At 60.4% G+C, this 225,069-nt stretch overlaps 8 protein-coding genes and 2 pseudogenes across 23 annotated transcripts; 1 reads left to right on the top strand and 9 right to left on the bottom strand.

Moving 5' to 3' along the window:
- Positions 1-37,453: 37,453 nt before the first annotated feature.
- On the bottom strand, positions 37,454-40,963 carry TMEM121 (transmembrane protein 121). The gene has a single exon (XM_030761893.2). The coding sequence runs from the start codon at positions 38,513-38,515 to the stop codon at positions 37,559-37,561; it is 957 nt and encodes a 318-aa protein (XP_030617753.2). The 5' UTR covers positions 38,516-40,963; the 3' UTR covers positions 37,454-37,558.
- Positions 40,964-46,381: 5,418 nt separating this feature from the next.
- TEDC1 (tubulin epsilon and delta complex 1) lies at positions 46,382-63,614 on the bottom strand. Of its 9 annotated transcripts, none has more exons than XR_002644858.3 (9): positions 63,430-63,602; positions 63,254-63,332; positions 62,761-62,963; positions 62,313-62,468; positions 61,169-61,267; positions 58,084-58,170; positions 57,457-57,624; positions 55,737-56,133; positions 46,382-54,932 (listed from the first exon to the last, which is right to left on the bottom strand). XR_002644858.3 is itself a non-coding variant. In XM_022575896.3 (9 exons), exons 1-9 carry the CDS (start codon positions 63,574-63,576, stop codon positions 55,989-55,991), a joined length of 1,221 nt encoding a protein of 406 aa, XP_022431604.1. In that variant the 5' UTR covers positions 63,577-63,603; the 3' UTR covers positions 55,880-55,988. The 9 variants fall into 9 exon arrangements, 8 of the variants coding, with proteins under 8 accessions (XP_022431603.1, XP_022431606.1, XP_022431604.1 ...); XM_022575896.3 differs by lacking the exon at positions 46,382-54,932 and adding an exon at positions 57,161-57,297 and having other exon boundaries at positions 55,880-56,133; positions 63,430-63,603; XM_022575895.3 differs by having other exon boundaries at positions 46,382-56,133.
- A 3,088-nt stretch (positions 63,615-66,702) lies between these two features.
- On the bottom strand, positions 66,703-68,345 carry CRIP1 (cysteine rich protein 1). Of its 2 annotated transcripts, XM_022575899.2 has the most exons (5): positions 68,214-68,345; positions 67,218-67,312; positions 67,089-67,146; positions 66,962-67,008; positions 66,703-66,837 (listed from the first exon to the last, which is right to left on the bottom strand). In XM_022575899.2, the coding sequence occupies exons 1-4, from the start codon at positions 68,251-68,253 to the stop codon at positions 66,968-66,970; spliced, it is 234 nt and encodes a 77-aa protein (XP_022431607.1). In that variant the 5' UTR covers positions 68,254-68,345; the 3' UTR covers positions 66,703-66,837; positions 66,962-66,967. The 2 variants fall into 2 exon arrangements, with proteins under 2 accessions (XP_022431607.1, XP_089764430.1); XM_089908304.1 differs by lacking the exon at positions 67,089-67,146.
- Positions 68,346-73,752: 5,407 nt separating this feature from the next.
- Positions 73,753-75,574, bottom strand: LOC149750378 (uncharacterized; the record flags this gene model as incomplete). Its single annotated transcript, XM_089906293.1, has 2 exons — positions 73,753-74,456; positions 75,299-75,574. Coding segments are annotated over 2 exons (840 nt in total), but the record flags the coding sequence as incomplete, so codon positions are not given.
- Positions 75,329-80,577, bottom strand: CRIP2 (cysteine rich protein 2). The gene is made up of 8 exons (XM_022575902.3): positions 80,468-80,577; positions 77,404-77,498; positions 77,264-77,321; positions 76,761-76,901; positions 76,610-76,678; positions 76,436-76,530; positions 76,048-76,105; positions 75,329-75,965 (listed from the first exon to the last, which is right to left on the bottom strand). The coding sequence occupies exons 1-8, from the start codon at positions 80,508-80,510 to the stop codon at positions 75,898-75,900; spliced, it is 627 nt and encodes a 208-aa protein (XP_022431610.1). The 5' UTR covers positions 80,511-80,577; the 3' UTR covers positions 75,329-75,897.
- A 3,617-nt stretch (positions 80,578-84,194) lies between these two features.
- Positions 84,195-122,503, bottom strand: MTA1 (metastasis associated 1). Of its 3 annotated transcripts, XM_022575904.3 has the most exons (21): positions 122,317-122,374; positions 108,565-108,632; positions 103,954-104,047; positions 100,829-100,879; positions 100,344-100,470; positions 99,826-99,889; positions 97,326-97,443; positions 94,193-94,295; positions 93,305-93,404; positions 92,535-92,723; positions 91,154-91,228; positions 90,962-91,020; positions 90,454-90,569; positions 90,061-90,212; positions 89,777-89,966; positions 89,593-89,682; positions 88,461-88,613; positions 88,295-88,330; positions 85,560-85,591; positions 85,120-85,271; positions 84,196-85,032 (listed from the first exon to the last, which is right to left on the bottom strand). In XM_022575904.3, the coding sequence occupies exons 1-21, from the start codon at positions 122,342-122,344 to the stop codon at positions 84,882-84,884; spliced, it is 2,148 nt and encodes a 715-aa protein (XP_022431612.1). In that variant the 5' UTR covers positions 122,345-122,374; the 3' UTR covers positions 84,196-84,881. The 3 variants fall into 3 exon arrangements, with proteins under 3 accessions (XP_089764428.1, XP_022431612.1, XP_022431613.1); XM_089908302.1 differs by lacking the exon at positions 88,295-88,330 and having other exon boundaries at positions 84,195-85,032; positions 122,317-122,503; XM_022575905.2 differs by lacking the exons at positions 84,196-85,032; positions 85,120-85,271; positions 85,560-85,591; ... (1 more) ...; positions 88,461-88,613; positions 89,593-89,682 and having other exon boundaries at positions 89,853-89,966; positions 90,061-90,165; positions 122,317-122,503.
- Positions 122,504-122,553: 50 nt separating this feature from the next.
- On the bottom strand, positions 122,554-128,173 carry LOC149750377 (uncharacterized; annotated as a pseudogene).
- A 533-nt stretch (positions 128,174-128,706) lies between these two features.
- Positions 128,707-147,842, bottom strand: TEX22 (testis expressed 22). The gene is made up of 3 exons (XM_022575906.2): positions 146,949-147,842; positions 129,087-129,215; positions 128,707-129,001 (listed from the first exon to the last, which is right to left on the bottom strand). Exons 1-3 carry the CDS (start codon positions 147,111-147,113, stop codon positions 128,822-128,824), a joined length of 474 nt encoding a protein of 157 aa, XP_022431614.1. The 5' UTR covers positions 147,114-147,842; the 3' UTR covers positions 128,707-128,821.
- Positions 147,843-148,414: 572 nt separating this feature from the next.
- PACS2 (phosphofurin acidic cluster sorting protein 2) lies at positions 148,415-211,687 on the bottom strand. Of its 5 annotated transcripts, none has more exons than XM_022575911.2 (24): positions 211,483-211,686; positions 178,646-178,733; positions 175,253-175,342; positions 173,764-173,889; positions 172,592-172,754; positions 172,002-172,075; positions 171,592-171,648; positions 170,342-170,401; positions 167,208-167,365; positions 165,523-165,613; positions 165,107-165,181; positions 164,280-164,422; positions 162,729-162,861; positions 162,317-162,421; positions 161,920-162,026; positions 161,429-161,583; positions 160,870-160,980; positions 160,318-160,426; positions 155,847-155,889; positions 154,388-154,430; positions 153,947-154,082; positions 152,926-153,152; positions 152,552-152,665; positions 148,415-151,545 (listed from the first exon to the last, which is right to left on the bottom strand). In XM_022575911.2, exons 1-24 carry the CDS (start codon positions 211,599-211,601, stop codon positions 151,427-151,429), a joined length of 2,646 nt encoding a protein of 881 aa, XP_022431619.2. In that variant the 5' UTR covers positions 211,602-211,686; the 3' UTR covers positions 148,415-151,426. The 5 variants fall into 5 exon arrangements, with proteins under 5 accessions (XP_022431619.2, XP_022431618.2, XP_089764425.1 ...); XM_022575910.2 differs by having other exon boundaries at positions 171,568-171,648; positions 211,483-211,685; XM_089908298.1 differs by lacking the exon at positions 148,415-151,545 and having other exon boundaries at positions 152,926-153,010; positions 171,568-171,648.
- A 2,812-nt stretch (positions 211,688-214,499) lies between these two features.
- On the top strand, positions 214,500-217,683 carry LOC149750376 (uncharacterized; annotated as a pseudogene).
- Positions 217,684-225,069: the final 7,386 nt, after the last annotated feature.

The following is a 225,069-nucleotide window of genomic DNA, read 5'->3' as shown; positions in this document are numbered from 1 at the left end:
TGGTTGCCAGGGGCAGGTGACTTGGTCACTTGTATTTCAGGAAACTGCCTCTAGGGGCAGCCGGGAGGCGTGAGCGAGGGAGAGGGGAGCCTGGCGGCCAGAGAAGGGGCTGGTGCCATCACGCAGAGGGGGGCTCACAGGAGGAGTGGCGAGGGCAGAGGGCTGGATTCCAGGGGCCCTCTGTGGGCACAGCGCACAAAAGTGCAGGACGGCCCCACTGACCGCACGGAAAGGGGGCCACCCCACCTGGGTACAGCCTTCCCCACCCCACATCCCACTGCTCTGCACATGTACACAGAGGCGCGCACACACATGCACACGTACTCTCATATGTGTTCGTGGTCACGCACGCGGGCACACGTACACACACACACACACACACACACACGTCTGAGCCCTGCAGGTGCAGGAAGTTGACAGCCCAGAACCAGCTCCAGGAAGGCAAGAGGAGTCCCCACCCAAGCTCCCAGAGGGTTTTCCCCAGGCCCAGACCTGCTGCCTCAGGTCCCTCCAGGCCTCAGGCCTCCCTGTGTACCCAGCTGGGCACAGTTCAGGGATCGATTGGAGAGACCCCTCTCAGGCATCACCTGCTCCCCACTTGGTCCACAAATTCAAGTCTCCCAAACCACAGATGGGGTGGGCGGCTGGGGTGGAGAGGGGTCAGAAGAGACAGCTCTCACCCAGGGCCCCTAGACAGCTTCTGCTCGGAGCTCCTGGCAGGAGGGAAGGTCAGGGAGACCAAACCTAGAAGGACAGTCCCGTGACCACCATGGGACACCTGCACAAGGGCTCCCACAAGGGGGCAGCGGGGCCCCTGCTCTTGTTTAGACACCTTCTGGGCCTTCCCAGGGGACCTAGCCTTCTAGCTGCCTCTCTCTGCTTCCAGGGCCAAAGTGGGGTGGACACCCCTGCCCACCCTGGCCACTGCTCCCCTCTTAAGGGTCCAGTCACCAAAGGGCAATGGGGGGAGCAATGGATTAATTGGGGAAGTGCTGCCACAGAGAAGGTGGTCCAACCACCAAGGGACCAAGACCTGCCCACAGGAGGAGCTTTCTAAAGAGAGGGGGAGGCAGAAAAGACAGTAGATGAGGGTGGAGCCAGCAGATGGACAGCACAGACAGGTGGATGGGTCACAGGACATATGATGGATGGAAAGATGGACAGACAGGTGGATGGATGGATGGATGGATGGATGAATGGATGATCGAAGAGACAGATAGATGGATGAACAGATGGACAGATGGAAGGACAGAGAAGTGGATGGATGGACCGAAGGACAGATGGGGTGTGGATGGATGAATGAGTAGATGGACAGATGGATAGATTGGCAGGTAATTGAATGGTTACATGGATGGATGGATGAATGGACGAATGATTGGATGTGTCAGCATATAACAAGCTGGTCCAGATCCCATTTAACATGGGAGGTCTATGCCCTGGGACCCTGAAGACAGCAAGGTTGCCTGTGTTGGTGGCTCTCACCTGGGCCTTTCTCATGCTCCTTGTAGCTTATGAGCCACTTCCTGGGACAGCAACAGAGCCCCTTGGTCTTGTCCATCTGGCCCTTGGCACAATGAACCACAGACCCAGATCTATGTCTCTACCTGGAGCACCCTGAGGGTGGGCATGTCTGATCTTCTCTGGTCCCATCCAGGGCCCAGGCCAAGAAGGTCCAAGAGCAAGGGCTTGCTGAGTTCACAAGTAGGGCTGGGATCCAGGAGGCCTTGGGCTTGAGCTCTCCTTGCAGCAGCAGAGACGGTGCCCACCCTCCTGCCCTGCCATGTCCCTCTCTCTCTCTGAGGTGCCCTGAGACCCCCAGAGATAGGAGTCCTGAGGGTGCCTCAAGAGCTGCAAAGTCCAGCCCCTTCCCTGGGCACCTGCTCTCTCACCCTCCAGGAGGCAGCCTCAGACCTGAGACAGGGCACCTGCACCGCCAGCGTCCCCACCCTGAGGTCTCCCGGCGGGGAGGGCACTGGCTCGACCCGCACTCACGCAGACCCGGACCTCGCAGGCCTGCTGTGTCTTACAGATCACCGGGACCCGCTGCCCTGGCTGGTGCTGGACCTGCCGTGGGAGGGCCCCGAGGAGGACAGCCCGGAAGCCAGCCTGTGGCCCACCACCATCACCCTGCTCGCCCTCTTCCTGTTAAGCCTCTTCTACAGCACGGCACTGACTGTGACTAGCATCCGGGGCCCGCCTGGCAGCCGAGGGGGTCCCCAGTACTGACCAGGAGCCAGCCGGGCACAGGTGGGAGATGGACAGACGGGGGTGGATAGATGAAGGAGAAGAAGGTCCAGCAGCTGGCTGAGGGGGGCAGGAGGGCCCGGCTCCAACACAGCTCCCCTGTCCCTCCTGATGGGGGTCTGGCCTACAGAGAGGCGGCCCCCCCACAGACCTTGAGAGCTTGGGCAGGGCTGGGGGCAGAGCACGGATGTGCCCCAGCAGTGTCAGGGCATCAGATTCCCTGGGTGTGGCTGCCACGGGATTCCATCCAGTCTATGGGAGCCAGGCCATGGTGGGGAAGGACCACTGGCAAGGACGCTACCCACCTCTGGAGGCCCCCAGGCCTGACACCTCTCGTGTTTGCAGGGAGGAAACGTGAGGAGCCTCCTGAGAGCCCAGCTGGATGCCAGAACTCAGCGCTGCTCAGAAGCCATGTGCGCACCCACAAAGGCCTTCCTCGTGCAATAAATGATCCCAAAGGCAGAAGTTCTCAAACTCTGAATGAGGGGAGGGGGAGGAGAGGGGCAGAGGCTCTGAAGACAAGGATGCCGGCCCCATGGCCCACGGCAGGGTCTCAGGGGTCTGGACACGGGCCCCTTGCCTAGAACTCATCAGCTGGTCCTGTGGTCGTGCAGGCTCACGGCAAGTGCTGGGCTTCACAAAAGAGAAAGTGAAGCAAGTCCTCTCACAGTAACGACACCCAGAGCACTGGGCCTGCCCCCTGAGCCCTGGTCCTGATCACGGGGCCCTGGTCCTGACCACTGGGCCCTGGGCCTGACCACTGGGCCCTGGTCCTGAACACTGGGCCCTGGTCCTGACCACTGGGCCCTGGGCCTGATCACTGAGCCCTGGGCCTGACCACTGGGCCCTGATCCTGACCACTGGGCCCTGGTCCTGATCACGGGGCCCTGGTCCTGACCACTGAGCCCTGGTCCTGATCACTGAGCCCTGGGCCTGACCACTGGGCCCTGGTCCTGACCACTGGGCCCTGGTACTGATCACGGGGCCCTGGTCCTGACCACTGAGCCCTGGTCCTGATCACGGGGCCCTGGTCCTGACCACTAGGCCCTGGTCCTGATCACTGAGCCCTGGGCCTGACCACTGGGCCCTGGTCCTGACCACTGGGCCATGGTCCTGATCACGGGGCCCTGGTCCTGACCACTGGGCCCTGGGCCAGACCACTGGGCCCTGGGCCTGACCACCGGGCCCTGGGCCTGACCACTGGGCCCTGGTCCTGATCACTGGGCTCTGGGCCTGACCACTGGGCCCTGGGCCTGACCACTGGGCCCTGGTCCTGATCACGGGGCCCTGGTCCTGACCACTGGGCCCTGGGCCTGATCACGGGGCCCTGGTCCTGACCACTGAGCCCTGGGCCTGACCACTGGGCCCTGGTCCTGATCACGGGGCCCTGGTCCTGATCACGGGGCCCTGGTCCTGACCACTAGGCCCTGGGCCTGATCACGGGGCCCTGGTCCTGACCACTGGGCCCTGATCCTGACCACTGGGCCCTGGTCCTCATCACTGGGTCCTAGGCCTGACCACTGGGCCCTGGGCCTGACCACGGGGCCCTGGTCCTGATCACGGGGCCCTGGTCCTGATCACTGAGTCCTGGTCCTGACCACTGGGCCCTGGTCCTGATCACGGGGCCCTTGTCCTGACCACTGAGCCCTGGGCCTGACCACTGGGCCCTGGTCCTGATCACGGGGCCCTGGTCCTGACCACGGGGCCCTGGTCCTGATCACGGGGCCCTGGTCCTGATCACTGAGTCCTGGTCCTGACCACTGGGCCCTGGTCCTGATCACGGGGCCCTGGTCCTGACCACTGAGCCCTGGGCCTGACCACTGGGCCCTGGTCCTGATCACGGGGCCCTGGTCCTGACCACTGGGCCCTGGGCCTGATCACGGGGCCATGGTCCTGACCACTGAGCCCTGGGCCTGACCACTGGGCCCTGGTCCTGATCACTGGGTCCTGGGCCTGACCACTGGGCCCTGGGCCTGACCACGGGGCCCTGGTCCTGATCACGGGGTCCTGGTCCTGACCACTGGGTCCTGGTCCTGATCACGGGGCCCTGGGCCTGACCACTGGGCCCAGGTCCTGATCATGGGGCCCTGGTCCTGACCACTGAGCCCTGGTCCTGATCACTGGGCCCTGGTCCTGATCACTGAGTCCTGGTCCTGATCACTGGGCCCTGGTCCTGAGCACTGGGCCCTGGTCCTGATCACTGAGTCCTGGTCCTGATCACTGGGCCCTGGTCCTGATCACTGGGCCCTGGTCCTGATCACTGAGCCCTGGTCCTGATCACGGAGTCCTGGTCCTGATCACTGGGCCCTGGTCTTAAAAACTGTGTCCTCTCCTCTCTTAGCCAGGCCCTCATATTCTGTCCATTCATCCTGGAGCCCTCATTCTTTGGCTTCATCACTTTATCTTAGATCCTGAGTCCTGTTCCCACCCCATTGGTCCTGAGTCCTGACCCTCATAAGAAGTTACTCACACAGAGGAAGGAGAGCCTCCCAGGGGCCCCAAGACCCTCTTGGTCTGAGCACTGGATGGAGAATGAGGTGATGCCTCATCACCTGGCTTCATCCCTTCCAGTGCCCACAGCTGTTTGTAGATGCCAGGCCAACTTCATGGCAAGAAAATTGGCCCAGGGCCCAGGCTGCATGAGCCAGACCCCAGTACATTGGGGTCACCAGTCACACGGTTACCAGAAGGGGAGGGCTTGGGTGCCAGAGTGTAGGCAGGATGGGGGACGCAATGGTGTTTGTGTTCTCTTGTTTTTCTCTTTCTTCTCAAGCCTCCTGCACCTCGTCACCTGCTGAAACACCCAAAATAGCCCTATGGGAGGCTGAGTCATTGCGAGCACAGGCTAGCCCAGGTGTCCCAGCCAGACTGCTGTTCTGAGAATCATGTCCCAAAACAGAGACCTAGCCACTTGGCCCTGGGGCCTGGCAAGTGGCCAAAGCCCAGGAGAGCCCTTTGGGGGCAGTGAGTTCCCCGAGACCTGCAGAGGGCCCCAGCCCCCACGCCGTACCAGCCCACAGCGGCCTAGGTCAGCCAGGATCTTCCCAAGGTCAGCTGGAATCACCCTGAATAGCCAACGTCAGCCTAGGATCAGCCAGGGTAACTAGCGTCAGTCCAGGGTCAGCCAGGGTCAGCCAGGGTCAACTAAGGTCAGGCTTTAGAGAGCCCAAGGTCAGCCAGGATCAGGCAAAGTTCAACCTGGCTCTGCCAGGGTGAGCAGTGTCAACAGGGTCAGCTCAGAGTCAGCCAGGGTCAGCTAGGGTCAACCCACAGTCAGCCAGGGTCAGGCCAGGATCAGCCTAGGTTCTACCTGGGTCTGCACAGGTTATCCTGGCATCCACCCAGGTTGGGCCAGCAGGGCTCTTGCCAGCTACAGGACCCTTCAGGGTATTGCTCCCATGTTGGCTGAGCCTGCGACAGAGCCAGGCCCAGGTGGGGAGCTGGCGTCGTAGGTCCAGCAATGACTTCGCATGGCCCTGAACCCCATGCACCCTGTCCCTCCTCTTCCCCTATGCCAGGCCCCACAGCCGGGGGCAGGCTGCACGCACCGCCCTGGGACCCCAGCAGCTTCCCCCTGGGCCACGGGCCAGGACAGGAACAGCCTACAGGTCTCACGGCTGGACCCACGTCCCACAAACAGGGACACGGAGGGATTAGCAAGGGGAGACAGCACCAGGGTCAGCCACAGGGACAGGGCTGGGAGAGACAGAGACAGGGAGAGATGGGGCAGGGAGAGACAAGGGGAGACATGAGACCTGGACAGAGAGAGAAACACGGAGACACAGAGATGCAGAGAGGACAGATCAAGGAGATAAAGTGATGCAGAGAGAAAGAAAGGGCCGTGAGCTGGGCACAGGCATCTGCGCAAGCCCCTCACACACTCACACCCTGCTCCCGACAGAGACACGTATACAGGAGAGCCCCTGACCACACAGACCTCCTCACCCCACACCCACACTCACACCCACACCCACACACCCACACACAATCACACTCACACACTCACACCCACACTCCTCCCTCCAGGCCCTTGGGGCTCAGGGAGCCCCACTGAGGCTCTCTCAGGCCCGGCCACTTCCTTTGGGGCCGAGAACCTGCCCAGGTGTCTGCATCCACCGGCCCCACCTCTCACCCGCCATGTGCCCCCATCCTGCCTCGGGGGTCCCATCTGGGAGGTGGGCACGTGCCCTCCGCTCGGGGAAGGCCCCACACACACACGGTGCAGGAGCCCAGGGGCACAGGTCAGCTGGCAGCTGGGAGCGGCCGAGTGAGCCCTGGGTCAGAGCCGGGGGCCTGAGTGCAGGTCGGGGCAGAGTGGCTCGGGGACCCACCTGCGCCTCCGGGGTCCAACCCCCGAGGTCTCTGGGATCCCCTCGGCCCTCCGCCCTGTGTGCTGGCGCTGTGCTTGCCAGGGCAGGCCTCCAGGCCTCGGCGAGAAACCCACAGGCCTGTCTGGGCCCTGAGCACGGGGCTGGCAGAAGGGCCAGCGCCCAGGGGAGCCGGGAGGTGCTGGGACTCTGGGGCACTGGGACCCCAGCCCCGGGGCTCAGGCCTGGGGCTGGTGCAGGGTCCCCCTCGAGGGGCTGACAGCCAGGGGCTCTGGGCCGGCTGCCCTTGGAGCCGGCGCTCAGAAGCCAGCAGAGCAGGGCAGCCAGCACAGCTCAGCCTGAGGACAACGGTGGTGCTGCGAGGCCAACAGGACGGGGGCTGGGGGCAACTTCCAGGTGGCGGGGGTGCCCTGGAGGGGCCTGTGCAGGGCCGGTGTCTGTGGGAGGCTCTGGCTGAGGTTCATCCCGCCCTGGCCCGGGAGCAGCCGGGGGGGATGGGGAATGAGGGCAGAGGAGCAGTGAGGTGGGGGCGACAGGGCCGGGCAGGGGGGGCTGGGGGGTGATGGTTTGCTCTGACTGAGCCCAGCTGCAGGGTGGCTGCTGCGTGGGGAACAGACCTGGGGTCTGAGTCAGGGCGGGGACACCAGGGCGAAGGCTGCGTGTCCAGGTGGGAGCCTCAGGGGCTCGGGGTGGGGGTCCAGATGGGGGTCCAGGTGGAGGCGGGAGCCCTGGGGTGAGGGGTGGCAGGGCTGGGAGGGAGTGTGTTGGCAGAGAGGAGCATTTCCACCCTGCTGACTAGAGGTATTTCAAACACACACGGCAGCCGGGAGAGCTGTCTCGGCAGGCCTCCCATTGCACGTGTGTCAACATCGCACACGTGCCTGTGTCCCTCCGCCAGCTCCCCGTGTCGCTCAGCACTTTCCAGGGTCCATCTGAAAACCCTTGCTGAGGAAGGCAAGGGGCCTGGGTGGCAGTGCGTTCAGGCTTTTCCACCTGAACGCAGGCCCTGACACCCCACGTCTCACCTGTAAACCTCAGCCTGAGTCTCCAAGGCCCGGAGGCTCTGGTGGCTCCTAACTTCTCAGTGTCACCCCAGCCACTCAAAATCTCCCACACTGAGTCCTGCATCCTTGGTGGTCCCACTCGGACCCTTGCCACTGTCCTGTGGCTCCGGGTGTCAGGGTCACTCCAGCTCCTCGGACCCTCGGGCCCTCTGAGGGAACCCTCTGGAGCCACGGGTGTGGGCATCAGGACCATGACCGTCACTGCCCAGCCTGGCCCCAGCCTCACCCACCAGAGCCGCAAACTCCAGAGGGTAGCCCTGTCCGCCACTGGCCTTGGGACTCTGTCTCATTAGGGATCACAGGTGCGGGCTCCTACCCCTTCTGTCCCTTCTTCATGTGTCAGCTGGAACCTTCCAAAAGGAGAAGCTCCCTCATCTACTGCCTGAAGATCGTGGAGCACAGATCACTGAGGAGTGGGTGCAGGTTCTCACGTCCTCCCCTTATGCACCAGCTCAGGGAGAAACGCAGACGGGGAGAAAGAGATGGACAGAGGGGGAGAGACAGAGACAGAGGGAGAGGGGACACAGAGATGGAGAGATAGGGGACAAGAGACAGAAACAGAGAGAGAAAGAGACATAGAGACACAGAGAGACAGAGAGATAGACAGACAGAGACACAGACGGAGAGGGACAGAGAGACACAGAAACATAGATAGAGAGAGAACAAGAGACAGGAGAGAAAGAGACAGAGATACAGAAAGACAGAGACAGAGAGATAGAGAGACACAGAGAGAGAGACAGAGAGGGAGAGACAGAGATGAACAGAGGGGGAGAGAGACAGAGATAAAGACATAGAGAGAGAGAGACAAAGAGACACAGAAACAGACACACAGAGAGAGGGAGTGGGAGAGAGAGACACACACACAGAGACAGAGAGACACAGAGACAGAAAGATACAGAGAGACAGAGAGAAAACAAGAGACAGAAACAGAGACAAAGAGATACACAGAGAGAGACAGAGAGACAGAGACAGAGAGGTAGAGATAGACAGACAGACACAGAGGGACAGACAGAAATAAATAGACATAGGACATAAAAACAGAGAGAGACAGAGATAGAGAGACACACTGAGAGAAAGAGAGAGACAGAAACAAAGAGAAATACAGAGGAACAGAGAGAGAACCAGAGAGAGACAGAGACAGGGAGAGACCTGGGTGTCAGGAGAAGGGGACAGGGGCGAGTCCGAGAGCGGTGGACACAGAGGCTGCAGGGGAGACGCGTGTGGACGGTAGGACGAGGACGGGGCAGGGCAGGGTCACGGGAGGGGCAGGTTGACGGGGCTCAGCTGCTGTGGCCACCCTGGGGTCCCACGGGCTTGCGTGGGGCCTCGCCATCCCGGGCTCTCGGCGGGGGCTGCCCGGCCAGGGGGGTGGCCAGCGTCTGGGCCACAGGGTCGCTCTCCTCTGCACGCTCCCGCCCCCAGTGTTGGGGCCTGAGGGTCGCCCCGTGGGGGACAGGGTCACAAAGGTGCAAGCAAGCTGAGAGCAATTGTATTTCACTAGATCGCCGTGCGCAGGGCAGCCACTGGCCCAGGGTGGGCCCGGCGGGCTCGGCCCCCCGGCTCCTGAGGCCGAGGCCAACCCGCCACACTGGGGGAGCTGCAGGTGGGTGGTCGGCACAAGCTATTTCGGGAAACATCCTCAGAGGCTGAGAGACTTGTTTTTCGGTGTGGAGCAAACAGCCATTTGCATGTGCCCTCCGGGGCCAAGTTTGCCCCAAATGAGTAACCTGGGGAGAAACTGAGCCGGCCTCGCACCTGCCTGGGGGGAGCGAGGGGGTGGTGGGTGGGGAAGCAGGCCCAGGTCACGGCCTGGCTTCGAGGCCCAGAGACCCTGACGAGGCAGCCCCCAGGCCGCCAACGGCCCTGCCAGCACAGCGCTGAGTGCACAGGCTGGGCTCCCACGGAAGCCCCCAGCAGCCCCCCAGGCAGGTCCCTCCCCAGAGGAAAATGTGAGGCTCAGAGTCCTGCTCGGCCCCTTGTGCCCTTGGCCAGCTAGGACGCAGCACCCAGGGGCCCAGGATGGTGGGAGGAAGCACAGACCCCACCACTGGTGTTTGAAGGACAGCGACCAGGGCCCGTGCCTGGGTGGCCACGGTGTCACTGGCCCACTGGAGGGAGGTGCCTGTGGAGGCGTGGGTGCCTGCTGCCTTGGCAAGGGTGGCGGGAGCAAGGGGCCTCCTGGCCTTGGCGGCCTGGCTGGCATCTTGGGTGGTGGCCGAGGAGGCCGCGTGGCTGGGGGAGAAGCTGGAGGCTGCGTTCATGTGGGCACACGGGCCGCAGTGCAGGCTCCACACGGGACCTCTGACTCCAGGGACTGACTGGCTGTTCTGAAAACTGGTGAATAATTCAAGGGCACCTTATGCTCTGCAACAGCCAGACAGTAGCTGAGGGTGCCGCTCCTTCCAGAGGGTTCCCAGCTGACACATGATGGGTTGGAGAAGTGGGAGACCTCCTTGAACCCTCAGTGAAATGAGGACCTCATCCCATGTCCCTGCCTCCACCTGGACCTGGGTCCCTTCTCCATGCAGCCAGAGGGACAGGGTCCCAGCAGGTCACACCCTGCAGCTGGGCTCAGTCAGAGCAAACCATCACCCCCCAGCCCCCCGCCCGGCCCTGTCGCCCCCACCTCACTGCTCCTCTGCCCTCATTCCCCATCCCCCCCGGCTGCTCCCGGGCCAGGGCGGGATGAACCTCAGCCAAAGCCTCCCACAGACACCGGCCCTGCACAGGCCCCTCCAGGGCACCCCCGCCACCTGGAAGTTGCCCCCAGCCCCCGTCCTGTTGGCCTCGCAGCACCACCGTTGTCCTCAGGCTGAGCTGTGCTGGCTGCCCTGCTCTGCTGGCTTCTGAGCGCCGGCTCCAAGGGCAGCCGGCCCAGAGCCCCTGGCTGTCAGCCCCTCGAGGGGGACCCTGCACCAGCCCCAGGCCTGAGCCCCGGGGCTGGGGTCCCAGTGCCCCAGAGTCCCAGCACCTCCCGGCTCCCCTGGGCGCTGGCCCTTCTGCCAGCCCCGTGCTCAGGGCCCAGACAGGCCTGTGGGTTTCTCGCCGAGGCCTGGAGGCCTGCCCTGGCAAGCACAGCGCCAGCACACAGGGCAGAGGGCCGAGGGGATCCCAGAGACCTCGGGGGTCGGACCCCGGAGGCACAGGTGGGTCCCCAAGCCGCTCTGCCCCGACCTGCACTCAGGCCCCCGGCTCTGACCCAGGGCTCACTCGGCCGCTCCCAGCTGCCAGCTGACCTGTGCCCCTGGGCTCCTGCACCGTGTGTGTGTGGGGCCTTCCCCGAGTGGAGGGCACATGCCCACCTCCCAGATGGGACCCCCATCCCAGATGGGACCCCCGAGGCAGGATGGGGGCACATGGCAGGTGAGAGGTGGGGCCGGTGGATGCAGACACCTGGGCAGGTTCTCAGCCCCAAAGGAAGTGGCCGGGCCTGAGAGAGCCTCAGTGGGGCTCCCTGAGCCCCAAGGGCCTGGAGGGAGGAGTGTGGGTGTGAGTGTGTGAGTGTGTGGGTGTAGGTGTGTGGGTGTGAGTGTGTGGGTGTCTATACGTTCATCCTGTGTGTGTGAGTCTGTCCGTGTGCTCTGGGTGTGTGGGGGAGGGGGAGTGAGAGCTTGGGTGTTGTGTGTCTGTATTTTGTTTGTGGGTGTGTAGTGGGTGTGGGTGTTGCGTTCAGTGTGTGTGTCTCTCAGTGTGCTTCTCTGTGTGTATGTGAGTGGGGTGAGCGTGTAATCACAGGTCACCTGCCCTGAGGCCCCCACTTCCCCCCAAGGCCGAGTCACGGGGCCCCCACCCAGTCCCAGCCAGGCCCTGACCCCGAGGGTCTCCTTGGCCCCCTACTCGCCACCCCTCCCTCCTCGGGTGGGAGCCTCTGTTGGGGGCCGGGAGTCTGGGGGCTCTGCCCAGGCCAGCTTGGAGCTGGGCAATTCCACAAGCCCCAGCCTTCTGACACACACGTGCATAGACACACAGGCCCTAGCACAGGGCTGTGCGCCACACCTGCCCCAGGACACCCCAGCCATTGTTCAGCACGGTGCTCACATCGTAAATGCAAGTCTCCTCTGTGGCACAGGCCACACCCTGCCTGGCCCCCAACCCAGCCCTGTCACTGCCCCCAGGGGGCTGAGGGGCATGCAGGGACCCAGAGGAGAGCCAGAGGTCTTGTCCTGGGGGTGACAATGAGCCAGGCCTGGAAGGTGAGGGGAGCTGGCCAGGAGCCTCCACTGCACACCTGTACACAGCTACACACATCTACACACGCCTGTGCACACCCACACCCATCTACACACGCCTTGCACACTCACACCTGTGCACGCCTACATACTATACAGACCTACACACCTGTGCACACCCACACACATCTACACATGACTTGCACAGCCACACACCTGTGCACACCTACATACTATACAGACCTACACACACCTACACACTACACTTGCAGGTCATGCTCACGCCATGCGCCTTCACACACTTGCACGCTCACCAACATGTTTACACTCACACACACACAAGTGGATTGTGGGCCCTGAGGTTTGCACTTGAGGTCAGAGAAAGCTGGCTGAGCGGGCATCTTGGCCTCTCCAGCCTCCCTGGTCAGCACCAAGGTCAGAGGCATGAGGCCGTGGTGAGGGGACTGCACTGCCACCCGGAGCCCAGGTGAGGACCCCTGGGCAGTCAGTGCTGGGGCCACAGCAGGTGTGTGCGCACATGTGTGTTGGTGTGTGTGGGTGCACACGCATGGGATGTGAGTGTGCAGCCGGGGCCTGCTGTCACTGAGCTTCACTTTCTATCTGTCCCCTTGGCCCAGGGAGACTGTGGTTCTGGAAGGTTCCCTCTGGCAGAGCCGTGGGCCACACCCAGGTGGGAATACCAGCCACAGATGCTTCCCCACTAAGGCCTTGACCCATGCCTGGGCTCCACACACTGCCTGGGGTCCTGCCGGGACCCTCATTGCCCCCCTGGGGAGGCTGGATGTGGGCTCCCCTCCCCCAGCCCAGTCTGAGAAACAAGCCCCAAGGGTGCTGGCTGTGCCCCACCCCCGCCCCACACACAGCACAAACACACTTGCAAATGTTTCTAAAAACGGGCCAAGGACAGGCCACAGAGCAGGTGGGGCCCAGGGTGGAAAGCCCCACTGCCCTGAGACTGAAACAGCAGAGCCAGGGCCCCAGGGCATTTGCATTGTGGATGGCAGGGAGGGGGCCCAGCTGGGCCAGCTGGTGGGGAGGGTTCCTGACCATCCTCCCGCCACGTCCTGGGCACCCCTCCCCCCAGGTGGCCAAGCCTGTGCCATGGCCGGGCCAGAGTGACCAGGCACCCAGGCCGCTTCCCAGTGGCCTGCCTGGTGGAGGGGGCCCCATGGACAGGAGGGACCAGGCACAACCCCACAGGCCCAGCACCTGGGGAAGTAGGCTTTGCAGGCCAGCCAGGGACGAAGCCCCTGGCCCAGGACCTGGTCCCACTCAGCCCACAGCTCCGGCCTCACGGCCCCTCGTGGCCCATCCTGCCACCAAACCTTTGTCCCTGCCGTGCCCAGAACAGGGGATGCCCACTCCACGGTCACCCTGCACCCTCCGTCTCATGGAAGCCCCATGAGGCCCCACACACAGGAGGCCTCTGGGCCCATCGTCCTGCAGACTGAGACCCCCGGAGGGCCAGCGAGCACATGGCGACCGTGGCTAGGAGCACCTGGGGGCGCCCACATCTGCCAGGGCCCAGGCCTGTGCCTGCACCCACCTCCCCAGCCAGGCCCAGGCCCCCAGGGTGTGGCCTGAGTGACGGGGTCACTGGGCAGCCCCTCCTTACACACACAGTCTCCAACAAACATGGCCATGCAGACTCACACAGGCACACAGACACACAAATGGACACACACAGGGACACAGAATGCACAGAGACACAGGGACAAACAGAGACCCACAGAGACACAGAGGTACAGAGAGACACGTAGAGAGACACAGACACAGGCAGACACAGAGACACACAGAAATGTAAACACACTCAGAAACTCAGACAAACTACAGGATACACAAAGAGGTGTTGACATAGAGATATACCCACAGACCCCATGGGCACAAACACACACACAGGCACATGGGGCCTCTCAGGTAAACATGTGTTCACATGAACAAACAGACACCCTGACACACAGACACACACACAAAGGCACCCTGCCTGCCACTGGCACACTCTCAGAGGGTCACACTCAGAGTCACATAGACATATGCACTCACACAACCTCACACACACAGAGGTTTCAGAGAATCAAAGGGCTGGAAGAACAGGCTCAAGCCCCTCGAGTCAGAAGGCCCACACAGGCCCACACAGGCACACAGACTGACACAGGAACACGGACTCACACAGACTCATACAGGCCCACACAGGCCCACACAGGCACACAGACTGACACAAACTCACACAGGCACAGGCTCACAGGCTCTCACAGGCTCACATAGTCTCACACAGGCACAAAGACTCACACAGCCTCAAACAGTCTCACAGAGACCCACACAGGCACAGGGACCCACACAGGATCAAGGACTAAAAGATTCACACAAGCTCACACAGGCTCACACAGACGCACAGCCTGACACAGGCTCACATAGGCTCACAGACTCACACAAGCTCATACAGACTCACACAGGTACATAAACTGACACAAACTCACACAGGCACAAAGACTCAAACAGGCTCACAGAATCACACAGGCTCACACAAGTTCACAGAGACTCACACAGACTCACAAGCCCACACAAGCACACTGACTTAAACAGGCTCACAGGCTTTCAAAACACCTGATTCACACAGACTCACACAGGCTCACAGGCTCACACAGTCTGACACAGGCTCACACAGTCTCACAGAGACTCACACAGTCTCACAGAGACTCACACAGGCACAGAGACCCACACAGGATCAAGGACTAAAAGATTCACACAAGCTCACACAGGCTCACACATACTCACAGCCTGACACAGGCACAAAGCCTCACACAGTCTCACAGACTCACACTGTCTCACATAGGCTCACAGACTCACACAGGCACACAGGCACACACAGGCTTACAGACTCACACAGACTCATACAGACTCACAGAGACTCACATGCTCACACAGTCTCACAGAGATTCACACAGGCGGACAGTCTCACACAGTCTCAAGGACTAACACAGAGTCACACAAGCTCACACAGGCTCACACAGGCACAAAGACTCACACAGGCTCACAAGCCCACACAGACTCACACAGGTTAACACAGGCTCACACAAGCTCACAGAGACTCACACAGGCACACTGACCTACACAGGCTCACAGAGTCATAAAGGCTCACACAGGCACACACTCACACAAGCACACAGGCTGACCCAGGCTCACACAGACTCATACAGACTTACAGAGACTCACAGGCTCTCACAGTCTGACACAGGCTCACACAGGCTCACACAGACTCACACAGGTACACAGACTGACACAAAGTCACACAGGCACAAAGACTCAAACAGCCTCACAGAATCACACAGACTCACACAGGCACAGAGCCTCACACAGGCTCACAAGGCCACACAGGCACACAGGTGTGAACAGTCTCACAGGCTCTCAAAGACACGCTGATTCACACAGATTCACACAGGCTCACAGGCTCACACAGGCTCGCACAGGCACACAGGCTCAGATGGACACAGTCAGTCATCACGGCCACAGATGAGGGGGCTGGGAGGCCGTGTGAGCCCTGCTCAGCCCGGAGACCCCAGGCCTGTCTCAGGCACTGCCCTTTGCACCGGGGCTGCATTCAGGGAACTCGGGACCCGGTCTCTGCACAGTGACGTCCATTCAGAAGGGGACACACCTCATCGTGACTGAGCCCGGGGCTGGGGTCCCTGACACACGTGGTGTGCACACAGCCCACCCAGAGCCCCTCAGACACCCGACATGTGCCACCAACACAGGAGACAGGCATGCACACGCATGTGGTCAGGACCAGGGTGCGGCGGTAGCTCAGGCGTGAGCACACACTCACTCTCTCACACACACAAACAGGAAGCTGGCTGGCAGTCCCCTGGGGGGCCGCACCTTGCCTGTCGCGTCTGAGCACCCAGGGTTCGTGGTCCAGCTGACCCGGCCTTGCCCCCTTGGACCCTGAACCTTCGTCCACCCACCGCTAGGCCCTGCACCCCTCGGTGGCCCTGCACCGACCCTCGTACCATCTGCACCTTGGAGATTGTTCTAGAAACCACGGCTGCCCATGGCCCCAGCACTCTCGGGGTGAATCCTGGGCAGGCACTGCCCTCCTCCATGGCCACCCTCCCTCCAGCTACCCTCAGCACCCTGGCTCCCACACCCGCTGTGGAGGGCGTCTCAGGGCAGGGTCTGCGCGTGGAGCCATGGCCCAGGCCGAGCCCAGCGGGTGCAGACGTGGTCACCACCCTCCTCACGCAGAGCCCACGGTCCAGCCTGGACGCTCCTCCAGGAAGCCTGCTGGTCACCCAGTGCCCCTGCCTGCTGCCACAGCTAGGGCGGTCCTGACCCCCCGGGGCCCCAGGACAGCGTGCCCCCCAGGTGGCTAGGCCCAGGCCGTGGCTGAGCTGGCCGCACTGGGACCCTGAGCCCCCGAGCCCCCATGCTCCAGGGGACTCAACAGGAGCACGAGTCCTCACTGGAATGTGACGCCTACAAGGCTGGGGTGCCCTTGGGAGGAAGGGGCCTTCAGGGCGGGCACCCCTGCTGCCTGGGGTGGGAGCACGAGGGGCTGGCAGTGGCCCTAGGGCGTTTCTTGGTTTGGGGCAATCTTCTGTCCGAATACCACATTTCACAATAAAAATGTTTTTTTCTTTAAGAGAAAAGGAAGAGCAGAGGGGAGTGGGAGGGGCAGGCCGTGTGGGCACCCTTCAGCGAGTTTGGTGCCCAGAAAAGGGAAGGACAGGGGCTCTAGGGGCCAGGGAGGGACCATGGAGAGGGAGGGGCGGGCGAGCGAGCGGGAGGGTCTGGGGTGGGGAAGCCGAGGCCACCTCTTAGGAGGGTCCCCCGGGGGCGGTGGGTGACAGGCTCTCCCTCCTCCCGGGCTCCCCCATGCCCATGGCAGAAGGCCCCTCGGGGGCTCCCCTCCCCTCCATTGCCCCAAGCCCCATGGATCCCGAGACTGGGCATATCATGGCTGGAAAGGAGGTTTCAGTCATCATGGGGGTGCTCACTTCCTGGCACCTCCCCCCGGCCCTCAGGCGCCACCACTGCCCCCCCAGAGAGTCTGGGGCGGGGGTCTGGTCAGGAGGGGCCAGGGGATGCTGGAACCGCGGGGCACCCCCAAGGACTGGCTGGGGAGGGACCAGGTCCTGTAATTAAACTAGGGTCCCTCACCTGGCCTCACCCCAGACTCTCCTGCATGGTTTCGGACAATTATGTTACTTTGTGTTTTTCTCTCAGTGGTAAAAATGTTAATTTGTAATACTGCTCTGATAAAACTTGGAAACCACACCATATGCTGCAAACACACTGCCCACGTTGGTGACACAGTCTCACTGAAGTGAAGGGGACAAGGTCCAGGGGGCTCTGGAGGGTCCCGGCTGGGGAGGGGCGCTCAGGCACAGAGCAGCCCCCTCCATCTTCTGCGCGAGTCCCACGTCACCTTCTGGAACACGATGAGCCGCCCCCGCGGAGGTCTCGGGCACCGCCCCACCTCACTCCCAAATCCGTTGGGCTAGGGGCTGGGGGGGGCAGTGGGGGAGGCGACGGGGCCCAGAGGCGTCCCAAAGGGGACGCAGGGAGCTGGGCGGGACCGGAGGGGGGTGCGCGCGGGGAGAGCAGGGGGGTCACTGGAGAAGGGTGTCTCGGAGAAGGGGCGCCGGCGGGCGGCAGGGCTGGGAGGCGCCGCGACCCCGAGCCTCTGCTGCTGCAGGGCCCCCGCCCACCGGCGGGGCCGCGACCTCGGGACCCTGCAGGGCCGGCCTCTCCACGGGCCCGCTTGCCTGCTTTTAGGATTAACAGGGAGCCCTGCTCCCGAAGCGGGCGTGCAAGTCTCCCCAGAAAGACGTTCACAAAGCCGGGCCCGAACAACGGCCCTCTGCAGGCTCCGCCACCAGGGCTGCTTGGACCTGGGCTGCTGGCCGCCCACGCCGGCCCTCTGTGGAGCCCCTGGTCCTGCCGCCTGCGGACCAGGTCCGCGTGGGCCTGGGATGGGACCGCCTGCCGCCCCCTCCCCCCACCAGCCCTCTCCTCTGGCCAGGTCACCTTGCTTTAGAAAAGTGAGCATTTTAGGTTTCTGAAGTCCAGCATTTTAGTGGTTTTCACCAGCAAGCCCGTTCAGGGGGTCGCTGTGCCCTGCTGACGGAAACAGTCCCCACCGTGGCTTTTCCCTTTGGTGTTTCACTTCCTGGGCTTACAGGGCACCTTCCCTCAGCATTGGTGGTGGCCAGCCCAGAAGGACGGGCAGCAAACGGGCAAAACCTAGACAAAGAGTGACTCTCCCCATCAAGCTGTAACCCATGGGGAGGCTGGGGGCTCTGAGGTGCATAGAACCCGGGTGCCTTGTGCAGGGCAGGGCTTGGGGTGGATGCATCTGCAGAGACACACAACACACACAGACCAAGGCCACAGCCCCACGTGTGTGCAGATGCGAAAGCCTGAGAAACGGCTCCAGGAGGTCGCCCAGCGCATCCACCTCCAATATGGGTCCCTCACAGACCCTCCCCACAAACCCAGCCCCACCACCACCATCCCGGAGACCCGAGCAGCCCCCCGCGGGCCCCGGCTCCCTCCCCTGGCAGGCACCAGGCGCCCCCTCCTGCCAGAACCCCCAGGACCCCCACCACAGAGGTGCAAGAACAGGGGGCCAGGAGGGGGCGCCCTCGTCCTGTCCCCCAAGCACCAGTCTCACTGTCCAGGGCCCAGCGTCCCCTGAGTTCTCCAAACGCTGCACTCGGCGTGGACACTCACCACAGGTGCAGCCGCCTCAGCCCCGATGACCCAGGACCAAGGGGTGACCTACTGCCAGTAAGCTCGGCCCGCTGGGGACAGGGTCCAGGCTGAACCTGGGGCTGGGGTCAGGGGACCTAGGGCCGGGCTCGGGTGAGCCTGGGGCTGGCCTCCGTGCAGGCGTCCCCTCTGGCCACTCCCGGCCTCAGGGCCCAGGGCAGCCCCGTGAGCTCGACATCCGGTCCCTGAACACGCTGAGCTCTGCTGCCCCTGTGTGGTCGCCAGCAGCATCGCATGCACTCGGCCAGCAGGAGGCTCTGCCCAGACCTGGGGCCCCTGGGCGGGCAGGGGCAGAGGGCAGGGGGCAGAGGGCATGGCCAGCAACACCTGGAGGAGGGTGTCGGGGTTCACCCTGGGGCCCAGAGAGCGTGTGCATCCTGGACCCCATCCTCGCCCCACGTCCTTTCGGCGCAGGTGAGCTTTGGGGTCCTTGGAACAACCATACAGGAAGGGTCACACCGGGCGCCAGGCACACCTGGGGGCCCTGCGCTGTGGGGAGCCGGGCCCTGTGCCTGGGCACCTGTGTTGGCAGGTGTGGACGCGGCAGGTGTGTCAGCTGTCCTGAGGGCTGCAGGCCCAGCCCAGGGGCGAGGGCAAGGCCTGAGGATCACACGCTACTCCCTGCTCGGCTGGGGCTGCTGTATTATCACTGCAGGTCGTGAGGACACTTCCCACATGCCCCACGGGTGACCTCCCAGGCCCCATTCTGCAGCCTGTCCCAAGGTCACGTGCAGCAGGTCCCAGGCAGGCGTTCACTCCCGGGTGTCCCCTAGGAGGACATCTGGACATACCGGCTGTGAGGCCCTGTCTCCTCCCAGACCAGGGTTGTCCCCACAGGGACCACAGAGCGAGGCTGGGCACCCCCTGGTGCAGCCTGCACCTTTGCAGTTCTGCCGCTGCTGGGTCACCAGACCCCTCCCCACAACCTCGGGGCTCTGAGCGGTGGCTCTGTGGGCAACACGTGGGCAGCCTGGGACAGGGTCAGGGGTCCCCCTGGAGCTTCACCAGGGCTGGGGTTCAGGGTTGCACTTGGGGCCGGGCCAGGACTCAGTTCTGGGCCAAGTGAGCAGGTTCCTCAAGCTGCTCAGAGACTCACCAGTTCTTCTGCCTGGGTGGCGGGAAGCTCCCACCCCCACCCCAAGGCATTGCCCCAGCACTACTCCGGGGGTTGTTACCCAGACCCAGGCCCAGTGCCCATCTGCGACAGGGCAGGACCAAGCCTGGGCATGGGTCTGGGACCTGCGTGGGTCACAGTCTGTATCAGGGTCGGGGGGATTTCTGAATGGATGGCTGAGATGGCCAGAGAGTAAGGGGGTTGGGGGCTGAGGAGGGCACTGCCCTGTGGCCAGGGTTAGTGTAGGGGGTCTGCATGGATCAGGGAGAGGAGCCAGGCCAGGGCCCATCAGTCTGGGGAGTCAAGGCAGACAGACACCCCTGCAAGCCAGGCCCCCGGGGGTGAACTGGGAAACCCACACCCAGAGGGAGGCAACAAGGATAACAGTCGGTCCAGCTCTGCCAGGGCTCTTGTGAGGGAAAGGCCCCTCCCAACTCCCCACAGCCCCAGGCTGGTAGGAGCCGGGACTCAAGCTCCAGGGACCCTAAACGTCCTGACAGCCATCGACATGGCTGGTCCTGCTGGGGGATCCGCCAGGGGACTGCCTACTTGGGGCACTGAGACTTCAGCCTCAGAGAAGGCTCAAGATAGAGACCTGGGAACGGAAGCCCACTAACAGAGCAAATCATAATGAAGCAAAAACAAGAAGCCACCTCAAACGAGAATCGGTGAAACAAGGAACCACAGAGTAAGACCCCAGGAAGTGCTGGTTATCAGAACCATCAGACTCAGAACACGCAGGGTGTGGGTTGAAGGGGCTTTTTTTTTTTTTTTTAGGGGCTTTTTTTAATTGAAGAATGTATTCAAGTCTGACGAAATAAGATAAAAGTGTTCAAGAAACCAATAGATTTGAAAAGAGGTCCTAGAACTGAAAAAGGTGGTGTTTGACAGTGGAATCAAAACAGCTGGAGCGAGAATTTGTGATGGAGGAAAAGTTAGACACAACGTAAGGCAGCACAGAGAGGCTGAGAGAGAGGACACGGACAGCAGCGCCAAGTGCCCTGGACACACCACGGACTCATCTTCCAAAGAAGAAGTGGGCGCACGGAGAGGCAAGGGCCCAGAATTGTCCAAAAGAGCTGAGAGACCGGGCCCAGCACGCTGGAGAACCCCAGCAGACCCCACACAGGGACATGTTCTAGTCCGCTCGGGCTGCTGTCATTAGCACCGCACACTGAGCACAGAAACCACAGATTCTCTCTCCCTGTCCTGGAGGCCAGAGGCCCAAGATCAAGGTGTCAGCACTTGGCGTCTCCTGAGGCCTCCCTCCATAGCGTGTAGACGCCGTCTTTTCCCGTGTCCTCACGTGGGCACCCTCTGTGCGTGTCTGTGTCCTAATGTCGTCTTCTTATGAGGCCACCAGCCAGACTGGATCAGGGCCCACCCTAGTAACCCCACTTCTCCCTGATCACCCCTCTAAAGGCCCCGCCTCCGAGTGCAGTCACATTCTGAGGTCCTGGAGGTGAGGGCTTCAACATTTGAACTGGGTGGGGGGACACAGTTCAGTGCATAACGTTACATAAAAGCAAAATGCAGTTCCTGACACACTGAGGTGAACCCTCAGTGGAAAAGAGACGATTTTAGAAGGAGGCAGCCAAGCACACCGGGCAGGGCAGGCTCAGCCGTGGCTGCTGGTCAGGACTCAGTAGTTCGGATCACACTGGCAGATCCGCCTGAGCGGCCGCGGCCCCTACACACCATCCAGTCCCCGCAGCGACCACACGGCGAGGCTCGGGTGCCTCCTGGTGGCCGTCCTGCGCCATCGCACACGCCCCAGACCAGGCGGTTTCCCGGACCCGGGAGAGAGGTCACAGGGCAGCGCCTCCTGGCAACCCGCCCACCGTCTGGGTATTGCATTAGACCCCAAAGTGTAAAATAAATACCCGTGAGTCCACACTGATATAAGTACATAATGGATTCACTGATAGAAGTGAAACATTGATGAAAAATAAAAATGGGGGAGAAGAGACAGCTCTCCCTGAAGAAGAACCCCAACAATTTACGGAGATGTTCCCCCCTCACACGGGCGGAGGGTACCGCCCCCTGGAGTGTGGGGTTCGTGGCCTCTCCAGGTTGGTTCCTGCTAGAACCAACTGTCTTTATAGATCCTGCAGAGCTGATTTGGGGGCAGGGAGCTGCCACTCACTGGCCTCTGCTTCTTGGCAGGACTGGAGCCCCTCGTGTTCTATTTCTCAGGCTGCCCTGTAGGTACCTGTGTGTTCTCTTCACTACCACGCCCTGAATCGTGTGTGTGCATAACATCCCATACACCTTTGCGTGTTACGCCCATCATATGATTTCCCTAGAACACAGCCCCTTGTGGCCGTGCTGAGTCATTGCACGCCCCGCCGGACCCTGGCTCCAGAGACTTGGTCCCGCCGAGGCAGGAGGGCGTCTTGGGCAGACCAAGAGGCACAGGCTTGGACGTGAACACGTGTGTGGAGTGTGTGTGTGTGTAAGTGTGCGTGTGCTCACACACATACATGTCCTAGCTCCACCCACCGAGAGGCCCTAGGAACAATGATAAGGACATATGGGGGGGAGGGAGGGTCCCCATGTGCGGTCAAATGGCTCCGCGTGTGGAAACTAAAGAAGGAGAGTAGGAGCGAGGTGATGCTCCTGCAGAGTTTCTGTAGGACTGAAGTGATCTCAGTGTGGACAAACGTGCCCTGTCTTCCTCGGGTCCGTCCTTGCAGCTGGGATTTTCGACAAAAGCATCGAGACTTGGACGGAACCCTTTGCGGAGGGTTCAAGGCGGCCAGATGGGGGGGGAGGGGATGTGGGGGTCATCGTGCCCCTTGCAGGGACCAGGCTGGCTGTGACTGCCGTCCACAGCGGAGAACAGCCAGAGGACGCTGTGCCGGCCTGGCCGTCCAGGGACAGTGGGAGAGGTCAGCAACGAGGGACAGGGAAAGTGGCCTGGGTCCCTGCCCTTCGTTCCGTAACCAGTGAAACATCCACAACTAACAGACGTGCCTCTGCCCGACACACGGGGGCACGACAGAATGCCACACCCCTGCACGTCTAGGAGGGTGGGCGGGAACACAGAGGGGAGGCCGACCCGGGGCAACAGGGGAGGCGGTGCCTGAATCGCGGCCTCGGCCCAGGGAACCGGGGCCGCAGGGGAGGCGGAGCACAAGTCTCTGCATCCCGGCTGCAGCGGCACCTGCGGCCACAGGTGACCGGGCAGCAACAGCAATGGGGCCTGCGACCCCGTCCCTGCAGCCCCCGCCTCACCGCAGCAGCAGAGCCTGTGAACCTCACAACACCAGACGCGGAAGAGGTGCCAGCTCTAACCGGACCGCCACCATCTCCCTCCCCCGCGGCTGGGGGCCTGGGACTCAGCGGACCCCGGACACGAAGGCAAAGCTCATCTTCCCCGGGGAACCAGGTGGTGACGCCAGCGACACTGGTAGCATCAGGGCACCAGCGACTCCGGAGCCACAAGAAGCAATGACGGGGGCTCGGGCGACACCCCCCGACAGAGGCGGCGGAGGGCGGAAGGTGAAGATTCCCAAGTATAGCCGGAGGAGCGCAGGTGGAGAAGCCGAAAACCTGTGTGATGGCCCCACCTGCTGGAAGACAAAGGAAAGGCCTCTAATTTCGAACCTGTCACCACTTCCAAGGTGCCGGGGGAGGAATCCCCCACTCAGCGCCGGGGAGAAGCCAGGACCCTGTACCATAAAGAGAAGTGGCAGTTCTCCAGAAACCAAACTTAAAGTCACGCAGTATTGCGGGCTAAATGACAGCCAATGCACATAGCTGTCACGCACTCAACAAGCTGTAGGAAAATCAGAAGGGCACTTCAGTCAGCTCTGAAGTGAATTTAATGAACAGAAGAAATACTTTACCAAAGAGATTGAAATTCTAAAAAAGAAACAAACAGAAATTCTGCAGCTTAAGAATTCAATCAATGAGATGAAAAACGCATTAGAAAGCATTGGAAGTAGAGCAGACCATGTGGAAGAGAGAATTAGTGAACTGAAAGGTAGAAAACTAGAAATGACACAAGTAGAAAAGGAAAGAGAATTAAAATATTAAAAATGAAGAAATTCCATAAGCTCTATCTGACTCAGATAGGAAGGGCAATGTTAGGGTGATGGGTGTCCCAGAGGGACAAGAGATAGTTTATTTAAAGAAATAATAGCTGGGAATTCCCTGCTGGTCCAGTGGTTAAGACTCAGTGCTTTCAGTGCCATGGGCCTGTGTTCAATCTCTGGTCAGGGAACTAAGATCCCGCAAGCCACGCCACATGGCCAAAAGAAAAAAAAAGAAAAGAAATAGAAAAAGAAAGAAAGAAATGATAGCTGAGAACTGCCCAAACCTGGAGAGGAACTGGATATGCAAGTCCATGAAGCTAAGAGAACACTGAATCACCTCAATGCGAAAAGACCTTCTCCAAGACACCTTATATTAAAATTGTCAAAAGCCAATGACCAAGAATTTGAAAGGCAGCCAGGAAAAATAGATGGCCACCTACCAAGGAACCCCCCTTAGGCTACCAGCAGATTTCTCAGCAGAAACCCTACCAGCCAGGAGAGAGTGCAATGACATTCTCAAAAGACTGAAAGATAAAAACTGTCACCCAACTCTCCTCTACCCAGCAAAGTTACCATTCAGATATGAAGGAGAAATAAAGGCTTTCCCAGACAAACAGACCTGAGAGAGTCCTTCACCGCTAGACCTGCCTTACAAGAGGTGTTGGAAGGAGCTCTTCTACCAGAAACAAAAAGGCAAAAGCACACGAAACTGAATAAAGGGAAGAATAGACAGAATTGGAAATGCAACTCTTTAGCAGAATAAGCTTGCTTTATTTATTCATTTATTCATTTATTTATTTATTTAATTTTTGGCTGCATTGGATCTTCGTTGCTGCGCACGGGCTTTCTGTAGTTGTGGCGAGCGGGGACTTCTCTTGTTGCCAAGCACAGGCTCTAGGCACGCAGGCTTCAGTTGTTGCACGTGGGCTCAGTAGTCGTGGCTCGTGGGCTCTAGAGCTCAGGCTCAGTAGTTGTGGCGCACGGGCTTAGTTGCTCCGCAGCATGTGGGATCTTCCCAGACCAGGGCTTGAATCCGTGTCCCCTGCATTGGCAGGTGGATTCTTAACCACTGTACCAGCAGGGAAGTCCCAGAATAGGCTTTTAAACATTTTATTATAACAGAGTGAATCAGCTATATGTATACATATATCCCAATAAAGATGTTAAAAACAATTAAGTAAACATTTTATTATAGCATAAAGTTTAAAGGGGGGAAGCAAAAAAATAACTATAGCCACTTCAACTTCATAACAAACTCATAATATTTAAAAGGGGTAATTTGAGGCAACAAAAATACATGGTGAAGAGGATAGAACCTGTCTAGGCAAATGAAGATAGACGTTGTCAGCAGAAAGAGGACTATTTTATCTATGAGACACTTTATACAAATTTATGGTGGCCACAGAACATACATCTAGAGCAGAGGCAAGAAACACAAAAAAGAAGAAAATGAGAAAAGTATCCTAGAAAAACCCAAACAAAAATGGCAGAGAGAAACACAAGGGAAGAAAGGAATGGAGGTATTGAGCAACTAGAAAACAAAAGATGAAATGGCAGCCCTGTGTTCTCACTTATCAATAATCACCCTAAATATAAATGGACTGACATCACCAATCAAAAGACAGAGAGAATCTGGATGGGTTAGAAACCAAGAGCCAGTTCCATGCTGCCTCCAGGACACCCCGCTCAGCTCCACAGACACACAGAGGCTCAAAGAGAAGGGACGGAAGATGAAACCCCAAGAAAATGGCAGCCAGAGGAAAGTGGGTGGAGCTACACTCATATCAGACAAAAGAGACCTCAAGCCAAAAGGTAACAAGGGACAACGATGGACTCTAATGATAAAGGGGAGAGTTGATCAAGAAGACATAAAGTTAATAATATATATGCCCCTAACATAGAAGCATCAATATACATCAGCAATTATTAACAGACCTAAAGGGAGGAATTGACAGCAACACAATAATAGTAGGGGACTTTCACACCCCACTTACATCCGTGGACAGATCTTCCAGACAGAAAGTCAACAAGGAGACTGTGGCTTTAATGAAACATTAGACCAGATGGATTTGATAGATTTGGACAGAACATTCCATCCAAATGCAGCAGAACACACATTCTTCTCAAGCACACATGGTATATTCTCAAGGATAGATCATGTGTTAGGACACAAAACAAGTCTCAATAAATTTAACAAGACTGAAACCCTATCAAGCATCTTTTCCAATCACACTAGTATGAAATTAGAAATACGCTACAGGACTTCCCTAGTGACGCGGTGGTTAAGAATCCGCCTGCCACGGGCTTCCCTGGTGGCGCAGTGGTTGGGAGTCCGCCTGCCGATGCAGGGGACGCAGGTTCGTGCCCCGGTCCGGGAAGATCCCACACGCCACGGAGCAGCTAAGCCGGTGCGTCACAACTACTGAGCCTGCGCTCTAGAGCCCACGCGCCACAGCTACTGAGCCCACGCACTTAGAGCCCGTGCTCTGCAACAAGAGAAGCCACCGCAGTGAGAAGCCCATGCATCACAACAAAGAGTAGCCCCTGCTCACTGCAACTAGAGAAAGGCCACGTGCAGCAACAAAGACCCAACACAGCCAAAAATAAATAAATAATTTTTCTAAAAAAAAGAAAAGAAATACATTACAAGAAGAAAGCTGGAAAACTCACAAATACGTGGAGACTGAAGAGCATGCTATGAGCACCCATTGGGTCAGTGAGCAGAGCAGTGGTTACCAGAGCGGGAGGGGCGGGGAGGGCAAAATGGGTAAAGGGCGCTAACTGTATGGTGATGGGTGGAAACTAAATTTTTGGTGGTGAGCACGCTGCAGGGTGTACAGAAGTAGAAATATGTTGTACATATGAAACATATAATATTATAAACTAACGTCACCTCAAGAAAAATAAATCTTAAATAAATAAAATAAAAAGGGACAGTGGGAGGCCTGAGCCTCCGAGTGAGAGGTCCAGCTCCCAACTGGAAAGACCATTTGGGGTGGGGGGGGGGACACTGAGACCCGGCCCAGGTCTGGGAGCAGCCCAGACACCAGCTACCACCTTCAAGTGACCCTTCAATGTCCCAAGGAGACAAGAATGCCAGCTGAGCGTGAACCCCTGACCACACCCCTGGAAGGACCAGCAGTGCCGGGCGGTCAGTCGGGCCCTGGCTGGGCTGTCTGTGACTCAGCCCGTGAGCCAGCACGCGTCCCGGACCTCAGCTAGAACCTCCACGGAGGTGGGAAGGATCCTCCTTTCCACGGATGCAAATCTGGCCTGAGTGTCACGTTAGCAGCCGCGTCAGCACTAAAGGTATCACTCACTGCTGCCGTCCCAAAACCACTGGCAAAGTTTCACCTCAAATTGTTGGCCCTCGCGGGGGACAAAGCCCCACGTGTGTGCAGATGCGAAAGCCTGAGAAACGGCTCCAGGAGGTCGCCCAGTGCATCCACCTCCAATATGGGTCCCTCACAGACCCTCCCCACAAACCCAGCCCCACCGCCACCATCCCGGAGACCCGAGCGGCCCCCCGCGGGCCCCGGCTCCCTCCCCTGGCAGGCACCAGGCGCCCCCTCCTGCCAGAACCCCCAGGACCCCCACCACAGAGGTGCAAGAACAGGGGGCCAGGAGGGGGCGCCCTCATCCTGTCCCCCAAGCACCAGTCTCACTGTCCAGGGCCCAGCGTCCCCTGAGTTCTCCAAACGCTGCACTCGGCGTGGACACTCACCACAGGTGCAGCCGCCTCAGCCCCGATGACCCAGGACCAAGGGGTGACCTACTGCCAGTAAGCTCGGCCCGCTGGGGACAGGGTCCAGGCTGAACCTGCGGCTGGGGTCAGGGGACCTAGGGCCGGGCTCGGGTGAGCCTGGGGCTGGCCTCCGTGCAGGCGTCCCCTCTGGCCACTCCCGGCCTCAGGGCCCAGGGCAGCCCCGTGAGCTCGACATCCGGTCCCTGAACACGCTGAGCTCTGCTGCCCCTGTGTGGTCGCCAGCAGCATCGCATGCACTCGGCCAGCAGGAGGCTCTGCCCAGACCTGGGGCCCCTGGGCGGGCAGGGGCAGGGGGCAGAGGGCATGGCCAGCAACACCTGGAGGAGGGTGTCGGGGTTCACCCTGGGGCCCAGAGAGCGTGTGCATCCTGGACCCCATCCTCGCCCCACGTCCTTTCGGCGCAGGTGAGCTTTGGGGTCCTTGGAACAACCATACAGGAAGGGTCACACCGGGCGCCAGGCACACCTGGGGGCCCTGCGCTGTGGGGAGCCGGGCCCTGTGCCTGGGCACCTGTGTTGGCAGGTGTGGACACGGCAGGTGTGTCAGCTGTCCTGACACATTAAACTTAAAACTGTGATCACCTGGATCAATCCCAAAGCTGGTCCCTCTTCAGACCTATCTCTCAGAAGCTGGGTTCAGTGAGCAGTTTGACGCCTAAACCTCATAGAGCTAATCCCACAATATCACTTTGAGACTGAAACGTGCCCTTACAGAGCTCCTCCATGCTGGACGCACGCGTTAGAATTCCTTGAAATCTTTTCGGTGCGAAGTGATGTTGTGATGCGTTCCTGCAGAGGCCAGCGGGCGTCCCTCCACCTGGACACACACCTTCTGGCGGGGCTCTCCGTGCGAGCGGGAGGGGCCGCCGGGCAGGGCTGGGGCTCGGGCTCCCCCTGGTGGCCATCCTGCGCCACTGCACGACCTGCCTGCCCCACCCTAGCCAGGTGGGCTCTGGGGCAGGTGAGCTTTGGGGGCATCCCACCTGCCAGGATAAACGTCCCTCCTCTCCCCGCAGCCAATCCTGCTCATGATCAAGTCCTAGCGTGACGTCACTTGCTGGGGAGGCCCTGACACAGCCCCACCCGCCCTGCTCTCCCCTGCACCCACGCTGCCATCCATAGGCGTGACACCCGTCTCCCCGCAGGTGCACAGCCTCTCCTCCTAGGAAGTGAAAGTCAGCCCATCCTCAGCGCCACAGACACAGGGACCCGCGATGCACCCGCGCGCGCAGCCGAGCCCTCACGCCCCGCGCTGCAGAGTGTCCCCTGCAGGCCACAGCCCAGCGCAGGTGTGCGACCCCTCGGGTGGGGAACCAGCAGTCTCCTGCAATAACCTGCAGTCGGCCTGCAAGGCATTCGTGAGCTTTCAGCACCGTGTGAGCACCGAGGCCCATCAACCCCCAGGAAGAACACGTTTCCTGGGGCGAACAGCCATGAGGTGGGTGGAAAGTCCCCGAGCTCCGCTGTGGGCAAACCATTCCCGAGGTCCTCCGTTTTCTGCCTCATTTCATAAAAAGTGAATAAAGAATCTTTTCCACATAAATTTTACAGTGAAGGCTTGATTCACGGGCCAAGGTTCAACTGGATGAAACATCACCACTGTGTCTTCTGTCACTGAGTGTCCTTTCCCGGCCATGATGATTGTCAAGAACAACTTTCCCTAGTGAAATCCTGCAGAACCAATTTCGGCAAGAGATCTGGTTTCTCCACCCAGGTTTAGCCAAAGCAAGTGTTATCACGTACACTTCCATGCTCCGTCCCTTCCACAGTGTATTTATTATTTCAGCTGCAATATTTCTTTTCAATTTAATGAAAGGTGGAGCTTTTTTTTGAGACTTCCAGTGAAACATAAAGGATTGATCCTGTGCACTTACAAACGTACTCTCCCAAAATCCCATTAGAATAAGAACACGGACAAGGAAGGCAAACACCTACCCGGCTGCTTCCACGCGCCAGGCCCTGTCCTGGGTGGGTTACAGGGTCACCCGGTTTGATCCTCGCAGGACCCCAGCTTACAGACCAGGAAACAGAAGTCAGGTGCCCAGGTCGCCCGGCTTGGAGCGCCACAGCCAAGATCTGAAATGGCGGAGACCCGGTGATCCAGTCAAAGCTGAAATCTAAGTCAGCAGCAGGGGAAACACACAGCAGCCCACCTTCCACTGCAGCACCAGAAACACTCAGTACCTGGGGGCGGCAGGATGGGGGGCACGTCCAAGAGCAGAGGACCAGGGGACAGACAGCAGAGGATATCTGGCCCAGATGTGCAAGGTCAAGAAACCACTTTGAGTCACTTCTGAACTTGGGAAGCGACATCCACCTTCATCCTTTTGGCCAGGACTGTCACATGGCTAAGCGGGTGGGGCTTGGAGACGTCCATTTCCAGCCTGTTAGTACAGGAAGGCCAGGGACACGGGACCCGGCAGACTTAACTGCCACGAAGCGTCACTTAAATGGAGCAAGAAGACACATGTCCAGACACACGAGGGCTAAGAGAACTTCCGCTCCAAACCCATTTCGGGTCCACTATGACAAAATTCAGCTGTGTGGCCACAAGGAAAGGTCACTGGCATGGCTCACGTGAGCAGAGTCCATGGCGAGCAGAGTTCACACCGCCCTCCACCGACCAAGTCAGACATGTGGCGGGTGGGCGGGTGGGTGCAGGTGACCCCATGGCTCTCCAACCCGCCACCACGCGCACATTCCAGCAGGAGGAGAAGTGTGAAGAAGGGGCCTTCTTTCCAGCAGGGACGCTCGGCTGGCGTGGGGATGTGGCCCCAGGATGGCTGGCAGCCCGGGGAGGAACCTCAGAACGTTCTTCCTCAGGAGGCCAGGTGGACCCGGTGGATAAAATTAATTAGCAACTCACAGTGAAAGAACACGGCATTTTGCATTTTAAAAGTAAACCCAGGGCTTCCCTGGTGGCGCAGTGGTTGGGAGTCCGCCTGCCGATGCAGGGGACACAGGTTCGTGCCCCGGTCCGGGAGGATCCCACGTGCCGCAGAGCGGCTGGGCCTGTGAGCCATGGCCGCTGAGCCTGCGCGTCCGGAGCCTGTGCTCCGCGACGGGAGAGGCCACAACAGTGAGAGGCCCGTGTACTGCAGAAAAAGAAAAAAAAAAAAAAAAAAGTAAACCCAAAGTCTAGACAACAAGTAGTCGAGGGGAGAGGGGTCCAAGGGGAATTAGAGGCTAACATCTTGATGCTCCACAGGGAAGGACGGAGACACTTACTGTAAACCTGTTAGAACAAGTTCAAGTTAAGTGCACAGAACATGCAATAGTGCTCAGTCTGTTCATATGATGGAGTATCACACAGCCATAAAAAAGAACAAAACAGTACCATTTGCAGCAACATGGATGGACCTGGAGATGATCATACTGAGTGAAGTAAGTCAGACAGAGAAACAGAAATATCAAATGATAGCGCTTACATGTAGAATCTAATAAAAATGAACTTATTTACAAAACAGAAACAGACTCACAGACCTCAAAATCAAACTACGGTTACCAAAGGGGAAACGTGGGGGAAGTGATAAATTAGGAGATTGGGATGGACATAAACACACTCCTCTGTATAAAATAGATAACTAACAAGGACCTGCTGTACAGCACGGGGAACTCTACTCAATATTCTGTAATAACCTAGGTGGGAAAAGAATCTGAAAAAGAATGGAGATATACATATGTATGAATCACCTTGCTGTACACCTGAAACTAACACAACATTGTAAATCAACTCTACTCCAGTAACATATTTTTAAAAAAAGAAAGAAAAATTTCAAGTTAAGTGCACAGAACGTTCTATAGTGCAATGTCCATTAATAAGATGGAATATTACTCAGCCTTAAAAAGGATGGAAATCCTGACACAGGCCTCAACGTGGATGAACCTGGAGGGCATTGAATGAAACAAACCAGTCACAAAAGGACAAATCCCGTGTGATTCCACTCATATGAGTTCCCTAGAAGGGTCAAATTCACAGAAACAGAAAGGATGGTGGGGGCCCGGGGCTGGGGGAGGGGGTGGGAGGGACTGTTTAATGGGGACAGAGTTTCAGTTTTACAAGATGAGAACGGCTCTGGGGATGGAAGGTGTTTGTTGATGGTCTCACACCCATACGAGCGTACTTAATGCCACCAAGTTGTTCACCTAAAAGAGGTTAACAATGGTCAGTTTTATGTTATGTATATTTTACCACAATTTTAAAGTCAGTGAATAAAATGTACTACCCTTAAAAAACATTCAATGGTGAATTACAAAAGAATTTTTTTTTAATTCTACTTGCCAAACCTGCAGAGCATAAAAAGTATGGTGGAAAATGTGACTGATCCAAAAGACCGGGGATGGAGAGGAGAGAGGGTTTAAGAAAAAAAAAAAAAAGATGACAAACACATAAAATGAGATGGTAGAAAGAGGTCCAAATATAACAGAATTCACAGTAAATGAATATGGATTAAGCTCATCTTTTCAAGCAGAGATTTCCACATAGCACATAAACAACAAAGTCCACTTTTGAAACAAGACTGTGCCGAGTGTCTTAGTCAGCTCGGGGTCACTATAACAAAGCACCACAGACTGGGGGCTTCAAACAGCAGACATTTATGTCTCCCAGTCCTGGAGGCTGCAAGTCCCAGATCAAGGTGCCAGCGCGGCCAGGTCCTGACGAGGACCCTCTTCCTGGCTTGCAGACGGCCGCTGTGTCCTCACGTGGTGGGGAGAACCATGGTCCCTCCCTCTTATGAGGGCACTAATCCCATCATAGGACCCCACCCTCATGACCTCTTCTAACCTTAATCAACTCCCAACGGCCCCACCTCCAAATACAATCCCACTGGGGCAGGGCTTCAACAAGTGGATTTGGGCGGTTGGTGGGGGGAGGGGGTGGGACACAGACATTCAGTCCACAGCAGAGGGTTTGAGAATAAAGGGTGGGAAAACATACACCATAAAAACACAAACCAAAGCAAAGCTGGTGGCACAATTCTATCAGGCAGAATGGAACTAAGTCAAAAAGGATGACTAGTGATAAAGAGAAACACGGTAACAAAGGAACCAGGAAAACCAAACCTGTTACCAAGTTAGCATGAAAATGTGCACGGCAAAGGTGACAGAAGTACAGCAAAGTGACACAATTGCCTGTGAGGTTCCAACAAACCATCTACACCCAAAACCAACAGATGCTTCAGCCAGCAGAGTTAGTGGCAATGGCTTTCCCAAACCTGACACCTCCCCTCGGTCCCCAGGACTTAGGAAGATGAGGGTGAGATGCAGGACTCCACACTTGGACACGTCGCAGGGAATTCAAGACTATCAAAGACCAACTCTACAAACTTGCAGAGAAAAAGCAAAGATCGCAGACAAAGAAGCAGGGATCAGGCTGATGTGAAAACGTTAACAGCCACGCTGGATGCAAAAGCACCAAGCGTGGGAGATGCTGCAGGGCTTACTCGACTCAGCCCTGTTGGAAAACCGTGTGGCACCACCTGGAGAAGGTTTACAGCCCCTTACCTGTGTCCCAGCAGTTTTATTCCTTAGTACATACCCCAGGGAAACTCCTTTGCACATATGAGAGATGCACACACAGGAGCAGTCACAGCAGCACGGCTCACAGTGGCAGTAACCTGGAAAATCCAAATATCCATCGATGGGGACGGGATGGGACAGCGTGGAACATTCACATAAGGGTCCTTCACTGGCACACAGAATGAATTACCAGACACGCGAAAGTATGGATAAATCTTAGTAAAACATGGAGGGAAACGTATCTCCAAAGAAGAATATATATAGCATGACACCCTTTCCATAACATTAAAAACAACAACAATTCAGAAATGCACATCGATTTGATAAATCTGCACAAAATGGAAACAAAGGAAAGGCGCTCCCAGGTCTCAGGGTGAAGATGCCTCCCGTGAACGCGGCAGGGACAGGTGGGGGCCCTCGGTGAAACGCAGTCATTGTCGAGATTTCAGCTTTGGTTTGGGTGGTGGGTTTGCAGGTGCCTCCATGATTTAAAGTAACAAATTAAAGAACTGACTGTGTAAATAACGACATCCAGCGTGGACCAGTGAAGGGAGCATATCATGAACCAAAGGTGATGATCCCTCCAATTCTCTGCACTTGTTGTCCATTTAAAAAGAAGACTGTGGGTCTTCCCTGGTAGTCCATTGGTTAAGACTCTGCGCTTCCAGGGTTCGATCTCTGGTCAGAGAAGATCCCACAGGCCACACGGTGTGGCCAAAAAAAGAAGACTGTGACCAGAATCTACACAGGATGCCTCCGAACTAATAAGAGAAAGACAATCGGATAGAAAAACAGAATATGCAAAATTCACGGAAGAGGGACCACGAATGTTCCACGGAGATGTGAGAAGATGATAAACCTCGTGAATAATCAAGGAAACGTGAAGGTAACTCGCTATCCCAGCCCCATCACGTGGGCGAGACTGACGCTACCACCTGCGTCAGGGGTGGAGAAGCCACAACGCTCGTATTCTGCTAGTGAGGACAGATACCTTAGAGGGAAAAAAGTACTGAAAAAACCTAGTCAAGTTCAAAGGTGCTGCTCTCTTGGAGATATAAGTGGCCCCCGTTCCTTCACAGCAGAAGAATTTCATCTGGACACCCGGGCACCCTTTCCCTGTGGACCCACATGTCCAAATTCAGGACAGTGGGGTGTGAGCCAGATGTCTTGTGCCAGCTTCTGAGAACCACGCAAAGAGATCCTACAAGCGTCCCCTTTCGAGGTCTTCAGCGCCCTGTCTGTGCCTCGGCTGAGAACCTGGACGGAGCATCAGAGCCCACAGAGGAGGCGGGAGATGGGAGGGACGTGGGTCCCCAATGGGCTGGGATGGACCAGCAGCCTGGACAACCTTCCAGACTCACGTGGGAGTGACACGAACATCCATGTCATCTAATCACCCTCCTCTCCAGTTTCGTGCCTCCCTGGGGGGACATAGACGAGTCCACAGTCAGGTCAGCAGGCCTTCCTCCGTGACCCAGCACCAGTGAAGAAGGAGTCGATTCCACTGGGCTAATAGGCACAGGGCGACCCCCAAGCAAATTCTGGTCTGGTCACCATGAAGGAGTGGCCACGGGGCAGCCACGGGGCAGCCACTCGGCGTCCACGGCAATGCCCTGCCTGCAAACCCAGCAGGCGTCTTCCTCACCTGTCTTGACCTCCCTCCCCATCCCCCCAGCCCCCTCTCTGCCATTCCTCCCACCCCTCGGCTGTCCAAGCCTCGCCCCCACCTGTGACACTTAATTTGACGTGTCGAGCGGGCTGGGCCACAAGAGCCCAGGCAGCATGTGAGGCTATTTCTGGGTGTGTCGGTGAGGGTGTAAGCAGATGGCCCTCCCCGTGCAGCGGTCCTCACCCAATCCTGGAGGCCTGGAGAGAGGAGCGGGGAGCGGGGGACGGGAGGTGGGTTCGCCCCTGCCTGAGCTGGGACATCCATCTTCTCCTGCCCTCAGACATCCGCACTCCTGCTCCGTGGACCTTCGGACTCAGACTGAACGACAGCGCCGTCCTCCTGGTCCCCGGCCCGCAGCTGGCAGGTCATGGGCCCGCTCGGCCTCCACGGTTGCGTGAGCCAACCCCTCATAAAGGGTCTCTTCTGTTCCGTATCTCTCCCACTGGCTCTGTCTCTCCACAGGACCCTGACCAACACACCCGCTCTGAACCGCTGCTGTTCTGCTCTCAGCCTCCTGGTGCGACCCCAACTCCAGCTGTCTCCCTGGGAGAAGTCCACCCCGGGCGCCCTGCATACTGACGCAGCTGACACACGTGAGCGCCCACCGCCAGTCTGAAGCCCTCGGGCAGCGCCCAGCCTCAGACCCTCTGACTGCGGGGTCTTCTCCTTGGTCTTTCTCCGGTGAACTGGCAGTTACCTTGTTTTTGCCACAGATTAAGCCACTCACGCTTCAGCCATGAGAGGCCGTGCAACACTGCAGTGTCCCATCCCTCCTCCACCTGGGCCATCGGCAAAAGGGTCCCCAGAGAGCAGATGACGTGGCGGCCATCCTAACAGGGGCGATGACGGTGGTGGCTTCTGTTCTGGGCTTATCACTAACTGGGTCTCCACCACGTTACTGGACAAAATGAATCGGATAGGCTTCCCTGGTGGTACAGTGGTTGGGGGTCCACCTGCCGATGCAGGGGACGCGGGTTCGTGCCCCGGTCCGGGAAGATCCCACATGCCGCGGAGCGGCTGGGCCCGTGAGCCGTGGCCGCTGAGCCTGCGCGTCCGGAGCCTGTGCTCCGCGACGGGAGAGGCCACAACAGTGAGAGGCCCGCATACCGCAAAAAAAAAAAAAAAAAAAAAAAAAAAAATGAATCGGATAATGTGAAGTTTAGCTATTAACTTAATATGAGGGAGTTCGATTTTGCCAAGTTGGGTTTTTACTATGATGAAAGCTATTTTCCTACAGAAAAAGTGAACGTGCTTTGGAACGGAAGAAGACGGGTCAGGAGTTCGAATGTGTTTTCGTCTTGAGGGACCGAGCTGCGCCGTGCAGGGGCAGACTCTGCCTGGTGTCACCAGAGCAGGTGAGGTGCGTCTGAGCCCCCACTCCAGGAGGAGGAAGGGGGACGCGGAGACCCCTCACTCTGGGGAAGAGGGCAAGGTCCTCGGCCTCAAACCCAGGGGCCTCGTCTTCCACTGGCATCCCGGGCTGTCAGACCCCAGACTCAGCGAGGCAAGTACCCCACCCCCAAGGCCGGCCCTCAGAACATGGCCGTCATGGAACCAGTTCTGGCCCAGGGCCCCTGAGGGGCCCACGCGGGGGGCTTCTGAGAGGGACTTCCCTACCAACAGGGGAAGCCGCAAGGAGGAGTCCCCGCCCTCTCCTTCCCGAATCGGGAAGCTGTTTTTGAGGTGACAGGAGCTGTGAGCTGAGGAGTGAGGCGATAACAGACGGGGAGCGGCTGGGTGGCGCTGCTGTCACTTCTGCCATCACAGACCACCTCAGGAAGCCAGGGAAGGGCAGGCTGGGACGTCCCCATCTTGTTCCCAAGGCAAACCCAGAGGGAAGACACCTCGGGCCACGAGCCAGACAACAGCCCCGGTCATGAAAACGGTGGGTGCCGGCCTGGGCCTCATTCGGAGGCCCTCCAAGTCGGGGGGCAGGGCACATGGCCCATTAAACCAAGGCAGGACCAGTGTGCCTGGCGCCGCAGGGCCGTGGAGGCCAGTGGAGGCAGAGGTAGAGGTGCAGACCAGCGCTGGCGCCCAGGAGGACGGGTGAGCCTGGGGCTCCGTGAGCCCAGAGCCGTCTTCTCTGCCCTGGGAGTGCGCCAAGTTCCCGCCTCTGAAACCGGGACACGGGGCCTCACAGCCAAGGCAACCCCACAGCAACGGCCCCATCGCTAGGCGGAGACCCAAGGACCAGCAAGGGGCTCCTCCGGGAAGAGGCAGGAACCCAAAACAGACCGTCGGGGGAGGGAGCGGGACCCTAGGGCCCCTCAGACCCACTCTCCCACGGGTCCTCCCTGCCGTCCCCGTCTGACTGCCCAGAGAGACCAGGACAGGACAGAAGTGGACCGGCCCAGCCGCCCACCGTCACTCGCTCACACCCCGCCCCTCAGGCGCCCCTCCGCAGCTATCAAGAGACTGGACACATCAAACAGGCAGAGCAGTGCCACGTTCCATACAAAACTGTAAACAAGAGTCTTTAAAATGACAGAGGCCTCCTTAGTCCCAAACTCTGAGCCAGAGGCCCCCACCCAGGGACCCCAGGGGAACAGACCTCCGCCCACTCTGTCCTCCCTTCCCACCCAGGCCCCCAGCAGGCGGAGGTGGGACCCTTCCCACTCTGGCTCAGGCCGTACACACGGGCGCCCACGCTGGACGGACTGGCCGAGCAGGGTCTGAGGTCCGTGGTCCGAAGGATTCCTGAGATGAAGAAGCGGCCGGGGGTCGCCCCCCACCCCCCCGGGTTCGGGCACTCTCCGCACCTAGCCCTGTTGGGAGCCCGCCCCCACCCCATCCCATGCAAACCGTGCGCCTGCAGCCACGCGTCTCAGCGCCCTCGGGCGGCCCCTGTCACGTGTCCAGGGCGTCTCGCGTGGGTGAGGGCCCGTGGGGGCGGCCCGGCTGGCCGTGCAGCGGCGCGTGCGGCGGCACCGAGTTGCGCTGGGGGACTGGGGGCTGCAGCTCCAGAGCCAGCGCGGGTGGTGGGAAGTCGCGCACCTGGCGGCGGTACTCCAGAAAGGTGCAGGCCTTGGTGGCGAGCGCCACCACGTTCTTGCCCACGAAGATGGCCGAGACGCGGCTGTCGCGGAAGAGAGCCATGTTGGCGGCGCGCGCCAGCACGGCCACCACGTTGACGGTGGCGAGGCTGAGCACCGGGTAGAGCATCATCCTCTGAGGCGCGATGTGCTCGCCCTGCATGCTGACCTCACTGAGCGCCACGCACGGCAGAACCAGCAGCAGCATGTAGCAGTAGAAGAAGGTGAGGCCCTCGGCCCAGAGCGGCAGCGCGGTGCGCGGCGGCTCCCACAGGTTGGCCTGCATGTCCAACAGGTCCAGCAGGTCCAGCGCCACCCAGAAGAGGCGGCCGCGCAGGTCCTCGCGCTTCCGGAAGGTGCGCACGTACTCCATGCGGTCGAGCGCCACGAGCAGCAGGAAGAGGCCGGGCACGCACACCGACAGCAGCAGCGTCAGCGCCTTGCGCGCCAGCGGGTCGGCCGCGCCGCGCCGCGCCGCCTTGTAGTTCTGGAAGATGAAGTAGAGCTTGATCTCCAGCACGAAGATGTAGAGGAACCAGAGAATCATGGCGTAGCCGCGCTTGGCCGTGCGCACCTCGGCGCCTACCCACACGGCCACGTAGCGCAACACCAGCAGGAAGCACACGTCGCCCACCAACACGATGATGCACACGCCGATCTTGCGCGGGCCCTGGTTCTGCTCCACCAGGTACGCGTCCATGACCGCCATGCTGCCCATGATCACCAGCGTGGTCAGGCACACGTGGCGCCGGTCCGGGGGCGGCAGCACCATGGTCGGCCGCCGGGGCCCCGACCTGGGCGCGCGCAGCCCCGCGCTAGGCGGGACGAGGCCCTGCGGCGGCGGCGGCGGCGGCGGCGGCGGCGGCGGCGGCGGCGGCGGCGGCGGCTCAGCCCTCGGGCATGGCGCGGGGCCTGTCCAGCCGCCCCGAGGGCGCCGCTGCTCCCGGCTGGCGAGCTCAGAATCTGAGGAGATCAGAGCAGACAGAGTCAGGATGCGGAGGGGGCGGCCTCTCCCACCCCGGCGACGTGCTTCCCGCGAGGGGCGCTGTCCCCACTCGGGGCCCCGGGCCTCGGCCGCACGCACGCGCCGATGTGCGCACGGGGGGCCGCGAGCCAGAGCGGGGCCTCCAGGGGGCGCCGCAGCCCCACCTGAGACCCGAGACCTCGTTCCCGCCACCGCCGGGGAGGAAACGGAACGGAAGTGGCTTCTCCCCGCTGCGCGCGCGGGGGACCCGGAGGTTTGTCCCTGCTGGGCCCACGCCGCCGTCCCTCCGGCTCTGGCGGCCTGCACCGCAGGCCCGGGGTTCCGTCCCGTGGCCGTTCCCGCGGGAGCTCGGGCGTCCTCGCTCCCGGCGCCGCGCTGGGCGGGAGGCGGGCCTGCGCTCTCCGCTCTGCGCGCTCAGGGAAGGCCGGAGGAGCCGGAGCTCTGGACAGGTTTCCCGATCCAGGACTGAGAGTCATCCAGGCCTGCGGATTCCATCCCAAAAGCCTCTCCGTGTTTCCCAACCCCTGCCTCGCAGCCCCTGCATCTTCCCTCCCTGCCTCGGCAGACTCAGTCTCCCCTCCGGTCCACCGTTCACAGGGCGTGTGGACCAGTCTCTGCCCTGCTCCCATCGTGGCTCCCTACTGCCCTGGCTGCGTCTCCTGCCGTGTACATTCCCCCAGCCCCGGCGCCAGCTCACCCACGCCGCCCCGCTCACCATGAGGTGGTCCCCCTGCCACTCCCTCCCCCCTGCCCTTGGGGGCAATCTCAGGAAGCCTTCCCTCCGCTAACGCCCACCTGGGCCTGCTTTGGGTTCCACGGCCCCCTGCACCCCTCTCACACCCCTGGCACTGGTTGTCATGGCTGTGCTGGTCAGAGTTCCGCCGCAGGCTGCGGGTCCCCACACCTGTGCCCGTTCACACCTGGGGGATGATGGAGGCCCTGCGCCCTCACCCACCAGAAAGTCACTTGCAGGCTCACTCCCAGCCAGTCTCCCCATCCCTCCTGTCCCTCCCACAGCACCCCTGGCCCCAGGGCTCTGTTTACTGCCCTGTCTAGACAAGGACATAAAATTTAATGTCACGTGTGACTGTGGAGCCAGTGCCCAGCCTGCCCCTGGTGATACCGCAGCCCCCACTGCCTGGGGAAGGAGGTCCCCTTCCAAGTCGGCACCTCCACCCCTGCCCTCACTGCAGTGCTGCCCCACCCAGCACCCACCTCCCAGGAGTCCCTGCCGCCACATCCAGGGCCCCCAACCACTGAGCTCGGCCGCGTCGAGTAGGTAGGTGCCTCGGGAGGGTCATCGGCCTATTATGCCCCTGCCTCCACACTTCCGTGAGCTGCTGCTCCCCCCTCACACACACACCCCGTGTCCGCCGCCACTGAGTGGACACGCTTGACCCACGAAGCCCGCCACACACATACACACACACACACACACCTGGGCCTCCTGTGGCTGCAGCAGCGGCCTGGGAATTTCCTTCATCCCAGCCCTTGGCCAACTAGCCAAACAGCCGCTGCACCACTAACCCCTTCCTCCCCACCCATACCACGGCTCACTCACTCATCAAACATGCGCGGAGGGCTGAGGGTGCCGGGACAGACCCCGGCACAGAAGGAGCCCCGGCCCCTGCCCCAGGCAGCCAGCGCCAGGGCCTGGCCACCCCTCCCCCACACCCTGCCGGGCCTCTCCCTGGGGACTGGCCCCGCTGCCCTGGCCGGCCCGGGCCCGGCCCGGTGCCTCCTGCACGCCCCACTGCCCGGACCTCACAGACTCCGGAGCCTCCGGGCCCTTCACTGCCCGCCTCCTCCCCGGCGCCTCACACGCCCTCCAGCCCCAACCGTCCCTCAGTGCCCACAAGCGGTGGCAGGGGGGGAGAAAAGGGCCGCCCTCCCCCGGCCCCAGCCCGATCGGACAGAGGGCGGTGAAGGGGTTGGGCCGCTCCCGCAGCTGCGTCTCCGCTCCTCTGACCCCACCGCCCGCTCCCCCGCCAGGCCTCACCCCTGCAGCGCCGCCCCTGCATCCCGCCGCCCCTGCGGCCGGAGAGTCGGGGTTCACCGGGAGCCCCAGCCCGCGCGCCCTGCCCGCGCGCCCTGCCCTCACTTACCCGCCGCCGGCCAGATGCTGCGCCGTGCCCGGGCCGACTCCGCGGAGCCCGTAGGTGCGCGGGGCCGAGGCCGCGCTCTTCTGCGCTCAGCTGCGCCCCCAGCCCGCGCGCGCGCCCCACCCCCGGCCTGAGGCCCCGCCCCGCGCTCCCAGCCGCCTGCGCCCGCCTGACGGCGATGGGGGTCCCCGCGACCCCGCCCCCTCCGCAGCGCCGGTTGCCAGGGCGACGGCACTGCGCAGCAACGGCCCCCGGGACCTATGACACTGGGCAGCCTGACGCCCCCAGGGTCCACGCGCAAGCCCGGGAAGTCTCCTGTCCACTGTCCTCACCCAACAGCCGGAGAATCGCCCCGCGGGCGCCTCAGTTCCGCTCACACCCTGAAATTCCACCGCAGCCCGTACCCGGGCCACCCACCAGTGTGACCCGATCGCCTGCGACAGGCGGCCTGCGGGACCCTGTGCCTTACCCGCGGAGCTAGCCCCGACGTGGGGGCCGGGCTGCCGCCGACTATCTGCAGGTGGCCCCCGGGGCCTCGTCTGGGGACACGGCGCCGCGTCCCAGAGAAGCCCTGCATCCTGGGTTTCTCCAGCCTCCCCGGTTCTTACCTGAGGGGGCAGAGCAGGGCCACTGGGCAGCCCTCATCCTCTTCTCCAGCCATCCAGGGAGCACGCTAGGGTTTGGAGGCTCGGGCTTCCTCCCCCCCACCGGAGTCCCCACCCTGTCCTCACTGAGCACCGCCCCCAACATGCCAGCCATGCCCACCCCAGGATGGAGGAGGGGACCGCACCGGCCGCCTGCCTGCTGCCTCTGACAGGAGGAGACCAGGTCAGAGGGTGAAGGGACACCCCGGATCCCTCGCACCTGGTCGGCTTGCACCGAGGCCCCACATGTGCCTGGTTCCACACAGGTGGCTGAGTCTGTGCAGGTGACGGGATCTGCCGCCCTCCACCAGCACTGGGGGCCGGCCAGGGAGTGAGGATAGCAGGCCCGCCGCCCTGGGCCGTCCATGAGAGGCACACGTGAGGTGCTGAGATGCTCTTGGGCTGAGCCCTCAGGATGGCTGACTGGGGGTTACCAGCCCCCATAGCCACTCACACACTTGCTCTCACGGGAAGAAGTGTAGTCAGGACCCTAAAGCTGCCTCACTGCCCAGGGAGGGGCCCCAGATCCAGGGATGGTTTACCTTCCCCAGGAGGTCTCCAGGGACAAAGGGCCTGGGTAGCAAGGCCACTTCCTGCAGCATGGAGGGAGGAGGCCCAGGGAGCACAGGTTCCGTCTGGCCAGCGGGCACCACCAGCAACCACCTGGCACAACCACCCTAGAAGGCCCAGGAGGCAGAGGAGGGCCGGAAGCACCTCCAGGGCCCCCTGAGCCCACACCACAGCCCACACGGCCTGCTCCCTCCCTCCACCCTCCGCTCTCAGGGAGGGGCTGCCCCCCAGGACACCCTGCCCATCTCCTCTCTCCCTCTGCCCTCCCCACCTCACCTAAGGGCTGCTGGGAAGGCCCGATCTTTAACCCCCGTCCTGCTTGCCTGGGTCAGTGTTCCAAACAGCACACACCCCATCGCCACCCCGGCACCCAGTTCTTGCCTCTCAATCCCCTTATCTGTGTGTCCACCCGGCTAGCGCCAGGCCCAGAGCCCTTGGGACGTGGGCCGGCTCCCCTGGAGGATGTCATTAAATTAAGGGCCTTGAGATCTGGGATCATCCAGATTATCAGGTGGGCCATGGTCATCACAAGTGTCCTATTGGGAGGGAGGCAGGGGTGCAAACGCGCGCTGAGGGACTGCCGAGGGGGTCTCTGTGTGAGGACCGCGCCCAGGAGACCGTCCTTCTGGAGCCACGTGTGATGAAGTGACCAGGTGAATTGTCAGGGCACCTGTAGTTTACCCTAAGTGGTCCACAATACAATGTACATTTATTTCTACACACACACTCACTTCAATAAAGAGAAACCAAATGTGGCAGGACAGTAAGAGTTGCCCAATCGAGACCAAGGATTTATATATATATATATATATATACACACATATATATATACACACACATATATATACGCGCACACACACACACACACACACACACATATATTTTTTTGGGGGGGGGGGGCCACACGGCTTGTGGGATCTTAGTTCCCTGACCAGGGATTGAACCCAGGCCCTTGGCAGTGGGAGCGCCGAATCTTAACCACTGGATCGCCAGAGAAGTCCCTGTTGTCTTTTTCTTTTATGTCTCCTGGGTTCCGTTTGGGGTGAGATGGGATAAACCCTGTCTCATTCGCTGAGTGCAGCTATAAAAAGAAGGTAATGCATGAGGTACTGAGGGCTCTGAAGCCTGAGCAGACTGGGGGGAGAACGAGAATGTGAAGCACCACCAACCTGGTGGTGAGTTTCTGGATCTTCCCCCCATATCCCCAGGCTGGACTCTGCCTGGTCCAGAAGCCAGACATGGGGACATGACAGGGACAGAGAGCTCCAGGAGGGGCTCCCTAGTTCTGGCTCAGGGAGGGAAAGAAGAGAGACTGGGAGAAGAGAGATTGGGAGGGGGGGTTCCGTTTGCTGCTTCGGGGCACGTGGGCAATCCTACCTCCACCCAGGCTGCAGTCAAGGCATCAGAGTTCACAGGCACCTTTTTAGGGAGAAGACCCTCCTCTCCAGTCAGAGGAGACGTGGTTCCAGAGGGTGGGACCCAGTTGCCTCGAGCAGACGGGGAGAGCCAGGCCCTTCTCTCTTTCCCAAGATGCAGGCACAGTCAGGGGGAGTGTGCAGGAGGGTGGGGTGACTAAAGCCCCCAACTTCTGCCAGAGGACTGGAAAGGGGAGCCCCAGGGAGCCCAAAAGTAACGGAGGCATGCCGGAGGAGGGGCTCCAGAAGGCAACCCGCAAAGCTGTTCATGACTTTCGGGCTCAACCCCAAGCCACGTGTGCCCGGGTCCAGTCCCAAGTGTCACCCTGAGTCCGAGGACTGAACTACAGTGCGCAGCACTGCACGAGTCCCACACTGGCCGCTGGGCAGTGCCCGCACGGGACGGGTTCAAACAACACCGCAAAGCCTCTGAAAACAGAAGTGACATTGAAACCACTACCCACAGAAGGCTGTTTGGGATTTTCTGCCTGAACCCAACTGGGTTGATTGCATGCTAAAACAAAAATATCACCATTCTCAATAGGATTTAAACAAGACCAGATATTCATAACATACCATTTGAATGTGCAGAATACAATCCAAAATTACTCTGCATATGAAGAGCCAGGAAAATCCAACCCACAAGGGAAAAGAAAATCCAATGCCATCATGTCACAAATATTCTCAACAAAATATTAGCAGATAGAAGCAAGCAACATAAAAAATAAAAACAAAGAAATACCACAACCAAAGGGAGGTTATCTCAGGAAAACAAGACTGGTTCAACATGTGAAAATAAATCAGTGTGATCCACCATATTAACAATCTAAAGAAGAAACCATGTGATCATATCAATTCATGCACAGAAAGCATTTAACAGAATTCAATATCCATCCATGATAAATACTCTCAGCAAACCAGAAACAGGAGAAATTTTACTAAATTTAATAAAGGGTATCTAAAAAGAAAAAAAAAAGAGACAAAACAAAACTACAACTAACATGATAGTTAATAATGAAGGACTGGGTGTTTTGCCCTAAGATCAGAAACAAGGCAAAGATGTCCACTCTATCCATTACTATCCGCTATTGTACTGGCAGTCCTAGCCAATGCAATAAAATAAGAAAACTAAATAAATGACTTACAGAATAGAAGGGGAGAAATAAGACTCACTCTATTCGTAGATGGCATGAAAGTCTATGTAGAAAATCCCAAAAGTTCTACCAAAAAAAAAAAATCTGAGTACTAATAAGTGAGGTTAGCAAGGTTGCAGGATACAAGGTCAAAACAACTTCAATCCTGCTTCTACTGGAAGCAAACAACTGAAAACCAAAATTTTTAAAGCAATAACATTTACTTTAGCTCCCCCCAAAATTAAATACTTGGGTAAAAATCTAACAAAACACATACAGGATTTATATGCGGAAAATGTCTGTTCAAATTCTTTACACATTTTTCCATTGCGTTATGGTCCTTTTATTGTTGAGTTGTAAGAAGGAATTCTTTTTATGTTTTGGATACAAGTCTCTTACCAGATATGTAATTTGAAAATATTTTCTCCAATTCTGTGGGTTGTCTTTTCAATTTTTTTGATGGTGTCCTCTGGAGCTTAAAAACTTTTGATGACACATGCCGCAACGAAGATCCCACGTACCGCAACTAAGACCCAGCGCAGCCAAAGTAAATAAATAAATAAATATTTTTTTAAAAAAAAAACCTTTTGATGAAGTTGTTTATCTATCTCATCATTTGTTGCTTGTGCTTTCGGTATCATATCTAAGAAGGTTTTGCCTAACCCTAGTCATAAAGATTTTCCCCCATGTTTTCTTCTAAGAATTTTATAGGTTTAGGTTTTACATTTAGGTCTATGATCCATTTTTAGTTAAATTTTAGGTATGCTGTAAGAAAGGGATCTGTTATGGGTTAAATTATGGTGCCCCAAAAGATATGCTGAAGTCCCAGTACCTGTGAGTGGGACCTTATTTGGAAACAGAGTCTTTGCAGATGTAATCAACTTAAATTGAGGTCATATTGGAGTAGGGTGGGCCCTAAATCCAATGACTAGTGTCCTTATAAGGAAAGAGAGATTTGAAGACACAGACACATACACAGAGGAAAGAAGATCATGTGATGACAGAGGCAGCTCTTGGAGTGATGCAGCTGCAAACCAAGGAATGCCGAGGCTTGCTGGCCACCACCGGAAGCAGGAGCAAATTCTCACTCAGAGCGCCCAGAAGGAACCACCCCCGCCAGCACCTTGATCTCAGACCTCTAGCCTGCAGAACTGTGAGAGAACAAATTTCTATTATAAGCCGTCCAGTTTGTGGTCATTTATTACAGCAGCCCTAAGAAACTAATACAGGATCCAGTTTACTTCCTTTGCGTATAAAAATTTCATTCTTTTGCATATCCAGTTGTCCCAGTACCATTTGTTGAAAAGACTTTCCTTTCCCACTGAATTGTCTTAGCACCCTTTCAAAAATCAATTGACCACAAATGCAAGGGTTTATTTCTGGATTCTCAATTCTGTTCCATTGGTCTATATGTCTACTCTTATTACAGTACCACACTCTCTTTTCTTTTTTTATATTTATTTATTTATTTTGGCTGTGCCGGGTCTTAGTTGCGGCACACAGGATCTTTAGTTGCGGCATGCAAACTCTTAGTTGTGGCATGTGGGGTCTAGTTCCCTGACCAGGGGTTGAACCCGGGCCCCCCGCATTGGGAGCGTGGAGTCCTAGCCACTGGACTACCAGGGAAGTCCCACACACTGTCTTTTTTTTTTTCAAATAAACAATAATTTTATAGATAATTTTAGGAGGTATGAATGTGATAAAGAATGCTTCGGGTGGGGTGTGCTACTTTATTATTTTTTTAATATAAACTTATTTACTTATTTATTTTTTTTTGGCTGTGTTGGGTCTTTGTTGCTGTGCGCAGGCTTTCTCTAGTTGCGGCGAGCAGGGGCTACTCTTGGTTGCGGTGCGTGGGCTTCTCACTGCGGTGGCTTCTCTTGTTGCGGAGCACGGGCTCCAGGCACGTTGGCTTCAGTAGTTGTGGCACGTGGGCTCAGTAGTTGTGGCTCGTGGGCTCTAGAGCACAGGCTCAGTAGTTGTGGCACACAGGCTTAGTTGCTCTGCGGCATGTAGGATCTTCCTGGACCAGGGCTCGAACCCGTGTACCCTGCATTGGCAGGCGGATTCTTTTTTTTTTTTAACATCTTTATTGGAGTATAATTGCTTTACAATGGTGTGTTAGTTTCTGCTGTATAACTGCACACTGTCTTGATTACTGTAGCTTGTGGTAAGTTTTGAGATTGAGAAGTGTGAATCCTCCAACTATGTTCTTCTTTTTTGAGATTGTTTTGGCTATTCTGTATCCCTTGCATTTCCATGTGATTTTAGGATCAGTTCATCACTTTTGAAAAAAGCCATCTGAGGTTTTGATAGGGACTGCATTGAATCTATAGATCAATTTGGTGATAAACGTAAGATGTCTTTTCCATTTATTTAGACCTTCTTTAATTTCCTTCACCTGTGTTTTGTAGTATTTAGAGCACAAATTTTACCCAACATTTGGTTAAATTTATTCCTAGTCTATTCTTTTTGATGCTGTTGTAAGTGAAATTGTTTTTCTTAACTTCATTTTAGATTATTCACTGCTAGTGCATAGAAATACAATGGACTTTTGCATATTGATCTTGTATCCTGCAGCCTTGCTGAACTCATATATTAATCCTAATATTTTTTTGTGGATTCCTCAGGATTTCCTATATACAAGTTCTTGTCATCTGCAAATATAGTTCTACTTCTTCATTTCCAACCTGGATGCCTTTTTTTTTTTTACTTGCTTAATTGCCCTGGCTGGAACCTCCAATATAATGTTGAATAGAAGAGACAAGAGTAAACATCCTCGCCTTGTTCCTGATCTTGGGGGAAAGCTTTCAATATTTCACCATTAAGTATTATGTCAACTGTGGAGTTTGGGTAGATTCCTTTCATCAGGTTGAGGAAGTTCCTTTCTATTCCTTGTTTGTTGAATGTGACCAATTAGCTCTAACTAAGGTGTGAAGGTGATTCAACAGAGAAGGGATAGTACTTTCACTAAATTGGACATCCATATGCAAACAAAAACAAAAACCCTCAACCTAAACCTCAAATCTCATACAAAAATTAACTCAAAATGGATCATATACCTAAATGTAAAACTATAAAACTTTTAGAAGGTAATGTAAACGGAAATCTTCACGACCTGGTGCTGGTCAAAAACAAACAAACAAACATGACACCAAAAGCACAATCCATAAACAATAAATTGATAAACTGGACTTCATCAAAATCAAAAACTTTTGCTCTGTAAAATTCAAGTTTCAAGGAACAGTTAATTCCTAACTTAACAAGTTTTTCCAGAAATTAGGTGGCAAAGGCTGTGATGAGTCCAATGTAATCTTGATTGCAAAACATAGTAAGGAACATATGAAGAAAAGAAAGAAAATTATAGACCTATTTCACTTCAAGCATAGATATGAATGTTCTAAATAAAATTTTAGCTAACCAAAACCAACTGTATATTTAAAAGTTATAGTATGATCAAATAGGACTTCTCACAGGAATGCAAGGATGGTTTGACTTGGGAAAGGGTGTTGATGTGTTAATATAATGTAATTCATTACAATAAAGTAAAGGAGAAAATCATATGATTGTCTTGATTAATAAAGACAAAGCACTTAATAGTTATGATTCTAAAAAAGCTCCTAGGAAAATAAGAGTGGAAGGAAACTTTCTAAAACCTATAAAGAGTTGGGACTTCCCTGGTGATCCAGTGGTAAAGAATCCGCCTTACAATGCAGGGGACGTGAGTTCAGTCCCTGGTCAGGGAACTAGGATCCCACATGCCGCGAGGCAACTAAGCCCGCGTGTCACAACTACTGAGCTCATGCGCCTCAACTAGAGCCCACGTGCCACAAACTACAGAGCCCATGCGCCCTGGAGCCTGCGCACCACAACTAGAGAGAAACCCACGCACGGCAACAAAGAGCCTGCACGCCACAACGAAAGATCCTGCACGCCGCAACTAAGACCCAACAAGCCAAAAGTAAAAATAAGATAAATAAATAATAAATAAATCTTTAAAAAAAAAAGCTATAATAAGTTATGTACCGAAAGAGCACAGCAAGCACCATACTTAATGGAGAACCTTAGCTACATGCCCTTGAAGACTGAGAATAAGCGTTAGCAAGGCGGCCAAAATGAAACTACCATCATCACAGTATCTTCCTACACCAGCAACAGTAGGCAGTAAATCTCTTCATATAGAACCCCTACTGGTTCTGCTCCTCTGGCTGGACCCTGATGAAACACACGGTGATCAAAGCAGCGCAGTATTGGCACATGAACTGACCAGTGGAACAGAAGGGAGGTCAGGATAGATGGGAGCTGAACACGGAGAAGGCCCAGATCAACGAGGACAGGATACGTCTGTGTGTAGACGGTGTTGGAAACTGGCTCACCACATGGAAGAGACCTGGATTCCTGCCTGACACCACACACAGAGGTGGACTCTGAATGGAGTGAAGACCTAAACGCTGAAGAAAAAACTGACAGAAGGAAGTGTAGGAGAATATGACACAAGAGAGGGAAGCATGTCTTCAAGTGTTAATTGTAAAAAGCAAGAGGCAAAAACATGATGAATCAATTAAAACAAACTTTAAATTTTCTATTCAACAAAGGGAAACCGTGAGCAAATTTTTAGACAGATGACAGAATACAGAAGATATTTATAATGTGTAAAACCAATGAAGGGGGCTTCCCTGGTGGCGCAGTGGTTGAGAGTCCGCCTGCCGATGCAGGGGACAGGGGTTCGTGCCCTGGTCCGGGAGGATCCCACATGCCGCGGATAGGCTGGGCCCGTGGGCCATGGCCGCTGAGCCTGCGCGTCCGTAGCCTGTGCTCCGCAATGGGAGAGGCCGTAGCAGTGAGAGGCCCGCGTACCACAAAAAAAAAAAAAAAAAAAAAAAAAAGAAGGATTCTCGAATTTTCAAGGAACTTCTGCAAAGCAATTTTTGAAAGTCAGCCGCCCCCAAACACCAACAATTAAAGGATATGACCAGCCAGTTACAGAAGAGGAAGGCCCCAAAACTAAGCAAGTGCATGAAAAGATGGTCAAATTCAATGATTAGAGAAATGTCAAGTAAACCTGCAGAAGCTAGGACATGCTGAGGGAGGGTCACAGGGACCGGGGACGTAGGAACTGGTGGGACCATGGACTGGAACATCCAACCGACCACCTGGAGAACTCACTGGTCTGCTCCAGGTGTGCACCCCAAAGCCCTGCTCCCACAGGTCCACCCAAGAGCAGGGGCTTTTGTGAGGCAGCCAGGGTGTCCACGTGTAGGAAATGGTAAATGTAGTGAATCTGGGACCTTATCCGCTGGGCAGAAGCAGCGAAGAGCTGTACAGACAGCTTCGAGGATGGAGCTTTAAACACACAATACAGGGAATTCCCTGGCGGTCCAGTGGTTAGGACTCTGGACTTTCACTCCTGAGGGCACAGGTTCAATGCCTGGTCAGGGAACTAAGATCCCACAAACCACTCGACAAAAAAAAATAAAGTAAAATAAATAAAATACAATAAAACACAATACAAAGCGGAAAGAAACAGAATAGGGAAACACAAAGACTTGAGTTGATTAGGGCCACAGTTCCCAAACTGTGTGCCGAGGCACCCCAGGGTGCTACAATGAATTCTCAGGGGCACTACAGGGTATTTTCCATTTTTGAGGGAAACACGGGATACAGAGCATGCCAGACACATTGTGAATAATTCGACTGAACTCAGAGTTTCCATATTGGATTGCACTGCTTTCCTTTCTAAGATATCTCTTTGCAAAGCTGGTTTAACAGCAGTTGCTGAAATAAAAAAGCAAACACCAGGCAAAAATCCACAGGGATCAGGTAATGCAGGTGGCAGTGTCCAATGTGATTAAGGTCTGAAAAAGTGTGTAGAGTCTAACAGTTTCAGATATCCTATTGATAAGTAATTGTAGTTTCTAAGAATTAAGGTTTTTTTCAGTTCATGTGTTGTTGGTTTGTTTGGGGTTTTGGGTTTGTTTTCTAAACTGCTACTAAGTTGTTAGTACCTAAACACTTATTAAGCTCTTTGGCCACAATACACAGAAGTGTTAAGTATTTCTTTGGACCAAGAGGTGCTGTGAAAAAAATTACTGAGCCATTCATTGCAAGCGCCATGAGCTGAGAAAGTGCAGGAACCCTGAGTTAGGGCAATGCTAGCTGCCAAAACAATCAGACCCAAGAAACAACTTTAGGGGGAGCTAGCAGTCACCGCTACCTTCCTCCCAAGGGAGACGAGCCAGGGTGCCCCATCTGGTCCCTGCCCCTGGCTCACCTCCCAGGGGCTCTGCGGACTGCACGGCTGTCTCCATCAAGCCATGCCTGGCTCTCTATGACCCAGAGATCCTCTAAAACTAAACTAAAAACAGGAATGCCTGCACACCCACATTCATCATAGCATGTTCTTCACAACAGCCAAGAGCTGCAAGCAACCCAAATGTCCACTGAAAGATGAGGGGGTAAGCCTATCGAGGTCTATTACTCAGCCTTAAAGAGGCAGGAAATCCTGACGCCTGCTACAACACGGATGAACCTCGAGGCCTTTATCTCAGTGAAATAAGGCAGTCACAAAAGGACAGATCCTGTGTGAGTCCACTCATATGAGGTCCCTAGAAGAGTCAGATTCACAGAAACGGAAAGGATGGTGGGGGCCCGGGGCTGGGGGAGGGGGAATTAATGTTTAGTGGGGACAGAGTTTCTGTGCTGCAAGATGTAAGAAGTTCTGGAGATCTGTGGCATAACTGTGTGAATATTTTAACACTGTTGAACTGCACACTTAAAAACGGTTAGGATGGCAGAAGAAAGAATGAAATCATGCCATTTCCAGGAACGTGGATGCAATTAGAGATCATCACACTCAGGGACGTAAGCCAGACGAAGAGAAATATGACATGACGTCATTTGTATGTGGAAACTAACAACTAATACACATGAATTTATTTACAAAACAGAAACACACTCACAGACATAGGAAACAAACTTACGGTTACCAAAGGGGAAAGGGGGTGGGGAAGGATATAGGAGCCTGGGATTCATAGATACAGTCCTACTATACATAAAATAGGTAACAAGGATTTTTATTTAACCATGAAATGACCACCCCAATCTAGATAAAAGGCAACAAGGATTTACTGTACAGCACAGGACACTATATTCAATATGTTGTAATAACCTATAATGGAAAAGAATCAGAAAAATATATATCTATAAAATATATATATGTGTGTGTGTGTGTGTGTGTGTGTGTGAATCACTTTGCTGTATACCCAAGACTAACACAGTATTATAAATCAACTGTATTTCAATTTTTAAAAAATGGTTAGGATGGCAAACTTAATGTTATGTGTTTTTTACCACAATTTTTAAAAATTGTCCCTAAAAGGGAAGGAAAAAACTTGGGAATTGTAAATGAAGACGGTAAGAAGAAAAACAACTTAAAAGAGGAGTCACCAGCTCACAAGCCCCACAGCCAAGAGAGCAACAGATCCCAGGCCCCAAATCCACCAGAGTCCACCAGGGCCCAGCCCAACACCCCTCACCGCCTTCTCGCTGAACCCCAGAAGCTCTCCCGCCAGGGGCAGACGGGGCCTTTTGGAATGAAGACGGGACCTGGCCCCGAACGGTGCCCCGACCCCGCTCAGAAGAAACTCCGAAATCCTGACCTGGGGCACAAAAGCCTGCAGCCCCTGCCCCTCTGCGACCCCACCTCTGAGCTCATGTCCTACCCCCTCCCAGGTGCCCCCCGTGCAGCCCCCGCATAAGCATAAGCACGCCATTTCCTTTGCCTGGACCACCCTCCCGGGCGGGACACTCAGCACCCTCTCCTCCCCTCCTTTACTGTCTGGGCAGGCCTCCTCTGACCACCACCCTCTGTCACCTCGTGCCCTGACCCCGCACGGCCAGGGCCATCGCCCCCTGATGCATATTCGTTTATGGTGTTTGCTCTCCCCCAGACCCTGCACCCAGCCCCGGGGCTGACACACGTTGGGCACCTCGGGAATCCTGGCTGATGGATGAGAGGAGGAACAGCCCAGCTCAGCCAAGAAGGACAGAGAGGCTGGCGCCCAGCTGCACTCAGCACCCAGGACCCAGTTGGGGGCCCCGGAGCTCGAGAGGCACAACTTCATGGCCACCAGCCACACCCACAGGCAAGGACACGGGTGCCGGGGGCCTACGGACCAAGGTCGTCGACTGTGCCCGCCAACAGGGATTGTCTCCTAAATGCCGCTGAGAGATGCTCCTGTCCACCCAAACGTGAACTTCAGCAGGCCACGGGGAATACCCCTCAGGCTGCAGGTGGGCCCGGGGGGGCCTCAGTCCTGACCAGCCAGCCACGCCCCCCAAGCCAAGGTCAAGCCAAGGTCGACCAATGCAGATAAGGACAAGGGAGAGGGAGGCCGGCCAGTGGGTAGTGGGGTAGGGCACCAAAAGGACCGTGGAGGTGGAGGTAACGCGGGAAGGCACCTGGACCGGCTCCTCGATTTCTGACCTCGTGGTTGACACACCCAAAGGACAGGTGCCCTGGGGGCGAGTGGGAACCGTTAGTAAGCCCACGACCACAAATCCCCGCAAGGCAGCCCCGCTGTCCCGAGCTTACCCACAGATGAGAATCCCTTCCCTACCCCAGTCATGGCTGTTTTAAGACCTCCCTGTGTGTCGTCTTCTGCGACATGCCTGTGTTTTCTAGAAGACTGAGGGTTTTTGACTCCGGATCCCAGGAGGCCGCTGCAGTGTGGCCAGCCGGCTGTCCCCGTCACCCCCTCACCCATCCCCCTTGGCGGACGGCAGGGACCTCCCACATCCGCTCCTGACTCCGCGACTCCGAGGGGGTTGGGGGCCTCTCACAAGACGCGCCCGTGTGCTTCCCGGGGGTAGTTCGAATCCAGCCCCACCCTTCCCGGTGCCCCGCCCGCCTGCAGCCGCACAGCGCGCCTGCACGTCCCTGGTTACAGTTTGACTTATCTGAGTTCCCGTTTCCTCTTCTCCGCGGTGTCTGCCCCTGGGCTGACGGCCCCATCTGCTCCACACCAGTTCTTCACAGACGGCCCCATCTGCTCCACACCAGTTCTTCACGGGCTACAGGTGTTGCGATAAACTCCCACTTGCTCAGCCTTGCCTTTCCGCTGTCTTTACAGTGTCTCTTAATGAAGAGGTTCCTAGTCTTGATGTGTGGTCTTAGGAAGCCACTCCAGAGGGGAGCGTGGCATCCTCACCTCCTGCAGGGCTGTGTCTGTGGGTCGGTGGGGAACCCGGCAGCCCCAGTGTGCAGTCCTCACACATGCAGCCAGGCCAGGCTCCAGTGCACGCGTGGGCCCACGCTGCCCCACACCCCGTCTGTCCCGTGGGTCTGGGGTTGGTGGGCAGGGTCTGAGCCTGTGAACCTGTCCTGTCACATGCAGAGGGGACTGCAGTGGCCGCGGGGCTGGGGAGTGTTGGAGATGACAGCCCTCGTGAGGCCTGAGGTCCACAGTGGATTCTCCCCGGGGCCTCCTGCCTGCCCACCAGACCTCAGTCCCACAGAAGGCAGGGTCAGGGCCGTGAGCCACTAACTTACAAGCGCTAACTTATCACGGCAACAGTAGGAGCCAAACCCCAGGGCCCACGCCTGCCCCCTGCAGCCTTGGAAAGCTCCTGGCTCGCGGGGTCACCGCGGACGGCTCCACTCACCCCCAGCTTGGCCTCTCGGGCCGGTTCCACCTCGTGTTTCAGAATCACCAGCCCAGGTCCCACAGACACACAGACACGCTTGTGGTTTTGATTGAATTGTACTGAATCTACAGATCAGTCTGAGAAGTGACAGCTCCGTAACGCAGAGTTTGCATTTGAGTTTCTAAAACGTAAGTTCCCGAGGGCCAGTGGCCATCCCGGCTTCAGGAAATCCTCAGTGGACCTGCCCCGTGGGGCAGTCAGGGGGACGGCAGCAGGGGGTCCAGAAGTGCCTTTAAACACTCGAGGGCCGCAGGCGGGGGCCTGAGTCCCGTGTGCCCTGGACCCGACTGGAGCAAGCAGGGAGCCCATAAGAGGGGCTAGGAGAGGGGGGCCGGGCCTTGGAGGGAGGGGCTCGGGCCAGAGGCTCTCTGGGGCCAGCCTGTGAGGAGAGGGTCAGGGGGCACACCGGAAGGGGCGCCGGCTCGACCCCGGTCTGGTCAGTGCTCCTGAGGCCAGTGCAGAGGCGCCACAGGTGTGCCCCAACCTGGGACAAAGGAGGCCCAGAATGGCCCAGAGGGGCCAGTGCCCCTGGGCGTGAGCCAGCACTCCCCAAGCGGACAGCAAAGGCCAGTGAGAAGGCGTTGTGGCTGGGCCCTGGGGCCTAAGCTGGCGGCACCAGGTCCGGGTGGAGCGCCCTGGGGGAGAGGGGAGGCCGGGCTGAGGCCATGTCCACTGGCGGAAGGGAGACGGGGCAGGTGCTAAGAAGCCAAGCCTCCTGGGAGGGAGAGGAGCCTGTTCTGGCAGGCTGGGGGCACATCCTCCCGACACAGATGGCTCTTTGTCAGGGCGGAGCCCAGCTCCCAGAGCAGTCTCGGGAACAAAGCCCCCTCTGTCCACAGTGGCCTCCCTCTCCCCCCCCGGGGCACCACCCCCAGAAACGGAGCAGAGTCCCCCCACTACCCAAGGTTCCCATCAGGCGTCCCTGCCCAACACAGACACACACACACACACACACACACACACACGCACACGCACACGCACACCAGGCATAGGCGTGGCCCAGGTGGGGTGTACAAAGGGAGCCCAGGGTGAGGGTGCTCCAAGGGTGCCTCCAGGACACTGCGTCCCCTGGGCCCTCACGCCCACCCTGTGCTGCAGGCCATGCCTGTCCGTCCAGCACCTGGGCAGCCCTAGACCAGACCAGCCTCAGCCACCACTGCCCAGGGACCCCTCGCCCTGGGCCTGAGGGGAGCATCCCCTCCCCAGACAGAGACCCGGGAGGGTGGCAGAGGGACAGCTGGAGCCTCAGCCCTGCAAGGAGGCCTCCACAATTTATTTCCGGGTCTTCTCCAGATCCTGAATGCCCACGGCCACCACAATGGGCCTGCCCCCAGCACTGCAGGCCGCAGGGCTGGGTACTGCCCAAAGTGGGGACCCGGGGCCCAGGGCCCAGTGTGCCTGCTCCACAGGGGCTGTGTCTGTGTCACCCCTGCAGTTACCTGGCCTGGAATCTGCCCCTCCAAGGCGCAGCCAGGCTGAGGGGGGTGCCCCCGGGAGCAGGGAACGTCAGCGTCCAGGTGGCAGGATCCAGACGGGGCCGGGCGGGGCTCCCACCAGCCTGGCCAGCTCCTGCCGACACTGGCCCTGGAGCTGGCGCAGCACCACCTCCAGGCGGGCCTCCTGGCTCCTCAGCGCCTCAATCACTTCAGGGGCCCGCAGGCCTGGGCCCCCGGGCGCCCCAGCCTCAGTCCTCACCAGCCGGTGGGGCCCGTGGGGCTGGGCCAGGCTGCAGCTGCCGCCTCGCTCGCAGGCCTGCCGCAGAGCGGCCAGGTCCTGTCCCACGGCCTCCCGCAAGGCCGTCCTCGCGGCACTCCACTCGGGCCCACGGCCTCCGACCTGCACAGGGGACGTGGCAAGTGAGCCGAGGGTGACCAGTCTCACCAGGACCCTGGCTCAGGGCCTCGGCTCTCCCTGAGCCCTGCCCCAGCCGCCAGCAGTCCTGCGGCCCCTCCCAGTGCCCAAAGAGGAGCAGCTCCAGCACCAGCTCTAAGGCCCGGCTCCTCCAGGCTCTGTCACCCGCACCGAGCATCTGAGCCCTAAGCCAGAGGCCGTGGGGCCCCGGGGAAAGGGCCAGCAGCTCGATCACCCCCGACAGCCCTGCAGGGCCTGAGCCCTCAGGACCACCCAGCTGCAGGCCCAGCTCTTGCACCGCGGTATTGCAGGGGGAGTGGGCCTGGCTGCCCCCAGCAGGTCAAGTCCTGCAGGGTCTGCTCAGAGCCCAGAGTGCAGACCCTCGGGGCACCCACCCCCAACCCCACCCACCACTCCAGGCGGGGTCAGCATGTCCTCTGCTCTATCGGCTTCCCACTTTCCCACCGCCCTCACAGAGGGGTGGCATGGGGTGGCCCTGACCCAAGGGGACGCCAGGCTAAGGGGACGCCAGGCCGAGGACACGACCTGGTGAGGACACCTCTGGCCCCCAGGGCAGGCCCATCCCAGAGACCCTGCAGGCAGCAGGGAGCGCAAAGAGGCTGTGCCCTCGGTGTCCCCAGGGAACTGCCCTGACCCTGACCCTGACCCTGACCCCGACCCTCAGTGGGCACTGCTCCATGGTTCGCAACAAGGAAGCATGAAGAGCCCTGAGCCCGGACAAGCACCGGCCCCACTTCTTGTGAGAAACCGCCTGCAAACGTCACCGTTGCTTCAGCTGTCACTGCCCAAGAGGGCAGAGGGCTCCAGCTTGGCCCGGCCGGAGGAGACATGGCCGTGCAGGGCCTGAACGAGCCACGCTGCAGGCCCCCAGGAAACACCCATGCTCCCCAGGGGTATCTGAGGGGAAAACCACGCCTGCAGTTTACTCTAAGATGCTTCAGAAAAAGGAAATCAATGCAGCGCACGTGGCCCACTGTTCACAGCCACAAACCCGGTGCTCGCCCGGTCCAGCTCATGGAGAGAGGAGGGTGGCGCCCAGGTGGGGTTGGGGGACACACATGTCCACCAGCAGGTCCAAAAGGCCACATGGTGTGAGCGGAAGCCAGCAGGGACGACACCAGAACTGCCCTGGGATAACGAACAGATCTCCATCAGGGTGGCCAGGGTGGGGCGGCAGCCGAGTCTGGCAGGTGAGCCCACCCCCCTTGCAAACAGACCAAATGGTGCAAGTCCCACCGTGGGAGCCCCCCACCGAGCACAACCCGGGCCAGGGCCCCAAGTCCTCACCCCGGCCTCCCAGGCCACCCGCCGGGCCTCCACCGCCTCTCGCAGCTCTCCCTGCAGGGCCTGCAGCTCCCGCACCAGGGGCTCCAACGCTCCAGTCCCTGGCGTGGGGATCCTGGGCAGAAACGTGGGCTGTGAGGCCTCAGGGGGGCAGGCGCCCAGGACCGTGTCCTGCAGAGAGGGACCCCAAGTGAGAGGGTGGGCGGCAGGCCCGGGCCTCACAACCAGAGGCCCAGCTCCCCAGCCAGTAGGGACAGAGGCCCAGGGTCACTTCCCGCCCCCGGGTCGCAGACCAAGCTGGACAGTGACCGTCACCCTGGTGGGCCTGGAGGCCAGGGAGGCACAAAGGCCAGGCTTCCGGAAGGCCAAGACCCCTGAGAAGTCTGGGCCTCCCCAGGAGCTGGGAAGGGTGGTGATGGGACAGACAGACATCTGGAAAGAGCCACACACACAAAACCCACAGGCCTGGGTGTGAAACCGCCTTCAGGGCTGGGTGTGGGGGGCTTCCCTGAGACTCTCTTCCTGTGTGGAAAATGAGAAGACCCCACCACCACCCCAGGGCTGCTGTGGTCAGACCAGGGGAGGGGAGGGGAGGGGAGGGACGGGAGGTGGGTGGAACGGCTTCCTGACCATCCACCGCCAGAAGACCAGCTCCCGGCGCCGCCACTCGAGGGCCGCCTGCAGCCGTGCATTCTCCCTCTCCAGCCTCCGCAGCAGCTGCAACGCAAACCAGTAAAAGGCCGCGGAGTCAGGGAGCCCGGTGCGCCTGGGGCCCTGCACACCCTGCCCGCCGCCCTGGCTCAGTCGCCTTGGCTCACCCGGCCCACCTGCGGGCTGAGCCATCTCCCTGCAGGGCACGGCATGGCATGGCAGGACAGGGCGCGGCACGGCAGGGCAGCCTCACCTCCAGCACAAGCAGGCCAAGCCTACCAGGCCTCTGACCACACCAGTGATCCGCCAGCCCCCCACGAGCGTGGGTCCCGCAGGGTCGGCGGCTGAGTCCTGGTGCCCCCTCACTTGGGACTCCACCCCACATGCCCCGCTGACTGAGGGCTGCACCCCGGAGGCTTCGGGTGTACGGGGAGGCCCCGGATGGGGGAGACTGGCGGGTTCTGGGAATCCCTCCCTGTAGTCCCCTGGAGCCCAAAGGCAGGGCAGGGGCTGCACGGCGCCCAGCTTGGAGGCGACGGAGGACAGACCAGGGACCAGGGTGGAGAACACAGCCGCGCAGACCCCCAGCCCCACCCTGCAGGCACGGCCCGAACAGCCCCGCACCTGCGGACCCCGCAGTCCAGTGCACGGGCACGTGCTCCCGTCCCTCCTGCTGAGGCCACTGCGGCCTCGGGAAGCCGGACAGGGGCAAGGCCAGGCACGGTCCACCCCAAGGGCCCACGGCAAGCTGCAGAGAGACAGATGGGCCCCACTGGGATGGCCCAGGCCAGCACCCGCTGTGCTCCTCTCTGAACACAGCAGCCAGCACAGTGACCCAGCCTCCGGCACCGCTCCTTCTAGAAGGGAGCCAGGAGTGTGCTCTGGGGCCGGGACAAACGGCCAGACAAGAGCCCTGCCAGGCCTCCACTCACAGAGGCTGGTGCCCGAGCCATGTGCACCAGCGTGCCCGCCAGGCAACCAGGGGATGCACATGGCTGGACAAGGGGCTCCCGGGCCAGGGGGCCAGACGGGGGCAGCCTTGAGCACCAGGCCAAGGGCCCAGCCCATGGCCAGGGGAGCAGGGAAGGCAGGCCTGCGGTGAGAATCGCCCTGTGGTCTGGGGGAGGGCTGCGGACATGGGAGGGCGGAGCCCACATGCCCACACCACACCCCACCCCCCCCCGCTACACACACCTGCTGGCCCGTGAGAAGAGCAGCTTACTCAGCTCCCAAGAACAATCCCAGAGGGTGTCCACACCCCCGCGTCCCAAGCCACAGTATAAGAAGACTACAGGCCCAGCCAGTAACCAAGGATGCTGCCCAGCCACTCCACAGCATGCCTGGCCACTGACATGGCAACAAGAGATCATTCCAGAAGCTCATGGGACCCATCCCAAGAGCGCAGCCCCTTCAGGTCGGCTGGTCCAGGCTGCCACCAGCTTCTCATCCAGAATCCTTGGAAGGAAGCCAACTGTCCCCATCCACCTGGCCACACCGTTTTCAGTCCTGGGGCACCAACATGCACCACCCTCCAGGAGGAGGGGAGTCGTACCCGCCCAGGCCCCCCACAGAGGCTGGGGTCCCAGGCAGCACCAGGCTGGAGCTGGCACAGCCTCTGCTCTACTCAGACCAGGGAGGGGACCAGGGGCAGGAGGCCTGCGCCTCACTGAGTCACCCCTGAAAGGGAACAGAGCCAAGGGCATCTCAGTACGCCCAGATGCTGCCTCAGCACCTTCAGGGCCAAGCACGGCCTCGCCCAGGTAAAGCCAGGAACGCAGGCCGGTCAGGCACCAAGGGCCAGGCAGACACCCCCAGGTGGCCGCCCTGACCCCGCGGTGGGGATGCAGACCCCCGAGGAGCATGCGGCTCTACAGGCGGGATCTGCTGGGCCTGCCCTGAGCCTCAGCCCTCCTACCCAGCCAAGTGTCCCAGGACAAGGCACTGCCAGCCTCACACTCTGGACAATCCAGGGCCCAGCACAAGTAATGGCCAGCCCTGGGCCTGTCCCAGGACCCACTGGCCAGGTGAGCCCAAGGGAAGGAAACAGTGATGATGGATGGGGGCTCCTGAAAAGAAGGTCAGTAGAGTGTGGGGCAGCGCCAACCCCCACCTCCCCATCAACAGGTGACACATGCCCAAGCTCAAGGTACCCACACCGTCAGCTCGGACCCTTGAACAGTCTTCCTTAATTCCAGTGGCCCCCCTCGCTGGCTGCCAGCCCGGCCCAGACACCTGTGTTCTTCCCACTGCCCAAAGTGTACCCAGCCACGTGCACACACACAGCAGCACTGGCTGCTCTGGGGGCAAGAGAGGCCCTGAGGTTGCACGTGTCTCCTACATAGGGAAGGGGGTGAGCTTGGGGACCTCCCTGGTGGTCCAGTGGGTAAGACTCCATGCTCCCAAAGCAGGGGGCCCAGGCTCAATCCCTCGTCGGGGAACTAGATCCCGCATGCTGCAACTAAAGAGTCCACATGCCACAACTAAGGGTCCGCATGCCGCAGTGAAGATCCTGCACGCCGCAACAAAGATCTCACATGCCGCAACTAAGACCCAGCACAGCCAAATGAATAAAATAAATTTTTTTTTTTTTTTTAAAAAAAAAAAAAAGGAACTTCCTGCTGGTGCAGTGGTTAAGAATCCACCTGCCAATGCAGGGGATATGGGTTCAAGCCCTGGTCCGGGAAGACCCCACATGCCGCGCAGCAAGTAAGCCCGTGAGCCACAACTACTGAGCCTGCGTTCCACAACTACTGAAGCCCGCGCACCTAGAGCTCCGCAGCAAGAGAAGCCACTGAAATGAGAAGCCCGCGCACCGCAATAAAGAGTAGCCAGCCCCCGCTCGCCACAAGTAGAGAAAGCCTGCATGCAGCAACAAAGACCCAACGCGGCCATAAATAAATAAATAAACAGATAGATAGATAGATAGATAAATAAATACTTTTTAAAAAGATGGTGAGCTTGGCTAACACCCACAGCTCAAAGCAGGTCTGCTGTCTGGGTCCCCCACCCTCCCAGGCTCCTTCTCACCTTGGGCCACGCCCACCTTGGTCCCACCAGCCCTCACCTGACGGCCACCCTCCGGGTCTCTGAGCAGCTCCGTTTCGGTGACAGACAGGTGGCCAAGGCTGCGGTCGCTGTGGCAGCCACGGGTATATGAGTGGATCTGAAACAGGCAGTGCAGACCCCAGGCTGAGAAGGTGGGCACCTCCCCACCGCCAGCGCTAGGCAAGGACCTTACAGATAAGGAAACGGTTCAGAGAGGGTCGGGCCCAGGAGAGTAGTCAGCACTGCTGGGAGGCTGGCCCAGGGCCCAGTACCCACCAGGAGGCCCATGCAGAGGGAGGGGCACCCCACCCAGCTCCCAGGGGTGCAGTATAGGTAGAGTGGGGCGCCCCTGCTTCCCCCTCAGCTCATCAAGTGCAAGGCCCATGTGGTGGCAGAAACAGTGAGGCCAGTGGCAGGGACACAGACACAGGGAGGGCACCCCAGCAAGGTGAGGCCTGAAGGCAGCAGGGAGGCTAACTGGTGGGCATGTCCCACACAGAGGAGCAGCTGGAGCCCAGACAAGAGGCAGTGAGGGGTCCCAGGAAACGCTAGCTGAGCAAAAGACCCTCTCCCAGGGGCAGAGCACAAGGCAGGGTGTTCCAGCACCAGAGAGCCCTGCGCTGGTGCGAGCCCTGGGCCACCTGCCCAGCCACCGCTCAGCCCAGACCATGCACTGGACCTGTGGGGACACCTGTGCCCCGACAGCTGAGCCCTACCAGCCTTTCGGAAGCCCGCAGGAGCTGCCCACCGCCCGTGAGCCCACACCCAGGATGCGGTGGGAGGGGGTGCCTTCCTCGCCATCTCGTGTTCAGGCAGCAGTGGCTCCCCAGGGCCCACTTCGGTGCTCAGTGACATAGAGTCTGAAGCTTCTAGGGAGTTCTGGGGACAGGAAGGTCGACCCTGCAGGCTCCCTGCCCCCCTGATTCCCTGCCCCATAGATGTCCAGCAACACCTGCTCTAGGCCCCCTCCTGGACAACCTGGAGCCCTAGGGTCAGGCTCTGGGCCACCCCAAGCTGTGCCCAACAGGTCAGCTCCCAGCCAGGCCTGGGAAGGCCCACATTCAGCCAAAGGCTGGGCGCCAGCCTGAGATGGGAATGCTGGACAGGCCTCTATAGCACAGAGGACAGCTGCCCCTGGGTGGACAACGCATGCGTGGCACTACCTTGCCCAGGAGGGCGCACTGCTCCTGCTGACTGGCCATCAGGTTTCGCCACCGGAACCGCAGCTTTCCCATCAGCCACTGCAGGTGGCGGATGTCCACACAGCCGTCTGCTTCCACACTGGGGGCAGGAGGGCCAGGGCTGGCCAGGGCCTCGCACTGGGGAGGGGGCAAGGGTCACGCACTGCTCTCACACCCCAGGCAGAGACCACGAAGGGGAAAGAGAAAGGAAGCCCCTGGGAGTGAGAGCCAAGAGATCCCGGGGGGGGCCCCAGGAAGAGCTGGGTCAGGAGCCTGTGGGCACGTCCCCGGCCCTCACCTGCCTCCGTGTGCTCACCCGGGCATTCGGGGCAGCAACACTGACCCCCACAGGGCTGACCCCGCCGGTCCGGTGCCCACACCCAGGATTCCCGCCCGGGCTGGGTGCGGCTCACACTCATCCCTCACCCACCTCGCACACGGGCATCTCGTCTCCCAGCTGCACGCGGTTCTGGGTCAGCAGCCGTTCGGGCAGGGGCCCGCGGGCCAGGAGCCAGGCCAGGGCCAGCAGCAGCTCGCGGCCGCCCTGGGAGCCGTCGTCCGGGAGCTGTGCCAGGGCCCGCCTAGGGTAGCCCTGGGTGCGCAGCGCCAACTTCACAGAGCGGACCTGGGCCTCTGCGGTAGGAGACGCCAGCTCAGGAGGGACACCCACTGGAGGTGACGCTACCCAGACTCCTAAGGGACCCCCTCGGGACGCAGAGCAGAGACCATGCTTGGAAGGGACTAGCAGGAGCATTGGGACCTAACCTGGAGGCGGGAAGGGGAGGGGCTCACGCGGGGGGACGGGGTGTCTCATCGGGGAGGCGGGGAAGTGGGCGGGGCCTTACGGAGGGCTGTCCCGTGGTCGTGCAGTGGGCGGGGCTCTCTGGGTGGGCGGGGCCAGAGCCTTACCAGGCGGGCCTTACCCGGGGAGAATGAGGCCGAGGCGCCGTCGGCCAGCTGCGGCGAGAGCACGCGGAAGAGCAGCCGCCAGAGCGCGGGGGCCTGCGAGGATCAAAGAGCGACGGTCAGCGGGGCTGGCGGCGTCCCTGCGTCCTCCCGGAGCCCTACTGGCCCCAGCCGCCTGCCCTGCTGGCCTCACCGCCTCCGGACGGTCGAACTTGGCGCGGCGGAAGGTCTCGGGGCTGGGTCCGGCGGGCAGAGTCTGACTCAACGCGGCGATGGCCTCGGGGAGGGCCCGGGTCGCGTCCGCCGGGTCCACCCGGCGACGCCGCCGCCGCCGCCCCATGCAGCCTCCGCCCGCCTGTCTCAGATTGCGCGCCGCCGCCGCCGCCGCCGCCGCCGCCGCGTCCCCGCGACCAATCCCCGCGAGAGCTGCGTCCCCCCGCCCAGTCACCGTTCAGGTGCCGCCTCTGCTGGGCCCGCGCCCAACCACCGAGTAGGCTGAGACGCGCCTCTAGCTCCTGCCCAATGAGCGGTGCCCCCGGCGTTTGAGTGCTGTCTGTTCTGTCCGGTGCGGAGGCATTTCCGGTGCGTCGGGGACCCATCGGCGTTGAGAGCCTCGCGGGGTCCGCCCTCCGCGACTCAAATCGCGGCGACACCTGACTCTCCTCATCCGGACCCCACCAATCAGCCCCTTGCACCAAATGGCAGCCTAGCAACCGCCGGAGGGTCAGCGGCGGCGCTCAGGGTGCCCCCTGCGGCCGAGAGGCGCCACCGACACGCGGGAGCGACCCTCAGCCTCCGGAAGCCCTCTCTGGCCTCCAGAAGCCCTGGGACCCCGCAGCGCGTACCAGGCCGGAGACGCAGGGGCCAGCGCCCGGGTACCGGGGGACGTACCCCGACGGCTCAACCCCGCAGCGCGCGGGCGGGTGTTCCTCCCGGACGGCCGGCGACTCTCTCCCCCTTCAAACCTACGCCTGCATACCCCGCCTGGCCCCTCCCCGTCCAGTCCGTCGTCTGTCCGGCTAGCCCCCGTTACCCCCTACCCCCATGCCCACCCCACCCCGGCCTCCCTCTGCCCTGCACCTTCAGCCTCTCCTTCCTGCCATTGAAGAGACAGTCTTCAAAGGAGTATCCGCACAGCCACTTTGGAAAGCAGTTTGGCGGTTCTTTCAGAGCTAGACTTGTCTACCAGACGACCCCACAGTTCCAGTGCCCGGAACCTGTGAGGACTCGTGTTCCCGCTCACGGACGTTCCAGGCAGCTCTGTTCATAACAGCCAGACCGAAACAACCCAAAAGGCCGCCAGCTGGGCAGTCAGCCCTAGGACGGAACCCTCCCGGCACCACTGATGGCGGGTCAAAGTGCCGGGAAGCGCAGACACAGAGGAGGGCAGATGCAAAACACTATGTTGTACGCGCCTTTCATCTATAGGAAGTGTCCAGAAAAGCAAGTGTACAGAGACAGGAGGCAGGTAGTGGTGGCCTGGAAAGAGACCAGGACTGGGGAGTGGCAGCAGATGGGCATGAGGGAATTTTTGTGGTTAAGGAGAATGGTTTAGAACTGGATTGTGGTGACGGTTGCAGAGCTCTGTGAACTGGTTAAAAAGCATCGAATGTGCATAGGTGAGTTTTACGGTATGAAATTATACCCCAATAAAGCTGTAAAGAGGACAGAGTGAAGGAAGGAGAGAAGAAGGGAAAGAGAAGTGATGAAGAGAAAGGAAGCAGGCCTCCCTGGATCCCAAGTGCTCCCCAGACAAGCCCCCCTCCAGCCCTCACCAAGCCCACAGGAAGTGCGGTCACGCCTGACGCCCCACCTTCCGCCTGGTGTTCACCTTTTCCCGCCCCCACCCCACCACCCCACCACCCCCCCCTGCCGTCTCAGGCACAGCAGCTGCTCACTCCCTGTGTCCCCCCAGAACTAACCCATTCTCCAGAACTTGGCCTCTGACCCGGGCACCCCCACCCCAGGAGGCTGTCTCAGTGGCCACCTGACAAGTGCCAGGGCAGCTTACCTCCCGAGAGCCCTCCTCCCCCACGGGCACGGGGGTATTGCTGTCTGCCCCTCACCTCACCTTCAGTCCCCTCCAGTCCCCTCCTGAGCTGGGGCTGGGACCAGCACAGGCCTCCAGTCTGGCCCTGACTTCTGTCTCCACAGCTCAGAGGCCATGCTGCTAAGGCCTGCCATAGCACCCTGGAGCCTTCGCCCAATATGGTTCCTGATGCATTGGGTCTGGAACCCGATGAGCCCTTTCCCTCTCCGGCCTTTGCACCTGCTGGGCCTTCTGCTCAGAGTGCCTTCCTCCCCAGCCTGAGGCCTGGCTGACCCACTCTCCCTGTGGGCCTCAGCGCTCTAAGCGCTCACTCCAAGTCTGCCCCCCACACCCAGACTGAGCCACGCGGTGGCGGAGGGGCCAGGGGTTTCTGCTGCCTTTTCAGGGCCACCTCCCAGCAGCTCAGCGCGAACCTTCCGGTGCACCCACTCCCCCCTCTGTGCCTGCTCTGGCCACAAGCCCTTAGCTGCTGCGCCCCCAGATGACACCTCCACCCCCCGCACCCCACCACTGAGAAACCGGGCCTCACTTAGTATCCTCTGTTCCCGCCTCCCCCGCTGAATTGCATCTGTCCCCAGAAGCACTCCAGCTCCCACCCCTTGGAACTCTATGAATCACACAAATCTCACGCACACACACACGCACGCACACGCGCACGTGACCCCACACACCACCCTGGGGCCCCCCACGCCTGTCCAGCTCAGGCCTGCCGGACCCCCAGCCAAGCCATGGGGCAGGGCTGAGGCCATTTGCAAGGCTGAGATGACCTCTCTGGGCTCCTTAGATCAGCCGAGCCCTGGGACAGTGGCCATCTGCCAGGGCCGGAGTGTGAGTGGCCAGTGGGGGGAACAGCGAGGGCTCTGAGGGTGGCCCAGTCTGCAGCTGCTCCCTGAACGGAAACAGGAGTTTTCAGAAAGCCCCTAGCCGTTGCCGCCCAGCCAGTCCTCACCTCAAAGTCCCCATCGGGCAGCCGGCCACTTGCTAGTCCCTACTGGGCAGCCGGCCACCTGCTAGTCCCTGGGCATGGCGCGGGGGCAGATGAGGTGTCTGGGTGGATGCTCGGCTGGCCCAGTCCGGCAGGGTGGCGATGGGGGATGGGGACAAGGGAGGAGCAGCAGGAAGTGGAGAGGGCAGGAGAGGGCTCCCCACCACAGCTCCCCAAAGCTTCTCAAAAAACGGAACCAGCTCAGCGGATTCACCCTGCAGCCTCGTGTTCCCGCTGACCAATCCCAGAGCTGCAGAGGAGGGCTGGGGCATCTGAAGGGCTGAACGCGGGGCTGTCCAGGGTGGCTCCCTGGCAGAGTACCCCCACCCCCACCAGGGCAGTGGGCAGCAAGGCTGGCTGCAGCAGGAAGAGCAAGTGCCCGGCAGGCTGCAGCCCCCTGCACTGTTCCCCCAGTGAAGTGCACACACAAGTAGGTCTTCCAAGTGTCCGGGTTTATTGAGGGCCTGAGGGTCTACAGGGGAGCCCCAGGTGCCTGTGGGGAGGGCCTGCCATCGGCCTCGAGGGGCAGCGGCCCGGCGGGCAGCCGGGGATGGGGTCTCCAAAACCTGTGCAGAGAGACAGGGACAGAGGTGAGTGCAAGCCCCAGGAGTGGTCGGACCGCACTCAGGGTGGGGGACCCCACTCTCAGGGCTGGCTGGGCTGGGCAGGGCGAGGGGGATGGGGGTGTACCTGGGTTTACTTGAAAGTGTGGCTCTCTGCCCCACCGCGCCCGAAGCCTGCGGAGAAGCAGTGGGCGGGTTAGGGGTGGCCAGGGGCTGTGGAGGTCAGGGTCAGGTGGGGGCTGCGGGGAGCATACCTTTGGGGCCGAACATGGCCGCGTAGCAGGGGTGGTTGCAATAAGGCTTGCCTTCATGCTGCAGAGAGAGGCGCATGAGGGCCTGTCACCCCTCCCCCATGCCCCCGCCTCCCTCCAGGCCCCACCTACCTCGGCGTGAGACCCCGAGGTCAGCGTCTTTCCACATTTCTCACACTTCAGGCAAGGGCGATGCCAGTCCTTCCCCAGGGAGGTCACCCGCTCAGCTGCAGAGGGACAGACATGCCCCCCGCCCCGTGAGGTGAGACACTGCTCCTGGGACACGGGGCACACCCACCTGCTCGCACAGCGCCTTCTCCAGCCACCTCTGCTCAAGGCCTCGCCCACGCATGCCCGGTGGCCCACCCAAGGTCTCAGCGGCACCTGTGCCCCACAGGGGGAGAGGGGCACCTCCAGTCCCCAACCAGTCCCGCCCAACTAGCGGGGGTGGGCGCCGGTCCTGAGCGCGCCCCTGAGGGCTTGGGTGGGGCTGCAGGAGAAGGCGAGGGGGCCTCGGGTCGGGACCCGGGCCGGCTACCGGGTTGAGCCCTCCGCCTCTGCACCGGTGACGGCGGTGGGGCGTAAGGGGCGCCCTTCCCCGTGGCGAGGCGGGGGGACTTCCCACCTCCTCCTGCCCTTCCCCTGGGTGGGCCCCGGGGCGCGGGACAGGAAGGCGGCGCCCGGGATCTGAGCGCGCCTGGTCTCGCGCCCGGGACGCCGGTTTCCGCGTGTGTTTCTACTTAGCGCTGGGAGGGGCGGCCAGAGCCCCGCGTTCCTTCCTACCCCTCGGGGTCCCCGCCCAGGGCGCGCGCGAGAGGAGGCCAGAGAGCGGAACCCGGAGACGGGAGACCCAGAGACGGGCAGACTCAGAGACGGGAGGCCCAGAGGGACCCGGAGAGACAGCGGGGCACAGAGATGGAGGGCCGTCCGACGCAGGGGTCCCGACCCGCACATCCAGGCGGCCGCGGGCAAGGCTGAGGCGTCGCCCCGAGGCGGTGCCCCAAGTCCCCCTGCGCCCCCGGCCCACCGGAGCGGCCCCGCGGCGGGGACCCTGGGCCGCGCTTCCGCGTGGGGCGGCTCAGGGACCCACAGTTCGAGCCGGGGAGGGTGGGGGTGGAGTGCGCTCACCAAAGTACACCTCCTTGTTGCACTTGGGGCACTTGGGCATGGTGGCGCCGGGTCCGGGTCGAGTGGCTGAGCGGGAGCAGAGCGGAGCGCGGGACTAGGTGGGTCGCGCCAGGTCCTCGCCTTTCAAGCACCCCGGGACCCCGCCCCTTTGGGACCCGCCCCTAGCGCCCCGCCCCCTGAGCCCTGGACTTGGGCCCGGAGGCCTCGGACCCAAGCCAGCAGACCGAGAAAGGTCATCTGGTCCACGCCCGCTTTGGGGTACGACCCGGGCCTAGCCGACGACAGAGCGTGATCCGAGCAGTGCAGGAGATCCGTGGGGACTCACTGAAGGGGCGGGGCTGGAGCACCCGGAGGAGCCCCGCCCCTCGCCCTGGACTCTGGACTCGCCGGGTCCAGGATCTGGGGCAGTGGGCTCCCCAAGAGCAGGAGGGAGCACTCCACCCCCAGCCCCAGATATGCCGGAGCCAGGGAGGGAACCGGTCACCTCTAAAATGCAAAGAGATGCAAACCAGCGTGTCCCCTTCCCCCGGTGGAGGTTTGGGGACACCTGCCACGGGAGTCTCAGCCTGGTAGCCCTCCCCCAGGAACTCCCCGCGGCCTCCATCACGCGCGGGGCCAGGAGGACCGCCCCGCTCCGCCCCGCCCCAGTTCCCCACCCCCGAGGGACATACCGGTCTCTCTCACGCGCCCCACCTCAGACCCGCCCCTGGAAGTCCATCGGACTGCAGCAGGAACGTCCCCAGGGTATTCAGAAGAGGGGACTCTGCGACGGGGCATCCCTTTTCTCCACGGGGACAGCCATCGGCTGCAGGGGCTGGGGGTTCTGTGGCGGGAAGTGGATGCGGCGACGCCCAGGCCGGCCCAGGCTGTCTGGGAGATGCCGGGGCCAGCGGGGGAGGGGTCTTTATCTCTGCGGGAAGCGCCGAGTGCAGAGCGGTCCAAGTCGTTCGTCCAAGGAAAGCGGGAGCGGCCCTGGAGCCTCCGCCGTGCCAGGCAGAGACCGCGGACCCCACCTGCCCCAGGAATGGGGGAAGACCTAGGGGGCTGGCTCTCTCGCGGGCTGCGGGGTCCTAGGCCAGCCTCTGCGGACCAGCGGAGAGGCCTGCATCTCAAGGGGGTGGGGCCCTCGAGGGGAGGCGGCTGGCCGGCGCCTTAGCCCAGGCTAAGGTGGAGGCCTGGGTGGGGTCCCAGTGCTCTGTGCCCTGTAGGACTCTGCCTGGGCCAACCCTCCTCCATCACTGTCACCCAGGTCACCTCCCTAGCCGTGTCTCCATCCTACACCCTGAAGCTTTACCAGCGTCCTCATGTGCCCTCAACACACCCATCTCGCCAAACAAAACGTCATCTCTGGGCCTGTCCAGGCCCTGTCCCCATGGAGGGTGCTGGAGACCATCCTCTGACAGGGCCCAGGAGCTCCGGCCTCCCCACACAGTGACGCCCTCACCCTTACCACCCGCTGCGAGCAGCCCCCACCCCCACCCCCCAGGGTCTGGCAACGGGACCAGGAGTGGAAGCCGTGGCTGCCTCCACCCCGACGGCGCCCCACCAGGCCCGGGTCGGAGTGGCGGTGAGAGCTCCCAGCCTTCAAGGGTCAGGGAGGCCGGCCGCACCCCAGCCTTGGTGAGGAGGACGGCCCGCTGGACCCCACACTCCCGCGGCGGGCCCCCCACACCGCTCTCCAGTCACTCCCACCTCCCTGGGACCCCCTCTCTGAGGCCATAGTTCTGCCCCCCCCCCCCGGAGCTGTGCAAGCTCCGGGGTCCACAAGGTGGGTAGCCCCGGTGCCCGGCTGCCCGCTGCCCTCAGGAGGCGGTGCACGCCCTGCCCTGCACTGGTGGAGCCCCAGCCCAGCCTGCTCCGGGCCCGGAGCCTCAACACCCTCTCTGCCTGGCACAGGGGCACCTCAGCATGGTTTCTGGAGCCGACACCACCGGCCCGACCTCCCCACCACCCCCACCCGGCCCTTGGTGTCTCCTTGGCCTGCACCTGATGCCACCAGGCCAGGCCAGGAACAGGAGGTGGTCCTGGCTTCCCTCATCTCCTGGCTCCATGATCCAGAGAGCAAGGTGGGCAGGAAAGAAAGCAGGAGAGTGCCGGGGGGTGGGGGGGTGGACGGGGCACACGGAGACACAGACACAGCTAGGAAATGCAGACAGGTAGAAGCAGCGAGAGGGGAGGAAGGGCAAAGGCCCCTGGTGATGGAGAGGACCGCGTGGGCGGGGGGCACGGGGCAGGACACTCTGGGGTAGGCGGGCGTCTGTCACAGCAGATCCTGGGCATCAGGCCACACGTGTTGCACGCACCGCCTTGCAGATCCCTGAGAAGGCTGCCCCATGGGTGTGCCGGGCAGAGGTCAACTCCACCGGGATGATGAGCTGGAGGGGGACAGTGACCGACAGGTTGCCTGGATGCGCACGCGTGTGTCCCAGTGCCTTCCTGGGTGGGCGTATCCATCAGGGTGTCTCTCGGGGCATGCGTGCACGAGGCCCTTCTCTGAGCAGCTGCCTTCCCATGTTTCTGCCCGGCCCACACCCCCAGCCCACTCAGGGCTCCGGGCCAGGTGGGGCTGTGAGCCAGCTTGTCTGCCCTCCACACACCTGGCCCCAGGGATGACGCCTCCACACCACCAACACTGGGACTCCAAGCCCGCCTGACCCTGGGGGTGGGGGGAGCTGAGAGCCCCCCCTTGAAAAGCAGGGTGATGAATCTCTTCTTGGCCTTCCCCGCTGTTATTGCCATTGCCATGGTCACAGCACGGGCCCCTGTGGGGAGGATGCCAGGGGGGGACCGAGGGCCATGGGCGTTGCCCTCTGGTTGCTACATAGCACGGTTTTTCCAGACACACACACACACACACACACACACACACTGCTGCCTGGAACCGTCCCAAAGTTTCAGTCACAGACTGACGTGCCCCTTCAACTCCCCCAGCTCCCTGTCTGTCCTGCCCACCTGTGGCGGTGGGGACCCCTCCAGCTGCAGACCCCCCCAGCACTGGGGGACTGTGGTGGGTGGACAGATCCTTCAGCCCCCTAGACTCTATGGCCAGGCACACCCCCATTTGAGGCTTGACTGGGTGCCCATCAGGGCCCTGACAGCCCCTCCAGGAACAGGCTTCTTGCTTCCATGGGCTCACCTGCCCAGGATGCACTTGTGGGGGAGTGGCAATGGCCTGGCCCAAGGTCAACCAGACTCGGGACCACTGGTCCAGTTCAAGGCCCAGATCTGCCTTGCCTGGCCCTCCACCCCTTTCCTTACTCTTTTGGGGCCCTAGTGGCATTTGCTACACAAACCCATGGAAGGTACAGAGTGAAGCACCTCGCACACCCCAAGATGCGGCCCGCCCCGGCGCTACCAGCACCATGGCTCTGCGCTCTTCTCCCTCCCAGCGCTGGCTGGAGGCACAGGGGCTGCGTCTGGAGTGTGAGGGACAGCGGCCAGGACGGCTACTTGCCCCAGGCTGCTCTGTGCCCAGAATGTCCACCCTGCCCCAAGCCAGCCTAAGGGCATCCAGGGCCCTGAGACCGGGGGGAGGTCACTGCGGAGTTCTGGCTGCCTGGCCAAGGCCACCTCCACACGCTCACCCTCTCTCTGCGCACTCCCGCGCCCTCGCCTGCTGAAGCTCCACCCAGGCTCAGCGGGAGACCCAGATGGGAACCGGGCAGGACCCTGCCCTGCCGCAGAATTCTGGATGGAGAGGACCAGGCTGGGGCCCCAGGGCAGGGCTTGCCTGGGCTCCAGGTGCCGGGAGAATTGGTGAAGGCAGGGCTGGGCCCCGGTGACTGCTGAAGGATCCACCAGGAAAGCTCTGCCCCTCAGGGCTGGACAGACAACCCCCCCCCCCCGGCCCCCTCCCACGCCATACACTGTGACACTTGCCTCTGGCCTCTTCCCTACCATTCTCAAAGCCCCCACCCAGTGCCCAGCGCCCCCGTCTCCGGGCCCCCTCCTCAGTGTGGACAGGTGTAAGGATGTCTCCTGCTAGGGCTGGAGGCCAGCAGGGCCTGTCTGGTGTTCCTGCACCCAGATGCCCTGCAGGGCCAACATGTGCTCCAGGACCACTGCTGAGCCCTGGGCCAGAGCTGGCTTCCTGCCCCCAGAGTCCACCCCTCCCTGCCCTTCCCCCAGGCCCGGCTGAGGCTGAGTCGTGGAGACTCAGACATTCCCAGGGCCTATTTTTAACAGCTTGTCTCCCGGGGCCCCTTGTCTGGCCCGCGGTCCTGCCCCGGGCGGCCCTGGGGCTGGGGAAGGGAACGGACTCTGTGCTTTCCCAGAAGGACGCTGATCTTGTCCACCAGGCCACGGCCTGGCCAGGGTAGGAGAAGGCCCCCCTCCTCCTCTGCTGGAAGCAGGCGCGGGATGCAGAGGGGCTGGGGTGGAGGGATGGGGGCACCTACAACCTTGAGTTCCCTCAGTCCGCCCTGCCCTCCCCCTCCCCCTCCCCCCACCCCAGGCTGAGCCTGGTTCCAGGAATCTCTGCCCTGGAGCCAAGGCCCATGAAGCACCGCCTCAAACTCCAGCCTCCTCAGTCCAGCAGCTGGGCACGTTCATGGCCACAAACCCACCCCTGCAGCCAGCTGGGCCCTGAGAAAACGTGCTGCCCACACCTGGCCGCCCCGGTCTCCCGCCAGTCCTTGCCTGTCCCAGCTCCCAGAGGCCCAGAGCCGGGGTCACAGGCACTAGGTGACTTCCTGACCCTTAGCACCCAGGGGGCCACAGCCCGTGACCAGTGCGCTGGTGCTTGGAAAAAGGTCATGCTCCCTCAGGCCTAGAGAAGCTCAGCCAGGCTAGCCTAGCTGGGTGGGGTCCCCAGGGAGCCTCCAACAGCAGAGGGCTGGCACTGGTGGGTCACTGGCCCAGGGGAAGGTGGAGGGAGAGGGGCTGGGGGTCTAGGGCAGGGGATTCTGGGCCTCAGGGAAGTGGGGGCCGAGGGAGCTGCAGTCCCCACAGAGATGCCTGGTGGGTGGGGGTACCAGCTAGGGCCCAGGTCTGAAATGGGGTGCAGGGTGGGTCTTGGAGGGTCCTGGCAAGGAAGTGGGGAAGACTGGACCGGTGGGAGGTGGGGTACAGCTGGGGAGCAAGATGGTGGAGGAGGCCAGGGCGCTGTGCCCAGCCCTGGGGTTCTGGATGGAACAGAGGTGGTTAGATGGCATTTCAGGGCCGCCTCAACTGGCTGGGACCGGGCTGGAGGAGTTGGGGTGGAGGCCGGGCGGGGGGCGGGGAGGTGGAGAAGGCGGCACACCGTACAGGCCTCCCCTGCGTCTTGCAGGGGCGCCCGAGGAAACACCTGGCTTGTGGGGAGGCTTCCTGGAGCTAGTGTCACCAAGGGAGCCCCGGCAGCGCAGGGCCACCCGCGGCCCCGCCCCGATTTCCATGACAACCCCGCGGAAACAAACACGGAGGCGCGACCCCCTCCGCACGCAGGAAGTGGAACGCGCCCTCCCGGGCCAGAGCCCGGCAGTGGGAGGGCACTGCGTCCCTGGCAGGGCCGGGCCGATCCTCCCTCCAGGCGACCCCGGCAGCCCTCGCCCCACCCCCCCAGGGCGGGCCATCACACGAGAATACGCCCCGCCCTTCCCCGGGTTTTGGGGAAGGGCGTGCCGCAGATCAAGTCTTCCCCTACGCAGTTTCCCCTGGAGCCTCCTGGGGGAGGGGTCCCGGCTGTGCTCTCTGCAGCCCCTAACCGGCCGGGCGACAGGAATTTCCCATCCGACACCGGGAGCCCTCAGCGAGGGCGGGCCTGGGGGTGCTCAGGGAAGCCTGAGTTCTCCCCCAAACGACCCCCCAGCCAAGGAGCCTCGTGCTGGCGGGAGGGAGGTGGGAATGTGGAGGGGTGTTGTCCCAGCCCCTCCTCCGAGCGTGCTTGCCCGAACCTCCCCTCTGCCTGGGGTGGGAACTGGGCGCCCTTGGGGCACCTGCTCCAGCGCCTCCCACCCCCAGGGCAGGCCGACCCACCCTGCACATCCTGGCTGCGCTCCAGGCGCCGGCCAGGTACGAGGAGACGCTGCCGCCCACGCTGGGCGCCTGGACTGGCCAGGAGGAGGGCGGCTTGGCACTGCAGACACCAGGAGCCGGCCCTCCACCCCAGGGACACGGATGGCTGCTCGAGGGACAATGAGCCGGGCACCCAGGCTCAGCTGTGTCTGGGCCCGCGTACTGGAGGGCGGGCCAGGCACGGGCCTGTGCCACGGGCTGGGGCGCTGGGAGCTTTCCTTGGGGCAGGGCACGTGGGGAGCCGGCTGCCTATGGTGCTGGGGACACGGGCCCAGACTGAGCAGGCCCGGATGATGCTCCTGGCTCGGGGAGGGCGAGGCATCTGGGGGTGGGGTGCTGGGAGCAGGGCAGGGCTGAGCACTGGAGGGCAGGTCTCCGAGGGTTCTGCCCCCGCGCCCAGCGTGGAAGAGAAGGGGCGCCCTCTGGTGGGCTGCCCGGGAGCCAGCCGGTAAAGGGAAGGCAGACGAGGAGGAGAGGCCTCCTCCCAGCTACTGAGAGTTCCCGGTTGCAAAGGCAGAGCCTGGACAGCCTGGGGAGGCCAGAGGTGACTCCATCAACACTGCAAGCCCAGATGCAGGAATGCTGTTCAGGCAGGAGCCCCTAGGCCCCTCCTTCAGACTGCCCACATTCTGTCCCTGGGCTCCCACCAATGCCGGGGCCGGCCGACCACGCTCAGCCTCACTCCCCCTAAACCCTCTGTACTCCCAGGCTCCTCCTGGGCTGAAGGCCCACCTCGTCCCTGACCACCCTTCACCGGCTTCTCCCCCTGCAGAGGACCCCTCCTCTGGTCACCTGCCCCCTCTCCCTCCACATGCCATGCCCTCTGCTCTTTCCCGAGGCTGACCTCTCCCTCTGGGTCTCTGATGGATCAGAGGACCCCCTGGTTTTGGTGCCCATGTCTGGGGACCAGGACCCCACCCCCGGATGCCTCCCACCCTCCCCACGTCCAGCTAGTCTGGTCCCTCTCAGGGACCCAGCCCACCTCAGTGTCGGCACCACAGCCTAAATCAGCGCCTCCCCGCCTCCCAGCCACGACCACCGCCGTTGGGAAGGGGACCCCCGGACGAAGGGACGCTATCCCGGCTTCACACCCATGCCACAGACACAGACACAATGCGGGGTTGTGCGATCCTCAAACCTTTCATTGACAGCAGAACGCCCGGCAGTCGAAGGTGAGCCACATGAGGGCGGCGGGCGGGCGCTTGCGAGGCAGGGTGGGAGGCGGGCAGAGGGCTCCTGGCAGGGATGTCCCTCCACCCTTGGGACACTGTGAGGGGCGTGGCTGTGGCTGTCACGGGCAGGGGGGGGCATAAATAACACTGTGGGCAGGACTCGGGCAGCAGGAGGGGGAGCGTGGGGCGGCCACCTCAGAAAGACCCACCCAGGCCACAGGGACATTCAGGGACGTGTGGGCCATGAGATACAGACATGGGGACACGGGGGGCCAGGAGGACACAAAAGGGGGTGACGGGTGGCTGGGGACACAAAGGCAGACACACCCAGAGAGACAGGGTTGGTGGGCAGGGCTCTGGAGTCAGCTCAGGGGCTTCCTCCCCAACACGCAGGCCCTGGACTCGCAGGTGCTGAGGTGGGACTGGGCGGCGGTCACTCTCCTCTGGTAGCCAAGCAGTGGGCCCCTGGCCAGGGGCCTGCGCAGGCGGGCCAATGCCCCGCAGAAGGGCCTGGGGGCCTAGGGCTGAACCTTGCCCTCGGGGTCCTTGTCATAGATGTAGCTGCCAACAGCTCCGGTGTTCACCCCTGTGGGGAGAGGGGCAAGGGTGGTAGGGGAGGGGTGGAGGAAGGGGGACCCCGCATCCCAGACCCTCCTGGCCACACTCACCCTTGGGTCCGAAAAGTATTCCGTAGCAGGGCTTGTGGCAGTAGGGCTGGCCGTCGTGCTAGGGACGAGATGGTGGGGGGGGGGAGGTGAGAAGCGAGGGCCACGGAGTCCACACTCCCCACTCCCCCTGGTGGATTCCTCCGGGTCTCCCTGAACCCTCGAGTTCTCAAAGCCTTGGCCAGGTCGGCTCACCTTGGGGGAGCTGGAGGGGAGGACAGCGCCGCCACGCCACGCCACGCCACGCCACGCCACGCAGCACTGCGCGCACGCGAGCCACGAGGCTGGCCACCAGGGGGCAACGCCCACCGCCCGGCACCCCCCTCCCCCGCCTCCCGTCCCCAGCAGCTGCGCGCCCCGCCCCCAACCGTCCAGCCAGCGCCCCTCTCACCTCCGCGTGCCCGCCTGGGGTCAGCGTCTTCCCGCAGCGCTCACAGCGCAGGCACGGCCGGTGCCAGTCCTTGCCCAGAGACGTCACCTTCTCGGCTGGGGACGGGAGAGGTGGTGAGGTGGGGGCCCCCCCTGGCGGAGACCTCCCAGGCTGGGGGTGGGCGCGGCCACTCACCAAAGTAGACCCTCTTGTTGCAGCGAGGACACATGTTGGGTTCCCCGGTGAACGTGGTGACGCTGGAGGCTGGGAGGGGGAGGAGTCAGGACGGGGCACAGCGGCTCCGACGCCCCGCCCCCCCCACCCCCGGAAACTCAGCCCAGCCCACCTTTGCTGGGACCCTTCGGGGGGCCGCTGGCCTTCCGCTCCTCAGCTCGGGCCACGGGGACCTCGATGGGGCCAGTGACCTGCGGTTTCTCGGCAGAGGGCTTCTCGTAGATGTAGGAGCCGGCACCTCCGATATTCACCCCTGTGAGGTGGTAGGCACTGTAGGGGGGGTGGCCACTGGGCTCGCCCACCACACAGACCTCACAGCCACCCCCCAACTTCTCAGAAAAGGGTCCTCCACGGCCCACTGTGGAGTCAGGACCCCCACCCAGAGGGCACCCGTGGGCTGCAGATTTCCGGGAAAGGCACAGAGGATGCTGGTCCTTCAAGGACGGGAGGGGCCCGCACGGGGAAGGAGACAAGGGGGCCGGGGGAATCCAAGGGTCCACAGCGTCCCGCCAGGCCAGCCCCAAGTCTCTGCTGGGCCGAGGATCGGCACTGGCCATGTCCATGTCCCCCAGCGCTGGAGCAGATCACACGCCGTGGCGCCCCACCCAGGCTCACCTTTGGGTCCGAACAACGTGGCATAGCAGGGCTTGTGGCAGAAGGGCTTCCCGTCATGCTAGGCAGAGGGCAGGGCATGAGGGCGGGGGCCTGGCCTGGGCTCCCCGGCCCCCCCCTCCCTGCCCGGGGGAGGGGCTCACCTCGGCGTGGCCCCCTGGCGTCAGCGTCTTGCTGCAGTGCTCGCACCTGAGGCAGAATCTGTGCCAGTCTTTGCCCAGGGAGCTCACCTTCTCAGCTGGGGCGGGAGGGTGGTCAGGGCCAGCGCCCTCCTGCCCTCCCGCGCTCAGCCGCCTGCTGCCCCCGCTGTCCTCCCCGCTCCTGGGCAGCCTCTGCGCCGGGTCCCCTTCATCCCCACCCAGGAGCCACGTGGCACCTGCCTGCTCCCCCACCGTAGCCACCTTCTGCTCCCCAGGGGCCCTGCTCTCCCTCTGGGTCTCAGGCACCCTCATCACCCTGGGTCACGGGCTGCAGCAGGGAACCTGGACGGGGTCCCAGCTCAAGCACCTGCTAATCCCCTCACCAGGACACCTGCCCCTCCCTCACACACATCCCCAAACCCTCCAATCAGGCCCTAATGGAGCTGGCAGAGCGCCCCCGCTGAAGGGTGGCCCCAAGCCTCCAGAACCCCTGCGAGAGGCCAGTCCCTGTCGCCATCATGGGACACCCGTGGGACAGGACGCCTGCCTGTCTATATTTGGCTTCCTCTCCTTAAGCTCTGAGAGCGCCCCCCCCACCTCCTGCCTCTGGCTGCTGCTTTGGCACTCAAGGTCTGAGACCAGCTGCTGAGGGTCACGTTGGGACCCCTCCCTGTCCCCTGCCCCAAGCTGGGGCTGCTGGGCCACCTCCCAGTGGACGGAAGCTGAGGCTTCCCCAGGGGAGCACAGCAGGAAAAGGGCGGAGGAGAGGGCAGGAAGAAAGGCCGGAGCTGAGTTGGAATTCCTCCCAACTGGAAAGGGGCCCCGGCCAGAGGCATCGGGGAGGGGGGGGGGCGGTCAAGTGGGCTGGGCCCCTTCCACCCTGGCAGAATCTGGCCAAGCCCCAAGAAGAGGCCAAGGACCAGTGGCTCCTCTGGTCCCCCCTCACAGAGGGGCCCCCTCCTGGGCCAGGCCTCCCCCAGGGCCCCAGCAGAGCAGGGAGAGAGGGCCTGGCCAGGGGCACCCCGAGCCCCAGGAGGCCTGTGGGTGCTGCTGGAGGGCAGTGAGTCCCCCTGGTGGCCCAGGTTCGGAGCCCTGAGCGATGTCTCCCCACGGCCCTGGTGGAACCTGCTGGCCCCGGCCAGGGGCAGCACAAGCTTAGATCCCTCTGGCCACTCCACCAAGGAGGCTGGGACGCAGGCTGGCCAGGCCTCCCCCCAGGTCCATGCCAGGGCAGATGGGAGCTGGCTGAGCCCAAGGCGGGCTCGGATCCTCTCCCAGTTCTCCTTCTGGCCAGTGGCGGCCGAGGCAGCTGCAGCTCAGGGCTGCCAGAACCACTGGCTGGTTTGTAGGATGTGGCCACCTGGGGGCAGGGGAATGACCCTCAGACCCACTGGCCAGGTCGACGGCCACACATTACCGGCCCAAGGGAAGGCAGAATCGATTGAGTCTAATGGCTCGGAAGGGAACCGGCCCTCACCCGGCTGCACGGTTGTTGGGGACACAAAGGCTCGGTGTCCCTGAGGTCACCCTGGGGTATCCTGGCCCAGGTTGCACTGTGCACACGCTTGGGATGTAGACTGCTGGGGTGAAGCCTGATTGGGGGTGGGAGGGTCTGGCCCCCGGCCCCCGGCCCCCGGCCCTTTCCTCCACCAGGGCCTCCAGACCAGGACAGAAGCCAGCCGAGTCTGAGCCGCCTTTGTTTTCTGCTGGGAGCCGGCGGCTGCCCAAGCAGGCAGAAGCGCTTTTCCGGGCTGTCCACGGGACTGTCGGCCCGGTCCTGAGCTAGCCTGACTGGGGGCAAAGTTGCGGGCAGCGGGGCTGGCAGGAGGACCCTGGCGCTGGCCCCCACCCTGAGCCTTACAGGATGAGCCCTGTCTGGGATGGGGACAGAGGGCTGGGCGGACTCCTGGGGAGGCATCCGGAAGCCCCTCGGCTTCCAGCCAGCCCAGAAGCACTCCAGGCCAAATCCGGTCCCTCCCCTCTGGGAACAGCAAACAACGTCGGTATCCTCCGGCCTCCTCCTCCCGCTCTGGCCTGCTGGGAAGCCAAGTGGCCATCTTCACCTCGGCCTGTCCCCAGTCCAGACCCGGACCACTGCCCTTAGGATGACAACAGAAGGATCGGATCCCCTGTCTGTCCCGGTCTCTCCCTGCCCTTCTGGCCATCCTGGCTTGCGCCACCAAGTCTGTCTGTGTGGGCGTTGGTGGGAGGCTCGGTGGGCAGGGACTTCGCCGCCCTGGCAAAGTCGGATCAGCCAGGATGAGCGAGAGTGGGTGAGCCAGACAACAGGGTCGGAGCGCCAGAGAGTGGGTGAGCCAGTGCTGGGGGGTGGGGTGGGGCAGGTGCCGCCAACCCAGGGGGCATCCTGGCAGAGAGGACCCCCTCCTACCCAGCTACCTCCTCCTGAATGCCACTGTTCTGACCTTGAGGAAGCAGGGGGCCTGACCACCTGGGCTCCAGCGTCCTCTCCTGCTTGTGGGGACTCGCTTGTCACCCCACCCCCGGGAAAGTCCTGGGGGGACGTGAGCCAAGGAAAGGCGCGCGCTGGGACACGCAGGAGGTAGAGGCCAAGGTCGCCCCCGCGTGGACTGAGTCCAGACAGAGCCCAGCCCCGGCCCAGCCCCGCGTGGGCAGAGGTCGGGGTGGGGGTTGGGGGTCACGGGTCGAGGCCACGCCAGCCCGGCCACGTGTCCGCGGAAGGCGGGACTGGGGTCCGCGCGAAACGGCCGAGAGGGACAGGAGCGCGCGAGAAGCGCCCGGAGCTTGCTGCCCCGCCCGACCCCGCCCCGCTCGGCACCGCCGGGAGAACCGCGATGCGCCTGCGAACCCAGAGCTCTCCCCCAAGCCCGGGCGTATTCTCGGGGGTACCACGCGCCCCCCACCCGCCGGGCCTCGGGCCCCCGCCCCACCCCCATCGTCCACTTCGGGGTTCGGGCGTGGCCGCCCCCAGCTTGTCGCCGCTCCGCCCTTCAGCCGCACCCGCGTGGGCAGCGCGGCGAGCCGGGTCGGGGCCGCGCATCCTGGACCGAGAAGGGCGGCGGGGTGCTGGTCGGGCCCGGGCACTCACCGAAGTACACGGTCTTGTCGCACTTGGGGCACTTGGAGGCCATGGTCGGTGCGCTCCCGTTCAGCCCGTGTCCTCCGCCCGCGCCCGTCTCCCCGCCGCCGCCGCGCCCGCCCCGCCAGCCCCGCCCGACCGGCTGTCTGTGCTCCCATTGGTCTGCGTCAGGGGCGGGGCGTCGGGAGCCCGCCCTCGGGGTCGGGGCGCCGCGGGGGCGGGGGCGCACCTGCAGGGGCGGATGGGGGGCGACTGGACCCGCCGGGCGCCCCTGGGTCGCGCGCGCGAGGTGGCCTCTACCCAGGCCCGCCCTGTCCTCGCCTGTTTCCATGGCAACGTCGGGGCAGCCAGCCGGGCCGCGGGTGGGGCTGGGAGTCCGCGGCCCCCTCGACTGGGGGCGTCCTGGCCAGCGAGGGCCTCGGCCCGGAAGGGCGGCGTCAGGACAAGCAGACTGACTCCCCGACGGCGGACCGGCCCGCCCTGCCCGGTCCTGGCGCCCGGGTCCCCAAGGGAACCCTACCCCACCCTGCCGCGCGCCGCCACCCCGCTTCCCTTTGTTGCTCGGTTTCTATAGCAACGGCCTTGCGGTGGGATAGGAGCGGGATTCCGGGCGGGCGCGCCACCGGTCCAGGCCCGGTCCCGGCCCCGCCTAACACTGTCAGTGGTGCTGAAGGCCCAGCGGGTGGAGAGCAGGGCGCCTGCCACTTCCAAAAACAGCGCGAGAGAAACTGCTGGAAGGGGGTTGGGGAGGGGGTGCCTGGCACCGAGGGGACCCGCGGGGCTGTGCTGCAGGCTCTGAAGTTGTCCTCCCCAAGCTCTCCCACCGGAGGGCGGTAGGGAGGGGAGGGGAGGAGGGAGAGAAGATGTTGGGGCCCCTGGAGTGCCCCTTTCGCGGGTGCTGTGGCCGGCCAAATGGGCGGACCCTGCCGTCAGCTTCTACCCCTATCCCCTTCCCCGGCTCCCGCCACGGGCATCCCTCGTCTGGACCCCACTAGCTTAGGGCCCAGGGCCTCTGACCTCCAGCTTGGTGGCGCCAAAGCACCCTCCTGGAGGGCCAGGGAGCTAGGGATCTGCCAGCATTCGGGGTCTCTCCCCGGGGTCCACAGCCCTCCTGCCAACAGGGACCTACCTACCGTGCCTGACCACTCCCACTCTCCCTACCTGCACCTGGAGCCATGCAGGACCTGGCCCTAACCCAGGGGTCTGGGGGACCTGGAGGACGCTGGGGCCACCTCCCAGGGGCTCTGCCTCCTCATGGGCTCTCCTCTGGACCTCCATCCCCAGCTGAGCCTCAAGTCTGGCAGATGGACAGACCCCCAAGCCCAGACGACTAGGCCCAGTCTGGGCAGCGGGCTCCAGCCCCCTCACCCCCTGCCCTGTCTTTGAGGCTCTGTGCTGGACACTGAGGTCTGCCCCCCACTGCCCATTTCCTCTGCCTGGTGGCGTCCGGCGGCTCTCCTGGCCCCTGGTGCCAGCGTGTTCACAGTGGTTGGGTGAGCCAGTCTCACAGGGCAGTTTCATGGCAGCCCTGCCGCGGCCCTGCTCCCAGCGGTGCCCCCACCCATTGCACTCACACCCTTCAGCCAGTGCCATTTCCGTGAGGACAACAGCCCAGAAACATGTGGCCCCCCTCAGGCCTAACTGACCAGCCTGGCCGGCCCCCTCTCCCTTCGCACTCGGGCTCTGGCCCCGAGCCAGCCAGGGCAGAGACCAGAGGGGAGGCCTCAGCGGGCCCCCCTTCTTGGACAAGGTGGCCTGCTGGTCAGTCATTCACAACCCGCTCCTGGCTCAGGCTGGGTGTCCGGTGTCTCTGAATAATTCATGGGCCCACTGCCCCCCACTTGGCACCTGTTACCACCTCCTCTGTAGCTTGGGAGCCCCCGGGGACCCCCGGGGCATCAGCCTCCGTGACTCCACCCCACCCCTGAAATTTGCAGGACTGCTGTGGAGGGCGGACTGGTTGGGCTCTGGTGTCGCCCAGCTTGGAGAGTGAATGGGGGTGGAGCAAAGGAATGGCACTGGGCCCTGGCCAGATGCCCTGGAGCCAGGGAGGGGAGAGTGGGGCGGCGCAGGTGCCCTGCCGTCCAGCTGCAGTGCCTGGGCTGATGGCACCGGGGCTGTTGTGGGCCTGGCGGGAAGGGGCACAGATCGCGGGACACAGAGCAGCGGCACTTGCCTCTGAGGCCACTGAGGGCTACAGACTGGGGCAGGTACAGGCCGGGCCAGCTCCTGGTGAGCAGGCTGTGGGGCTGGGTGAGGACAGCAAGTTCGTGGGAAGCAGGCAGGGCCTGCCCCGAGGTGGCCAGGCCAGGTGGCTAGGTGGTAAGGCAGGCCCCTCCCCTAGGGCCGCAGCGCTGGCAAATGGCACACGCAGGAGCCCAGTCTCGCTCTCCCACAGGGCCCCCAGGGCTGCGCCCAGCGGTGGCCAGGCGTCCAGGCTGAGTCCCTTGTGGGGACTCTTGTCCCCCTAAGATGACCCTGGCCCTGGGGGTTGTGGAAGAGACGGCTACAGCCCCCTGCCAGGCCCACGAGAACAGACCAAAGCTGGCAAACACTCCTGGGCACCCAAGACCTTGCTCCCCCCACCCACACCCGCCTCCCACCCCGCCGCTAAGCCTCGGCTCAGAGCCCCCTGAGCAGCGGAGAGGCGGACATGGACACACAGCCTGGGCCCTGCCCAGCACAGTGCTGGGGTGGGGGCGGGGGACCCCCGGCTCCTGGCTCTCCGCAGGGCCTGCCTGTCCTTGGGACAGAGATCTCGACCAGCATGGGGGGAGGGCCAGGTTGGGGGAAGGGAAGTCAGTACCCGGGCCTGGGGAGAACCCTCCCCTTCCGTCCCCACCCCACCCCATCCTCAGGCCCCAGAACTGGAAAAGGCCCTGGAGGAAGCTAGTGTCTTTCTCAAGGTCACCAGCCCGGCCTCCCAGCCGCGAGCCGCACCCCCCACCCCCACCGCACCTCGGCTGACACTGCAACGAAGCCCTGGGGCAGCAGGGGCAGCAAGGGGTGGTGCCAGGACTGCAGGTTAGAATTGGCTGTGGGTGGGCTGTGGGGGGGGGGGGGCGGGCGCCACAGCCACTCCTCTGACACCCTGGCCCGCCACCCTGCGGGGCCCTGCAGCTGGGTCCTGGAGGGCCAGGACGCCCCTTATCTGTCTCCAGCGAGGGAGCAGGGTGGTTTCTATTTCAGTTCCCCAGCTGAGATGCCCACGCGTCACAGTGGAGCTGGAGGCACAGGAGGCAGAGCTCAGGGAGGGGAGCCCCTTGGGGAGGGCCTCGCTGACCCCCTCGGCTGGCGGAGGTTAGCGTGGCTCCCAGACCCCTCCCCACAGCGGCCTGGCCACACCTGTCCCCTGGGCCCGGAGCGGCTGTGCGGGGGCCAGCCGAGGCAGGATGTCTGAGAGCGGACTTGCTGAAATCTGAGCAAACTCTCCCTGTGGAAACTCCACACCTGCTAGGGGTGGCCCTGCAGTTCCTGGCAAAAACCCGCAGACAGCTGGGGCAGGGCTCTGCCAGGAGCAGGCTGGCCGGCCGGCTGACCCAGCTATGCTGGCTGCCCCGACGGAAGCCAGGCACCTGCCAGTCTGGGTCCCAGGCCAGGTCCAGACCACCCCCTGCCTTGAACAGACACAGGGGGTCTCCGCTCCCCCCCCCGCCCCCGCCACCGAGTGAGCGCCAGTGAGCCCTGGCTGGACCTCTCCCTGCTCCCAGGGCCAGGTGGTGGGCATCGGGCCAGGGCCTCCGGGAGGCAGGTATGCGGGCCAGGCCTGCCACGCGCTGCTCGCCAGTGCCTCTCCCTGAGCGTCCTCCCCCATGGCAGGCTGGGGGAGCCCAGGCTGGGAGTACCGGCTCTGCCCTGAGGGTGAGGTGGGCCCAAGACAGGGAGGGGACTGGGGACAAAAGACACGGAAAGGGCTAGTTGGATTTTTTGTTTTTATGAGTTTTTTTTCTTTGTTTTTTTTTAATATGAAAATTACTTGAAAAGACAAGGGGCCAACCCCACCAGGCAGCTCGGCTGGCCACTGGCCACGCTGATCCTAACATTCCAGGTGTAAGTTACAGAGCTTAAATTCATCTACAAAAAAAGTAATAAAAATAAAATTTAAAATGGCACCTTCAACAGAACACAAGGAAACTCCCGGCCGGCCCGCAGGCCCGCGTCGCAGGGCGAGCGCAGGGGCGGCCCCTCAGCTCCGCTCCGGCCAAAAAGTAAACACAAGCTAAAAAGGTGACTCCTCGGTGGCCCTGGAGTAAGTTAGGCGGCGCTTCCCCCCCGCTGGGGGCCGAGGAGCAGTCTCTCTGCAGGGGGGGCGGCGGGGGGCGGGCGGGGGGGGGCACTACCGAAACTGGGCGGCGGGGCGGCGGGCAGGTGGCGGGCGGGCGCGGTCTGCAGCTGGAGGGCCTTGCGGGCAGGCGGGTGGCGCCTAGTCCTCGATGACGATGGGCTCGTCGTTGACGGGCGCTGGCGGGGCCGGCCGCAGCGGCAGGGTCTGGCTGGGGCGCAGGGCGATGGGCTTGTAGGGCCTGCGGGCCGCGCGCTTGGTCTCGGAGGACGAGAGCAGCTTGCGGATCTTCCTGTGATCGAGACACCGAGTGACGCGGACGAGTGACACGGACACGGTAGCCCCGCCCCCTGCCCGCCGCTGGCCCTGGAGGCCCCACCTGGTCTCCTCGGTGGCCATGTAGAACACGTCATCGGGGGCGTCGATCCAGTTCATCCGCCGCCGCTTGACGGGGGGCAGGGAGCCCCCCCGGATCAGCCGCACCTTGGTGGGGTACGCCTTCCCGTTGAGCAGCAGGTTCCGGCTTGGTCCCTGCCGTGGGGAGGCGCCAGGGGTCAGCCCGGGGCCTCCACGTGGGCACCCAGAAAGCCCGAGGTGGCGGTCCCAGCGGGGAGCATGGAGGCTTGGCCACCCCGGGCGGGGAGGGGGCCCTCCGAGGGCCATGGAGACCCGCCGCCTGCCCCTCCTCTGGTCCCACTGGGCCTCCCAGATGCTCCCGTGCAGTGCCTGGCAGGGCTGGGGGGCCTCCCCCAAAGGCCCGCGGGAGCTGTGGGAACACATGTGTGTACGAGTGTGGAGGACGGGGGCCCTCCCTCTCACCATGTGCCTTGTCTGTCCGTGATTCGCCAAACCTGACAAGAGGGAGGAGAACAGGCTGTGAGGTCCGAGGCAAGGCACGTCCTGCACTCGACACACTCGCTGAGGACCCGCAGCCGAGAAGCAGGAGACCTGGGCCCAGGTCCCCCCAGAGCCACAGCCCACACCCAGGTGGCGCTCTGGGTGGGGACCCGGAGTCTCGGATCTGAGCTCGCTCCCTTGACTGGGCCGCGACAACCGGGGCCTGGTCTACAGTGGGTATAAATACAGTGGCGCCGGGGAGCCCCTCTGCAAGGCGGCCACTCCCCGGGCAGCACCACTCAGACCCCAGGAGGCCGGGCCACCCTGGGCTTCCTCCCGAGGGGCCCCCAGCCCCCATCGCAAACCCTGGGCCAGCCACCCAGGGAGGAGCTGATAGAAGCTCCTACGAGTGGCCAGTAGGCCAGGCTCTGGCCAGGGTTCCAGCGCTTCCACCCCATGGCCGGGGGTCTGGAGCCACAAGCAGCTGCCAGTGACTGGGGAAAGACGCCGTCCCAGGTCTCAGTCCACACTCCCAACCGGCGCCCGAGACCTGTGGCTCCCAGACACACGTGGGGCGAGTCTGTGGGCGGCCGTGGGAGCACGCGCCCACGAGGGCTGGTCTCCACCACTTGCGTCCTGCCAGAGGCCTCCCAGGACCAGCTCCTCCCAAAAGTGCCCCCTGGCCACGGTTCGTCTCTTGACGAGCAGAGAAGAGCTGTCCAGCCCTCCCCTTTGCAAACCGCCTCCTAACTTAGAGTACCCCAACCCCGGCAGGGCAGAGGAAGGGGCCGTGGCACCCGGCCTGCAGTCCTCGAGGCCCTGTGCTACTTACCCAGGTAGGTGCCTACCAGAGGGATGGGTGGCGGAGGAAAGAAAGCACACGGTCAGCGTTACAGGGGAGCGCGTGCATGCGGCAGGCCCAGAGGGTGGATGCAGCCGCAGGCGCGTCCGTGGGCCTGTTAGCCCATTAAGGCCCCACCGGTGCCAGAGGCCGGGCCTCGCCCAGACCCAGCTCCCGCCACCCGCTGCTGCCCCCGCTGCCCCCCAGCACCCCAGGAAGCCAGCTGTGGCCTCCTCCCAGGGCTCGTGTGCAGCCCCCGATATCCCCACCCGGGATCTGCACGCTGGGGCTTAAGTAGATAGGTATGGAAGCACATCGATCTCAGAAAACCCGACAGAAGCAAAAAGATTTCATCCCTCCCGCTAACTAACGGCTTTTTCACAGGTCGGACCACAAAGCCCAAAGCTGCCCGCTGGTGAGCACGCGGCCCCTCACCCCCTCCTGTGCGTGTAATCAGACCATCCCCAGGGCGCCTGTCGCAGGGGCAGACGAGCAGCCAGCCCCGCTGCTGGGACCAGGGGCTGCGACAGCCTCCCCACCCGAGGGCTATGGGGGGGGGGGGAGATCAGCAGGCTAGCGCCCCGCCCTCGGAGCCCCACCGCAGGGTCGTGGGTGAGGCAGCCAGGGCGGGGCCTGGTGCAGGCGAGAGTCTGTGTCCAGATGGGGTGAGATGGCAGGACCCGGCGCCAGTACCACCGGCTGACCCTCAGGGTGTGCCTGCTGGGGCTCTCAGACACAGCCGAGAGAGGGAGCGTCCAGGGGACAGGGCTGGGCCGGGTGGCCGCTGCTACCTCCCGTGTCCCCACGTCTGGCCCACCTCCCACAGATCCCAGGACAGCCAAGCCTCGGCCAGACCCCTGGGGCCAGTAGCCCTCCAGTCCTGAGCTTGGGGAGGGCTCTGGACGTGTCCATGCTGGCTGCCCCATGGAGCTGGGGTACCCACATCCGACCTGACCTTGCCATCACGAGGGGCTGGCAGGAGGGGCTCCGAGTGCACTTGCCACATTCTTCCCTTCAGCTGCTTCCCTGTTCACCTCCCCCCCCCCAACACACACACGGGTCCAGCCGCAGGCAGACCCCTGGGGGGCCCTGGGACACCCAGGTCTGACACATCCCACACTGCCACAGTGGCTACACCCTCCTAGAGCAGCCCCAGCCCACAGACACCCCACCGCCAGCTGAGGGGGCAGAAGCCGGGCCCTGGGCAGGTGAGAGGAGCCACATTCCAGAGGCGCCGACCGCAGGAGGATCCCACAGAGGGCTGCCCTAGCACACACCCCACGAGCATTCCACCCCGCTCAGGAGAGGGCACTACTGCTGCCTCAGCTCTGGGACCCTCAGCCCTGGGCGCGCCTCCATGCGGGGCCCTGACCTGAGCGTCCACCCGGGCCTCGCCGACCCCCACCCAGCCATGCCGGCCATGCCACAGCTCTGTCCCACCTGCCCCCCGAGGAGACCAGGGTCCCAAAGCCCCCCACTGGGGCAGGGGCGCAGGCAGGGTTGCAAGCACAGCACAGGCGGCCACGCAAGCTGAGGCTGGCGGCACGCGGACAGTCGCAGCACGACAGCAGACGGTACAGGTGGGCGGCGGGGGCACCAGGGCCGCCGGAGCGAGGACAGTCCACTGACCGGCGCTGGGCCCGGAAGGAGGGGTGGCCCGCGAGCCGGAGGCCCCGGGGCAGGAGGCAGTGTTGGGCGAGCTGGGGGCCCGAGGGGCAGCGCTCCGGTCTTTGCCGAGCGACAGGTGAATTGGGAGGAGCCGGGGCAGCAGGGTGCGGCCCAGCCCGCGTGGACTGCCCTTGGACGTGCCCTGAGCCGTCCGCCGCGCACGCGTGAGCACAGCACACACAGGCACGCGCGGAGGGCTGGGCCTTACCCCTACTGGGCATCAAGAGGCGCTTCTTCACGTTGCCTGGCAGCGCCCGGCGGCAGGAGAGAGGAGAGAACACACGGTCAGCGGGTGTGGGCGCGGCGGGGGCCAGGGTCGGGTGCCCCAGGGCCACAGGCCGTGCTGGCCAAGCCCAAGGCCCCGCCGGACTCACCGTCCACCCCGTTGTGCTGCTCATAGCTCCTCTTGCCCAGGATGGTAGGGGAGCCGTTGTTGATGACGGGGGCCGACTTGGCCGGGGTCAGGCCGCCGAGCACGCCGGACACGCTCTTCACGGGGTCGGGCTTCGGGGGGCGGGGGTGGGTCTCTGCAGAGGCAACGCGGGCAGGTGGGCGCACTGCGGGCCCTCGGCAGCAGCCCTGCCGCCCGACTGTGGGCTGCCAGAGCCCAGGCCCATGGCGACCAGGGCCCGGGAGGGCACCGCAGTCCAGCACCCCCGGGCATCCTGCGAGCAGGGACAGCTGCTGGGGCCGGGCTCCTTGGCTCCTCAGCCCTGGCCGAAGGGCCGCAACACCGGTGACCACCGGCAGCTTACAGGCTCCAGACACCCATAAACAAGCAGGTCCACTCAGCGGCCACCGGAGCTGACGGCACAGGGCTGGCCACTAGCCAGACGATGAGTTTTAACGGCCCAGCTGGCTGGCCGAGGACGAGCCCACGAGCGCCGGCCTGGAAGGCACGGGCTCACACCTGCCAAGGTCCCACAGCCCTGGGGGGCTCGCAGGGAACAGAGACCACCTCCTCCCATTGGTCGGGGCGAGGCCAGCCCCGGGACCGAGCCTCCAGACAGCAAGTGCAGCCAAAGCCACTTGTGTCTGCTGGGAGCGCGCCTGGCTCACGGTTCTGGAATGTCCCTCACGAAGGGAAAGCCGCCCCCACCGCTGGGGGGACCGAGTCCACCCAGCCACGCCCAGCCAAGCCAAGGGGCCGCCCCCCCTCGCCCAAGCCCCTGGCTGAGTCCCAGGAACAAACCGGGCGGGGCGGCGGCAAAGCCAGCCGAAGTGCTCAGGGTCCCCAGGCCACGAGGCCCCTCCCTGCAGGCTGCTGCCTAGGTGTGCATGTCTCCCACCCAGCCGTGACCCTGCCCTGGGGAGTGGGGCGCGGAGAAGCCCCCGCGGGAGACGCCGATCCAGGCTCAGAGGCATCACAAGAGCCAGTGCACCCGACCCAGACCCCTGGGGACTGCAGGGGCGAGGGGAGCAGGGTGGGGAGAGGCTGGGACCCCCGGGGGGGTTAGGGATGCAGCAGCCGGGGGCCAGGGCTGCGCTGGAGGAGAGCAGGCTCACCGAGGTGCCGCAGGACGGCCTCCAGGGGCTTCCGCGCGGCCTGCTTCAGCACCAGCGGGCTCTGAGAGGCTCCGGGCAGCCGTGCCGTGCCTGTGGGGTGCGAGGCCTGGGTAAGAGCTCCCGTGGGGGCTGCACACCCCGTCCCCACCAGCCCTGCCAGCGCCCCTCCCGCAGGGACACTCACACTCAGCCTTGATGGCCGCACTGTTGATGGGCATGTAGGGGTGCCGGGCGGCATGCCACGGGCGCAGGATCTCACGGCACAAGCGCCGGGCGATCCGCGTGAGCTTGGTGGTGTGCAGGTAGAAGGCCTGTCTCGTCTTCATGGCAAACTTGGGGCTCCCGCTGCTCCGGGCTGGGATGCCGTGGGGGCTCTGCGGAAGGGGGCGAGCCGCCCCAACACAGCGCCATGACCGCGGGCCGGACCACGGGGCCTGCGCTGGGGCAGGGTGGGGGGGACCGACTTACCATGTTACTGCGGTTGGGTCCTGGCCTCTCTCCATCTAACCGGGTTGGCATTTTCAAGCCACCATATTTCTTCCAATATGTCCAACAAGATGCGCAGAGGCGACACTGCATGTTAGGGGGACCCCAAGAATACCACTGGTAAGACTGGGTGGCTACGGACAACAAAGTTGGAAATAGACGGATTCTTAAGCAGAACCAGTGACGGCAGAGAGCATTACACAGCTGTCGCCCGCCCGCGCCCACCCCTCACCCTGTGGGCCCGGGCACCCGGTGCTCCCCGAGAGGGCTTCCCCGGCAGGGCGTGGCCACCGCCCCCAGGCTGGGCCCCAGGGCAGTGCAGGGGCGCCCAGGGCTGTGGGCTAGGGGCACCCGGATGCCGGGCAGGGCACTTACTGTAACAGCTCTCGCAGGCCCGGCCGGCCCCAGGGCTCTGGCCTGGCGCCCCGGCACCGTTCACCACGCCTGCCTTGACATTATTGACGCTGATCTGGTTCGGGTTTGGCTTGTTACTTGGGTAAGGAAGGGAGAGAGGGAAGACGTCACGGGACCACCAAGCCCTGGGCGCGCGGCTCTGGGGCCCGGCAGCCCCAGTCCAGACCTGCCTGGCCACAGGGCAGACGCTGACCCCTGCCTGAGAGTGTGTGATCTTTCTCCCCTCGAGTTCTAGAAGCAGCTCCCACCTTGTTGACACCCCAGCTCCATCTGCCTGCGCTTAGCTCAGCTCAGAGTTGAACCCCAGGCCGGGCGGGGTCCAGTCCTGATGCCCTGTGCTGCCCCCACCTCTGCCCCCGGGCCGCCACGGGCTTCGATGACAGGCCCCCGACTCTCTCTAGGACTCAGCCAGGACGGCACCACGGGGCCACGTGGGACGCGGGGACGGCGCCGTGGGGGGCGTACTTACTAGTTGGGGATATAAACTTGCTTTAACTTGCTCTCCGCTTCAGCTGCTTTCAAGCGTTTCTTCAAACACAGAACAAAGGGTCAGGGCAGCCAGCAGGTGGGTCTGGAGAGGGGATCCCCCAGTCCCCACGCTGCCCCCTCACCCTAAAGTTCCCACAGGACCCCTCGGCCCCCGCCCAGGCCGGGCCCTCACCTGCTGCACGTATCTGTCGGTGGTCTTCCACATGTAGTAGTACTCGATGATGCTGGTGAGCGACTTCCAGGGGAGCTGGGGGGAGAGGGGCACGTCAGGGGGCGGGCGGGGGCATGGCGGGGCCGCTAACCCCACCCAGGAGGGAGCGAGCCTCCCCCAAGCCCGCGTCAGGGCCCCTCTCAGGCCTCGCCCTCCCTCTCTCCCTCTCAGGCACACTCCATTCAACGCAAAAGCTTCCTCCCCGGTTTCGGCACCTCTGCCCTGCTCGGTCGGTGGTGGGTGCCCCCTCCCCTCGCGCAAGGCGCTGGATGCCCAGACACCAGCCCCACCCACGACCGTGGGCTGCAACGCTCCCCCAGTGCGTCCTCGCGGTCGCTCTGCTCCCCCGCTGTGCGGGCGCCACCTCTGGGCTCCACAGGCTGCGCGCGAGTCCAGTGTGGCCGTCAGAGTCTTGCCGCTGCCGTCCCGCCCCGTGTTTCCACGCCACCTCCAGGCCAGTCTCAGGCGAGTCCCGCGGCGCGGATTCTCCCAAGACGTCCGCCCGGGCGCGTCGACAATTCAGACTCTGCGCGCACCGGGGCCGGGACGGGACGTGCGGGAGGCGTGGCGAGCTGAGCGCTTTATGTCCCGCCCGCCTCCTCGCTGCACTTGTTTCCGTGTGAGGAGGCCTTGCTGCTCTGCTTAGGTTTTCAGTACGTTCCGCACATCTGCCTCGCACAGGGGGCCGGCTGTCTGGGCTCGGCCTGTGTCCACGGCACCAGGGGCTGCGCGGGTCCCTCTGATGGCCTCTGGGGACCGACACTGCTTCTCCACCCTCAGTAGTGCCATCTGCCTTCTGACGTGGGTCCTGTGGCATCAGCCTCGTCCGTTACTGCAGAGGTGCTGCTCAGAGTCAGATGCTGGCGAGGCCGCTGCATCCCGGCCCCTCCTAGGCGCTCGCGGTCAGGCCGGCCCGGCCGCCCCTGCCGCCCTCTCTGCACAGGCGCGCTCTTCTGAGTGACCACCAGTTGGCCTCCTTTCAGATGAGTTCAAGTGTATTTCAGGGGCTGTAAGGGCAGGAGGGGCCCCTGAGGGCACAGGCCCTGCCGGTGCTGGAATCCCCACGGGCTCACTGGTGGACACTTGCAAAGGACACAAAGCAAGGACGTACACGGAGACGCTCGGCCACTTAAGAACAACCAACACAGCCAAACGAACCAAGTCAAACAAGGCCCGGCGAGGACCCCAGCGACACCAGCGTGGACCCTCGCCTTGGTGGCACAGCCCAGGCCCCAGCAGGCGGCCTTGGGCGTTTCCTCCGGAGCCACTAACAGGCAAGGGGAGGGAAAAACGGCGGCCCGGCGGGCACAGCAGGGCCCTGAACCTGCGCCCCGGTACTCACAAAGTCTTGCTGAATGTCAGTGAAATCCTTCCCGTACTTCTCCAGAGCCTCCTCGAAAAGGCTGGCCTCCGAGGCCGACCACTCTTCCATCTCGTCCCTGCAGAGGACGGGCCCGCCCTGCGGCACCAGGGCCGAGATGGCCTTGGCGACATCGTACACGCTCCTGTGCAGCGTGTCCATGGCGTGGAACTGCGGCGGGAGAGGCGGGTCGCCTGGGCCCCAGAGCTGCGGCGGCCCCGCCCCGCCCGGCCCCGGCAGGAGGCATACCCGGGCCGCGTGGGAGGGGATAAGGACAGTCTCAGGGGGGCGGCCGGGGGCCTCTGGGGAGAGCACAGGGAGAGGCCAGGCTGCTCGGAGCAGAAGAGGGGAGCAGGTGTGCTCCCAGGCCCACTTCGGCAGGGGCGGGGCTCCAGGAGGGGGTGGCTCAGCCAGCAGACGGTGGGTGACTGGCCCCAGGGCCAAAGTGCCCTGGGCAGGAGGGGCCGGCCTAGGGCACGAGCCGTCCTCTGGGAGATGCCGCTGCCTCTGAGGTGGCAAGTGTGGAAAGAGAAGGGCGGGCTGAGGACGTGCGGCCCGCAGCCCAGCAAGGGCCCAGTAGGGCCTGACCACGTGCCGGCCGGCAGCCTCTCACCAGCATGAGACAGGGTCACCACACGGGGCAGTGAGAGCCCTGCGCTGTGCCCCCCAGGGAGGGCTGTGCCACCCGGGGAGCGGGTGCTGATCTGAGCAGACGCACAGGGCCGCGGCTGCCCGGTGGCCCTCTCACTTACCAGGGTGATGTCCCGAGAGGCGGCCGCGGCGCTCATGTGCAGGCTGGGCTGTCGGACAGAGCTGCTGCAGTCCAGGGCGCGTGCAAAGGTGCCCACGGAGCTGGGGAGGAGGAGAGACGCTGACCACTGGAGCGGACAAGCAGGAGGGGCGGCCGGACCAAGCCAGACACGCAGAGGCGTCCAGACTCGGCTGTCTCGGGATGGAACACTGTGGTCTGGAGCGCGGGGACGTCGTTTCTGAGACTTTGCAGACCTCTTCTTACAAAAGACAGCCTTCAGGTCCTGAGGCTCAGGACCCCACTCCTACACTGTTTCCGACGGCACCCGGCCCAGGCGCCTTCTGGGCGTGTGGCCCCCCTGTGCTCGCAGGAGCTCCCCTCCTGCTGTTCCAGCCCAGGGACCCCTGGGGGGCCGGCCTGGGCAGAAGCTGCTCCTCGGAGGGCTGCCCCTTTGTGCCCAGGAGGCCCTGCGCCTCCAAGCCACATCTGCCCGGTCTCGGAGCCGGACGAGCAAGAACCTCTGTCCCGCCCTACCGTCCGGGGAAAGAGCCCCCATCTGCGGCTGGCTTACTTGGCCTCGGCTGGTGGGCGGCCCCTGAGGTCCACGGGTCGGGCTGCCTCCTGGACCCAGGGACCCAGCAGCCCCCCTGAGCCGGCTCCACCTTCAGGGAAGGGCCAGGCCCCACCCTGCAGGCCTCCCTAGGAGCCACGAGGGGGTCTCAACAGAGCAGGGCCCCGGACCTTCTAACCTCCCAGGCCCTTCACTGGGGGATGCCCTGTAGGACAGGCACCCCGACGCCCACCGCAGGGGTGGGGCAGTGGCTCAGGCCCCGTGCCGGCTTGTGCCCGGGGGTCAGGCAGGACGTGGCCGCCCCAGCCCAGAACTCACCGGGCCACCACCAGGAACTGGTCGATCTGCTTGTCCACCAGCGGGTTGTGAACCTCCCACACCTTGGTCTCCAGCTTGGCCTGGTCTCGGCCGTCCTCCTCGCCTAGGAGGACGAAACACTGCGCGGTGAGAACACCGAGGCCGTGAGAAGACCCCCGCGGCTCCGTTTGGAGCCCAGGGTTGGACGAGGGACCAGGCCGCTGAGGCGGGGAGCGGGCTGGGAGGGCGAGTGAGCCCAGGGACGAGGTGACAGCGCGCGTGCGCACACACACGCGAGCAGGCACGCGCACGCACAGGGGCAGTCGGGCCCGGAGCTCCAGGGCACGCTCCACACACGACGGCCTTCACCTCTGGAAACAGTGGGCGCCTGGGGCTGGCAGCCCGCGGTCCCCGTTGAGGAGCTTGAAGAGGTGCCGTCGGGAGGGCCCAGGGAGCACAGCCAGCTGGACAGAGGGGCGCAGCGGCTCGGACCTGATCAATCAGCTCTTTCCTCTGAGGCTCTGCGGGGTGGGGTGCGGCTGCGCCCAGCCCCCAGCGGCAGCCCCGCCACAACGAGGACACTGATGTCAACTCAGTGCGGACCCACGCCTGCCACCCAAGGGCGCCCTCGGCGTCAAAAGCCTCCGTCTTGGGGCCTCTTCCCTCTGCAGACAGGAGCCCCACTCCTCACCCTGTATGCGGTGGGCATGGGGCTCAGGGCCCAGCCAGGAGGGTTTCTCTCCTGGGCAGCTGCCCATGCCAAGCGCCACCTGCCACGTGCTCCAGGCAGCAAGGGGCAGACGAGGCCAGCACGAGGGTCCAGAGAACGCCTGCCCCGAGGTCACAACCCCGCTCAGCTCAGGCGCTCCGCCTGCACGTCTGCAGGCCCTCTCAGTCTCTGTTGCTCTCCGTGGCGACCAACTTCCAGACCCAGGGCAGGACCCCTCACGGCACTCAGCAAGCCCGCGGGAGCCCTGTGCGAGCGCGGTCATGCAGGGCCAGGCATGGCCGGAAGTCACCACGGAAACACGTGCTCCCTCGCCCTGGGGAAGGTCAGCCCCTGCTAGGCTCCAGGGGACGGCGCCGGGCCGGAGGCTCACAGGAGAGAAGCCCTGCACTGCAGACTGACCCGGGGGTGGGAACGAAGAGATCTGAGGGGTCAGGGTTCTGGGGGCTGCATCTGTAGGACGAGCACAGGTGGGATTTTCCCGGTGTCGTGGGTAGGCTCCTTCCTGGTGGTGACTCGGCACGGAGAGCCCTCCCCAGGGACAGTGGGTACCAAGGAAGGCAGGGCCCCCACTCCTGGATCCAAGGTCTGCAGGCCGCGACCAGCCCCCAGCGACTGCCGGGCAACTGAGCCCAGAGCCACGGGCACAGCTAGCTGTGGCCCCAGCTGGCGCCCACGCCCACTGGTGCACCCTGCAGACGTCTCACGCGTCCAAGGCAAGGGCACAGCTTCACCCGCTGGGAAGGGTCCAGGCTCCAGGAGGAGAACAGGGAACTGAGGCCTAGGCCGACCCCACCTCGCCCCAGCAGCCCAGGGGTCGGGAGGAGGAAGGGCTGTAGGGATGCCGCCCCTGGCCCTGGGGCTGCAGGCAGGGCTTCCCCGGGGCACCCAGAGACGCGTCCTCCCGCCAAGCACCCAGGGCTGGCCAGAAAGCAAGGTCCTCGGACGTTCCAGCCACTCAGTGCTCTCCTGTGGCCGCCGTGTGGCCTCTCCTGTTTCCCACTGGATGTGGCCCTTTATCCTCAGCCAGGCTGGCTGGGATGGTGTAGACCAGGAGGCCCCATGGGGCCACTGGAGGATGCCCATCCCTGGAGCGGGGCCCGGGTGCCAGGTGCACCCCGCCCAGCAGGAGGACGGGCTGCACCAGGAGACCAGCTGGGCCAGCGCATCTGACTCTGTGCAAGTGCGGGGGCCCCCACGAGTGACGCGAGCGGCCCCAGGGCAGGACCACAGGGCAGAGCGCCAGGGCTGGCGGGAAGGGCAGCCTCGCCCCACCGGGGACGGAGCCGGACACCCATGAACAGAGGGAACCGCCCCCACCAGGTGCTTCCTGTTAGCCCTCCTTCTCACATCCGACCGGTGGCAGGAACCCCCATAAGACAGAGATGGAGACCAAGGCCAACCAACGGGGGAGGCAAGTGTGTGTGTGTGTGTGTGTGTGTGTGTGTGTGTGGAAGATGCGCGCGCGTGTACGCTCGTGCGCGTGTGTGTGCAGCGGGAAACACGCACACAGGCTGAAAGTGGATGTTTAGGTCAAGCGGACCAGCTTCTGGGGATCAGGAGTTGCGTCCCCGGAAGGAGCAGCAGCCATGGAAAGAAGGGACGTCCGGCATTTCTACAGCACAGGGGAAACCGAGGCACAGAGCACAGGGGAGCCAAGCCCAACCCGCAGCCCCACAGGTGCTGGGGACGCTCGCCAGGAGGACACCGCGCTCCTGAGGGACACCTGGGCACCACGCGGGGATGACCCTGCACACAGGGGACCAGCTCCGCAGGAGCACAGGCTCCGAAGAGAGCGCCATCCCGGGCAAGCAAGTGCGCAGGTCAGCTGTCGGGCCTGCCGCACAGCAACTACGCGGCCGCGCAGAAAGGAAGCGGGGGAGGGGAGGTGGCGGGTGCCACGAGGCCCGGACCCCGCTGCGCTCCCGGTCAACCTGAGCTGCCTGAGTGTGGCCACCACCCAAGTGACCCGGGCTCAACCACATGGCCCCAGAAGGAAGCCTGCCAAACGGCGCCCCAAGCCAGACAGCACCGGCCTTGCTGGTCACCGCGGGTCCACGTTCCTGCCTGGGCAGCTTGGTCGGGGACAGAACGGGCTGAGAAGCTGGGGGTCAAGCCCGCCCATGACCCCCGGGCTGCTGAAAGACTGAAGGGCAGGGGAGCTGGCACTGCGTCCCCATGCACTTCAGCCTCGCGGACGGCACCACCCGCTAGAAGTCAGTGAAACAGGCAGATCCATTCAAACGAGTTTTTGGGAGAGAAAAAGGGCTTCAAAAAGGTTATGAAAACAACTGACGAAAGGAAACAAAATCTCCAGGTGCCAGAGAGGGTCCGACGACCCCTCCTGCTGGGGGTCCTGGGGCTTGCCGCCCCATCCCAACACCCAGAGGCCCCCGCCCTCCCCGCCAGCCCCCCGGCCCACCCTACCTTCTTTCAGCAGGTCGGTGATATCCGCCTGGTACCGGTTCCCGACACGGATCTCCCCCTTGTCAGCCAGGAGGGTCTTCTGCTGGGGGTCATAGACGAGAGAGTAGAAGAAGAAGTCCTGGAAAACAGCACACGGGGCGGCGTCAATACACAGCACCCTCGGCCACACTCGTGGGAGGTCAGCAGACGGGAGGGGCGGCCGTCGGGGGGACAGTGATCTGCTCGGAGACACAGAGAGCTGACAGGTCAGCAGGCTTGAGAGCGCAGGTGAGGCAGCTGTAGGACCAGTTCCCCAAACTGCCACGTGCCCACCAGCAGCAACAGTTTGAAAACTGAGTTTATAAGAGCATTTAACAGCAACAAAAATCCTAAGGCATCTGGGAACGAATGTGACAGATTCCGGGCACGTCCTTTGAGAAGATGGTGCCGTTTCCGTGCAGTTGTCACAGGAGACGTACACAAAGGGGGTTACGTTACAGAATGTTCTGGACTCGGTGCCCAGAGCTGTCAGCGGAGCAGCAGCCTGCGGCCCTCAGCCTCGGAGCCTGTCTTCACCCCGCACGCCTGCGCCCAGGCTGTTCCGGCTGGAACTGGCACAGTCCGGCCTTCCTGGCCCTTCGCTGCCTGGCACTCCACGTGCCGAAGCTGCTTCTCAGAAGCTGCGTTTAGCTGGCTTGGGCTGCTCTGCAGAAACCAGCCTGCCAACCCTGGGCTTCCCCAGGGGTCTCCCCGTGTACACCGAGGGTCACGGCACCCCGTGCCAGGACTGCTACCTGGCCCCGTGTCCCCGTGCCGCCTTTCTTAGTCCCTTGTGGTTGTTTCTCGCAGCCCCTGCTCCCCGGGCGGCGGCCAGCTCCTGCGTCGGAGCCAAGGGCTCCTCTGGGTGCGGGTCCGTGCAGGCTGCGGCTGCACCCGCACCCGAGGACTGACTCTCTGAGGCCCGAGCAGGACGGCGGGCCTGGGCGCAGTCAGTCGATTCTTGCCCGGGGCCGCCCAGACCAGGAGAGGAGGCCATCCCAGTGGGCTGCCTGCCGTCTCAGGCTAAGAGCCACCCACCCCTAGACAGGTGAGCGAGAGAAGCAGAAACCACGAGGCGTGCACCCAGGAGACACACAGGTCCCCGAACGGGGCCCACGCGCTCGCCACTGCTGAACACCAAGTGGTTCACAGCCGCCGTTTTGCTCACGGCCGTCCCTCCGCGTCACCACCTCTGTGTGGCTGTCACTCAGGGGTCTTTCTAAACTGCAGACAACAGCCCCCAGTGGACGCACGCCTGGGGGTCACGGCCCCTGCTCTGTCCCGTGGGCAGGCACGCGGCGGCTCCCTGGAGCCCGGGCTGCCCTGGGGGCTCTTCAGCGCCGACTCCAGGCAGTGTCCTCCTGGCGGTGCTCCAACGCCTGATGGAGTCAGGCCTCGGTGAGGCCACGGCACCAGGCTTGCCCTCCCTCGCTGGACTGCTGTCGCCATGGTCCACGGTCTGACCCCCCGCCCACCTTGCCCCTCTGGGCCCCCAGGAAGAGCCGGGCCCTGCCTCGGGGAGAGGGGACTGTGGCGGAGAACAAGCGTCACCCACAGACGATGACACTCCTGCTAGGAGCTGCGGGGTGGCCGCACGCAGGTCCCAGGGGAGCCCGCAGTGCATGGGGACACGCAGGGAGGGGACTCCGGACCCACAACCACTCCTCGCCTGGCCCCAGGAGCTCCCCTTACACCGGGACCTGTCCCACTAGGTAACACCCGTGCCCGCGCCGCTCCTGACCCCGCTGGCCTGCCATCGTCCCCAAACACGCTTCTCGCTGCTCCCAGGACTCACGCGTGCACCCTCTGGGGACGTTTTCAGTCGTTCCGCCTCGGGTGAGGGGCGCTGGGCAGGCAGCACGGACAGCCCGCAACAAGCACCACCCGCCCTGGGTGTCACCGCGGGCTCAGGGCGAGCAGCTCGGGTGTCACAGCAAGGCCCAGGCACCGGCCGCCGTGGCTCCCCTCCCACCCTGGTCTGGGATGAGGAGGTCGGTGCCCTGGTCCCAGACCCTGGCAGCACCGACGGTTTTGGTTTCCTAAACTCAGAAACCCTCTGGTTGCCTGGCCAACACAGTCGTGGGTCAACCCAGTGAAGACTGGAGACGGTGGCCTGGACTGCAGTAGGGCCACACGCCCGCTGGGAAAGCCTGACAGCGACCACGGCGGCTAGCACGGGTCCCATCGTCCCCTCCAGGATGAGTCGTGCCCCTCCTGGGGGGCGGGGGGTGGTGGGGAGAGCAGACCCCCGGGAGCTGTCGCGCCCACTTTGGGCCCTCACTCTGGAGGTGCAAGGAGTGGGGACTGCACGGGACACCGGGAAGGGCCGTGACAGCGCCTGGCCTCAGGGCGCCACGGGCAGGGAAGGGCCTGAGCCCCGCGTGAGGTGGGAGCAGCAATGCCCACCCAGACCAGATCAGCGGAGCCAGGATCCGCCTCTGCCCCCACCCCGTAGCCCCCAGCCCACAGCGTCGGGCCTCACCTCCCGTTCCAGGTAGGACTTGAGGGACTCAGTCTCGTTGAGCAAAGTGACGCTGCACTTCCCTCTACAAGGTAAGGGCGCGCGTCAGGGGGGCTGGGCAGACTCCCTCGTGCCCACCCCCAGCCCCCGGGCACCTGACGTGGGTGGCGGGACTCCCTCGTGCCCGCGCCCGGCCCCCGGGCACCTGATGTGGGTGGCGGGACTCCCTCGTGCCCGCCCCAGGCCCCCGGGCACCTGATGTGGGTGGCGGGACTCCCTCGTGCCCGCCCCAGGCCCCCGGGCACCTGACGTGGGTGGCGGGACTCCCTCGTGCCCGCCCCAGGCCCCCGGGCACCTGATGTGGGTGGCGGGACTCCCTCGTGCCCGCCCCAGGCCCCCGATGTGGGTGGCGGGGCTCCCTCGTGCCCGCCCCAGGCACCCGGGCACCTGATGTGGGTGGCGGGACTCCCTCGTGCCCGCCCCCGGCCCCCAATGTGGGTGGCGGGACTCCCTCGTGCCCGCCCCCGGCCCCCGGGTACCTGATGTGGGTGGCGGGCAGTGACTCCAGCTGTCTGGAGAGGAAGAGCTCTCGATGCCTCAGCTGGTGCTTGAGCTTCTCGGGCAGGTCTGCCATTTCTGGGTTCTCCATTTCCTCCTCTGTTTCACCTGAAGGACACAGAGCTCCTGTGAGCTGGTCCCGGAGACACACGCTCAGGCGGCCGGACAAAGGCCCACCCGCTGGCTGCCCTCCCCACGCTGGACCCGGGGCAGGTGGCAGTGTAGGTCCCCGCAGCGCACCCCAGAAGCCCTGGGCATCTGAGCAGGAAGGAGGACAATGTCCTGTGCTGGCCTGGGAAGCAGCACGTCAGAGAAAGAGGGAAAGCGAGACAGCAGCTGTTGCACGTCCAGGACGGGGGGCAGGACCCACCACGCCCCGCAGCCCTCCCTGCGCCAGGGACCCCTCAGGCCTGCCTCGCAGCAGGGCGCACAGACCTCAGGACCTTCCCGCAGGGGCGGCTCTTACCTTCCTCGCCGTTGTCGGCCCCCGATCCGGTTTTATAGCAGACCGACAGGGCTGTGTAACAGACAGACAGCACCCAGATGGCGGGTCAGCGACAGCGTGCCGCGCCACTCACTCCCTGCCCGGCCTGGACTGAGGGCTGTGAGGCCAGGAAGCAGGGTGGACAAGGGGGCCGCGGACCACCCAGCCAAAGACAGAGAACACCTGAGCCTCTGGACATCCCTACTAGCTGACCTCAGCTCCCGCCAACCCCACGCCCACGCTGCCCAAGACTCTCCAAGCAGAGCCCCAGACAAGCCTGGGCAGTGAGGCCCTGCTACCTGCACACAGAACACACCTGCCCCTACGAAGTCGGGAGAAGCAAGGACGGGGCGGGGGACACGGCCGAGCCACAGCGGGGGGGGGGGGGGGGGACGTGTCCCAAGGCCGGTCAGCAGCGTGGGCCATCAACGGGCACAGGGAAAGCCTGAAACTCGAAACTGGCATGCGGTGGGGCTGTGGAAGGTCTCCACGATGTGGACCCCAGCACATGCAGCCCTGGGGCTGGAGTGCCCCCAAACACACACTGGCAGTCTAGGGTCGTGCACAGTGGGGTGGGGGAAGCCAGACGCATGGCGAAACCCATCCTCTGCCCCAAGACCCAAAGGTAGGGGCGTGGAGTCCAGCCCCCCTAGGCTCTGGGCCACCATAAGGCCCCTGGCCCTCTGCTGCCCTCCTGTGGTGGCTGCAAGGAGTCCTGGTGCCCCTGGGCAGGGAACACGCCCCCCCCCCCAAAAAAACCCTGGTTGCGGCAGCTCAGACGGAGGTCAAGGCTAGGGGCGGGGGCGCTGGGGGAAGAGGGGCAGGGCCGGTCTGCCCGGGCCGTGGGCGACGGGAGCCTGGCCTCGGAACCTCCCTGCCCACTCCCAGGGACGTCACCAGCACCCGGAAGCCGGCCCACCACCCCCACACCTTACCCTGCTCACGCCTGTCCGGTGACGGCCCCGCTGGCCCCGCAGCATGGCTAGGGACCGGGCCGGGGGCAGCCACCCTGGCCCCTGCCCGCGACAGGCCCTTGGGCATCCATTCCGGGTCTGCAGGCACCGCCCCTCCCTGTCCTGAAACTAGCTCACAGTGGCTCTGAGACCCCCAGCCCACCAGGGCTCCCTGCCATCAGCAACGGTGAGGAGGGACCCAGGAACGCACACCCCAAGGCCACGCTTAAGGCCTCAGGGGTGGCCAGGGTTTGGGCCAGGCCAACCTCCAGCCCCCGGGAGACTAGGAGAGAGCCTCCCCACAGCCCCCAGGCCCTGTTCCCAGCGGACCCTCAAACGAGCGTGGGCTGTGGCGCTTGGCCTCTAGGAACCCAGGGCACATGGCCCCTGGCATAAAAGCCCCTCCCTCTGGGATCCAGGGTGCCCGGGCCCTGGGCTCAGAGCTGGGGGGCCTTCCCCACAAGGCCCAGGCAGGCTCTGGGCTCCCACCCTACCCCAGCTCAGCTCACACACCCTACTGGCTCTCCCGAGCCCCTGCAGCTGGTTCTGGGGGGTTCCAGGGAGGACCTGTCACCTGTGCCCACTGTCCCCTCGGGCAAGGCCTTGGTCTCAGGAGGACAGCTCTGTGGGAGGGGGCCACACACCTCAAGACAGGGCCGTGGCGGAGCAGAATGTGGCCTGGAGACCCCAGCAAGGGCTCTACCGTTCCGGGGAGGCCTGTGTGGCCCCAGGGCATCTGTGCTGCACCAGGGGCTGGACGTCCTGGTAGGGGCAGGGCGGAAGCTTGTCCCTCAGGCCCCCGGGCCCAGAAGAAACTCGAGCAGCTAATCTGACCGTGCAGTGGGCTCCCCTGGGTCTCTACCCCTCCTTCCAGAAGGGCCCCCAGAGTGTCCCTACACCCATGCCCTGACGCTGGGCGAGGCCCTGGGCAGCGAGGTGGACCAGCCTCGCCCCAGCTGCAGCGAGCTCACAGATGCGCACGCCAGGAGAGTCAACCCCGAGAAACGTGGTTTCTGCACAAACCACCGCGAGACGGAGCAGCCAGTACAGGCTCCTGAGAAAACAGCCGAGGCCCCGCACTGAGAGGCGATGAGCTGGTGGGAGCGGGTGGCCTCCTCAGAGCAGCACACCCCGTGCGCGTGACACGTGTTCCCTGCAGCTTGGCTCTAAGTCCCCGGCAAGGAGCTTTCCCTGCATGCAGAAGCCCCGCCGGCACCGCAGGGCCTCTGCCCACCCTGCCAGCTCCAACACTTCTGCAGGACCCCCTCCTCCCACGGGTCTCAGGGCCTCACACCTGGCCAAGCTCCCCCCGGGGACCTGAGAGCAGGAGAGCCTGGGCCCGTGGACACAGCGCGCCGTGTGCCGAGGGGCAGGGGCTGCAGTCGCTCTGGGCTGAGCAGCAGACACGGGGAGGAGATCCTCTGTCATCGACACCCCCAGGTCACCTACCGCCAGGGCCACCCCCAAGGCCCCCGCCAGCGTCCTGACAGCATGAACGGGAGCCCGCGTGCTGACACCTGCAGGGCCAGCGACTGCACAGACCGCTCCGCTGGGCCACGCAGCTGTGCACCCCCAAGACCCCGGCTCTTTTCCTCTTTTCCTCGGCACCGGGAGGCCAGAGTGCAGGGGTGGTGGGCACAGGCTTTAGGGTGGGAGGCTGAGAGGCACTGTATCCCATCTCTGTCCCCTCTGGGCACAGCCTCAGGGTCCACCACTGGCGTGCCACAGGGACGCTGCTGACAGAGGCCAAAACCCAAAGGTGGGATCCCATCCTCCCGTGAGGCCAGACGAGGCCGGCAAAGAACCGGCTGCTCCCTCAGGGTCGGCCGCACAGCCTGCATCCACCCTGCGTGGCGCAGAGGCCTGTCCTGGACAAGAGCGCCAGCGGCCCTGCCCCTCCCCCCACAGGCCTGGAGCCCAGGGCCCAGCGCTCCCTGCGCCATCCCAGGAGTGGTCCAACCAAGGATCTGCAAAGTCTCCCAATTAAACTCCTCAGGTAGATGAGAGCAGCCACACCCTAGGACAAGCACGGCCAGGGTCGCGTCTCAGAGAAGGAAGGAGGCCCCAGGGACATGCATGGACTTCAGTCTACACCCGCCCGGAGGCTGAGGTGGCAGCTACAGGCGGGCTGGAGGGCTGGGCTGGGAGACTCACTGGCGTGCTTGTCGGCCAGGGCGATGAGCGTGCTGGAGATGTCCCGCCTTCGGTAGAAGCACACCACCTTGGCCTCCACGTTCCCGTTGGCCGTCTGCAACAGCAAGGCAGGGTCTAAGGAACGCATGCCCCCGCGGGCCTGCGGCTCCCCACAGGGGTGTCCCCCAGACGGGGCCTCAGGTGTGACCAGGGACGGGCTCGTCATGCGGAGCCCATGCCCCAGGGAGGGCCCTGGAGGGCAGCGGCAACCCTGACTGACGGAGGGGACGCACACCGGACCTAAACCGAGTCTGCACCCCCCACTCCTGTCCTATCCCGAGCCGCATGAGGACACCAGGTGGACCCCGGCCACCAGAAAGGCCAGCTCTGCCTTGGCCTCGGGAGCTGCCCCTTCCTTTCGGGCACCAGAGGGGGTGTGATCAAGGACAACGACTGCGGGCCTCCGTCACCCGCCACAAGCAGAAACCTGGGCAGCACCCGAGAGGCGCGGCCCTGAGGCCTGGACCCGCCTCCAAGAGGCAGGGCAGTGCGGCGGGGCTAAGCGTCGGCCTCGGCACCAGGATGGGGCGGCAGCGGCCAGGACTGACCTCCACTCGGCGGCTGCTGCCCGGGACCACCCGGGCTTGCAAAACGTCCAACCAACGTGGACAGAACGAGCAGCAGCAAGGACACCGTGAGGCCCGCGGGGTGGTAACCTCATACCGAGAACGTGTTTTTTCTTAACTAACGAGTTTACAAAATTTTTAATAATAATGCAAGGATTTTATCACAATTCTAATCTTTGTAGAGTTTAGCACAGCAGCATTTATAACATTAAACAAAATTATCTTTATGAAAAGTATTTCCCTTTTAGTTATTAAATTCCATTAGACCAGGAATTTTTCCCAAGAAAAAGCCTTCGGAATTTTTCACATCACTGAGCGTTAAGTTAAAAGTGCTATCAACTCCGCTGCTTTACAGGTTCATCACAAAACTGCAGAGTGCACGCTGATGAAAACCATCCTCACTCCAGTCCACGAAGGAATAGAAAGGGCATGAAGAATTCTTCCAGGAAAGCTGAGATCAAGTATCAAAACAAGTGAGCGTGAGAGGGCCTGAAGATGACGCGTCCGTCTTCAGCATGCGAAGACTGGGTTTTTAGAAGCACGACTTGTCAGCTTGTCAGCATGGCTGTGTCAGACCCGTAAACATTTGCAGTGTTCAAGGGTGCCCAGAGTTTTGCAAGATGGGATTCCCAGACCAAAAAGCGCCTCGTAGAAACGGTCCTGGAGACTGTCCGCTGAGCTTGGAATGACGAGGGGCCTTCAACACGACGGAGATGATCTGGCACCGCGTCACGCCCACAGAAGCAACCGGACAGAGTCTAGAAGGACCACGCGAGAGCGTCCCGCGGCAACCACGGTCCCGGCCTCCGGGAGCACCTGGGCCTTGCGTCTTCAGGGCTTTGTCCGAGTCTCTGAGCCACGGAGGCTGCCCCCCAGCGGGCCCGTGGAGTCGCAGCAATGCCCCCTCCTGGATCCACACCAGGTGCAGCCCCTCCCAGGGGCCCCCGAGAACGTGTACCTCCTGGGGTTGTGCTTTGTTCCGCACAACCTCAGCTCTGCGAGCCTGGCTTGGGCCGGACCCTGGAGACCCAGGGCTCCAGAGCGCTCTTCCCTCCGGTGCTCTGCCCGGACCCCTGCTGCCTAGCCCCTCACACCCCCCACATGTCTCCTGCACCTGCCTGCATCGCCCCCCGGGGCTGGGGTCCCAAAGGGCCTGTGGGAGGAAAGCTGGGGCGACTGCAGGGCACCCTCGCCCGTTTCCTGTCTCCACGGAGGCCGGCTCAGCGGCCCGGGAGCGAGGGCAGGACGGCAGGGGGCCTTCCCACAGGCTGGGGGTGGCTACGGTTCGGGAGCAGGCAGAGTGGGGTCCTTGGCCCCCCAAGAGGACCCTGCTGGAGGACAACGTGGGATGCGGGGAGATGTCCCACTGGGGTCAGCGGCGTCTGCCTTTCATCCTTTGCTGGACTTTTCGGAGACTCCCACACCCCACGGTCCAACCTGCCTCCCTAAAACCTGGCTTCTAATCCCACGACAGAGGCTTCCCGGGAGGCCTCAGCCCGTCCTCTGGTCCCCTCTGGGCCTCTCCTGCCTGGCTGGCACCCAGCCGGCCCGCACGGGGCCTGGTCCCCATGCCGCCCCCCCGACACCCATCCCGAGGGTCTGCCCTCCGCGCCCCCCTCCACGCACCCCCGTTCTCACCCCCCCCGCCAGCCTTTTCCTGTGCTTTCTCCAGCAGTGTAAAGATTTAACTCTTCGTGAAAACAACGTAAATGCCATATATATCCAATCAAAGTTCTAAGAAGAAAACTCGACAGTTACTTTGAAAGCTCATGAAAGCCCAGAGTCCCGGGAGGGCTGGGGGAACTGGTGTCGGGCACGGCCCAGTAGAGGGGCTCCGAGGGGCTCAAAAGAGCTGGGCTTTGCCAAGAAAACTCATTTTAGACTTGTTTTCATTTACAGAAAAGAGACAAAGCGCAGAGCAACCCTGTGCCCCCTGCCCCAGTCTACATGCCCCCCCTTCCTCCTGACCCCTCAGTGCTCACTCCAGGGTCCGCTCCAGGGCCCCGCCAGGACCCCGCGCCACCCCCCGCTGCTCTGGGCGGGCGGCATGGGGACTGGTCAGCGGCCCGCAGGGTGCCCTCCGCCGGGGCGCCCGCTGTCCTGGGGGCTGGACGGGGCTGTGGCTCTGGAGGACCTTGGGGTGGGGGCATTTTCTCAGGCCACTCCTCTGCTTGCAGGGCCCTCGTCTCCTCTGATTCCTACTAACTGGACGTTGGGCCGTTGGAGGACTCTCTACTTTTCTGAGTTTTCTCTCTGTGTTTTCGTCCCAGTTTCTGCTACTGACTTCCAGGAGCCTCTTCTCACTCCTGAGTCTCCCCAGTCACAGCGGCCGCCACGTCTCTCTGAGGATGCCCCTGGCTCGTCTGGCCTCAGTTTTCCTCTGCGCCCTCATCAGCTCTCTCCTCGGTTTCTTTCGATGGATCTCACGGTGGAAGCCGTCCTCCCTGCTCTGTCCAGGTCGCAGGCTGAGAGCAGGCGTTTTGCTGGGACGCGACGCCAGCAGCTCAGATCTGCCCCCAGAGAGCACCCCACCACCACCTCCCTCTGCACACGGGGCTGCCCAGCATCCTGGGGCCGTCAGGGGTGAGCCCTCAAACTGACCCCGTTTTCAGCCCCTGCCTGAACTACAATTGCCTGGGCTGTGCCCACCTCTCCAGCCGGGACGGAGCCCCCATGCCCCGTGGGGTGGGAGGGGAGGCCAGCAGGGGTGCAGGGCTCCGAGGACTCCGAGGGCCACAGCAGACATCCGTGCTCTCCGGTGCTTTGGACCCACACCCCTTTCCACCACCCCACCAGGCAGAGCTTCCTGGTGCCCACACTTGCGTCCACCCTCACGGGGCAGCACTGCCTCTCCCTCACACACGTGGCGTGTCGCGGCCAGAGTGAGGGCACCGTGGCCACCCTGCGACCACTGGCTGCCATGGCCCCGCCTGCCAGGACGACTCCACGCAGAGGCCTGGCCCCCAGCCACGCCTCCAGTGATCCGCACGGGGTGGGGCGGGACAGACACCTGCTCCCATCGCAGCAGCGGGCACGGGCTGCACCCTCCCGCCCTACGGCTCCAGTGGGCGGTAAGCAGGGCTCGGGGGAGGCGCCCGCCAGCGTACCGGTTCCAGCGGTGTGGTGGCCTCACGGGACATCCGGCCACCGCCCCCAGCCCCGGTCATTGACACGCCCAGGCCGGGGCTGAGGCTTCGGGGCACGGGCACGCCGCCCACCTCCTGGTCCCAGCAGGCACGGCCTTAGGGTCGGGGTGCCGCCACGGCTAGTCTGATCCTTGGGAGACCGGCACCCTGACCTTCCCGCCCCATCCTGCCTGGTCCTGAGAATCGGCTGCACTGCCCCAAGGCCTGAGGTCCAGGAAAGCAGCCCCTCCCCTGCTGGCCACACGGAGGCACAAGGTGGCCCCTAGCCAACACGAGTGACAACAGTGCTTCCAGGACGGGGGCTGCTCCAGGGCGAGGCTCCACAGCCGCCCTTCTGCAGGAACCAGGGGAGAGAGAAGCGGCAGAGCTAAGGGCCCTGCTGACCGGGCACCGCCGTGGCCGCAGCCGTGGCCTTGGAGGAGGGTCACACCGATGCCCTCTCCCCCAGTGCCCCCGCCAACGCCTCCAACTAAGGAGGGCGGCAGGAGACGGGGGGGGGGCTTCCCCCACCGGGCCTGGGGGTCTGCACGGGACAGCACCCACTCCTCTGACCAAAGAGGCCATTCTGAACCTGTGAGCCCACACCCACCACGCCCCACCAGGCCCAGGAGGGCTCCGGGGGCCCCGCCCCCTAATCCACTCATAAGCGCCTGCCCAGGACGCTCGGCAGACGTGGGGCGAGAGAGGAGGGAGACGGGCAGGGGACCTTCGGGCTGTGGGCGCCCAGGCGGCTTCCTTCACTCCTCAGCTGGAACCATCCAACCCAGGCCCTCTCCTAACACCCTACCAGGGACCCTCAGGGATGGGCTCTCCGGGGAGGGGAACCCCCGCCCCCCAGCAGGGACGGGGCCACACGCTACCTTGTTGAGCTCCTCGATCCTCCGGATCAGGTACGGGTTGCTGGAGGAGTTCTCGAAGTAGACGTAGTCTGCAAACGGGCGAGAGCGCGTCAGCCTCGCGAGTCCGCCAGCCTGGGAGCCGGCCCCCCGCTCGCCCGCGGCCTGGCTGCATCTGCGGTGGCAGGCGGGGGCCAGGCTCAGGCGGGGGGGTGGGGGGCCGTGGGGGCTGCAGCCGGCCCGGAGGGGGCCCCAAGAGCGGTACCGCCAGGGCGGGAAGGACGGTCACAGGCACTGCTACGGCCGGCCCCAGAGACCACGTCGGCATGTAGGCTGCCAGGCCCCGGTCATCCCCCCATGCACATCCCCCGGCGTCCCACCACCTCTCCTCCAAAGACAAAAGAGCTGAACGGAGGCCAGGGCTTCCCGGGTGGAGGAGAAACGGAGCTCACCGGGGCGGCACGAGGTCGGGGGCCCAGGGGAGCGGGGTCCTGAGGGTGCTGCCACCCTGCCGGGTCCCCCAGACCTCAAGTCAGCACAGGCTCCCCTCACAGAAAAACCACACGTGCTCTCTGTTTCCCCAACGTCCCCAAGGGCAAGCGGGGCTCTGGCTCAGGGAGGCCCCGGGGTCCACCCAGGAAAGCCCAGGACAGCCGCGAGACCAGTCCCGCAGGGGACGGCTGACCGAGAGGCTGTCCTGGCTGGAGTCCGCTGAGGCCTGCACGTGCACACGGCCCAGGTGCCCCCGGACGGAGGTGAAGACCCCAGAGGGATCACAGGAGGGATGTGCCCGGAGGCTGGCTGGACAAAGAGAGGCCTGCGGGAGGGGCTGGCCGGCATGAGCTTGTTTCAGGGCGACTGCGGCCACACTGCACCTCACTGGACCGTACACTCCAGATGGGCGGGTTTTATCACATGCAGATTTTATCTCAACTAATCAGTTTTTATAAAAAGGTCTCAAATCAATCATCCAAGCTTTCGTTCTAAGAAACTAGATGAAGAGCAAATTAAACCTGAAATAATTACTCCTGCGTGTCAGGAACTGGAAACCACCCAAACGCTCCCCCGGCAGGGTAGGGGGTGGCAGACAGGCAGACAGCAGGTCTGCGTCCAGCGACAGAGTCCCGGCAGCGCCAGGAAAGGTGCCCTGGACACGGGGCGGCGGGGGGCTCGGGGGACTGGGCGTCTTGTGCCCGGGCGGCACTTACACACCTGCCGGCAGCTGCCCTGAGCTTCTGAGGACTGGGCTTCACTGCCTGTAACTCGTGCTTTGGTAGGTGGGGAACAAAGAAAGAGGCAGGAGGGGGAGAGGCAGCAGCAGCGGGAGGAGACACGAGCCTCCCCTGCACCCGCGAAGAGGACGGAGCACAGAGGCAACCGCCTTCCAAAGGGAGAATGAAGGGAGGGGAAAAGCCCCAGCACCTCCCCGGCCCAGACAGCGTCGCTGGTGAATCGCACCGAACACGGAAGGGAGGCTGAACACAGTCCACACGAACTCTCCCAGAAAGCACTAGAGCAGGGAGCCCCCGGTGGCTCAGGAGGCCGGCCACCGCGAGAGACCACAGAGCAGTGCCCCTCACCAACTCGGAGCACAGCTTCTCAGCACGACCTCTGCACATGGAAGCTGGCCGCCCAGCAAGGGAACAACGCCCCTTGACCACTGGGAGTCACACCTGGGGACAAGTCGAAATCACAGCAGTGGAATGAAGCAGAAAAACCATCTCAACAGATGCAGAAGAGCTGACGAAACCTACACAATGCCTGATAAAAACTCTGACACAGGGGCTTCCCTGGTGGCGCAGTGGTTGAGAACCCGCCTGCCAACGCAGGGGACACGGGTTGGTGCCCTGGTCTGGGAAGATCCCACATGCCGCGGAGCAACTAAGCCCACGTGCCACAACTACTGAGGCTGCGCTCGAGAGCCCGCGAGCCACAGCTACTGAGCCTGCGCTCGAGAGCCCATGCACCACAACTACTGAAGCCCGTGCACCTAGAGCCCGTGCTCCGCAAGAGAATCCACCGCAATGAGAAGCCCACGCACCGCAATGAAGACCCAACGCAGCCAAAAATAAATAAATAAATTTGTTAAAAAACAAAAAACCTCTGATGCAAACTAGGAATTCAAGGGAACATCCTCGCCTGCTAGCAGGCGTTTACCAAAAACCTACAGTGAAGTCCCGTTTACTGATGAAAACATGGTGCCCTACCCTAGAGCCGGAAGAGGGCACGGGAGTCGATCCCCTGCACTGCTGCTCACCCACAGGTCCTGGTCGGTGCCACGAGGAGAACAAATAAACACATGAAAGGCGTACAGACTGGAAAGGAAGAGAGAAAACTCTCTAAATGCAGAGGACATGACTGTCCACAGAGAAATTCCCAGAGTTCACAAAAAGCTATTAAAACTAATGAATGAGAGGCTGCTCTTGCCTTGAGATGGACTGCATTCTGCCTATGGCACGTGTTGCCCTCTCCATAAACCTGCTTTCACTTAAAAAAGAAAAACGAACGAGTGAGGGTTTAGCAAGCTCATAGGATACAAAAATAGTGTATTAAAAGTACCATTTACAATAGCTCACACAAGTACTGAAGTATTAATTTAACAACCTACAGATCTCTAAAGATCAAAAGCTCTGTGCCAAGATCTGTATGCTGAAAACCACAAAACGCTACTGAGAAAAACCAACAAAATCTAAATAAATCGTAACATAAGACATCATGGATCAAAACACAGACCGTCAACCTTTTTCAGTACAGGGCCAGAGAGTAAATACTTCAGGCTTCGCACGACAAGAGGCTAAACCAAAGATATCACTTGGGTATTAACGTAATACATTTCCACAAACATTTTGCCAATGAAATTAAAATCCAAACAATAATAATTGAGTATACTTTTTTGTGATAATCCTGGCCTACTAAGGAATTCTGCTTTGGGGGAGGACAACTTGCTTCATCGGGGCTCAAGTTCACGTACTGGATCACGAAAACCCATCGCAACGTCCCTGTTAATGCTGGCCTGTGACGCGGCCTCTATGTCTTTCTGCATAAAAAGTACCCAAACAATGATATCCATCTGCAAGCATGAAATTTTAATTGAGCACACTCATACTGGACTCTCTGAGATTTCTCTCGACCTTTCCCTTTCAGCATTTGTGCAGTGAAGGGTGAACCCAGCAGGCCTGGGTCATCCACACCCTGCACGTCCAAAGGAAGGTGTGGCCCCTGACCTGCTCCTGGGAGGTTGCCCCAAAGCCCCTGGAGGGTCCTGCCTGATGGGAGCCTTTGCCCACCTGGGGGCACGGGCTACACAGACCACGCCGACAGTGTGATCTGTGGTGGGCCAGAGATCAACCTGACCTCCGGAGGGCTGGACGCTAAGGCCAGCCACGCTGATGGTTAGTCATGGCTACGTGACCGACCTGGATAAACAGCCTGGACACCGAGCTGCGTGTGGTCTCACCACCTGTGGCCCTGGGAGAGGCCAGCTGGAAGCCTTGACCTTTTTACCTCTGCTGATTCTGGTGTATATCCTTTTGTTGTACTAAACTCAGCCATGAGTGTGACGGCTTTGCTGACCCAGAACTGCAGCAGGTGACACAGTACAGATGGTGGGGCAGCTCCTCAAGGCAGCTACGTGGCTTCTGAAACACAGAAACCTCCTTCGCACGCGCACCGCGGCCCAGAACACACTGCGGGGACTGTGGTCTGAATGCAGAAAACATGCCTGATGCAAATCTGGGTCGGAATGGAGATCCCATTTCTCGTTTTAACATCTGACGGTAAGAAACCGTATAAAGCAGTTTGGGATTCAAACAACGTCAGTCATCACCAAGATGTATGTACCACAGTATAAGTTTGCAGGAAGTGCCATTTCATGCAATTTTCAGATGAATTCATAAAGGACCATTATCAAGTATGCAGCAAAAACGAATTTCCAAAGGCACTCAGTGTTTGATACTCGTGGTTGAGTGTTCTTCTCATTCTGAAAAATTCTAATTTCTGCCCCAAGTTTAAGAAATCACAGTAAAATTGAACCACTGCTACGCCCTCAAGCTGCTGCATGGTAGGGCAAGTCAAGATATTCAGCTTCCACCTTTTATTTTGGCTGTGTTGGGTCTTCACTGCTGTGCACAGGCTTTCTCTAGTTGCGGCGAGCAGCGGCTTCTCTTATTGTGTAGCACAGCCTAGGTCTAGGCGTGCGGGCTTCAGTAGTTGCAGCACACGAGCTCAGTAGTTACAGTGCATGGGCTTAGCTGCTCCGCAGCATGTGGGATCTTCCTGGACCGGGGGTCAAACCGGTGTCCCCTGCACTGGCAGGCGGATTCTTAACCACTGTGCCACCAGGGAAGTCCTCAGCTTCCACTTCTGATAAAAATTCACAGAACTGATGATGGCTGACTCCTCGAGGTCAAGTGCAGCTCACCGTTGACACAACAGGTTGGATGAAGCACGAGACTCAACATTTTGCACAAACGCCTGCTGACAAGCAGCCCGACGGACAATGGGCTCCAGGCACCTGATGTGTTAACAAGCTTTGTCCAGGTGTCCAGCCAAGCCGTTCTGCCCCATACACCAAATTCTGTTGGCACACATAGCAGTCTGTCCTACGGATCAGCTCACGTGGGTCTGGAGGCTGAGAGGTCAGATGATCTGCCGTCTGCAAGCTGGGGACCGGAGCCAGTGGCGAGAATCAGCCTGAGCCCAAAGGCTGAGCACCAGGAAGCCCGATGTCCAAGGACAGGACAGGATGGATGACCCAGTGCAACGAGCAGGATGCCAGCCCCGCGCCTCTCCGCGCCCTCAGGCCTCACAGACTGGACGCTGCTGTGCTGGGAGGGCTCCGATCCAGGCTGACCTGTCCCGCAACGCCCTGGCGGCCGCACCGGAAACGACGTCCCCCCGGCTCCCTGAGCCCAGCCGGGCAGACACAGCATCCTAGTAGAGCCCGCTTCAGTCGGCACGAGGCTGGCATTTTCCCCCCTTCTTTGAACATCTCGGCTGTGCCTGGTCCAGGCGGACTCTTCACAGAGGCCGGTCTCCTCGTGGGGAGCCCATCCCGCGCACCCCGTGCCCACTCCCAGCCCCTCAACCTGGGCAACCAGCCTCCCAAAGGCTGCTCCTCGGCCAGCTGCCACCAACACGACTGAATGACGTCACCACCAGTAACCGGCTTCGCCTGCCCGGCCGATAAGCAAGCAGACCCTGTTGGAGGCTCTTGTCCGGTTCGCGAACTTCCGTGAAAGAGCCCTGCCGCTGCACCCACACACACTGCGTCCCTTCGGCACAGCGCTCATGCCCCTAAAGCCACCACCTCCCAAGCCCGGGTGCCCTGCTCGCTCAGCGGGGACGGGGATGCAGACAGGGCTCCGAGCTGGTGAGTTACGACACGTAGGTGTGATTCGCAATGACGGCACCGCAGGTGGGCAGGTGAGCAAGTGAGGTGACCTCACCACCGCTCGACCATACTGAGGCCCCAAAGCAGTGAGGACAAATGCAAACGCACAAGTACGGCTCGTTCCAACACGACTTTATTTATGGGCACTGAGATTTGAATTTCATGGAATTTTCATGTGTCCTAAAGTATTCTTCTTTTGATTTTTTTTTTCCTCAACCATTTAAAAATGTAGGAACCATTCTTAGCTCATGAGTCACACGAGAGCAGGCAGTGGGCCGCAGCCTGCCAGTCCCTGTAGCAGAGGACTCAATCCTGGTGAAGATGCCAATTCTCCCGCAAACTGATCTCAACCATAGTTTCAATGTGATCCCAATCAAGACTCCACAGTTTTTTTTCTGTAGAAACCAATAAGCCGATCCTACACTTTACATGGGAAATCCGAGACGCCAGAATAGGCTACGCAATGTGAAAAAAGGACAGTCAGGGGATTCCCGGCGGTCCAGTGGTTAGGGCCCTGCACGCTCACTGCCGAGGGCCCGGTTCAGTCCCTGGCCAGGGAACTAAGATCCCGCAAGCTGCGTGGCACGACCAAAAAGAAAAAGAAAAAGGACAAAAGTTGGAGGATTCCCACCTGATCCAGATTTGCCGTGAAGTTACAGTAATCCAGATGGCGTGGACTGGCACAAGCATGGCCGCATCAATGGAAAAGAGAGGAGGAACAAAGGGCACCATGGCAAACGGGTTGGACCAAGGTGCCTACAGATGGGGGCGGCGGTCAAGAGGTTAACAGGTGGAGATGGACAACTGGACGTTCACACGCAAAAGGGGAAGGACCCGAGAACCATCACCTCTACCACACACGAAACAATGAACTCAAAATGGGTCCTACACTTGCAAGTAAAACCTGGAACTATAAAAATTCTACAAGAAAACAGGATAAAATCTTTGTGACCTTGGGGTAGGCAGACTTCATACACTTCTCTCTTGTAAAAGAGAAAATTTGCAAAATACATATCTCATAAAGAACTGAAATCCAGAATATAAAAGACACTCTCACAACTCCACAGTAAGCTTCTTTCCAATTTTAAAAACCGGGCAAAGGATTTGTCCAGACGCCTGACCAAAGGCACAGGAACGGCAAATAAACATGCGGAAAGGGGGCCAGCAGCTCGGATGCTTAGGGAAACGTGAATCAAAACTCTGGTGAGATGCCCTGTGTGCCCGTCAGACTCCTGTGCAGAGGACCCAGGACCCTCAGCATCACTGCCGGGAGCACGGGAAAATAATGCCGCCGCCTTGGAAAGTAATGAGGCTGCACTGCGGACAGGCGACTCCGCCAGGCAACCCCACCCCTGGGCACTTTCACCCACGAGAAACACCCACAAGAACGAACGTTCACACTGAAAGCTGAGCACAGGTGCTCACGGTCGGCTTCACTCAACCACCAAAACTGGAAATAGGGGCTTCCCGGGTGGTGCAGTGGTTAAGAATCCGCCTGCCAATGCAGGGGACACGGGTTCGAGCCCTGGTCCGGGAAGATCCCACATGCCGCGGAGCAACTAAGGCCGTATGCACCACAACTACTGAAGCCCACGTGCCTAGAGTCCGTGCTCCGCAACAAGAGAGGCCACGGCAATGAGAAGCCCACGCACCGCAACAAAGAGTAGCTCCGCTCGCCGCAACTAAAGAAAGCCCACGCGCAGCAACCAAGACCCAACGCAGTCAAAAATAAATAAAATAAACAAATAAAAAATTTTATATAAAAAAAAAAACCTGGAAATGGCCCAGCTGTGATCTGAACATCAGGTCCTTCCAAAAGTCACGCTGAAATTCTAACCCCAAAGCCATGGTATCTGGAGGCAGGGCCTTTGGGAGGTGCTTAGGTGGGGCCCGGAGTGGGATTAGTGCCCTTACAGGAGACCCCACAGAGCTCCCCAGACATCGAGGCTGCTGGAGCCTTGACCTGGGGCCTGCAGCCTTCAGAACTGCAAGAAGTTGGCATCTGTTGTTGACCAGCCCCCAGCGGCTCACGCCTCGTTACAGCAGCCTGAGGCACCGAGCCGGCCCCAAAGTCCCTTCGCCGCTGAATACACCTCGGTACGTCCATTCGATGGAACCCATTCAGCAAGCAGCGGATGAGCCACCGACACGAGGACAAGTCCTGAACGCGCTGCACCCCATGAAGGAAGCCAGCGTGCTGCATGACACCCTGTCAAGGGGATCTGCAGCAACAGGGACAGATCGGGGCTGCCACAGCTGGGGTGGGGGGCAGGCGGGCTGACTACAGAAGGCAAGAGGGACACTCAGGTCGTGGAAGCAGTCTAACCGCTTACCTCCCCCTCCTGGCCTGTTTAGGACCACACACGTGGAAGCGTGTGCGGCAGTTACACAACGGTGTGCGTCTGCCCAGCTCAAAGAACCGCACACATAAAAGGGTGTTGAAAAGTGTACTTCAATAGACCCAAATTTAAATGTAAAAAATACACACAGGCCGTTCCTATTTGTCTCAGTAATGATGTACCCTAATGTCACCACTAACACCGAACTATCCTGAACTGAGCCATCGCCCCATGGGGAGCCCAGGGTCAGGGTCCCGCCAGCCTCGGGCCATCTTTTCATCAGTAGATCGACACATAACCTGTCCTCTGTGAGTATCCATTTAAAGACACCGTATCCGGTACGTATCACATCGTCCATTCATGAGTGCTGGGCCCGTAGCCTCCCTGCACTTAGGGATACCGGACGCACTTCATGGCTATGCTGAGGGGCACTTGAAACACCGAAATCTCCAACTAAAAGCTCAAAAATTCAAGTGGCATGGTCCTAAACAGGCCGGGGGACCCATCCCTCGTGGCTCCACTCGTTACACATCAACCTTAGGGAAATGGCGGATTCGCAAAGACAATCCGTGAGGAGTGATGGGGCTGGACAGGATGTGTCCGCTGAGCAAGTGGGCGGGCTGGTCACAGCCAGGAGGCCGCGCGAGGGGAGCCAGCGGGGACAGAGGCCCCACAAGAACATGGGCGCACACCCCAGGAGGGCCGCCAGACCCCTGTCAGCATCCCTCCAGAACCGCCTCCCACCAGGTCCCCTGGGGCTGGGGACCCCGTGGCGGGAACGGCGGGGCGCCGAAAGAAGCCAGACTCCTGACCCTGTGGGACCATGTCCGCTTTCACCTGCTACACCTGGGCCCCAAGCCCAGAGCCAGGACGCCTGCACGTGGGCCCCCTCCCGCTCCTCTGTCCTCGCCCCGGCGGCTCCAGCTCCCCAGCCAGGCCTCCCGTGTACACACCCCACTGGACGGAGGCCGGACCCTGACTGGAGGGGCAAGTGGCCGATGACCACGGGGCCCTGCCTCCCTCCAGGGGCTGGAGCACAGGGTGGAGGCTGACAGCCAGTCACGCGGGCGCCAGAGGCCAGGTCCCAGGCCTGAGCACGGCAGGTGTCCCGCACATCTCTACAGACGGAGGGACAGAGCCGTCCTCACCCGTACGCCAGGGAAAGCCCGGCTGGTGCCCACGGCTGAGTTCACTGGAGCACGTCCCCCCGCGGCCCTGAGCTGAACCCAGACCCCTCCCACGGGGTGCGGCCGCCTCTGAGAGGCGACCTCCTGCGACCCCCAGGGGAGCCCCGCCCTGGCAGCCCGAGGAGCCCACTCTCCCCGATGCCCACAGACGGACCCTCGGGGAGCCAGTGTGGCCGCCTGGACCCCTGCCTTGCAGAGGGCAGGGAAGTGGCGGGCCTGCCCTCCAGGGGTGCCGAGCGCGGGGTCCCTCTGGGCGTGCCGCAGCCACGCCCCTCGCTCCCGAGGCAAGCAGCCCCCACCTCCGGTCACCACTGTCACACGCGTCACCCAGAGGAACCTGGGCCTCCACCTCAGGGGCCCATGCCCAGCTGGGACCCCCGCACAGCGACAAGAGGGCCAGGACCCAGTCGGGGGGCGATGGGGGGCCACCCAAGGGCGGGCCGGATCGTGGGGCCCCGAAGATGCTGGGAGTTGACCCCCCACCGCAGGAACCACTAAGCAGTTTGAAGTAGGGGAGACGGAGCAGACCAGCTGCTCAGAAGGGTCATCTCCTCAGGCAGCCCAAGAATCGCAGCCAGGAGAGGATCAGGGCGCTGCAGGGCCGGGAGAGCAGGCGTCCCACGAGAAGGTACAGCTCCAACCTGCGTCCCACCGACCGGGAGCGGGGAGGCCGCAGGGGCATGGCCAGCGCAAGACGACGGGCAGCATCCCCGAGGCCACCCCTGGAAGCCCCGCCCGCCAGGCCCTCCCCAGGAACCTCACCCCGACATCAGCCTGGACCCCCCCGGCTGTGGAGACGGCACCAGCACCCTCGTCCGTCCACACAGGGGCCCCCAGAGCCCCTGGAAGGCTGTGCCCGCTGCTATAGGACACGGGCCCCCGTGCAGGGTGCAGGGCGGACAGAGAGACGGAAGGCAGGAGGACAGGACATTGTGTAGAACATCAAACTCTTGAGAGAAGGCAGGCTGGGGGTCATGGGGGGCCTCAGGGCACCCCACCACCCTCACCCCGCCCCGAACTTCAGCGGGAGACAGCTGGGAGGAGGGGCCCCTGTGCCGACCTCACCCAAGCCACCCTTCAGGCCCCGCATGCCAGCACCCACGTCCACACGTCCTGGGAAGGCCACTGCGCACTGCAGAGGTGCCCGCCCTGCCACGTGAGAACGTCCCTGCTGGCCCCGCACAAGTCTGGCATTCTCCCGCGTGTGGGTGTCTTACCTAGTGAAAAGTTAAAATTAAACAAACAAAGAAGCATTTCTGACAACAGGACAGGATACAGATGACAAAGGCAAAAACAGCAGGGGCAATGGAGACACTGTCAAGCTGCCCGGAGGACTAGGGTGTTCCTATCACATTTTCAAAATATATTTTTAAAAATCAACTATCCAAAAGAATGGGGGTTAATTTCTTACAATGATAGAAGAAAAAAAAGAGACGAGACCTGAGGGGAGATGGCTGCAGCCCGCCCATTAAAAACATACCCACCACCCCAGTGACCGTGGTATCGGTGGCTCCTAGCTGTTGGTTTTTGCTTTCTGTCCTGAAACATGACAGCACGTCTCTGCACAGAGACAAAAAGAGGTGCCCGTGGTGCCCTCAGCCCACGGCTGGTTCCAGAAGACTGGCCAGGTGCCCCCACTCCCCACGCAGAGCGCAGACCCCAGAGGAAGAGGGTTCGTGGACCCTGACCCCGCCACCCGCGTCCAGGCCTCCTCCACCACATTTGCTGTCGCCGCCGAAAGCAACTCTCTGCCCAGGCTGGGTCACTTCCCGGGGAAGAACCAGGCCCTGTCCCCTCCCAGGCTGACCCACTCCGCCCAGCCGGCCAGCTGGCACAGAGCTGCAGCCATGCCTTCGCCCCGCCCAGACATCCTGGCAGGGCCTCGGGACGGCCTGCCAGGTAGAATGCAGGCCACCCAGAGAACGCTGGACTCTGCTAACTACTTTCTAGTGCATGTCCCTCCCATGCGATATTTGGTACAAACTTACGCTAAGAAACTGTTTATCTGAAATCCAAACTGAACGGGCGTCCTGTACTTTCCTGGCTGAGTCTGGCACCTTTGGAAAAGGTAGAGCGTCCTGAGTGGAGACAACGGGGGCAGCGGGGAGGGGGGCTTTCCCAGACTCTGCTCCTGCAGTGCCCCCCAGGCCAGAGCAGGCTGCCCAGGCAGGGCCAAACCCCAGCAAGAGAGGGGCGTACCTTCCTCTGTCTGGGCCCTGAGAAATCCAGACACCGACCCCCAACCCCGAGCAAGCAGCACCTCAGGACAGGGTGCCAACCTGCCAACACCCCGCCCACCGGGACCACTGGCCTTGCAGACCCATGGGGCAGCGCCTTGGGATTCCATACAGAAACTGAGGACAGAACTGCAGGGACCAAGAGGGAGTCCAAGAGGAAGCGGTCCTGCAACGCAGGCCCTAGGAGGGCCTCCAGGACACCCTCAGGGGGACACGCAGACCGCTCCCCTGGAGGAGGCACCGCAGGACACAGAGATCCTGGTCAACACCGTGGGGAAACTGAGGCACGGGAAGGTCTGAGGGTGGCCAGGCCCCCGCTGACTTCGCAGCCAGATAGGTGGCTTGAAGCCCGTATGTCAAGGAGTGGACACAAGTGGAGATCGGGGCATCCACGGCCTGGATGGGGCAGGGACAGCTCCCCTTGGAACCAGTCCCCACAGGCAGGCACGGTGGAGGTCCCACCCACCGAGGCAGGGGCTGGCAGAAGTGCCTGGCAGCGGGTGGAAGTGCCGCAGGGGCCAGCTGAGGGCCTCCAGCCCCGGCCGCCGCCACCTCCTCCTGCAGCCTCCGTGCCTCCTCCAACCAGGAGCTGGGCGCCTCCGTTCTGCGGACACTGCTTCGTTTATTCAGCGTGCCGACGTGACCGCAGGGCCAGCGCCTGGGATGGGAGGTAAGACCACACCTGCCGAGGGGCTTCCGGCTGGCTAAACCCAAGGGGGCACCGGGCGAGCTGGAGGGTGGGCAGACCAGAGGGGCCTCAGGCTGCGCAGGAGGCCAGGAGGGGTCTGCGCTGCGGAAAGGTGGCCCAAGAGGGCACGGGTTCGGGGAGCACTGAACGGGCAGCTGCAAGGGAGGCAGGAGCCCTGGGCTGCGCAGCTGGGGTGAGGCAGAGGCTGAAGCTACCGGGGCAGAGAAGGCGGCTCGGTCCTGGGGGTGACCCTCCCGCCTCCACCCACAGACGGCCGGCTCCTGCTTGGAGTGGCGAGGCTAGGAAGTGAACAGGCCCCTGCCAGAAGGGCCCCTACACTGCAGCCTGCTCCCCACAGGCGTCCGCCAGGGGCCTGAGCCACACGGGGTACAGGCCCCCGTTCCCATGACCACCTCTGAGCCGGAGAGAGCAAGGGAGGGCCTGCCGGCCGGGCAGGTACTGCACTGACCCCCTGCACAGATGGGGGTGCATGCCCACGGTGACAAGGCTGGCCTGACACTCGGGCTCACCTGGCCAGAGAGAGCGCAGACTGAGGGCAGAGGACACTTGGTGAGCAAGGCCAGCGCCGTCCTCAGCCCTGACACACTCCACCAAAGGTGGGCCAGTGAGCATCTCAGGCTCAGAGAGGGTGGGCACCTCACCTCCCTGTGAAGGACCAGCTCAGAACCCCATGGAAAACCCGCGGCACAGCCTCCCGGAGCCCCCGCCCCACGAAGTGTGACAAGGCCCAAAGCCGGCGGCTTCCTGGGGCCCAACTGGGAGGACGAGCAGCCCAGGAAGCCAGCCCCCCAGGGCCTCAGCCAGCTAAGCGACCCCCTAACCGGGGGGCTACCTGCCCCTTCTGCACCCTTGCAAAGCACCTCCCTGCTGGGCTGGGGAAACAGGACGCAGCAGAAAGTTTGGGGGTGTCTTAGAAAAGCATGCTCGGGGTGACCACAGGCTGCTGAGGACCCGGAGAGGGAACCCTGCTAGGGGAAGCCGCCAAGCACACGCCCGGCCCAAGGGGTAGCTCTCAGCCGCCCCTGGGCTCCCACGCATGAGGCTCCCCACCCCAGAGGGGACCCACTCCCCACCCCAGCACCCGAGCCAGCCCTGCCTGCCCCGGTGGGCACTCCACACCCCTGCGGCCCCCAAACTCCCGCTCCCAGGAGGGCAGCCAGCACCGCCCCCCCCAGACCATGTGCTCCAGCTCTGCTCCGGGGTCGGGGGCTCCCGCCAGGTCGCTGGCCCGGAAGGATGCTCTGCGACTTCAGAGCCTTCCACAGTTCCTCTGCCAGGGCCCAACAGGCTACACGGTCGGCCCCCAACAGGTGGGCAGAGCCCCCGCCTCCCTGGTGCGCCGCTCGGCCACTACCCGCACCGGCTCGTGAGGGCCGGCCCAAGGGGTCACTTCGGGTTGGGATGAGCATGGCCGAGGCAGAGGTGGCGGAGGAGGAACGGGCTGCTCAGAAAGGGGGAGGGAGGGGAAGGAGATGGGGTGGGGTGCAGAAGAGTGGGTGAGCGCTGCCGGGGGAGGGGGAAGGACGGCCCAGCCGGGACGGCCTGCAGTGGGGGAGGGGTGCAGAGGCGGAGGGAGGGGACCAGAAGTGGGCCGATGGGGGGGCTGGGCCGATGGGGAGGCGGGCGGAGGAGGGGAAGGGGAAGAAGGGAAAATGGGGGAGGGAGGGACACGACGGGGGACCCGGGCAGGGGGTGCAGAGGGGGCCCGGGCGGAGGTATGGCGAGGCCCGGAGAGGCGGTTTGGGACCGAGGCAGGGAGGGGAGAAGAGATGGGGGACGGAATGGGGCCCAGGGGGGATGGGGACCCGGCGGGGACTGGGGGGATGGGGGCCGGCGGGGCCCGGGGTGGCAGGGTCGGGCCCGCGGCGCATAAAGGCGGCGGCGGCGGCGGGCGGACAGGCGGCGGCCTTACCTCCGACCCTGTACATGTTGGCGGCCATGTCCGGCGGCGGCGGCGGAGGCCGCAGGCTGGGCCGGGCTGGGCGCGGGGCTCGGCGCGGGCGGCCGGGAAAATGGAGGCGCGCGGGCGCGAGGCGCGGGGGCGCGAGCGGGCGGGCGGTTTAAAGGGGCCGCGCTGCTGCTGCCGCTGCCGCCGCCGCCGCCGCCGCCGCCGCCGCCGCCGCCGCCGCCGCCGCCGCCGCCGCCGCCGCCGCCGCCGCCGCCGAGGCCGCCGAGGCCGCGCAGGGACCGGGGGCCGCGGTGCGGGCGGGAGAGGAAGAGGAGGAGCGGCCGCGAGGAGGGAGGGACCTCGGGCGCCACCGCCCACCGAGTGGGCGGTTACCCGACCCGCGGCCGCGCGCTCCCAGCCGCCTGCCCGCGCCCCCCGGGGTCTTCCCCAAGCCCCTCCCCGCAGCGGCCCCCACCAGCCGTCCACGCCGGTCCGAGTCCTTCCTGGGCTTCCCGCTCCTCCTTCCCACCCTCCCTCCTGTCGCAGGGTCTCCTCCGAGTCCCTCACTTCCCTGAAGCGCAGCGGCCCAGCCGCGGCCTCTTGACTCCCGGCCCGGCCCTCTCCGCTCACGCCAGGGGTCTTTGTCCCTGCCCCACTGCCCAGCCCCACGCCCCGCCCGGACAGCGGCGGCGCCCCCATCCCACCTCCGTGCGGGCACTGCCTCCGTGGACTGTGGCCTGAGGAGAAGGCCAAGGGAGGCGCGTGGCCGTGCCCAGAGGACCCTCTGCAAGGCCCCGCCTGAGAGCGGGGGTCCCGCAGGCCTCTCTGACACGGCCCAGACCCCGCGGCTGGTGGGGCGGGGAGCGGTGCGTGCCCAGTACAGCGAGTCTGGACGGGCCCCTGTGGGTGAGGCACCTGCCTGTCCTCCCCAGGCCCGGCAGAACCTGCAACCGAGTGTGAGCTTAAGGTCCGAGGATGGTGGGGAGCGCGGTGGCCTGGGCGCACCCCGCAAGGAAAAGCAGTGGGTGCAGGGGGGAGTCCCGGGTGGAGAGAAGCGGGTTCCCGGCCACGCTGGGAGCCAGGACCAACTTGGCTGCTAGGAGGCCAGCGGAGGGAGGTGTCGGGGCCCCAGGGTGACTGCCTTGTCCACTCAGGGACATCCCTTCGAGACACGGAGGGGAGTGGCGAAGGGGTGGAGCTCAGGAGAGGCCCCCGGCCGAGCACCTCCGCGGTGATTGACGGCGGCTGCAAGGGAGGAGCTTAGGGCTGAGGCTATCTAGGCAGGTTCCCCAAGCGGGGGCGCTGTGGGTGGAATGGTCTCCCTACCCCCAGGCCCCCGTCCTAGCTTCGTGGCCTGCATCTCCTCATCTGAACAGCGAAGTTGCAGCATGAAGTCCCCTTCCACCTACACCGAACAAGTCGACCATAAACTTAGTTAAGAACCACCGATAAGTGCCCAGGCAGGGCTTTCAGCTTTCCGCAGGGCCGCCCGCCTGCCAGCTGCGGGGAGAAGCAACAAAGGGCGGGGGCTGTTCTCCTCCCTGGACGGGGCCGTGGGGGTGAGCGGCAGTCCGGGCTGACCTCCACCGGAAGCAAAGCCACGGGCCGCGTCTCAGGGAAGCCGCCGGAATAACAGGTCTCCCTGCTCCCAAAGCAGAGTGACGTCTAATAAACCCTCGGGAGACAGCACAGAGCCCCCGCTCCTCCGTTGGCTTCCACACTGCTTTCCCCTCTCCAGACTAACAAAAAAGGGAGATTGCACGCAATGCCCAGCCCTTACACCAGCTCAGGGGCAGGCCTACAGACCAGAGACACCTTGCAAAAAAGACTTAGGAATTCATCCATTTAGTAGCAGAGGAAGTAGACATTCAGGAGAGAGCCAGGAGGGTGTGTGAAGGTGTGGCCAAGTCCACGGCCTCAAGGACAGCAGGGGGCGGGGGTGAGGCGCGGCAGAAGAGACTTGAAGAAGCAGAAGACAACTCCACAGGAGCCCTGGAATCTTGAGATCGGTAATCAGAAGTCAGAGAGTAGATGGCGGGACAGCAGAACGAGAGCAAGATTTAGGAGCTGAGAAAACACAGTTCCTCAAAATCACGCCGTCGCTAGAACAAGAAACAGCGAGGGGCAGGATGTCGGGCGACTAACAGGGACGGCTGTGCGGTCCAGTGGGGAGCGGGGGAGAGGTGATAAACATGACATTACGGGCCTTGAAGACAAAGTGATGAGGGTCAGGGGACAGGGTGATCATAGTGGGGGCACTGTTTGGAGAGGCTGGGACATTGGTGAAGGAGGGACCCATGGGAGTCCAACGGTGGGTGAAGTGGCCCAGAGGCCACTCGACGGGGCTGCGTCCTTGTGCAGGGCCTGGAGAGTCCCGAGTGACCTGAGCTGACCTCTGGTGAGGGATGGGAGAAGCAGCAGCAGACGTGGAGGCAAGAGGCCTCAGAGGAAGGCACACGGTGCCAGAGGCCGCCCACGGTTAGAAAAAACACTCAGAGACTCACTACAGGAAAGTTCCCCTGGAGTCACCTGGGAGCCTCCAGGACCACGGTGGGGTGCAAGTCACACGGAGACCCACCTCGCCTGCTTACCAAACTTCAGGGATTCTTAGAAGTGTTTTTCAGAGAAAGCATGTCACATACAAAAACAAAACCCCAAGCTGGCCCTGCTCTCTCCATCAACATTCAAAGCCTGAAGAGCAAATTGCAAGGGTAAGAAAGCTAAACTGAAGAATCCTGCCCCAGCCAAGTTCTCATGCGTGTTTAAAGGCCTCAGGGAAACATTTTTAAACCTAGAAGAACCTGAGAAATAAAGTTCTTTAAAAATGTGAAAGCTGACCTTTAAGACAGCCAATAAAGATGCAATTGAAACAAAGACTGAGTGGGCAGGTGCTGGCGGTGAGCTTGGCCCCCCAGTGGGATGCGGATATGACACGTGGAACGCAGGGGACGGGAGTGACTTTGCAAGGTGGGCCGGGGCCAGAGGGGAGGTGCCGGCACCCTTCACCGTTCAAAGCCCGGCATCGGATGGACGTACACCACCCAAACCCCAGTGACACCCATCTCTCAATGTTTGTTGTAACTTCTAAAAATAATCTTAGCAAAATCTTGTAAACTTGGGGTGAAGAAGCGTTCATCTAATTTCAGTGATCATGTTTTCCCTTAAAATTAAATTTTTAAAAATTTGAAAGAATTCTACACTTATTCTGTATTTTTTTAAGATTTTTTTTTGATGTGGACCATTTTTAAAGTCTTTATTGAATTTGTTACAATATTGCTTCTGTTTTATGTTTTGGTTTTTTGGCCACAAGGCATGTGGGATCTCAGCTCCCCGACCAGGGATCGAACACGCACCCCCTGCATTGGAAGGCGAAGTCTTAACCACTGGACCGCCAGGGAAGTCCCTATTCTGTATTTCCATATATCCTCTCGCCTCTGCCTAGGCCTTTAGAAATATCTGAACAACCTCCACCTAATGTCGACAGCGGTCCTCTCGATGATGAAATTGTGGGCGAGATTTTTAAACTTTATTGTTGGATTGCTGAATAGTGAGCAAGTGTTCTTGTAAAGCCAATGAACTCATTTTTTTCAACCGGCAACACTGGGCAGTGACTGTCTGTGGCCCTCAGTAGGGCACGAACTACACACACCTCCCAGGCGCCCTGCCAGCCCTTGGGGGTGGGGGGGGTGGGGCGTGCCCTGTGGGCTGGGCTGGGGGGCTCCCCTTTCTGCCTGGGGTGTCCAGAGTGGCCTCTGCTCCTGCTCTGAGCCCACCTGATCCACGAGAACAGGCGGGTGCTAGGGTACAAGGGAGACCACACAGGAGGGTGGCCGTCCTCTCTGCCACAGGAGAACCTAAGCAGACCCCCGGCCCGGGGGTGTCACTGTGAGTCTGGGGAGGTGCATTGCTCCTCCTAGACTTCAGGAAGGGACCTCCCGGTTGGGAAGCAGAGTAAAGGGACACTGCAGTGTCCACTGTCAGCAGTGACTGGGGGCAGTGTCCTAACCGGAGTGGTGCTGTCTGACCTGTCTGCTGGGTGACACCCTCCTCTCATCCGGGTTTCCAGGCCCCCTTAGACCCTCCTCTCTTCCAGGGGCTCCCAGCTGGGTCACTGGTGACGTTGGGACCCGGTCATTCTCAGCTGGGGGCGGGGGGCGGGGCGGCGTCCTCTACTCTTGGGATGTTGCGCAGGCCCCAGCCTCCAGCCACTCGATGCCAGAGTGCCCCTCCCTCCGACATGTCACATCTTCACCCCAAACCTGTGGCTGTGCTGGGTTATGCGGCAAGGGGGGAGTTGAGGTTGCTAACCAGGTGGCCTTAAAATGCTATCCTGGGGTGTCCAGGCGGCCCATCATCACAGGGTCCTTAAAAGTGGAGGACGAGGTGCTGTGCTGCTGGCTTTGGAGATGGAGGACGGGGCCCCGAGCCAAGGCGTGCAGGCGTCCCGAGGAGCTGGAGAAGGCTGGAGCCCCCGCAGGAAGGCTGCCCTGCCCACGCCCTCGTCTCAGCCCAGCGAGACCCGTTTCAGACTCCTACAGAACTTAACGTCCATGGATTTGTGTGAAGACACTAAGTCTGCGGAAACTTGTTAGGGCAGCGATAGGAAGCCAACGCACCCAGGGTGACAACGAAACCGTCTCCGGCACTGCCACCCGTCCTGGGGCTCCACGCCTTACTGGAGCAGGCCACGGGCTCCACCAGGGGAGCCCCGCGACTTCTGCTGCTGTGGTGGTCCCAGAGGGGGAGACCTGGTGCAGAGGAGAGGCCCTGAGACCACTCGCAGGACAGAGGGCTGGCCAGCCCAGCATCCTGGACCCATCCCATCCGACTGCAGCCTCATGAGACACCCTAAGTGAGACCAAGAGACCTGGCAGGGTGAGCCCAGTGAGGCCCTGGCCATGAAGTCCTTTAAGGCCGCTTGGGGCAGAGAACTCCACAGCACTTGTCACCTCTATCGTAACTGTTGGCACTTTAGCGTGGGAGGGGGTCCTCCTGGCCAGCATGGAGCCTGGCCCAGAGCAGGTTCTGGCCTTTGACACCTATCCGCACTTCACCAGGGTCCCTGAGGAGGAGGGGGAGGGAGTCGTGGTGTCCCCCAGGGCCCAGCCTACCCTCACGTCCACCCTTCTCCCCCACGTCTTAGGACACCTCCCCCAGCCCCAGCCTCCACCCCACATCCCTGCGGCCCACCACTAACCCTAGGGGTCTAGGGATCCTGAGAAAGGCACAGGCCTGGAACAAGATTACACTCAGCGGACCCCAGAGAGAACGGGGTGGGGGCCTAGCTGCATGATCTTGGAAGGCTTCCTGGAGGAGGGGCCTGAGCTGAGGCCAGGATGGGCAGGTGGGGTCGCAGCACCTCAGCAGCTGGCTCTGGGAGGGAGGCAGAAACCCGGGCGTTGCCCTCACCCTGGGCCTGGGGGTGGGGGTTGATTACCTCATCCTGCCCAAAGCCCCCCTCCCTCACGGCCACCCACACACGCTGCCCCCAGTCAGCCCCTGAGTGTCAGTCACCAAGTCCAGGGGATGGCACCGCACCTGCTGCCCTCCTTCCACCCCGCCCCCCACGGGCTGGGAGCCTATCATCACCTCCCTTCTTCCCCTCCTCCCACTTCCTCTTCCCCTCCAGCTTGGTCTCCCCAAAATGCAGCCCCATGTTACCCGCAGCCCAGAACCCACCCACCCACCCCTCAACCTCGGGGCACAGGCAGACACCGTGGCAGGCCAGGGCCAGCTCCTCGCAGCTGCCCCACCCTGCCTTCTCAGGCCCTGTTCCGCTACAAGCTCCCTGTGCAGAGACGGGTGGCATCACCTCCTCCAGGAAGCCTCCCTCTGTGTTGGGAACCTCCTTGGCTCCCGCAGGCTCTGGGCTTCTCCCCATCACGGCATCACCCCCGAGTTACACGTGCCCCTGGGGGCCTCCTGGAGAGGCAGTGCTCCTGGCCTGGGCAGGCACCAGTACCAAGCAGTTCATGACCAGAACCTCCCCGCTCCCGGAAGATCACTGGTCCCACCTCACTGCCCCCTGCAGGCAGGCACCCAGCTCCCCAAGGGGCTAGGCTCCCCAGCCCAGACCCCTTCCACCCAGGCCAGCTAAGGGGCTGTCCATGAACCAGGCCCCGAAGGGGGGACTGTCAAGGCCTCACACCCCTCCCAGGGCGCCCACAGTGGCCTGTCCCCCGGATGACGGCCCCTGGGGGGCGTGGGCAGCCTTTCCTGGCAGCCCTGAGGGCCATCTTGGAGGGCCACTCTGCTCTGTCCCTCAGGCCCCGCCAGGTGGCCTCTTGGAGATTGGGCTGGGGCAAGTCACCCCAACTGGAGGTGGTCTCCAAGGCCTCAGGGGTGAGTGTTCTGAGGAGAGGGCAGCCAGACGTCCTCCCAGGCCTGTTTTCTCATCCCTGGGCTGGTCATGACTGTCTGGTGGGCACTGGGGAGGGCGCAGGGGCCGTGCGCCCCAGACCTGGCAGGCCGCCTCCCCAGAACCCACAGGAAAGGCACCGAAGACGGACACGCAGGGCTGAGTCGTCTATTAGGAGGGCGGCGACCTCGAGGCCTGGGCCTCCAGAGTCACGTTGTGCCAGAAAGGCGCGCTCCGGACCAGGAAGGCTTGGAAGGCGCTGCTGGACTCGGCGGACCTCGGTGGATGGGGGAAGAGCACGTCCTTGTCCTCGTCCTGGGACACCAGCTGGGCCACGATCTGCGCGAGGTCCTGCGTGGACGGCGGGGTCAGGGGGCGGGGCGAGCAGGGCGGGGCGGAGCAGGACCGAACCCTCGGCGCACCCCGCTCCGCGCACCCTGTAGGAGAGGGTCGCCCCGGCGAGGCCCGGCCTCTCGCCGCCACCCAGCACGGCCAGCCTCCAGCGCTCGTCTGTGCTGACGTTCCAGCGGCGGCTCGGGGGCCTGCTCCCCTGCGGCTCGCACACCTGCGGGGACAGGGCAGGGGTCCGCGCCGGCCGCGCCTGGGGGTCCCGCACCCGCCTCGCGGAGGGGGACGCTTCCAAAGTGCTGTGTGCTCAGCCTCCCCAGTGCCGGCGGGCAGGCAGGTCCTCAGCCTCTGGTCCTGGGGCCTTCCGTGGCCGTGCCCGGCGGCTCGGCCCCTGGGCACCCCGGCCGGCACCTGCCCTGCCTTCCCATGCACGGGTCGGCCCCCTGGCTGCTGGGGGCCATTACCGCGGAGGTCGTGGCCCTCCGGCTGCTGCCCGGTCCTGGCCGGGCAGAACTGGCCCACACTCTGGGGAGGCCCCAGAACAGGCCGCCAGACTGCGGCCGCCTCAAGAAAGGCGGACCCAAAGGTCAACCTCCTCCCCAGGCCCCTCTAAAATGACCATAAAGAGGCGTAGGGTGGAAAATATCGCTCAGGTGTCCATAGGGACACAGGAACAGGCAGTGAGGCACGGGTGTTAGAGGGCTGTCGGCAGAGGCTGGAAAGCGGTTACTAACTGGGAAAGACCAGAAGTGCGCTGCACCCCTGCAGGAACCCTCCCCCCAGGGAGAACTTCCCAGGCGGGCTGTCCGTGAAAGACCCTCAGAGCCTCTCCTGCTCTGCCCAGCCAGGGAGCCATCCCATTGCCTCCCTGGGGGAAGCCAGGAGGTCACCCTCTGGAGTGCCATGGGGGGCAGGGAAGGGTGCCATGCTAAAAATAAAGAGAGGATTAAGACAAACTCAGTCTCCATTCCTCAAAAAATTAAAAATAGAACTACCATATGATCCAACGATCCCACTTCTGGGTATACATCCAAAGGAACTGAGAGCAAGTCTCAGAGAGCTATTTCTGTACTCATGCTCACGGCAGCATTATGCACCGTAGCCGAAAAGTGGCTGCGACCCAACCGTCCATCAACGGGTGAATGGATAAGCCTAATGCGGTCCGTCCACACAATGGAATATTATCCAGCCTTAAAAAGGAAGGACATTCTGGCACAGGCTGCAGTATGTGTAGTGAAACGAGCCAGTCACAGAAAACACAAATATTGTTTAGTCCAGGGATCCCCGGCTCCCCCCACCCCCGCCACAGGCTGCACAGCAGGAGGCGAGCGAGCGGAGCTTCATCCGCCCCTCCCCATCGCTCTCATTACTGCCTGAACCATGCCCCCCACGGCCCCCCCGTCGGTGGAGAAATTGTCTTCCATGAAACCGGTACCTGCACCAAAAAGGTTGGGGACCGCTGTTTTAGCCCACTCATACGAGTTACCTAGGGCCATCAGATCCGTAGAGTCAGAACATGGAATGATGGCTGCCAGGGCTGGGCGAGGGCGAGGTGCTGCTTCGGGTTTGCAAGATGGAAAAGTTCTGGAGATGGGTTCACAACGATGCAAATATACTTAACACTACTGAACCGTACACTTCAAAATGGTTAGGATGCCCCCCCCCAAAAAAGTGGGTACTTGGACCCAGAAACATGAACAGAAGGAAGATGGTGTGAGAAGACGGCTGTCTACAAGTCAAGGAGAGAGGCCTGGAAGAGACCCTTCCCTCGCAGCCCGCAGAGGGAACCAGCCCTGCTGACACTTTGATTTTGAGCTTCTTGCCTCCAGACTGCGAGACAATACATTTCTGTTGTTTAAGACAAAGAAAGTGAAGCCCCCAGCCCCTCTTCCCACTCTGCATGAAGAACGGTGGCAGCCTGGCTAAGCTCCCCTTCTGCGCAGGAGAGGGGAGGGGTCCTTTCTGGGGAGAAAGGCCAGCCCCAGAGAAGAGGCCTACAGACACCGAGAGAGGGGGGTGCCCAATGCGGAGCAGCCCAAATCTGCCTGATCACCCCACAAAGAGCGTGACCGCTGGTGAGGCGGCCCCTGGCACACGGAGCCTTCAGCCAGCCCTGCGTGCCCCACTCTTCAGTGTAGACCAAGAGCGGCCCCGCCCCCAACCTGAGAACGTCTCCAGTGTGAAACACAGAGGCCAAACCACCAACCTGGGCAGAAGGAACTCAGAGGACAGGGGGCTGTTACAGGGAGCAGAAGGAAGCAGGCCACCTCCCCCTGTAACTGTTGTTCTCCTGGATCCAATGTACCTATGAAACAAGAAGAGGATGACGTGAAGAAGGGCTGTTCAGAGAACGGGGATGAGCTCTTTCGAGTTAAAAATGTGACGTCAGAATTTAAACTTCTATAGCAGGTGCTGGGGTAGGCTGTTGACCCTAGTTCGTCACTCCCTTCCTGTAATCGAATCCTGCGCCTCCCCTTTAACATGTGACGTCACGCCGGTTCCCACTAGAGTATATTTTCCTGCCTCACTGATGCTGGGCAGGTCCACAGGATGCTGACAGAGCACATGCATTCCCAGTGTAGTCTGAGTGGGCCTCCTGAGATTCTGTGTCCACCCGAGCACAGGCTTCCCTGGGAAGACCTCTGAGGGTAAGCGGCATGGAAGACACACAACCTGCGAACAGAAAAACAAAAGTTTGCTGTTGTGAATCATGGAAATTTTGGAGTTGTTTGTCACAGGGCATCATTACAGCAAATGCTAATAATAGAAGGACGGGCAGCAAAGCCCAAAAAGGCAAGGTAACAAAGTATGAGAAAATGGGAGTCAATCACACGGGCCCACATCCAACTAACAGAGTTTCCAGAAAGAGAGTCAATCACACAGGCCCAACATCCAACTAACAGAGTTTCCAGAAAGAGAGTCAATCACACGGGCCCACATCCAACTAACAGAGTTTCCAGAAGGAGAGTCAATCGCACGGGCCCACATCCAACTAACAGAGTTTCCAGAAAGAGAGTCAATCGCACGGGCCCGCATCCAACTAACACAGAGTTTCCAGAAAGAGAGTCAATCGCACGGGCCCACATCCAACTAACAGAGTTTCCAGAAAGAGAGTCAATCACACGGGCCACATCCAACTAACAGAGTTTCCAGAAAGAGAGTCAATCACACGGGCCACATCCAACTAACAGAGTTTCCAGAAAGAGAGTCAATCGCACGGGCCCAACATCCAACTAACAGAGTTTCCAGAAAGAGACAGAGCAGAGAAGATGAACACACACACGCACACACACGCCACGAAGGGAACAAGGCTCCAGGTTGAAGGGGCTCACACAGGACCGAGAAAGGGAACAGACTGGCACCAGAGGACAGTGTGGTGATATTTCAGAACCAGGGCAGGAGGAGAAACAGCCTGACTTCCAGAGACTAAAAAGCAGGGCACGTGCAAAGGAGGAGAAGTCCGCAGGGTCCAGGGCACCAAGCAGCCCCACTGCAAGGTGGAAGCAATGCAACAACGGCCTAAAATCCTGAAAGAAAATTATTTGCCACCGAGAATTTTCACCCAACCAAAGTATCGCTCAAGTGTGCAGGCAGAATAAAGATATGTTCAGAACTCTAAAGTCTCAGGAAATTGAGTATCTTCAGGGCCTTCTGAGGAGCTGCGAGATGAGGGGCTTCAGCAGACAAGGGGGGAGCCGGCAGGAGGGACGCCCAGGGCCCAGGAACTGGGGTCCCAACCAGGAGCGGCAGGGAGGGTCCCTGGATGAGGCAGGTACAGGGTGGCACAGAGGCAGGGGCGGTGGAACCCCCAGACCTGAGGGGTCGGGTCGTTTGTGAGCCGAGTGTCACAGTTCCTCTGGAAAGTTTGGGAAAGAATCGATAATCAGTGCACAGAAAATGAAGAAGAAGGGGCAGGAGGGCGTGATTATTACCTCCAGGGAGAAAGAGAAGCGGTGGGAGAAGGGTAACCTCGTCACTTTGAGGGAAACTTCCCCACATTCAGCTGTCGGCAGGCTTCCAGGGGGTCACTGGGGAGCAGACATTCGCAGCAGATTGAGGTAAAAGGATGAGCCTACTCAGGGTCCGGGGAGGGGGAGGTGTCTTCGGGGCAGGTGCGGCCCGCAGTCCCTGTGGGGGGAGCCGGCAGATGCGGGCAGCTGGGCCATGACCCGCAGGGCCAGGCAGGGCTGCTGTTCTCAATTATGTGCCCGCAAGTGGTAATAAAACTGGCACAAAATTTTACAAACAGATTGAAGCAATTAAGTAGAGTGACCTAACAGAGAGCACGCACAGGGGACCCACATTCTCACCAGCAAGAGGAACCATCGTGCACATTGGCTGGGCTCCAGGCCACGGGCAGAACAGACTCCCCCGTGGGCCCAACTGGAAACCAGAACAAGGTGCTCCTGTGGGCGCAGATGGGGGAGTGGAAGGGAAACCCAGTCCCCGGGAGGGGCCAGGGAGGACTCCCACCAGCCAAGAGGGTGGCCAAAGCTGCCCTCTGAAGACACGCGATAGCTTTAAACGCTGGAAAATTAGAAAACAGCCCTGGAACGAGGCACAAAGCAAACAATTCAAGAAGCTAGGAAAACAACAACAAAAGCAGTTCACGGAAAGTTTAAAGACAGAATCAGGAAAGGCTGGTGAATAAATTAAAGTGGAAAAACAGTGGGCAATGATCACAAACTGGTTCTTTGCAAAACCAGTAAAACAGAGCTACTGCTTCCCTTGTGTCCTCCCCAACTCCACACAGATCTGTCTTTATCATGTTTTTTCCTTTTTTAATTTTAGTTTTATTAGAGCATACTTGATTTACAATGTTGTGTTAGTTTCAGGTGCACAGCAAAGTGAGTCAGTTACACATATATTCATTCTTTTTCATCTAGGTTATCACAGGAGATTGAGTAGAGTTCCCTGTGCTCTACGGCAGGTCCTTGATTGTTATCTACCTTGTATATAGTCGTGTGTGTATGTTCACCCCAAGCTCCTGACTTATCCCTCCCGCCAACACGTTTCCCCTTTGCTAACCATATAAATGAACTTATTTACAAAACAGAAACAGAGTTACAGATATTGAAAACAGAAACAATCTTCCTGGAGCACCAATCACTTCCTTGTTCAAAACCATTCACTGGCCTCTCCCTGGAGTTCTTTGCCCACTTGCCATGTCATCCCCCTCTTGGGCCCTCATCAGGCTAACTTCTACTCATCCTTTAAGACTCTGGAAGCACTTCTTTGCTCTCCACTCTGCTGCCAGGCTCTACCAGATAGCCCCCATCCCATCCCCTTTGTGTGTGCTGTGGCACTCACTGCCTTAATTGTAACTGTGCCTGCCTCCCTAACCAGGCTGAGGACCTCCTGGGAACAGACGTACATTTTAACCCAGTCACCTAGCAGAACTCCTAGCCCATACTAGCTACTTAGAAACTTTAATCAATTCATGCTTCCTCTGGGTCCAGAAATGTCATTGATCTAAAGCAGAACACAGTCATGACCGAGCCACCTAAATCTGTTCAGTGAAGCAAAGTAGAGGTGGGCTGAGATGCAAGCCCAGTGCCCCAGACAGATGCCAGAGTCTTTGTTGGACACTGGTTTCCGCATGTGGCAAATACTAAGTTGGGTCAAGCTGACGCTAACAAACTGAGGCAGAGCCATTCTGATAGCCATTTCTGTTTCCAAGTGAACACTGCATACAGGAGATGCTACATTAAGGTAATTATTTTACACAAAATGCAATCAATTTCCCTGTGTTGCTTTCGCTCCAGCAAATGATTTTGCATAAAGCAAAGTTTAATGTTTTGGCCTGGCTAAGAGGCTTTATCTTGGATGGAAAAAGAAGTGCTTCGGAAACCTTGCCAGAAATTTCCAAATATCACTGAGTCTTCAAATATCGCACTACGCTGATCAGTTTTTGTTGACTTCCACATACAGCATTGACTCAATTCCTTTGCAAATCACTCCATTCTTTGGACCTCATTTTCTCCATCTGCTAGTGTTGGAGGGTCTCCTGCGGAGGCGGGGTGCGCTGTGTCTCACCGTGAGGACGAGGACACTGGCAGTGGAAGCCCCGGGGAGCACTCCCTGGCGTGAGCCCTCCGAGTCCGCCGTTAGCCCTGCCAAACAGCCCCCAAAATTGTCATTTTTGCCAATCTTTTCACATTTAGCACCCATTTCGTTTCTCCTTTATGAACTATAAGTCCATAGACTTAACACACTTTTCTGCTCAGTTTTAAAAACTGTTTTCTCTTTGCTATTAAGCATCTCTTCAGATTCCGGTTGGTAAACATTTGTATGTTCTAATATATTCGAAGTATTTTCTTCCAGAGTGTCCTGTAACACTTTTGTGTCTTTGATTGTACTAGCCTTTAAAAACAGCAGTCAGATTTGTCAGGATTTTCCTTTATGGATTTGGCCTAAAATGGGCATTTCCCACTCGGATTCTAAACACTGCTACATTCTCCCTGTGCTTCTGTGGTTTGGTTTTAATGTTTAGCGTGTGTGTGTGTGTGTGTGTGTGTGTGTGTGTGTGTGTGTGTGTGTGTGTGTGATGAGTGGTGGGGATCTACTTTACGATCTTCTAAATGGATAGCCAATCACCCCAATACCATTCATTGAAAAGTCTGTTTCTCACTGCTCTGCAGAATCTCGGAAATTAAATTCCCAGATTTAAACCAGGGTCCATTTCTGGACTGTTTGTGCAGGTCATAAGTCTCCTTGCCAACTTCTGCCCCAGTGCCACACAACATGCACTGCTCAGAGCAGGCAAGGGAGGCCCTGCTCTTCTTTTTTAAAACTCTTGCCTGGGGACTTCCCTGGCGGTCCACTGGGTAAGACTCCACGCTCCCAGCGCAGGGGGCCTGGGTTCAATCCCTGGTCAGGGAACTAGATCCCACATGCCGCAACTAATGATCCCGCGTGCTGCAACAAAGATCCCGAGTGCCACAACTAAGACCCGGCACAGCCTAAATAAATAAATATTTAAACAAACAAACAAACAAACAAAAAACTCTTGCATGGCTTCTTTGGCAAGTAAAAAATTAAAAAATCTCTAGTTTTTCAAATTATGTTGTCACTCTGCAGTAATACACTGTCTTCTTTTGCCCTCACTGCAGGGGTACCCCGCCTGCTGCTCCATTCCCTGGAGAGCGCCCACCAGGCCGCCTTGCTGTGTGTGGAGGGGCGTCCACCCGCCCTGACCCCAGAGCCCACGGGACGCTGGTGGCAGCTGAGCACCGCTGAACTAATGCCAGGCTGTTGACAGTATGCCTCCTCCCACTTGTGGGAATATTCCACCCTTCTCTCCGCACCCTTCCATGTGCGTGTCGAGGGGCTGTGTGGTTTGCAACCCACTCTGACAACAGCTGCCTTTAACCCGAGTTAACCGACAGTGCTAATTCCCCTTCTGCCGCGTCTCCTGCTTTGTTGGTCTTGCCTATTTTAGGGTCTTTCTCTGTCTTCCTCTTCTGGCTCGATCAGGTGCTGTTTCTAGCCCACTTCCCCTCCACTTGTTCAGAGGCAGTTCTCTTCCTAGTCTTGTCGTGTAATCAAAACCCAGCAAGCCCACCTGAGCCTGAGGTTGACAACCATCTCCACCGGCTCCTTAACCAGTGCCGGGGATCTAGAACACTGACTCGCCAGCCACTCGAGGGGACCACGATCTCCAGCCTTCTTCAGGCTTCCGGATGACTGCAGCTCTGACTGGCGTCTTGGAATAACCTCACGAGAGACCCCGAGCCAGAGCCACACAGCTAAGCGGCTCCCAAACTCCTGACCTATAGAAACTGGGACAAAAATATTTATTATTGTTCTGAGCTGCTGAAATCTGGAGACTTTTGTTACGCACTAACAGATAACGAATACACTACCAGAAACGCTGTGTACCTTTAAGATAACATTTTCAAGATTCATGAAAAACATTTTTTTTTTCTAATTAGGATTGCCGTGAATTATTTATTTTGGGAAAATCTGGCAGGTTTAAAACACTAAATCTTCCCACCCAATAATATGATACAACTTTCCCCTTAGGAATTCTCTGCCATTTGTCACATTTTATAGCGTTCTTCACATAGGCATCAAACGAGACACAGTTATTTCTAGGACATCGTAGTTCCTGTTGCTAAAGTGAATGGATCCTTTTTGCTACTACATTTCCTGGTTGGTTATTTTTAGTGCATTGGAAACTATTAAGTTTTGAATGGTGATCATATATCCAACCTTCCTCTTTCATTAGTGGTCTTTTAATTGTCCTGCGTGGATTTTCTAGGTAGACAGTATGCTGGCTACACACGGTGACTGCTCCAGGTATGCATGGCTCATTTCATTCTCCTGACTCTGAGCAGGCTCCACGCGCTGTCTCATCGTCATGGCGATGCCCTGCCCGCTGCTTGACGCTTCAGGAAACACATCCACTGTGCGCTCTTGATGCTCCCCTTCGCCATGTTACAGAAGTGTCCATTTCTTCCCACCTTGTTAAGAATCAACAGGTTTTGGTTTTTATTTTTTTAATTTCATTATTTATTTATTTATTTTTGGCTGCCTTGGGTCTTCGTTGTGGTGCGCAGGCTTCTCATTGCGGTGGCTTCTCTTGGTGCGGAGCACGGGCTCTAGGCGTGCAGGCTTCAGTAGTTGTGGCACAAGGACTCAGTAGTTGTGGCTCATGGGCTTAGTTGCTCTGCGGCATGTGGGATCTTCCCGGACCAGGGCTCGAGCCCGTGTCCCCTGCGTCGGCAGGCGGATTCTTAACCACTGCGCCACCAGGGACGTCCCCTCAATGTATGTTCATCGAGCACCTGCGACGTGCCGTGCACCCTCCTGGCGCTGGGGACAGAGCTGTGAGGAGCAGAGGCCCTGCTGTCCTGGACGGGGTGACCCTTCGTGGTCGTGCAGTTTGCTGCTTGGTTCGATTAACCTCCTGCTCGTTCAGGACTTTTCGACCTGTGCTTCAGTTAGATGGCGCACCCCTCCTCCCCACACAGCACTGGTGTCAGGGGGATGCCCTGGGCAGCGTGAACCTCGTCGACGGGGAGGACTTGTTTCTTAGTTGCTTGGGGATGCCCACCCACAAATCCTTCCTTAGGGCAGATCCAGGCCCACTTTAGAATTTCCTTTGTTATCAGTCTCTTCAGGTTTTTGAAAATCAATTTGTAACACGGATTCCGATCATCACAGTTCGGGGTCCTTGCTTTGCTCCTCACGTGGCGAGACCCCACAGCGAAGGCCTCCCGCCGCCTGTGGGCGCTGGCCCTGGGGGCTCGGGTCCCACTGGCCTCAGCTGTGTTTGGGGCACTCCTGGGTCACCCCAGGCGAGGGGAGGGCTGTGCCCACCACGGAGGAGTCCCTGCAGCCAGCCCCCGGGCCTGCACACAAGGCCCCCTCCGTGGAAGGGCTGTCCCACCTTAGCCCGGCCTTAGGCACAGTTTAGCTTAAAACTAATGGTAACCACGTGAGAAAAATGCAAAGGAAAATACATGAAAAAACCCAGGAATCCACTACCCAAAATGAACAATGCCGTACTTGCTTCCGATCTTTTCCCCCAAGAAATAAAACATATTGATATGGTCTCGTGCAAGGCTCCTCTCTCCGCCCCCAGTGAGGGAGGTGAGCTGGGAGCCCGGGTTTGCTCCCCGCTTTCCGGTCCTGCCACCAGCAGATGTGGCCACAAACCACGCGAGGCACCAGGCTGGTCTCTGACGCAGGTAACCGGGGCCACGGGGTGCGGAGGGCTCTTCCGCGTGCTTCTCCCTTAACCTGCTTTTGAGACATTTCCCCGTGGACTTGCAGGGGCTAGTCCATCAGCTGTCACTGCTGTGCTGCCCTCACCTGAACCAACAGCCCCGATTACCTCACCACCCCCACTGTGGGGACAGCAGGCTGGACACGTGGGCTCCTGCGGGGCAGCTGGCGTCTCACCTTCTCCAGGCGCTGCCTGGGGCCGCCCCAGAGCTCCCACCAGCAGGGGTGCTGGCTCTGCGCCCCGCATCTTGGCCAGAACTCTGGCCTCTCATGTTTTTGTCAGTTGAACCTCATTTATGTCCCTGACATCAAATACCTTTTAGTTTTCTTTCTAGCCAGTGGGGACTCCCGTTCTGCGAAGGGACTGTGCATTCTGGGGACCATCTGCCTCTCTTGCAGGCATGCGTGTGGTGTGTGTGTGGTGCATGATGTCTGTGGTGTGTGTGTGTGGTGTGTGTGTGTGCATGTGTGTGTAAGGTGCCCCTCTGGGCCTCACACTGGCGCTCTGTCCGGTGTGGGTGTTGGAACATGGATGGGCCTGGGGCTTCCTCAGGAAGGTGACTGGCGTGCACGCTGTTTCCAGTGCAACCTACTGTTCCCGGCTGCCTAGGGTGTCCAGCCCAGACTGGCCCGAGCCCTGCAGGGCCAGCGGCTGGAGCACCAGGCCCAGCGTGGCCTTGCTCAGCCTCTCCCCTGTCCTTCTGGAACTTGTTCTGAAGTGCCCCTCCGGGCCTCTAGCCCTACTTCCGCGCTCACCTGCGATTCATCTAAGCCTCTCGGGGCTGTGTCCTCGGTTAACCCAGGACCAGCCGTGCTCACCAGCCCTTCCTCCGGGGCCAGGCCAGACCCTACTCATTACAGGAAGCTCCACTTCCGGGACCTGGAATTTGTTTTGCCTCGCCCTGTTCCATCAAGGGATCTCTTGTTCCTTCTTTTTTTTCTTCCCTTTTTGCATAGTTTTTTTACTGGGATAAAATGCACATAACATAAAATTTACCATTTTGACCATTTTTAAGCGTACAGCTCACTAGCATAAACACATTCACATTGTTGTACGACCATCACCAACACCATCTCCAGAACTTTCCATTTCCCCAAACTGAGACTCTGTCCGCATTAAACTCACTCCCCACCCCTCCTCCAGCCCCTGGCACCCACACTTCTACTTTGTCTCTAAATCTGACCCCTCTAGGGACCTAATGAGTGGACCATATAGTGTCTGTCCTTCTGTGTCTGGCTTATTTCACTCAGCATCATGTCCTCAAGGTCCATCCATGTTGTGTCCTTTCCCTTTTAGGGCGGAGTTATACTCCCATTGTATGTTTTTACCACACTCAGCCATCAATGAACACTTGGTTCGCTTCTACCTTTTGGCTATTGTGAATGGTGCTACTGCGAGCATGGATCTATGAGTACCTGTTTGCGCCTCTGCCTTGGGTTCTTTGAGATATTTACTCAGAACTGGAATTGCTGGATCATACGATGGATCTACGCTTAATTTTTTGAGGAACCTCCATACTGTTTCCGGTGGTGACTGTGCCATTTACATCCCACCCAGCGGCGCGCCAGAGGTCTGACTTCTCCACACCCTCACCAGCACGTGTTCTTTTTTTTTAAATTATCATTATAGCCACATCCTAATAGGTGTGAAGTGCTATCTCACTGCGGTTTTGACTTGCGTTGCCCTAGAACTAATGTAGTTGAGCATCTTTTCATGTACTTGCTGACCATTTGTGGATCTTTGGAGAAGTGTCTATTCAAGTCCTTTGGCCATTTTTGAATCGAGTTATCGGTTTTGTTGCTGTTGTTGAGTTTTAGGAGTTCTCTATATATTAAGGATATTAATCCCTTAGCAGATATGGATTTGCAAATACAGTTGACTCTTGAACAACATGGCTTTGAACCGCATGGGTCTGCTCATACATGGGTTTTTCTCAATAAATGTGTACTAGAGCAGCGGTCCCCAACCTTTTTGGCACCAGGGACCGGTTTCGTGGAAGACAATTTTGCCCTCGGGGTGGGGAGGGGGATGGTTCAGGTAGCAATGCCAGTGATGGGGCGTGGCAGATGAAGCTTCGCTCACTCACCCACTGCTCACTTCCTGCTGTGCGGCCCAGTTCCTAGCAGGCCGCGGACTGGCAGTGGTTAGGGTTACGATGTGGAACTTCAAATACAGAGGGCCAACTATAAAGTTTTACTCAGATTTTTGACTGCTGGGCAGGGGGTCGGTGCCCCAACCCTCAAGTTGTTCAGGAGTCGATTATGCTTTCTCCCATTCCACATGCTGACTTTTCCCTCTGTTGGCAGTGTCCTTTGATGATCAAAAGTTTTTAATTTTGATGAAGCCCAATTCATCTATTTTTACTTTTGTCGCCTGTGCCATTGGTGTCATATCCAAGACATCATTGCCAAATCCAGCGTCAGGATGTTTCCCCCTGTTTTCTTCTAGGGGTTTTATAGGTTTAGTTCTTACGTCTATGTCTTTGATCCATTCTGAGTTAATTTTTTTACGTGGCATTAGGTAAGAGTCAAACTTCATTCTTTTGCTTGTAGATATCCAGTATTCCCAGCACCGTTTGTTGAAAAGACAGGGAATTCCCTGGCGGTCTAGTGGGTAGGACCCTGTGCTCTCGCTGCCAAGGGCCTGGCTTCGGTCCCTGGTCAGGGAACTAAGGTCCCACAAGCCACGTGGCGTGGGCAAAAAAAACCCCCAAAAAACAAAAGAACCGCCTTCTGCCGTTGAACGGTCTTGGCAACCTTGTCAATTATTATTATTTTTTATTTCCGAAATGCAAATATAGTTTATTACAAAAAGTTTATTATATTCATAAATTATAAGAGAAAAAACAATGAAGTCATTTCCGAAGATGTCAAAAGGGGACTTAATATAATTTAACAAGCATTTCTAATTCAATAAAAGTTATTAGCGTATTACAACAAAAAGAATATAAGAGAAACTAAAAGCAACATTAAATTAGATTAACGGTGAAACACTAGCAGCCATTCCATTAAAGTCAGGAAGACAATGATACTCACCATCACTGCTATTTAAATCATGCAGGAAATCAATTTAGTAGGCCAACTAAAAACAATTCTAAAAATATTAGAAGAGACAAACTTTTCACTATTTTCAGATGTTATCATTGTCTTCCTAAAAATTTCAAGAAAATGAACTGGGAGAGGACTTCCCTGATGGTCCAGTGGTAAAGAATCCACCTTACAATGCAAGAGACACGGGTTCAATCCCTGGTCAGGGAACTAAGATCCCACATGTTGTGGGGCAACTAAGCCCACGCCACGACTAGAGAGCCTGCGTGCCTCAAATCACAGTGCCCACGTGCTCTGGAACCCGCACACCACAACCACAGAGCCCACGTGCCTTGGAGCCTGCACGCCACAACTAGAGAGAAGCCTGCGTGCCTCAACAAAGAGCCTGTGCACCACAACGAAAGATCCCGCACGCCACAGCTAAGAGACCCAACACAGCCAAAATTAAATAAAATAAATAAATATTTAAAAAAAGGTTAACTTGGTTTTTAAAAAAAAAAAGAAAATGAGCTGGTAAATTATTAGAAAAATAAGAGTGTAGTATAATAAAAAATTAGAAAATAAATATTCTGAAATAAGTAGCTTTCTATATACTGGCAACAGATAGAAATATAACAGAAAAATCCATTCACAGTTGTGACAATAAAGCGGTCAAATATCTAGGAGTAAGTGTAAATTTAAAATAAATGAATAAAATCTATATGAAGAAAACTGTTCAACATTGCTGAAGAACACAGAAGAAAACCTGAACATGTGGAGTGACATACCATGTTCATAGATGAGGAAATTCGATATTGTCAAGATGTCAATTTTCCCCCAAGTAGATTTTTAAATCCAAAGCAATTCCATTAAACATATACTACATTTGAAATAGTGAAAATGTATAATGTACATAAAAGATGAAAATAGTGCAATAAACATTTGTACACCCCTCACCTCAATTTACCAGTTGTTAGCATCTTGCCACCTTTACTTCATCTCAACTACTTTTATTTTCTGAACGTTTCGAATGTAAGTTGCAGACAGCAATGTCACTTTGCTCCTGAATACTTCGACTTGCGTCTCCTGGGAATTAAGGCATTCTGACACAGCCGTACTCATTAGCTGTGCACTTGAGGTTAACCAGAAACAGCGCGCGCCAAATCTTACTATGCACGTGAGCCACCTGGGGGTCTTGTCAACATGCAGATTCTGAGGCAGCGGGTCTGGAGTGATGGCCGAGGTTCTACATTTCTAACGAGTTACCAAATGACGATGATGATGCTGGTCTGGCAGAACACGCTTGGAGTTTCAAGGATCAAATATTGTTCCTTCTATACCCCCTTCCCAGGTTATCACTCCTCTCTCCTCGTCTAAAGAAGGAACCGTTATCTTAAACTTGGTGTACTTTACTCCCGTGCATGTTTTCGTACACTTATTAGATATAGGCACCCCTTAACTACATACAGCATGCTTTCCATATTTTTGAACTTTACATACGGTACCACAATTGAACACATGCTTGGGCAACTTGCTATCTTCATTCAGCGTTATGTGAGGTTTATCCATGTTGATAAATGTAGTTCAGAGCCATTCATTTTAACTTCAACAAATCTTCCCCAAGGAGATATGGCTGGTGGGTAGGCTGGCCGCAGAGAACTCGCAGAAGTGTGGTGATGGAGGAGTTGGAATTTGGAGTTGGACGTTAACCAGGCTGCTTCATTTTCCGTTGTGAGGTTGTAATTCACAAACAACCTAGCTTATACAGTTCTGGAGGTGGGAATTCCAACATCAAGGCTCCAGAATATTCGATATCTGGTAAGGGTCTGCTTCCTTGTTCATAGATAGCCATCTTCTTGCTGTGTCTTCATGTGGCAGAAGGGCCCGTGTCAGTTATTTTGACTTTGCTCATGGTGTATATTTTGCCTTGATGGAGGGGGTTTTTTTGTTTGTTTCTCTCACGTGGTTAAATGTATCTCTCTTTGCTTTTATGGTTTCTGGACTTTGAGGCTTGGTTAGAAAGGCTGCCCCTACTCCACGGTTATAAAGGGATCTGCCCAGGGTTTCTTCTCGTACTTTTATGGTTTTATTCTTCTACATTTAAAATGTTGACACATTTGGAGCTCATCCTGGTACTCTGAGAGGTATGGCTACAACTTACTTTCTTCTAGGCAGCTGCACAGTGTCCCAGCGTCAATCAAAAACACCACCTCCTCTCCCCAACAGCCACGGATTTGAGGTGCCATCTTCAGCCCACACTAAGTGTCTGCAGGCATGTGGGTCAGTTTCTACATTTCCTATTCCACACTGTGGTTCATGCATCACATGACAGGACACTATCACCTTGATAATCGAAGCTTTGTGATATGAATTCATGTGAGAGCTGAACCTATTCTTGCTTATTTTTCTATTTGACCAGTTTGCCAAATTGACAAGGGAAGATGAGCTTTTAGCAATTTTTATCGTTGATGACACTGAGCTGTGAAGCGCCTGGGGAGAACCCTCTGTGCTGGTGAGTCTTCCTCTCCAAGAACATGGTGTCTTCCCACCGCCAAGTCTCTTGGTAATGCCCTGGAGTGTTTTAAAGTTTCTCTCAAACAGGTTTGCACTATTTCCTGTTAAGTTTATTCCTGTTGTCAAATGTGCCTTTTTCACTCATTTATCTTCTAGAGTCTGTTTACATCTATAAAGACTACTGATTTCCGAGCAGTTGTCTGCACCCTCTTCCCAAACCCTCTGCTGTGGACGGACTCCAGTCCACTCTCCTGTGCTGGCGGGGCGCAGTCACGTGTCTCCCGTGATGCTGGCGTCACCTCCTCCGCAGTTGCTCATGTTCTCCGCCCCTCTTGCTCGGCTGCGTGGGCCAATGTTTCCAAGATGGCGCAGGTCACCTCGCGGATGGTGACACATCTCCAGCTCTGCTCTGCTCTGCCTGGCACTGTGGTCCTTCTGACTCCTTTTTTTCCAGGTGTTTTGCTCTCCTTCATGACAGAGATCTTCCCCGAATGTCTGGTGCCCTTGGCTGTTAATTCGTGTTTAAAGCGGGGACTGGGGCTTCCCTGGTGGCGCAGTGGTTCAGAATCCTCCTGCCAATGCAGGGGACACAGGTTCGAGCCCTGGTCTGGGAAGATCCCACATGCAACTAAGCCCGTGCGCCACAACTACTGAGCCTGTGCTCTAGAGCCCGTGAGCCACAGCTACTGAGCCCACGTGCCTAGAGTCTGTGCTCCGCAACAAGAGAAGTCACCCCAATGAGAAGTCCATGCACCGCAACGAAGAGCAGCCCCCGCTCACCACAACTAGAGAAAGCCTGCACGCAGCAACGAAAACCCAACACAGCCAAAAATAAATAAATTTAAAAAAAAGAAAAGAAAAGAAAAATAAAGCAGGGACTGATAGTTGATATCAATGTGGGCAGGCTGGGGCTTGGCAGCTGGGGCAGCTTCCTGTTTCTGCGGCCTGAACCATGCAGCTGGGAGCTGACTCTCCAGCTCTGCCCACTCTGTGGCCACCCACTGGAATGTGGTTGCCACCTCCTGTTGGTCGGCCCTCCAGCCCAATTCTGCCCTGTGGGTTTTTGCCTTCCTCAGAGCCCTCTGCAGTCGTTTCGGTGGGACTCCTCAGAAGCAGAAAGGCCCAGGTTTGCCCAGCTTTCTGTGTGAGGCTGCACGTCTGCAGACCCTTGTCAGGGTAGGTCTTCTCAGACCTAGGCCTCAGCCTGAGGTCGCTGCCCTTCTGTGAGCACGTGTCCCCACCATGTGGGGCGCTGGGGCCCTGCAGTGACCACTGCAGATGAGGGCGGCTCTCGTGGGACTCGGGCTGGAAAGGGCAGGGACCAAGGGACTGGTAGGGCCAAGCTGTGCCTGCCGGGCTTGTCCCTGAAAGACGATGCCTGACAAGGCCCAGGTGTGGGGAGACCCCTGGGAAGAGCCTTCCGTGCCGAGGGTGCACCAGGCGGGGACAAAGAGGATGGACACCCTGCAGGACAGAGAGACAGCAGACTGGTGCGCCCATCAAGGCCACGGCAAGTGGCTGACATCGCCCAAGGGCTGGCAGCAGTGGAGGGAAGAAGCAGGATGACACCGGAGGAGCGGCCAGGGTGTGGGGGACACTGCAGGGACTCTGTGCCCCCAAGTCAGAAAGCTGGGAGTCTGCGGAGAGGGGTCTGCACCCCTTCCCCACCGCCCCAGAAGCCCCTCTCCTCTGTGCCACGTCCTGCCTCCCAGCCTCATCCCCACACCCCCCTTACCCACAGGGGCCCCCACCTCCCAGAACTGCAAACTTGGCAGGTCGCCCCTGCCCAGGAGCCGCCCGACCCCTCCATGGGCAGGTGCGCGGTGGGATGGCCCCATGCCCCGGCCCCTCCCGAGGAGTCCTTGCCCCCGACAGGTACACGCTTGTGTGTTCTATGTCCTAGCTGGCCCATCCTGAGATGTCGGCCTCATGGAAGCTGAGGGGCGGCTGGTTTCCGGCAAGGGCACAGCTGGTAGGGCACCTGGAGCCCGCTTTCCTTCTCCGCCACCTTCTCACGTAAACCTTTGACCTCGAGAACACCCACGCAGACGGGTCGAAGCGCACAGCTCCACGGGCTCCACTGAGCCTGGCCTGCCACAGCCCGGATCCTGACGCCCAGGGAACAATACAGAACTCCTGGGGGCGTGGCTTCTGTTGCTTGTGAGGCGCCCCCGGGGCCAGAGCAGCTGTGTCCTGTCCCCTCACCGCTGCACGGGGACCGAGCAGCTGCCCACCCACTGCCCACCCCTCCAGACTGGGGCTGTCTCAAAGCAAAGCCTCCAGAAACATTTTGGCCAGACTCTGGTTGACAGGTCCTCCTGCCGACTGCCCGCCTTCCTGGTCAGCAAGACACCGTCCCTGCTCTGAGGGCACAGCTCCCCCTGACTGGGATCCCTCCGCTCGGTGGTGCCCGGGGTTGGGTTGGCCGGCAGAGGGGCAGAGCCCACAGCTGTGGGGGACAGGAGGGGCCTTGCCCACCTTGGTGCCCACCCAGGGCTCTGGGAAGAGAATGCTGGCGCTCTGCATGGCCCCCAACCCAGCACCTGCTTCTTATCAGACGCTGTTCGGCCCTCCCCCAGCTCGAGAGGCCCCTCTCCACCCACACCTCCCCGGCCAGTCTCCGGGGTTTCCAGAGAGGAGCCCGGGGGCCCAGAGGCCACAGCCCGCTTCAGCTTACCCAGTCCTGAGTCTGCAGCACCTGCCGACTGCTGCTCGGGGCCCCGGGCTGGCCCCAGGCCACCGCTGGGCTTGGTGGAGCCGAGGGCTGCCCGTTCTCTTGGGACGACTGGGACTCTGGCATCTTCCCCAGGAAGGCCTTAAACAAACGCTTCCCGCTGTCCATCTCCAGCCCCTTGAGGGGCTCGCCTGTACCTCTGGGGCTCTGGGGGTAGGTGCCCACGGCTACCTGGGCCCCTCGGGCAGAGGGAGGCCGCTTCAGGATCTGCGGGTCTCATCTTCCAGCCACTGCCCAGACAGTGCTGGGTGGGCCTCAGCCAGGGACACCCAGCAGGGTCGACCCCCTTGGGTGTCCTGGGTCCCCAGCTCCTACAGCCATTCTTCTCCACATGGTCAAGCCAGGCCGGAACAGCTGGGCCGCCGCCCTGCCCGGCCTCCTGCAGGCTCCCCCAGGGACGCCCCCTCTCCCACCGCGGCTCCAGCTCCTTGCATGTGCCCCCAGACGGCCCAGGTGCGTCTCCTCAGGACCCTGCCTGCGGGGCGCACTGAAGGCGCGGAACGACCAGACGAGAAAGAAGGGCCCCCCCCAGCTCTCCTCCCGACCCCTGTGACGCCCGACCCCTCACCTCGACGCCCCCGGGCCACACCCCAAGGTCCAGGCTCTGCGCCCCCCGCCCGCACGACCACGCGTGAAGACGCCGCAGCAGACGGCAGCCGGCCCCTCTCCACTCCATGGGGTCTGGGGATGAGGAGTTCGCTGAGGAGTGTCAGGGCAAGGGTCATGGGGACACACGGCGAGCGTCAAAGGGAAGGAACCATGGGAGGTGGCGGCCAGCGGGGGAGGGGCGGGATACACTACGGGTACGGAGGTGGGGGAGACGTGGGGTACACAAGGGGTGCAGGGGTGGGGAAGGGGCGAGGCACACAACCTATGGGAGCGGGGGTGGGGAGGGCACACTACGAGGACGGGGTAGGGGGTACACTGGGGGGGCGGGGAGGGGCGGGGCACACTACGGGTACGGGGGCGGGCCCATTGTGGTGGGTGGGTCAAAGGGTGGGGCCCACAGCGGTTCTGAAAGGCCCGAGGGGGCGGACTCGAGCCCCACGAACTTCCGCTTCGACAGGCTCCGCCCTGCCGTTTCCGCTTCCGGCCCGTTTCCGTGCCTGCGTCCTGGTCTCGGTGGTTAGGGGCCGACCCGGGTTCCGCTCGTCACGCGGACCTGGTTCCACTCCGGTGTCCATGGCCCGGGGCTTCATCTCGGGCTCTCGAGGAGTCCCGGCCCCGCGCCGCTCGGAGGGGCTCGCCTCGCAGACGCCCCCGGCCGTCCGCGCCCTGAACTCAGGCCCCCTTGGGTCCCCGCCTCGCGTGGGGGCTCGGAGCGCCGGCCCGCGACGGGCGGGCGGAGCTCGCGCCTGGACGGATGGAGGGGCCGAGGCTGCTCGAGAGGAATCACACAGCAGGCGAGGGAGGGCCTGGGAGTGCTCCCCGCGTTTATTAGTGTCGCATCAGCACCTTAAAATACTCCACGTGGTCACATAACGTGTTTTCCAAAAACGCTATTTACATTAATCCTGTTTCCCATTAAAAAAAAAAAAACAAAACCTAGCAACACGTACATCCTAGAAACCAAACAATGCACAAAGAACTGGACGGGGGGTCTGCAGGAACGCACGGCGGCACCCCTTAGCCTCCCCTGGGGGAGGGACCCCCAAGCCCAGTCCTCAGGCCCCTACCAAGGACTTATCTTCCTCTCCACCGGAGGACAGGACGGGTCTCGGGAGGGGGTCAAGGAACAGGTGTAGGGGTCAGGCAACTGGCCTTTGGGAGCAAGTGGCCCGGTCTTGTCATGAGGAACCTGTTCTGGGACAAAGGCCAGTCAGGTCTTCATATCTGGGAGTGAGGACAGGGCAGCAATGCTGGCCCTGGCTGCTCTGATCTGCCTGCCGCTGCACAGAGACCTTTGGTTCTGGGCCCAGAGTCCCTCTCCTTCCGGATCTGCAGCTGTGACACTGACTCGGGACACCGGCCTGCATGCCCTGAGGAGATGGGGACCCAGGGGACCAACACGAGGAGGGAGAAGCAGTGGCCCAGATACAGGGCTGGAGCTCACCTCCACGGGACCTCAGCAAGGGCAGAGCTTGCCCACACCATGCCACCAGGCCCACGAGGAGCCTGGCCTTACCCGAAGGTGGCTGGTGGCTTAACCTTTGAGTCCTAAGGACCACTGGTCACCCAATGGGCTGAGGACCCCTGCTCCTGTCCTGTGGGTCATGGTCTGGGGCCCGTGTTCCTCACATGCCCCCACCGCCCTCCATGTGCTCACGGCTGCACTGGCTCAGTCACAGATGGCTTTGGCTTCTGCATCACCTTCCTCCCAGGGACAAAGTGCTTTTGTATGTATCCTCAGAACAGCTCCATGAGGTAGGCTGGGGAAACGTGACCATCCCCGTTTAGCCGATGGGGAAACCGAGGCACCGGCGTGAGCAAAGCCCAGGTCTCCAAGTGAGTTATGGTGGTCGGGGTCATCTGCACGACCTCCTGGGCCCATAAACAGTGTGGCCGGTGGGCCCCGTGGCACTGGACAGACCACAACTGGGCTCTGCAGGCCCAGCGGCACAGGGTGGAGGTGCTGGGTGTCTGCTCCTTGTGGGTACAAGGACACAGGGAGGCGTGAGGAAGACAGCTCACAGTAGGGATGGATGGGACAGCCCCCTTTGGCCCTTCTTCTAAAACTAGCTCTGCAGCTGGAAAGCTAAGTCAAGGGTGTGTCACCTGCACCTCCTTCCTGTTGAGTGTGACCTTTGGAAACTCGAGCAGTAACCAAGGCCCTGAGGCCAGTGGTGGGAACGAGGGGGGAGGCTCAAGGTCCCCAGGCTGCTTCTGAGTGTAGCCGCAGGTAGATGCTGCACAGGCCGCCCAAGGGGTCCTCAGCTCAGCGGCCTGCACCCTCACCCAGGTCCTTCCCAGGGAGGGGCAGGGCCCCTGGTCCAAGGTCATGTCCAAATGCTGTCTGCCAGCTAGGTCCAAGGCCCTCAACCATGGACACTCGGACCCCGTACAGCCACCTGGGGGAGGTAAGCAGGTAATAAAATAGGCCATTTTCCATCCACTAAGCGGGACCCCTCTGTGCCACGGGCTGTTGGTGAGACCTGTCCTCCAGAAGAGCGGGAAAGGCCTGCAGCCTGTCTGCGTTTGGCACTGTTTCTGAGCACAGCATGTGTGGCTCTCGGCCCTAGGAAACTGGGCTCACAGCCCCCTGGGTGGGTCACCACGGTCCTACCGCCACAGCTGCCAAGGGGCAGGAGCTGGGGGGCTCTTCCTGTGGAGTGCTGGGGTGCAGGCCTGTGGGGCAGTGGGAGGACTGGCGAGGACCCTGGCCTCAGGTGGAGGGGAGGCTCGCCCCCCTCCGCAGGGACCCAGACCACAAACACCTCCGTCCTGAGGAGCCCGGCCTAGAGGTGGGGCCCCAGCTTCACCCACAGCCCCAACGGGGCTTGGCCCCTATGGTCTGGCCGCCTTGTCTGGGCTCTAACTGGCCACATTAGTGTTTCAGAAGACAAACACCTGGCTGCCTGGCCAAACACCTCCCAGCCAGCAGGGGGGCTGGGGTGGGGGCAGGAGGTGGCAGCTGCGGAAGCCACTGTGCCCACTAAGTTTGGGGCGGGCAGAACTCGCAGAAGCAGAGCGGCGCCGCGGGGACGGCCGGGGGGAGCAGTGGGTGTGGGGGGCTGGGACCCCGGGCAGCGCAGCTGCTCTGCCTCAGCCCTAAGGGGCTGTCAGGGCTTCAGAAGAGCAACGTCTTTTTGGCAGCTACATTGCAACATGTATTTGAAAGCATTAAAAAATCCGTGACTATAAAACCGCCACTGCCCCCTGTGGCTGGAGTTCAGTGGGATCCACGAGTGGGCGGTGCCAGGGCATCTCTTGCCTGGTTGGTGGCTGGGGCCCAGGGCTGGGCTGACTGGCCTGACTGGCCTCTGTTCCGCCCAGGACGCCCCCGACAGAAGGCTGGCCTTTGGCCTCTGGCCACCCAGCTCGGTGCCTGGGCACATAGGCAGCCTGGGGTCGGGGTGGCCGCCTGCCGGACCCTGGCTCCGAGGAAGCAGAGTCCTGGCTTTCAGGAAGGACAGGACGCAAAGGCAAGAACCCTTCTTGTTGGGGGGCTGGGTGGGGGGAGTCCTGAGGCCACAACACACCTTCCACGATTCTCAAGTTCAACACTGTCCGCCTGACCTCCCACCCCTGCCGGAACGTTCTGGTTAAGAAGCAGAACAGTTGTGGGGTCCCGGTGGGGGGCTGCCTCGTTAGTTTCCAGGTAGTGAGCATGTTCATACTTAAGACTGTTTTTCTCTGGGTTTTTAAGGGTCTGTCTCTGCAGTAAACTGAAATGTTAACAGAAAAGCAGCTGGGCCCTCCCGGCGCTCGGCCATCGCAGGGCTGCAGGGCAGGGAGCCGGCGCGGCCCCTTGGCAGGCGGGGCTAAAAGGTGGACTTGGAGTGTCCGAAGATGCAGATGGGGAAGTGCTTGACGTGGGAGGACCACTGGGCCGCCAGCTGGAAGAACTTGACGTCGTTCCACTCCACACCGTCGATGAGGACTGTGGGGGACAAGACCGCCTGACCCACCTGCCCCTCCTCCAGGCCGTGGCACAGAACGAGGCTGGAGGGCCTGACACCCCCGGGGACTCCCAGGCTCCCAGGCGACACTCGCTGGTTCTCAGTGGCCCCATAGGAAGAGGTCTGGGACGGCCCAGCCCACCTTGCTGACCTTCCTGCCAGCTGCCCACCACCGCCCCCACGGCCAACCCCTCCCCGACTTCAGGGGACCTGCTTGTCCACAGCCCCTCTGCCTCAGCAGGGGTCTGCAAACCCAATTTAAAACACTCTCCACTTAAACCAGAAAATCAACAGAGGCAGGCGGACGTGAGCTCATGAAAAAAGAAAAATCTCGAGAGCTCCATATTCTGTTAGTTGCAGAGTATCTTCTATAGAAAGGCTGAGATAAAGCACAAAGGGCTGAGAAAAGCCATTCCACGCACACGAATAGCCTCATCCACGCGTGTTCAAAGCTTAAACTACGCAATATGACTTCATAGCAATATGACTTCATAGCAAACCAAAGCATTCCCTGAGGTGAACTTAGAAAAGCCACCCAGCTCGGCTCTGGTTTACTTCTATATCCTACCCCCCCCCCACACACACTCCCGCTGGGGGACAGAGAGAGAGACAGAGAGACAGAAAGAGAGACAGAGAGAGAGGGAGGGAGGCAGGAGGGAGGCGGGAGGGAGGCGGGAGGGGGGCGGGAGGGGGCGGGAGGGGCGAGGGGGAGGGGCGGGCGGGGCGAGGGGGAGGGGCGGGCGGGGGAGGGGGCGGAGGGAGGGAGGGGCGGAGGGCGGGAGGGAGGGGCGGGAGGGGGCGGACGGCGGGAGCGGCGGGAGCGGCGGGAGCGGCGGGAGCGCGGGAGGGGGGAGGGGGGAGGGGGGAGGGGGAGGGGAGGGGCGGGAGGGGGAGGGGAGGGGCGGGAGGGGCGGGAGCGCGGGAGGGGCGGAAGGCGGGAGGGAGGGGTGGGAGGGCGGGAGGGAGGGGCGGGAGGGCGGCGCTCACCCCGCAGCATGTTCTGCTGGTGCTTGGCGGTGCAGATGAGCCGACTGATGCCCTCGATGCACTGGCTCTTGGACTCCACATCCTTGTCCTTGGTTTTCTTGGGCAAAAACATCACTAGGAGGAAAAGGGGCTGTGCTGTCCTCCCGTTGTCCCTCAGGGATGGGGGGGTAGCAGGGGCTGTGGGCTCACCTCGGCCCTCGGACCCTGCTCATCTGGACCCCCTTCCGCACGGACCCTGCCTGCCACCGCCCGCCCACCAGGAGGCCTTTGCCCGGGGCTCTGGTCAGAAGCGGCCCCCAGGCCCGTGGTGCCCTCGGGGCCTGCCCGGCGGCCCCTTCGATTGTCCCGACAGCCAGCCCGCCTCCCCACCTCACCCTTCTTGTTCTTCTCCTTGGTGACCACGGTCATGGACATGGTGGGCGTGGCCGCAGCCTCGCCGCTGCTGGGCAGCCTGCTGACCTGGAGAGACCGGAAGGTGCACTTGAGTGTGTTTTTGGTGGTGGGCGGGTCCTTCCTCTCCGCATCTCTCTTCCTGTCTGCGGGCTGGGCTGCCGTCCAGTAATCCACCTGCAGCCCCATCAGCTCGGCGCCGACGCCCTGGCTGTGAAAGACGAGGGAGGCTCACCCCTCCGTCCTCAGCGGGTGACGGCAGCACCCCCACGGCTGGCACAGGCGAGGAGGTGCCCGCTGGTGCCTGTGCTGCCCGACATCGGGGGACCACCGGCAGCAGCTGAGGACGGAGGGGAGCTCGGGGCCCAGAGCCCGCTGGCGGGCCGTCCCGGTCTCCTGGGGCAGCCCCATCTGCACCCGTGGCTCCAGCATCGTCACGATGCTGGGGTCACCCAGGAGTGTCCAGGCCTGCCGCCCGCCCACGCTGCCGCTCTGTCTGGTGGGCCCAGGCCCACCGACCCCTTGGAGGTGCGGTCTCAGGGCCCAAGTCCTCCCCGACCCTGCGGCGGTCCTGCCTGGGTGAGCTCTGCTCACGAGAGCCTCGAGGGCATCCGACGGGGGCTGCGGACCCCCCACCCACTGTCCCCACGCCTTCTACTCACATCTGAGTTTCCAAAATCCCCTCTGTGTGCAGAGCACCCCGTGTTTATACTCTGTAGTTCCCGTCCCTAGGAAGGCAGGGGGTGGGGCGAGGTGGGGACACCAGGCCAGGACTGGGCAGTCCAGCGCCCCGACTCACTTGTCTGATGAGCCTGGGTCGGCGCCACCACGGCCCCTGCAGGGCCGCTGAGCCCACCTTCTGCCCTGACCCTCTGCTTCCTGGCACCCCAGGGTACGGCCAGGGACCACGAGGAACTGCCAGTGTCCTCAGCACAGTCCCTGCCGCGCTGGGGGGACGGACGGCGCGAGCTGGTGGGCAGCGTCCGCCCACATGGCTGCATTTACCTGGGGGAGGACAGGCCCCCGCTCACCGACGGGGAGGAGGGCGGGGTGGGTGAGGCCTCCTTGGCCGCGGGAGATGTGGACGGCGGGGTGGACGAGAGTGCGCTGGAGCCCGAGGGAGCCGCGTCATCTGAGTCACCTTGGGAAGGAGTTGGGGGCCAGTGCTGAGCTCCCCCGCTGCTCTGCCCCAAGCCCTCTGGACCCAGACATGGCAGGGATGCCAGGGAGCTGTGGGCTGGGTGGGGGCGTGTGTGGGAAGCGGGAGACCCCTCCCCCCGCCCTCCTCCCCCCCCCGGCTTAGGCTGAGGGGGAGCTGTCAGGCCTCCAGGGTCAGGAGTGGCCCATCCATGGGGAACAGAAGCCCCTCAGCAAGGCGCGTGTTGGTGCTGGGGCTGCCCCGGCCCTCCTGCACCCCAGCCCCCAATGCAGGGATGATGGAGTTACCTGAAGTGGCCGAAGACGGCTCCACTATTCCAACCTTTACCACCTAGAAGGCAACGGGACGTGCTGGCAGTGGCCCGGGGGTGGTGCTGGGACTCCACACCGGGCAGGGACCTGTTTTCCTACCACCCATCCTCCATGTGCCCCCAGCCCCCAGGAACTCCTGGGGCCGAGCCAGGTCCCAGCCCCTCAGTCTGTGGGACAGAGCTAAGCTCAAGGGAGCCACCGCCTGTGTGGTCAGCCACGGCACGGGCCCTGCTGAGGGACCTCCCTGTGCAGGGGGCATGTTTGGGAGATGCCCTTGAATTAAAGCAAGCTCTGTGGCCATCCCTCACTCCCGGGACGAAGGCTGCCAGCCAGCCCCTGGCCTGGCCCTGAGCTGTGGCCAGCATTCAGGACACACGTGGCCTCCGGCAGGACTGGCGCCCTACCTCCACGAGCGAACCTCTCAGGACCCACACCCTGGACTCAGCAAACTTCGTGCCTGTGAGACTGGCGGGCGCAGACGTCAGCGGGTCAGGTGCTGGAGTGAGGAAGCCCTGCCCAGTGGGGCACTAAGGCAGCCCTGGGGCCTGCTCCAAACCCGCGTGGGCTGCTGGTGGGGGAGGGGGGGCCTGACCCCACCCTGACCAGGGCGGGAGCTGTGTCACGTGAAAGAAATCACGACAACGGCTCCTGCCTCGGTCACGCGGTGGCATCTCAAGTGCAGCCAGTGGGACAGGCCCTCCTGTCACCGCAGCAGCTTCCTCAGGACGGGCTGCTCCGGACCAGCACCCTCCAAGTACAGCCAGCAGCCACCTGACGCCTGAGCAGAGTGAACCACGGCCTAGAGGCCCTGCTGTCTGCCAGGCTGCCGTACGGCTCTCACAGCAGAGGCCGGGCTGGAGACCACGGTGGGACCACAGGCTGTGGACGCGTGGCCTGGCCAGCGAGGAGTAGCCCTTACTCCTTGGCAGTGGGAAAAAGCAAAACCTCCCAACTTACAGGGATGATCCCAGCCGAGCAAGCCTGCCCTGCGGCTCCCAAAGGACAGAGGCAGCCCTCTGCCCCCACCCCAGGCGGGGCCTGTCCTGAGGCCCGCCGACCCTCGGTACCCCCTGAAGAGCTGAGCCTGACACTGGGCCCGGACACCCAGGACGGTGCTGAGAACTGGATCCTCACCCCCAGGTGGGCTGCCTGCTTCCACATGTCAGGCCCCAGCAGAGCCGGGGCAGCGATACGCTTGGGCTCACCCCCTCAACCGCAGCAAGAAAAAACAGAGAGCTTTAGGGTGGGAGAAATGTATAAGGCAAGTCCTCAGCTCAAACTGGTGAGGAAGGTTCTGGAACATATCAAGTTAATGCAAGAACAGAGTGATTATGGAAGACCTCTTGGCAGATAAACGGTCTCCCGGCAGCAGGTGGAGCCAGCCAGGAGGCAGCAAAGCTTTGCGCAGGGCACTGCCTGCCCGAGCAGTACTCACCCCTACGAAGGGAATGAACTTCTGAGAGGACTCTTCGTCGGGGCTAAGATGAGGGAAACAGACAGTTAGCGCTCTCCCCGAGGGACAGGCCCTTTCGGAGAGGCCCTGCCCCACCCACTGCCTCGCTCCCACCCTCCCGCAGGACGCCTGGCCTGCACCTCAGACCCGCAAACCCTTCTGACATACAGCAAGGGCAAACGCATCTCTGCACCAAGGTCCAGAGGCCCACGGGACAGCCCAGAGGGGAAGGGTGGAGAGTGCAGCCTTGCCCAGGAATCCGCCACTCTATCCTGGGGGCCTGGGGCTCAGGGCAGCCAGCCCAGCCCAGCCCAAAGGTCTTCCTGCTGGCCCCACTCACTGAGCCCCGAGAGGCCGGCTTTCTGTGCCCCCAGGATGCCCCAGGAACAGTCTGGGCCTCTGCCAGTGATCGGGGGTGACTGGCCCAAGCCAGGCTAGGGAGGTTTTCTCCCAGATGGTCTGGGTAAAGCTGGTGCCCACTGTGGGGGGGCCTATCTCCAGGACTTTGGCCTCGGTGATGGGGTGCACACGCCACGTTCTAACAGAACGATGCCCCAAGAGGAGCCCGAGGGCGAGACTGAGGCTCTGAGGGCTGTGCCGCTGTGCTGTGCCCATGGGCTCTGCAGGACTTCTGACAGAACCTCAGCCTGGGCTCTGCAGGACTTCTGACAGAACCTCAGCCTCGCCGGAACCGCTGGTCACAGCCCATCGGTGGCAAAGGCATCCGGTGTCCAAGGGCCCTGGGTGCGGGTGTCGGCAGGAGCCGAGGGAGTGCAAACCCGTCTCTTCCTCTCCCTCTTCCCCAGCCAGGGCTGCTCCTGTGGCTCAGCCGGCAGCAGGCTGCCCCCGCCTGGTGTCTGCCTTAGCCTGGGCTGTGGTCCGAGGGGTTCTCCCGCAGGACTGAGGCTCCACCGGCGGCTGGGAGAGCGCCTCCTTCTTGGCCGCCTCCGTGTAGGTCCCCAGGGCGGGGCCGGTCCTGGGCCTTCTGTCCCTCCCCCAGCTTCAGGGAAGATAGGCGCCCCTCCCCGCTTCCTCGGCCGGCGGCGTCCACCCAGCCGTGGGCCTGCTCTCCGAGCTGACCTCCCAGTTCCATTTGTCTCATCTCCCTAAACCAGGGCCTGTCGTCAAAGATTGACTCTTCTGCGGGTGAGTCCGCACGTGTGCGCCACGCAAGGCAGTGGCCCAGGGATGTCACTCAGGGAGAAGCCTCTGCTCCAAGCAGGTGGTTGGGGGCCTCCCTGGGTACCAACTCCCGGGACCAGGGGGACCAGGAGCCCCACGTCGCCAGAGCCTTCAAGAGGCCCTCCCCTCCCTGCCCCTGTGGGGGGCGGAGGCCTGCACCTGGCTGGCGCTCCCCGTGAAGTGTGGCCACCAGCTGGCCAAGTGACCCTGGCCCAGGGGCCAGCACATAGCGCTGTCAGGCTGGTCCCGGCAGGAGCCGCCGCCTCCCCCCAAGGCGCCCCCGGGATCTGGGCACCCACGACCTCTGCCCCGGCACCACCCACCCCACCTTCGCAAAAGAGACAGCAAATGTCTTTGGGTGAAAGACCCTACAGGTTCAGTCCATCCAATTGAAAGTGACCAGATTACCAATCTCTCTCCCCCTTGCAAGGAGAGTACAGTTGGAAGAGAAAACTTCTCTTTTTTCACTTCAAGCAATGAAACAACCCAAATCCTGCGCCCAGACCTCCTTCTGCATGCAGGGTGGCAAGAAGCAGGAAGCCGGGTGGGGTCCCTGGCCCAGCGCACGGGAGGCTCGGACCCTCAGGGCTCCCACCCTCGGCGAGCCGCTGCCCGCCGCCCCCCGCCCCTCCGCCCCACGATCGGCACGCAGGAAGGCAGGCAAACGGGGGCCTCAGGAGACTGCTCGCCACAAACGCCACAGCCAAGCCGTGCCCCTGGGCCATGCAGACCACATCCAGAACGCGGCACGCGCCCGGCGGGACGGGGGTGACACCAGCTTCCACCGAGACCCCTCAACCTGGACCCTGGATGTGGAGGGGCACACGTGCTCTCGTCAGGGGCAGCGGACAGAACTCCTAGGGCCTGAGCCGTGGCTCTGCGGCAAGGCCCCTGGGCGTGGCTCCTGAGACCCGCACATGGGGGGAGGTGTAGCGTGCCTCCACTTGAGGTGGGGGGGGGGCTTGGAGGCTGAGGGGGCGCAGCCCACACGAGGCTGGTGTAGAGGCGCTGGGAAGCCCTCTAGCGGTTGCCCGGGGGGACCAACGGCGGGCCCGAGCCCAGGCCGGGAGCTGGCGCTGGGCAGATAGGCTCCTCCCTGCAGGTGCCCTCACGGGGCCTGGGCTGGAGAGGGACCAGAAGGGCCGTGCCCGCTGCCCATCCTCTCCTGGGTCTCATGACCCCTCCAGGTGGACAGCAGCCTGTTCTCTGTCACAGCAGGCAAAGGCCGACCTGCTGCGCTTCCAGCCCCGGGCTCCAAGCGTGGATGGCACGCTGCCTTCACAGGGCTCCACCCAGGGCATCCGGAGCCCCCACCCGACCCCCCATGCCGGTGTCACCACTGTAACGCGGAGGCGGGGGCACGAGGCATGGAGGAGGCTCAGGGTCTCCTAAGCCCCGGCTCGAGGCTCACGAGCACCAACTGCAGCACAGTCGAGAAGCTGTGGCCCAGGCAGCGAAGCAGGCCGCGGACTCCTGGCGCCTTGGCTAAGGGTGGGGGGGGGGCGGGGAGGGGAGGGAAGCCGGCGCAGGCCCACAGGACAGCCCGAGGGGTCAGCAGGGCACACCACGGCTGGTCTTTCTCTAGCCCCTGAGGCTTGTTTAGCAGGACAGTCCAACGAGCTTAGACCCCTCCTCCTGGTCTGTCCCAGGGCCCAGCAGAGAGGCCACTTGGGACCCAAGGACCCTCCCTGGGGGGCTTTCCCAGGAGAGCAAATAACCTGAGACCCATGGCAGAGAAGCGCCCTGAGGGACCCAGTGCAGGACGCCAGGCAGGCAGGGGCCCTGTGCGAAAGGGCAACTCTGGGAGCATCCGGAGCTCAGCTCCCAACGGACAGCCAAACCGAGGGTGGAGCCGCCTTGGGGGAGACAAGCACTTCGCCCGCGTGCAGCGGTCCCATCCAGGTAAGCACGGCCCGGAGCTGCTCTCTGCCGCCTGGGTGCAGGGTGGCGGGGGCTTGGAGCTGGCCACTGACCACTGCCGCCACCCGGAGCGAGCTCCCCATCCCCTCTCCCCACCGCCCCCACGTGGAGGGTCAGCATGAACGCCATCCTCCCCCAGCTGCTGACGCCACGTGCTGGGAGCAAGGCCCACAGTCGGAGAGTGGTGCCGCGCCCGGCAGCTCTCGGGGTGAAACCAGCCCCTGCTGCTAATTTAAGAGGTAGCGCCGCCGGGCTTCAGAGACGGAGCAACTCAGGGAGAAGTTCAACCGGCCATTTCTTAAACCCAAACTCAGGACTGAAACAAAGAGCCTGCCCTGCGACTTGCAGGCAGCAGGCTTTTGTCGCTGCAGCCGGGTGGGGGCCCGAGTGCAGGCCTGGCTAGGGCAGCTGGCAGGGCACCGGGGCCCACCTGCTGACCCTGCTAAACAGCCTTAAAGACCAGCCAGCGGGCGGAAGGGGGCGCGGCCCCAGGGACAGCGGTACCTGAAGGTAAAGTCAAAATGAAAGTTCTTTCTCCTTTTCAGAAAGCCACCAAAGAGAAAAACATGACGTTACTAGATGCTCAGGTGCGGCGAGGCACCCCCAGGCACGGCACCAGCACAGTGGTCCCCGTGCCCCTCGCAGAGGAAGAGCCGGGAACCTTGAGCTAGGCTGTGCGCTGGGCACCTGCAGAGGCTTTGGCTCGATTCTACCTCCGCCTTAAGAAGCTGTGCGCCGTCCCCCCCGCCCCGTCCCCCCACCCCCACCCCACCCCCGCCGACGGGAGCGGGGGAGCTATACTTCATCAGCCCGGCTGTGGTCTGCCTATTCCTGCCCTTCCCCACCCGGACGCCTCTGTCCGGGGGCTGGCTAAGGGGCCGCTCAATCCCCCAACCTGTGCACCCAGCCCCACCCCGTCCTGGGCATGGCCCCTGACCACCGTCCTGCACTGGGCAGGGTGAGAAACGGGTCTCCCTGCCAGGAAGCCCTGCTGTTGGAGGAGCGTGTGCCCAGGCGGGAGAAAGCAGGTTGCTGCTGGGGGCCAAGCACCAGGACTGCTATTCTTGTCACTTTTACTACCGGAAGTCCCAACACACAACGAGAAAGAAAAAGCGACTAGCTCATTCTAACTCCGATGCGCGTCGGGAAAGGGTGCGGTGGTCGAGGAGAACTGGGGGCTGCTCAGATGGCTCACAGGCTCCCCCTGATCCCAGCTCGGCTTCCCTCCCGCAGAGCCCAATGAGCAACCCGAGGAGCTGGGACAGCGAGAACTGCGGGCTGCCCGCCGAGACCGCGGAGGGACGGCGGGTCGCTGCCGCCGCCCCACACCCGCCCAGGCCCCAGGAGGTACCTCTTCTGCTTGTAGGTCAGCATGGCCTCCGCGATGGGCAGCTGGTGGGCGCAGTTGGCCCCCGAGATGTACTGCGTGATCCTCGACACAATGTCCGGCGTGTCCTGCACTGCACGAGGAGACCAGGAGGGGTTCGTGGGGTGCTGCACGCCCAGCACCCCGAATCCAGGCGGCCACGCTGGGGGCGGCTGAGTGGCTCCTCTGGCCGCCACCCTCACGGGGTCCTGGGGAGGGCAGCGAGGCCTGTCCAAGTCCTGAAGAGCCCTCCCCGGGGGTCCGGTCCTCAAGGACCTCTGCGGCTCACAGTGGGCAAAGGGAAGCATCCTGGCCGAGGCTCCACTGGCCCGGCCTGCTGACCCCACCTCCCTCCCAGGCGCTCAGGCCCCAGAGGGGCCTGAGAAAAAGGCAGACACACAGGTTGCATCTCAGGGGACAGCGAATGACTCGGGTTCTCACGGAGGCTTGGTGGGGTGGGCGCCAGGGCTGGGGGGGCGTGGTGACGTGGGCTCGAGGGCGGGGGCGCAAGGGGCACGGCCGGGGCCTGGGCCTCACCGGCGCTCTGGGCCTCCAGCTTGTTGAATAGGTCTCTCCAGGTCAGATCCTGGAAGAAGTTGTTGTACCTGTAGTCCACGGAGCCCAGGTATCTGGCCACCGGGTGGGAGCCTGCGAGCCGAGGGGAGAGCGTCAGCGTGTGTGGACCCCACGCGCAGTTCCGCGCCTCCCCGATCACTTCGGCCCCCAACCCCTGGTCCCCAAGGAAGCGGCTTCTCGGCCTTCTTGGAACACAGATCACTCGGCCGGACCAAGGTGTGTCCTGCAGACCAGACGGCCTCTCACGCTGCGGGGAGGGGTCTCCTCTACACCTCAGCCCTTTCCAGGAGACAGATTTGTTTGCAACATATTGCGTAAGCCGAAAAATGGGATTTTGGTTTTGATTTGCAGGGGATTTTGATAACTTTAAGAGGTTAATAACCAACCCCTGCTTGGCACTTTGACAGCAAATCCAAGACGACATCGAGTCGCCCAAGTTGCGGGGCCTGCGGGCGCTCGGAGGGCGGACACCGCTGCCGGGCACCCGCGTGGCTCATGCGGAATCAAGAGCGCCCCTCACCCAGCGGGATGACGAGGAAGCGCATGTAGCCCAGCCAGTCGGGGGTCTTGTGGGACAGCTGCTCCACGAAGAGCCGCAGAATGGCGCTGAGGTAATGCTGCGCTCCCGCCACGGCGATCTTCACGGGGGTCGGGGGCTGGGAATTGCAGTTGCAGCTGCGGTCCCGCAGGCAGGACGAGAGGGAACAGACGCCTCAGGGAGCCGTCCCCGCCGCGAGGGCCGTCCTCGCTGGGCCCGAGGGAGGCCCCAGGGCGCCCCTGCTCCCCTCCACCCGGCCTCTCCCGCGGCTCACGCTGATGGAGCCACCGGAACCCAGGCCCCCCAGACCCGCCCAGGATTCCCCCAGCGCTGAGGAAGCTCCCGCCTGGGCCACTGCTCTCCACCCTGCTCTGGCAAGACTGCGGATCGGCAGGACGGAGCCACACAAAACGCTGGGGTGCAGAGATCCCCATGGGCTCCCGGGCGGCAGCCACGGAGGGTGTGGGACTCACTATCTCTGTATCCGAGAGACGATGGTGCTGAAGGCCGCCTGGACGTCGGCAGCAGAGCACGTGCACACCACGGGGAGCGTGTGCCGCTGCAGGACGTCTGAGAGGAACTGGGAGGCGCGGGAGGGTGAGCCTCCGAGCCTCCCACCACCAGCCTCGCCTGTGAGCGCGCCTCGGTCAGGGTCCTCAAACAGGCAAGGCTGGCCAGACACCCCCGCCACTGCATCCTGCAGGTGGATGCCCAGCCCCTGGACGCTCCACCCTGCAGAGGCTGCGCTGCCCCTCCCCCCTCCCCTCTGCGGGGAGGCTGCGCCGCCGCCTCCCCCCTCCCCTCTGCGGGGACGATGGGCCGCCCCCTCCCCCCTCCCCTCTGCGGGGAGGATGCGCCGCCCCTCCCCACCTGCCCCTGCCAGTCCGAGGTGTTGACAAGAATGATGTTTTCGGGGAGCTGGTCATCGGAGATGAGGATGTGGTTTAACTGGTCATACACAGTCTTCCTGGGGATCTGAAGACACAGTGCCCGCCGAACCCAGTGTGAGGGGAGCTGCGCCTGCCCCTCACCTGCTCAGCCCACTCCCTCTCCAGCAGCCACCTGGGAGCGCTCAGACACATGGCCTCGCTGTGGACAGCGGCCACGGGGCTGAAGGCGCCGCAGGGCCACTGCAGCCCACGGGCAGCGGGGCGGCAGCAGCAGCGGCAGTGGGCTGTCCCGACAAGCCCTCCAGGTAGAGAACAGGCGCCCTCGCCTTGGAGCCGCCCGCCTTGGGTCAGCCGGGGGTGGCCAGGGTCCCCGCCCTGGGCTGGGCACCCACCTGCAGCTGGCTCCGAGTGTCCGGGCAGCGCTCGTTGTCCAGGCTGTTGGCCCGCTCATTCTGCGGACGCGCCGGCTGCCGCTCCTTCAGCGATGTGCTCCGGCCCCGGCGGCCAGCCTGCTTGCCCTCGGCCCTGCGGGGGAAGGGGCAGGCTGGGGCAGCCTGCAGGAACTCGCTGCCCCAGGCAAGGGCCACCCAGCAGCAGAGGCGGCTGAGGGTGGTCGTGGTGCGCGCTGTCGGGCAGCAGGGCCGAAGGCCACACAGCCCACCAACCCCAGAGGGCCCGAGGGGCACCTGTGGGGACTGAGACCTCCCATGCCCGGGACACAAGCCTGGTGCAGCCCGGTGCCCGGTGGCCTGGAGCTCCTCCCGCCCCTGACACAGGCCTCTGTGTGCCCCCGCCAGGCCAGTGCCAGCGCCCAGACCCACTGCTTCTGGAAACTTCCTGTCACAGAAACATAAGACAGGGCACCCTGGTGCTCGAGGTGCCTGTCCCGCTGGGTCTCACGCCAGGGCAAGGGCTGCCATCGGGTGAAAAGCTAGGCTGGGGGTTTCAACACCAAATGCCATATTAATGCTGGGTTTTGTTTCTCGTTTCTGTGAGTAGACTTGCGTGGGGTGGCGGGCAGGCGGTGGGCAGTGAGGGCTGATCTGTGGGGTACCACACTTGAAAATCGGGGCGTAAGGCCTGATGCAGCGTGCTGAGCGTCGGCTGCACGGGACCGCAGCCCCGGGAGAGGGCGGGGCGGAGGCCGACGCCGGCTCTGTGGCCCTCCAGGGGGCAGCGAGCTGTGGGGTGGGATCTGAGGCCCTGAGGCAGTGGTGGGCATGTGGCCAACTGCAGCCAGGGGCGGGGGTGGGGGAGGTGGGAGATGACCACACAGGGCAGCTCAGAGGGCGAGGGTGGGTGCCCAAGGAAGGAGCAGCAGAGCCGAAGCAAGGACCTGACCGAGGTGGGGGAGGGGAAGAGGGCACGTGAGGGACCCAGAAGGTTCGTCCACCACCAGGAAGCCACCTGAGGTCACTGCAACTCAGACCCCAGCTTTTGATGCAGCGCTCACCCAATTACATGACCCACTCTGGGAGGCAGGGTCCTCGGGACCCCGGCCCAGTTGCCACCCCCTCCCCCACCCCACAGACGTCCTGTGCTGGACCCTCTCACACTCCGTGAGGGCTGCTGTGCTCGTCCACACAGCCGCTGGGTCCAGCTCTCCCAGCGCAGCACACGTGGGCTCAGCAGGGCACACCCTACGTGCTCCGGCACCTAGCACAAGCCCTGCTCCACTCGTACAGTCCCTGGTCCAGGAGAACGTGAGTCAAGGACAGCGGGACCTCCCCTGCCCTTGGAGCAGGCAGCCACACCTCGGCCCGGTCAGACCTGCAGGCGGCTAGTTCGGTGCGGATGGGGGGTGGGGGTCCAATGTGGACCCCCCAGGACGGGCCTGGAGACCTGAGTGCTTCCCAGATGACGCTCATCCGGTCAGACGGTCCCTCCCACACTGGCCCACACAGGCATCGCCGGCCTGATGGCCTCCCCGGGCGGCCAGTCACCTGGTGGAGGGAATGACCAGAGACTCTGTCTTGGTGATCCGCCCGCTGGGTGGCAGCTTCTCGGTGAACATGTCCAGGGCAGAGGTCTCCACCTCCGGGCTGTCCTCGGGCTGGGCTGGCTGCTCCCCCGGCGCGGGTGCGCTCTGATGGACAGAGAATGGCGCTGGTCGGGAACGCACGCCCCTCCGGGGCCTCCTCTCGGCCATGCGCTCCTGTGCCAGAGGGGCCTTGGTCTGGGTGAGGCTGCTTAGACCTCTCTTGGTCTGGTGGCTCCCTGCGTGTGGACACGGCCACGTGCTGCCCTGGGAAGCGAGCTGACTTCACCCTCCAACCACAGGGCTCCCAGTCCTGGCTGCCACCGGGAGACCAGCACCAACCCTCCCCAAACCTCCTCTGGACCTAAGACCCCTCACAAGGGCAGCAGGAACCAGCCGTGGTGTTCACGGGCCGTGCCTGACAGGGAAGCGTGGGGACGCCTGCTGCCCCCCAGAGCTGGGGTGAACCCAGGGCGGGCCTTGACCATCCCCCTGCGGTGCGGTGAATCTGGGGGGCCCTGACCGTCCCCCTGGGGTGGGGTGAATCCGGGGGGCCCTGACTGTCCCCCTGGAGTGGGGTGAATCCGGGGGTCCCTGACCGTTCCCCTGGCATGGGGTGAAACCGGGCCCCCTCCCTGGGGTGGGGGTGAGTTCAGGGGCGCCTTCGTGGTTCTGTGCACAGGTTCTGGGTGGCGGAAGCAGGAGGACCTGCCGGTCAGGGATCAGACCCCTAGAGGCAGCACATAAGTGGGCTCTCTGTTGGCACCCGTGAACGTGGCCCCGCCTGCTCACATGGGCCACGGAATCGGAGATGCTGTCACTTGGCTGCTTCCCTCCGAGGGCCCGCGTCTTCTCGGGCACGTCAGCCTGTGTGGACGAGACGGGAGGGAATCAGGCTGTGTCCGACCATGGCACCGAGGCTGGCTCACCTCTGGGCAGGGGGTTCTGGGCTTGGAGGCAGCCTGGGGAGACTGGCCAGGATTTCCTGGACTGCGGGTTCAGGGTCACCCCACGACTGTCACCTAGAACCTGGCAGGGGGACCCGGGCCACACCAGAAACCAGGAGCATGCTTGGCCTTGGGTCGGTCCAGCACCAATGTGCAAGCTGCCTCGAGGGTCTCAGACAGACAGGAAGGATCAGGGTGCGCCCCACCCCCACCTGAGGACCCCAGTGGGAGCACGGGGCTGCCTGGCTCCGGGCCGCTCACCGGACTCGGAGGCTCCTTCTGGCTCCGGGCACTGTGGATGCTCCCGATCTCTGTCTGCGAGCTGGAGTGGGACAAGCCTTCGAAGTACGGCCTGGGTGGCGCGGACGGAGAGCGCGTTATTCTCCAGTACCTCCCCCAGCTGAAGGCGCAGCCACTGCGCCTGGCGGGGTCAGACGCGCAGCAGGGCCCCCACCCTTGAGGACCATGGCACAGGCGAGGACACCGAGGGCCTGAGAGCAGCTGAGCAGACCTGTGCCCCAAGACCCCATCTGCTCTCGGCCTCAGCCCTGGCGGGGTGGCCAGCGGCACACGTTGACAGCTGCACCTGACACCCGGGCTGGAGGCCTGTCGGGTGGGGAACCCACAGCCAGCTTGCAGGAGCTGAAGGTCAAGCTAGAACGAGGGACGGGACTCACGCAGTGTCTGGTGACGAAGCCACGTGGGGCGGGACCACGGTGCGTGGCAGGAGGGTCAGGCCTGAGACGCCACGCCTCAGCCTCAGGACTGGGACGCGGGCTGGCCAGGGCTTGCCCTACAGGCACAGCTAACATTATGGAGGGAGCTACAGGCGGGGACGGCCCGGGTCAGCCGGGCACCGAGGCAATCACGGCGGCTGATAAAAGCAGAGATCTTCTCCAACTGAAGGCAGAGAGGGGTCGGGGGGCAAATACCGAGGGACACGACCACCGTGCTGGCCTTAAAGGTGGAGGGGGCAGCAGGTAGAAGGGAGGCAGGAGCCCCGTCCTGCAGCCGCCTGGCTGAGCCCCCAGGAGGCCAGTGGCCGACACCCTGACTTGAGCCCACAGTCTCCAACCTCCCAGAGGAGGGTAACTGGGCAGTTGAGTCAAAGGTCGCTGGTCAGCAGCTGGGGACGCTGCACTGGGAGGTGGGCGTGCGAGGCTGCAGCGGGAGCCAGAGGGCAGGTGACAGCATGGCCACCCCTTTCTCGTGTGTGCTTCCCTGTGTCTGACTTATGCTTGTTTTAAGTTTAAAAACCAACCAGTCCACATACCTCTCTGCCTGACTTGGACCCCCTCCAGCCCCACTGGCTCCTGAGGCGGACTCAGACCCGTGCGCTCTCTCCACCAGGCCGGGCATCAGCGCCCGCATCACCTGTCCCCCAGGCTCCCTTCCAGCACCAGCCACACCGCACCCGTGCCCCTGGGGGGTGGCCCCAGCACGCCCCTCGACTCCGCGTCGGACGGAGAGCCCTGTGGGCCCATGCTCACCGGTCCCCTCCTGTGATGCCCAGCCAGCACCCCCTCCCCAGCCCACATCCCCCCCACCCCCCGCCCAGGGCCCGCCTTCCACACAACTTCCCGGCCCGCCCCCCTCCTGCCCCAGCACCACGGCCTCCTGCAGGGATGACCGGAGCTGCTCCCAGCAGATCCCAGAGAGACCTTTTCCAGATACAAACTGGACCCTGTCACTTCGCCACTTCTCACCTCTGGAAGCACCGCAGACCTGGGGCACCGTTGGGGTCTGCGGCTCCTGCTCTCCCCTCCCCAGAGCCTGCACCCCCGAGGGCCTGCTTTCTCACAAACCACCTTTCCCTCCGGCCCGGACGACCCCCCAGATGGACCTCCTCCTGGGCTGGCCTCTGCCGACCTCCGGCTTTGAAGGCAGACGGCCGTGTCCACTGTGTCCCAGCGTGGTGGCATACGCCGGCCAGTGGCTGTGCCCACCTGAGCTTTGGCTTGGGGGTGCTGAGGACGCTGTCGTCGTCCTCCATGTCGGGGCCACTGTCACTGGGGTTCTCCATGTCCAGCGTGTCGTACAGAAGGTCCAGGTCCTCCTCCACCTCGGGGACATGCTCTGCAGGGTCCTGCTCCGAGTCCAGGACCTACGTGGGATCAGAGGTGTGAGGCTGGCCCGGTGGGAAGGGGCTCCTGAGGGACAGACGGGAGGAGGGCGCACGGCCGCCCAGCACCCCTCCTCCAGCCTGTGCCACCAGCCAGTCCCTTGGGGACCTCTGGTCACCCGGGCGCTGCGCAGGGGGCTCTTCTCCCCAGCCTCGGAAGCTTTAACACCCCAATGCACCCTTTAGAGCACCAAGCGGTGCTATGACAGTGTGTGCTGTGGTGTGGCACCACCACAATCAGGATGTAAAAGGTTTCCCTCCCCAGGCACCCCCTGCCCCCGACGGTCCCCCCACCCAGCCCCGTGCACCGGGCCTTTCCCAGGATGGCACATGAATGGAACTGCTCCGCGTGCAGCCTCCCCTCACTCAGCGTGACGTGTGTGTGTGTGTGTGTGTTTGTGTGTGTAAGTGTGTTTGCCCACAGCCTGCCCCTTCTCGATAGTGGGCCACCCACGGGAGGGGTCACAGTATGTCTGACCAACGGCCGGTGGAGGACAGGGCGATGCGCCCAGCGTCTGCACTACAGGTGAAGCTCCTGTGACTGTTTATCAGTGGACGTGCTAAACGTGTGGACGTGTTTCCATCTCTCGTAGGGAAGTACTCAGCAGTGGGTGCTGGGTGCCTGGCAAGCCTTCCAAGGCACCGCTGGCCTGTTCTCCACAGTGGCTGCACCGCTTCCGTTCCCTCCAGCACGTGTGAGGGTTCCCACTGTTACACAGCCTCGTCGACACTTATCTTCCGTGTTCCTGGTGACGGCCGCCCTAGTGGGTATTAAGAGGAGTCTGTGGTTCTGATCTGTGTTCCCCAAAGACTAGAGATGCCAAGCATCTCTTCACGGGCTGATTGGCTGTCTGTATTTCTTCTTTGGAGAACTATCTAGTCAGATCCTTTGCCCAATTTTTAAAGTGGACAATTAATTTTTTAACTACATTGTTCTGTTTTTGAGTTGTAAGTGTGCTTTATGTATTCTGGATACAAGTCTCTTATCAGATATATGATTTTTTTAAAAATTTATTTGATTTATCTATTTTTGGCTGTGTTGGGTCTTCGTTGCTGCGCGCGGGCTTTCTCTAGTTGTGGCGAGCTGGGGCTACTCTTCGTTGCGGTGCGCGGGCTTCTCATTGCGGTGGCTTCTCTTGTTGCAGAGCACGGGCTCTAGGCACGCGGGCTTCAGTAGTCGTGGCACGTGGGCTCAGTAGTTGTGGCTCGAGGGCTCTAGAGCGCAGGCTCAGTAGCTGTGGCGCACAGGCTTAGTTGCTCCGCAGCATGTGGGATCTTCCCAGACCAGGGCTCGAACCCGTGTCCCCTGCGTTGGCAGGGGGATTCTGAACCACTGCACCACCAGGGAAGCCCCAGATATATGATGTGCAAAAAATTTTTCCCATTCTGTGGGCTGTTGTTTCATTTCCTTGATGGTACTGGAAGCACAGCAGGTTTAAATTTTGATGTAGTCCAACTTACCTATTTTTTCTTCGTTTGCTCATGCTTTTGGTGTCATTATCTAAAAAACCATTGCCTGACCCAAGATCACAAATACCCCTGTTTTTTTCTAAGAGGTCTCTAGTTTTAGCTCGTACATTTAGATCTTTGACCCGTTTTGAGTTAGTTTTTGTAGGCTGTGGCGTGAGGTAGGGGTCCAGCTTCACTCTTTTGTGTGCAGATACCCAATCGTTCCAGCACTATTTGCTGAGAAGGCTGTTTTTCTCCCCACTGAATGGTCTTCGCATCTTGTCGAAAATCAACCGATCATAAATAGAAGAACTTATTTCTGGACTCTTAACCTTACTTCATTGACCCGTCACAGTCTCATGACAGGAGCTTTAGGTAAGTTTTGAAAATGGACAGGTGAGTCCTCCAACTTGTGCTTTTTTATTTTTTATTTTTTTGCGGTACGCGGGCCTCTCACTGTTGTGGCCTCTCCCGTTGCGGAGCACAGGCTCCTGACGCACAGGCTCAGCGGCCTTGGCTCACGGGCCCAGCCGCTCCGCGGCATGTGGGATCTCCCCGGACCGGGGCACGAACCCGTGTCCCCTGCATCGGCAGGCGGACTCTCAACCACTGCGCCACCAGGGAAGCCCCAACTTGTGCTTTTTCAGGATTGTTTTGTTGCTTCTGCGTCCCTTGCATTTCCACATAAGTTTCAGGACTAGCTGGTTGGTTTCTGCAAAAAGGCAGCTGGTGATTTGATAGGAATCATGTTGACGCTGTAGGTCAGTGTGGGAAGGACCGTGGCTGAGCCGGGCCCATTTCGAGCAGCTGACCCGCTAAGAGCTGCTGCAAGAGGATGCCCCACCACCGCGCGTGGACGCACAGCCGTGGCTTCCGGGAAGCACACAGCTCGCTTTACGGGTCATCATGACACATGTGATAACGATGTCTTGGGGCTTCGATACTTAAATACCACCTCTCCTGGGTGGGTCCAGAACCTGGGGACTAATTTTCCTCTGATCACATTAAAAAAAAAAGATTTTCTTTTTTTTCTGGTTATCAGTTACACAAAGTCATCATTTGGAGACTAGAAAAAAGCTAAAAGAAGAAACTTTAAAACATAGTATGTTGATCATGGGGAGGCAGTGTGTGGGGTGACAGGGCACATGGAAACTCTGTACTCAGTTTTGCTGTGAACCTAAAACCGCCCTATAAAATCAAGTTGATTGATAAAAAAACACAAAACACAGAAACCCGTGGTCACACCCCCCACAGACAATGTTCCGCTCTCCTCCAGGTCTGTTCAGAGCAAGTTGTCAAGAAACACAGCAGGCATCGCCCGCGGCCCTGCCTGCCCCTCGAGCGTCCCCGGGGCAGGCGCCACCATCACCCTCGCTCCTGGAGAAGGCAGTGACGTCCAGAGGGCCACGGGGGCAGCGAACAGCAGAGCGGGATCCGCCGGCACTGGCCTCCAGAGCCCTCCGCCGACTGGATGCGGGGCTGCCACGGGGGGCGGGGCTGCGCACTCACCTCGTCGGAAACTTTAAATCTCCGCAGCAGGGCCACGACCTTCTGCTTGAAGTTCTGTTGCTGCGAGACAAGCAGGCCGGCATCAGAGCCCTTGGAGCCGCTTCCCGGAGAACACAGTGGGGCCGGCACCGGGCTGCACCGTGAGGGCGGCCTCAGCCGGCGGGGGGCACAGCTCAAACACGCGGCAGCACCTACGAACTTGAACACGGCTGCCGGCACTTTAACAACAGTAGTGTTTTCACAAGCATCGGAAACCACGGCTGTGGTCAGACTAAGAAATGGACCCAGAGAGGGAGGGGCTGTCAGCCTCAGAGCCGGGAAGGGGAGCCGCAGGGAGGGCGCATCTATGGTTGTGCCAGTGAGGCCCCCGCCCTCCCTCCTCGGGACTAGGGCGCGGTCAGGGCACATCGGGGCCCGAGCCCATCTGCTCCTGGTGCTGCCCTGGCCACTGGCCTCCGACCGAGGCCACCCAAAAGGAGGCCCACGCCCCCTCCACAGTAGTTGGGCCTCGGGTCCTGGACCTGAGGCTCAAACAGGTACTGTCACAGCAGCATGCGGGCCTCCACACCACGGTCCAAAACACGCGCGTCACCCGGTATACGGGGACCAGCCCACGGTCTCCCAGCATGGCCGGGGGGGCAGTGGTCTCTGGGGCTGGGCTGGGCCATCAGCACCGGGGCTTCCCGGGTCTCCCTTCGAGCTGGCCTGGCCTGGGGCCGCAGGGCAGAGTGGCTCGGCACTGTGAGCTCACCCAGGAGCTCTGGCACCGGGGCTGGACGATTCATGATGGGCCACGGCCCCTGCCTGGACTTCCCTCCTAAAGGAGGAGCCTGGCAGCCCTTCCAAACCCCTGGGCACAGAGCAGAGCTGAGGGCGGGGGCTGGCCTCACGCTGGGCGTGTCTGGGCCAAGCGGCAGGGGACCGGCCCTCTGCTCTTCTCCAAGAGTGGCCTTGCCCCCTGTCCTCTGGGCTGTAGGCCACAGCCCCCCTCCCAGGGCAAGGCCATGGCATGGGGTCTCCCCGCCTTCACGCTGTATTTGGGGAAGAGACTGGGCCTCTGAAGAAGCCACAGGGCTGGGCTCAGGGGACAGCGTGTGTGCCCATGTGATCCCAGGGCAGGCTGCCTCACGTCCTGACCCGCCCCTCCCGAGGGCTCCACCCGGCCCCCACCCCGGGCCCCCACCCCCTGCCCTTCCCCAGTGTTAGTAAAACCAGTTTCCACCGACCCTGGTCATGGACGTCGTTCTTACTATCGATCGCCGTTGCTTCTTGGGCTTCCCCACGTCGAAGTCATCCTCGTCCAAATCCTGCAGAGACACGTGGCACCTGGGGCCAGGCCACCCTCAGTACACGTGGGACCCTGGCCCTGCCTGCTGTGCGCCTGGCCCAGGGCCGACCCACGTGGACGGGCGGCCTCCCTGGGCGGCCTGGGGAAGGGCCTGGTCTCCTGGGCGTCCCAGCGCGTCTGCTGACACCCTCCAGCCCCGGGGACGGGGACCAGGCTCCCAGCCCTCTATGCCCCCTGCTACCCTGGCAACAGTGGCTCTGGGGGGGGCCTGGGCCCGTCCACGGCGGGCTGCACAGCTGCTGGGGGTCTGGTAGGGGCCGGGCACGGGGCGCTGGGAGCCTCGAGGCTGGCGCCCCCAGGGCCCTGTGTTACCTGCCCCTGCACGGCGTCGTCGCTGGCTTCCTGCTCGGAGGAGAAGCTCTCGTACTCCTCCTCGGAGTAGTTATCTGCGGGGTGAGCAGACGGAAGGGAGGGCGCCTCGACGTTCCAGCCCGTGTCCCAGCAATAAGGTGGCGCCCCAGTGACTGCCCCCCGCCCCCGGTGTGCGGGGGAGCCGCGAGGACACAGCCCCACACGCGGCAGATGGACTGTCGAGTGGGCAGGGGCTGCACATTGTAGCCCCCCACCGTGGCCCCCAGCCCTTCTGCCCGTCACAGGGCTCAAACTGGGTCTCCTGCTCGACTAGGTCCCCACTGGCCCACCCTCGCCTCAGGGGAGATGGTGACCCCAACTGCGATGGAGGTGACAGCCCACACCACGACCGTGCCAGACCCTGCAAAGCACCATGGTCGACCCCATGACCTGCTTCCTGACCGTGTCCCAGCGCGCAGGCAGGGCTGACACGCCCGCAGCCCAGAGAGTAGCCGCAGACCCTCACATCCCCTCCCCAACCTCTCGAGCCCACGGGCCAGTGGCCAGGAGGCGGCACCCGTGACAGCAGCGCTGCCTGCAGCCGCTCTCACCGGCGGACTTGGCCTTGGGGCCGGCCTGCATGGTGCTGTCCTCGTGGTCGATAGGCTGGCTGGACAGGGAGAAGATCCAGATCTCGGCCACCTTGACCGCGGCCTCCTTGATGTTGCTGCAAAGGCTCAGCACCTGGCCGCCCTCGGAGGGGTGCTGCATCACCTGTGGGCAGGGCGCGGTTCTAGAGGCCTCACCAGCCTCACCCTGCGGGGGGGCACATGCTGGGGGTCGGGTGGGCTTTCCCCTGGCGGTGACGACAGGGGGTGCACTCCGCAGGGCAAGCACGGTGGCAGGGGGCGGTGCAGGAGGACACGAGGACAGGGGGCCAGCGGACAGGCCAAGAGAGGAGACACGGGAGCAGGGTGGACGGGCTGGGAGGGAGCACACCGGGCCAGGCTGGGAGGTCAGCCAGGCCCCGCCCCTAAGGACTGGAGGCCATCAGGGAGGAGGGTCGGCGGCAGCGAGCAGGGTGTGAAGCCACGCAGGGGCCAGTCCAGGCATAGCCACCGACTCTCGGGACTCAACCCCAGGAACCTGTGTCCCTGGGGGACCAAGGAGGACCGGGCCCCCAGTGCAAGCCAGAGCTTGCCGGGCCCCCAGTGCAAGCGGAGCTGACATGCACCAGGTTTGGCCCACCAGGATGATGAGGCCCTGCGGCCGTTCTGATCATGAAATAATCAAATAAACTGGGGAGAGCGGCAGAGCCCCCCTGCGTCCCCCGCCCGGTGCCGGCCTGAGCCCCGCGCTGGTCCCAGACGCCCAAGCCATTCACCTTCATGGGGTCTCGTCATGATAACCCAGCGAATGCGTGCCTCTGCGTTTTAGAAGCTGCCTTTTGGGTCATCTGATCACATCTAGATGCTGGGGTTTTATGAACCAGATTCTTTTTTAATTTGGGGGGGCTTAGTTGGGGGTGGGCAACTCCTTAGTCAAGTAAGAAAGTAAGAATTTTGAGAAAAGTAACATCACCTATCACCATCAGTGAAAAAGCCAAGTTAAAAAAGGCGAGCTGGCAGCCCCTGACCCACAGCAGCACGTGTCCACCCACCCCAGGGAGCCCCCGTCCCACCGAGCAGGACGTCCAGGAGGGCCAGCGTGGGGCAAGGGCGCCTGGAGGGATGCCCCCCGGGGGCGCAGGAGGGAGGTCTGGCCGCCGCGCAGCCACCCTAACCTCGGCCATGTTGATGGAGCCAGCCGCCAGCGTTTTGTAGCCCAGGATCGTCCGGTTCTTGTACCGCTTTCTGCGCTGCAACATGATCTGAAGCTTGTTGCCTTCTCTTTTCAAGAAGTGGGGGTACTGCGGGAGGGGGGGGGCCACAGCAATGAAGGCAGCCACGCCCACCGACACCCACGAGGCCTCACGTACCCGAGCCCCAGGGTTCCCTCCCTGCTGGTCATCAAGGGCCTCGGTCGCCAGGAACAGCCCCTGGTGGCAGATGTGTGCCACATGGCCAGGCCCTCGGGAGGGGTCTGCGCATCTGTGGACATGCAGTAACTGCTCAGCGGTGCTTCCGCCTGGCAGTCCAGCGGGCCGTGCCCACCCAGCACTCCAGGTCCAGGCCGCCTGCGCCTGCTCGTGGGACTGCAGGGCTCTTACACACTGCAGAGCTCGTGTGCACACAGCAGACGTGCACGCTTCCTCAAGGTGCACAAATAAAAACCTCCTTTAAAAGCTGGGGCACGATGGGACTGCCCTCCACCTTGACTGCGGTGGCGGTTACATACCTGTGCACCACAAAGCTGTAAACTTAAAAACAGTGAACCATACGTTTTGGAAATTATACTCAGTAAACCTGACTCCCGGGGAGTCCTCTGGTGGTCCAGTGGTTAAGACCCCCCCCCCTTCCACTGCAGGGGGTGTGGGTTTGGCCGGGGAACTAAGATCCCATATGCCTCGGGGCATGGCCAAAAAATAAAAATAATAAAAACCCCAAAAGCTGCTGTGGGTCTGGGCTCCAGCGGAGCCAGGCACAGCCCGGTGAGGTGCTCTTGGGGGAGGGCAGAGGTGGACGGGCAGGGTTCTCACAGACTCGCCAAAGCGCGGCCCTGTCTTCCACGCTCACAGGGAGAATGGAGGAGTTTAATGTATCGGAAAAGCACTGATACTAAATACAGCAAGTGTATTCAGCCAGAACTACATCCACTGAATTTAAATAACGCAGATCTTAATTATGCAAAGAGACGCGGGGGTGGGGGTGGGGTGAGGAGGCTGGGGGTCGGGGAGAGCTGATCTACTCACGCCCCCCACCCGGGGGGCCTCTGCTTCACACGGTGGGGGGGGGGTCCCGGTCTAAACAGCCCACGTTCACCACCAGCACACCCCAAAATAATACTCCCGCGGGGTTTGAACTCGCGACACCAAGTTTCCATAGGTTCCTCCCCATCTTTCTTTTTCTTTTTTTAAACAATGTTGCTTTTTTGAGTAGCTTCCCTCAGCCCCCGCTCCCCCGTCTTTTCTAAACACAGGAATGAGGCGACCTAAACCGATCATCTGAGTTTTGGCCTCACTGCGTTCTCTTCATCAAGGGAATGCGACGAGAGGCTCGACCTAATAAGCAAGCACATTTCTAACCTCGGAGAGCGAGCCCTGTGGGAGAGGGGCCTCTGTAGCCACAGGGGCTGCGGGAAGGGTGAGGGTGGGGGGTCCCCCGGAGGCCCACCTGCAGGGAGAACGTCAGCGCCAGGTCAGTTTCCACTTGTCCACTGGGGGGCAGCACGATCTCGTGGGACCTCAGGATCCGCTTGGAGCCCTGGGAAAGAACAAGACACCTCCTAGTTCAGAAGAAGGCATCTTAAAATGAAACTGCGAAGATGTCGGCTTGTCAGTTCTCTTCAGACTGTCAGGCAAAGACCTGCAGATGGTGGGGGTGAGGCCCGAGCGCGTGTGATTCCCAAAGGCCCCGCGGGGAGATTTATCCGGAGCCTTAGAAGAGCCCATATCCTCTGACCCCCGAGTCCTCCTCTAGAAGTCTGTGCTAAGCTGTGAGAGAGGAGGCTGAGAACAGCCACTGCCAAATTTCACGCAGCTGCAGGATGGAGATGCAGCAAGAGATGCAGCTGGACAAGCAGGTGTGCGAGAAGCCACACGCTCCTGGGAAAGCACGACTGCCCCCCGCCCCACTGAGAGCAGAATGGGTGCAAAGGTCAGTCATTAAAGCCCAGCGGCACCGTCACAAGGACAGAGAAAGCAGTACAAGCCTAGAACTAGATTCAGAAAACACACAGACACATGTAAAAACAAACAGTGTGTAATAAGGAGCCTTCAGGTCGGCAAGAAAAGCTAATCACTAAATGGCTGTGATACATGGGTGGTGAATCATCTGTATAAAACACACAGGTCCCGGGGGCTTCCCGGTGGTGCAGCAGTTAAGAATCCGCCTGCCAATGCAGGGGACACGGGTTCGAGCCCTGGTCTGGGAAGATCCCACATGCCGCGGAGCAACTGAGCCCGTGCGCCACAACTACTGAGCCTGCACTCTAGAGCCCGCGAGCCACAACTACTGAGCCCACGCACCACAGCTACTGAAGCCCGTGCACCACAACTACTGAGCCTGTGCTCTAGAGCCCACGAGCCACAACTACTGAGCCCACGCGCCACAGCTACTGAAGCCCACATGCCTAGAGCCCGTGCTCCACAACAAGAGAAGCCACCGCAATGAGAAGCCCGCGCACCGCAACGAAGAGTAGCCCCCTCTCGCCGCAACTAGAGAAAGCCCGCGCGCAGCGACAAAGACCCAACATGGCCAAAAATCAATCAATCAATTAATTTAAAAAAATAATTAATCCCCCCACAGGTCCCAACCTCAAACCTCGTACCAAAATAAGTTCCAAATGGATTCATGATGTTCATGATAGTATTGTTTTAAAACTAGGTCTCCCAACATGGACGAGCCTTGGAGATGTTACACTAAGTGCAGGAAGCCAGACACAGCAGGACAAACCCCGTGAGCCCACGTCCAGGGGGCCCCACGAGGAGCCAGATTCACAGAGTCAGGCTGGAGAGCAGAGGTTACCACGCAGCTGACGAGGCCAGGGGTGGCCTCGGGAGCTCCCAAGGCATCTCACCAAGATGAGGGGTGCAGAGGAAGGGGTGAGAGTGGGAGTGGGGTGTGGGTCCAGGACAAAGACGTGAGCCGCACAGACGTGTGAGCTGACGGGAGTGACGGGGAGGGGCGTGTGGGGCCCCTCAGCCTGAACCCAGCAGTGCGGGGTGGCCGAGTGGCTAAGAAGCCTTGCTGGAGACACTGCCCTCTGCTTGCACACGGCGTTGGTGCCAAGGCCGTGCTGCCCGCAGCTGCTCCCAGCACGGAGTGTGCCGAGGGGCCCTCCTGCCGGTCCTCCCCCAGCCCTAGCTCTCCCGGGGGCAGGCTCCCCGTGTGCGGTCTGGTGCTCTCCCCACCCCCTGGCCCGTTCCCCTCTGTCCCTCACAGCTGTTTCCCCCCAGTGCCCTGAACGTCTGATCCCATCCAGGTCAGGACCTGAACTGATAGGCCCGTGCCCGGGCAAGGAGGACCCACGCGCAGATGGGCGAGGGGGCAGCAGTGAATACACGTACGGAGACTCGGGTCAGCGAGGGAGGCCGGCTCGCCTGCTTCCTCTGGGAGTCAGGACACAGGGGCCGGGGGGCGGGGGGCAGCTGAGGTCACCCGTGTGAAACGCAGGTGACCCAGGCAGGAGAGGATGCCCCAGGAGAAGCAGGCAAGGAGCTGAGTGTTTGCCAACTGGGGGCGCGGGCCCAGGCGACGGGGGCACTCGGGCAAGCTGGAGGAGTGGGGGGCTCCAAGAGGCCTGGGACCCTGACCAGAGGCCGAGTTCTCGATAATGACGGGGTCCGGGGCAGGACCGCAGAGACGGGCAGCTGGAGGAACGGGGCCAGAGCGCAGGGGCGCCGGTCGTGTCAGAGTCCACAGTGCTGGTTTCAGAGGCCAGGGATGGGTAAACCAGCTTGTTCTGAGGGCCCGGAGTGCCATCGACCCCTCCCGAGCCAGGAGGCCCAGAGCATGGCCGGCGGGGCTGGTTCTCATGCGGGCATCTTCCCACGTCCCAGGTGTGCAGCCGGGCACAGCCTGCTTCACGCTGAGAGCGGCAGCCCCGTCGGTGGGGAAGAGCACTTCTTCGGGTCTTTGTTCAACAGTGTACTGCTTTTCTGGTGACGGCAAATGACCGGGAAGGGCGGGCCTCACGCCTGCTGGGCTCCAACCTGAGCTCCCAGTTTGGAGGAAAGCCTGGCCCCGAGGCCCACGAGCTGCTCCTGGAGGTCCGGCCAGGAGGCCCTGGTGAGCCTCACGAGGAGCCACAGGCCAGGTCCAGAGCACCCACGCCAGCCGCAAGCTTGGGCTCCAGCAGCCTGGGGCTGGGGGAGAAGCAGGACCCCCGCCCTGTGTGGTGCCGACGGTCTGGGGGTCCTAACAGGACAGGCCTCCGTACCCACTGGGCCCCAGCCGAGGGGCTGAGCCCAGGGCACCCCACTCCCAGGAGCTGCCACATAAAGCCACGTGTGAGCAGTGCGGGGGGAGGGAGGGCCCTGCCGAGGCACAGCCCGGGCCTGAGACCCACGTCCCACCTCCGGGGCCACCAAAAGGCAGCTCGCACGGCTAATGGGGCCCTCCTCCAGGGCTGCTAGGGAAGGGGGCGCTGAGCGCTGGGGCAGCTGGGTCCCCCTGAAACACCGACACTTGTCCAAAGGCAGAAAGAAGGACCTGTGAGGCCCAAGGGACATGGAGTATTATGGCCTGGGAGCGAGAGGTGAGCACAGCCAGGCTGGGCCCGGGTGGACGGCTGGCGGGCGAGGGGCACGCAGTGCGGGGGGGGTGAGCGGGGAGCAGGGAGGGTTTGTCCCAGCTTCTGCATGGGGCCCGTCTGCAGGTGAGCTCAGCACACTTGCGTTCCCCCTCATCCCGGGACCCTGGTGGCCTGCCCTTCGCTGTGCCCGGGAGGGTGGGGCCTCCTGCACAGTCAAGGGTCCAGCTGCTGGTGCAGCTGTGCCCCTCTCATCTCCTGGGCAACACAGGCATCCTCGTGGCCCTAGGCCAGTGACACAGGCAGACCCTCACCTGCATCTTGACAGCAATCACCACCGAGATGAGCTCCTTCTCCAGCTCCTTGAAGACCACCAGCTTCTTCAAGGTCAGGCTGCACAACCTGCAAAGGGCACAGACGGGCTCAGCAGTGACCGTGCACTCCGACGCCTTCTCATGCTCCAGGAAGGCCCCAAACCGCAGCAGCCCCAGCCTCCGCTGGACCGCGGGCTCTCTGACCCCAGCACCTTGGTCACTCATGGAGACTGGCCCTCACGTATCCCAGGAGCCCTTGCCCAGGCCCAGCCAGGCTGGGAGCCATCTTCGGGGTCCCTGCACGTAGGGGGCACCCATCAGCACCCCCAGACTGTTGGACCAAGCACCCCTCCGCAGAGGGTCTCCCTCTGGTGAAGGTGGCCTGGGTGGGTCCACGGGCGGGCAGACAGGAAACCTGAGACCACAAACCCCGGAAGCCCCCAGGGACCAAGGTACCAGTGCTTGGGAATCCCACTCCCAGCTGCCAGAGCACAGGCCTCCCAGGGACCCTGCCCTCAGGGTCCACTCGAGGCCCCGCCCCCCTCCTCTCCAGGGTCCTGCCCACCCACATGGTCCCACCCATCCCACAGGCCCCACCCACCTCAGCTGGGCTTCACCTCAGCCTGTCTCCCTGGAGACCGTCATCTGCCCTCCACTGAGCCCAGAGGGGCCAGGAGACAGACACCAGGGCTTCCCAGGCAGAGGATGCCCCTTATTTGACTGCTGCAGGTTGGAGACAGACAGACACAGTGCGTCGCTGATAGTCCCTGACACATAGCAGTGAAGCAGGGGAGCCCAGCAGGACCCCTCATGGCGGGGCCACTCTCACAGCTCAGTCCCTCTACCATGGGGGCTGCTCTGACTCTGCAGGGCCAGGGAAAAAGCTAGAGAAGGAGACGGATGAAAGCAGTTCACGTTTACCAGGACAGACCACATCCTGGGCCATAAAACAATGCTTTACAAGCACAAACTAAAAGAACCAGAATCACATAAAGTATGTTCTCTGACGAAAATGGAGTTAGCTAGAAATCAGCAATAGAAGGACAGCTGGAAAACACCAGCTACTTGGGAAATTCAACCACACCCCGCTAAATCACCAACAGGACAAAGAGGAAGCCCGGAAGGACATTAGACATATTTTGTGTGGAATGAAAGTGAAAAACAACATGTCAAGAATTGTGGAATGCAGCTAAAGCAGTACTGAGAGGAGAATTCACAGCATTAAATGCTTATATTAGAAAAGAAAGACATTCTCAACTATACAATCTAAGCTTTACCTTAAGACACCAGGAAAAGCGCAAATTAAACCCAAAGTGAGAAGGCAGGAAATGAGGATAAAAGCAGAACAATGAAATTGAAGATAAAGAAACAATTAGAAAAAATAAAACCAAATTCTGGTTCTTTGGGAAGAGTAATACAATTGACAAAAACTCCAGCCACACAAAGGAAGAGAGAGAGAGAGAGAGAAGGCAAAAATGACCCGTATCAGGAATCAAAGAAGGAACATCACTACAGAGCTCACAGACATGGAACAACACGATTAGGGATACTACAGATAACTCAGTGTACACAAATCTGAGAACTGAGATCATGTACCAAATCCCTGGAAGCTACAAACTGCCCAAACCCACCAGGACGAACAACAGCCTGATCTATTAAAGAAGTTGGATTAATAGTTAAACACTTCTGAAAAAGAAAACTCCAGGTGAGTTCAACCAGATAGTAAAAGAAGAAATAACACCAATTCTACAAAATATTTTCCAGAAAACAGAAGAGGAAAGAATACTTCTCAAATCATCTTATGAGGTTAGCAAATACCCTGATACCAGCACCAACATCAGACAAAAACAGTACAAAAAAGGAAACTACAGACCAGTTCCTTTCTGAACACACATGTAAAAATCTTCAACAAAATATTAGCAAACTGAATCCAGACATATATAAAAGGAACAACAGATAATACACCATAACCAAAGGGGGTCTGTTCCAGGAATGCAAGGTTGGTTCAACATTTGAAATCAATGTGATACACATTAGCAGACTAAATATGAAAAACCATAAAATCTCAATCAATTCAGAAAAACTTCTGACAAATTCAATATCCATTCATGATTAAAAACTCTCAGTGAATGAAGAATAGATGGGAATCCCCTCAACCTGATTAAGAGCACGTCCAAAGGTCCCCAGCGAACATCACGCTGGATGGTGCGAGAGAGAATACTGTCCCCTAAGATCAGGAACGAGGCAAAGCTGCACCCTTTCACCACTGCAATTCAGTGGGCACTGAAGGCCTGCCCAGGGAAAGAGGGCAAGAGAAGGGAACAAAAGGCAGAAGGATAGGAAAGGACAGAATAAAGCTCTTCTTATTTTCAGACAACACAATCATTATGTAGAACGTCCCAAGGAATGTAGGAGAATGTGAAAACGGGCTCCAAGAACTAATGAGCTTAGCAAGATTGAAGGACATCAGTTCAACATATGAAAGGCAACGTTTCTATATACTAGGAATGAACAACTGAAGTCAGTGTTTAAAAAACCTTCCATTTACAAAAAGGAAATACCTAAATCTCATAAAATAAATGCACGATCTGCATGCTAGAAACTCCCCACTGCTATCACAAGGGGTCAAAGATGCGCCAGGCTCGTGGACACTCATTCTCCCCAAACTAGATCTACAGACTTAATGCAATTCCAATGAAACCCCAGCAAGACTTTTCTGTAGTTATTAGTAAGCTGACTTTTAAGTTTATATGGAAAGGCAAAGGAACTAGAATAATCATAATAACTTAGGAAAAAGGCAAAAATAAACAAATGGGACCTAATTAAACTTAAAAGCTTTTGCACAGCAAAGGAAACCACTGACAAAACAAAAAGACAATCTACGTATGGAATGGGAGAAACGATTTGCAAATGATATGACCAATAAGGGGTTAATATCCAAAATATATAAACAGCTCATACCACTTAATATTGAAAAAACAACCAACCTGATTAAAAAATGAGCAGAAGACCTGAATAGATATTTTTCCAAAGAATACATACAGATGGCCAAAAGACACATGAAAAGATGCTCAACATCACTAATCATTAGAGAAATGCAAATCAAAACTACCTCACACCTGTCAGAATGGCCATCATCAAAAAAAGCCTACAGGGCTTCCCTGGTGGCGCAGTGGTTGAGAGTCCGCCTGCCGATGCAGGGGACGCGGGTTCATGCCCCGGTCCGGGAAGATCCCACATGCCGCGGAGCGGCTGGGCCCGTGAGCCATGGCCGCTGAGCCTGCGCGTCCAGAGCCTGTGCTCCGCAATGGGAGAGGCCACAACAGTGAGAGGCCCGCGTACCGCAAAAAGGAAGAAAAAAAAATAAGTCTACAGATAACAAATGCCGGAGAGGATGTGGAGAAAAGGGAACCCTCGTACACTGTTGGTGGGAATGTAAATTGGTGAAGCCCACTAAGGAAAACAGTATGGAGGTTCCTCAAAAAACTAAAAATAGAGTTACCAAATAACCCAGCAATTCCACTCCTGGGCAGATATCGGTTAGAGACAAAAGTACTAATTTGAAAAGATACACGCACCCCAATTTTCACAGCAGCACTGTTTACAATTGCCAAGGCACGGAAGCAATCTAGGTGTCCATTCAGAGATGGGAGGATAAAGAAGACTTGGTATGTATGTATGTATGTATATGTGCATGTACACATATATGTGTATATATAATGGAATATTACTCGGCCATAAAAAAGAATGAAATCCTGCCATTTACAACATGGGTGGACCTAGAAATAAGTCAGGCAGAGAAAGACAAGATACTCTACCACTTATATGTGGAATCTAAAAAATAAAATAAATAAATGCATATAGCAGAAACAGACTCAAATATAGAGAACGAGTGGTTACCAGTGGGGAGAGGGAAGGCGGGAGGGGAGAGATAGGTATAGGGGAATGAGGTACAAACTACCATGTATAAAATAAATAAGCTACAAGGATGTATTGTACAGCACAGAGAATATAGCCACTATTTACAGTCACTTTAAATGGAGTATAACCTGTGAAACCTATTGAGTCACTAATGCTAAAACTAATATAATATTGTAAATCAACTACACTTCGATAGAAAAAAATAATGACTTTGAAAAAGGAGAACCAAGTAAGCTGGGCACCTCTCACTGACATCAAGACTTGCTATAAACCAACTGTCATCAAGACAGTGCTGTTGACAAAGGAAAGGCGTACAGATCAACAGAATAGAAAAAGAAAGTCTGATAAATTGGATGTCATCAAAATTTAAAACTCTGCTCTGCGAAAAACACTATAAAGAAAATGAGAAGACAAGCTAAGAGTGGGAGAAAATATTTGCAAATCACATATTCAGCAAAGGATTTTATCCAGAGCATATAAAGAACTCTCAAATCTCAATAATATGAAAATAAACAACCCAATAAAAACGGGCAAAAGATTTCAACAGACTCTTCACCAAAAAAGACATATGGGCAATAAATAAGCACATGAAAAGATGCTCAACATTATTAGCTATTAGGGAAATGCAAATTAAAGCCAGAGCTAGATACCACACACCGATTACAAAGGCGGAAACATGATCCAAAGGCCCAGTGCTGGCGAGCCGGCGGAGAGGGGGGCCGTGACCCCGCAGGTGGGGCATCAGCTCCCAGGACCCCCAGCCCCACTCCTGGGAATCCACCCAAAGGCTCGGACACGAACATTCACAGCAGCTGAGTTCACATTCGCCCCAAACTGGAAACCCAGACGTCCCTCAAAGCCACCAGGCCATCCACCCCAGGGAGTGCTGCTGGGGGACCAGAGGACCGAGCCCCGCCACGTGCACGCGCATGCAGGGGCGCACACGCACGCTGCAGGAGAGAAGCCAGAGTCCAGAGGTCGCGCCCTGCATCTTCGCCCACCTATGTACCTTCCGGGAGAGGCAGTGGAGGGCACAGGGCGGAGAGTGGAGCAGGAGCCCCAAGGTTCGGTCTTGGGCGTCCTGCCCTGCCTGAGGGGTGACAGGGCTCAGAGCTGCAGACAAAAAAGCAGGCAGGGTTGAATTTTACTGCATATACGGTTTCTGTTTTTTTAATTAATTCATTTTATTTATTATTTATTTTTGGCTGCGTTGGGTCTTCGTTGCTGCGTGCAGGCTTTCTCTAGTTGCGGCGAGCTCTTCGTTGCGGTGCGCGGGCTTCTCATTGCGGTGCTTCTCTTGTTGCGGAGCACGGGCTCTAGGTGCGTGGGCTTCAGTAGTTGTGACACGTGGGCTCAGTAGTTGTGGCTCGTGGGCTCTAGAGCGCAGGCTCAGTAGTTGTGGCACACGGGCCCAGCCGCTCCGTGGCACACGGGATCCCCCCAGACCGGGGCACGAACCCGTGTCCCCTGCATCAGCAGGCGGACTCTCAACCGCTGCACCACCAGGGAAGTACCTGCATGTACGTTTTTAAAGTACCTTTTCAAGAGCTGGAAAAACCTAGAAGACCTAAAGGTGCACCAGCCACAACTGCCAAATGGGGGCCTTATTTGGATCCTGCTCTGAATCAATTAATCATTAAAAAATACTTTCCAGCCCTTATTTGGAGGTGGGCGTCTCAGGGTCTCGATCTCTTATTTTCAGGGCTTTCACAACCCCCGTTCCCAGAAGCTGACATCCCTCACGACGCGTCTGGCTGGGGACGGGGTGAGTCCAGCGTTCAGAGTCCACAGCGCAGAGGGGACCATGCAGGAAGAAGAGCCGGGTGCCCACGAGCACATGGCAGTTAAGAAACCGCTCCACGAAGGGCCTGGCTTCCAGCCCATAAGGAGGGGCCCGTGGATCCGCAGGGAGCCCGTCTCCACCCCGGACAGACTCACTTCAGAGGCTCATCTCCCAGGTGACTGTGACACCTACAGCCATTCGGGATTTCTTGTGGGGTGTGTGTGTTCTAAGGTATGTTCAAGCTGATGCTATCTGTGCAAACAACGCTAAAAGAATCGAAAGGATCACCTGCACCCAGAGACTGAGCCAGATCAACAGAGTAAATGCTATTTGCTTTTTAGCCTCATTTGGTTCTGAGAGATAGGCCTGACGGCAGCCAAGGGTGGGATTACTGCAGAATGCTTGGCCCTCAAGGAAACCATAAACAAATACACTGCGAAGCCCCCACAAACAGTGATTCATCACTAAGCTGGGGCCATTATTCCATCAGACGCCCTGCGTGGCACTAGGTTCCGCAGTGACACACAGTCCCTATAAAACTCCACCCCATCAGCAGGTGAAAACCCAGTCTTTCCACGGGAGGGGGCCTCTCTCACAGCCAGTGTGCTCTTTCCTCGGACTGTCTGCTCTGAGCAGGAGAGAGGAAAAAGCCAAGCTCCACACCTAACCCAGAGAGGCAGCGTTCTGGTCTGTCTTCTAAAACAGAGAAAAGTTACAAAGCGTGATGCCACAAAACCCACATACCCACAACCAAGCGCTAACAAATGTTCTCCATGCCAGCTGCAGACCTCTTTAGAGAAATAAGGCACCCACGACCACAGAAACCCACTGTGTGCGCTGCTCACCACCCCCTCCCTCCGAAGGAACCACCATCTGGAGGAGGGGTCTCCTCCCAGGATACTGCCAGCCGTCCCTCAACTCCGGTGTCCCCGTCCTCCCTTGATAACAGGCCTCCCCCATGTTAGCTGGGCGCCTGCCTCCTGGCCAGAGACCCCAGTCCTGTCTGGGGCAGCTGGGCACAGCCACTGAGCAGCCGGGGCGGCGGAACCCGAGCAGAGGCCGTGTGATCACGTTCTGGGTGGCAAGCCCTTGCTCGCTGCCTTCCCCCTAGATGCAATGGCAGGACCTAGGCAGCCACCTTGGACCCAGAAGTAGAAGCCACACGCTCGGGACGGCAGAGGGCCCAGCCAGCCCCGGACCCCTAACTCTGTGCTGTACACGAGGCAGGAATCAGCACCTTCAGGTGGCTCTGCCTTTCTGACTCCCTGTCACAGAGACACCGGCTGTGCTCTGGACGGCCAGGCACGTCCCATTTTCACTAAATTTGCATGTACGCGTCAGCGTGCGTCGTTCTGTTTCTCAAGTCACATGCTAACACCACCCTGAGTGTGCTATTGCAACCTGCCCTTCTCTCCCCACCTCTCATTTCTTTTTGAGAGCCGTGGGCACGTCACTAGTGTGCACTCCCCATGCCCGCTGTGTACTTCCTCTCTGTACGAGCACATGGCTTCTCCATCTCCCCGTGATGGCTGTTCAGGCTGCTCCAGTGATCCGACACTACACGCTCTGGCCCTGTCTTCACAGGGCTGCGCGGGCACCTTCTGCCCAAGTGGGGTTACTGGGTCAGCTCCACACACTCACAACCTGTCCGGGGGTTTTGTTAAACCGTTCCCCCAAGCTGTGGGGTTAATATGCACTCCTGCTGGCCCAGGGGGTGTTGGTGTCCTGGGGCAGCCATAACGAATACCAGACAGGGCGGCTTAGACAACAGCATTTGCTTCTCACGGTCTGGAGGCTGGAGGTCCAGGATCGGGGTGCCTGCAGGGCTGGTTTCCTCTGGTCATAAGAGAAGGATCTGTTTGGGCCTCTCTCCCTGGCTGGCAGACGGCTGCTCCTCACGGCCTCCACTCTGTGCACGCCCCCCCACCCCCACCCCGGCGTCTCTCTGTGCGTCTAGATCTCCCTCATTTTAAGGACACCAGTCATAGTGGAGAAGGACCTGCCCTACGGCCTCATTTTAAGCTAATCGCCTCTTTGAATACCTGTCTCCAAATACAGTCACATCCCGACGCACTGGGAGAGTCAGGGAGTCACAGCGTGAACTTGGCGGGGGCGGGACACAATTCAGCCCCTAGCACTCAACCCCCCAAAGGAACAGAATCACTAGATTTGGGGGATCTCACGGTGGTTTTATCTGGTATCGCCCTGACCTCCAGGGAGGCTGCGCAACTTCTCGGGTGCTTGTTGGCCGTGAGCGATTCCATGGCCTGCCTGTCCACAACCTTTGCCCATTTTTCTATTGCACTGGCATTTCCTCACTGTCTTGGGATTCTTCCTTTATTCTAGGTGTAACCATTGGCCTATGTACCTCACATCTATCATCTCCTAGCTGCAGGCTGTCACATGAGTGGGTTTCCAGACAATGTTTATTTAATTAAATGTTTTATGATTTATGCTTGTTGGATAATATATTCATTAATTTCACACTCCTCCTCCCAATTTTTTTTCTCTTTTCACTGAGGTCATTAATCTATGTGGAGCTGTTCTGTGTATGGTGTGAGGTAGGGACCTGATTTTATTATTTTCTATGTGGATGCCCACCAGTTCCCCAATCAATTCTGAAAGAGTACATCCCTTCCTTACGGATGAAGAAGGCTGTTTCTGAAGCGTGCTGCATTTGTGTGTTTCTGTGTCCTGCTCTATGTCCCACAGGTCAATCTGTCCGTACTTCTGACAACTGCATATTGTTTCCATCAGTACAGCTTATTTAAATAAACATGCATCTGCTAAGGAAAACACTCCCTAAACACAAGCATACTTCCATTTTTCTTTAAAGTTGCTTGTCTGTTTCATATAAACTTCATAATTTGCTTGCCAAGTTCAATTCCTTCGTGGAATTTTACAAAACTGCATGGCATTTAGGGAGAAGTGACATCTTTAGGTCGTCACGGAGCCTCAGCACCTCCTTACTCAGGTGTTTTACGTCCTTGAGTAAGTGGTTAGACGGTTCTCTGGCAAAAGTCATTAATGCCCTTTGGCCAATTGATTCCTACACAAGCTACTAGCTGCTTTTCTGAATAACACTCTTTTTCTTATTTTCCAATTGAAACACTGCAGATGTTTCAACACTGTTGATTCTGTGTGCTGATCCTGTATCAGTCAACCTTCCAGAACCGTCACTGGTTCTAACAGCTTGTATGCTCTCTTGTATTGTCCATTTGAACAACAATGTCATCTGCAAGTGGTAGCTGTGTTTCTTTCAACCCATTCCTATCTACTTTTCACGTCTTGCTGCACTGCCCAGTACCTCAAGGATAATAGCAGTTACCTTTCTTCTTGGTTTTAGAGGTAATATTTCTAGCGTTTAAGGATGATGTGTGTATGGCAGCGAAGTCCGGTAACCTTTCTGCAGTGATGGAAATGTTCTATAGCTGCACTCTCTAATGTGGTAACCAGTAGCCAGCAGTTGGAATATGGCTGGTGCTACTGCAGAAGTGAATCATACATTTTAATGGATAAATGGATTGATCAATAGCCAAATGTAGGCTAATACACTGGATAGTGAAGGCCTGCAGGTTTTTAGTAGGTGCCCTATAAAAGGCTAAAGTTCCTGTTTATTTCTGTATCCCTAAGAATGTCTCTTAAATTTCATCAAATGTTTTTTCTGGATAGATCGTATGATTTTTCTCTTTCACTCTGAATGTAATAAAAATAATACATAGTCTACTGTTAAGTAAATCACCCAGACACTCTTGAGATAATTCCTACTTCATGAAATGCTTTTGCAATTTTATACCTTGTAGGGATTTTTTTTGGGGGGTCAACATTTTCTTTAGGATTTTCACGTCTATGTCCACGAGGTCAACCCTACCCTTGTGCTGCCTCTCCTGCCCTCATGAAATTGACAGCTTTGCCTCTTTTTAAACATCTTTTCAGTCTCTGGAACACGTCATATGAGAGTGTTTATTTCTTGAACATTTGGTAAAATTCACAAATAAAACCATCTGGTGCGCTTTGGGGAAGAGAGGAGGTTTTGATGTAACTGGTCTGTACACATTTTCTATTTTACTAAGTCAATTACTAAGTAATTCATATTTTTTCTAGAAAAGCATCATACTTATTTTTCATATTTATTGACAACGTTGTTTAGCGTTCTTCGACTTTGTCACTTCGTTCCAAATTGCTTATGTGTGCTTTCTCTTTTGATCACTTTTGCCAAAGTTTGCTACATTATTAGCCTTTCCAAGCAGTCGACTCTGGCTTTTGTTCACATTTCATATAGTTTTCTTATTTCATTGCGCTCGCTCTGTTGCCTCCATTCTTCTATCTTTCTAGGATTTGCCCTGTTCTTTACACAACTTGAGTCAGACGATGCTGTGATTGAAGGCTCGGTCTCTCATTCTCTAACACTTGCACTTAAAGAGGCGTCTCAGCGTTCAGAATCGACACCCACGCACGACAGCAACGTGGGTTTCTGACAGCACGTGGCGGTCCACGATCCTCCTCACAGGGGCAGCCTCCCTGCCACTCCGGGCTTCCCTAACCCCAGGGAGAGTGGTCCCAAGCCCCCCACCTAGTGCCCCGGTGTCACAAGCCCCCCACAGACGTGCTTCTGAGGCCCCCCAGCCACCCCCAGGCACCTCCCTGGCTCCGCCCTGGCCCAGGTCCCTCTTCGTCCAGATGAATCCCACCTGGGGATTTCCCCTTCCTTCGTTTGCCCATGCGCACGCACAGCAAAGAACTGTCTCTACTCTGTCTTTCCATGTTTGGTGGCCTCTTCAAAGCAGCTGGTCTCCCTCTGTGTGAGTGCCCGCCCCTTCCTGCAGCATCTCACTAGGATGTCCAGCCACAGGTCATCCTCGGTTGGGGGAGGAGCCGCTATGACTGGGGCATCACCTTAAAGATGGGTGTGAAAGATGCCTCTGCCCTTGGGAAGGGAATGCCCCCGAGTGGGTGTGAGAGGGGCCCTGACACACACTTCAGTCCTCAGGGTCTTTGGTTCTTGCTGTGCGGGAAGAGCTGGGCCTACAGGATTGAGGGACCCAGTGGACAACCGCGCACTTGCAAAGAAGAGACCGAGGCGTGCCCGCGTAAGTCGGCTGTGAGGGTCAGCAGAGCTGCGGCGCCGCCCACAGCCCAGGGCAACTAGACACCCAGGCTGGGCTGTGATCGGGCTGAAGGCAGCTGCGGCCCCCTCAGAGCCACCTCCCGCCACCAGGTGGGTCCCAGGAGGTGGGGCCGGGCCCACGCTGCCCGGTCTCTGTCCCGCCGGGTGACACCTGGGGCTGGGGCTTCCGTGTGCTCTCAGGTCAGTGGGCCCCTGCCTGCAAGGCGGGCAGGCCTCCCGGGGCTGGTCCTCGGCCGGCCGGCCAAGGTGCTGGACAGAGTCTGGAGGAAAAGGGCGGTGCCAGTAGGGTGGTGGGGCAAGGAGGGAGAGAAGAGGAAGGGAGCGGGGAGATGGCACCCTGGGGCAGCGTTGGCCACGTCCTCCCTGGGGTTGACCTGAAGAGGGAGACTCTTCGGGGGACCTGGCAGCACGGGGTACTGGGCCTGGGCCCTGGAGGGCAGGGGTCACATGGAGCATGGGGTCAGGGCCAGGGCCGAACGGACACAGGCCCTGGGACGGAAGGCTGGCATGGGGGCCGGGGACAGGAAGATGAGCAGAGCACCCTGGGAACGGGAGAGCAGGGGCAGCAGGGGCCTCCCCGGGGCGGGGGCGGGGGGGGGGTCATTCAGCAAGGCCCACCTGAGCACACACTCCCCGGGGGAGCAGGGGCACGGGCTCTGCCGTGGGGTCAGGCTATGCCGGGACACCGAGGTCAGGGAAGGCGTGCTGGGGGGGTGAGGAGCCCCCGTATCCCGACACCCCTGGATTTTGTGAGTGACGAAACAAGCGACATTCCAGAAAGTTCACGGAGAGCTGGTTTGGCAGATATTTTTATACACAGGCCCGCAGGGCATTCCCACTGACAGGAAGGCCTCACGATTAATGCCCCCCGGGGCTGGGGTGGGGGCCAGTCTGCCCAGCCCCCCCCAGTAGCCACGCAGTGGAGGGAGCTGAGGGTCCCCCAGGGCCCCGCTCCCCGATGCTGCCCCAGGAAACCTGGCCAGCACCTGCGCCCAGCCCCAGAAAAAAGACCTCAGCCCACCCAGCTTCGGAGCCTGGGTTCCAGGTGGTGGGGGCAGGGCCTCCGGGCGGGGGTGGGGTGGGGTGGGGAGACGAGGCTGCAAAGAGCACAAAGCCTCCGATTCCTCTTTGGGAGACTGGCCACCCCCACATCCTGCGTGTGGGATGCAAACCAGAGACAGGAGCCTGCGGCCCTGCTGCCCCGGGGCACTGGTGTCCCAGAGGAGCAGGGCGGTGCCTCCTTTAAACCAAACTCCCCGAGCTTCATTCAGCTGCGGGGGAGGGGAGGGCAGCGGCAGGTGGCGGGTGGGGACTGGCTCCCTGATGGCAGAACGCCACAGGGTCCCCAGGGCCCCACGTGGGCCAGGAGCAGGGGAAGGGCAGTCCCCACCGGGGGACTCAGCAGGCCTTGGGGTCTGGAGACGGCTCCCCACCTAAGCAGGACCCCAGGCGGGTGGGCCCCTGAGCCCCTCCCTGGGTCCCCCGCTGGAGTCCAGCCAGGCAGCGTGAGGGTCAGCGCTGGTGAGCCCCGCGGCATCCGGCTCTAACTTTTCCCCACCCTGGAAGAGTGTAACTGCTACAGCCATGTTTGGGGGAACAGTCTGGCAAAGCTACCTCTCTCCTTTTCTATTGTAGTAAAATGTATTCAACGTGAAATTTACCACCTTCAAGGAACCAGTCCAGGGGCATCAGGCACATTCACATGGTTGCGCCGCCATCACCACATTCCGTAACTCTTCATTTTGTGAAACTGAAACTCTGTCCCCATTCAACACTCACTCCCCTCCCGTCCCCCAGCCCGCGGCCCTACCTTCCTACTTCCTGTCTATGAATCCGACTGCTCTAGGGACCTCACACGAGTGGATCACACACGACTTGTCCTTCTGTGACTGGCCCACGTCACTCAGCACGTCCCTCCATGATGCAGCCTGTGGCACGACCCCTTGGCTTCCAGGCTGGGTCATCGTCACCACATGGACTGATAAGCGGTCTCAGCTCATGTGAATTGTGCTGCTAGGAACATGGCGGGGGGGCGGGCGGGAGGAATATCTCTTGGAGACCCCGCTTTCAATTCCTTCAGGATACTCGCCCAGATGTGGGACTGCTGGGTCTGGGGGCAGTTCTATCCACTGTTTTACACAGAAGATGCACCATTTTACATTCCCACCAACAGTGCACAAGGCTTGGTTTTAACTTCTGATTAAAAACCTCTGCTAAAGGACTTCCCTGGCGGTCCAGTGGTTAAGACTCCACTCCTCCAATGCAGGGGACATTGGTTCCGTGCCTGGTCGGGGAACTAAGATCCCACATGCCACAAGGGGCGGCCAAGAAGAGAAAAACAAAAACAAACAAATGAAAACCTTTGCTAAAAGGGGCTCTTCCTCAGCAGGGCTCCCCAACCCTAAGAGGAAAGCAAGGCTGTCTCACCCAACTGCTCCAGGCCCACCAAGAGCGCGGGGGGCAGCACAGCAGGACCTCACCCCCTCCCTTGCTCGCCCCCCTCAGGACGGAAGTGACAGGGCCAGTCACAAGCAAAGACATCTGAGGAGGGGACTGTCCCCGCCTGGGCCCGCCTGCCGCGGGGGGAGGCTCTGCGTGCTCTGGCATGGCCTGCGGAGGGCACCTCTTGGCCGCCCTGTGGACAGAGTGGACAGAGCACAGGGCCAAGGGCAGCGGGAGGACCGGCGGTGGGTGGAGGCTCCTTCCTGAAGTAGAGCCAAGACACCCCTCGCTCCACACGCGGCGCCCACGGTATCTCTTCTGCCGTCTCCGTCCACCTCTGTTTCTGCTCCGCTCCCCGCGACAGCTGCTCAGCTTGCACTTGGCTCCGGCGCCGAGCCCGTCCGCGTCTGCCGTCCAGCTGGGCGATCCGGAGCGTCCTTTCACCAGCGCCTCCTGTCCCCCCTCCACGGGTGCAGGGCCGTGCTGTGGTTGACGCTTCCTGCTGACCGTCACTGTCGGACCTGGATGCCGGCGTCTGCTCGCATCCAGAGCGGGCACAACGAGGGCTCCGGGCTCCTCCCCGGTGCCTGTGCCTCTGCCTCTGCCCTCTGGAGGATCTGAGGGCTGGGCCTGTCCTGGGCTCCCCTGCAGCGGGCCCGACACGGTGGTCCTGGGCCCCCACGTCCTCCTTCTCCTGGGCCTCCTCCCAGGTCTCTGGCCATTCCTGGTCTTGCTGGCTTCAGAAGGAGGCAGGAGTGCCCCTCTGCATGCCAACCACCATCTTTGCCACCTTGGCTCTTCTTGACATTTTCACTCTAAAATTAAAAGTTCCAGCCCAACGCGTAGTCCTTTCCGAAACACGGCCCGTTCCCTCCTGACTGCCCAGGGGCCGATCCCAGGCCCCCCGCCCCGGGCTCTACCTACCTCCTGGAAGCCCCTCAGCCTGCTCTCCACCCGACCAGCCCCCCAGGAGGACCCTGCCCTGTCCTGTGGCCGCCAGCCGGTGTGGAGGCGCCTTGCAGAAAGAGCCCAGTGACTGGCTCTGTCCAGCCTCCGGGAAGGCCCTAGAGATGTCCTGTACTCCCAGCCCTGGGCCCAGCACTTGGGGCCTGGCCCCGCCCTGCTGACTGGCACCCCAACATCAGGGAGCTCCGTATCCCACCTCGTCCCACCTCACCCCCCCCCCTCACTGATGGTGCTCAGGTGGGAAGTGTCTGTCCCAGATCACTGCGCATCCCCTTAAGCAGGGCTGAGTTCCGCAAGGATGGGACCAGGTCCGGGGCCTAGGACGGCACCTGGTGCACCCAGGTCCTCGGAGGAAGGGGGCCAGATGTGCCCAACGCAGCGGCTCCCCCAGCTCCGCGAGACACAAACTCTGCCCGAGACGGGAAACGTGGACGTTACTGCAAGCAGACTCAGAGACGGGACAATAGATGCGGGAAAGGAGCCTCAAAGCCAACGGAAGACAAAGGACTAATGTCCCAAGTACAAAGGCGCCTACAGAGGAGCAGCAGAAAGACAATCAGCCCACAGAAATGCGGGTGACGGCGCAGAGGCGACTCACAGGAGTGCAGACCCGTAACCCACGCCGCCCTGGGGCTCCAGAGCCTTCCGGGGCCTGCGGGTCGCTGCCCGCCGCCCGCCGCCCGCCGCCCTGGCTTTTATGAGGAAAAGCTCAAGCTCCACAGAAAGTTGCAGCAAGAGCTCAGCAAACACCCCACCACCACCAACCAGGGACCCCCTCCCCGTGGGCACCTAGGATTTGGGGGCGACCGGGACGAGAGCAAGCTGGGGCATCAGGACGCTAAGCGAGGGGCCGTCGCCCGCGGCGCCCTGTCCTCCCTGCTGTCGGCGGCCTGCCTGGCTGGTCTCCTCGGATCTAGAATCGTCCCTGGCCCTCCTCCTTAAAACCTCTCCCTACTGTAGTAAACGTGTACAATGTAAAAGCGACCATTTTAACCATGCTCAAGCATACACGCCACCAGTGGTAGTCAGCACACTGTCGATGCTGAGCAACCGTCGCCTCTAACTCCAGGACCGCTACGTCAGCCCACAGAGGTCCCGCCCCGGCAGCTTCTCCCGGCGGCCCTGCCCGGTCTGACGTTCCGTACAAGGGGCTCACGTGTGGCTCCTCTGAGGGGCGCCACGTCCTGGGTTCACCCACCCGGTAGGTGTCGGGACAGCACTGGGCCCTCCGGGCAGCCGCCCTGAACGCGTGTGCAAGCGTGGCTGCAGCCCCTGTTCCTCTTCTTCTGAAAGAGTGATGTGCTGGCCACGTGGCGGGGCCTTTAGAGGGGCTGCAGACCGCTGCCCAGAGCGGCCGCCCCACCACAGTCCCGCCAGCAGCACTCAGCTTGGGCGCAGGGCGACCACACGGGCCACGAGGGGCTGGCTGGGCCCAGACCCCAGCACAGCATGCAGCCCGCGACGCGCAAGGAGAGCGCCCCCCGGGTTTCCCGGGGCCGGGCTGGCCCTCCGAGGAGGACGCTGACTCCCCTGTTTTTCTCCCGGCACCCAGGACGTCAGCGGTTAAACCGGGGCCACGTGCGGGCCTGCCTCTGTGGCCCCACATGCGCTGGGTGTTCTGTGGGAGGGAGAACTAAGGGGCCTTCTGTCTCCAGGAGCTGACCCTGTCTGCACGGTCCTGCATCTGCCCCGGTGGGAGCGGGGGCCCTGCGGCGGCAGGTGGCCACACGGCCCCCACGCCCGGCCTGCCCCCCCTGGGACGGGCCGGCCCACACACGGCACCCTGGGGGCTCAGGCTCCAGGCCCACGCAGCTTGGTCACGGCAGGGCCGTAGGGTGAGACTGGGGCACCTGGAGGCCTGGAGGGTTCTCAGGGGCAGAGCCTGCTGGGGGCCAAGGGCTCCAGTTCCACCCGCATCCCGAGCGCTGGTCACCTTCCTCCGGCAGCCTGAGGCGGCTGCCAGCTCTCGCTGGCCCAGCTCAGCTTTCTCTGCTGGTCGAGCCTTATCTGGACATGGCTGCTTCCTGCTAATCAGGAGAGAAGGTCAGAGGTGCCTTCTCAGCTTCCCTGCCAGCGGTGTGGGGCTGGGATGGCCCTGCAGGAAGCAAGGGACAGTCAGGCACCCCAACACCAAGGCCGGGACCCCTGGAAGGGGTCACTGTGAGCCCACCTTCCTGCCCCAGCAGAGGCTAACCTGCGATGGGGGCCAGGGCACAGGCAGGAGGGGGCAGAAGAGCCAGTCCCTCCAAGGAGGTGGTGCGTGTTGCGTCAGAGGCCAGCACGGCCACACGCTGGGCCACACACATGGGCCCAGGCGCCTGCAGAGAGCACCCTGTGTCCACAGCAGGGAGGGCCGCCCCGAGGGGGCTGGGCAGACAACACTGGGACACACGCATAACCTCAACACAGGGCCCAGGACCCAGAGAGCTCCAGCCAGCCGGCCACAAGGCTGTTACACGTGAGAGCCGTCAGCCATCCCAGGACCCGGGCCTGGCCATCGGAACCTCCTTCCTTGGGCCTTCTGGGCCTCCGTCCCCCGCCTGAGTGACCAGAGGCCCTGGGCACGCGGGTACACCTCACTAGCCACTGGAGGGGAGCCCCGCACTGTCCTGGTCGCGAGGGAGACGGGGTCCTCAGGCGGGAAAGAGCCCCTGCCCAGCACTTTCCTGCGGGTGGGGCCCTTCCTCGGCAAGGCCAGCACAGGGAAGCCGGGTGCAGAGGACGGCGCAGGCCATAAGCACCTTGGTTGGGCCGCATGCCCTCCTGCACAGCCTGCCGGCTGGACCGCACCACAGGGGACTTCAGGGACCGAGCAGTGGCCCCGCTCAGCCTTGCTGCAGGCGGGAAGCTGTGGTCCAGGTGACTCACAGCCGGGACAGCAAGGGCCCAGCTGGCCGCAAGCCCTGCGGTCTGCCTGGATAGAGTGAAGGTGATGGCCTTCCTCCTGCTTCTTTGCCAAAATCTACCCATCTCCTGCCCCACTCCCAACTTCCCATGGGGCGGGGGGGGGGGGGGAGGGCACACTCGGGGGTGGCCCTGGAAGGAGGTGGCCTGTTCCCCGGCTCCTTTAACATTCAGCTTTCCCAAGGGCTCAGAGAGACCACCCTGGCCTCGCCCCAGCCCGGCCTGTCCAGGCGCATCCCCAGGCCACACCAGCAAGGAGCCAGAGCCTTCTCTCTGGGGACCCTGAGTCCCCAGGCTCCCTCCAGGCAACACAGTCCAGGGACAGGTGCCCACGAGGGCTGGCGGAGCGGGGCCCACGGTGACGGGAGAGCACCTGGGCCGCATGCGCTGACAAGCAGGGCCGCCGTGGGACACCGTGACGGGGCAGCCTCTGGTGGCCCCGCAGTGGGCAGGCTCACGGATGGGAAAGAGCACGCCCTGCTGGGTGCGGAGTGTGGCCGTCTGGGGGAGTTCGGTGGCTCCAGGTTGTCAGACAACAGGGTGTCGAGAGAGCCAGAGCAGTCAGGGCGGGCGAGGTGGGACACGCACCTCTGGTGTCTTACAGCAGGTGGTCTACAAGGACCCGACAAGCTCCAGGTCCCAGGCTGTGGGCACGCTCCACTGCAGGCCCACTGCCCACAGGCACCGGGTCTGGGGAGGGCACAGAGGGCAGCAGCCACATGCACCCTGGAAGCGTCTGTGAGGGGAGCAGAGTGTGCCCTGCCCCAGGTGCCCCTGAAAACACTGGGGGCACAGCGGGGGCTACAGGCTATTGTTTCCCCCAAATCCATATGTCGAAGCCCTAAGCCCCACTGTGATGCTATCAGGAGGAGGGACTTCTGGGAGGTGATGAGGTCAGGAGGGTGGAGCCCTCGTGAATGGGGTTAGTGCCCTTGTAAAAGGGACCCCAGGGAGCTCCCTCACCCCTTCCCCCAGTGAGGACACAGGGAGACACCATCTATGAACCAGGATGCAGCCCCCACCAGACACCGGACCTGCTGGCACCAAGACTTTTGACTTCCAGCCCTCAGAACTGTGAGAACTAAATGCTGTTTAAGCTACAGGCCTGTGGCACTTTGCTACCCACCTGAGCTGACAGTAGGGATGGGGCTTGAGCCTTCTCGGAGGATTTCTGCTCTGCCCCAGACAGGGCGCATCTAGGGTTGAACTTCTCACTTAGGAATCAAGACCCGCTCCTTGGCAGGGGGTCACAGGGGCTGCTGTTCAGCAGGAGACTGAGCCCTTAGCACCTGCGCCCAGGGGCTGGAGCCCCAGGAGGAACCCTGGACGCTGGACCAAGACCTCCACCTGCACCTCCTCCAGTTTGTGCCACGTGGCTCCCTGCAGAGACGCCTCCCCCGGGAAGCCCGGGAGGCCCTGGGGGCCGAGCAATCCCACCATCTGAGGGCCGGGTGCAGTGCCCACCGGACTTCACCACGGCCGCTGCGGCCAGGAAAGGGTCGGCACAGCCAGGGCTTCTGCTCAGGGGCTCCTGTGTGCCCCGGGGGGCTGCCCACGTGGCCCAACCACGGAGCTGAGGGCAGCCCCTCATGGTCAGAGCTGGCACTGGACGCTGCTGGGCGCGGCTCCCGCCAGGAAGGGCGACTGGAGACAGAGGAGGGGAAGCAGGACATCCGACCAGACCCCAGACGAGAATTCCTCCAAAACCAGCTGGGCAGACACTGAGTCCCAAGGAGGATGAAGTAAAAATGTGATAATAAACACACCCAGACGTGCCAAATCCAAAGAAAAACACTTCCTAGCAACCAGAGAACACACGCCGCCCACAGGGGAACCACTGGCAGGCTTACCGCACTCGTCAAAACCACTAGAGGCCAGGGGACACAGCCCCAGCGGCTCCTCCGTCCCCGGGGTGCGAGGACCGAGCGGGCGCCTGGGCGGAGCGGAAGGCGTGTGGAGGCTGGCCCCCTTGTGAGCAGGGTTCTGGTACCGAGGGGGGCCGGGAGAGGGGTGCACAGCCCACTCGGTAAGGCCCTCACTTGCTTGCGAGGGAGGGAGGGATGCTGGTTTCCCGTCAATGCTGGGAATTCTCACTTTTCAAGCACACGATAAAGGAACTTGAAAACAGATTTCCTGGAGGGGGTAATAAAGAAAACTCAATCAATCTTCACCAATTTCCAAGGAATAAGTGACCAAAAATAGCAGAGGAAGAGCAAAACAAAGAAAGAATGATAACAGAAACGAGCAGCAGGCTGATGTCACGGACTGAAAGGGCACGCGGCACCCGACGGGGCATAAAGCGGGATCCGGGTGAAGGTGACAGAGGTGATAAAAGGGCTAGTCACCAGGAAGCTGAGCCACGCGGCCCTGCCCCCCATCACCGGGGAAGGGAGGAATGCTGCGGGTCCCAGCTGGGGGGCTGGCCGGGCAAGTCACAGAGGCCAGCGCAGGACGCGCCTCAGCTGGAACGGATGCCCCAGCCAGCGGAATCCCAGGAACCCCACGTCCCTCTTCCTCCCACGGACACAGCCTGCAGGCAACCCCACCCCACCGGGGCCTCATCCTGTCTCCAGGAGGCCCCACGCTCGGACCTCCTGTCGGACCGCCGCCCATCTTCCGGCCCACGTCCTCTAGCGCTGGACCCACTGTGGGTCACCCCAGGCCAGCCCCCAGCCTAGCACCCCATCTCCCTCCCTCTGGTCCCTCCTGGGGCACCCAGTTCACCAATATTCTCCACCTGAGATGCTGGACACAGCCCGGACAACCCCTGGCACCATCTGGCCACCCAGGTCCGCGACACGGACGTCCGGCCCCCAACCTTCCCGGGCCCCCCTCCTCCCTGGACCAACACCTCACATCCCCCTCCGCCCCACCTCGCTCCATTGCTCGCTCTGCTGAGAAACAGGGGTGACCTGAGGAGAGCTGCTTCTCACAGCAGCCAACACACGGCCATTCCTCCCGGTACCCCCCCATCACGGCACCCCCCCCCCCCGAGTCCCCCCAGCTACTGCTGCTCCCTCCTCTCCAAAGCAGGCTCCAGACAGGGTCCGTGCTCACCGCACACCTCAATCCCAGCAGCTGGCCCTCCTGGAAACGCTGGGTCTTGGGTCCTGGCTGTCTGCTGCCCCGGAGCCCCAGGTCCCTCTTCTCAGCCATACCACTGCCCTCCGTCCGGGCAGGCACTGGCCACACCAGGGCTGTCACCAGGCAAGGGGCAGGGTCACACTGAGGTCGGGCCAGCGATCAGACACACCAGCCCCCCAGGCTCGGCCACTCCCCACCACGGGCACAGCGGTCACCCCTGGGGGCCCCTGCTTCCCTGGTGGGAAGCCACCACTGCGTCTGCTCAGGTGGGTCCTGCCTCACGGCCTGTCCTCCACAGAGAGGCCCCGAGACCCCAAGCCACAAGGGGGCGGGGCTGGTGCCAGCTGGAGCCTCCCCCCACCGGGTGTGGGTACGGATGCAGGGGTTCACCCTGAGTTCCCTCTTCCAACAGCAGAGGTTCCAGCCCCGCTCGGTGGAGAACAAGGTCTCCTCCCTGAGATAGGCACCAGGTGCACCTGCTCTGAGGTAATGCAGCCGCCGTGGACCCACAGGCTTGCTCTCAGTGAGGGCGTACTGGGCCCCACCAGTCCCCAGGGGACGCTGCAGGGGTCCCTGCTGTGCCCACACAGAGGGCCGCCTGGACCACGCCCAGCCATCGCGAGAAGCCCGCTGAGTCGTTACAGGCTCTGAGGAGACCAGAAGGTTCCTGCCACCTGCCCCGCCCCACACTGGTGCCTCCAGGGGATGCTCAGGCTCCCAGGCCCCTGATGCACTGCACCACAGAGGCTGAGCCTGGGGGTCCAAGCACCCTAGACTCCCCCAGAGCTCCTGGAGGCCCGGGGTCCCCTCCTCAACCAGGTCCGGTCCCCAGGACATCCAGGTGCCAGGAAGCAAATCTCGAACGTCGGTGGAAATGCCAAGTCAGGCACGCGGGCATGAGAGGCGAGGAGAGGGTCTGGTCGGGGCCACGCGGGGAGGGGCTGCAGCCCACCAGCCGTGCCCAGGGCCCCTACAAACCACAGGCGCACCTCCCCGGAGGCCTCTGCCCATCACCTGGCTCCACGGCCTTCTCCTTCACAAACCAGCGCACAGCAGCGCCACGGCCACCCGCCTGGGGAAGGGGGCGCGGGTCAGCCTCGAGAGGCCTCCTGGGGGCGGCCCACAGCCGGCTGAGCTAGCTCGGGAGGAAACAGCTGTGTAACATCCTAGCTTCACCTGAGTTAACTCCACAGCAGGGGGAGGAAATTAAACTAGAGCCCTGGACATCTGTAATGCTCTACTGCTATGAGTTTCCCAATTTCCCTCCCGCAAGGCTCTGGGTCCGGGTGAACCTGACACCCTTTCTCTCTAGGTCAGTAACATGCAAAAATGGGGCTGCCAGGCTGCATGTCTCACTGAGAAAGGTTCTCATCTTCACTCCACTCTTAAAGGGAATTGGAAAGACCCCCGAGTAGGAGGGGATCCCCAAGGAACTCTCTTCTAAACGGTCTGACCAGACACGTCTTTTTATTCCTAACACAAACAGCTTAACTGGAAATCCCACTTACACTGTTGCCCACTGTGCCCTCCTTTAAAGGAGCTGGTTTTCAGCAGGAAGGCGCTGGGCTGGGGCCTACGCAGCCGCCCTCTCTTGTCCCACGGCCCATGCACACTGCCCCAGAAACCTTCTCTGCAGAAGGACGGCAGCGCTAGGCGCCTATCTTGGGTACAGAGCACGTGCGGGATGGGATGCCCCAGCTTTCCAGCGGCCGTCCCCGAGCAGCTGGTGTAGCAGCTGCCCCCTCCACGAGGCCTCTGCGGTGGCGGCGGGGATGGAATGTCGGCCTGTCCGCTGAGCCAGGCCCAAGGCTCTGGGGGAGGGCGGCTTTTCTACCAGGCGTTGTCCCCTTTTCTCCAGGAGGCAGATGTGAAAGGGGACAGAGGTGTGGAGTTCTCTCCGCGGGTCGGGAGAGGCCTGGCTGCACAGGGCCTCCCAACAGACTCGCTCCTCCCGCTGGGGAGGTGGGGGGGTCCCCGTCTGTGCTGCGCTTCTCCCCTAGAACGACCTTCACCATCGCCACAAAGCTGGCATGACACCGAGACTGTGGGTGACCCCAGCACGGCCCCAGGGGCTCAGGTGCAGTGGTCCTACCTCCGACCCCGTTACTAATAAACAAACGTCTGAAGCCTTCGATGACCTGCCAGAGGCAAGCCCACAGGCGGGTGTTGGCGAGCTGCGGCTGGGGGGGGTGGGGGGAGGCATCAGAGCCCCCCACCGCCGCCCAAACCCTGACGGTCAAGGTCCCGTGTCCCCTGCGGGGACCTGCAGCGGGGCACCCCCATCAGCTCTGCCTCGGCCGCTTTGGCACAAACCCAGGACAACGGCCTGCAGGGCAAGCACAGGGCCGTGCTCACAGCATGACCAGCCGAGGGCCCGAGGGGCGAGTGGCTGGTGGGGGAGCCGGGTCCCTGTGCCACTCGGCATCTGTGTACAGCCCACCACCCGCCTGGTCCCAGGGGCGGTCCTTGGTTGGCCCTGATGGACCCAGACATGTGCCTCTCCTGCGGCCTCAGGCCGTTGCCACCGGACTCTCGGCCTGTCCCATGCCCCCTCCTCTGGGAAGCCCTCATTCTGAGTGGGGCCCCATGCCCCCCCCAGCTGGCAGCTCAGTCTCGCCCCATTCTCACTCCTCTCCCGGGGGTGGGCGCCCAGCACTGCATCGACAATCACAGCGTTTGGAAACATGCTCCACACGCAGCTCATCTCCTGGCACAGCCAGGCCGGCCAGGGGCACGCAGTTCGGGGTGTGGTGACTGTCACTCTCCATTAACTTGTCAAACCGTGACAACTCTTAAGTCACGCTGCAACCAGTTACAGCAGAAAGTCCGGAGCCCGAGCGGGAATAAGCAAGAGACAGCGTGCTCCTGTTGGGGTGGGGGCAAGCACAGCAGGGGCACAGACGGGGGGTACCCCATAGGGACCCTGACCGGGAGCCGGCAGCAGTGTCCTGGCCGTGGGCTTGGTCACAGGAGCCCAGAACCCAAAGCTCACCCTGCCCTCACTGCCTGGCGCATCCAGCCTGGACGGGTAGGGCGGGAGGGCCCTGGGCCACCACAGAGCGTGGAATGGCCACGCGCCCTCCACTCCCCTCCCGTGACCTGCCACGGGGTACCTCCGGGTGGCTGTACCCAGCCGGCCCCTTGGCGGAGCTCAGAGAAGGAACCAAGGGGGCGCCCAGGGCAGCACCCACCAGGACACTCGCCCCAGCACGACACTTGTCTGAGGCACTTTCGGGCGCGCCTTGGAGATGCACCGTGTCTGCTCCCAGACAACAGGGACCAGCCTTGTGTGAGTCACGACACCCCCGAGCAGGGGGAGCCCCCACCTGGGTTCAGAAGCAGGGATGTGGGTGCTGGTTGCCGGGGGCCCTAGGGTGGTGACAATGTCCTCCGAGGCCTGAGGACACCTCCACAGAGCCAGCCCTGACACGGCGGCACCTGAAGCCCCACATGCAAACTGTGCCGGAAAGCCTCATCCCATCCTGTCTGCATCTAAAAGTAGGAAGATCCTGACTGGCCGTGATCCGATAAAAGATGACACACCATCACTGCCGCGAGGTCGGCTGCAGGACTTGAAAACGAGGCTCCGGTTAAGGGAAAGATGCCAGTGTCCCAGCTGTCAAGGATCCAAGGCTCCTCACTAAGGGTCTCCCCGGAGCAGCATTACCACTGTCCCAATGGGGACGCAGGCCCTACAGAGTAAAGTGGGCAAAGACGAGGGAGCCCAGCGCCAACTGGAGGAGCACGCAGCCCGTGCAGGTGACGCGGGGCAGAGGCGGTCGGAACCCAGGCCGCCGAAGGCCACAGCCACATCTGACCAGAGGGGAGTGCCTCCGAGGGCCAACTCCCCGCCAACAGGGTTCCACCTTCAAGGGGGCAGAGACGCCCAAGCCCACGCTGCTCTCCTCGGGACTCACGGTGTGTGTAGGGCTGCTCGTCCTGGCAGGGGGTGGAGGGAATCGCCCCACGGACAGTGAAAACGGAGCCAGCTGATGGCCAGGACGGGAGACAGGAGAGGTGCTTCCCTTCCTGCCAAGGGCAAGACCCGGTGTGTCTGCCCAAGGAGAAGAGGCCGGGCCAGGCTCCTTGTGACGCCTCCCAGCCGCTCCACTCTGTCCTGACCACTGTGGGGCGGTGGTCCTCACTGCTGGTGGACCTGAGCCCCCCGTGCAGACACTGCTCGTCCCCGTCCCTCTGCCATCCCTCCCCATCCTCTCCTGCCATCGGGACAAAGGTGCCCTGTGGCCAGGCCACCAGGAGCGTCCCTTCTCAGAACGGTAGCTGGATGCTGCCCCGGACCAGGGAGGCGTCGTGGTAGGGCTGGGGAGATGAGGAAAGGCCGGTGGGGGCGGCGGGGCCCGGCTGGCTGCCTCGCGTCTGGCAGGAAGAAGGACAGACGCGCTCAGTCCGCAGCACCTCCCACCACCTCGTGGCTGCAGATGCGCCCCCAGGGCCCGTTCTGGCCCATCCATGCAGAAGACCCCAGACCTCGGCCTTGACCTCCAATGGGAAGAGCTACCAGGCCAGCAGAGCTGGGCGCTGCGTGTCCGCTGCTGCTGAGAAGGGGCTCCGGAGAACACGCACGTCTCAGCCCGTAAAGCACAGAGCACAGAGCGTTGCCTTCTCCAGGGGCGGGCAGGGGCCACGCGGGCTGGAGACACTCAGGAGTAGAAAGTGCTTTACTAGAAATTCCGTTCTTCAGGACAGGGGTGTCCTCACATGCATCACAGCCCTCTGCAAAGTCCTCCTTGGCTGAGGACACATCCGTGGCAACGCACCTCCAGGGCCGGAGGGAACTCAGCTTCCACATACACTCACCTGCTATTTTTAGGGCTTCTTTCAGGGCCACTGTCTAACAACCACAAGAGCGGCCAGGCGCAGGCAGCAGGGGGGAGCCAGCAGCTCCCACACTCACCGCCCAGCGCATGCTGCAGCCCAAAATACCCAGCACCAGCGGGAATGACAACTGCGAGCCAGTTCCCACCGAGACCAGAAGCTGAGGGGCCCGGTCTGGAGTGTCTGATGAGACTCGGTCGTACTGGCAGAAGGACACACGGGACTGGTGGGGCCTGGGTGGGACAGCAGCACCAGGCCGCTCAGCGTCAGGGCTGCCCCATCCTGCCATTCCCTGCGTGCCTGCCCCTGAGCACCCCTATCTCTGTGATGGGTCACTCTGGCCACACCAAGTGATGCTCGGGCTCCTGAAGGACCCTGAAGATCCAACCATGATGCCTCCACGTGCCCGTCATTGCTCCTGACTGCAGAGCAACTCTCTGGAATAGTCCCCCAGCCCCACCCACCTGCTCCCAGACGCCCTTCATCATCCGACCCTCCTGGGGTGGGATGCTGGGCATGCTGGGGAGAGGGAGAGGGGAGCTTGTTTTGGAGCCCAGATCCCGGGAAGAGAGGGACAGGCAGCGGGGCGACTGAGGGGCCCCACCTGGTTGATGGGTCACTAAGCATCACATGAGATGACACCTGCCCCACGTGGCCAATTCCTTCCGCACGAAAGCCAACTCGGGAAGACGATACGTTTACAGCACTGCGCCCACAGAGGGCTACTGCCCACCTCGACACCTGCCGGAGGAGCAGGCCACCGCCCAGGTGTGCACCGGGGCTGGGCACTGCCCGCCACAGGGTGGTCAGGGGGCGCTGAATGGAGCTGCGCTGACTCCAGCAAGGGGCCAGGCCTCCCCCAGAGATGCCCAGCCCACAGGTCTGGATAGCTGGGGTCAGGTGCCTCAGTCTCTCCCTCAACGCGGCTCTCATCGCTCAGAAGCTGCCGAGCCCCGAGCCCACTCTCAACCCCGTGTGCTGCCCTCCCCGCCCCGCCTCCCCCACCCACACGTCCAACCAGAGCTCAGCCTCCAACTAAACTCACACCCCGCAACAGACTGGTGACTCCCCAGACCTCCAAACGAAGCCCAGGGTCCTGAACACGGCATCCTGTTCAACCACAGGCACGCGCCAAGTGCCACTCCGTGCCCGCTCTGCCCACGGTGGGGGACGGCCGATCCCGCCTGCCCCGCACACCCTCCTGCAGGCCGGGGTGCAGGGGGACGCGGACGCGCCTCTGCAGAAAAGAGGGCTGAGAACTGGCCACTGAAACAGGGACGAGCAGAGACTGCCCGGTGGCCGGTCTCAGTGACATCAGAGGGAAGGGCTGACAAAGGGCCGGCGTGTTCTGGGGGTGAGCAGACAGACAGGAGGAGACGACTACTGCAGAGAAAGTGCCTGATGAAAATCACCACCCCACAGAGTCAAAAAGGCCAATGACCCCAACTCAGGCACAGCAAAGAGGTGACTGCAGAGCCACTAGGGAGAAAGGACAGACCTTCCAACCAATCACGGCTGACTGGCACTGACCTCTCAACAGCAGAACTGAGAGCCAAGTCGGGGGAGATGCTGCCCGGGACCCCACAACCGGGAGGACACCCTCCAGGACGAGGGTAAACATTTTCAGATACACTGAAAGAACAGTTAGTTATCTGCAGATCCTCACTGAAAAAACTCTGAAGATGCATTTTCCGACACAAGGAGAAAAATGATTCCGAGTCCAGAGATACAAAAAGAATAAAGAAAAGAAAGTGGTGAGGGCTTCCCTGGTGGCGCAGTGGTTGAGAGTCTGCCTGCCGATGCAGGGGACACGGGTTCGTGCCCCGGTCCGGGAAGATCCCACATGCCGCGGAGCGGCTGGGCCGATGAGCCATGGCCGCTGAGCCTGCGCGTCCGGAGCCTGCACTCCGCAACGGGAGAGGCCACAACAGCGAGAGGCCCACGTACCGCAAAAAAAAAAAAAAAAAAAAAAAAAAGAGTGGTGAGAGTTTTGAGATTAATCAAGTATTAACAATATAAAGAAAAAAACAATATAAAGTAATAATAACCTCATATGGGCTAAAAAAGAAGACAGTTAAAATACTCTAAACAAAAGCATGTGTACGTGAAAGTGTTGGGTCAGAATAATGTGCTCTAAGGTCCCCGTGTTGTTCAGGAAGAGAATTTACAACTAACTTTAAATTGTAACAACAAGTACGCAATTTACAATTTATATGGTAACCAGTGAAGAAGTAGTAGTGACAAGTTTCAAACTAATAGAAAGGGAAATAGAATAAGGAAAAAAAACGCAAAATAAGGTATGACAGAAAAGAGAAAGAAATGTAAAAACTGTAAGACAATAATAAGCACAAAAATAAAACGGTAGACGTGAGCCCAAATATCAGTAATTTAGATAAAGGACGACAGACTGAATGTCCTATAGTTAGAAAATAAAGACTGTCAGATCGAATGAAAACGAAATCTAGATCGTGCCAAACAACCAAAGATACGTGTAACCTGTAAAGATACAGGAAAGTTTAAAGAAACAAGGTGGGCAAAGATATGACAGGCAAATATACCCAAAAGAAACCTCAGAGAGCTACACTGTTACCAAATCTTTGCTCTGATGAAAAGCACTGTCAGGTCAGGAGTGAGACACGCTGACCAGTTCAAACACCGGGAGGCATTGCGATTCTAAACAGGATGTACCTAATGACAGAACTCCAGGAGAAACAGACAAAGCCAAGCATGACCTAAAGGGACAGGTGTCAAACATGACACTGCCAAGTGCCAAACACATGACCCTTTTCAGGACAGACAGAACGTGTATGAACACTGACTTCAAACAGGGCCACAGAGTAAGTTCCAAAGCATCGTAAGGACCTGGTGTCATACTGACCACCCTCTGTGACAACAACATAACTTAGAAATGAACAATAGAAAAAAAGAGAAGAAATGAATTCGGCAATGGAAAAGCAACTAAGGAAAAAACCATACATTTGGATATTAAGAAACTTTGAAATATCCCATCATGCCAAAGAGAGAATAATGGAAATTTTTAAAAAGGTTTTTAAACTGAAAGATTTTATATATAAAAGCTAGATTTTATATATAAAAGCTTGTGAAACGCAGCCAAAGCATTACTTATTTTGCATTTATAAAATCTTACGTGAAAGGAAAGGAGAAAAAATAATGAGCTATTTAAAGAAATTAGAGCATCCAAAAAATTAATTAATTAATTAATTTAAAAAGGGCTTCCCTGGTGGTGCAGTGGTTAAGAATCCACCTGCCAATGCAGGGGACACGGGTTCAAGCCCTGGTCCGGGAAGATCCTACATGCCACGGAGCAACTAAGCCCATGTGCCACAGCTACTGAGCCTGTGCTCTAGAGCCCGAGAGCCACAACTGCTGAGCTCACGTGCCACAACTACTGAAGCCCACGTGCCTAGAGCCCATGCTCCACAACAAGAGAAGCTACCGCAATGAGAAGCCCACGCACCACAACAAAGAGCAGCCCCTGCTCGCCGCAACTAGGGAAGGCCCGTGCACAGCAACGAACACCCAACGCAGCCAATAAATAAGTAAATCAGAACAGGAACATAAAAATAAAGAGCATGAGCGGAAAGAAAAGAAATAAAGATACGAATATTCATTTTTTAAAAAAATGATGAACCCTTGGTGAGATAGATCAGAGTGTGGATGTCCACGTGCAGAAATAGTCAACACCAGGAATTAAAAAGGGACAGCTCTAAAGGTCCTGCAGACATAAAAAAAAAAAAAAAAGAATATTACGAACAACTTTTTGCCAAAAACTTGAAAATCTGGACGAAATGGACAAATTCCCAGAAAACTATATTTCCGAAACTAACTTAAAGTGGGGGTGTGTGTGTCCTACAATCATTAAAGAAATGGAGCCAGGAGTTACACTTGCCCCAAAGCAACTTCAAGCTCAGGTATTGTACTGGTGATTTCTCCCACACATTCAAGGAACCAACAGTTCCTGTTTCACACAAACAATACCATGCAACCGCTCTTTCTGCAGGATATCTTGGCACCAAAATCTGCTAAGGGCAGTAGATGAGCAGGAGATTACAGACCCTAGACAGAGATGCAAAAGTCCTAAGCAAAATCTTAATCTCAGTCTACCCACGTACAGGAAGGGGAACACGGCATGACCAAGCTGGTATTTTTCCAAGAGTGAAAGGTTAGTTTAATGCTAGAATATCCATTGACGTAATTTACTGCATCAGTCGTTAAAGGAGAAGGACCACGTCAGGCTCTTGATTATACCCAACACCCACGCACAACAAGTGCAGAGCGAGATCCCAAGGAGAAACTATCGTGCAGCCACCAGAATGGCTGGAATTGAAAAGGCGGTAACACAGAACGTGCACAGAACGGCTGGCGGCCATGCAAGGTGGTACCACCACTTCGGAAAGCCCGCAGTGTCTTCATAGTTGACACACCCCCGCCTCCCCTGCGACCAGCCATCCTGAAGAGAAGAGCAAACGCGGTCCAAGTCCTGACCCTGGATGGCCACAGTGGCTCTGAACACAACAGCTCCAAAGGAAATGACCCCAACACCCACCGGCAGGAGCAGGTTCAAACCACGTGCCGATGCCACCAACGTGGAGAGGGAGCCGCGGGGCTGCCATGCGCGATGCCCGGGGCACCTGGCCGGTGGGGGAGCCTGGCCCCGAGCGCTCGACACTCATCCGCGGGTGACGGAGACATCCCCGTCCTGCGGGCTGTGGCGGACCCGGACACGCGGCTGCCAAAGCTCACACTTCCAGCTGAAGGCCCTTCCGCGAGTATGAGCTCACCCTCTGTGGCCGGCAGAGGGCGCCAACAGGAGGATGTGGAGAAATGTGAACGCGCAGTAAGCCTGTGGAAAGATGTCCGACCCCGTGAAATTAATTCATAAGCCTCAACAGGAAGGAAAATTAAGGGGCAAGTGCTAGGGTCCAAAATGCCCCAGACCCCGCTGAAGCTGCGTGCGGGCGGGCGAGGAGGCTGCTTTGGGAATCCCAGCAGAGGGGCAGGGATAGGAAGACGCCAGGGCCGGGGGTCACTGGGAAGGGGTGCTGTCCACTCCCTCGAGAAAACCCACGAAACGGAGCCTGCCTCTGTCACAGCCCCGTGGGCCTGGCACCAGCTGCTGGGAAGAGCAGAGAGCTCTCCCGCCACCACCAGGAAGGAAAGACCACAAGACAAGACCAAGGCCAACGCCGGGTGCACCTCAGGAGGCATCACAGACCTCGAAAAGACAGCCAAGAAGCGTGCATCATCAGAGGAGGCTGGTGTCAACACATTGCCGAAAAAGGATTACCAGTCCCTAAAAAGCTGCTGAGACTCAAGTAGGGGGGAAAAAAGGAGAAAAAATCGGCAAAAGAAATGAACAGGAGTTTCGCTGATAAGGAAGTACAAATGGCCTACATCAGTGCTCAGAAATTCAAATTAAAACCACAATACCATTTCACACCCACCAGATTGGCAACAATTGAAAGTCAGGCAGTGCTGGCAAGAAGGCAGAGCAGTGGGGATGCGGGGCGGTTGGGAGGGGTCGGGGGTGGGGAGGCCGGAGCTGGCATAACCGCTCTGGGAAGGCTCCTGGTGGTGACGCCCAGCACACGCCCCCCAAACCCTACTGCCTGCGGCAGAGGGCCAGTGCGAGAATGCCCGCCCACGGGGTGCATTCATAACTGGCCCAAAACTGTGGACAGCCACAGGTCCCCCCACAAAGCAGAGACACGTGCTGCTGTCTTACAGGGAACACCACGCCGCAGGCACAGACATCAGCTCGATGCCGCTCAGAAACTTAGAGACCGGGCAAGAGGAGACGTGCAAACGGACATAGAGTGGAATCCCTTCTACATAAAGTCTCCGAGCGAGTGGAACGAAGAACAGCCTATCCAAGGAGGCCTGCTCGGGGGTCCAAGCGGGGGGCCCGGGTGCTGCGGGGAGGGCCGCGCCGGGGCGCAGAAGGGCTGTTCTGTGCGTCTGACCCTTGAGCTCTGCGCCTGCCCACCCCGACGGCTGCTCAGCCCCACGCCTACAGAGCAACCCGCCAGGTCCCGGCCCCCGCCCCCCACCCAGGCAGAGCCGTGGACCCCCAGCACCTAGCGCTGCGCGGCCCCGCCCCCGCCCTCCCCACACACCCACCAGAGTGGGCTTCCTACACCAGCTCCGCGGGGGGCCGACTGGGCCCCTCGACCACGCAACCCCTGCCCACCTGCCACCTCCCTCACCTCCCTCTGGTCAAAACTTCGGTGGTCTTTCGGGGCACCCCAGGAAGCTGCTGAAGAGGTGCAGGAAGGGGGGCAAGCATGCCCTCAGGGAGCGCCGTGGGGCGGCAGCCAGCGGGGGGCGGGGGTGACGATGCAGGGGTGACAGACAGGAGAAGCATGGTGGGGAAGGTCCAGGATGACCTTTGGCTGTGGCGCCCGACACTGGGCCAAATGCCAAGACGGGAAGTTGGAGGGGGTGGGAGGCCAGGCCTGGGGAGGTGCCCCTGAGACTTCCCAAACAAGAGGCAAGCAGGTGGGTCTCCCTCGGACACCACAACCTCCCAAGGCCCCACACAGGTCTGGGAGCACCCATCCTTTTCACTCGGCACAGCCAATGCCCTGAGCCACCAGCCTTGTGCTCTGGAGGGCAACACTGGCACCCGGCACCCTTTGCGTCCCCAACACCTGGCTCGCACACCTGTTGAAGGGGCTGTGGCAGAGCACACCCTCCTCGGTACACACTGGCCACTTCCTCTGGTCCCGCCAGGGGATCTCCCCAGGGAGAGCTTTTCCCTGCCGCCCCCCTGCAGCCCTTGTGGCCTGGTGTCCATTCCAGAACCAGGTCCTGGTGTGAGTTTGTCTCTCTTCCCCCTCAGACTGGGAGCTTCCTCAGCAGGGACCACTGAATCAGGAAGAAACCCGCAGAGCTTCAAGCTGGCAGGAGGAGCAGGGAAGCGACAGGCCTGAGTAGAGTCGGGATGGCCATGGCGCTGTCCTGTGGGTGAGCCTCGTCCAGCTGTACCGCTGGGGACAGGGCACTTCCCCCCAAGTGGAAAGGGCAGCATCTTTTGCGATGGCAAAATTAACAGTAGGATATAAGGAGCAGTGTTTATGTACAAGGAAGTCCCTAAATTACACAGCATAGCGCAAACAGGCAAGGGGCAGATACCCCCCGCCAGCAGGACAGAGGGGGTACGGCCAGACCCTCAAAAGGACGAAGGATGAAGGAATAAAATTGTGGTCCCAGATCTGTGTGTCCTCTGGACACTGCGTGCCCTGAGTGACTCCCAGGCCACTCAGGCTTGACAGTGTGGCTGGACGCAAAAGGAAATCTATGGTACCCGGTGGAGAGAAGAGACACCCTGAGTCAACTCCACCGTCATCGCATCGGTAGGCAGGTGCAACGATGCCGGTTGGGAGCCAACCAGGTGTGCGCCTCGGAGAGCCTCGGGGGACCGCGGGGCCTGAGAAACCCGGGACCACTTCCTCCGCTGCACGGGACCAGGACCTCAGGGACCATCCACGCATCAGGGGTTGTCCGCACGGAAGGCGCGTGCCCGAGGTGGGGCGCAAAGGCGACGGCCCGGGGTGTGGGTCCCGAGTGGGGATCCCAGAGTGAACGGTCCCGGGTGGACTGTCCCGGGTGGGGGCCCCGGGTGCAGGTCCGAGGTGGCCGGTCCCGCGTGCAGGCCTCGGGTGGGGACCCAGGCGCGAGGTCCCCTGTGGCCGGTCCCGGGTGGCCGGCAGGTGCGCGCGGGAACAAAGCGGCAGGCGGGCGGCGGCGTACCTGGGCACGCAGCTGGGGCTGGAGCCGTCCACCTCCCAGGTGGCGAACAGGTTCATGGGCACCGGCGTGTTGAGCGCGGCGGGCGCGCCGGCCAGGCCCAGGCGGCCCCGCTCGGCCATGGCGCCGGCCCCGCCGCTCCCTCGGCGGCCTGGGCTGCGGCCGGGCCGCGGACGCGCGGCGGGCGGGCGGGCGGGCCGGGCGCGCGGAGGGCGGCGGCGCGGTCACATGGCTGCAGGGCGGCGGGGACAGCCGGGCGGGCGTCGGACAAGCCCGCGGGCGGCGACCAGGCTGCGGCCGCTCCGCCCCGCCCGCGCGCGCCCCCACCGTGCTCCCCCGCCCCCGACCGCGCCGCCGCCGCTGATTGGCTGGGCGGGCGCGCGCTCGCCGCTTCGGGCCCAATCACGGCCCGCGGAGGGCTCACCGGAAGTGAGATTCGCGCGCCCCCCTCGAGCCGGCGCCCCCGGAGGCGCCCCAGCCCGCGGCCCGCGGGAGCGCGCGTCCGCGCCTGCGCACAGGCCCCGCCCAGAGCGCCGCGCCCCGCCCCCCGGGAGAGGCAGGGAGGGGCCAGAGAGACCTCAGGGTCCGCCTGTGGCCCTGTGCCCCGCGAGCCCCCCAGGAGCACTTATTGTCCCCCTGTATCCCCCGGGCCTCTGCGCGTCCCCGACCCCCCAGTCCTACGCCTCCTCAGAATCTCCCTGCCCCCCACCCCGCGCACTCCGCGTGTCCCCCGGCGCCCTCCAGTCCCATGCCGGCCCCCGGGTCCTCCGCACCGACTTCTAGACCACCGGGCCCCCGCGCCTCTCGTGTCCCCCGGAGGCTTGCCCACCCTGCGAACTCTCTTTGTCCCCCCACCGTCTCTTTGTACCCTCCCCCCGCGCCGACTCCCTTGGCGGATCGCCCGGGTGGGGCGTGAAGCAGGAGGACCAGGGTCGCGGGTGGCACAGACCCATCAGCCCCCCCGCAAGGAGTTCCTCCCTGCGGGCGCACTGGGGCTCCACACAGGCTCAGTGTGCAGATTGGTCCTCCATAAATCCCCTCTGGCGTGTCCTCTTTCTGCCTGAGCCTCCTTATTATCCAGCAATGCCCTTTCTGCGGTTTTTACACATGACAGTGGAGAACAAATGTCTGGGGGCAGGCGTGGCTCCTGGCCATGGGGCTCACAGTGAACTTGGGGATCCAGGCAAGTAGGAGGCAATGACCAGAGCTACCCATTGGGCCCATGGGGCAGGGAAGGTCAGAAAAGGCCCTAGAAAAGAACATCTAGTTTTGGGGGCCCAAGGAGGGGTCCCCTCCCCCCATCCTTTTGGCGGTGGTTCTGATCAGTCACCAGATCCTGCTGCTGAGATTCAGGGAAAGCTTTTCTGGCATCTCTTCTGTTTCTTTGTAGCCACAGTATTCACAGTTGCTTTTCTCTCTAGTCGCTGTCTGTGTCTTGTTGTCTACTGAAAGAAGCCCAGCCCAAGCAAACAGACTTTCTTCCCTCACTCTTGGGGTTTACCATCCAGCGCCCCATTAGCTCTTTCTCCTGCAGAGGACCCCATGCTGGCTCCTTCCTTTGTAAGAGCTCAGCCTCCAGCTCTGACTCCCTATCTGGAGCTGCAAACAGCTGTGGCTGCTTAAAGCCAGGGTGGCATTTTGGAGAGAACAAGAGAATCTGTGTTTCCCACATGTTCCTGCGCCTTTGGGGTGGTACAGCTGAAAGCCACGCGGGGCTGTCTGTCCTCAGCCAGCTGACTGGGTATTGTCTTACATCGCTGCTCCTGCCAGGCAGAGTGCCTGTGGGTCTCATACCTCTGAGATGGGGGGAGGGAGGTGTCCGGAGAACGGGCACCAGCCCCCTGTGAGGACAGGGGCCCAGTGACCTCAGCATTTGGCTTGCTGCGGTGCCGGATGGCGAGAGGTGCGGTGGCGTCAGATGAATGGGCCACCTGACACTTTGTGTCTGTGTGCGCTGGCATCTCACCCAGGAGAGGAGTATACCTGGGGGTCAAGTGAGGAGATGTGGGGTGACTAAGCCGTACACAAGGGGGCTTGACACCAGCTGCCTGTACAGTAGAGCTGTGCCCCTCCTCGGTCCCAGGGACCACTGTGAACCCTTCATGGACTGGACAGCCCTGTTCCATCCCCAAGTCACAGACGAGGAAACTGAGACACCCAAGGGTATGCAGCCCCTAAGGGGAGGGGCCCGGGTGTGGGCTCACACATTCTGGTCCAGAGCTGTCCCGATAAGCACAACGGTGGAAATGCTTAAATCTTTCTGCGAGGCGGGGAGGCAGAGACTGGAAACAAGCTGTGTGCTCTGTACCTGTGACTCTGTTTTTATTTGTTCCTTTTTTAAGGTAGGACCATATGGACACCACAATGTTAATGGTGGTGAGATGGAGTGGACAGGTATCACTTTGTGATCAGAGTCACCTTTTTGGCCAGAACCTCTTCCATGCATTGCCACCCTCTGTGTTTGAAAATGACTCTGGACTGTGTGTCCCAGGATGAGTGCCCTGAAAGCTGGGAGGATGCCCCTTCAAATGGTACAGTGTGACACATACTCCCCACACACACACCCCGCAAATGTTTGGAGGACATCTGTTCTTTCTGATGGCTGTTTCTTTAGAACAGGAACTTGGTTAAAGAGGACCCTCTCTGGACAACTGGTGTGGCATGGTTGGGGATGAATCTGGAGGAGAGGGTTTGTCTAGAGCACTGAGGTCCCTGAAATCCTTTGATGAGGACCTGATAGTGTGCCACCTGCCTGCCAAGTTTTTCAAACGCATTAAGGCCTCGGCTTTCCAAACGCGGCGGTAGGACTGCCGCTGTGTTGAAGCCCCCCGACTCCCGGTAGATGGGACGAGGTGGAGGCTGGCAGCTCCTTCCCTGCGATCCCACCCATCGTCACTGGGGGGCCCTGCGCCTACAAGTCCGGGCTCTCGCTTTTCTACTGGGGCGCTCTGGACCTCCGGCTCTTTGGAAACTCATTCGTCTGTTCAGCCTGAGTTAAATCCCCCCAGGCGTGGAAGGCAATGCAGCACCAGGCAGGGCGGCCCCTGACTGCAAGAAGCTCCCCTCCGGGCGCGGACACCGCGGGGCTCCCTCCGGCAGGAGCCTCGGTGCACGTCTTCCCGCGCCTGGAGCGCAGCGGGCTGGGGCGCGCCAAGTCGGGGGAGGCTGGTGTGCTCCTCCGCCCTGTGGCCTTTGGAGCGGCTCCAGCCGGTCAGGTGAGTGGCCAAGGCCTCCTGCAGGGCGCAGACACCCGTTCAGCTGGGTGGTTCCAGCCTGCTCCAGCCCGCAGCTTGGCGGCATCTTCTCTTCCTAGGGCGGTGCTGCGGGAGAGGCGCAGGGGCGGGGCAAGACTCTGGCCTGCCCACGCTCCTGGCAGAAACCCCTGGATGTGACCTATGTCCCATCCACTCCTGTGGGTGGAAGATGTGGTGTGGCTGAGGCACCATCACTGAAGTAGGGATGGGAACTCTTCACAGAAGCCACAGCAGACGACAAGGAGTGGCCCGGGAGGCAGTCCTCTTACAGGGAAAGAACAGCTGTGACCTCCCAGGGCAGGGCAGGTGTGCTGGGAATGCTGTGAGCCGGAAGTCTGTGTCTGAGATGCTCCGGGAAGCTGCAACAGTATTGCGGGCATCTGGCACCAGAGCCGCAGGGGTGGGTGGGCTCAGCTTGAGGGCAGCACCAACACTCCTTCTGTTGATATCCAACATAGGGTTAGAGATTCAGACACTTAGGATGCCTGCCTGTCTTATTCACCTGTCCACCCCGGCTGAGCTTCGTAAGCCAGGATGGCATCCAGCATCTGTCTCCCTGGGATGCTCTCTAAGTGGCTGGCATGGAGCAGGTGCCCCACTGATCCCTACCATTGACTGACTGTGAAAGAAGCTGGAAATTCCATCAGGAGCTGCCCAGTGAAAACGTCCCAGGTGACCCTTACAGAGCTGAGTGGAAAGGTTCAGACATTTGTTCACTTCATAAATGATCATCAGGCTAGTTTCCAACCCTAGGGACACAGGAAAGAAAAAACAGAACCTGGTTCTTACCCCCATGGAGCGTACGTTCTCCCGGGGAGAGAATATGAACAGGTCAACCAACACACAAAAACATTGTACTTTCCGATAACGGGTGTTGGGACTGAGAGAGCGTGGGCAGGGAGGTGACGTGGGGCTGAGGATGGAAGGACAGTGAGGTGCCAGTGGGGGGGAGGGCAGTGCCGGCCTGGGAGCTCCCTAGAATCCTGTCTGCTGGGCTCAGGCTCTGGAGGGCTGGAGCGTCCCCAAGAGTTTAGGGCGGGCCTGCCCTCAGCCGGCTGAGTGTTACTGAATAACAGAGAACAGAGACTGAGGACCACGGGCAAAGGCACAGCGGGGTGTTTACAGAGGGGCCAACGGCACGTCGTCCAGTGCGCTGGGGGCACAAAATAGAGTACGGGGAAAGGAACCACAGGCCAACCATCCGGAGAGGTCTGCGCAGGGGCACATCTCGGCAGCCTTTTTCTACGCATACCCATACTTCTTTAAAAAATCTGGGTGGAAGTACAAATACTGTATTTTTTTTTACCTAACAGCAAACTATGAGCATTTTGCTGTATCCTTAAATGTTTTTCTAGAGTGTAGTTTTCAACGGCCTTTTGGTATTCTGTGATGTGGATATGGTACAATCTGTTTACCCAGATGTCCATTTGCGGGCATTTAGACCAACATCATATATGTGGTAAAGTGTTAGTGGCATCCCATTAAAATGGTCAGTTAGTCCTTAAAACGTTAGTAAGGGCTAATGTTTTAGTGGGAGGAAGGAAGAGGTTATACCGTCATTATGAATAGAATTTGGTTATATCCTGAGAAAATGCACGAGAAGAACCTGGAAGAGTGCTGTAACTAAGCAGAAGTAAGACTGTTACAGGTTGTAAGATGCAAAGGGACGGTCCACCCCTGAAACAGCAAACAATAAAACAAAGTACCCCTCGTGGCAGAGAGAGCTAGTTGGCCCCAACATCTGTTCTCTCTCTTCCAGAGGGACAGAGCTCTTGATCTGGGGCTGGACACAGGAGAAGAGATCCCTTTTCCAGCTTTGGGAGCATACAGCTGGGTTGTAAAGGAATATTTGCCTGTGTGGACAGCAGTGCCATGTGAGGAGTCTTCTCTGGGAGGGGACTCATGAAGTGCTCCCCACAAACGGACGGGCCCAAAATGGTCAGTGCAGGGGGCTCATAGGGAATTTTGTGTTGACCCGATGGCCACAGGTGCCCAGATTAAGCACTGTTTCTGGGTGTGTGTGAGGGTGTTACTGGATGAGATCAGCACTCGGACAGGTGGACCTGTAACACAGGTGACCCTCCCCAGTGCAGGTGACCCCCCCAGTACAGGTGACCCCCCCAGTACAGGTGACCCCCCCAGTGCAGGTGACCCCCCCAGTACAGGTGACCCCCCAGTACAGGTGACCCCCCCAGTGCAGGTGACCCCCCCAGTACAGGTGACCCCCCAGTGCAGGTGGGCCTCATCCATCCGCTGAGGGTCTGAATAGAACAGAAGGTGGAGGAAGGAGGGATTTGCCCTTTTGCACCCGCCTCACCATTGAGCTGGTCTCGTCTCATCGCCTGTCCTCGGATGGGAGTGATGCCATCGGCTCCCCAGGTTCTCAGGCCCTCGGACTTGGGATGAATCACACCACCTGCTCCCTGGGTCCCCAGCCTGCGGACGGCAGCTCGTGGGACTTCTCGGCCTCCGTGACCACGTGAGCCGACCCCGCATAACAAACCTCCCTGTCGGTGTACGTCCTATTCGTCTGCGCCTCTGGAGAACCCCGAGTACTACAGGGAGCTTGAGAAACTGATGCTAAAGTTCAACTGGAAGAATAAACAAGGGGTCGTACCTGTGAGACGGGGTGACTGCAGTAGCCCGTCTTCTCACTTGTGAGATGGGGTGACTATAGTGCCCACGCTGCCTTGTCGTGGGATCAGCCACGGGGGTGGGTGTGAACGTGTGGAGCTGCTGCCCAGAAGGCACAGGAGAAATGGGCAGTGTTGGCATCATCGCTACTACCAGGCTTTGGAAGGGAAGCGGAGGTGTCCTAGCCAACTGTCTCATGAGATGACAGTGACCGAAGCCATGCCTGCCACTGCAAGAATCCAAGAGGTGGTCAGTAGCACAGAACAGGTGAGAGGAAGGCTCTCCTCAAGGCTGCTTGCCAGAAAATCAGGTGTGAGCCTCCCTCGTGCAGAACACCTACGCGAAACCCAGGTGGACGGCACAGTTAGGCGTCAAATATGGCAAAGCCACCTCTGGACTTGAGGGGACTTTCTGAGCATAGAAACACTCTAGGAACTGGCTGATAGCCCGCGGTGTCTGTGTACCTGGAGATGTCCACTGTCTCCGAAGCCAAAAATCCACTGTCAGCAAAGTTAAAAGGGAGAAGAATGTCTGGAATGTATGTTGTAGGCCAAGGGTGGTAACCTGGTTACCTAACGACCACCTACAAATGGATAGGAGCGATGCAGACAGGGGAAGGCATTCCAGAAGAACGGTAGATGGAGGTGGGTTGGCCGGCAGTCATGGGAATCGAATTCCCACATACAGAGACACCTGTTTCGCCCTGAGAGTTTGAGGATCTAACACTGGGATCCCTGCGTTGGCACTGGTAGGAAACGGGTGCTGGTGCACCGGAGGGGCTGTATCAGGCCCCCTCTGGGGGAACCAGAGGAGGAGGGGTCAGGAGCACAGGACCCTGCAGGTGGCACTGCCCTGCAGCCACACTGCAGGAGGTTCCTGAGGTCACCTCTGACCTGTGGGAGCCTCGTAGGCCCGGGGCTGGGCCAGCGGGGCTTCTCAGAGTGAAGCCTGGAATCACGTCCAGGGTTGCAGAGCCAGGGGAGGTCAAGCCGGCCTCCGCACAGCCACCCCCTGGAGCATACAGCTGTGCGAAATGGTAAGTTAGGACATGGCTAAAAATACGATCCTTTTTGGTTAACAAAATGTGTGTGTAAATGCAGGTACATGTAAAATATATATTTACATGTAAGTGATTATACGCGTAAAAGGCCTATTTTCAAAGTACAAGGACAATACGGAAGGTTAAAAATGAATCCAAAGTGTTAAGAAATTATCTCTTTGGCAGGGATTCAGTTGATCGAGCTTTTCTTTTTGCTTCTCTTTACCTCATATTTTCTCTATGATGAATATGTATTAATTGTACCACGAAAATAAAGGAAAAGAATAGCGGCTTCTGTGGTCAAATGGCACGGACGGCCCGTGCAACATGAAGGCGCCAGTAAAACGGGTGACTGTGCGGCTTCAGCAGCGGGGAGAAAGCCCACCGCACGTGACTGTGTGAGAAAACCAGGGCGTGCAGCTGAACAGACAGCACCCCTGGGGTCAGGAGAACGCATGGGAGCCCTCCTGCCTCTTGTTCTGGGCCCTGAGTGTAAGGGGCACCTTTGTAGTTACTTTTTTTTTTTTGCAGTACGCGGGCCTCTCACTGTTGTGGCCTCTCCCGTTGCGGAGCACAGGCTCCGGACGCGCAGGCTCCGCGGCCACGGCTCACGGGCCCAGCCGCTCCGCGGCATGTGGGATCTTCCCGGACCGGGGCACGAACCCGCATCCCCTGCATCGGCAGGCAGACTCCCAACCACTGTGCCACCAGAGAAGCCCTGTAGTTACATTTTAATACTTTTCTGTGTTCCCCACAATGGAAATTGTGTCACAGTAAGTCAGTACAAGAGTTAAATGTTGGAAAAGAAAACAACAAGGCCCTAACACAGAAATCAACAGACGACATTCCCGGGTAATTCACAAAAGGTGGAACACCATGGTGGCAGCGCCCATGAATCAATGTTCGACCTCAGTGCTGTTCAGATTAACATAGGAATGATTTCCGGTTTTCCTTAGAATTTTCTTTGTTTTTCTGATGTTTTACAATTAGCAAACATGTTTTTGATGCTTGAAAGCAACGTTATTTCTCAAGCAGAAGAAAAAAAGTTGGACCAGTGGAGGGTGGGCCCCGAATGCCAGGCTTTGTGCAGTTTTAAGCAAAAAGAGACCTGAGTGACACAGCATTTTTCAAATATTGGTGTTGGTCGCGTGGCACATGGGACGGGGACGTCTGGGGCACCAGGGGTGCACTGCCACTGCCGGGGGTGGGCCTAGCTGGCTGCTGAGAGCCACGGGTAGGTGGGCCTGGGAATGACCTGGTGAACACTTGGGTTTGGGGCAGAGGGGAAGAGAGGAGTAAAAACCAGCTCAGGCTTGGAAACTGACAGTCTCCCAGGAGAACGAGCAAAATTCCTGAGGGGGAGATGCAGTACAGAAAGCAAAACAAACACACAAAGGAAAAAACGGGGAGAGTGTGTGGGACGCAGAACTGTCGGGTGGGGAGCCCGGCCCTGTGCTGCGCGCTGCAAAGGGACACTGAGTCACACAGACACAGCACATCTCCCAGGAAACTTCAGGCACTGCGAACTAGTGAGAGTCCCCTGACAGGTCTGTCAAGGGGTAACTTTAGCTGGGATGGGGAGGAATTCACTGGAGGCACAGAGAGTGGCACATTCACCCCAAGGGCCACCTGCATGACGTGGAGGGCCGGCATGAGCTCTGCGTGGCCGAGCCAGCCCAGAGGAGAGCGGGTGCAGGGTGGTCCTCGTCCAAGGAGGAAAACTTACCCATCCAGCGAATAACTAGTAGGTGTCTTCCCCTTTGGGGAAGATTATGTGTTTGTACATAATATTAAATTTTGCAGTAGGCTGGAGGTTTCCAAAAACAGGTTCAGCTAAAAAAAAAAAAGCAAAAAAAATAACCGCAGCTATTCTACTAACATTGCATGCTGATTTCTCTCATCCAGTATGACCCTGGCGCAGGGGCTGTGTCACCGCTGTGCTGTCCCCTCCCCAGGTCCTTTCCTTCTTGGGACATATATTGGAGTCACGGGGGTCAGCCAGGGCTTGGAGACATGAGGACATCCAGGGGACCCTGGGCTTTGACCTTGGGGTACACTCCCCAAGGAGGCCTGGTGCGGCATTCCTCTCTCAGATCCTCTGGACCCGGAGCATGCACCTGAAGGGGGCCCTCAGTGTGGCCCCAGGAACAGTCAGGGGAGGCGACACCTTGGCTGTAGGCGGCCTCAGAGCCAGAGAACGTAGCACCCACGCGTCCTTAGATTCTTCGTTTGTGCCAAGTCCAGTCCTTAATACTTTGGTCTTGATGACCGTCTTGCACTGGTGAGGATGGGGTGATCCCAGCCTTGCTAAACTGTACACGGCTGGCCGTTGCTCTCCCTGGCCCATCTCGGCACATCCCCAGGTGAAGGTCCTCCCGACAGTCAAGGAGGCACCTTCTCTGAGCAGATGGAACCAGGAAAGCCTCTATCCCCGAAAGGCAGCAGCCGCAGCCACACCCCTCCTCCCGGGGAGGCTCACTGTACCTGCGGACGTTCCAGATGTCTGGAGTTCAGGAGCTGTCCGGCAGCCACAGAATTCAGGCGTGGAAGGAGCTGTAGAAAGGGGTCAGGCCCCCGTCACCCCATCCATGGGAGGAACCAGAGAGATGCAGGTGGGGCAGGTGGCCCGCTACACCAGGACCCCTCTCACCCCTGGTGGAGGCGGGAGCCTGTGACCCACTGTGCGTCGGCCCAGGAGGTGGGACACGAGGGCGCCGGCCCATGGCTTCTGTGGCGGAAGATGGACTGCCCCCCCCACCCCCGCTCAGTGGTACCTGATGAGGGTGGGCAGAACAGACAGAGACAGGAGCCTGCGTTCTGGGTGGTCTGCGATCGCCACTGCAGTCTGTAGCACATACGCCATTTCCCCTGCTCTGCCCCCGCCAATGCTGGGATGGAGGTGCCATCACCTCTGCTATGCAGACGAGGAGATAGAAACTTGGAGACCTTGCCCACGGGCACTGAGCTGCTGATTTTCAGGTGCGGTGATGGAAGCTTGCGTGCCCAGCCCGGTCCTCTCACCTGTGCTGACCGCCACACGGTGGGGAAGTGTTGTAAATGTGTTACCGACCAGGGTTCTTGTCCTCCTTAGTCGATAGAAATTGATCAGAGGCCAGACAAGAAATTCACGCAAGGCTTTACTGGGGCCCCTGCTACAGCAGGGGAGAGGGAGAAGTAGCAGGCTCCCTTACTTGCTCCCCGAGGTAGGGCAAGCTGGTTCCTTATAACGCGTAAGGATAGCAGCGTGTCCAGGGGTCAGGCTGCAGGGGTGGCTGAGGTAGTTTGCCTACCCCTTGGGCGGTGCTGTGTGCAGCGGGCATGCGCAGTACCCTGCTTTTGCTCTGGGCTCTTCAGAAGCATCAGCTGGGCTTTTTGGTCTTTTTGTATCTTGTTGTCCATAATTTGCCCCAGCTGTTTGCATGCACGCATTTATTTTCAGTCCCTTATAGTTTCTTTGTATTTCGTTGCCAGAGGAGAGGTGTGTCCAGTTGCAAGTCCTGCAGCAAAGGGTCCCAGGTCCCAGCCCATCTCAAATGTACCCGAGATGTGTTTTAATCAGGTGTGGTAAGGTGACAGACACAGAGACAACTGCCTTTGAAAGAAGGTGCCTGAAAAGCAGGAAGACAGAGAACCCTGCAAAGCCTGGAGTAAAGCTTGGAATCCTATCAGCGCCTGATTGCCTCAAGGTATGGGTCGCCCCCACCTGTGTGACTGACCGAAGGAAAATAAATTCTCTCTGAATGAAAAAAACATCTCCGAGCCTCACAGTTTTTCTTTACAATGATCATCATTTAGTCCAAAATTACCAGGTGTGCCAGGAAACGATTTCACATAAGCCAAGAAAAACGATAGACATAAATCCATAGGTCACCAATATGGAATGATTAGAATGAACCTGAAAATGGGATTAATATATTCAAGAAAATAAATTTTAAAAAATGGAGAATTTCATCAGAGAATTGAAATCTAAAGAAAAATAATCATGAAAATTCTAGAACTGAAATATAAAATAGCTGAAATGAACAACAGAATAGCTGGTTTCAAAAGCAGATTACACACAGCAGAAGAGAGGATTGGTGAAATGAAAATTATGTAAGTAGAAAATACCCAGATGGAAACAAGGAGGGGAAAAAAGAATTTAAAATACAGAGTATAGTATGAGGAACGTGAGCAACAGGATAGGTGGTTTTAAAAGCAGATTACACAGAGCAGAAGAGGATTGGTGAAATGGAAATTACATAAGTAGAAAATACCCAGATGGAAACAAGAAGGGGAAAAAAAAATGTGTCAAAATACAGAGGCATATGGGACATGGCAAAAATCTAACATGGGTGTAATTGGAATCCTAGAAAGAGATTTAAAAATTTTAAAAGCGTCCAGGAAAAAAATTGTAGCTTAACTTCAAAGTGCAACAAAACAGATAAAAAACAGACTTTTTCAACAGAAATGATGCAAAGAAGACCATGGAATGAGCCTTGAAATTGCTGAAGGGAAATGACTGACAGCTTCCAATTCTATCTTGGTTGCCAGCAGCGTGGCCACTCCCGCGGGGCCCTGTCCCCTCTCCAGCTGCCCAGCTGCTCCCACCTGCGTCCCACCACCGAGGGCAGCGGCCAGGCTGCAGGGTCCCTCGTGCACTCTACACTCGTCAAGCCCCCCGCACCCTCTCATATCCCCACCTCGGGCGTCCACACCGAGGATTCCTGCAGCTGGGCAGGTCCCCAGCCAGGGCGAGGGGCGGGCTCCCTCCTCCAGGCGCCCCCATCTCTCCTCACAAGACCCCGGGGTCGACCCCCACTCCTCTCCCCGAGGGATGGGGAGGAGAAAAGCCACCTGCCCCCAGGACTCCCTGCAAGGCAGGCAGGTGTCTCTCCAGCCCCCGCCCCCCCACTCCCCCACCCCCCCACCCCCCGCCTGCAGCCTGCACCTCGGCCTTGGGAGGGAGGCGCCCTCCAGCCTGGTGCTCCAGGTGGGGCCTGGGAGCCCACTGCTCTGACTCGGGGCCCAGCTGGGTGGGGAGCCCCGCCCCACGCCCGGGCAGCCTCTCCTCCTTCCCTCTATTGGGTGACAGGTGCGGGAGGGAGACAGCCGTCCAGCGTCCTCCGCATCTGCTCGTCCGGGGCTGGCCTGGCTCTCTGTTCTGGACACTTCCCTCCTCTGTGTGGGTCGCGAGGCACTCTCGGGGCTCCCGGACCCCAGGTCTCTCCCGCGCTGGCTGCAGTGGGGTCCCCGCGCTGGTCCCCCTCCCTCGGAAGCCTGCAGGGGTCTGGGCGCCCAGGGTGGCGCTGGACGTCTGGTGCCCCGTGTGTGTGTCAGGTCGGGTCAGGGGGGCGGCCGGTGGCGCTTTTAAACATGTTCCGGGTCCTCCCCCCTCGGGTGTGGGCAGGACGCCCAGGTGGAGCTGGTGCAGCGATGGCACTGGCAGGTCGGTCAGCCAAGCCTCGCAGCTCCTGTCCTGCGGGTCCCGGCCCCCAGCGCCCCTGTGAGGATGCTGTGGGGGCCGCCGGGTGAGGCGCTCAGGCCCCACCAGGAGCCACGTGAGGGAGCTTAGAGGCAGAGCCCCTAGTTCTGGCCAAGTCTTCAGAGGACACGGCCCTGGCCCACACTTTGGCCGTGACCTCGGGAGATCCCGGGCCAGAACTGTCCCACGAAGCCTCTCCCAGACCCCTGACCCACAGAAACTGTGAGATGATAAGTTTGTCATTTGAAGCTGCGAACTTTTGTGGTTGTTTGTTAGGCAGCAATTGGTAATGAGCATACAAAAAGTTGGCCAAAATGTGGAACAGTATTGAACTATGAGACAGTAATTTCATGGGACGATTTTGGGGATCAGTTTGCCCATGTGTGGCGTGTTGAGTGTAGGAATACTCTACGCTCCAGTGATGCCCCTTGAGGAACATCCATGTGTGCATGGGGGCACGAAGACAAGAGTCATCACTGCAGCAACCTGTTTCCTCAGCATGAGACCGGTGACCAAAATTCTGCTCTGTCCTTCCAACAAAAGACTATGTTGTCCTGACCATACATGCACTGTCTTCTAGCTTAACCGGCTGGACTGCCCACGCCCTGCGGTGAGGGTGGCCACCTGCAGGGTGAGGCGATGATGAGCCACACGTCAGTGGGGCTCAGAGGCCAGGCACCCTCCCATCATGACAGAGATCCACTGCAGATTTACAATACCCTCTTGTATCTTATTCCAGGAGTCATTGCAGTTCTGTTTCTAAGTTCAGCATTTAATGCCATTTGGGATTTATTTTTAGAACAGGGTGAGGTTGGGGCTCAATTTACCCTTTTCCTCCTCTAAACGGAAACCCCAGCCCCACTGAAAAGTCTGTCTTTTCCACAATGATTGAGGCCCCTAAATTTCCGTGTATAGTTGGGTTTGTTTCTGGACTCCTGGTTTTATTCCACTTGTCCCTGTACAAATACCTCGTGGTTTAATGGATGTAATTTGATATAATACTTTGATATACAGAAGGGCAATTTTCCTCTTCTTTTAGAATTTTCTTTTTTTTTTATAAATAAATTTATTTATTTATGGCTGCGTTGGGTCTTCATTGCTGCGCATGGGCTTACTCTAGTTGTGGTGAACGGGGACTACTCTTCGTTGTGGTGCACGGGCTTCTCATTGCGGTGGCTTCTCTTGTTGCGGAGCACAGGCTC

This window comes from Delphinapterus leucas, chromosome 2, assembly GCF_059928025.1.
Source record: "Delphinapterus leucas isolate spDelLeu-1000000601 "Yukka" chromosome 2, BTC_Dleu_Yukka2, whole genome shotgun sequence".
Taxonomy (NCBI): domain Eukaryota; kingdom Metazoa; phylum Chordata; class Mammalia; order Artiodactyla; family Monodontidae; genus Delphinapterus; species Delphinapterus leucas.
Note: the sequence above shows the minus strand (reverse complement) of the source record. Positions and strands in the feature narration are given on the sequence as shown.

Excerpts from the sequence above, each read along its gene's own strand:
- CRIP1 (XM_089908304.1), bottom strand. The coding sequence starts at position 68,253 with ATGCCCAAGTGCCCCAAGTGCAACAAGGAGGTGTACTTTG. Across the intron at positions 67,313-68,213 it reads CAACAAGGAGGTGTACTTTG|CTGAGCGGGTGACCTCCCTG; the intron begins GTGAGCGCACTC and ends GTCCCTCTGCAG. Across the intron at positions 67,009-67,217 it reads CCTCGGGGTCTCACGCCGAG|GCTTCGGGCGCGGTGGGGCA; the intron begins GTAGGTGGGGCC and ends GCTTCTCCGCAG.
- PACS2 (XM_022575910.2), bottom strand. The coding sequence starts at position 211,601 with ATGGCCGAGCGGGGCCGCCTGGGCCTGGCCGGCGCGCCCGCCGCGCTC. Across the intron at positions 162,027-162,316 it reads CCTCGGACTGGCAGGGGCAG|TTCCTCTCAGACGTCCTGCA; the intron begins GTGGGGAGGGGC and ends CGCGCCTCCCAG. Across the intron at positions 154,431-155,846 it reads AGTTCATTCCCTTCGTAGGG|GTGGTAAAGGTTGGAATAGT; the intron begins GTGAGTACTGCT and ends GTTGCCTTCTAG.
- TEX22 (XM_022575906.2), bottom strand. The coding sequence starts at position 147,113 with ATGGACAGCGGGAAGCGTTTGTTTAAGGCCTTCCTGGGGAAGATGCCA. Across the intron at positions 129,216-146,948 it reads TGCTGCAGACTCAGGACTGG|GTGTGCGAGCCGCAGGGGAG; the intron begins GTAAGCTGAAGC and ends CTGTCCCCGCAG. Across the intron at positions 129,002-129,086 it reads GGGCGACCCTCTCCTACAGG|GACCTCGCGCAGATCGTGGC; the intron begins GTGCGCGGAGCG and ends CCGTCCACGCAG.
- MTA1 (XM_022575904.3), bottom strand. The coding sequence starts at position 122,344 with ATGGCCGCCAACATGTACAGGGTCGGAG. Across the intron at positions 100,471-100,828 it reads GGCCGACAACGGCGAGGAAG|GTGAAACAGAGGAGGAAATG; the intron begins GTAAGAGCCGCC and ends TGTGTCCTTCAG. Across the intron at positions 85,272-85,559 it reads ACGGACAGACAAGGCACATG|GGACCAAGCCGGAACCTGCT; the intron begins GTGAGAGGGAGG and ends TCCCCACGGCAG.
- TEDC1 (XM_022575893.3), bottom strand. The coding sequence starts at position 63,576 with ATGGGGCGGCGGCGGCGGCGTCGCCGGGTGGACCCGGCGGACGCGACC. Across the intron at positions 57,625-58,083 it reads TGGTCTTCTGGCGGTGGATG|GACACGGTCCTGGGCGCCTG; the intron begins GTCAGGAAGCCG and ends CCCTCTCTGCAG. Across the intron at positions 56,134-57,160 it reads CTGGACCGGGCGAGCACCGG|GTCGGAGGCCGTGGGCCCGA; the intron begins GTTTGTGGCTGT and ends TCCCCTGTGCAG.
- TMEM121 (XM_030761893.2), bottom strand. The coding sequence starts at position 38,515 with ATGGTGCTGCCGCCCCCGGACCGGCGCCACGTGTGCCTGACCACGCTG.
- CRIP2 (XM_022575902.3), bottom strand. The coding sequence starts at position 80,510 with ATGGCCTCCAAGTGCCCCAAGTGCGACAAGACCGTGTACTTCG. Across the intron at positions 76,902-77,263 it reads CACGTTGTTCGGACCCAAAG|GGGTGAATATCGGAGGTGCC; the intron begins GTGAGCCTGGGT and ends ACCACCTCACAG. Across the intron at positions 76,679-76,760 it reads CCCGAAGGGTCCCAGCAAAG|CCTCCAGCGTCACCACGTTC; the intron begins GTGGGCTGGGCT and ends TCCCCCTCCCAG.